The sequence below is a fragment of the Caenorhabditis remanei genome, chromosome III (genome assembly GCF_010183535.1).
Source record: "Caenorhabditis remanei strain PX506 chromosome III, whole genome shotgun sequence".
Classification (NCBI taxonomy): domain Eukaryota; kingdom Metazoa; phylum Nematoda; class Chromadorea; order Rhabditida; family Rhabditidae; genus Caenorhabditis; species Caenorhabditis remanei.
Window position 1 is genome coordinate 11086347 of NC_071330.1, and position 250433 is coordinate 11336779.

General features: G+C 38.4%; 66 protein-coding genes across 66 annotated transcripts; 32 read left to right on the top strand and 34 right to left on the bottom strand.

Moving 5' to 3' along the window:
* Positions 1 to 2289: 2289 nt before the first annotated feature.
* Positions 2290 to 5450, top strand: GCK72_010715 (uncharacterized protein; the record flags this gene model as incomplete). Its single annotated transcript, XM_053728003.1, has 7 exons — positions 2290 to 2618; positions 3054 to 3484; positions 3617 to 3797; positions 3846 to 3949; positions 4001 to 4298; positions 4479 to 5048; positions 5126 to 5450. 7 exons carry the CDS (start codon positions 2290 to 2292, stop codon positions 5448 to 5450), a joined length of 2238 nt encoding a protein of 745 aa, XP_053587580.1.
* A 1088-nt stretch (positions 5451 to 6538) lies between these two features.
* On the top strand, positions 6539 to 8061 carry GCK72_010716 (uncharacterized protein; the record flags this gene model as incomplete). Its single annotated transcript, XM_003111816.2, has 6 exons — positions 6539 to 6610; positions 6970 to 7190; positions 7289 to 7480; positions 7526 to 7630; positions 7673 to 7859; positions 7906 to 8061. The coding sequence occupies 6 exons, from the start codon at positions 6539 to 6541 to the stop codon at positions 8059 to 8061; spliced, it is 933 nt and encodes a 310-aa protein (XP_003111864.1).
* A 1526-nt stretch (positions 8062 to 9587) lies between these two features.
* GCK72_010717 (uncharacterized protein) lies at positions 9588 to 10640 on the top strand (the record flags this gene model as incomplete). The annotated part of the gene is made up of 5 exons (XM_003111745.2): positions 9588 to 9658; positions 9739 to 9981; positions 10029 to 10257; positions 10311 to 10380; positions 10453 to 10640. The coding sequence occupies 5 exons, from the start codon at positions 9588 to 9590 to the stop codon at positions 10638 to 10640; spliced, it is 801 nt and encodes a 266-aa protein (XP_003111793.2).
* A 417-nt stretch (positions 10641 to 11057) lies between these two features.
* GCK72_010718 (uncharacterized protein) lies at positions 11058 to 13616 on the bottom strand (the record flags this gene model as incomplete). Its single annotated transcript, XM_003111563.2, has 7 exons — positions 11058 to 11913; positions 12035 to 12166; positions 12220 to 12326; positions 12369 to 12434; positions 12484 to 12880; positions 13358 to 13407; positions 13455 to 13616. 7 exons carry the CDS (start codon positions 13614 to 13616, stop codon positions 11058 to 11060), a joined length of 1770 nt encoding a protein of 589 aa, XP_003111611.2.
* Positions 13617 to 20714: 7098 nt separating this feature from the next.
* GCK72_010719 (uncharacterized protein) lies at positions 20715 to 22569 on the bottom strand (the record flags this gene model as incomplete). Its single annotated transcript, XM_053728004.1, has 6 exons — positions 20715 to 20840; positions 20886 to 21287; positions 21818 to 21889; positions 21942 to 22135; positions 22227 to 22413; positions 22456 to 22569. 6 exons carry the CDS (start codon positions 22567 to 22569, stop codon positions 20715 to 20717), a joined length of 1095 nt encoding a protein of 364 aa, XP_053587581.1.
* A 1519-nt stretch (positions 22570 to 24088) lies between these two features.
* GCK72_010720 (uncharacterized protein) lies at positions 24089 to 25559 on the top strand (the record flags this gene model as incomplete). The annotated part of the gene is made up of 5 exons (XM_003111787.2): positions 24089 to 24328; positions 24377 to 24900; positions 24954 to 25146; positions 25194 to 25332; positions 25387 to 25559. 5 exons carry the CDS (start codon positions 24089 to 24091, stop codon positions 25557 to 25559), a joined length of 1269 nt encoding a protein of 422 aa, XP_003111835.2.
* Positions 25560 to 26621: 1062 nt separating this feature from the next.
* Positions 26622 to 28483, top strand: GCK72_010721 (uncharacterized protein; the record flags this gene model as incomplete). Its single annotated transcript, XM_003111750.2, has 6 exons — positions 26622 to 26669; positions 26737 to 27084; positions 27134 to 27304; positions 27354 to 27553; positions 27604 to 27955; positions 28001 to 28483. The coding sequence occupies 6 exons, from the start codon at positions 26622 to 26624 to the stop codon at positions 28481 to 28483; spliced, it is 1602 nt and encodes a 533-aa protein (XP_003111798.2).
* A 182-nt stretch (positions 28484 to 28665) lies between these two features.
* GCK72_010722 (uncharacterized protein) lies at positions 28666 to 31144 on the bottom strand (the record flags this gene model as incomplete). The annotated part of the gene is made up of 8 exons (XM_003111472.2): positions 28666 to 28860; positions 28916 to 29416; positions 29466 to 29888; positions 29938 to 30163; positions 30216 to 30595; positions 30650 to 30796; positions 30842 to 30919; positions 31055 to 31144. 8 exons carry the CDS (start codon positions 31142 to 31144, stop codon positions 28666 to 28668), a joined length of 2040 nt encoding a protein of 679 aa, XP_003111520.2.
* A 280-nt stretch (positions 31145 to 31424) lies between these two features.
* GCK72_010723 (uncharacterized protein) lies at positions 31425 to 32351 on the bottom strand (the record flags this gene model as incomplete). Its single annotated transcript, XM_003111731.2, has 4 exons — positions 31425 to 31535; positions 31584 to 31762; positions 31915 to 32077; positions 32124 to 32351. 4 exons carry the CDS (start codon positions 32349 to 32351, stop codon positions 31425 to 31427), a joined length of 681 nt encoding a protein of 226 aa, XP_003111779.2.
* A 287-nt stretch (positions 32352 to 32638) lies between these two features.
* Positions 32639 to 39447, bottom strand: GCK72_010724 (uncharacterized protein; the record flags this gene model as incomplete). Its single annotated transcript, XM_003111758.2, has 8 exons — positions 32639 to 32985; positions 33091 to 33419; positions 33467 to 34066; positions 34117 to 35756; positions 35807 to 35910; positions 35957 to 36926; positions 38125 to 39276; positions 39328 to 39447. 8 exons carry the CDS (start codon positions 39445 to 39447, stop codon positions 32639 to 32641), a joined length of 5262 nt encoding a protein of 1753 aa, XP_003111806.2.
* Positions 39448 to 39944: 497 nt separating this feature from the next.
* Positions 39945 to 41223, bottom strand: GCK72_010725 (uncharacterized protein; the record flags this gene model as incomplete). Its single annotated transcript, XM_003111498.2, has 4 exons — positions 39945 to 40075; positions 40122 to 40265; positions 40311 to 40992; positions 41041 to 41223. 4 exons carry the CDS (start codon positions 41221 to 41223, stop codon positions 39945 to 39947), a joined length of 1140 nt encoding a protein of 379 aa, XP_003111546.2.
* Positions 41224 to 41444: 221 nt separating this feature from the next.
* GCK72_010726 (uncharacterized protein) lies at positions 41445 to 41988 on the bottom strand (the record flags this gene model as incomplete). Its single annotated transcript, XM_003111578.1, has 2 exons — positions 41445 to 41885; positions 41938 to 41988. The coding sequence occupies 2 exons, from the start codon at positions 41986 to 41988 to the stop codon at positions 41445 to 41447; spliced, it is 492 nt and encodes a 163-aa protein (XP_003111626.1).
* A 270-nt stretch (positions 41989 to 42258) lies between these two features.
* GCK72_010727 (uncharacterized protein) lies at positions 42259 to 43321 on the bottom strand (the record flags this gene model as incomplete). The annotated part of the gene is made up of 3 exons (XM_003111763.1): positions 42259 to 42712; positions 42761 to 42883; positions 42933 to 43321. 3 exons carry the CDS (start codon positions 43319 to 43321, stop codon positions 42259 to 42261), a joined length of 966 nt encoding a protein of 321 aa, XP_003111811.1.
* Positions 43322 to 43816: 495 nt separating this feature from the next.
* GCK72_010728 (uncharacterized protein) lies at positions 43817 to 47441 on the bottom strand (the record flags this gene model as incomplete). Its single annotated transcript, XM_003111683.2, has 6 exons — positions 43817 to 44167; positions 44213 to 44563; positions 44611 to 45611; positions 45660 to 46191; positions 46239 to 47179; positions 47228 to 47441. The coding sequence occupies 6 exons, from the start codon at positions 47439 to 47441 to the stop codon at positions 43817 to 43819; spliced, it is 3390 nt and encodes a 1129-aa protein (XP_003111731.2).
* A 426-nt stretch (positions 47442 to 47867) lies between these two features.
* On the bottom strand, positions 47868 to 52148 carry GCK72_010729 (uncharacterized protein; the record flags this gene model as incomplete). Its single annotated transcript, XM_053728005.1, has 7 exons — positions 47868 to 48273; positions 50625 to 50704; positions 50961 to 51017; positions 51066 to 51122; positions 51176 to 51298; positions 51861 to 51954; positions 52003 to 52148. The coding sequence occupies 7 exons, from the start codon at positions 52146 to 52148 to the stop codon at positions 47868 to 47870; spliced, it is 963 nt and encodes a 320-aa protein (XP_053587582.1).
* Positions 47905 to 48757, top strand: GCK72_010730 (uncharacterized protein; the record flags this gene model as incomplete). The annotated part of the gene is made up of 3 exons (XM_003111524.2): positions 47905 to 48033; positions 48204 to 48308; positions 48536 to 48757. The coding sequence occupies 3 exons, from the start codon at positions 47905 to 47907 to the stop codon at positions 48755 to 48757; spliced, it is 456 nt and encodes a 151-aa protein (XP_003111572.1).
* Positions 49863 to 50708, top strand: GCK72_010731 (uncharacterized protein; the record flags this gene model as incomplete). The annotated part of the gene is made up of 3 exons (XM_003111807.2): positions 49863 to 50045; positions 50118 to 50324; positions 50565 to 50708. The coding sequence occupies 3 exons, from the start codon at positions 49863 to 49865 to the stop codon at positions 50706 to 50708; spliced, it is 534 nt and encodes a 177-aa protein (XP_003111855.1).
* Positions 52149 to 53623: 1475 nt separating the features above from the next.
* On the bottom strand, positions 53624 to 57475 carry GCK72_010732 (uncharacterized protein; the record flags this gene model as incomplete). Its single annotated transcript, XM_053728006.1, has 6 exons — positions 53624 to 53669; positions 53716 to 53893; positions 53939 to 54062; positions 54361 to 54421; positions 54470 to 55172; positions 57412 to 57475. 6 exons carry the CDS (start codon positions 57473 to 57475, stop codon positions 53624 to 53626), a joined length of 1176 nt encoding a protein of 391 aa, XP_053587583.1.
* A 3584-nt stretch (positions 57476 to 61059) lies between these two features.
* Positions 61060 to 62800, top strand: GCK72_010733 (uncharacterized protein; the record flags this gene model as incomplete). The annotated part of the gene is made up of 6 exons (XM_003111711.2): positions 61060 to 61174; positions 61217 to 61404; positions 61536 to 61960; positions 62009 to 62069; positions 62377 to 62554; positions 62601 to 62800. The coding sequence occupies 6 exons, from the start codon at positions 61060 to 61062 to the stop codon at positions 62798 to 62800; spliced, it is 1167 nt and encodes a 388-aa protein (XP_003111759.2).
* Positions 62801 to 65599: 2799 nt separating this feature from the next.
* GCK72_010734 (uncharacterized protein) lies at positions 65600 to 66330 on the top strand (the record flags this gene model as incomplete). Its single annotated transcript, XM_053728007.1, has 3 exons — positions 65600 to 65967; positions 66013 to 66099; positions 66144 to 66330. 3 exons carry the CDS (start codon positions 65600 to 65602, stop codon positions 66328 to 66330), a joined length of 642 nt encoding a protein of 213 aa, XP_053587584.1.
* Positions 66331 to 67773: 1443 nt separating this feature from the next.
* On the top strand, positions 67774 to 68127 carry GCK72_010735 (uncharacterized protein; the record flags this gene model as incomplete). Its single annotated transcript, XM_003111768.1, has 3 exons — positions 67774 to 67800; positions 67851 to 67961; positions 68005 to 68127. The coding sequence occupies 3 exons, from the start codon at positions 67774 to 67776 to the stop codon at positions 68125 to 68127; spliced, it is 261 nt and encodes an 86-aa protein (XP_003111816.1).
* Positions 68128 to 68283: 156 nt separating this feature from the next.
* Positions 68284 to 73348, bottom strand: GCK72_010736 (uncharacterized protein; the record flags this gene model as incomplete). The annotated part of the gene is made up of 13 exons (XM_053728008.1): positions 68284 to 68535; positions 68586 to 68966; positions 69015 to 69722; positions 69774 to 69916; positions 69969 to 70219; positions 70269 to 71091; positions 71138 to 71316; positions 71362 to 71584; positions 71634 to 71790; positions 71846 to 72743; positions 72793 to 72854; positions 72935 to 73066; positions 73253 to 73348. 13 exons carry the CDS (start codon positions 73346 to 73348, stop codon positions 68284 to 68286), a joined length of 4305 nt encoding a protein of 1434 aa, XP_053587585.1.
* A 297-nt stretch (positions 73349 to 73645) lies between these two features.
* GCK72_010737 (uncharacterized protein) lies at positions 73646 to 74835 on the top strand (the record flags this gene model as incomplete). The annotated part of the gene is made up of 4 exons (XM_053728009.1): positions 73646 to 73717; positions 73783 to 73922; positions 74307 to 74544; positions 74623 to 74835. 4 exons carry the CDS (start codon positions 73646 to 73648, stop codon positions 74833 to 74835), a joined length of 663 nt encoding a protein of 220 aa, XP_053587586.1.
* Positions 74836 to 76007: 1172 nt separating this feature from the next.
* On the bottom strand, positions 76008 to 78438 carry GCK72_010738 (uncharacterized protein; the record flags this gene model as incomplete). Its single annotated transcript, XM_003111549.2, has 6 exons — positions 76008 to 76175; positions 76229 to 76596; positions 77169 to 77502; positions 77558 to 77641; positions 77724 to 77882; positions 77992 to 78438. The coding sequence occupies 6 exons, from the start codon at positions 78436 to 78438 to the stop codon at positions 76008 to 76010; spliced, it is 1560 nt and encodes a 519-aa protein (XP_003111597.1).
* A 4041-nt stretch (positions 78439 to 82479) lies between these two features.
* GCK72_010739 (uncharacterized protein) lies at positions 82480 to 87579 on the bottom strand (the record flags this gene model as incomplete). The annotated part of the gene is made up of 10 exons (XM_003111659.2): positions 82480 to 82839; positions 83330 to 83457; positions 83659 to 83933; positions 83987 to 84099; positions 84157 to 84216; positions 84403 to 84519; positions 84990 to 85139; positions 87131 to 87197; positions 87309 to 87443; positions 87506 to 87579. The coding sequence occupies 10 exons, from the start codon at positions 87577 to 87579 to the stop codon at positions 82480 to 82482; spliced, it is 1479 nt and encodes a 492-aa protein (XP_003111707.2).
* Positions 87580 to 94366: 6787 nt separating this feature from the next.
* On the bottom strand, positions 94367 to 95623 carry GCK72_010740 (uncharacterized protein; the record flags this gene model as incomplete). Its single annotated transcript, XM_003111506.2, has 2 exons — positions 94367 to 94791; positions 94843 to 95623. 2 exons carry the CDS (start codon positions 95621 to 95623, stop codon positions 94367 to 94369), a joined length of 1206 nt encoding a protein of 401 aa, XP_003111554.2.
* A 4611-nt stretch (positions 95624 to 100234) lies between these two features.
* On the top strand, positions 100235 to 100959 carry GCK72_010741 (uncharacterized protein; the record flags this gene model as incomplete). The annotated part of the gene is made up of 4 exons (XM_053728010.1): positions 100235 to 100273; positions 100323 to 100490; positions 100540 to 100741; positions 100787 to 100959. The coding sequence occupies 4 exons, from the start codon at positions 100235 to 100237 to the stop codon at positions 100957 to 100959; spliced, it is 582 nt and encodes a 193-aa protein (XP_053587587.1).
* Positions 100960 to 102618: 1659 nt separating this feature from the next.
* Positions 102619 to 103970, top strand: GCK72_010742 (uncharacterized protein; the record flags this gene model as incomplete). Its single annotated transcript, XM_003111613.2, has 5 exons — positions 102619 to 102699; positions 102752 to 103306; positions 103357 to 103454; positions 103503 to 103701; positions 103752 to 103970. The coding sequence occupies 5 exons, from the start codon at positions 102619 to 102621 to the stop codon at positions 103968 to 103970; spliced, it is 1152 nt and encodes a 383-aa protein (XP_003111661.2).
* An 831-nt stretch (positions 103971 to 104801) lies between these two features.
* Positions 104802 to 108169, bottom strand: GCK72_010743 (uncharacterized protein; the record flags this gene model as incomplete). The annotated part of the gene is made up of 5 exons (XM_053728011.1): positions 104802 to 104935; positions 105213 to 105321; positions 105578 to 105676; positions 107422 to 107748; positions 107990 to 108169. 5 exons carry the CDS (start codon positions 108167 to 108169, stop codon positions 104802 to 104804), a joined length of 849 nt encoding a protein of 282 aa, XP_053587588.1.
* GCK72_010744 (uncharacterized protein) lies at positions 104809 to 106417 on the top strand (the record flags this gene model as incomplete). The annotated part of the gene is made up of 4 exons (XM_053728012.1): positions 104809 to 105702; positions 105752 to 105932; positions 105991 to 106086; positions 106338 to 106417. 4 exons carry the CDS (start codon positions 104809 to 104811, stop codon positions 106415 to 106417), a joined length of 1251 nt encoding a protein of 416 aa, XP_053587589.1.
* On the top strand, positions 107058 to 108302 carry GCK72_010745 (uncharacterized protein; the record flags this gene model as incomplete). Its single annotated transcript, XM_053728013.1, has 4 exons — positions 107058 to 107208; positions 107402 to 107751; positions 107808 to 107924; positions 107970 to 108302. 4 exons carry the CDS (start codon positions 107058 to 107060, stop codon positions 108300 to 108302), a joined length of 951 nt encoding a protein of 316 aa, XP_053587590.1.
* Positions 108303 to 108579: 277 nt separating this feature from the next.
* On the bottom strand, positions 108580 to 111971 carry GCK72_010746 (uncharacterized protein; the record flags this gene model as incomplete). The annotated part of the gene is made up of 7 exons (XM_053728014.1): positions 108580 to 108880; positions 108929 to 109068; positions 109394 to 109527; positions 110031 to 110176; positions 110222 to 110911; positions 111109 to 111225; positions 111853 to 111971. 7 exons carry the CDS (start codon positions 111969 to 111971, stop codon positions 108580 to 108582), a joined length of 1647 nt encoding a protein of 548 aa, XP_053587591.1.
* Positions 111972 to 114987: 3016 nt separating this feature from the next.
* On the top strand, positions 114988 to 115420 carry GCK72_010747 (uncharacterized protein; the record flags this gene model as incomplete). Its single annotated transcript, XM_003111509.2, has 2 exons — positions 114988 to 115236; positions 115286 to 115420. The coding sequence occupies 2 exons, from the start codon at positions 114988 to 114990 to the stop codon at positions 115418 to 115420; spliced, it is 384 nt and encodes a 127-aa protein (XP_003111557.1).
* Positions 115421 to 120763: 5343 nt separating this feature from the next.
* GCK72_010748 (uncharacterized protein) lies at positions 120764 to 123886 on the top strand (the record flags this gene model as incomplete). The annotated part of the gene is made up of 8 exons (XM_003111782.2): positions 120764 to 120895; positions 121299 to 121397; positions 121451 to 121713; positions 122028 to 122550; positions 122595 to 123386; positions 123447 to 123542; positions 123592 to 123726; positions 123773 to 123886. The coding sequence occupies 8 exons, from the start codon at positions 120764 to 120766 to the stop codon at positions 123884 to 123886; spliced, it is 2154 nt and encodes a 717-aa protein (XP_003111830.2).
* A 249-nt stretch (positions 123887 to 124135) lies between these two features.
* GCK72_010749 (uncharacterized protein) lies at positions 124136 to 125970 on the top strand (the record flags this gene model as incomplete). Its single annotated transcript, XM_053728015.1, has 8 exons — positions 124136 to 124183; positions 124227 to 124289; positions 124343 to 124553; positions 124599 to 124702; positions 124750 to 125421; positions 125467 to 125638; positions 125684 to 125832; positions 125881 to 125970. The coding sequence occupies 8 exons, from the start codon at positions 124136 to 124138 to the stop codon at positions 125968 to 125970; spliced, it is 1509 nt and encodes a 502-aa protein (XP_053587592.1).
* Positions 125971 to 126235: 265 nt separating this feature from the next.
* Positions 126236 to 127097, bottom strand: GCK72_010750 (uncharacterized protein; the record flags this gene model as incomplete). The annotated part of the gene is made up of 3 exons (XM_003111701.2): positions 126236 to 126511; positions 126562 to 126696; positions 126744 to 127097. 3 exons carry the CDS (start codon positions 127095 to 127097, stop codon positions 126236 to 126238), a joined length of 765 nt encoding a protein of 254 aa, XP_003111749.2.
* Positions 127098 to 127857: 760 nt separating this feature from the next.
* GCK72_010751 (uncharacterized protein) lies at positions 127858 to 129566 on the top strand (the record flags this gene model as incomplete). The annotated part of the gene is made up of 5 exons (XM_053728016.1): positions 127858 to 128123; positions 128175 to 128315; positions 128361 to 129201; positions 129248 to 129457; positions 129504 to 129566. The coding sequence occupies 5 exons, from the start codon at positions 127858 to 127860 to the stop codon at positions 129564 to 129566; spliced, it is 1521 nt and encodes a 506-aa protein (XP_053587593.1).
* A 649-nt stretch (positions 129567 to 130215) lies between these two features.
* Positions 130216 to 137006, bottom strand: GCK72_010752 (uncharacterized protein; the record flags this gene model as incomplete). Its single annotated transcript, XM_053728017.1, has 11 exons — positions 130216 to 130500; positions 131385 to 131663; positions 131738 to 131803; positions 131967 to 132252; positions 132301 to 132474; positions 132546 to 132716; positions 136028 to 136143; positions 136280 to 136501; positions 136547 to 136631; positions 136687 to 136841; positions 136926 to 137006. The coding sequence occupies 11 exons, from the start codon at positions 137004 to 137006 to the stop codon at positions 130216 to 130218; spliced, it is 1920 nt and encodes a 639-aa protein (XP_053587594.1).
* A 9503-nt stretch (positions 137007 to 146509) lies between these two features.
* On the top strand, positions 146510 to 147914 carry GCK72_010753 (uncharacterized protein; the record flags this gene model as incomplete). The annotated part of the gene is made up of 7 exons (XM_003111450.2): positions 146510 to 146522; positions 146601 to 146746; positions 146796 to 147104; positions 147150 to 147299; positions 147349 to 147530; positions 147577 to 147733; positions 147786 to 147914. 7 exons carry the CDS (start codon positions 146510 to 146512, stop codon positions 147912 to 147914), a joined length of 1086 nt encoding a protein of 361 aa, XP_003111498.2.
* Positions 147915 to 151922: 4008 nt separating this feature from the next.
* GCK72_010754 (uncharacterized protein) lies at positions 151923 to 153994 on the top strand (the record flags this gene model as incomplete). The annotated part of the gene is made up of 6 exons (XM_053728018.1): positions 151923 to 152013; positions 152256 to 152549; positions 152597 to 152855; positions 152904 to 153143; positions 153187 to 153755; positions 153801 to 153994. The coding sequence occupies 6 exons, from the start codon at positions 151923 to 151925 to the stop codon at positions 153992 to 153994; spliced, it is 1647 nt and encodes a 548-aa protein (XP_053587595.1).
* Positions 153995 to 154470: 476 nt separating this feature from the next.
* GCK72_010755 (uncharacterized protein) lies at positions 154471 to 154958 on the bottom strand (the record flags this gene model as incomplete). The annotated part of the gene is made up of 2 exons (XM_003111724.2): positions 154471 to 154653; positions 154719 to 154958. 2 exons carry the CDS (start codon positions 154956 to 154958, stop codon positions 154471 to 154473), a joined length of 423 nt encoding a protein of 140 aa, XP_003111772.1.
* A 2032-nt stretch (positions 154959 to 156990) lies between these two features.
* On the bottom strand, positions 156991 to 159012 carry GCK72_010756 (uncharacterized protein; the record flags this gene model as incomplete). Its single annotated transcript, XM_053728019.1, has 3 exons — positions 156991 to 157237; positions 158530 to 158900; positions 158986 to 159012. The coding sequence occupies 3 exons, from the start codon at positions 159010 to 159012 to the stop codon at positions 156991 to 156993; spliced, it is 645 nt and encodes a 214-aa protein (XP_053587596.1).
* GCK72_010757 (uncharacterized protein) lies at positions 158440 to 158879 on the top strand (the record flags this gene model as incomplete). Its single annotated transcript, XM_003111779.2, has 2 exons — positions 158440 to 158688; positions 158745 to 158879. 2 exons carry the CDS (start codon positions 158440 to 158442, stop codon positions 158877 to 158879), a joined length of 384 nt encoding a protein of 127 aa, XP_003111827.1.
* A 6231-nt stretch (positions 159013 to 165243) lies between the features above and the next one.
* GCK72_010758 (uncharacterized protein) lies at positions 165244 to 165816 on the top strand (the record flags this gene model as incomplete). Its single annotated transcript, XM_003111494.1, has 3 exons — positions 165244 to 165290; positions 165513 to 165639; positions 165688 to 165816. The coding sequence occupies 3 exons, from the start codon at positions 165244 to 165246 to the stop codon at positions 165814 to 165816; spliced, it is 303 nt and encodes a 100-aa protein (XP_003111542.1).
* Positions 165817 to 166532: 716 nt separating this feature from the next.
* On the bottom strand, positions 166533 to 167898 carry GCK72_010759 (uncharacterized protein; the record flags this gene model as incomplete). The annotated part of the gene is made up of 5 exons (XM_053728020.1): positions 166533 to 166652; positions 166828 to 167002; positions 167057 to 167136; positions 167237 to 167494; positions 167821 to 167898. 5 exons carry the CDS (start codon positions 167896 to 167898, stop codon positions 166533 to 166535), a joined length of 711 nt encoding a protein of 236 aa, XP_053587597.1.
* A 2639-nt stretch (positions 167899 to 170537) lies between these two features.
* Positions 170538 to 172640, top strand: GCK72_010760 (uncharacterized protein; the record flags this gene model as incomplete). The annotated part of the gene is made up of 6 exons (XM_003111576.2): positions 170538 to 170671; positions 170718 to 171387; positions 171449 to 171532; positions 171583 to 171822; positions 171874 to 172243; positions 172366 to 172640. 6 exons carry the CDS (start codon positions 170538 to 170540, stop codon positions 172638 to 172640), a joined length of 1773 nt encoding a protein of 590 aa, XP_003111624.2.
* A 246-nt stretch (positions 172641 to 172886) lies between these two features.
* GCK72_010761 (uncharacterized protein) lies at positions 172887 to 175555 on the bottom strand (the record flags this gene model as incomplete). The annotated part of the gene is made up of 7 exons (XM_053728021.1): positions 172887 to 173078; positions 173195 to 174823; positions 174868 to 174984; positions 175029 to 175156; positions 175206 to 175299; positions 175343 to 175464; positions 175516 to 175555. The coding sequence occupies 7 exons, from the start codon at positions 175553 to 175555 to the stop codon at positions 172887 to 172889; spliced, it is 2322 nt and encodes a 773-aa protein (XP_053587598.1).
* A 2126-nt stretch (positions 175556 to 177681) lies between these two features.
* GCK72_010762 (uncharacterized protein) lies at positions 177682 to 185286 on the top strand (the record flags this gene model as incomplete). Its single annotated transcript, XM_053728022.1, has 13 exons — positions 177682 to 177810; positions 177856 to 178038; positions 178532 to 178620; positions 178667 to 178801; positions 180894 to 180960; positions 181015 to 181233; positions 181279 to 181422; positions 181575 to 181843; positions 181893 to 182071; positions 183394 to 183455; positions 183510 to 183772; positions 183823 to 183931; positions 185023 to 185286. The coding sequence occupies 13 exons, from the start codon at positions 177682 to 177684 to the stop codon at positions 185284 to 185286; spliced, it is 2112 nt and encodes a 703-aa protein (XP_053587599.1).
* A 7160-nt stretch (positions 185287 to 192446) lies between these two features.
* Positions 192447 to 193936, bottom strand: GCK72_010763 (uncharacterized protein; the record flags this gene model as incomplete). Its single annotated transcript, XM_053728023.1, has 2 exons — positions 192447 to 192710; positions 193907 to 193936. The coding sequence occupies 2 exons, from the start codon at positions 193934 to 193936 to the stop codon at positions 192447 to 192449; spliced, it is 294 nt and encodes a 97-aa protein (XP_053587600.1).
* A 513-nt stretch (positions 193937 to 194449) lies between these two features.
* On the top strand, positions 194450 to 195425 carry GCK72_010764 (uncharacterized protein; the record flags this gene model as incomplete). The annotated part of the gene is made up of 4 exons (XM_003111545.2): positions 194450 to 194464; positions 194512 to 194730; positions 194832 to 195158; positions 195216 to 195425. The coding sequence occupies 4 exons, from the start codon at positions 194450 to 194452 to the stop codon at positions 195423 to 195425; spliced, it is 771 nt and encodes a 256-aa protein (XP_003111593.2).
* A 193-nt stretch (positions 195426 to 195618) lies between these two features.
* GCK72_010765 (uncharacterized protein) lies at positions 195619 to 196148 on the bottom strand (the record flags this gene model as incomplete). The annotated part of the gene is made up of 3 exons (XM_003111487.2): positions 195619 to 195736; positions 195783 to 195891; positions 195938 to 196148. 3 exons carry the CDS (start codon positions 196146 to 196148, stop codon positions 195619 to 195621), a joined length of 438 nt encoding a protein of 145 aa, XP_003111535.2.
* Positions 196149 to 197583: 1435 nt separating this feature from the next.
* Positions 197584 to 198348, top strand: GCK72_010766 (uncharacterized protein; the record flags this gene model as incomplete). Its single annotated transcript, XM_053728024.1, has 2 exons — positions 197584 to 197771; positions 198225 to 198348. 2 exons carry the CDS (start codon positions 197584 to 197586, stop codon positions 198346 to 198348), a joined length of 312 nt encoding a protein of 103 aa, XP_053587601.1.
* Position 198349: 1 nt separating this feature from the next.
* On the top strand, positions 198350 to 202881 carry GCK72_010767 (uncharacterized protein; the record flags this gene model as incomplete). Its single annotated transcript, XM_053728025.1, has 10 exons — positions 198350 to 198676; positions 198792 to 198920; positions 199462 to 199605; positions 201326 to 201521; positions 201902 to 201915; positions 201968 to 202166; positions 202264 to 202325; positions 202374 to 202556; positions 202603 to 202691; positions 202758 to 202881. The coding sequence occupies 10 exons, from the start codon at positions 198350 to 198352 to the stop codon at positions 202879 to 202881; spliced, it is 1467 nt and encodes a 488-aa protein (XP_053587602.1).
* Positions 202882 to 203396: 515 nt separating this feature from the next.
* Positions 203397 to 205648, top strand: GCK72_010768 (uncharacterized protein; the record flags this gene model as incomplete). The annotated part of the gene is made up of 6 exons (XM_053728026.1): positions 203397 to 203411; positions 203480 to 204025; positions 204077 to 204162; positions 204227 to 204329; positions 204853 to 205484; positions 205528 to 205648. 6 exons carry the CDS (start codon positions 203397 to 203399, stop codon positions 205646 to 205648), a joined length of 1503 nt encoding a protein of 500 aa, XP_053587603.1.
* Positions 205649 to 205853: 205 nt separating this feature from the next.
* On the bottom strand, positions 205854 to 207388 carry GCK72_010769 (uncharacterized protein; the record flags this gene model as incomplete). The annotated part of the gene is made up of 4 exons (XM_053728027.1): positions 205854 to 205980; positions 206028 to 206338; positions 206995 to 207246; positions 207290 to 207388. 4 exons carry the CDS (start codon positions 207386 to 207388, stop codon positions 205854 to 205856), a joined length of 789 nt encoding a protein of 262 aa, XP_053587604.1.
* Positions 207389 to 207979: 591 nt separating this feature from the next.
* Positions 207980 to 210562, bottom strand: GCK72_010770 (uncharacterized protein; the record flags this gene model as incomplete). The annotated part of the gene is made up of 5 exons (XM_053728028.1): positions 207980 to 208033; positions 208082 to 208903; positions 209079 to 209299; positions 209351 to 209827; positions 209884 to 210562. The coding sequence occupies 5 exons, from the start codon at positions 210560 to 210562 to the stop codon at positions 207980 to 207982; spliced, it is 2253 nt and encodes a 750-aa protein (XP_053587605.1).
* A 574-nt stretch (positions 210563 to 211136) lies between these two features.
* On the top strand, positions 211137 to 212921 carry GCK72_010771 (uncharacterized protein; the record flags this gene model as incomplete). The annotated part of the gene is made up of 10 exons (XM_053728029.1): positions 211137 to 211224; positions 211271 to 211361; positions 211405 to 211486; positions 211535 to 211624; positions 211669 to 211906; positions 211957 to 212122; positions 212168 to 212281; positions 212327 to 212510; positions 212558 to 212766; positions 212855 to 212921. The coding sequence occupies 10 exons, from the start codon at positions 211137 to 211139 to the stop codon at positions 212919 to 212921; spliced, it is 1329 nt and encodes a 442-aa protein (XP_053587606.1).
* A 521-nt stretch (positions 212922 to 213442) lies between these two features.
* On the top strand, positions 213443 to 214362 carry GCK72_010772 (uncharacterized protein; the record flags this gene model as incomplete). The annotated part of the gene is made up of 5 exons (XM_053728030.1): positions 213443 to 213505; positions 213570 to 213659; positions 213706 to 213897; positions 213943 to 214208; positions 214257 to 214362. The coding sequence occupies 5 exons, from the start codon at positions 213443 to 213445 to the stop codon at positions 214360 to 214362; spliced, it is 717 nt and encodes a 238-aa protein (XP_053587607.1).
* A 285-nt stretch (positions 214363 to 214647) lies between these two features.
* Positions 214648 to 216761, bottom strand: GCK72_010773 (uncharacterized protein; the record flags this gene model as incomplete). The annotated part of the gene is made up of 3 exons (XM_003111702.2): positions 214648 to 215086; positions 215171 to 215752; positions 216214 to 216761. The coding sequence occupies 3 exons, from the start codon at positions 216759 to 216761 to the stop codon at positions 214648 to 214650; spliced, it is 1569 nt and encodes a 522-aa protein (XP_003111750.2).
* Positions 216762 to 217153: 392 nt separating this feature from the next.
* Positions 217154 to 218636, bottom strand: GCK72_010774 (uncharacterized protein; the record flags this gene model as incomplete). The annotated part of the gene is made up of 3 exons (XM_003111587.2): positions 217154 to 217715; positions 217761 to 218291; positions 218347 to 218636. 3 exons carry the CDS (start codon positions 218634 to 218636, stop codon positions 217154 to 217156), a joined length of 1383 nt encoding a protein of 460 aa, XP_003111635.2.
* A 946-nt stretch (positions 218637 to 219582) lies between these two features.
* GCK72_010775 (uncharacterized protein) lies at positions 219583 to 220410 on the bottom strand (the record flags this gene model as incomplete). Its single annotated transcript, XM_003111803.2, has 1 exon — positions 219583 to 220410. One exon carries the CDS (start codon positions 220408 to 220410, stop codon positions 219583 to 219585), a length of 828 nt encoding a protein of 275 aa, XP_003111851.2.
* A 1881-nt stretch (positions 220411 to 222291) lies between these two features.
* Positions 222292 to 223101, top strand: GCK72_010776 (uncharacterized protein; the record flags this gene model as incomplete). Its single annotated transcript, XM_003111654.2, has 1 exon — positions 222292 to 223101. The coding sequence occupies one exon, from the start codon at positions 222292 to 222294 to the stop codon at positions 223099 to 223101; it is 810 nt and encodes a 269-aa protein (XP_003111702.2).
* Positions 223102 to 223580: 479 nt separating this feature from the next.
* On the bottom strand, positions 223581 to 229352 carry GCK72_010777 (uncharacterized protein; the record flags this gene model as incomplete). Its single annotated transcript, XM_053728031.1, has 17 exons — positions 223581 to 223658; positions 223733 to 223841; positions 223895 to 223986; positions 224046 to 224181; positions 224241 to 224347; positions 225344 to 225474; positions 225528 to 225597; positions 225876 to 225956; positions 226293 to 226445; positions 226489 to 226647; positions 226691 to 226870; positions 227302 to 227694; positions 227743 to 227919; positions 227967 to 228170; positions 228220 to 228415; positions 229150 to 229237; positions 229283 to 229352. 17 exons carry the CDS (start codon positions 229350 to 229352, stop codon positions 223581 to 223583), a joined length of 2424 nt encoding a protein of 807 aa, XP_053587608.1.
* Positions 229353 to 236279: 6927 nt separating this feature from the next.
* GCK72_010778 (uncharacterized protein) lies at positions 236280 to 240798 on the bottom strand (the record flags this gene model as incomplete). The annotated part of the gene is made up of 4 exons (XM_053728032.1): positions 236280 to 237988; positions 239276 to 239427; positions 239573 to 239638; positions 240752 to 240798. 4 exons carry the CDS (start codon positions 240796 to 240798, stop codon positions 236280 to 236282), a joined length of 1974 nt encoding a protein of 657 aa, XP_053587609.1.
* Positions 240799 to 241622: 824 nt separating this feature from the next.
* Positions 241623 to 244103, bottom strand: GCK72_010779 (uncharacterized protein; the record flags this gene model as incomplete). Its single annotated transcript, XM_003111642.2, has 3 exons — positions 241623 to 242371; positions 242691 to 244034; positions 244085 to 244103. The coding sequence occupies 3 exons, from the start codon at positions 244101 to 244103 to the stop codon at positions 241623 to 241625; spliced, it is 2112 nt and encodes a 703-aa protein (XP_003111690.2).
* An 866-nt stretch (positions 244104 to 244969) lies between these two features.
* GCK72_010780 (uncharacterized protein) lies at positions 244970 to 248841 on the bottom strand (the record flags this gene model as incomplete). Its single annotated transcript, XM_003111656.2, has 4 exons — positions 244970 to 245101; positions 245147 to 245316; positions 248063 to 248226; positions 248762 to 248841. The coding sequence occupies 4 exons, from the start codon at positions 248839 to 248841 to the stop codon at positions 244970 to 244972; spliced, it is 546 nt and encodes a 181-aa protein (XP_003111704.2).
* Positions 248842 to 250433: the final 1592 nt, after the last annotated feature.

The window sequence follows — 250433 nt, forward strand, 5'->3', positions numbered from 1 at the left end:
AAAAGGCTACCCTTTTCGTGAACCGGTAATACTGTATCGTGAGAAACTTCCTTTTTTCTTCTCAACCCAACACACAATTTTTGTGTTGCATTGTGCCTCTCTCTCTTTTCTCTTTTTCTTATCTCAAATTCTTCTCAATTTTTTTCTCACTTAAAGACGAAGAATAATGGCCCATGTCGCTTTTCATCCATTTAGTATTTTATCATCAGGCGGCAACGTGACTCGTCACGTGGTGTCAAAAGACAACCCCTCTTCTTCGTCTCGGGAAGCGAGAGAGCGTCAAATGTCGTCAAGACGCATACAACGCCAGCCACCTGTGCGGTCTATCCCCTCTATTGTCTGGGTCTCTACTGCGTCCTCTTGTCTTTTATTGATTCTCTCTTCGGTTTTCATTGTGTCTCTTTCGTGGCGCTCATCCGTCTCCGCCTCTTTCATGCGTAATCGTATGCATTCAATCGCTTCCAATCTTTCCGCATATTTCGCTTCTGCTTCTCCGCTCTCTCCCTGCGCTCGATTCCAAACTTATCATTTCTATGTTTTATATTGATAAGCCAATGAGGGCAAGCCCCAGATTTTTAAATTCTTGTCTAATCAGTAAGCTGGTCCAAACTCTTATCCTTTTTGTGATATTTCCCATGTTCCAACTGGTTTGTGATCCGTAGTGTCTAATTTCTAATGTCTTCATTTTCTGTAAATATTTTTTCTCACTACGATATTGCACTTTTGTCTTTTCAGCTCACACCTCCCCTCTTTCTCACTTCACTTACATAATAAAAGGTTCCTATCCCCGTCTATTGTTTGCCTTCATTGTATTCCGGAGTTTGTGACCTTGAAGACGTGTCAACCCCGCCCATTTATATCATCAGCGTGCACGTTCATTTGTTCGTTTTATGAGTGCGCGTCCGTTTAGAGATCTTATCCCGACGCACCTTTTCATAATGACCAGAAGGTTTTGGGTATGTTTGTTCAGAGAAGGCTCGTTGCTTCCATCTCCACAAAAGAGCCTTCCGAGGGTCAATATTATAAACGTTAGAACACCTGCTATCGGAGAGCTTGAAACTTTCCCAGAAGGCAAAAACAATTCGCGGTTGTCAGCTTTGGTGGTTTGTTCCCAGTAACGCCTTTCAAAAAAGAAACCATGAGAGAGTGCGAGCGTTCTCTGCTCATTATAACCTTCCCACCCATCACCATTTTCTTCGCAGTTTTCGCGCGTTTCGTCATTCATCAGAATCTTCCGATGGCGTGATTAAATGTGTTCGGAGACTGGAGGTCAGCTGGCACTATTATCGAAATAAAAAAGTTCCGACATTTTTTCCTCGTCGGTGTTTGCGGACTCAAGCCAAAATTATCAAATTTTGGCTTGAGTCCGCAAACACCGAGGGGGAAAAAATGTCGGAACTTTTTTGTTGCGACAATAAAACAGAAGTTTTTTCTTTTCCGTTTTTCTATTTCTCTGCCACCTCAACGAACGCACTAAATGTGTTGACAAGTTGACTTGTTTGATGATGCATCTTTTCTTCTTTTTGATATTTTGTAGTATGAACTTAAATGTTTTGCAGTGAGAAGATTTCAAAACCAAAAATAAAATTGTGAAAGCTATGGTTGATCATAAAAGAAGGAACATGTCGAACATACATTTTGCTCATTCTGAGGAAATTTTTCAATTTAGTTTCGTTTTAAAATGAGACGCTTGAAAAAATTACAGCATTTCTAGCCTTCAATTTTGATCCCCTAAATTCAAAATCTCTTGATTAAAAACAATTCGAAAGTTTCCAAACTCCCTACTCCTTTCTTGAATCTAACCTAAATCTTGCATCTTTTGTTCAAAATGTGTTCACGGGCAACCGATACAATATAGTCTCGCGGTATTTATAAAAATCATCTCATTGTCTGGTCACAATCATCCCATTCTAACCTCCTATACCCGCCCATTCGTCTCCTCAGAATACCGCGTGTTCTCATCACATCAATCACTTCAAGTTTCTCTTCGGAACCAGCCACCATCCAACAATCATTCCACGTCTTCATTTCGTTTTTCGTTCGCTTCTCTTGAGTTTTTTTTTGTATTCCAATCAAACTACTTGTATCAAAACACGTGCTTCGCACACTCCCCCATCGTTATCATTATGTTCATTTTGGTTTCGCGAAAGAATTCGCTGATTGCTTGTAGCCTCCATTTGCTTATCGGCCTTGCCAGTATAGATCCTTCTTTTGTCTTACTTTGCATTTTTTCTTTTCCTGATTCTTATCTCGCCATTTCCCAACATAATCGTTTTTTTCTTTCAGAAGATGACTCTGGTTAACAGTCGGCCCGAGCTCATGAATCTATCGTTCTCCGGCTGTGGATTCCTTTGTGTATATCACGCCGGAGTCGCCGCAGCCATCAAAGAATACGCACCACAACTACTTCAGAATAAGATTCTTGGAGCATCGGCCGGATCAATAGTTGCTTGTGGTCTCATTACAAATGTATGCATATCACATGCCACAAGCACAATACTCAAAGTAGTTAGTCAAGCAAGAGCAAGGACATTTGGACCTCTTCATCCCGAATTTAATCTTCTAGGAATAGTTCGTGAAGAGCTGGAACATATATTGCCGCCAAATGCATATGAAATGTAAGTTTCTAGAAGTTAGATGTAGAAAACAAAACAAAAACATGATGGCAGCGAATTTGCTGAAAATAGACCGATTTGTGTACAAAAACAAACGACAACAACTGTGTGATTTCTGTTATTAAGTAGTGGAAATGACGTGTTAAACAAGAACTTTGACAGACAGCAGCGCGACCAACTGAGAAAATGATCAGCTAGAGGCTTCTGGTTCCAAAGGTCGTGTGCAAAGTTCACTTTTTAAAACGAAATTTCGAAAAAATCAGTATTAGCATTGTTTTGCATTTTATGAAAACTGCAGAGTTTTCATTTACATTGTTTACTATATCATTTCGGTCAGTTAGCATTGAGAAAGACCTTGTAGCTTTGTATTCCCTGTTCCCGATATTCAGTGATCACATTCTTGTTTACCGCCGTTCAGATCATTTAGTTTCTCTACAGGTGCACTGGTCGTCTGGTCATCTCACTCACTCGATGGAGTGACCACGAAAATGTAATAATCGAAGATTACGATTCAAATGCGGATCTCATTGATGCTATCATGTGCTCTTGTTTCATCCCGCTATATTGTGGAATTACACCACCAAAGTTCCGAGGAGTTCAATATATAGATGGAGGAGTATCAGATAATCAACCTATTTATGATGAACACACAGTCACAGTATCCCCATTTTCGGGAGAATCAGACATTTGCCCACCTGATTGGGATAGTGGAAGCATGCTTGGAGTGGATTTCAATGGAACATCTATCAGATTTACTGCCAGAAATATGTTCCGATTAATGGCTTGTCTATGGCCTAGATCAACAGATGACTTGTCGAAAATGTGTTTGCAGGGATTTGGAGATGCATTGAGATTTTTAACTAAATATGGTAAGTGGTTTGCTTGCTTTGTTAAATTAGTCTAGATATTTCTAACTAATTTTCCGATTGGAACAAAAACAATCCTATAACATTTATATGTTCCAAATTCGGAAGCCAACACTAACTTCTTCACCCTTTCAGGAATGGCCCCATGCATACGCTGTCTGACAATTCAAACTAGTGATGCCAATGCTGTTGCTGTCGGAGGACGTGTATCATCTGAATGCTTCTCAGAGAATGATGACACTAAGAAGGCAGTTTCAGCGATGCCAAACACTATGAATAGAATTAGAAAACGTGCAAGCACAAACGCTCTTAACAGGTATTATATTTGTATAGGGAAACCGAGAAAAACTTTTTCTTGTCCTAGCTTCCGTACTCGTGGCGAATCAGAATGTGAGACGTGTGGTGACAGTGACATTCCACTGGAAGAAGTCAACATTCAAAGCTTCTTCCCAAGTATTATGAAGAAACGTAAGTTTGAAGAACTGATTTGTTGCAATCTTTCAATTTTCGTGTTTTTAGCATTCGAGGATGCAGTTGCTGCTGAAAAATCAATCTTCCAATATGTGATGTCATTCCGTTTGGTTCGTTATGCAACAACAGCAATGGGTATTTCAAAGTTTCCGCTCGACATGGCGGTTGCATTTGTCAAAAAGTTGGTGAACTCACCGGCCGATTTGGCCATACTGACAGCTTTCTTTGGCAGAGTCCATCAATATCTGGATATGGTCAGCCCTCCACAATGGATTCGGCTCAAACTTCGCAGCCTTGCCGACTTCATTTTGGGCGAGGTAGAAAAGCAAAAATCGAGATATACAAAGTGAGTTGCTTGCGATGTTTTTCACGCTTCTCTGGTACTCATTTCCCAATTTATCAATCTGAAACACTAGAACAATTGTTTCGTTTCATTTCGGTCAAACCTTATTTCAAATAATGTTAACACAACTAATTAACAAATAACTAACCTCTTATTTCCCTTCTCTCATCCTCTGTTTTCCAGCTTCTCCTGCCTTGTCGCTGTCTCTGAAACTGACAACTTCGGATCCGTTCTCGCTTCATCTACAATGGACAAAGACGAACACAAAGAAATCGAAATGAGCGAGGATGCTGAAAAGGAAATGCGACTACTCCGTGAAAGAGATCGCCGGAGGAAAATTCTCAAAAAGGCTGGAAAGATAACTCCAAATAACTCGGAAAGCTCTCTTCCAACAGATGTTTATGACGTGGATTCATTCGAACATGTTGTCGATTTTACAAGAAGTCACGACGCCCTGTATGAGTTCCATTACTTGGATGAGAACAAAGTTATGCGAACATTCGGTCTCTTTACTGATCATCACCCTCAACCAACCGCTTCTCCATCTCATCATCATCATTCGAGAAGTCTCGGATGTCCCAGTCGCCTTGTTCATGTTCCTGAAGAAGATGAAGACGTTGCTTCTGCTGTATCTGCCCCTGCTGTAATATTCCATGGAGGAGAGGTTGTTGCTGCTGAATTTGAAGAGTCAGATGACAAAGATTCGGGTCTATCTGGGATTGATACTACGAAAGTCGGAGAACCATCTCCAAGGTTTGTGAGTTATTATCTTCAGCTTTTGTTAGATTCTCAGTTAGTTTTCTTTGATCTAATTGTTGTTCTGGTTGCAGTAAACGTGATGCATGTTGTTCTCCAGTCCGTGATTTTGACGATCAAGCAACCTCTTCAATGCCAGAATCAACGCTACGAAGAGGAGATAACCGACGTGGAAGTCAACGAAGATACATCCGAGATACCCTTGAATCAAGAAAAGCAAAGAAGTCATCAACAGTCTCCCCCTCCGTTCAAGCAACGTCATCGGATTCCGAAGGAGTAGACGGAACCGAGAAGTTGTTTGTCCCATCCCGCAAAGCATGGCGAGCTAGCAGTGATTTCGATAACAAGGATTCTGGAACGTCTTCTCATAATAAACATACCGACACAACAACAGCCTGAATCCTCTTATAGCACATCTACTCTTTTTCATTTTGTACCCATTTATGTATATTTCTGTACACACCTTTTCCAATCACTCGTTTTGTTTTTTTTTTTCAAGTTTTCCATCACCTCTTTCTCAGTGTCAACGGGTTACACACCCAACCAATCAGCCAAAAAATTGTGCATTTTACCGTTGCTTTTATATTGTCTTGCTCTTCCGACCTCTTTTCCCCCCACTACCGAATGCCTTATTATTATTAATGTTCACTTTAATTCTTCTACGCCAACCAATTTGTAACATTTTTTGTAAATAAAAATGAGAAAAAGTTCAAGTAGTTGAGATGGTGACGACCTCTTTCAACACCTTTTTTCAAGAAACTAGTTACGAAGGGAACAATGAAAAGTGGGGGCTAATTGACCGCTTCGCCTTGAAATGGCAAACTGGGGGAAGAGACGAGACATACTTATTCAACACCTCACGAACCGCTTTTCTAACTGTCTGATATTCAGAAAAAGGTAATTTTGAAGAATTGAAACTTTTCAAAATCATGTGGGTCTTCTCACGAATACAGTAGTCTTTGAATTTCGTACGACTGATTTTATTGCGAATGTTGAGCATCACCCGACAAAAGCGAGTCTGAATAAGTACGAAGAATCAGTGTTTACTCGTGGAGATATAACTTCCGTAATGCAAAAAAGAACACGTTGTTCCCTCCTATTCATCATTTCAATTGTTCATTTTGTATTGACTGAGCAATGATCTCTTTCAAAAATACAAAATGAATCAGCTATGTAGTGTCCGAGTGTCCGATTGCATTGAGCAACAGAGAAAGAGTGAAAAAGTTCTTTTTTCTGTGAGAGCAAGTTCCGAAAAAGTCAAACAAAACGAGTAGATGAGTGACCACAAACATAGAGAAAAGTAAAGGGTTCTCATTTACTTTTTTAGCTGTTTCCGTGCGGAAGACGAGGTTAATCTTACGGACACGCGGAACGATCGGAAAAGAAGAAAATCAGGAAGAAGAGGAGAGAGAATGGTATAAAACCATGTGAGAAGCTGAGAAGGAAAAAGAAGTCGATTGCACCCTTTTTCGAAACAAATTAGGATTATGCGATTCTCTTTTATTTTTTCTACTCTCTGTACTGTTACTTGGAGTGCTTCAGTCATCACTAATAAACAGGTTGGTCTACTGATTTTTTTTTTCAAAAATTGGAGTGTTTAGATATCAGATTTATATAATTATAGGTTCTTGTTATCAATTTTTGCTCATTAATTCGAATTTCAATTTTCGAAATACTGTACGAAAAAATTCTTGAACAGTTGATCTTGAAAATGACTAAATGTTTAGAGAACCACAAAAATATATAGAATCAGGATTGTTTAATACAAATAGTTAACACTCAACTCTATATTGACACATACCGTAATCTAACCAATACTAAAATCAAACTATCGGAGCTACAGGCCTCAGTGACTGCATCTGGGCTCAGATTCAGGATTCAACTTTGAAAAAAAGTTAGAATTTGTCTGTATTTCCAGGTAATAGACACATCAAAGGCAGAATTTGAGACAACTCTCAACGAAGCTGATTTCGAAAGTAATTTACATCAAAGATACGATTTGCATACATTGGGAATCAAAGTGAAAGATGATCCGACGATTGGAAATTACAGTGAAGGAGATATTCTGTTGGAGAGTCCAAAGAAATTTGTAGAGGAAAATAACAAGTTGGGAAGAAATGCAATTAGACAAATGTATAGGTAAGTGGGAATGGAATCAATGACATTTGGAATCACGATCGTCTATTCAAGTAGAACCAGGAGATAGTTACCTTATTTTCAGACAATGTTTTTTTCAGACGTTGGCCAAACGGTGAGATTCCATACACTCTTTCTTCCCAATATGGTTCATATGCTAGAGGTGTAATTGCCAATGCAATGAACGAATATCACACAAAAACATGTGTCAAATTCGTTGCAAGAGACCCTTCAAAACATCACGATTATCTCTGGATTCATCCAGATGATGGATGCTATAGTTTGGTTGGAAAGTGAGTTGTTTTTGGGGATTCCCAACAAGATTCCTTGAATTCCAGAACCGGAGGAAAGCAGCCAGTCTCGTTGGATTCTGGATGTATTCAAGTTGGTACAATAGTTCACGAATTGATGCATGCCGTTGGTTTCTTCCATGAGCAGAGCAGGTTAGAGAATCCGGACAAACAGATACAATGATATCATTCCAGACAAGATCGTGACAGTTACATTGATGTCGTTTGGCAGAATGTGATGAATGGAGCTGATGATCAATTTGAAAAGTACAATTTGAATGTGATTTCTCATTTGGATGAGCCATATGATTATGCTTCAATTATGCATTATGGACCATATGCATTCAGTGGATCAGGAAAGAAAACATTGGTTCCCAAGAAGGTATTCTGAATGAATGCGTCAGATCTCATGAAAATTCTTGTTACAGTCTGGCTCTGAAAGAATGGGACAACGTGTCAAATTCTCGGATGTTGATGTCAGAAAGATCAATAAACTATACAATTGTCCATCTGGAGGATCGTCTTCAAATAACAATCAAATCAATACGAACTCAATTGTGAACAACAGTCCTCCTCAGGTTTGAGAGCACCTACAGTATCCATAGCTACAGTACTCCCAATCCCTCCAAAAATCTCTTTCGAATAATTTCTTTTCCATACTAAAACTGGTCGCTTTCTAAACTGTTCGTGTTCTCATTAGAGCGTGTCTGCTGTGCGTGTGTAATTTAGTTTTTGTGTGAAGTTTGCCGTGTTATCACCCCCCGTTTGCCGTGGAGCGCACTCGCACATCTGACGGAATATTGATAGGAATTCGATTCCTCTTCGTCTTCACTAAATTGATCTAAACTTTGCAGTCGCGATACGCGGGATTGCCTCTATCAACTTCTAATAACAATCAAGTAACTAACAATCGTCGGATGATTCGTATTTTTGGTTGAAATCTGCTTTTCTCTGTGTGCCGTTTTTTAATTTTGTGTGATTTTAAACGGGATTTGATCTCATTTCTCAAGTTGCTTTTAAATTCGGTTTCAGGCTGGTTCTGTTTTTGTGTGCCTTTTTCAGTTTTTTTGTGTGTTCTAATAAAATATTCTTTCTTCACTATGTCATAATTCAGAAGGTAGTTTCACTTCAGACATATATTTTTTGTAAAGAGTTTTCCTTCTTGCAGTTCTCAGTCGAATTTCGAGACCGTGTCACTGACCCTTAGTTTGTCAATTTTCGTTAAAATCACTGATCTCGTCGAGAATCTTTTTCTTGTAATGGACAGTTTTTCTGTAGATTATCTTCCTTGAGAACTTTGCTAAAATGAGTTCGTTTACATCGATATTACAGTACGCCACAGTGTGAACCTAGGGAGACTCCTACAAAATGCATTTCAAAACACAAAAACAATAAATAGGCTCATTGAAAGTTTAAAAAATAGTGATCCTGAACTTTATCTACAACTAGAAAAAATTGAGATAAGAGTTAACATTCAAAATATGACAGATCATCAAAAATCGAAGATTCAAAAAATGTATTGTAGTTCATTCTAATCGCGAGACGCCTTGACGCAAACCGTACAGACCGAAACTATTCTAGAAAAGTAAGAAACCGTGAACTCATTGGTTTCTCTTTTTCATCCATCATTTCGTATCAACCAAAGTTCACTTTTCCTTTAACAAATTCCTCATTTGACATCAAATATCTCTTTCTTCTCGTTTTCTCCTCATTATTTTTCAGATCGAAACATGCGAAGATTTGACGTGGAGATGCAAATTCTGGTCCCTGTTTTCGTATTGTCAACGACGAGAAGTTCGAGCAATTATTTGTAGAAAATCATGTCTTGCATGTAGATAAAGTGAAATAATCTCTTGTTTTTTTCCTAGATTTTCATGTTTCTTATCTTGCCGAACCCTTGAAAATCCCGCTCTCCAATTGACCTCTCCCTCCAATATTTTCTCTCTCCAAATGAACTCTGCTCACTTTTTTCTCTTCGTTTTCTTTTCCATTCCATCGTTTTTATTTACGATAAACAAGGCGATCTGTGTTATTTTGGAGTGTCGTTATCTATGAAATAAACACTATTTCTATTTAAAATACAATTTCTTTTCATTTCTACCAGAAGAAAATGAGTGGTTCGACGAACAGAGTTGCTGCCAATTTGAACATGTTGTTCACTAATTTGCCGCTTATTCAGAGGTGAGAAATTCAAGACTTTCTTCCAAATATGGCCTAGTTTTATGTAAGAAATTCTGGGCCCCGAAGCATCAAATTTTCAGATACGGAGCTGCAGCTTCTGCTGGATTCAAACTCGTCGAAGTGAGTGTTCCGTACTCGGAACCAGCGAAAAAACTTCGTGAAGCAGCGGATGAATTCAATCTGAAACACACTTTAATAAATGCTCCACCTGGAAATTGGAGTGATGGATCCAGAGGATTGGCTTCTTTGAAATCACAAAAAGATGAATTCAGAATTAGTTTGGATACGGCGATCGAGTATGCAAAGACGCTCGGATGTAATCGGTGAGTTGGCGGGAGTGACTCCTGCCTCTGATCATTACTTCTTTCAGTGTCCACGTGATGGCTGGAATTCCAAAAACCGATGATGACGTGGCAAATGCTTCCAAAACATACTCTGAGAATGTGCATTTCGCAGCTGAAAAATTGAAAGAACACGATTTGATTTGTTTGATTGAACCTATTAACAAGTACACTATTCCGGGATATTATCTGAATAATTATGATGAAGCAATGAATTTGATCTACTCGGATAAATCAAAGAATCTGAAACTTCAATATGTGAGTTTCAGGGTAATTCCGGTGCTATTTAAGTTGAGAGAATTATGTTCCAGGATACATTTCATGCTCAACAAATTAATGGACAAATTGGAGCAACTTTGAGAAAATTGAAAGAGCATATTGGTAAGAAAAGGCAGAAAATCAACTTTGTGACTTTTGAAATGCACATTTCCAAAAGAAATAAGTGTTTTCCAGGATACATCCAAGTGGCTCAAGTGCCAAAACGTGGAGCATGTGATACACGTGGAGAGATCGATTACAACTTCATATTCGAAGAGATAAAATCAATCGATTCGTCATGGATTATTGGAGCAGAATATCTGGATGAGAAGGCTTCGAAAGAATCATTTAATTGGGTTGAGAATATGTCTCTTAGCTTCTGAATTGATGTAAAATGAAATTATTTTCGATTTATTTGTTTTCAGAGGCATACTTTGTATAATAAGAAAATAAGCTACAGTATGTTCAATGCGAATACCCGTTTGAAAATAAAAAGACACGTGGCATTTGGGTTGTAAGGGGGGACAGAGAGAGAGGGAAATAGAACAATTTTAAAATAGAATTAAAATAAGAAAAATAGTAAATGTTGGAAAAGAAAGAGTGCCAAGGTACAAGAGCTACCGTAACCTACAGTACTCTTTCTTTCTCAAAGTCTCTGAAAGCTACAAAAAAAGGGGGCGGGGCAGGAAATGGAAAGCATTGAGACATAAAAACAAGAAGAAGAAGAAGAAGAAGAAGATCATTTTCAGATTAGTTTTCTGGGGTATCATTGTAGCGAGAGGCGGGAAAGAAAGAGATCTCTATCGTGGGTATCGTTGGTAATTAACATTTTGACGATTCGGGTTGGACACTGTATGAGCTGTTGCATACTGTTGTTGATGTTGTTGCTGGAATTGTTGTTGTTGTTGTTGTTGTGGTTGCAACTGTGGTTGGAGCTGTTGTTGTTGGTGATATTGGTATTGTTCTTGTTGTGGCTGTTGATGTTGTATCCGTTGTTGTAGTTGTTGTTGCGGATAGTATTGACGACGTGGATCTTCTGAGGGTTGTTGGAATTTCGTAGAAGATGGTTGTGGATAGGAATAGACAACACGCTGTTGTTGCAATTGTTGTTGTTGTTGTTGTTGCAATTGTTGTTGTTGTTGCAATTGTTGTTGTTGTTGTTGTTGTAATTGTTGTTGTTGTTGCAATTGTTGTTGTTGTTGTTGTTGTTGTTGCTGCTGATGATGTTGATGATGGTGTTGATGATGTCCGTGATGGTGGTGATGTTGCTGTTGTTGATGGTGAACAGAATATGGATACGGAGTTGTTGTTGTTGTTAAGGGACCTGGAGTTGCTTGAGGTGTTTGATAATATGGATTATAAGCAGCACGAGGAGGTGGAAGAGATCCAGATGAATGCGGTGGATAAGAAGAAGAATTGGAAGACGTTGGATACTGAGTTCTCTGTGGATTATACTGTTGTGATGGTGGAGTTTGTTGAGGACGATAAGCTGGGTATGGATTCATTGTAGTCTTTGTTTGAGCCCGAAGACGTGCCGCTGCTGCGGCTGCGGCGGCGGCCGCGGCTGCAGCTTGTTTCCTTTCTCTTTCTTGTTTTTCGATTTCCAGACGACGTAGTTCTTCTGCTCGGAGATCTTTTATTTCTTGTCGACGCGCTCTGAAAATTAATTTTTGTAACTTTTCTGTATTTCAATGGATTCTATTGATTGCCAATAACACAAACTATTCTACTCCACAAATTTCCAGTATCCCAAAAACTTGAAAATACAAAAACATACTGTCTTATGCGTTCCTCTCTCCTCAATCGGTCTTCTCTCCTTCGTTTTTTCTTTTCTCTTCTCTTCTTTTTCTCTGCTTGAAGTAATCTTGCTCTTTCAACTGGATCCGCCACTTCCACCTTTGCTCGTAAACTGAAATATGATTTAATTTCCAGATAGTTCTTGCAAAAAACGAGATGACTCACTTTGAAATACGATGTGGATTCGGTGGCTTCGTAACAGTTCGATGACGGAATAGTGGATGACTCGGTGGTTGATGGAATAATGAAGCAACTACCAAAGACGTCACGTCCTGGACGTTTAAATGTTGATAAGAAAACCGGCACAAACTTACATTTCCATTGGGAACTGCGGGTCCGAATCGATCCAAATCATGATGAACAACTAGGAAATGACTTGCCTGAAAGAATCTGTAATTTCCTGTCATTCTCTCTCTACAATTATCTTACTTTTCGTCTCTTCTTCGAATTCGGTCCTTTTCTCGGTTTTCCGCTTTTCCGTAATTCAATATACCACGGATTTACTCGATTCCCATAAGCACAAGATGCATATAAATTGTAATAATTCTCCATCATTTCCTCCGTAAAAACGCATTCTGTTGAGTAGTTCGACGTGGGCGTCGCATATAATTTCCCCGATGGATCCATACAAATGAAGTTTTTTGTCTCAACACCACGTATCGAAACAAGACTCATCGCCACTGATATGAACTCGACTATACTGAATTTCGAGTTTTCTTCTTTCGTTCCGTGCACTTTGACTCTTGTTGAACCATCTTCTTCGTTTTCAATTGGAAGAAGTTCAAGCCAAGTGCCAGACCGACAGAATAGGGCGCCTCGGCGGTGGCTGGAAGGGAGAATTTTATAGGAAGGAGATGAGTAGATTGAGAGAAAAAGTTGAACTTATAATGTATCTTACAAAAAAGTGTCAACAACAAAAAAGAAGAATTAGATTCCATTTACAGTACCGGTCAAAAGGTTGTAAACTTTCGCCATTTTCCGTTGAAATTGTCCAACTTTGAGAGGTACTTTGTCGATATGTAACTTGGTAGGAGGTGACAGTACAAAAAAGTTGCCAGCTACAAAAATTGAGCTATATTTTTAATCTGTATAATTCATCAAAAGTCAAACTGATGGAACAATCAGGATTACCATGACACACTCTCAAAATTGGACAATTTCAACTGAAAACGGCCAAACTTTACAACCTTTGACCGGTACCGTATACACGTTTGGAAATCGTAAACCTTTCTAAAGATTAGTATTTTCAACTGAAAACTACAAAATTACAATTTTTACAAAAGGTCTTTTTTCAAAAACTTACTCATCAGGTGGATATTCATCATCTTCTTCTTCTTCGTTTTCCAGTCTTTCCTGAAAAAAAGACTTCAGTTTTGTCTTCAACTGTCAATCGAACTCACTCTGATTCTGTCGACTCGATACGGTGCACATGAACTTATCCGATCAGAAACGAAATTAGAACTATAAAATCCAGCGAGAAATGGAGAAATTGGGGTTGTAAGAAAGTTGGAAGTGGCTGCTCCTCCGTATGAAACTATCGATGAGGCGGCAGGAACGGCCATATATTCATCTGGAGAATATTCGAAATGAATTGTAAAAATGGAAAAAGGAAATTTGAGAGAAAAAGAGTATGAGTCAACAATCAGAAAAAAAAGAGAAAAAAGGGCAAGCGGGGGAGAGAAAACGAGAAGAGAAAGAGCAAAAAGAGCAAGATTTCGGGAGCAAATAGACAGTCTTTTCTTCCCTTTTCTGGCACGAAAATGCACTCTGAGCAAGGTTGGAAAGGCTGCTCGGAAAGAAGGTTAATCCACTTTTGCAAAATAAAAAAGAAACAAATAAAAGAGGAGAAGATTGGAATGTAGGAGGAGGAGGAAGAATAGAGTCTATCGAAACGGTATCTGTGTAGGTTGGATTTGAAATGAGGAGATGTTGGACAAACAGACACACAGACTGTTTGAAGTTTCGAGGTTCATGAACATTCAGTTTGTGGTTGAGAATGTTCAGATATCCAGATATATCACCCAAAACGTTTGTTACTTCCAGTTTTCAGTGGTATCAGCTCGGCACAGTTCTTACAGCTGCGCTCTACCGAAATTCTCTTGAAAAATGTCTCTTTTTCTCTAAGTCTCTCAATTTGGCACACAATTTTCTCAGTTTCGGTAGAGCGCGGTTGTAAAAAACGTGTCGGTGCTAACAGTAGGTGAACCGTTTCCTCAAGGTCCTATGAGTACTGTAACTGCGCATAATGGAGACATCTCGAAAACAATAAACGGAACCAAAAACTAATAATAAGTAGTGAGAAAACAAGACCAAAAAACGCCCACGGAACAATCATATTTATGGTTTCGAACTGAAATTGGAGCCAATTTGGAAAAAGACGAAGTATACTATTTTTAGGGAAATTGATACACTTATTTTGGCAGAGCTATTCTGAAGAATAGTTTTTGGTCGAAGGGGGAGGATTAGGAATGGAAAAAACTATGAAGCAGGTCAATGTTGTGAAAGTCAGTACATTTTGAGAACTGCAGGAAAACATAATGAGATCAAGAATTGAAAGAGAGGAGATTCGAAAACTTTTCACGAGGACTTGAAAATTGTTGACACGTTGGGGGAAAAGTTGTGAAAATATAAAGATCAATTAAAAGAAGAGAAAGAGTTGGAAGTGAGAAGAAAGTGTGAGATGATAATTGATAATCAATGGGATACTAACAGAAATCTTTGCCTCAAGAGAGAGAAAGAGAGGGAGAGAAAATGAATAAGATAGAGACAGTTGGCTCTCTCTTTTTCTCCGAGAAGACCGAGAGCATCTCCTATGTTTTATCATCTTCATCACAAAACGACTGATCTCGTCTCGAAACAAGAAGAAGAAGAAGAAGGCTCTCGGGTTACCGAAGAAGAAAAAAGAGAGGGTGGCTCGTTTGAAAGTGTTTCACTTAACTCTTCATCTGCAAAAGAAGATCAGAAAATGACGAAGGGAACTGATTCTTGACATGCCGATAACGAGCTGAATGGGATGGTTGTGAGGGAGGAAGAGGGCAAACATGGGACGATTGGGGTCAAACGATCGGAAAAGAAGAAGAAGAAGAAGGAACATGGGGGTGTGGAGAATTGGATGAGAAGAAGTCTAGACGAAGATTCGGAAGCAGCTCGAGAGGCTGGGTTGAAGTGACTGGTACGGGTCATCAGGAGATCAGATTCTGGAGATTCGTTGGTAGAGATCCGCAAGAACATGAAGAAGAAGAAGAAAGAGCGGATAACAGACTTTTCAGGTTATCAGAATTACAGAGAGGTCTAGACAACGATCGATTACGTATCAAATCAAAAATCGCTGGATTAGAATTTTCCGTATGAGAACTGATATAAATTACAACCGAACAGAAACCTTGACCGAGATCACAATTTTCGACCCTTATAAAGGATGCTTCATTCAATCAAGATCTGCAAAAATATCCCGATAACCTAGGTCTACATCTAGGAACCCGTAAGATTAAAAAATTCATTTCTGATTAAACAAAATCAGTGTACAATTTACCTATTTAATTAGACACAGATATCAACTATTACAAGTCTAGAATCCTAATTGTAAAAGATCAGAGTATCAGAAGACTCAGCCGTTTTCCTCCCCTCAAGAAACATGTTTACTCGTTGCTCCGAAAAGTGTAAAGTGTTTCAACTTTCAACTTTCAGCTGAGTTCCCCGTGAGAATATTATTCTGAAGAGGCGACTCTCTCCGCCCATCGTGACGTCTGCACACACTTTTTGCACTGTAGTTTGTCAAGTGTTCGTTCAGTTCATGATTCGCCAAATCTCTTGCTCTCTAATCACTCCCAAGTGACAATGATGACGTGGAAGAAGAAGGAGGAGACTAGTATAGAAAAAAAGAAGAAGGAACTCTTTGTGAGATGATCAGGAAAAGAAATAATTGACATGAACTGACAGAATCGCTCTTCTTGTTTACCAGAAAACATAATGATTGAGAGAATGCGAGAGAAGCGAGAAGTCTACCTGATCAGAAACGAACAAGTTGTAAAAGTTGTCAATGAGAAGTGTAAAGTTAGAAGGCTCGGGGAGGGAGAAGTCAGGGAGCAAGGCGCCGGACGATTCTTCTGAAGACGTCAGAATTCGCATGAGTTGGGGGGAAGTGAATGGTATCCGGTGAAGAGAAGAATTGGGGGAAGGATAGAATGTTCAAAGATTCTGGAGAATGGAGTTGTGACGCCAGAGGAAACAAACGAGATTGGAGAAGTTTAAGAATACAGTAGAGCAGGGACAGCATCCAAACTTTAGTTTGAGATAGGGGTTAGGGAGATAGGGAGAGCTTGATAACGTTTCTTCCCTCTAGGTATTTGAGTAGGTAGTGACCACAGGTGTCAAAAACGAAAGAAAAAAAATGGAATTATCATAGAAACCAAATTTAGAAAAAACGCATAAGATCTCTGAATTTCAAGTCTAACAGTCTTGAGTCTTAATTAATAGAGGTAAAGATTTTTATGCTGTCTGGAACTACCGTATTGTTCATTGCCTAGTTCACCGGACTTGACTGATTCCAGTTTTTACTTTTCACGATATTGCCTTGAGCCCTTGCTGGCTCTCAACTCAAACCGGAAAAGCTCAAAAAGCAGAACAATGTTTTAAGGAAACAAATGGTGTTCTGTCAGAAAACTTGAGCAAGAAAAGAGCAAAAAGTGTTTTTAGGGAGTGAGATGTCCTGCAGAAGGCGAAGACTTTCAAGAAATGTCCCTCAACTCGGACGTCTTCTTTCACTTCTTTTTCTTTCTCGGATGAGTTTTCTTTTTTTGGAAAAAGAGAGGGCGACTCTCCGGGGACTGATTTGTCACCTTTTTCTAGAAACAGAACACAGAGAATTTGAAGAGAAAAGGGTAAAGATAGTGGGGAAAGTGACAGAGAAATGACAGAAATATAGGAATACGGAAGGGAAAAACTGTAAGAATTGGAGGAAATGAGTCAGAGAAATGGGGAAGAAAAAAGAAAGAAATTTCAGATGATGTGTCTTTTTGAGAAGAAACAATAACATTTTGATGATGTACAATTGTTTTGTTTTAAGCTGTTTCTGTTCCAGAAATAAGAATTGGACATCCGGACAGACACAGACGAACAGAAACTAGGTGAAAGAAATTGAAAGAATGTTAACCAGTTTTTTGTAATATCAGATGTATCGGGAGATCTTTGACTAACTATTTATTCAGATTACTGTTCGATTAGATTTGAATTAGTTGACTTTTTGAATCGGATTAATTAGAAGAATCCGGAATGGAAGTATCTCACTACAGTAATCCATATAAGAACAAAAAAACAGGGCTCGTGAAAGTTTTTTGGTGTGAACTTTGAGAGCATCAAGAAGATCTCTATGTATTTTGAGACAAAAGATCGAGAGATTTAGAGAGACGCAGAGAAATAGAGAGAGAGACAATTGACGTCGCAAATGAAGAAACTCAAAGTTTTGGGTTGTGTGGATGACCTGAGTGATACGTGGAGTCTATTCGACAGCTGACGATACACTCGATTCCTTCAGGCATCTCTCTCTCTCTTTATCAAGTTGTGTGACGTGGCAATGAGATTAATGAGTTTGGAAAAGTTGGAGAGAGAAATATTACCTCGATGGAAGACAAATTATGGAACAAGAAAACTCGAAGCCAAAATCTAACCTTATGGGCGGAGCCTAAATTTCGATCCGAGATTTCTTGGTTTTGATGAGTTCAAACTTTTAGATTCAGATGGATCGAAAAGAAAGATAATTATCTGTAACTCGACTCCTGAATCGAGACTCCGCCCACAAATCAGCGTCTCTCGGTAGACTTACAGTCTAAAAGTTTCTAGAACTTTCCAGAAGCCCACGACATGTCACCAAAAGATAAATGAGTTGAACAGCTAGCCCATAGTCACGAAAATATATTAAACGCCTTCTTGTCTTGACACAAATCTGATGGAAGCGAGAGAAGAGATTGGGCCAAGCGATACGGTCAACGGAATGACAGAAGGGGGGCCACGGTGCCAAAAGAGAGGCACACCCAGAAGGTGATTGATGTCGGAATAGGACAAGAAGGAAGATGGAAGTGTGAAGAAAACGAAAAATGAGAGAGAGAATGATCGGAATGAAAAAGAGGACATATGCAAATGGAATGGGATGGATATGGTCATCAGATGAACAAAAAATGAATTGAGAAAAAGTGTGAATAGTCTGGGAATTCTGGGTAAAAGGTGAAAATGTAAATTCGGATTCTATTTACATTAGAACTTTGAGACGACGATCAGAAATCTATCAAAGGTACACGTGTTGGATCATTATGGACATTCACTTGATAATTTCAGAGTCGACAGGACATTGAAATTGTTCATAGAGAAACATTTAAAATAAATCAAATTCTTTTTGTGCATCCATGGATTCTGATGTTACAGTAGATCCAAACCGGTTTCCTGAGAGGAAAAGAACCAACTGGAATACTTATAATAAATCATTCGTTTTTGTTCCCTCCTAACTTCTTTTCACTCATCACACACACACAAAGAGTCACCACCTCTCAAAAAGAAAAATGGATAATAAATCAGTGAATGTTTTCGGAACCGCCCGTGCTTTCACTCCGAGAAAAATCAGACGCTTCTCATCTTTTTTCAATCGTAAACTTACCGTAGGGATGGTCTTTTTCTTGGTCAGTTTACATTGGTCTGCAAAGACTCCAAGTGGATAATAAACCACCCGGAGAAGCAGACCAAGTACTGGAGCCAACTTAATGATTGTGCACTTTCTCCCCGTTTCGAATCGTAAAAATGCAGATGTTTAGAATTATCTTTCTTCTTTTCTGAAGATGAAAAAAGATATATTCTGGAGTCAGGAAAATTCAAAATCATCTAGAAAGGGAGATTCAGAATCCCTGAAGACGTGACGCTTTCTTCTTTTAAAAAAGTTGTTGTTGCCAAACTGTCAACGAATCGTACCGCCGGTTGTATAACACGGTTTTTATTTTTATTTGTTGCGCAGAAAGAGGACGAAACCCTCTCTCGATCCTCTACAAAATGTTTTATGACTTGGAGGGAAAATTAACGAAATTTTCGAAGAGAAAAACGCTCAAAGAGAGTGTAGCTGGTTGAAGAAGACAAAAATGATTGTTGATTGTACTTTGGGTGTAAAAGTTTGAGTTATTTCATCTAAAAATTAGGCTTTCTCTTCAAAAACGGTTTATACTGTTCCCGAAAATCGTTTAACAACAAAGCAAAAAACGCAAAAAAGATTTGCAGTGGATGGGATTCGAACCCACGCTCCATTACAGAATGAGATCGGGAGACTCACGCCTTAACCACTCGGCCACCACTGCGGTCTGAGAAAGTGTGTAACACGATTATGCGCGGTGCGCGGGGAGTTACAACCTGGAAAAGGGGGAGGAGCGTCTTTGCGTATTGAGTTAGCTACAAAAAAAGATAAAGAGACAATCCTACTGTAGGTGAATCTTCTAGCATCAAAAATTGAGATGGAAATTTGTTTGACTATTCGTGACGCCAGTTTAAACAAATTTCTACTGGCAACCGCATTTCTTTACAATAAGAACTTTGATTATTTCGAAATAACTTAATTGTTTCCTTTAAGTTTGTTGATTTCTATTCAGGTAAAGGCAAAAAATAGTTTTCATATCAGGTTTCTACCGGCAATAATTTTCTTGGATTTACTTTTTCGCATGCGAAGACAAAATGCGAGATAGCTGTTGTGTGGCTAAATTTTCTGATGATTCTCATAAAAATATTCCCGAAAACTTTTCTCGGAAACGAGCCCTAACTGATAAACATTCTAAACAGGAACATCCGAACTTTGAGAAAAAATGAAACAAAAAAGTTATTTGAAACAAGGAAGAAACGGACTTCCGTTTGTAATAAAGTCAAAAAAGTTGCAGAACGAAAAAAAGGAGAACATGGCTCAATCAGGGAATGTCAAATGACCTTGGGCAGTCCAGTTTTCAGTCCAATTTGTCGAAATTCGATTTGTTCTTTCTTTGTTGGAGGAAAGATTTCTTCTTTTTTTGTGCAAAGAAGCATTATTTCAAATTTACAGAAGACAGAGAAAAGTGCTGGACCAAGGACTGAAAAGATGGATGAGACCAATGATAAGTGAAGTGGCAATTGTCGTTTTGGAAGGAAAGTCGTGTCTGGATGCAACAAAATAAAAAAGAGAATCGAGAGAAAAAGAGCAAAAAGATATGTGACGTCAACGAGTGATTGAGTTGAAGATTCATTGAAAATGATACGTCAATTTGACACCAGATGATTTGTTTTCTGGTCTTGTTGTGGCCCTTGATGACGACTTTTTGTGAGGATGGTTCCCGGAATTGGGTCTGGCAGAAAAAGGTTTTTCGATTGTTTTGAGATGATGGACAGAACACAATGAAATGAAGGGAACGGGATCTAATTGATAGCAAAGTTAAGAAGTTCAAACTCTTTGATAATTGATGGAAGAGACACAATGATGCAGGTGAAAAGATATTCGAAGTACTGACGCTGCTCAAAACGCAGAAGGCTTCTGAAATTGAACCTCATTCAAAGTACTTATGTTACAGTTTCTGTTTTTCCATAATCTACAAAAAGAAAAGAAAACAATGAAAAATGAGAGTTTACTGATAAAATAGGAGTTCAGAATCTTCGAAAATCTTCATTTTCTATTCATCATCGAATGCTCCGCCACTATCAGAAGATGATCCAGCAGCATGACTCTTTGTGACAACTGGTTTCAAATCTTCTGGATCCGACACATCACTCGAAATATTGTTTGTAGTTGAACAAGTCTTCAAATGATATCAAAATGCAAATGAAATGAGAGATGAACTAACCGAAACAGATATATTACTTTCTCCAGCTTCAGTTGTTTTATTCGTAGTTTTCTTCTGTCTTCTGACGTCTTCTGACAGAATACTGGTAGGAGTCATTTTCTTGAAAATAATGAAGTGCATATTGCTTGCTCTTCTTCCAATATCTACAACATCTTTTGCCATTTCAATGTCTGAATCTTCATAAGTGATCGATTCAATATATTTCTGATGCTCTTTGGCGTATTCAAGAATAATTGGTCTCTCGATGAGAAATGACATTTTGGATCCAGTTGAAACTTTTGAAAGATGCTCTCGAACAAATGTATCAGTATAATTATCATTAAATGGAATCGCATCTCCACCCATATCAATTATACTGTCACCACGACCAATGAGTGTTGTTGCAATCGAATCATCCTCAATCTGAAATTTGCTGATATTAGGCTCTTCACAGCTGATAACTTTGGATTTATATTTCTTTTCAGTCTTTACTTCACGGAAATTTGAATGATTCCTTGTCTTCTTTTGTAGCTAACTCAATACGCAAAGACGCTCCTCCCCCTTTTCCAGGTTGTAACTCCCCGCGCACCGCGCATAATTGTGTGACACACTTTCTCAGACCGCAGTGGTGGCCGAGTGGTTAAGGCGTGAGACTCCCGATCTCATCCTGGTAACAGAGCGTGGGTTCGAATCCTATCCACTGCAAACCCTTTTTGTTTTTTTTGCTTTCATGTAAAATGATTTTCGCGAACAGTATAAACCGCTTTGAGGAAAAACTTTATTTTCAGTTAGAAATCGTTATATTTTTACTCTAATTGAATCTTCGTTTACTCTGCACCTATTCTCTTCTCATGCACTTTTCAATAGTATTCAACGCAACGCTGCTGAAATAACAGTGATCTGTTAGTTCCTATCTAAATATTTAGTTTTATCCAAATACTTTAGAAATTCACCTTTGTAACATAACCACGTTTCTTCATGACTCCCAGTTTCAGACCTACAGATGTAGTTGTTACGTTGGGAGCCTGGATGATAATCTCATTTGAGAAAACCTGAATATTAACAAAACCATCTTACTCTCTCAACATCTACAAGAAAACATGCGTGTCCTTTCTTCACAACAGCTCCCACTCTCGCCAATCTTTCTTTCGTCGCCGGATACGCTCCTTTTCGTCTCAATACCTCAATTTGACACTTCTCCCCTTTCAGAATTTCAGCTAGACATTTTGCAGCTTTTCCAGGAAAATCGTTCACTTTTACTACTTTGTCGCCTAGAAAAAAGTAGTGTGTGTATCTCTCGCTGATCATCGAAGAAAGATTGACAAAATCTAGGATTTAAAGTCAAATAGAAGAAGTGCTAACCCATAATCAATCCATTGTAGTAAGAGTTAGCCGAAATGAATGAAATCATCATATCCTCGTCGATTTTCATCACTTCAGCTGGTGGTCTTCCAACATCTTGATCTGCGATTTTGAATGAAACAACTGTTTTCACCAATGGAACATTTGGAGGAAGGGGTTTCAACCAGAACTCTTTCTTTTTCGACATCTGGAAAAATCGTATCTATGGGATGGTTCGGGACCTACTTACGAATGAGTTTTGTCTTTGGAATCCAGAAATATGATTTCTAGTGAATAAAGAAAACTGAATAATAAATATTCCGACATTTTCTTGTTTTTTGGTGCTAAATTCTGGTTTACGCATACTTTGCCACGCCACAAAGTTCAGAGTAAGGTTTCGAAATTTGAATTTCCGCGCAAATAAAGTATTCTTGTGTACTTCTCTCGGACAAGATTTATAGAATTTTGTTTATTTCAGTCAATTTTCTTGGATTTTTTATTTATTTTTCGTTGTTATTCAATAAAAATCAGTGATTTTCGTGTGCGGAAAGTTTCCAAAGATATTTATTCGTTTGAATTTGTTTTCATTTGTTAGTTGTTTAGCTTACTCCGAAGCTTATTTTTCTCTTTATTTCTCTGTTCCTCTGTTCATTTTCTCGTCTTTGCTTCCTCACGTTGCTCCTGTTTTTTCTGTTTCACAACAACAAGTTCTTCTCTCTTTCCAACAGATTTTCATCTTTTCGACCCAAAAAAGTAGAATTGTTTGTGTTTGCGACGAATAGTTGCGATTTGGAAGCAAGATTACACTCTGTTTGACTATAAAAGTAAACGATATAGGGAAATTCCTTTTCTCGCTTCGAACTCATAAATTACTAATCGCCGTATCTCGATTTCTCTCTCACCACAATGTCTACAGGTTCTTAAATTCGAAAATCTAGATTCCCAGATTATTTCGTTGAAACACGCAACACGCCATGGCCACGCATTGATGATATGATAAGAAATAGCCACGAGGCGAAGGGCAAAAGAGGTTAGAAGAATCATTAAAAGTTGAAGATTGCGTTTGTTATCTTGTCTATATTGATAAGAAAACCGAAAACCTGTATACTTCGTGTTTAATGATATTTCCTCAAAATGAATCTTGTAGTTGGTCAATTTGTGAGACGAGCTGCAAACAAACAGCTTTCATCGAAAAAGTGTTTGGCAGACTAATCGTTGTAAGCCGAAATAAAGCATTCAACTCAGAGTTTATCCCATTCTTTTTGTCATTCTTGGATTGTTTTTCATCATTTCTTTTCTGTGAAAGATCCGTTTTACCGCATCATCTTTAAAGGCCGTTCCTCGTGGAGAGCGAAATTATATGCTCAAACAAAATTTACGGGCGATACAAAATTTACGGGCGATGATTGATCGCCGACTTTTAAAATATATTTTAAAAGTCGGCGATATGATGTCAAACCTATCTTCGTTTATCTGATCAAACGCTGGTTTCGCTCAAATAAGGCATGCCGACATATTCAGCCTCCCTGTCACCTTATTTTTCTGTACTGTTGAAAGCTAGATATTTAGTTGTCTTGAAAATCGCAATAATTCTAAAAAAAACTGTAGTGAAATCCCGTCAAGTTTGATTTAAATCAGGACCACTCAGTTTCAAACATTTGACAACGGATCCTATTTTTACATTTCAACGGCCAACATACGTCATTTTCTCTAGATGTTTTAACTCGAAAACCTATAAATCTGTCCCCGCCTCCTCCCATCTCTTGGTCTTCTCTCCCACCACATTCTCATTTTTTGATTCCATTTGATCATTCTCTCTTTATCCCCTTCCTTATCAACCTATACCCTTTCACCTAATCAGTCTAATCTCTTATATTTGCAGAATGTTGTCTTCACTCCGTCGTATCGTTCCAACTCTGCCACGTGGCTCTCGATCACTAACATCTCAACAAATTTTCGATCGTGAGAAGAAATTCGGATGCCACAACTACAAACCACTGCCAGTTGCACTTTCGAAAGGAGAAGGTTGCTTTGTATGGGATGTTGAAGGCAAGAAATATTTCGACTTTTTGGCCGCCTATTCTGCTGTCAATCAGGGTCATTGTCATCCTAAACTTCTAAAGGTTTTTACTAATATGGAACATAAATAAACAAAATAATATTTATTTTAGGTTGTTCAAGAACAAGCTTCCACACTGACTCTCACTTCCCGGGCATTCTATAATAATGTACTCGGAGAATATGAGGAGTATATCACAAAACTCTTCAAATATGACAAAGTTCTTCCAATGAACACCGGAGTCGAGGCTTGCGAGTCAGCTGTAAAACTGGCCAGACGGTGGGCATATGATGTAAAAGGAGTCAAAGAGAACGAGGCTGTCGTTGTCTTCGCTGAAAACAACTTCTGGGGACGGTCGATTGCTGCTATTTCTGCATCTACTGATCCAGATTCCTATTCTCGATTCGGTCCATTCGTCCCAGGATTCAAAACCGTTCCATACAATAACTTGAAGGCTGTCGAGGAAGCAGTTTCTGACAAGAATGTCGCTGCTTTCATGGTTGAGCCAATTCAAGGAGAAGCCGGAGTCGTTCTTCCAGATGCTGGATACTTGAAGGGAGTGTCAGACATTTGCAAGAAGCACAATGTACTTTTTATTACTGACGAAGTTCAAACTGGTCTCGGAAGAACTGGAAAGTAAGAGGATTCCTAGCTAAAATACTAGTTAATCGAACTATATTATTTTTAAGGCTTCTTGCTCATTACCACGACAACGTTCGACCAGATATGGTTGTTCTCGGAAAGGCATTGTCAGGAGGGTTCTATCCAGTTTCCGCCGTTCTCTGCGATGACAACGTGATGATGAACATCAAACCAGGAGAACACGGTTCAACTTACGGGGGAAATCCATTGGCTTGCAAAGTAGCCATTGCTGCTCTTGAGGTTAGAAACTCAACAAAAAGTGCAATTCATTCATAAAATATTTGCAGATCCTTCAAGATGAAAAGCTCGTTGAAAACTCCGCTAAAATGGGAGAACTCTTGATGAACAAACTGAAGACACTTCCAAAGGATGTCGTTTCTCTCGTAAGAGGAAAAGGACTTTTCTGTGCTATCGTCATCAACAGCAGTAAGTATTTGAAAATAAACTTTGATAAATAAAACACCGAATGATTTTTTACAGAATATGATGCATGGAAGGTGTGCCTTAAACTGAAAGAGAACGGACTTCTTGCCAAGAACACTCATGGAGATATTATTCGATTCGCTCCTCCATTGTGCATTAATAAGGAACAAGTCGAGCAAGCCGCTGATATCATCATCAACACAATCACCGAGTTTGCCAAGCAACATTAAAATTGTATAATCAAACTTCTTGTTTTTCTTTCTAAAAGTATCTTCTATTGTATTCTACATCTCATATTGTTCTCACGATCCAGATGCTGGTACATTTATAGCATTCGATGACAATTTTCTCTTTTTGCGTATCGCAAACTTTCAATAAAATATAAAATGTGATATTGAAACTTGAAGAAATCGAGTTGATCTTCGATGTTGTCGATGTCGTTGAAACAACTAGTAAGTAAAGTTGGAAGGTCAGAAAATCACAATTTTGCAGATGAAGTTCCATTCGGAGAAAAAGAAAAAAAAGAAAGATATTCTTATCAATGACCGATATAGAACATTTGGAACATCAGAACTGGTCTTCATATCTTCTTCGTTTTTTTAATTTCTCATTTTCTCTAATCCATCTCAAATCTCAATAATCTCTAATAGATAACGGAACTCGGTACCTGCCTCCACCATCCGAAAACTCTGTTTAAAAGAGCGAATTGAAACGAAAATTCTCAGAAATCTTCTCACTTCTGAGAAGATGTTCTCTTCTATTCTACCTCGTCTCTTATTTTATTAATACCTTTTCTTATTTATATTCTCTAATTATTTCTTCTAAATCCCTCCCAAGCCGACGTCGTTTCGGATCCAGGATCTGCGCCATGTGTCATATTTGCTCTATATGCCGAGAAATCGTGCCCATCAATCTGATGAAACATTGATAATTACCTAATTATAATAATTAATAATCGTTTTTTATAACCGAGCTTACATTTTACGTGTCTCACCGGAAACTCTAATCGCCCTGAAACTTGTGAGAAGAGTTTTACGATTAGAATATTTTTTAATTGTTTTATAAATGTTTACTATATTTTGTAATCCATCTCCTGGTTCAATAAAGACTAATAACGAAAAGAGTACCGTAACCCTCGCCACGCACTGCACAATTGGTGCCACGTGTCGAAACGTGGCAAGATTAAAAACAATGATAAAATGCAGTGTGTTCGATATCAGAATCAGTTCTAAAACGAACCCATTCCCTGTGGACATTTGGCGGATATACAAAAAAAGTGTTCATCGGTAATAATGGGAAGTGAAGAGAAGCTACCAAGTCTCAAGATTGATATGAATGTTGTGAGTTTTTGGAGGAAGGAGACGACTGAAAACTCAGACAGAGATCCGGAAAATCTGAAATTTTTAGGCGGTCAGAAACAAATGGCATCCGATCAAAGTTCTCGGTTCTGGAGCATTCGGAAAGGTTCTCCACGTCATCAACACTTCCGATGGATCAGACGCAGCGATGAAATTAGAGAAAGCAGGAGAAGGAAAAGATTCAGTGTTGAAGATTGAAGTGGAAGTGATGCGTGCTTTGAACGGTGTCAAATGTGCAATTCAATATCTTGACACTGGAAATGAACCCGATTATCGATTCCTTGTAATGACTTTGTGTGGAATGGATTTGCAGAAAGTTTATAACTGTCTTAATGGAAAATTCACGGATTCCACGATTCTACGTCTTGCGATTCGTAGTTTGTTAGCTGTGAAAGCGGTGAGTACCGTGACGAAACAAGGTGTGAAATTGCAGTTGAAACTTGCAGCTCCACGAGAAATGTTATATCCATCGAGACTTGAAACCATGTAATGTCACTTTGGATTACAATGAAGAGTCACCAATCATTTATCTGATTGATTTCGGAATGGGAAGACAATACGGAATGTTTCTAGAGCAGATCGAGAATGGATTTGGTATCCGTCGTCCGAGAGATTCAGTTCGATCATTCATCTAATCTACAGTATCCCCAACTCACTTATTTTCAGTGTCGTTTCCGTGGAACGTATCGTTACTGTTCTCCACGTATGCATCTTCGTAAAGAACAAGGACGCGTCGATGATCTTTTCGCTTGGCTGTATATGATTGTCGAGTTGAGAGTTGACTTGCCGTGGGCTGATGTTGTGAATCCGGATAGAATTGAAGTGTTGAAACAGGAGAAATTCGATGCAGCTATTGCCAGTAAACCGTTAGTTTCTGGTGCGCCTTGGGCGCGCCATGCAAACAATATAGTTACAGATTAACTCGATCACTTATTCCGATTCATGAACATCTGAAGTCTCTCGATTATGCCGATCGCCCAAATTATTGGTTCATTTACGAACATTTGGCCAAAATGATGGTTGATATCAAGGCAAAACATACGGATCCAATGGATTATGATGAGTTGAGAAAAAAGAAGGAAGAGATGGATCCAATCAAAAAGAAGTACTTGAAGAAGCCACGTGTCATTGAGAAACCAATGGATGAGAAGGCGACATTGACTATGTTTGAAGAATCATTCCGTCCGAATGCCAAAGATGTTCCGGGAGGAGAACAACATATTGTCAAGCCACTCATCAAGTTGCCATGGGGTTCTGTTGGAGCAGATGTTCGTTTCTCAATGTGACCATTCTTACTAAAATTGTGATTTCAGATAGTTGCAACGATGAAAGATGACCATATTGGTGACACAGAGGAAGACAGGAAAAAGGATAACGATGGTGAAGAGAAAAAGAGAGAATCTGAAAGAAGAAAGAAGGATGGTGAGAAGAATGATGATAAGAAAAAGGACGCGAGATCGAAATCGAAGAAGGAAAAGAAGCTGGACAAATCGAAAGAATCGAAGGATCCAAGGGAATCAAAGCGTCGTAATACTGATCGTGAGACACATGCGAAACCAAAAGAAACGAAAGATGCGGAGCAGAGGACTAATAGAAATAACAACAATAATAGTGACACTCCGAAAAAGAATAAGAAATCAAAGACAATAACTCAACATCGTAAAAAAGAGAAAGGAAGTAACAAGAAGGAGAGACCTGAATCTTCTGTGAAGGAGAGCTCGAAGAGAAACAATGGTGCGAATGCTCGTCCACCGGCGGTTCTCTCCGTTGCAGCTGCTCAGAAAAAGAAGATGTAGAATGGTATGGATGAGAAGGAAAAGAAGACGAGGAAACTATTTATGTTTATTTTAGGATATGGATAAATTTATGAAATAGTTTTTGTTCATATTGAGCATCGAATAGAGAATCCGTAATAAAAGTAAACATGTGAGCATTATAATCAAAAAAATTATATCCACAGAGGGAACAAGAAACATATTTAGTTTTTGCTTCGTTTAGGTGCAGGGGAATCACAAATCACTTCCGGATCATCATCATCTTCTTCCACTGGATCTTCCCATGACCCCTTTTCAGGTGTTTTTTGGAAATATTCATTGATACTTGGTTGTGCAGCATCATTGAATCGAAGATGCATTTTGTCGGCTGTTCGGAATGTATCACTTGATAGACTGACCTGAAATTAGAAAATTAGAATAATAAGGCCAGCAATTAATGTAAAAGGAAGTGACCTGTCCTAAAACGTCTAACTTCTGTTGAACCATATTCCACATGACATCATCTGCTGTTTTCTTCGCAATTAGATACTGTACGAAGACGCTATCTTTCTGTCCGACACGATGAGCACGATCTTCTGCTTGCACAAGATATCCTGGATTGAAATGAATTTCGGCAAAAACGACGACTGATGCAGCTGTCAAAGTGATACCAACACCAGCTGCAGTGATCGAAAGAACTGCGACACGAATAGAATCATCATTTTGGAATGAATCACAAAGTGCAGTTCTCTGATGAGATGGAGTCTTTCCATCGATTCGAATTGAACCGAGTTTTCTTTTATTCACTTCCACTTGAATTGTATCTAATACGATTTGATGATGAGCAAAGATGAGTACTTTTCGAGGAGGTGCATCTGGATAGAAATAGTTTTCGAGAATATGTTCACAGACTGCTGCTGCTTTCACAATTCCAGTAAGACTGTAGAATTCGAGTAGGGATTCGTGTTTTCGTTCCTGAAAAATAATAGTTCAGTTGGTTGATTCTACCGAGATCGCAGCTTACCATTGAATTCACTTTCTCATAATCAGCGCGCGCCTTTTGTAAATCGTCCATTCTCGCATCAATCGTCGGACCCGAAACGTAAACAACTTCTCTCCGTTTCTCGGGAAGATCTTTCAACACATCAGCTTTCAATCGTCGAATCATTAACCTTTTGAACATAATTGCTGCCAACTCTTCACTATTCGTACATCCTTTCGCTTCGAAACAGAATCTTCCTTGTTTTCCATCACAATACCGAACAGCGAATTCATGGAAATTAGTGAATAGTTTATGATCTACCATTCTGATTTGAGTGAATAGTTCAGCGGGGCGAGATAGAGCTGGAGTTCCAGAGAGGAGAATGACATGAATTGCAATCTTGGAGAGTTCCGTTGCCACTTTAGTTCTACGTGCTTTTCCGTCTTTCAACATGTGCGATTCATCCTGTAAATAATATACACTATGACAGAGGAATCAGAATTCGGAAACATACGAAAATGATAGTGCTATACTTTTCTCTTTTAAGTACGTCATGCTTCAGAACCATTTGCTCATAACTCATAATCGCCACCGTATTGGAAGTCCGAACGTCAGGAAGAGGATCAGAACTTTTGTCGACTATAAAAATCCGGTGTATTATTGGGAAGAACGTGTTGATTTGCTTCTTCCAGGCACCTTTTACGGAGGCAGGACACACGATGAGTAGTGGCCAATCGGCTCTAAAAACATTTAAACAATGTGGGAATTTCTTAAATAAAATATCTATTTTACTTGTAGTATCTAGCAATTGTGAGTGCTTGAACTGATTTTCCTAATCCCATTTCATCGGCTAAAAGTAGTCTTCCATTTCTCTCCAATGCGAATAAAACTCCTTCTTTCTGATATGGAAACAGCTTCTCAATGAGTGTTGGATCCATGATTTGAGTCAAGTCACTCGGTGTTGGTTTCGGTTTGAAATTCAACATTCCGAGAATATTCTGTGGAATTTGTTCGAGTTCAACTTTCACTGTCTGAGCATTTTTCAGAAGATTACAGATATTGCTATGATCATTGATTGATATAGTCCACGTTCTCTTAGCAGAATCGTAGTTTCGACTCGATACTTGTTTTATTAGATCAACGATTGATGAGTGGAAAGGGTAGAACTCGATCTAGAAGATTTATGAAAACAATTGCTAGAAGAATAAATAATTTTCCAAACAAACCCTAATTCTATCTTCCACATCTAATTTCAATTTCACTCCAATTGTTGGTTTTATACTTGAAGTTATTGTCGTCGGTTTCTGGACCATATTTATGAAATTGTTCATTGTTGTCTGCTTTATACTTGTATTCGCTGTCGATTTCATTGGCTGAATACAGATTTGTTTTTCATGAAGAATTCCGAATCAGATTACCGGACGATGTTGAGGAGGAGATTGGAATACTGGTCTGGCGGGTGGAGGAAAAGGGACAGATGATGTGGTGGCGGTGAGCTGAAATTAGGATGTTCAAGTCTTGTTTGCCGAAGATGAAAGATGTCGCAAATCATAACAAGAAAATCTCTATTCAAGAAGAAAACAGGCAACTTGATCGAATAAATGAGACATTATGACATTTCCAAACCGTACCATTTCTTTTTCTTTTATCGCCGCCGCTCTCCTTATCGCTTCTTCTCGTTTCACAGCGATCATTCGCTTTTGTTCTTCAGTGAGAGCCATTATTTCTGGAAAGGGAAACTAAAAAGTAGAAAAAACTAATCACAAGCACCGCAAATCATAAGTAACACAAGAACACACAACTCGAATTGAATAGAAAATCACTCGTAGAAGAGATCTGTCTAAATATTTATAAAATGAATCATTTATGCTGGGCAATAAATACATTAAAACATGGCAGTAATTGTACATAGAATATATGAGTATCAGGTGAGAAAGAAGCAAGAAGACGCAGAAGAAAGCACCAGATTAAAGAGGACAGAAGAGAGGAAGGAAAGAAGTTTTAAAGCTCAATCACTGCAAAAGGAAGATACTTTTTGATGACGTCACGATCGGATTCTCGCATTTTTAGACATTGCTGGCTAGTCAATTCCAATCGGAATTCTTTAGATTTCTGGACATAAAATAATCAGTAACAGATCATTAATTCAGAAAGTCTTACCGTATTGAAATACAACTTTAGTTGATGCAAAAATCCAAAATTTGGATTCGCGGAGAACCGCCTATGACGTATGTAATCGACAGCGTCTCTCCAATTGATTCCATAAGCAGATATGAGATAGAACGCGACGAGAGTGGCACTTCTGGAGACACCGAGGAAGCAGTGAACGAGAACGGCTTCTGCAAGAAAGAAAGATTTGAATAGAAGCGAAAAAATAAAGAGGAATCGAGTTAGCAATGCCACTTCGAGTAAAAAAAAGTAGAGACAATGACCGAGTGGTATGAGTAATATTGACATTACAAAAACTGATTTTTCAAATTTTTTTTCTTACCTCCACGCACTCTTGTTTCGTGAATCAATCGAACAGCCTCCTCGACGATTCCATCGAAACTTGAGTTCGCTGTATCAGACATTGAATAAAATCGGTAGTTCTTTACGAATGGATGATTCTCTTCATAATTCATCACTTCTCGATCGGAAACATTGATTACTGTCTGAAACAGAGGGATATTACACGTGTAATGGAATCAATCTCGTTACTTTAATGCTTTTCTCTTTTAATAAATCACAATTCTGTGATACAGTACGACCTGACAAGTAGAGATTCGGTAATATTTCTGAGATCTTTCCACTTGATAAATTTTGGATTTTTTCGGATTTTGATGAATCCATCGGAATGTTTCCGACGGTTTTCCGAAGTTTGTCATAACAGCTTCTGAATCCGTTGGATGGAGGCTCTTCGGAAGAAAGAACCTCTTCCGAAGTCATCTAAAGGAACACGTGTTTTTGCTTCTGATTTCTTGGTTTTGTAAGTACAATCTGAACGAACAGCTTTTAATAGGAAATTCGCTGTGGTGACTTTATATTTTTATTCTTGAAAAGTATCTATTGAAAAATTAGAATCAATAACCATTAAAAACAGAATGGGCGGATAACAAGAAAATAACAATGGGAACAATTGGAATAAAAACTAACAGAAAACAACAAAACAAGTGGGGGAAAAATAAAGAAAAATAACAAAGGCTTAGAAGAAATGACCAAAATGAGGAGCATATTTAATTGTCCTCTTCCAACACATTGTCAGCAACAGCTTGCAAAAACTTTTCAGCTTTTGATTTAACCAACTGGACAGCTGCAGCATCTCCATGCTTGCTTTCCATCTCCAACCATTTCTTGTACAATGGTCTCATTTTATGAACAGACATCTCGAGATTACAGGCTCTCTCGAGAATTTTACGAGCGTGCTCAATGCCAAGATGTTTGAGTGCAGCATCAGCATAAACGAGCCAAAGATCAGTCTTTTTGGGGTGAGCAGTGACAAGTCCTTCGAGAAGAGTTCTTCCACGTTCAGCATCACCGAATTTGAATTCCAGTTGAGCGAATTTGGAAATGAGTTGGATATCTAAAAGAATAGGATAAATAGAGGAAAACTGAAAAAAAAAACTGTTGCTTCTTCTCTAACAAAAAAGTTGTGAGAATAACACCGGAAATGGTAGTAGTCACTCACGCTGTTGTGCGTTTGGAGCACTTTTCAATGCCCTCGGGAGAAGATCTCTCGCCGCTTTCTGGTCCTTTTGAGTCATCAAGTGCTCGGCGAGCAGAGTCCAAACTTCCAATTTGTTAGCACGGAACTTCTTGACCATCTGCTCCAAAATTTGAGTAGCTTCCGCATTCTTTTCGAACTTTTGATGAATTTTGGCAAGAGTTTTGTGGATTGTATACGCGTTGGCGTTTTTGCAGGCACGCTGGAACACTTTCTCAACGGTTGTAGAGTCTCCATATGCGACTTCCATGTTCAGGAATGCAGTCCACATTTTCAGAAGTTCTTCGGATTCACTGAAAAGTATTATATTAGGATTTGAAGAGTTGAACACTGTAAATACGTTGGATTAATGGCTTCAAGAGCTTCTTCCGCAGTCTTCCTTGCAGCTGTCAAGTCAGATTTCTCGACAAATAGACTCATATACTCGATCCAGTTGATTGCAGAATTTGGATCACTGCGAACAAGGCGGGAATGTTCTTCTTCAGACTTTTCAATCAAATCAACCTTCTCCTCGTCATCATCAGATTCCTCGTCTTCTTCATCATTCACCTCTTCCTCCTCATCGTCAACTTCTTCTTCATCAGAAGCACCTTCTTCTTCTTCCTCATCACTGACATCTTCCTCTTCATCTTCAACATCTTCTTCCTCTTCCTTTTCATTACTGCTTGTCAATTTTCCAACAGCCGCCAGATCTTCATTTCTGAATCCCTTGTTCGACCAATCAAATCCTGGATCTTCAGCTTCCAAAGTTTCAGATGTCTTCTCCTCTTCGAGCAGAGCAACCTTCGATGGAACACCATCACTTTTCGAAGAAGTTCTTTTTCTTTCTGGCTTAGTAGTCCATTTTCTGATGAGAGTATCGTCGAGTTTCAAGATAATCTCATTTTTGTGGACTTTAGCGACAGTTACACGAACCACACTGCTGGTGCCGATTTCCAAGCTGAAATATAATTGATATGTTTATTGCTATGAAAGACATAATAAACTTACACATCCTGATTCTCCTCATTAACCGGAATTCTTCCAGAAATTCCTGGACCTATTTCGATGAAAAGTGATCCCTTTGAAGCGTTCTCCACAATTCCATCAAACTGAGACCCTTCTTTGATCAACTTATTGTCGAGGATCAATTTTCTCTTCTCATTTGTAGTTTTTGAGTTGTAACGGCTTTTGAGAACCACATAATGACGCTTTGGTTTGTCTTGAATCTTAGCACAAACGACATCGACCAATTGTCCAACTGCCATTTGTTTCTCAACAACTTCTTCAACACTTTCATATTTATCTGTAATTGCAGTTGGTGTCAAAACAGCTTGTTGTCCAGTAGAGAGCTTCAGACGAATGTATGTTTTGCTAACAAAGAAGACACGTCCAGTGACAGTTGAACCAATTTTGAATTCCGATTCAACTTCAGAGGTATCTAGTGTTAAAGTCATTGACATGCTTTTCCTGTCAACAGCGATAACTTTTGCTTGGCGCATTTCTCCTTTTTTGAGTGAAAAGTCAACAATTCCACCATCAGCAGCAGTAATTTTCAGATCCTCCGAGACATTTTCACGAGAGATTGACCCGATCCAAACTGGATTCACTTCTACTTTCAGCTGTTGTTTTTCGGTTAATGTCGCTGTTCCGAAGCATTTGATCATGTCACCGACCGAGTAGTTGGATTTATAGGAGAGAGTAGCAGCACGAACTTTTCCGGCTTGAATTTTCGATGGAATCATGGTAAGTTCCGCGATTTTCGGTCCTTTGGCACTTTTGATGAAACCAATAATACGAACGATGACTTTCTTGTTCACGTTGCGAGTTAGGAACTCTTCGAGTGGATTTTCCGAATTCAGAAGATTTGGTGGGAACTCCGAAACATGGAGACGTCCAACATTGTCGCCAGGAAGGCGAATATCTACGAACAATGAGTTTCTCTTGCGATTTTCTTCAAGTTTCGCATGTCCGATGACGGTTCCTTCATAGACACCGAAGTTTTTGATGCTCCTGACTTTTCCTTCCTCAGAACCGTCTTCAGTCTTCTTCTCTTTTTTCGGGTTTCCAATAAATTCTTTCTTGATGAGTGTAGTTCTTGCGACATCATCAACATCACCACCACCTCCGGTTGCAATAAAGACACCATCACCAATTGATTTCTTGTTGCTCAGATCAACAATCATATGAACTTTAACTTTCGGATCAGATATTGGAAGATGATTTGGATGAAGTCTAGTTGGTAGATAGATAAGACCATCAGAAGAGATTGCACAAAGATAATCACGACGAATTGCAACAATTCGAGCTTCCTCGGAAGTTGTAGCAGCAGCAAGAATGACTTCATTTCTCGAATGATTGATGTCAACTACAATGAATGATTTCGCAGACTTCTTCTTTTTCTTAGGAGTTTTCTCAGCCACTTCTTTTTCTCCAGCCTTCTTTGGGACAACTGCAGAAATCTTCTTTCCGTTATGCTCGAACTCAGCAAGTGTTAAGTCATCAAGTTCTTTTGTGATCTTAGCATCGACTTTTGAACCCGGTGATGGATAATTTGAGTGCTCGGCAAGCCACTTCACTTCTTCAACAATTGATTCCAAAAGAGGAAGTGCGTACTGTTTAAGCATTCGTTCTCCATTTTCCATATCGGTCTGCAATTGGGATCATTTAAATTTAATTCTTGACTCTTTTTCAAACTTACACATGGATCAATCCAGAAACTCTTTTTCGTAGAATCAATGTTCTCAATTTTTCCGATGATGACTTGACCGACTTCGAGAAGTTCACATGTGCTCTTGGCAGTTTCTGAAATAAAAACCTTAACCTTGAAACAATCTTTCGGGTTACTCACTTCTCTCAAAAACTTTTCCAACAAGTCCACTTCCACCAACAAGTTCAACAAACACTCCGATGTTTGTGATGATCTGTCCAACGACTCCTAATACCACTTGCTCTTCTTTCAAATCTTCGAACTTCTTTGGCAATTTCATTCCTTTCGCAAAACGAGTCACAGATCTTTTCACACATGCTCTATTGATTGCAGCCATTTTTCCCATTGGAATGATTCTACTAATCTCTTCCTTGTTCTCCATAAGCAATCGTTTTGTGAGTCCAACTGGAGCCTCGAGAAGATCGGAGAGAAGATGATCATCGACAGAAGCATAGACCTCCTTATTGCCGTCTCCCATAAAAGTGACGTTTGCTTTCTCTCCCTTCTTTGCTGATAGTGATCCCTTGTACACCTTTCCGACTCCAACTCCTGCATCTGCTGGTTTCGCTTTTTGGACCAATTTTTTCTCAGAGTTCTGTCCAGATGCCAATGCTGCATTCATGTTAGCATCACGAAGAACAAAAATGACTCGATTGTTCTCTTCGATTTTTTCCACATTAACGATAACGAAATCATTCACTTTCGGTGTTGCCGGCAAGTGAATCGCAGACTCTTTTCGGAGAACTCCCGAAATATTATTGAACGTAGCGAGAAGAATCACTCCAGAATCAAAGACTTTTCTGACGACACAGGGAAGTGTGTTTCCGATTTCTAATTCCTCTACGGTGTTCGCAGATGTTCCTTTCAGAGCAAGAATTTGTTCGCGACAAGTGACAATCAGATTCTTCCGTTGCTCACAAATTTGCCAAACACGACATTTCATTTCCGTTCCCACTTTGAACATACTTTTGATTTTTGGGACAGTGAGTGGTTTATCCGAGAGCAAACTCAACGGGGCGAACGCTTTCACGAAGTTACACACCATAAAGTAGACACCACTTTTTGTCACATGGTGAACTCTACCATCGAGAATATCTCCGCATTTTGCATCCTGAAATGTAGAAAATAAGGATTTCAAGACTCTCAGGCAACTCAATATTAATCTAATGAGACGCCACACTAATCTAATCGCAATCTCATTAGATTAGCGGATTTTGCTTGCGCAAACTTCGTTCGCGCCATGGATCCAAGAATAAGTCAGTACAAAACGCGCAAAATTTCTTTCAATTTTTGTTTTAATGTTTTTTTTCTTAGTTTTAATTCTCTATTTATGTCTCGAAAGTCTGAAATCGTTGCGAACTAATTTCGTTTACGGTTTTATCGACTTTTTCACGATTTTCCATTATTAAAAATTGTATTTTTCGGTTTCTATGGCTCTTCAAGTCTTCAACTGCAGTCTTCACTCTTCCACAACTTCCATCCGGTTTGGAAGAAAAGGCAACATTGCGATGAAATCATGAATAAATTCTTAGGTAAGCAAATTGTTTCTCTTACAATTAACCGTGAATAATAGTTCATTGTTCAGGTATAATCGTGTACTTCTTCAACATCAGCGCTCTCTACAAAGCTTCGAAAGAAGATTCTTTTGTGAGTTCAGACATCAAACAGATTTTTGGTATTAATTTCGTTCATTTTACAGTAAAATTCGCTGAGTGGACGACAACGGGAAGCAACCGGACAGAGGACAACTTGGATTTTTTCCACTTGCAATCAGGGTTGGGAAATTCCGGGCCGGGCCGGGCCGGGCCGACTGAGAAATTTTCCTCGGCCCGGCTTCTGTAGAAATTTGAATTTTTTTTGAGTTTTTTTTTTGCAAAAAGTCGAATTTTCGACTATGTTTTGGAATATCGATAAAAAACTGAAGTGTACGAGAATTTGGGGGGCCGGGCTGACGGGCCGGGCCGGGCCAGCCCGGATTTTCCCAACCCTGCTTGCAATGGATATGCGACTAATTTCTAAAATTTTTTCTGTTATATTTTTTGTACATTTTGATTTTTTTGTTAGAACTCTTATTTTATTCGAATAAATTTACTATTTCTTATTTTACTTCAAGAATTTTCAAATGCTACAACTAATTACACAAGATTCCACGTCAATCTAATGAGACCGCGCGCCAATCTAACTAGACTGTACGCTAATATAATTAGCTGCGGCGCTAATCTTATTATGCCAACATTGCAGCTAATCTAACTGACGCCGTAGCTCATTAGATTAATATCGAGTTGCCTGAGCTTGAAGGAATTCGTTACCTGATAAGTAGTGATTTTCTGATTGAGAATGTCCTTTCTTGTAGAGACAGTAATTGTTCGGTCAGCATAACGGAAACCAATGACTCGGCAAAGTTTCTCTGTTCCAACTTCATATTCGGAAGCAACTGCGTCAGGCTTCTCTAGAAGGCCACGTGATGATACTGCAGTTACAAGCGATTTCTTTCCATCAGTTGGTGGAAGAGTGAAATAAACAATGCTTTTTGTTGGAATAGCATCAATAACAGTGCATTTTACTTTGTCTCCAATTGAGATTCCTTCGAAAGACGTACGCTTCTCGATACGGCTAACTGCGACAATATCTGGATGCGCGTTGAGAACAAGAATCTTAGAATTCTGTTGACAGAACATCACAACTGCTCGGATGGCTTTTCCGAGTTTCTCTGGATTCTCACGGAGACGTGGTGGAAGATTACGACGTGGCAAGATTCCTTTCAATCCATTTCCAATATGAACGATGACTCCAGCTGTCACAGCATCTCCAGTTGGTTCGCATTCAAGAATTGTTCCTGGCATTAGGTGATTGAGTTGAAGTTTCTCACAAGTTGCCATATTAAGATTGTCTTGTTCAACGAACGAGGTCACTTTGATAACACGAGAGGTTGTAGAAAGAATTCTTACAACAAGCGGTAATCCTTCTTTTAATCCGGAAGCTGGAAATTGCGACTTCTCGATGAATCCAGTCATTTGATCCAGTCCAACATCCAAAATAGCTCCTTTCTCTTCAATACTGATAACTGAAGTGTTGATTACAAGACCAGCGACCAACATGTTTGGGGAGAGATGTTTGTTGAGTTTTGATGGATTGCAACTTGCTTTTGCTTTTCCTTTGTCTCCAATTGTTTTCTTAGTGATTACTCGAAATGGAATCATTTGTCCCACTTGGAATGCGTCTTTCATTTCAATTTTCTCTGCGTTGAAAAGTTCAGTAAACTTCTTTGATACTTCAGAAGCATGGATTTTGACAGTATGTGTTCCTGCTGTATGCAATACAACTCCATCCTCGAAAACCTCTGCGACGACACCGAGACCGGTGAGTCCATCGATAAAGCAGTTCTCTTCAACTTTTGGGAACCATGAAGAGTCTTCCTTCACTTTTTTGGCTTCATTTTGTTCTGGCGCAGCTGATTTTCTCTTAAAGATGTATAATTAGGAATATAAATAGCTAATTCCTTGTTCACTCACTTTTAGTCCTTGCTTAGCTGAATGGAAGTCTGAAGTTGAGTTCTTTGATGGCTTTGGTTTGTCAGAACCTCCACCACGCGGAAAATACTTCTCATTTGTTACCTCATCAAGTTTAACCATCTGAAAATCAAATAATATGAACACAGTCGCAGTAAACGACGGGCCCCGAAGTGAAAACCAAAGGAAACAATGAAAAAAGGTTTTCTATTTAACCGAAATATTTTTTTAGAATTTTTAAAGAGAAATTGCTAGTTGTAGCACTTTAACATTTTAGTTTTAAGCGAATAAAATTACATTGAAAATTCGACTTTGGAAAGTCTGCAAACACTACGACGAAACGTTGCGGACACAGGCATCGAATTTTACGCGCATTTAGTTCTTGCTCCGTGTGCGCCAAATAAAGACAATTTCAGCTGATAACATCAGAAAGTCAATGGTTCTTTCGGAATATATATAATTATACTCTCTAAAGCATTTGATGTGCAAACTGCGAAAAGTACAAGAATTAAACGAACTCATTTTTATTCAGAGTTAAAAATAACGGGATTAACAGTGATGAACAGGTGAACAGCAAAAAAACAATATTAGAAAACAAAAACAAGACAGGAATGAAGTGATCAATGATTGTCTCCAACGAATCCATTCGTTTTGAATAGCTTATTCGATTTGACGGCTCTGCGAAGTTCACAACGGCGACGGAAACGCTCAACAAACTTCATATCGCGGGCAACCTTCTTCGCTTCGACAGCTGAAATACGTAAATTGGAATAAGAAACTATAGGAAAAAAACATACTAGTTGTTCCAGTCCAAGCAAGGGCTGGATAAAATCCTCTTGCTTTATCGATAGCTGCTTTCGAAACAAGTCTCTGTGTTCCATCAACTGGTCGAAGGTATTGCTTGAAGTAACGATGAAGTTGCCTGTGACCGATTTTGGCTCCTGTAAAATTTTAAGAAGATGCTGATTTAAACATATATAACTAACCAGATGGAAGAGTGAGAGACCATCCGTCATCAAACAATTCAGAATCATTCTTCTCGTCGTCGTCTCCTTCGTACATTGGACTGTAGTCATAGTAATCATCCAGTTCAATCATACTCTGTGGGTCTCTACGAAGCTTGCAATGTTCTTTGTCTCTCATGTGTTGTTGACAACTCTGAATCGTTTCATATCTTCCCTTAGTATCTGGGCAAAAGATACAAGTACGTCCAGCCCCAATTTTGAGACCCAAGTAGTTGAGACATCCGAGTTCATCAACCAAATATTGTCTGTCTGGAAGTTGGAATCCATGATGAAAGCTCATGTGTTTACGCGTCTCTTCCATGGTAGGTTTGGTTTGTGGGCAGAAAAGACATGAAGTGACTGGAAGAGCGTCATCGTCGTTCAATTCCTCGATTCCTTCCTCTCCTTCATCTGTCTCCCACCCACTCGAATCATCATCATCTTCCTCTTCATTCTCGTTCTCTTTGACGGACTCTTCCTTCTTCGGCATGTTCTCTGGCTTCTTTCTTGGTTGCTTCGGACCTTTTTTCACTGCTTCCTGACTCTTTTTCTCATTATCTTTGTGCTTCTTGCTGGCCACGTGATCTGTCATAGCATTTTCAGATTTTATAGACTTTTTGCATGCTTTGCAGTACAATGGTTCGACTTCTGGGGCAACAGCTGGCTGAAAATTTCACGCGTATAAATGAGAGGCCTACTGGATGATGCCTACCATTGTTGGATTGAACGACGCGGCCTTTTCACTGAATAACTCGAATCCAATGGCTGGTAATTCTGCAGCTTGTCTTTTGAGATTATACCGATGCCATTCAGTTTTGTAGTGATCTCTCTGCAACTCGGCTGTCTCGAAAACGACACGGCAAGTGACACAAGTGAACCCGGTAGATCCATCCATTCTGATAGATTACTGAACAAAAAGGTTTAATTGATATATTCAGAATAAAAGGAACACAAATAATTCACATAAGGCTGAGAACCTTCGATTATATAACACAAATCCAGCAACATACAGCTATATTTATTTTGTTCAGTCACGTTACATTTTTAAAAGCAAAAATGAATAAAGAAGGTTCGATCTACGGACGAATAGGACTCGCTCTCTATTAATCAATCGTTTTATTTCGAAACGGTTGGGGCAGCTGCCGGCAATTGAGTTTGAATCGAAGCGATTTCCTCATCCCAAGCCTTTTCAATCTTGGCCCAATGAGCCAACAACTCCTTCTTTCTCTGTTCACGAGTATTGAAGTAGTATGGGAACTGTTCACGTTCAGCCAATGTCCATTGATCAGAATCGACAATCTCGTCAGGTGATTCACGTTCACGGTCGTAGCTGGAACCTCCTGGATCTAGAGCAAAACGGAATGGTTTAAAATGACGCTTCTCCCACAATTGACGACATCCGTCGGCCAAAAGAATCTGGCTCTTGCGAGTGTCGATCTCATCTTTGTTTGCATCGAAGCGAGCACGGATGATGCATTTTTGGAAACGAACTTCAAGATTGTTTCCTCCGTACCAATTGTCCACTTCGCGAAGGCAACGCTTGTAGAGACGGGTTACCTATAAACGTGCACAGAAATTAATATCATCGTTTAGCCTTTCAAAAACTCACTTTTTGTCTATGGCTGAGCGCCTTTGTGAACATCCACGCGGGCGAGTCCATGGTTTTCTCCCGGCTTCTTCTGAACAAATTTGGTGAGAACTAAATGCAATTCAAAAAGTAAGAGATAAATAAGGTGGTACAAAACCGGTGAAATGAAATTGAGTATGAATTCTAGAAATAACATTGATTCATTCGATATGGACCAACTTAGGAACAGGATTAAATAAAAAGAGGAACGAGTGTGGGAAGAGGATAAAAAAGAATAAAAATAACAACAAAACAACAAAGAAATCAAATAATAACGATAGTGAAGACGCGTAGCAAGAAAAATTAGGCCTTGACTCTTTGTCTTGGCTCGACTTCCTCTTCGTATTCAATCTCAACATGAGCTCTCTTCTTCAGCTTCTTTTTCTTTCCATCAGCAGCCTTCTTCACGGTCTTCTTCTTAACCTCCTTCTTTGATTTCTTCTTTGGTGGCTCGTCCACCTCCATTGGCTCACCTCCATCTTCACCATCATCGTCTCCATCTGATTCCTCCTCTTGTTGCTGCCATGTTTCTTCATTCTCACTGTCCGTCTCTTCTGGAGACCAATGTCCGTCTCCACCATCCTCCATATCTTCTTCATCATCAGAACTGTCGAAATCGGCGACGAACTGTGTTTCACCAGTGTCCGGATCGTCTTGTTCCACCTCTTGCTCAATTTCAAGCTCTTTCTCTGTATTCTCGAGCATTTGCTCGAATGCCTCTTGACGGAAGTTGTATACATCACCGTACGTTCCTTGTCTGAAGAAGATAAATTTATATAAATAAGTTTCTAATTAAAAATCTTACTTGAGTCTTGCCAGAAGTTCCTTCTCAATCGCGTGATCTAACTTTGCTGCAACGAGAGCTTTTTCCTCACGACGTTTTTCACGTCTCTCAACTTTGCGACCGATTGGAATCAACTTCTTCTGACTGAAAAAAAGAAGTTTTTAATTTACAACAAGTAATTTCTCAAACTCACTTTCCACGAACGGCCATTTTGCGCATTCGAATCAAATACTGATGAATTCGGATGAGACGAGCTTTACACTTGTGTCTAACATACTCACTCCAATGAATCAATTGATCACTGATTTGTTCAAGTGCTTTGTTCATGTCCTTCGATAGCTTTGTCTTTTCCCATAGACGACGAGGATAGTGAGATCGTTCGACAACTTTTGCATAGAGATAGCACACTCCATTCTCCTCACGTACAGTGGCGTACTGTGAATTAGCTAACGGGCACGAAGCTCTGTTGCACAAACCAGTTAAATTCATCTCGTTACGGCAGAACATTTTTGGTTTGGACCAAGCCTTGTAGGAGCACTGTCCTTTGTGCAGAATGTTCCAAGTCACATCGTCGCACTGCATTTTTACCCAGTTTCTGAAGATTAAAACAGTTTTGAAGTTTTGAAACAAGGTAAGAGTTATCAGAGATAGTTATCAAGAAGTTTTGGTATCAGAAACAACAGAAAATAAATAAAAAATTGTGAAACTCTGCTGCCTCCGCATTCAGGCGTCGCGGTGTTTGCGTATATTTTCAGTCACGCGCACACTCCCGTCTTTACTGCTAAACTTTAGAACTTGTGACCCTCTCTCTGGAAATCGAATTGGATGAAGCTGGCTGAATCAAAAAAAAAAATCACTATAATTTCATATTCCGTGATCGTAAAGAAACAAAAATTAACCAGGGAAGAAAACCCAGAGAAAACAAAGTTTTCCCACTTTTTAAATAGAAGCACTATAACTTTTTATTAATCGTAATGCTTGAACCGTATAGATCAAAAGTAGCAGGAAATGTTATTGAAGGAAACCGTACAATCGAGAAATGTTGAAAAAATAAAGATATGAGCCTAATGTCCTAAATTATTCGATAGGTTGAACTGGTTCTTTTTCAAGTTGAATAGTTTCGCTACTGGTTGCATTAGCAGATTCTTCATCGTCTTGATCTTCCCAAGTTGGACCTTCATTGAGGATCTTTGCTGCTTCAATCTCTTCTTCAGTCATGTCTCGTTCTACTTCGACAATAATTTCTTTTTGTTGAACTCTCTGCCAACCAGAGTCTTGATCATCGTTCCACCAGTCTTTTGGAGGGGAAGTACCAGTGGCACTTGTTGTGGGGACATTTTTTGTGGATACCTCGTCATCGGAATCAACATCGCTTCCAAGCAGTGCGAATTGGTTTTGCTGTTTCAGAGGTATCGGAGCAACGATTTCCTGAAATATAACTGATAGATTTCCAACAGAAAACGACTACGGTACCTTCATCGGGCGAGCTTCTCGTCTGATTACCATTTTTTCAGTGCATCTCAACGGCTTCATAAGCCCTTCTGACTCTTCCTTTTTACTCATAGCTTGATCTAACAAATCTTTTCGAATAACCGCTGGTCCTGGAGTTTTTAAAGCTCCTTTGAAGTTTACGAGATCACTGATCAAAATAAGAGGTTGATGCGACTTTCCACGAACTGCAGTCAAAACGATGCTCCGCTTGGGCGGACTGTCGACGCTCTCAGATGTGATATTGAAGAAGTTCGCATACTCGTGAACAAAACGACGCTTTTCAATACTCATAGGGGGGAGGTGTGATCGGAAAACATCATGATATGCCTCTCCCTGCAAACAAAAATATTTCAACTTGCCACAATTATTTTCGAACTCACGCTAAGAATTTTTATAACTAGATCAATGAAAACCTTCTCAACATTTTTAACGAACTCGAGGTTCGTACGAACCATCTCTTTGAGATAGCAGGGAAAGGAAATCGTGGGAGCCAGCTTGTTCATTCCATATTCATCTGTATCTACTTCTAGGGCTTCTGCTACTTTTCGGTTTCTCTCTAACTTCTTACACTCATCATCACATTTCATGCAGTTCAGTTGTGAGAAACTTGATGATCTTTTGAGCTTTCCTGGTTTGTCTTCATCTCCGGAGTCCGCCTTATCACTCTCTTCCTTCTCTATTTTCGTTTGTATCATTTTATCCACTTCACAACATGGCGCTTCTTTTTTGATTCTTCCACATTCGCATGTCACTCGAACATTAGCTTTGCAACAGCTCGGTTCACAGGGAGAAGATTCGTGACATGGTAAAGCACATGGATGTTCGCATAATTCTCGAATCGTTTCACATTTCTTCGTGCACTTCTCTCCTTCTTTCTCGCATTCGTCTCCATGACAGCTTCTTTGACAAATGTGAACGCCACATTTTAGAGGCTTTTGACAAACGATTCCACATGAGACAGATTCGATATGGCATGGTATGTTTTTGCGAACTGTATGTCCACCATAACATGTCTTATCTGTTAGATGTGTGCATGGTGGGCAGTTTTGTTCACCGTGGCATTTGTGGGTCACCGGATGATCACAAATGTGTGGACGAGCACATGGTTGAGAACAAACTGGGAGTCGAGCACCACATGGAATTGGAGGCATTCGAACAGTCGTTCCACAATGACAAAATTGCTCATCGAAACTTGCTTGAAGACAAGGACGGCATTGGCCAGCATGACACACATTCTCACACGTGTGTATTCCACATGACAGACGTTTATTGCACATTTGAAGACAGTAGTGTTCATCCTGAATGCAACAAACTTCTTGGCATTTGTGCATACCACAAGACTTCTTCTTTCGACACCTTTTTGTGCAAAGATATTCTCCAGCTGAAAATTGGTGAATTTATCATACATAAATGTGTACTGATAACTTACTAGTTTTCATAATTTCCAAATACTCATCACATGGGATAACTCCCTTGGAAGTTCCACAACGACAGATCACAGAAGTATTTAAACTACACGGTGGGCATGGCCCGTCGTGGCATTTTTCTCGGCATTTGTGATTCTTCCCTGGTGTTCCACAGGTTAGCCATTTGTCACATATCGAATTGCAAGTTGGAACTGCATCAGTGCACTTTGTTCTAATAATTCCAAGCGACTGAAGAGTGTTTCGGCCACACGGACATGTTCGGATTTTATGTACTCCAGTCTCGCATTCTCCACACTCCTTATCGTGGCATTTTTTTGTGCAACGATGTACTCCACAAACGAACATACCATCGCATTCAGACCCACACGAATATTTTTCACCAGCTGCTGGATTGCACAGTACTTCTTTTGGTAACTTTCCACAGAAGCAATCTTGTTCCAGAAATACTGTGCAATCTCCACACTCACCGGAGTGGCAAATCTTTTCGCATGTGTGCTGTCCGCATGAAAGAGACTTCCCACAAACAATATCGCACTGAATCATAGAACTTGAAGAAATTATTAAAAAGGTATAATTCTTACCATAACATTCTGGCCCGATCCGCACCTTACGCTTTTCTTCGTTTTTCCACAATTACATGATTTCGTTACATGTAGCTTGCATTCGACACATGGACCCGGGTGACAAAGTTCATTACATGGATGAGGACAACCATACTTTCTAGCTCCTCCGCAAATCTCTCCACAACTATGTGGAATTTCACCAACGCGAAAGTTTGGGTTTCTCATACGTCCACAAAAGCAGTGGTAGTTGTAAGGCATCGTTTCATTTTCAGTTTGGCATGTAGGGCATCTCCATGTGTTGGCTCCTTCCTTGTCTCTACTGGATTTAGCCCAGTCTGTGATACATCCGGTTGAAATATGAAAGATATGATAGCAGGTTTTGCAAGACCAAACTCCTTGTCGGGTGGTAATTCTTGTGTAACAAATAGCACATTCGTATTTGTTATTTTCCAGAAGATAAACTAGACGTTCTCGCAGAGGTTTATCAGCCAGCATTTTTGTTTCTTCTTCTGTCAGAGGTTCTTCTCTTTGTTCACGTCGTCGGGCTCCTTGACTTCTTTTGAAACCACCTTGATTTCTTCTATTCTCTTGATGTTGTCCTGATGGGCCCGCATTCACATTTTTGTTTTGCTGCGGGTTCTGTTGGTTCCTATTTTGTTGTCTCATGGGGTTCTGTTGCTGCTCTCGCGGTTCTTGGTTTCCAGTTTGTCGACGTTGATCATTTTGTTGTCCATCACGACGTCTAGAGTTCGGGTTGTTATTTTGTTGTCCATCACGACGTCTTGAATTTTGATTTTGTTGCCTTATATTCTGATTCGGAGGTACGTCAACCGAATTCGATGGTAACAACGGCGGTGGAATATTAGGATTAAATGTATTAGATTGTGATGGGTTGAAAGTTGCAGCGTTTGGATTGAAAGTATGGCTTATTTGTGTTTCAGCACGATTTCCAGACGGTCCTGAAACATTAAAAATATACCACGTTTCAGTGAAAGTTTAGAACTAACCATCTTTTTGAACTCTGGTCCGTCTGTTTTTGTTAAAACCTTGATGTCCTCCTCGCGGGTTCATCGAAGGTGCCGCATCTTGATTTTCAGCGGAATTTTCTCCGTCTTGGCGTGGAGCTTGACGGGAACGTCCTCCACGACCTCTGTTTGATCGAGGTCGAGAGGAAGACGATGTAGTTGTAATATTAGATGATGTTCCTATAGTGTCGGCCATAACTACCTTTGTCTAAAAATAAAGACAACTTATTTCTGTGAAAAATGTTCTTTTTATATATTCATCATACGATTTCTGATCAAAACGCCAAAACGTTAAGCAAGGCGATGCAATGTTGTGCAATCGTCTCAAGTCACAAACCACACGATTAAAGGTACAGAGGCTGCGGCCGGCAGGCTCCTGCAGCGAAAGAAACACACGCGAAACGAGTGCGACCGTAGTCAATTTTTTAGGCCAGTAATATTTCGTCACCCGCACAACTAAAATATTATTTCTACACTCGTTCACATTTATTTATTTTTCTTCTTCGTGTTTTGACTACAAATTTTAAGGAATAATTTATAATTTTCCAAATTAGGCTTTATTGATTACTATTTATATCCTCCGTGTCTATTGAACGTTGCTTCATTGGCGGAAGACTTGTAACTAATTTTCATTGTGTTTCAGGTAATCAGCATCAACCATGGGTCGCATGCACAATCCAGGAAAGGGAATGGCCAAGTCGGCCATCCCATACCGCCGCTCTGTTCCATCATGGCAAAAGATGACCGCCGAGGAGGTCCAAGACCAAATCGTCAAGATGGCCAAGAAGGTTTGCAATTGATCTGAGGAGTTACTTGGTGCGATTCCGATAACTGCCATATGATCACCAACAGAGCTACTAGCTTTCAAGTTTAAGCTAAGCTCAGGAAATGTGTAGGCCGAGAAATCGGTCTCCATTTCCTTATGATGTCGATGGCGGAAAACAATGTCAATATTCAGGGTCTTCGTCCATCCCAAATCGGAGTTATCCTCAGGGATTCCCACGGAGTCGGACAAGTCCGTCGTCTCGCTGGAAACAAGATCTTCCGTATCCTCAAGTCCAAGGTGAGAAAAATGAACTTTTCAAAACTTGTCAGCTCTTCAAAAGCACTGGTTATAGGACTCAGTCTTGTCCATGCCAGCCGTCAAAATGAGCTATATAGAATATCTTGTTTTTGGGTGAGGTGTAATTGTATTTAAATTAGATCTCAATAACACGATGACAATTTAGGTAGTTGCATCATCTAAACGTTGTGAGTGCTTACTGTTAATAATCAACATTTTCTTTTCAGGGAATGGCTCCAGAGCTCCCAGAAGACTTGTACCATCTCGTCAAGAAGGCTGTCGCTATCCGCAAGCATCTTGAGAGATCTCGCAAGGACATTGACAGCAAGTACAGACTCATTCTCGTCGAGTCCCGTATCCACCGTCTGGCTAGATACTACAAAACCAAGCGTCAACTTCCACCAACCTGGAAGTACGAGTCCGGAACAGCTGCTTCCCTTGTTTCATAAATACTGTTTTAACAATAAATCGTTGTTGTTTCAAATCTGTTCTTTTTTGAGAATAAAGAAAAGGGAATCATCTTCCAATAGACCGGGAGATTGGGGATTACTACTTGTCACGGGGCGGGTCGATTTCAAGTTTTCAACCGTCGTTAGTAATTTTGAGGCATCTATTTATAGCAAGCTGATGAAAGTAGTTTTGCATTGAATACAGTGATATGAGGTACTTGAAGATTATCTTTTAAGATTAAGATTCAAAATAATTTCTCCCATAGCCGGGATGTCAAATGACAAGTATGAGGATTACCCTCGAGTAGCCAATCACTGTAAAACCTGTAATAAAGGCGCACCCGCAAGCAAGTTTGGATCATCCCATCGCATTGAAGTTATGAAAATTTTTTCAACTGAAGTAATATTCTATGAATATTAAGCTATGTTTTGTCAGTGTAGTGTAGAGCTTTTTGATATTTCCTCTGGGAACCAAGAGCTGCGAACAGGTACCGGTAGGTGCGCCTCTATTACAGGGTTTTACGGTATATCGCGAAATGAAGCATGTCATTGCCTTGAATCCAGTTGACAAAGCAAGGATGGGAAATTGGAAAGAAAAACACTATGAAGAGAAAGAGTCAGTTACCGTAAAAAATCGAATGGTTTTGATAGAAGTAATTTCTCACAAAAACTAATAAACTGGAAATAATAAGTTTGGGCTGATGAAAACGAAAGTATTTTAAACTTGTTCTTTTCCTTTTCACCGTTCACACGGTGATTTTTTCGGTACCACCTCCTTTCATTCTAACGAGTTTTTCTCGAAAATGGCTGAAAATTTCCGGAAAATTCTTTTTAACTGCTATAGATCCTCCAGTTACCTCGGGTAATTATAGAAAATTTTCGGTAAATTTTAAGCAATTTTCCAGAAAAATTCGTTAGAATGAAAGGAGGTGGTACCGAAAAAATCACCGTGCGTTCAAAGTCATTCTCGCTAAACATACCGCACCGCCGTTATTTCGGAGTCTAGTTGTTTTTTCCGCACACTTTCAGAAATAATTTCAGCTTCTCGGTTTTCAATCTCTTCAAGCAAACTAAACATTTTTTCTTCTTTTTTTCAGAAAAACAAATGGCTGACGAGCAGAAATGCTCGGCAGATTTTGATCAAGAGAACAACTTCCAAACGCCAAATGACGATATGTCAGAACCTGTCGATGATCGCACAAAACGCATGGTGGCTGAGCTTCAGAAGCACTGGATTACCGAATATCACAATTCTCGTGAAAGAGCGCTTGTCGAGTTGACAGAAAAGGTTTGTAAAGAAAAAACCGCTTCGTTGAAACGTTTTCTGTCTGACAGCCCAACAACAACATTCATTTTTCAGCTCCACCAAGAATTCCTGTCGGATCAGCAAAATATTCGTTCTGAACTGCTTCAACAGTTCAAGGATGAACTCGAACACACGAGAACTGATTTGGAGTCGAAATATCGAGACCAATTGAAGAGCGAGAACGCGAAATTGACAGAGAAGCACCGTCGAGAGATGAGCGAAGCAAAGAAGAAACAGTGGTGTTGTCAGTGTGAGAATGAGGTTCGCCCGCGTTTTGTTTTCGATTGAAAACACGCGAGTTGTAAATGAAAAACACTGAATTCGCCAGAAATTAGCGCAAAATGCAATTTTTTTGAAAAAGAAAAAGTTCTTTTGCAGAAATGTTCAAGTTTTCATGTTCATTCGAATCGAATTCAGTGTTTTGGCGAGCCTTTAACTTATTTGTTTATCCTCTGTTCAAAAACACGGTTTTTAAAAATAAAAATAATGAAATGAATGCAGGCAATCTACCATTGCTGCTGGAACACCGCCTACTGCAGTGTTGAATGTCAACAGACTCACTGGCAATCCCATCGTAAATTGTGCCGTCGCAAGAAGACCACCGCTGCAACCAACGCCCAAACTTCCACAACCACCGCTACCTAATAACTGTTTATAACTTGTTTCCCTGTTACCTCATTCCATGCTTTCTGTTTCATTCTTTATTAAAATTGATTGATTTTCAAAGTTGTTCATCAAATTGGATTAATTAATAGATCGAATTGTAGAGTTAAGATTTGAGTGGATAACTCACCCAAAACTTTGGATCCAACGTTGGCAATTGGAGTGGAGGAATCGTTTAAAGATTCTTCCAGATTAGACTTTAGAAGTTTCAAATAATATATTTTGTACTCTCACCCAAAAAACTGAATCAAGTGTTGGCAGGACTAACGGACGAATTGTGGGAAGATTTGCCTGGAATATTGAGGTTCTCAGAAAGAAATAAGCTATAACAGGACTTACGAGAAGATTCGGATCTAGTGTCGGTAGGACAAGCGACGGAATTATTGGAATATTCTTCTGAAAGCCATGAATTATTGGTTTGTAAGTAACATTGTATCTAAAGAATATACCAAAATATCTTCCCAGTTCACAGTGGGAATGTTGAAAGGATGCGGGCTTACAGTAACGAGAAAATCAGGTTGAATAACGGCCTCGTCACCGACGTCTCCAGAAATCTTCTGACAAGTTGCAGTCTGAAACTGAAACAAATCGTAGTAATGACTTCTTTACAAGAGAAGACGAAAAAACTTCTCAATCTTTTTTTCCATTTTTCAGATCTTATGACTAAAACATAAAAGAGATAAAAAATTAAAAAACTATGAAAATCAACATTTTAAAAAACGTGGTCCTCTTGTAGGGATACTGAAAAATAGGATGGCCCGCCGTTCTATTAGAGAGTTTACACTATATTCCATTTTTTTAAACAAACAATCGTCATAGCTATAGCCTGTTGATATAAGTGTGTTTTTCATCTTTATTTATGTATTGAAACAAAAAACAAAAGAATAATACATGAAATTAAAACCCGGAAGCATAGTAAAAATTGATCTCCTTACATTGAATTCATTAAAATTTTATTCATTTTTGAGTCTTCTCGATTTGTTCTAACTTTCGAATCATTCCAATAATTGCATAATTTTTTGGAAGAGAATCAACTGATCTCCCATTTAATGTCGTATCAACTGTACAAAATGGGCATGGAATACAGTCGAAATGAGTCTTTCTTTTCAATTTTCTAACACAGAGCTGGCATACTGTATGTCCACATCCTGTCAAGATTTTAGGTGAGTTTCCTTTCGTTTTTTCGTTATAATTTCGGAGACAAATTTGACATACTAGTTCATCACATCTGAAATTGTTGAATTTCGAATAACTAACTTCTGAGTTTACAGTATACCTTGCCATCTTAACACTCGTGAGATCTTCTGAATTCATTCCAACTTCTGAGTCGTCTTCTTTTATGTATCTCCTATATTGAGATTTCCCCACAACTTTACTATCAAAAAGAAAGAGCAACTTCGAAATTGTGATTGATGACAACATTCCATAAGCTAGTATAAACACATTAGCAGACGCTTGATCTCTAGGATGTCTTGTATTCTCTGTTGATTGACAGAGATAAACAAGTAATATCAAATAGAAAGAGATTAGACAAGTACTCCTTTTGAACAACAATGTGCCGTTCCACGAATTCACTCTTAGAAATGAAAACTCCCAAAATAAAAACATTACGGAGATGAGTGTCCCTGATATTGTGAATAGATATGCAACGTAGAGAAACAGCTGGAAGTAATTTTAGTTCTTTCTGAATTTGCACTGAATACGAAAAATATCTTTTTGGGAATCAATGTCTAAAAATGATACAAGTTTCAATGAATTCTCGACTGAAAACAGGACTTACATGTGTGTGAAAAGGGACAAATACAGCACAAATGATGGGAATGTTATCACAAATAATCACTGCTACAAGTCCATATTTAACATTTCTTTCATATATTCTCGATCGTTTTGTTCCGTTTTTCAGATCGTATTTCTCAATTCTCTGTTTCACTTCGAAAATGATTTCGATCATTAATAAAACAGAGAATAAAGTTGGCTGAATCGATATCCATTCAAAATTAAATACTTCTGATTCATAAGCAATGAAAGGGAATACAAGTAAGAGTAACAAGGAAAAAAGTCGGAATGAAAATACCAATTGAAATAAACAATCAATTGGATCGTCTTCAGCCATGGAAGATTAGAAGACACAAATCAAGGGAATCCACGAAAATCGGTGAAAGTGTGCACAGACGAATGCAAATTCGCGGCGCAGTTTGAAACCGTAGTTGTTTTCTCCGATTTTCGTGGGGTCCCCAAATCAATCAATAGAGTAGTCAGAAGAAGAGGGATGAGCAGATGCATTCAATAAACAGAGGGAAATAAATGGATGTTTTACGGGAAGATTAGGTGGTTATTGAACAGAAATCAATGGTTAAACACAGAAATTCATACTGTATCACTTTGGAGAACAAGCAAAAACATAGGGAAACGTTAACACTTCGAGTTTAAATATTGATTTCAGTCTGTTAAATGGAAATGGAAATTAACTCTTCATTGTAATTTTGATGACAGAAAAGTTTATTTTTCTCAGTTTAGGAAATATGAGATACAGTATGAATAGGAAATCTGGTGTACCGGTTGAGAAAGTAAATTAAATAATTGCAGAAGTTAGTTATGGAAAAGATTATTGCTAAGATAGTAAAGTGATTTTCACAATAGTTGTAAGAAAAGATGGATAGTTGATATCATATTTCTGACGAATTATGTTAGTTTTGAGAGTTATAAAAATAATCTGGACTCGAAAAATAATTTTAAAATAACAGTAATTGTACAAAAAATAAGATTTAGAAGGAGGGGAAGAATTATTGTACAGTAATAAATGTGGAGTTGTGATTATATAACCAATAAATGGGAAGAAGTGAGTGTTAGTGAAGAGTTCTGGTCACTGAGTAAGAATGGGAAGCACGTGAGTGATATTAGATATTTTGTTGGGGTCTCGGCTTCCATCTGAGCTGGATTAGGCTGAAATATAAAAAGTTTTTTTGAGTTTGAGGCTTGAACAATTTACCTGTAGATGAACATCAATAGTGGAGCGAAGAGGAAAATTGCATCGAAATACAGTTCTGGGATAGAAATCTCATATGCGTTGCGATAAGTCCAGACAAAAAGGATAGCAACGAATAGAGATCCAGCTCCAAAATATTTTGCCGGATTGAAATTCCTCAGTTGGGATGCTGTCTCGTCGCCTGAAAGAGTTAGATAAATAAAACAAACAAAGTTTCAATCATTACAGAAGACCAATCCTAGCAGCAGACATTGAAGAAGTGTCTTCGATTCGCCGTTTTCGAGAAGGAATGTTCCAAACATTAGTGAGGAGAAGAAGAAGAGGACGAAGGCGCGGATCCAAGGGCGTCTCTGAAAACAGAAATCGGTTCTAATACTTTCAGGATTTTTTTTTCGATAAATCAGAGCGCATGCACAAAACTAACCGACCCGAATCATCAGGAAAACAGCAAAACGTACAGTTAGGTACTGTAAGTTTTCAGAATATAGATAGCATAGAATACTGGAATGTTGGTTACCATTGCAATCATCAATCTAATAAATTCACAAAATTAACGGCATGGCATTTGAAGTTTTAAAGCAATTCTTGGAAAATCAATAGCTTCTGAAACAATATTGTTTTCCAACTTTTCTGAAGTTTGGATATTACCTTGTAGATGAAGCTGTAGAAATCACAGCATGCACCACAGAAGCTTGAGAACCCGATCGACCTAAAATGCATAGTTTTGTTAATGTTCTCTTTAACAAATAAAACTTACGCGCATGGGATAACAATTTGATCCAGCCGGTTCTTGTGAAGAGGGATGTTGTTGAACTGTTTCACAGCAACAACCACAGTAGCAACAAACACTAGGATGATTGATAGAACGTTGAAAAGCTTTTTAATTTTGTTTCCAACAACATCCTGTCTCTGCTCTCCTACAATCCCATCAGCTTCTGGCATCACTAGACCCATTTTCAGTTGACCCATCATGTTTTTGAGATTCGCAACTTCAGCCTTCTCAATAACTTCTCCATGCTTGATTAAATCCATTTTTCGAAGAATGCTTTCACACGACTTTCTCTTCTTTTCGAAGCACATCTTCATAATTTTCCTCTCCCTTTTCATTCTTCCGATATCCCTGTACGCAAGGGCCAATTCGTCCTCTGTTTTAGTAAGTTGTCTATTCAGGTGAACTGAATACACTCCAAGGGCCAGAATGAACGAAGTGGCCACAGCGAGTGGGAGGAGCCAATACTGTTTCGTGTCCTCCTGAAGATGGTCTTCTCCCGATGATGTTGTATTCGGAGAGTCGTTGATGAAGTTGTCATTTTCTTCCCCTCCTTCATTGTCCACCGAGCTGTTCAGAATATTGTCGATCTCAAGGTCATCTGGAGTTCGGACATCCTTCACTGGTGTCACTGCTTCATTGTCTCGTTTGTCTTCGAGCAACTTCAACCTTTGGTGTTCAGTTCGATGAACTGAAAAAATAACAATTATACGATTTGTTAATGGAAAAGAGATTCATCCCCGAGTTAGCAGGAAAATATCTCTAACATAGAAACTTGCCTGAAAGAAGAATGGAGACAATGACGCTGAGGAGAAGAATGATGAATTTCATCAGAAACAACCTGGTAGACCTTTTTTTAAATTGTACTTTTTGCCGAACAAATTTCAATAAAATACAGAGCCAGAGTAATATATCACTGGAAAATCGAAAAAAGAAGGACTGAAGAAAGTAGATGAAATACAGATTTATTGAATAAAAAAGAAGAGACATTTGAAAAAGTTTTTGATAATGAAATGAATTCGGAAATACCGAAAAATGAATTCTGTAGATGGTGATGGGGTTTAGATGAAGATGGTTCAATCTGGAAATGTGCACAGTTATCAATGAAACATTCATGCTAACTCACGCAGTCGTCTTGATCATGTGATAGCAGTTAACCGTCTCGAAAGACATAGGATGATTTTGAGTGAGAGGAAGAAGACGTCGCAGATGACCGACAGAGCAAAATTCTCAATTTCAGATTCAAATGTTGAGCTCATTCTGGAAGAAGACCTGAAACTATGAATAAGGTTTCTGATTTCGAATTCTAACAGTGAAAGTATGGAATACCGTATCAAGTAATTCGATTGAAATCTCATCTGGAATCTTAGCGGGAATAAAACGAGAGAGATTAACTTGGAAAGAGGTTACTGTATACCAGAGTTGCATGGAATTCCGACTTCCGACTGCCGGGCATTTTTCCCACTCCGACTTCCGACTTCCGAGTTCCGGATAAGAAATTTAACTTCCGACTTCCGGATAAGGATTTTCACTTCCGACTTCCGACTTCCGTTTTAGAAAAAATCACTTACATGCAACTCTGCTGTATACCAAACACTCTATTGAATGAAAAGCTAAAATTTCTATGAAAATATAGAAGTTTCAGATGAGAACGTTCACTCTATACAATTCAATAGACATATTCGGAATTACTGTGCATCTTGGATATTTCCTAGAGTAGAATCTGTAGAATCAATTGGAAAAGATGCTTAAAACAAAGATAACAGGCTTCAGAATATATCGTATTATTTTCAGAATTGGAAAATATTACGAATGGGAGGAAAAAATAGAAAAGGAGAATCAGGACGTGACCATGTGGACGGTTTCAACGGCTTTCGACTTGTTTTGTTTCGTTCCGAAGACCTGGTGGAAGTGAAATTCTGAAAAACCTACATTGTTTCCCAACGGTTTGAGAAGGAATCTTTTCGTGTTCTTTTTCGATTTTAAATGTATCGAATGTTAGAAACATTTTATTAAATAATTATCATGAATATCACTGTTTCGATGTTAATAAAATTGGAAAGAACCAAGCTACACGTTTCTTCTTTTTGTTGGATAATCAAAAGAAGAACACACTTCTTCGAATCAAATATTGATATACTTGTTTGGAGATCACCAGTTTCGCTAAATATTCCTTCAAACGTTCTTTGTCTTCAAGTAAATACTTTTGATTTTAATTGAGTTCAAGTGTTGGTTACTGCCATCCATATCTTTCGTTCACAGAGCTGTAGGTATAAATGTAACATCCTCAGTCTAGAGACTTCCTATATGCAATTCGAATTCAGAGAAACAATGCGGAATCAACTTATTTTCAAATTCTTCTTTCTTTGTCAAACAAAGAATAAATTCTCAGGTTTGTTGAGTCTACTCTTTGAGTTTCTGATATAATTTAATGTACTTTATAACTGTATCTGTTGTTCACAATCTTTTTTTCATCCTCTCTTTCAATAGCCCTCAAGATTTCCATCTCCCCACGCGCACGCAGCTTCCTTCGTGCAGTCGCTTTAACAACTCACAATGACTGGTTGTAACGTCAAATCAACTACACTCACCTAGTCATTCAACCTAATAGTGTCAGTAATGGTTGAAAGTTCAAGTTTAATGAGTGGGTTTAACGAAAATAACTGTTCAGAATTTTCAGATTTTATAAAATACAAAAACTGACGTTTCTTTTGAAAATAGAAACCTGATGTTTTTTAGAAATGAATGTTTTTGAAAGAAATTGTAAAACGAATGTTTTTGAAAAGGGAGAACAGTTATTATCGATTGGGAATAATAAAATTCGTGAAGATTCCGACGCGCCAGCCACTTTTATCCTGATATCGCCATCCGAACGTCAATCGTTTCTCAACATTCTGAATGATTTTTGATTGGAAAAGTTTTCCACTAACAATCAGCATTGCACATGCCGTTTAGCGAGAAGATGTCGTAAGACTTCTTCTCACCAATCGGCATATGTCTAAATTACTGAAGTTAGAGTATTCCAACCAAAAATCGATGAGAACGAAAAGAAAAGACGGGCGCAGACGCAGAATAAACTGATTCACGATAAAAATGCCTAAGCTTCGTCGGAATCTTCTACGGCTGACAGAAATCGAAAAAAGGTTCTAGTCTGTCAGGCGTTGTTGAGTCTGCTGTTTTGGTTGAAAGCTTCTGAAGATTTCTCTACAACTTGTCAGCCTCCCAATAGTCTAGAGGAAGCAATTATTTCAAATTTCAGCAAAAATCAATAAATATTAAGAATAAGCTTCAAAAACTGAATTGCATTCCTCCCGCCCAGACTATCAAAAGGCAAACGTTTCGGTTAATGTTAGAGAATCAAAAAAGAGCAGTACCCATCGAATTTAAAATAAAAAACTCATTTCTCAATGACTAAAAATATTAATAAATTATCAGTCACTGCAAACTTGCACAAATCGCAATAAAACGTTCGAAAAACTAGTGATAATAAATGGGGCAATCGCTACCTCACCCCGGAGGATAGAATGATTAATTTGGAACTGCATGACGGCGATTTAATGTTGCATTTTCCCGCAAAAAATTGTTGTGGCGCGCGCGCCGACAGTTGAGGAATAGTGTGGGGTCTTGTTGCGAAAAATGAATTACTGTAGTTATCTTTTCGAACGTTTCTTCCTTAACTTCTGAGCAAAAAACTTTCCAGATAAATAGTATTTAAAAATTTCTTTACTAACACACGATTTTTAAAGAATAATTTCTGATATTTTCTGTTCATTTCATGCAGAAATTGAGAAAAGACATTTCACGAAGATTTTCTACAGTATATCAACAATTTTTGCGGGAAAATGCGACATCAATCTGCCCCTTTCGCCGTCATGCAGTTCCAAATTAATCATTCTATCCTCCGGGGTGAGGTAGCGATTGCCCCATTTATTATCACTAGTTTTTCGAACGTTTTATTGCGATTTGTGCAAGTTTGCAGTGACTGATAATTTATTAATATTTTTAGTCATTGAGAAATGAGTTTTTTATTTTAAATTCGATGGGTACTGCTCTTTTTTGATTCTCTAACATTAACCGAAACGTTTGCCTTTTGATAGTCTGGGCGGGAGGAATGCAATTCAGTTTTTGAAGCTTATTCTTAATATTTATTGATTTTTGCTGAAATTTGAAATAATTGCTTCCTCTAGACTATTGGGAGGCTGACAAGTTGTAGAGAAATCTTCAGAAGCTTTCAACCAAAACAGCAGACTCAACAACGCCTGACAGACTAGAACCTTTTTTCGATTTCTGTCAGCCGTAGAAGATTCCGACGAAGCTTAGGCATTTTTATCGTGAATCAGTTTATTCTGCGTCTGCGCCCGTCTTTTCTTTTCGTTCTCATCGATTTTTGGTTGGAATACTCTAACTTCAGTAATTTAGACATATGCCGATTGGTGAGAAGAAGTCTTACGACATCTTCTCGCTAAACGGCATGTGCAATGCTGATTGTTAGTGGAAAACTTTTCCAATCAAAAATCATTCAGAATGTTGAGAAACGATTGACGTTCGGATGGCGATATCAGGATAAAAGTGGCTGGCGCGTCGGAATCTTCACGAATTTTATTATTCCCAATCGATAATAACTGTTCTCCCTTTTCAAAAACATTCGTTTTACAATTTCTTTCAAAAACATTCATTTCTAAAAAACATCAGGTTTCTATTTTCAAAAGAAACGTCAGTTTTTGTATTTTATAAAATCTGAAAATTCTGAACAGTTATTTTCGTTAAACCCACTCATTAAACTTGAACTTTCAACCATTACTGACACTATTAGGTTGAATGACTAGGTGAGTGTAGTTGATTTGACGTTACAACCAGTCATTGTGAGTTGTTAAAGCGACTGCACGAAGGAAGCTGCGTGCGCGTGGGGAGATGGAAATCTTGAGGGCTATTGAAAGAGAGGATGAAAAAAAGATTGTGAACAACAGATACAGTTATAAAGTACATTAAATTATATCAGAAACTCAAAGAGTAGACTCAACAAACCTGAGAATTTATTCTTTGTTTGACAAAGAAAGAAGAATTTGAAAATAAGTTGATTCCGCATTGTTTCTCTGAATTCGAATTGCATATAGGAAGTCTCTAGACTGAGGATGTTACATTTATACCTACAGCTCTGTGAACGAAAGATATGGATGGCAGTAACCAACACTTGAACTCAATTAAAATCAAAAGTATTTACTTGAAGACAAAGAACGTTTGAAGGAATATTTAGCGAAACTGGTGATCTCCAAACAAGTATATCAATATTTGATTCGAAGAAGTGTGTTCTTCTTTTGATTATCCAACAAAAAGAAGAAACGTGTAGCTTGGTTCTTTCCAATTTTATTAACATCGAAACAGTGATATTCATGATAATTATTTAATAAAATGTTTCTAACATTCGATACATTTAAAATCGAAAAAGAACACGAAAAGATTCCTTCTCAAACCGTTGGGAAACAATGTAGGTTTTTCAGAATTTCACTTCCACCAGGTCTTCGGAACGAAACAAAACAAGTCGAAAGCCGTTGAAACCGTCCACATGGTCACGTCCTGATTCTCCTTTTCTATTTTTTCCTCCCATTCGTAATATTTTCCAATTCTGAAAATAATACGATATATTCTGAAGCCTGTTATCTTTGTTTTAAGCATCTTTTCCAATTGATTCTACAGATTCTACTCTAGGAAATATCCAAGATGCACAGTAATTCCGAATATGTCTATTGAATTGTATAGAGTGAACGTTCTCATCTGAAACTTCTATATTTTCATAGAAATTTTAGCTTTTCATTCAATAGAGTGTTTGGTATACAGCAGAGTTGCATGTAAGTGATTTTTTCTAAAACGGAAGTCGGACGTCGGAAGTGAAAATCCTTATCCGGAAGTCGGAAGTTAAATTTCTTATCCGGAACTCGGAAGTCGGAAGTCGGAGTGGGAAAAATGCCCGGCAGTCGGAAGTCGGAATTCCATGCAACTCTGGTATACAGTAACCTCTTTCCAAGTTAATCTCTCTCGTTTTATTCCCGCTAAGATTCCAGATGAGATTTCAATCGAATTACTTGATACGGTATTCCATACTTTCATTGTTAGAATTTGAAATCAGAAACCTTATTCATAGTTTCAGGTCTTCTTCCAGAATGAGCTCAACATTTGAATCTGAAATTGAGAGTTTTCCTCTGTCGGTCATCTGCGACGTCTTCTTCCTCTCACTCAAAATCATACAATGTCTTTCGAGACGGTTAACTGCTATCACATGATCAAGACGACTGCGTGAGTTAACATGAATGTTTCATTGATAACTGTGCACATTTCCAGATTGAACCATCTTCATCTAAACCCCATCACCATCTACAGAATTCATTTTTCGGTATTTCCGAATTCATTTCATTATCAAGAGTTTTTTCAAATGTCTCTTCTTTTTTATTCAATAAATCTGTATTTCATCTACTTTCTTCAATCCTTCTTTTTTCGATTCTCCAGTGATATATTACTCTGGCTCTGTATTTTTCAAATGAAACTGTAATTAATTTTCTTATCTAATCGTAAGTGTTTAGAAAATGAGATTCTTGATTTTTCTGAGCGTGATCGCTTTGATCGTCTCTCTCACTCCAGCTCAAGCCTGCCCAAAGACTAGCATAAACGTCATGGCAAATAAAAGTAGAATTCTGTCAGGTATGAATTTTGTCATTAATTCAAAAATTCAATTCTTTTTAGTGATATTTGGCGTCTCATCTGAACAAACCGATCGAAATGATGATCACCAAAAAGCGAACAAGGTTCCAAGCCGAAACACAACATCAATCGAAGATGGGTCTTGTGAAATAGATCAGACTTTCATTGCACTAACAGTGACATTTACTTTCATTCTCGTCAGCATCGTCATTTTCTTGATCTTCCTCTGTGTAAGATAATGCATAATTTGCAACTTTAACTGAGGTTTTACCCATCAATCTTGAAACATGTAGGCACTAGACTGAGTGAATAAAAAAACTTAAAATACTCATTCGAACCCCTTATTCTTAAAACATTCCAGATTTATTGCAAATCAAACGACCAGCTAATCCAAAGAGAGATTGATGCGAGAACAACAGCGGAGAGTCGGTTGAGAGATACGGAAGAAAGGTTGCTGGCGGAGACCGGAGAAAATGAAGAGACCAAGGAGAAACTGAATGAGGCATTGGAACTGTTGAGCAAATTGATTCCAAAAATGGAGAAGCTCGATGCTCAAGGAGCGCAACAAACTGAGTTGAAAAGAGAGTGCCGAGAAATCGCTGAAAATCTGAAAACGACACTTGGAGAACCACTCCCTGTGGTAATTTTCGGAGCGGAATGGAGACAAAAAGGATTTCTCGTGCCTCTCTTCGCTGTTTTCATGAGCACTGCAGTTGTTGCTGTCGTCCAGTCAAACAACATTCCAGCACGGGCGAGCTTCTGGAGTGTTACTCTCTACTCCATGGCGTAAGGTTCTTCTAGCTCTAAACACCGAAGAATATTCTTTATTTACAGATCCATCGGCTTCACCAGCATGAGCGGAGCAATTTGCGATATGATGGAGCCTTTCTTGAAGGTTATTTACAGTTTCAAACTATGAAAATCATATTCAGAAATGATTCTGAATCATCTTCTTCCAGTGGGGGCAATATTCTGTATATAATCAACTTTCTGTATTATTCTCTATTCCTGCTCAGTTTGCTATAATATTCACTGTATTCTAATCTATGTTATTAGCAGTTACTCCGAATTTCGATTTGAACCGGGTAGGTCAGCATGTTATATAATTCTTTGTTCATTTGTGAATGGTCAATGCAATAGAGTACATCTGCTCGAAAAAATACCATTCACCTGCAAGGAAATTCATAATTTGTTATTTTCAGATCAGCAGGACACCTTCGAAAGTAGCCGTCTTCGGAGTCTTTGTCTTACTGTCTCTGTTCATCGCTAAGAAGGAATTCGCATATGCTCGCGAGTCACTGCCACCGTTTGATCAATCCTCAGAAGAAGACATGGAGCACATCAAGAACATGACAATTTTCTTCTTCGGATTGATAAACTGTAATATCCAAGAACTGATCTGATCATTCAACTGATTAATTTCCAGGTCTGGTGGTCTCCATCAGATTGGATAAAGCGAAATATGCGAAAACATTCGTGGCGATGTTCCTCTTCTTCTGGATTGGCACCGTTTCTGCATACCGTACATTCCTTGGCTCATACAGTATCGCCGAGACATTGATCAGTATTATTATGTTTTTTGCAGCGAGCGCTTCTCTTGGCTCACTTTTTGTAAAATATCACTAATGCAAAGTTTTAAAATTTACTTACTGTCAATTAGTTTTCATTTATAACATTTCCAGTTTTTAGTTTATTTTGTACTCACATTTTCTCCAATTTTTCATGTAAATATTTTATCTATTTTCTTGATTATTAATGTCTTTATTCTCTCTTTCTCTCACTCTCTATTCACCTTTTTCCTTCATTACCATCGGACATCTGGTGTGACACACTCATTCACCCTCCATACAGAATCGATTGTTTCTCAGCTAATTCAATAAAATGAACATACAGAAATATGATGATTATTCTAGCTGTGCTGCAACAGCAACTCACACACTTACAGTACTCTTTTCATGCTATCAAATGTATTTCTCTATTATTGCTGATAAGTTTTCCCAAAGTCCAAAATATTTGAATTTTTTCTCATTCTTTCGATTATCCACTGCTCTCACCGCCTGTGTTGTATTTGGAATTAAAGCAATTTGTCTTCTGATAGATTATCTATCTGGGAATAGAGATTTGAAGAGTTGTAAACGAGATTTGCTGATAGGAACAGGAGGAATTTTTATTATTTCTTCAATTACTCATTACATTATCTACAATTTCGGGCACACACACGGGGTAAGTTCATATAATTCAGATGAAAATATCAATAATTAATTCGTATTTCTCATTCTTTTCAGATGGCTTACTGCAGCTGTTTAGTGTGTGTGTACTCGTCTTCTCTACTAACACTATTATTCATTTTTCCAGTTAATCAAATTTGTTTTCTGAATTGGGAATATCACTTGGATCTAGCAAAAGCTGTTTTATTCTTTCAGTTCTTAATAGTCTTCCTTTTTAGTTCTTTCATATTTTCTCGATACGTATTACAATGCATTTTCCAAATATGCATAATATACTCAACTGGATCACGAAATGTCGATATATATGCGGTTCTAATTGGAAAACTCGAGTTGCGTCCAACTGTAAATCGAGTTGAACCAGGAGCAGAAGTTGTTAATAAGTTGAAAGAAACAGTAGAAGATTCAGGGAGTGACGATGAATTAGAATTCGAGGAGAGAAAAGTGTTTAGTATTAGAGAACTGCAATGCAATATTTGTTTGAAGAAATACAGTAGTGAATCAAAGAAACGAACACCCAGAATTCTGACAAGATGCGGACATACTTTATGTCAGAGATGTGTGGACACTATTTCGATAAATCGATCAGTAAAATGCCCATTTTGTAGAAAATACACATATATTTTAGGTGAGTTTTTGATTCGAATTAGACCATTGAATTCTTCTTTTTCCCAGGATATGAGCTACTACTCAAAAACTACATAGTACTTGAAGTGATTCAAGAAATGAGGAGTTTGGAAAGAAGCGAATTGAAACGGAAAAGAAGAAACAGCATTTCGTAAAACGCCAGAAAATCGTACACTTCATCTCTTTATCAATTATGCATTTTCAAATTTTTGTAATTGAAATCATTTCATTTTTCATCGTCATTACACGGATACCGTACAACCTCTAATAGAGGTGCCCCCCCAAGAGCAAGAGTTCGGTGCACTATATCTCAACGCTCTTGAGAGATATCAAATTTTTATGTTCAACGATTCTCTTTAATTTTATTGCATATCACAAACTGTTTTATATGTTATTCAAACTTTTTTACCTTGTTCTAGATTTTTCATGTTTCAATCTTTCTGTAACATTATAACTCGCATGGTTATCGTCTGTTCTTCCCATAAAACATTAGTTTATTTCCCTCGGTTTTGAGGTTTTCTAGACTTTCTTTTAGAATGACTTAATTCATTTTGAGGCACAAGGCATTTCCGTGTCCAATTCTAATCTGAAAACTGTGTGATCTATCTGTGAGATGTTATATACAGTACCGGACAAAAAACTATCAACTTTGGCTGTTTTCAGTGGAAAATGACCAACTTTGAGAGTGTGCCATAGTAGTTCTGATTGTCACACCAAGAACATTTTTAATGGATCATACAGATCAAGAGTTGAACTCCATTTTTGTAGTTGACAACTTTTTTGTACGGACACTCCCTAGCAAGTTACATATCGACAAAGTAATTTCTCCCTCGAATTGACCAATTTCAGTGCAAATTAGTGCAATTTTTGAGCTGTCGCCTTGAAATGACCATAACTCTTTAGGAAGAGTCCGTACAGAAAAGTTGTCAACTACAAAAATGGAGCTCTACTCTTGATCTGTAAGATACTTTAAAAATGTTCTCGGTGTGACAATCAGAATTACTATGGCACACTCTCAAAGTTGGTCATTTTCCACTGAAAACAGACAAAGTTGATAACCTTTTTGGCGGTACTGTATGTGTGGGAAGTTACTCATTTTTGTCTTCAAAATTCACTTTTACAAACTTCACCACGCTGGAAAAAATAAGCAAAGATAATGGATTTCACGTTTCCTTATAACCAAAAAACGCTGTATTTCCTTCCCTCCTTTCATGAATTATTTCCATTTTCCGTTGGTGTTAGTTTACGAAAAGAAGAAAGAATGACTTCTGAAGTGGTTCATTTCACAGGGTTCGTTTTATCTTTTTTATCTAAAAATAGAGAAATTTCAGTCAAGAACATCTTCCTCCTGTATTGAAACTTATCGCTGATTCGAATTATCAGTTTTCGACACATAAACACGCGAGTGAGAAATCTGAAGGTTAGAGAGGAACATGACTTTGGGACACTTTGAAACTGTGAAATTTCATGATGGAATAGTTGCGAAACGTCTCAGTTTCTAAGTGAACTTATTAAAAACCAAAAGAAAATCATCCAAGTTTCAGATGGAACTTATCACGTCTATACAGTGACAATGGCATGTGAACCTCTAATAAACGAAGTGATATCAACTGCTCGTAGTTGTTCAAATATCAGAGATCAAGTACTCGTTAGTCAGATTAAGAGTCTGACAACCAGTGAGAAGAAGAAGAAAAAAAACAAGTCTCCAGTCGTCCATCAAATGAAAATTTTGAAGGATTCGGCACATCCAAATCAGTATTTTATGTTGCCAGATGCCTCTTCTTCTGCTGCTTCTTCAATTGCCACATCATCTGATTCCTCTTCTTTCACTTCGATTCCAACACGAACTGGGTCGGCGACAAGTGTCAAAAGTACGGGAAAAGCGCTGACGATGGTTCATGTCAAGTTCATTTTACTCTATCTTGATGTTTGTAAGAGACGGTAATTGTTGAGTCCTTTCATTCAACAAATTGTTCTAATTCTCAGTGTCCAATCAAACTTCGTAGACGAGTTTTCATCTGACACTCTTCTCCAGGACGTCGTCATCAACTTCCAACAACTATGCAGTCGCCAGTAAGATCTCCATCTCATAATCTCTCAAATTTGCCTTCGTGCAGAAATTTCAGACTTCGTGGCCAAGAGTTCCAACCACGCCTTGCTTATTGTATCGGAGAAGTCAGTGAGAAGAATTCGAAGCCAATTTTGGATTCAGATTTGGGAAAAAGTTTGGCTCAGTTGGCATCGACTAACTCGATTATTCAGTTCTCGTTGATTGCGGATAATGTGAAATATGTTGGAGAGTGAGAAGAAGGAAATGGAATCTTTCTGAATTTTGATTTGAGAAAATGAAGTCATTAAACTGTAATTTATTTTTTGAAATTATTCGAGAATATTCCGGAGAATTGTACCTATGACAACAGAGCTGTGCGGAATTCCTTCTTCCGACTTCCTTTTAACAACATTTACTTACGACCTCCCGCTTCCGACTTTCGTGCAAAAATTTTACAAAAATTTTCGAATTTTCGACGGAATTTTGGCGGAATTTTGATGGTTTTTGATGAAATTTTGTATGAAAATAACGCCAAAATTCGTTTTCAGTGATGACTAGAAAAAATTTCCTCAAATTCGTCATTAACTTCCGACTTCCGAGTTCGGAACCAAAATTCCGACTTCCTTCTTCCGTCTTCCTTTTTCAAAAATTTTATTTCCGCATAACTCTGTTGGACAAGTATACATCAAACCATCAAAATGAACAATATTTTTGTGTTTGCCGAATTTCTTCCCGAGGATCTTACAAAAACGACGAAAAATGAAAACCAGATTGGGAAAGTACAAAGTGCAGACACGAACTTTCAAACTTCACTAAAGGGACGAAATCTGAGTTTTTTTAAATCTCAATACCGTAATCCTGAATCTCTTCGTTTCTCGAATGTGTCAACTTACAGTACCGCCCAAAAGGCTATCAACTTTGTCAGTTTTCAGTGGAAAATGACCAACTTTGAGAGTGTGCCATAGTAATTCTGATTGTCGTACCAAGAAGATTTTTAATGGATCATACAGATCAAGGGTAGAGCTTCATTTCTGAAGTTGACAACATTTTTGTACGGACACTCCCTAGCAAGTTACACACTGACAAAGTTATTACTCCCTCAAAACGACCAATTTCAGTGCAAATTAGTGCAATTTTTGAGCTGTCGTCTTAAAATGACCATAACTCTCCAGGGATTGGTCGTACGAAAAAGTTATCAACTACAAAAATGAAGCTCTACTTTCAATCTGTATGATACATTAAAAATGTTCTTGGTGTGACAATCAAAATTACTATGGCACACTCTCAAAGTTGGTCATTTTCCACTGAAAACAGACAAAGTTGATAGCCTTTTGGGCGGTACTGTATGCATGAATTGGAAGATGTGACCTTTAGATATCACTATGGAATATAGTCAACTGACATTTCAACCATTTCGAAATCTGGACATCTGGACGAACAACAACGAAAACAGGCAGATAGCAATCATGTTTCTGAGAAGAACAAGTCATGAGTTCTTCTTCTTCTTCTTCCAATTTCTCGATTCTTCTCTCATTTGTATCCAAAGAACAATTAAATGTTTACCCCCTTTTTACATATTCGAGAGAGTGAAGAGACGCAGAGAATACCATCTAGTCAAGGACACTGAACGTACCAATTATTCCTTTCCTATCGATTTTCGATATTTCTTGAATTCAAAACTTTCAGATCCTTCAAACATGACTTCTGCTGAAGTCGATATCTTTGTAAGTTTTCAGTTTTCAACTTTCTTCCTTTTTCAATATCAGATTTTCAGGAAATCCGTCGTCAAAAAGTGTTCACGACTATCGAGAGTATTGGAACTCAGAAATCTGAAATTGCAGCTGCACTACGTGGATTGGGAGTTGGAAGTGTGGAAGATGACGAGGTTGGGAGAATTGCTCATGATCAATAATGATCTCCTTTTTCAGGCCGTCAAGTATTCAATCGAACAACTGATGGCTGCCTACGATGCAATTTGTAGTCAAGAGAAGCTATGGATGGAACTTCTGAAAGAGATAAATGAACTGGAAAAGAAGGAAGAAAAACAATGAGTTGTCAAAATTGGAACAAAAACTAATATGTTATTTAAAGAATAAATAAAAATTATATTACCAAACAGAAAAAAAACCTCGTAGGTAACAGAAAATGAGATTCGAATCATTTAAAAACAACGGGGGAAAACAAAACAAAGATATGTGTCTGTTCATTTATCTGTATGTCCGATGTCCACGATCTCTTCCACTCGTCTTCTCACGAACTGGTTCAGCGATTCTGGATGCTTTTGGAAGATCTTCCTTCTTCTCCTTTCTTTCTTCTTTTCGTTCTTCTTTTCTCTCTTCTTTTTTCTCTTTTCGAGATGAAGATGATGATGAAGCTGGTCGTGGTGTTTCTTCCAAATCGAATTCTATCGCTTTTCTAGAGCTTTTCTTCTCGTCTTTCTTCGGAGGAGCTTCCGGGAGCTGAAAGACAGGAATCTAGAATAAAATCATAAGTTTTCATGAAAGCTTACCGTTGGACCAGCCACTTCTTTTCTCTCTTCCGACTTGCTCTTCTGTCTCTGATCTTTCAAAATCTTCTGATCTTTCTGTGACTCTCCATTCTCTTTATGCTGCTTTTTCTCCTTTTCCTTCTCTGATCTTTTCTCTTTTCCAGACGGATCTTTATCCTTTCTTTCTCGACTCTTTTCCCTCTTCTTCTTACTTTCTCCTTTCTCAGAATCTGTATCTTTAATCGGCTCCTTATCATCTTTCTTTTCTTCTTCCGGACGTTTCAAACGATCCCCAATTCGTGTCTTTTTGGCTGGCGGAGGACTTGGAGTTATCCTTTCTCCGTCTTCTGTGCTATCTGACTCTTTTTTGGGTTCCTTCGGAGCAGATGGCGCGGACGTTTTCTGAGACTTTAAGAAACTATTTATTTAAGATTCTTGACTTTAACTCACCCCAGGTCTCTTCTTCCTCTCCTTATTCTCATCTGACGTCGTCTTCTTTTCAACTGTTCCAGATGCTCCTCCATTCTGTTGTACTTCTTCTTTCGTTGCCTTCTCCGCAGATGTTCCATTCTTTTTCCCCTCGACCTTCAGCTTCTTATCTGCTGGTTCTCCATCTGTTTTCTCTGTTGTTTCTTTCTTTTTCGGCTTCTCAGCAGTAGAAACTTTTTTGTTCGCAACATTAGCATAATCCGAATTTTGTGCGAAGATCTTCACATTTCTCATTTTGAGTTTTCCAACATAAGAAGCAGCTTTCAGTGATAGATCATCTCGTTTTCCTTTCTCTCTATCTTTCAGTTTCGTGGCAACAGTCTCCATTGTAGTGACGCAATGCGATATAACAGGGAATCCAGAAGTCATTTTGGTCATCATTATCAAACTATTTCGAATGAGAACATAATTCGAGTCTTCTTTTGTCAAAACAGCTTTGAACATGTACACGAATCTGTTCTGCCATCTGTAGCATAACTTTCGGAACGTCTGATATTCAATTGCTTGTTTTGTGATCATTCCAGGGAATCCAGCACATTCCTTCTCAAAAATTTCCTTTTCAGAATGCCACCTTTGAGACATAGAAAGAAGAATCTCGAATAGGCAAGCCAAAGAATTTGCTTCGTTTTCAGTGAGTCCAGCGATCAGAGCAATAACGTTTTCGAATAGCTGAAAGAAAAAAATGATGAGATGCAATTCCAGAACTAACAGTATGCATACCCGATCCATGATAACTATGGTGGGAAAGAATGGCGTTCGCATTTCATGAAGCATTTTGATGAATTGTCCACAGAAAACTGCATCGAGCTCCGAGAAAATGGCACGTGGAAGAATGCACTGCTGTATGAGTACTTCGATAACCGCTGGAAGTGCTTAATATTTGGCTCGTAAGCTATATCGATATTTTCTACTTACAGTTATGAAACTTCTCTTCAATCAAAGCATCCTTTCGATTCGACAACCACGCCTTATATCGTTCCACGTGTTCCACCTGTCTCTTCTGTTCTTCTCGCAGTTTACTCTCAAGTTGCTTATCCGTTTTCTTGCCTTTACTTCCATGATTATCTTCTCTTGATGCCTTCTTTAATGCTTCTAAAGTTCTGTCATAAGCAGATGTTGGTACTTCGATATCGTACATTGTAAGCATCCAGAAGACAGCGAAGAATCTGGAAAACATGAATTAGATTTGCTGACTTCTCACTTTCTAAATTTTACCTAACAGGAGCAGTTTCTTCCATTCCAGGATACACTTCTTTCAACTCATTCATCACAATTTCCACTTGCGATTCGAGTGCATTCGTGAATATTTCCGTCTTCTGGTGAGTATCCAAACGTGCTTTTTGTCCTGCTTCATCAACTGCAGCCTTCGTTGATTTCTTCGCCAAATCATAGTTATCCAAAATCTTTGAGAAGAATGTGGGTCGTGCCAGACACATTGTTGCCTCCATTCCCAGAGAGAACTCAGAAAGAAGCTCACGCACAGAGGGAACTCGTTTCGCAAAGTCCTCATTTCTCATGTAAACACTCAAAAATGAAACCAATTGTTGGAATGTATCACTGCATTGATCAACCATTTTTCCGGCGAGTTTCAATGGAAGTGTTGCACTTTCATTATACATAATGTGTTCTTTTTGTTGAGCAATTGAAATACACAATCCAACAGCCAGATCTCCTTTCAGAAGAGCATCTCGAAGACGTTGTGCTGCTTTTCGATTCTTTGTCGCCGTCGAGTATCCACCAGCTTCTTGTTTCAAAAGATCACCGCCTCCGAGTGCTTCAATTTGTTCTTTTGTTGCTCCACTGATACTTTCAATCCATGACATGTTTTGAATGATTTCTCGGAGAAGAAGCATATCGTAACTCTTGCATAATTTCAGCTGATTCAGAACGTAATCCAGCATTCCATTCAATTCTAGTGGATATCTACGATAGAGTGATCCAACGAGAGTTCCGAGAGCTTGAAGCCAAGGGGAAATTGTAGCATCTGTCGATTTGAGAGCCTGTTTTGATGGATCCGCGAGTTGGGAAATGATGCAGTCTGAAAATATTAAATCCAGATATGAGTTAACTTTCAGAAAACTTACAAGTTAGAACATCAAACTCCAAACTTGTCAAATATCTCAAACTGTCTACGACTGGACCGATGAAATTATCGAAAGTTTGAACTTGACTGAGAAGATAAGAAAGTACTGTAGATGGATGAATGTGGCACAGTTTTCCTAGTTGTCGACCCATCATTTTCACTGTTTCTTTCGAGAGACGTCTGAAAACAAATGAAGATAAAAGTATTCAGAAGATACCGACTTACTTTAGAACGTATTTGGTCCTTCCGTGAATTTTTCCCTTCATAATATGCATTTCGGGGTGTCGAGCAGTCTCATTATTCCACTTCGAGTACATCCAATAACGCCATGAATACGGGAATAGTTGAAGAAGTTGCCAGAGTTCTTCACTCAATGCAACATTCGTATCGGATAGAGTTAGAGAAGGTAGAAGGCATTCAGAGACAACTTCGATGAAGATTTGATTCACTGAAAAATGACTGAATTGAGATGGCAAAAGAAGAATTGAAAATCCTACATTTCTCATCTTTCGGCAACTCATCTTTCTCCACTTTCTGATAATATGCAGTCAATAGCCGAAGAATTTTGATATTTGTAGTTGCTCGATACGCCAATCTTGGTCCCAAGTAAGCGAGAACACTGGCCAATTGCCCGAGATCATCCCAACTTTCAATCTGCAACTTTTCAATTCGTTTTATTAACTTGACACCTTTTTCATTCAATACTCACTGGTTTCAATCCATTTCCCATATCATCGAATACTGGTTTCTTGGATTTCGTCAAGTCTCCGAACAGGTTCAATGTACAATTCTGACGATAGAAATCGTCGATGGCTCTCTCGATGATCTTACAAAGTGCACGACAGAGACGGGGACTCGCTTGAACTGCATAGTATTCTGGGAGACGGTCGATGAGCATTTGAGCTTGTTTCCAGTTTCCATTCTCGAGAAGAGCACATGCAAGACCGAGTTTTTGATTGGTGGAGAGGACTGATTCTTCATTGAATCCTTCGGAAAGTTTGACGTCTTCGTCCTCTTGGAGTTGGATTACAGTTGTGAAAGAGATTGTTGATGTTGCCGCAGGTCCCATTCCATTTTCCTCGTATCCTCTCGAATCTAAAATTGGGATAGACGCCGTCGAGATGGTCTCCGCTTTGGATGCTCTCTCCTGTGCATTCGTCATTCTTGCTCGATGTCCCTCCTTGATGGCTTCTAATTTCGGAATCATATAAGCCAGAATCTTCATCAAATCGATCATTTCGTGTTGAATAAGATATGCAGTCAACACATACAACGAGTACGGTGTCTTCTTTTTATCCGACTGATAGAATGTGTATTTGAATCCAAGAATTGAGCATAGGTACTCTGGAACCACATCGATCTCTTTGAGAAGTTCAATAAAGAAGAGTTTTTGTTTGGGAAAGATTTCGAACACTTCCAGAATGATATCAGTGACACGATTCGGATCCAAATTGAATTGTCCGATCAGAGATAACACTCGATTTTTGATCACTTTCGCGTAGTCGTCATTCGATTGACCATTCTCTGCCGACTCCATCAGTTCTGTTATTAATTTTGAATATCCTTCAGATTCTTCTCGGAACAAATTGAATTTTGCTTGTTTGAAACTGAGAGAAGGAGTATTATTGAAGGTTTTTTTGCAACGAATCGACTTACTAGACTTTGGTTTTGAGTCGAATCAGCGCCTTATTGTGATCATCTTTCTTGTAGCAGTCGAGCTCGAGGCGGAGGATTTCTTCGGGGATGATCGGAAATTTGATTGATTAGAAACTAAGTGAAGATAGAAATATGAACTTACGGTGTTCGTGAGAAGGTGAACGAACGACTCGAAGTTAGCCTTCGACGTACTCGCGTTCTCCGCGAACTCGCTCTCCGGCTCTGTGAGCACGAGCACGTCAATGAGCTCCGAGCTGATGGCTTCTCGATCACTCTGCAATGAATTTTCTATTTAATTCTGCATTTTGAGACAAAAGTCATTATTTTTGATTAAAAAAACAACAGATAGATCAAACATGTGTGGAAAGGTGTACTTTAAAATGAACTTTGAGCGTCATTTCAATGGAAGTTGTACAAAGACCTTTATTTTTATTTAATTAGAAAGTTTTCAAATGCATACCTTCTCCACCAGAATCCTCTCAAATCCCTCCGCCGGGCTTATCTTCATATGGACAATGTCGAGACATAACTGAGTTAATGTCTCGAACATTGCCATTTTCTGTGTTGTTTCGATCTGAAAAACGAAAAAAAATTGTAACATAATTATCGATTAATTGCGAATAAATAACAAGGTATAAAAAGTAAAAATTCAAATGTACAGAAACCAAGATAAAGAATTAGTTGGCACACAGCCAAAACGAAAAAAAGAAGAAGAGTAGGAGGACGAGAGAGTGTGTAGAAACGAGAGACGGATGGAAGAGAATAACAATTCTAGGCCAGCAGGATAACGGTGTAAAGTGTGAATGTAGATTAGAAGATTAGTATTGAGAGATCTATTTAATCTTTTTATAAAATGACAATTTCCTTCGTTACTCTTCATGATCGAGAGGATCTTCTTATGAAAAGTGCCACGTTTCTGAATACGGTAAGTTGAGTTGACGGGTTATGGTACTTTTGAAAATTTCTTAGTTTTCAAGATGAAAATTTTAGGAATGGCCACGTAGTATGGGCTCCCGTGAACATTCTCAACGGAAATCGTGTCGGCAGACGCCGCCGATGTCATTTCTATTGCTGGAAACGGAAACAGATGAGATCATTGGGCATTCAAGAGTTACTCGTCTTCCGAATCGGTAAGTTGATTTTCTGATTCTCAGCGGATAATTGAATATTAGGAAAATCGGAATTTATTCAAAAAACTCCTTTTTGTCCGGAAAGTGTTAAAAAATCTGAATGTTTAGAATGTAGATCTGCACAACTTCTCTTAATTTTTCGATTAAATTTTATCAACTTCTTAGCTTTCAACTGAGCTACTGAAAAATAGAATTCTATTTGAGCTTACCAATTACATAGTTTTGGCAAATTTGGTTTCGGTAGGAAGTTTCTGAAATCTCGGTTCCATTTCAGTGGTTTTACTACCTATTCTTCACGTCAATGAAAAACTCCTCATCTGAAATATTCCTGTTTTCTTCTCATTCTTCCTTTCCAAAACCTAGAAACCATATCTTTCTTTCTAGTGAAACCGCTCTCTGGATCGAATCAGTGATGATAAAAAAGGATCAGCGAGGCCGCGGACTCGGTAAATATCTGATGTTGGAAACGGAGAAATGGATGATGGAAAACGGATATGATGAAGGTTTTCTGGCAACTGAAGATCAGTGTCGTTTCTACGAATCAATTGGATACGAGAACTGCGATCCAATTGTTCATTCGACAACTGCCACGTGTGTTTTCGCAGCAATGGATCATTTTCAAGTGAGTTTATTCAAGATCAATGAATGAAATAATCAGTTCATACATTTCTCAATAAACAAATCATAGAACTTATTCCAGAACGCTGCTGCCGCCAACCCATCAATCCCTTCCACGTCTTCATCATCTTCTACCAATTCTAGTACTTTTGTCTCTTCTTCTGCTCCAATTCCACCCCCTCCTCCTCCTCCCAAAATGGTCACTCGATCTACTTCTCCCATTTCGAAACACATTGACGTCAATATTACGGACCACCAATACATGAGAAAACGGATTAAACCATTTGATAAGTAGTCTTTTATGTTGCAAATGTGCACTTGTTATTTCTTTTTTTATAGGTATTTCTACTTTTTATTGACTTTTCGGCATAATAAAAAATGTAATTTTATGAATTACAATCGAAGAAAAGAGTTGTTTGATGTGAAGACAAATAGAGAAAACTGTCGGAAATTACAGAAAAATTAGGGAAACGAGTTTATGATAGAAAGAGAGGGGATATGAAAGATAGAAGAACCTGGTGAAACGGTCTGACAGGGAGGGCTCAAAACCATAAAATTCCTAAATAGAGGCTACTAGACGATCTGTGTGGGAGGGACGAGGGAAAGAAAGAATGGATAGTAAGGAAAAGGGAAAACGAAAGGGAGCTAACAAATAATAAAAACGAGTTGATTCCGGGAGAAGGACCGATATCGCCTAATGCGAAAACGGTTAGGCATTCGGGAAGTGGAAAGAATAAAGGAAAACAACAGTAGGTACAAAACAGGTCATTCTGTGCATGTATACAAGGAATCATTCTGTGAATGCTTGAAGATAAAGATAAAAGAAAAAACAGAAGAAAACAAGAATAAACGCGCAAAGCGACGACGCATTGAGTACTATAACGATTATAGGCAAAAAGCAGCCAACTATTTGATGAGAGATTATTGGCCCAATGAAAGTTTGGCACCAGCGGAAACAAAATAACATTACCAAAAAGAGATAGGGTGGGAGCGAAAAAGGAAGGAAGGATAGGAAAGAGGATGGAAATATTGGTTTCAAAACAGACAAACTACCGTAGTCCACCTCGAACTTGAAAAAAAAACAATTTATGTGGGGAAGGAATACTACCGAAACAATAAAAATATGGGACTGGGTTAGCGAATAAAAACCAAACGTGACGTTTAGATTGTTACAGGTGAAAAAGAAGAACAGCCGGAGAGAAAAGCAAATTGTGATGATGAGAAGAGAAAAAAATGAATACTTCGTAGTGGTGTTGGAAAGAGTGAAATGTATGTTGAGATCAATGCGAGTACCTGTGCGATGCTAGAAAATTGGAATAGCCTAGTTACAAGATCAGGATGAGATTCTGTTCAAAAGTTCCAAAAATAACATTAGTCGTCTCAAAAAACTTGGCATCGCAAGCACAGTACACCGATGAAAACACACATTGAACGAATTTGGCAAAAAATAGACAAATAAAGTCAATTTTAGCAAACAACTGCAGTTTGTGAAGTCTGCGATGAGAATGAAGGTCGCTTCATGTGAACATCTCCTGCATCTTTGATAGTTGTCGGGTAGGAGATACGAGACATTTTGGATGGATCAGCTGTTCTAGCAAGTCCCATTCCCATGAGAATCTGATCGAATCGAACTTCCTGAAAAAACAATTGATGAAACATGGCTTAATTAGACTTTAGTAAGAACGTACGCGTGTCTCATTGCCTTCCTTCACTGTCACATACAACTCAATCATTGGTATGCGGGTTTCTGCTGAATATCCGACCATTTTACATTCGATAACTCTTCCTGTGCACAACTCTCTGAATTTAAGCATCGCAGCATCACTCCAGTTATTCGTTCCATCAACTGGACGAACATGGGCGAGCATGACTTCTGATGATTGGAATGGAAGTGACATCAAATCAGTACGAATTTGTCTCAACTCTTGGCGAGCGATTCTAGTGTATCCTCCGTAATCGACAAACTTGACAAACACCTCATCAGTTTCATCATAGTATTGAACAGTGACAGCACGGAACCACGAGTTTCCAACTGGAGCAGCACACAAGAGTCCATCTGAAACTTCAAATCATCAGTTTTAATGATTTGTACTAAGATTTTTTCCTTTCACACAAAAACCGGTTTCGAAAAGTGCAAAGAAATAAAGGAGCTAATCAAAAAGTGCATTTTAGTACTTGTCTATCTCTATCTTTAAAAGTGCAACAAGGACAACTGACTCTTTCACTTCTTCCCTTCACTACCCATGTCTAATGATCATCAATCTTCTCATTTCTCCCTTTCTTTCCCCTCTTTCTAATTCTGTCAAAATTCATCCAGATCGAAAAATCGACCAAGTGATGGGAGGGGGAGGGCAACCAACTGATCAAAATGCTTGATAGCCGCGTCGTCTCAAAACTGACAACTTTTCGGCCTCTTGATTAATTACCGTCTCGGTAAGAGAAACAAATCGCGCGATTAGGCATTAGAAAAAACTGTCGATAGGTGTCGTAAAAATAAAATATACGCTCACTTTCTCTCCTTGTAAAAACTTCAAAAAACGGCGTTAAAAGTCAGATGATTATCTGTGCACGTTAACAGTTTGATCTCCACTCAGCTCTAATCATTATGTATCATCGAAACAAACTTACTTTGACATGGAATCGGCAATTCCGGAAGGTTCGATTGTTCTCCATAAAGGGATCCCATGTACATATCGAGATGGCGCAACGAAGGGAATGTAGCATGAGTGGGTTGTTGAACGAAGAAGTGAGATGGATTAATGATCGAGGACACCGCAATTTCACATTTGATCTCTTCCGGAAGTGTGAGCCATGTTGGTTGAGTTGACAGCATGTCAAAGTTACTGTTTGGCAGAACTGGGGGAACAACTGGTTGAAGATTCAGTTCTGGGAAGCGTGCTGGTGGGAAACGACGACGGAGCATTTGGAGACAATGATTGATCTCGTCTCTCTTACCACGGACCTAAAAACATATTAGATACGATCTCCCCTTGTTCGTTTGATCTTTTGATTCTTACCTGACAGATCTGATGAGATTTCGACTTGTCTGGTGCATGGTGCTGGCGTATTAACATACGAACATTCGTACGTTGACTGAGCTCCTATAATTCATAATTGTGTAACATCATTAGGAATGCGTAGTTATGAGGAAGAGTATTGCCTCAATTGCCGTGAATAAATTACCTTTATGGTCTTTCCTTTCACTCCGATGATCAATCCAACGAGACTGTTTGGAATTTCAAATTCGTACATTGGCAAGAAGTCTTCTTCCGTTCCGGTGAGTCCTTCATCATGTGGCGAGGCGAGTGGTCCAGTGGCCCGTCCAGAATCTTGCGAAGAAGCCTGAAAAATACAACATTGAAGATAAATAAAATCAAAATTATAATTTTTTCGGAGAATCTCACGGACCATAATAATTTCCTTTTCTAATGTTTATAGCCTAATTACAAACCGTATCAAATAGTATCTCAGTAGTGGGTGTTCTCGGTAGACTGTACCCATATCCTGATGATGTCGTCGAGTTTCGTCGGTGCCTCTTCACTTTAACCTCTTCTTGTATTCTCGCGTACATTTTCAGCTCTTCTTCTTCTTCTCCAGTTAGTGAAAATAGATTTAGAGTAACGTTACTAAACGATATAGTTTCTAATGGAGGAGCTACTGATACGTCACTTGATGAACTTGAGAATATGAACGATTCACTTGGTTCCGGTGAGCTGCAGCTTTCTGCGGCTCCTATGAATTCGTGAAGTTCCTCTTCGTCAGCAACAGCCGGAAACGGCGGAGGAAGGAATCCGGGTGGGAAGAGTAGAGTTCCACTAGAAGTTATGAAAACTGGTGGTGGTGGAATATGAGTTGGTAACTGCGTCGGATGCACGAATACGGGTGCCGACGTCAGCATTCGGTGATTTGAAGAGGTGAGAATGGTGAGATGGGTGCGAAATCGAGTAACTTGTTGTAGATGATGTGGCTCTCACAAATCAAAGATTTGTATTTGTATTTGTATTTGTATTTAAGATAGATGTGAGAACCTTGAAGTAATGCCGCGAATTATTGAGGGCTCGCCCTGAACAGTCAAAACAATAGTATGAGGATCTTCAGAGAGCAATAAGGTAGAGTCACCGGAGACGAAGAAGTATAGATTTGATTATGAAGTGAGTAGGGTATACGGGGAATGGAATGAGATAGGATGGGCACGAAGGTACCGATGAAAATGATTAGGAAAGCCAACCTCCACCAATATGTTCACCACTTTTGCAAAATTATTACGATGCGCAGACAGACATACACTGCCCTCTAGGGGCGGAGCTTGATCGCGGCCGCAGATAGACGGTGATCATGGTGGGTGCAGAAGGTACAGAAGAAGGTGGAATCAGATGGGGAGAGAGAAGAAAAATCGAGTGCAGATAGCATGAAATGAAGTCAAAGTACGAGAAACTTGAAAGAAAACGACGGTTGTTGCGTGTGTGCGGTCAAAGACAGCTGACAAAATTTTTGGTAAACGAAAAAAAGTGCGTGTGTCTACGTTTACTCCCAGGTCGGCGGATGGCGACGACGAAAAAGAAATCAAAAGGGATAGATAGAGAAAACGGTTTTGGTTCTCTTCGTCTCGCTTTTTTGCAACAACGAGAAGATAAAGGGCAAATAGGCGAGAGAGAAAATGAGAGAACTCGGAAGTTTGAGGTGGGTGGGGGCATTTTCGAAAATCGACGAAAATCGGCGGAACATTGGACTACTAGATGAAATAGCTGCTTGCGCAACAGGAGAAAAAAATTATTATGAATTCATTTTTATCTGTGCATGGGAAGACCGCGCCGCACTCGCGCGGCGGCCACGCCCATTTCTTGCGGCAGTGTTCAAAAATGGAACGCAGCGTTAAAATGGGAGTGGGCGTGGCCGCCGCGCGAGTGCGGCGCGGTCTTCCCATGCACAGATAAAAATGAATTCATAATAGAAGGGTTTTTTTTGCTACGAGAACACGGAAACTTGACAAAAGATGAAAATAAAATTCAAAATTTGAATTTGACCAAGTGTCGATTTACGGCGCGAACTACTGTAGTCGAGAATGTGTGCAGTGTGTTCTGCGTCCATTTGTTCGCGCACTGCCAACAGTACATTTATTTAAACTCATTTTCAGAAACTTGCTCAGTTATCGATAATTGGAAGTAATCTGTGACAAAAATTATCATCATGATTTCGTTAAATTGTTTCGATGAATATTGGTGAATTTCACATTAAAAAATGCACTTTTCTGCCCAAAAATCGCAACATTTTTGCGGGTTGATTAATTCGTTTTATCAATCGTCCCCTTCTTTCACTCTGCCACTGATAATGACAGCTCCATATCGAAAATCAGATGGGTCGACACGAAAGGGGGAGACAAAACACGAATAACTGTCTGAAGATGCCTGCGACACTTCGTATTCTATACTATTTCATCCTAAAATGGCAACATTATTTGTTATCAGTTGGAGACGAGTGAGACAGAGAGCAAACGACTATTAGACAAAAGAAAGAGTATTTATCAGTCATTCAACCCAATTATTACCTTGCAGTGTGATCTTTATGTGTAATTTGACAAAGAATAGAAAAAATGAGGCCAGTTCAAACTCTACAGTATGAAAGTTCAAAAGATCAAAATGTATTCTTTTTAGATTTCACTTGAAAAAAGACAGAAACGAAGGTTACCCTGTCTAGCTTCTCACAAAGAAAAACAAACAAAAAATAAACATTTTGGTCAAGTGTCTAGAGGGGAAGGAACAAGAACGATATTGTGACCGTCAGCCTCGACAAGAGAAGAACTTTGATTTCCAGCCAGCTGTCTGTTCTAGACAATATCACTTGATGTAATTCGCTCTTGGATAACCTTGTACTATTGGTTAGCTGAGAGGATAGCACCTCATATCTTAGGCTACGATCTCGATCCTACGTATACAAAAACTTTGATCCTCCCCTTTTAATGTTATATTGAGAAACCTCAATGAACTTTTGATTTTTCCTTCGAAATGTAGCACCAACCTGTCAGGTTCTCATACACTAAAATGAAGAGATGCACAAAAAGAGGGACAGAGCATTGGATGAGGCCGATGAGAATGATGAGGAGAGAAGTGGGCAATAAAGGTCATATTTCTATCACTTTTTGCAATAAAATGGAATACGGGTGGACCGCACCTCGATTGGCATTGTACATCTCCAACTTTCGAATGAAAAAGAGATGAAATGGGGGAGAAAATGAAAGAGAAAAGGGCAACTCTTTCTCTTTTACTCGATCGAAAGATCTCAATCTATCTATGGGGTTGTCTCCGGGGAGAGGGCGCCGCCGTGTTATCTTGTACTGTCACATGGAAAAATAATAACAAAAAAGTGTGAGAGGTCAAAACTCAAAATCATATGATACTTCCTTCAAAGGTCACCCCATTTCTCAACTGTTCCCAACCTCGCACCAATCAAAAAGAGAAAGAGAATAAACGATTGTTAATCGTAGAGAATCAAGATAAGCATTCAAGTAGTAGACAGGACGAGTAGCAGTTTTTCTTACGAAGGTAAACAGTAGCACGCTGTGAAAAATATTGTTGCGGAAATCATCGGTCCACCCCAATACATATCAGTCTTCAAAAGTGTTTGTTTACCGTTCCGATTACTGTTGCACATAAAAAGGGAAACGGGACCATTCTCTTTTGATAAGAGGGGGTACTTACAAGGTCAGAGGGGAGAAAGAGGAGCGATTAGACGTCAGGGACATCATTTCGTTCAGTTTGCATGTTGAGTCAACTCCATATAGGACAAAAGTTGATGGGTTGAATACAAGTTTTAGCGCTGGGAATTCTCACGCTTTGTTCTCATGTTTCTGTGGTCAACTGGGCGATTTTCAGGATCCGTAAAACGCAAGAAATGAAATAAAATCAGGGGTTGAATCTTGAGTTTCCAGAATATTTAGGTTTTGGTCAGCTAAAGTACATCCGACAACAGGGTTATGACCTAAACAAAGAGCACATGTCGAAAAATGGCAAAGATCAGTGAAACACCTTTCCGATTCTGCCGGTTGCCTGTATCCACGTGAGTCGTCAAAAAAAAACAGCTGAGAGAGAAAAGTGATCGGAGGAGGTGCCAGACTCTCTTTCTCTCTATTTCCACTTCTCCAACATTCCATTCCATCTGTCTACAACCCATCGGACTCCAGCCGTTTGTCATGGTCGTAGAGTAGGGGGCGCCATATGACTCCCTTCTCACACTGTCGCCTCGAAATTTATATAAATTGGTTTAATCACGACGGAACCCCAGACAATTTGCGACTCTCTTCCATCTCACACGAGTCCACATCTTTCCAACCAAAACACAACACAAACATGTTGCTTGATTTGATTTTCGAAAAGTTTCGTCGCCGTCACACACTCCACAGGCTACTAACCAGACAGCAGCACATATACACGGAAACAAAGAGCCATTAGAATTCGGAAGAAGGAGAAGGCAACGGTATTTCGTTCTTAGAAAACATGTTGCCATGATAAATACTCTCGTATTGTTGTGTGTGTGTGTGTGTGTGTGTGTGTGTGTGTGTGTGTGTGTGTGTGTGAGAATTGGTCTTCGGTTTACCTCTTTCTTCTGCAATTAATTCCTGACATCTTCTCGATCTTCATGGGTGGCCCATAAAAAGGTGCCTCATCTCATTTACATACCATCTTTGTCAGAAAGAAGTGAAATGAAACACAAAAGACAAGAAGAATAAGATCTCTTTAAAGATGAGTCTAGACTCGACAGAAGTAATAAAGATTTCCGAATGAGATGCGTTGATCTCTCTCCTTTTCTTTCTTCTAGAAAAGAACCAGATGTTTCTCTCATATGATTTCAATGTCTCCTGCTCGGGTCATGTGTACTTTCCCCTTTCATAAGCTCATTTGTCACAACAAATGGTTTTACAATACTCTACGTTTCTTTCTCTCTTTCAATGTCTACTTGTCCATTGTCTAGCATTGGCACTATTCGATGACGAAGCAAGCGGTGAAGGTGAGACAGACGACATTGTCAAAAGGGCAACGTGCCGACGATGCCAGACAGAAAGAAAAAGAAGGCGAAGAGGGTGGAGGAGAGGGAACGATGAGTAGTAGAAATAGTAAACGATGCCGCCGTTGGCACGATTCATCACTCTCCTTTTCGAATCATCGACAGTGTTGCAGACACCTTCAATATCAAATTGGCAACATCGGGTTACAAGGGACGAATTAGATGGGAATCTTAAGATGACTTTGAGGGTTTGAATACGGAGAGGAAAGACACTGCAACGATTGTTCGTGGTCCACTCCGTCTAAAAATTGTTGCGAGGATGAAACAGCAACTCAAAAAACTGAAGAATACGATCTGGAACCTTCTGACTTGTATCAGACCACTGTCCGTCGAAAAGTCGGTGCCCCTACCTATTCGCTTCTATTTTAGTTCTCTTGATCTCTTTCTACATTTTTGTTCATCATTGTCTCGTTATCATTTGACAAATTGACCACACATTTCAGCAAAATGCCCTTCTCAAGATCTTTCGCTTTGATCAGCCGTTTCGTCGAAATATTTTTCTTCCTGGTTTTCAACAATCTTGACACGGCGGGCAGTAACAAGGTCATTCGGTTTTTCGAAACAAGTAACCGTTTTACGACCAATATTGTATCGGAGAGAAAATGAGGGATGGGAATGATTAGTATATGATGTGTCGAGAAACGTTTACTTTCGTAATAAAGAAGGAAATCTAATGGTCCGTGCGATATAGTTTTAAAAGTTGTTGAAAAGAAAAGAAACAAGAAGCGTACCTCACTGTTCAGACTATCCGATCCCGGTGATCCACTCTTCTCGTAACTCTCGTCTTCCGGATGCTGAATTTCGATTGTTTGGTTGAGTGAGACGTCTGGCGAGTCGACGACCTCCTGGTGCTTCACGGCTGAAAAAAAAGCTATTGCAACTGGAAGTTTCAGCTCAAAAGCATTTGCACAGCAGAAATTGTGAGTTTCAAATTAGATCAGAAAACATCTGAAGTATGATTTCTACCTAAATATATACTGGGAAAATCTACTGTGTTTTGTTGTAATTTTTTGAAATTGTTGAAAAATAAGGTCATATTTGAGTTGAAAAGAACACTCACCGACTTTCTTTTGTGGCTTTTCTGGAGTTTCCTCTACGCTTTTCTCTTTTGTCAATCGTCTCTGTCCCTTCTTGAGTGGAGCATGTTTCTCTTCTTTGTGTGAATTCAAATGATGACTATGATGATGATCTTTTCCTGCTACTCCTCTTCCCTTTCTGTTACTGTTACTCTTTCCTGATCCTCCTTTCTTGAACTGCACATGTCTGTGTGGTGATGCTGGTGATCTATCAATATCACTTGACTCATTTATTTGGAACTCTTCTTCGTTGAAGCTCCTGAAAACAAAAAAGTTGATTTTCGGTCCTATTTTAACTCTTAAAAAAAATACTTCTCCATCTCTTCACTCCACGAAAAAGCGGCTGGAGACATCTGTGCTGTAATATCAAGACTCAGTGGAGATGAGGCATCGAAGCTTTTCGTCGGTGTTGGTTCTTCTGGTATCTGGAAAAACTGTACGTGGTTAAAGATAAGAAAGCGTACACCACGTTGACGGGTTACCTGCTCATTCTCGAGTACCTTAGTTTTCGATGGCATTTTGATTGATGAAGCTGGAGTGGACTGTAATATAAGTTATTTATTTGCAAGAATTGTAAGTGGTATCCGGGTTCTCATAACACGAACACTTTTCATTTATGTAATATTGTGAAATCGTGCACAACTTTTTGCAAGGTTTTTCAGCCTAATAAGCACCCAATCCACAAAATACAGCTATTTATTTTATACAGTGTCCTGATCTAAACTCACTTTCAATTTCGGTTCTTCCTTTTTGATGAATTGTTCCTCGACAACTTCCTTCGGCTCCTCGTTCACAGATTCCTTGATTTCTACTTCTTTTTCCTTAGTTGATTCAGCTCCGGTGTTCTGAAGAAGTTTTGACATTTTAAAAACAAAGAATCGTGTCAAGTTGTGAAGAAGGGAAAGCGGGAATTGCCCGCGTGAGCAGGCTATAAAAATATCGACCACCACCATCTATATTTCTCCGTTTTCTATGAAAAATGTCGGAAAAAGAAGAATAAAAAGGAGAAAAATAAAGTGGTGCTACAAATCGAAACTGTCCAAATAAGAACAACTACAGAAGAGAGCTCACTTGATATGTGGGAATTCACGAACTAATACGAGATACGGTTTTAAACGAGATACAGTTTAAAAAACCTTTACATTTGAAAAATTGCGATAAACCGTATTTTTCCTCTTTACTATAGATCGTGAATACCTTCATTTAAATGAGTTCTCATCTACAGCAGTTCTGATTTGTTACAGTAATCTTTCTTCGAGTTAGCTTTGGGAAAACGAGAAAAGTGATAATAATCGATTGTACAAGAAATCTCTACCTGATTCTCCTTTTCTTCCTGATTTTGTTGCTCTTGGACTGTTATTCTGTCTCCTGCAGCAACGTGATCAGTTTCTTCCTTCTCGGTGACTACTTCTTGCTTCTCGGCCGACTTCTTCTGTCTACTTTCTTCGATCGATGATTTCTCGTTCTGAAATATGGAGAGTTGATTTTTCTTTTTTAAATCGATCGATTCTGTCAACTCTTTAAATTGTTTATTTTTCATGAGAACTGTATGACTCGAGACAGAAAAACACGTGTGTAGAGATGACAAGTGAAAGAGGTCTTTTGTTTTGTCTTCAGATACTTTGAATTTGATCGGAAATGAAATTTCAGGTGTTTATAGAAAAAGTGCAACAAATCATTCGTGAAATATGATCTGATCGTCTCGATGGAAATGAGCAATTTTCATAAATTTTGAAAATCAAAATTCAACCTAAAAATGCACTCGAAATATGAATAAAATCGACAGTTTTTTCTCTGTCCTCGTGTTCTACCTACGTAATGGGAAGAGGATCATCAAAACGAAAAAAAAGAGTGAGAAACAGAGGTGTTGGTGGTGGAAGCGATGAACAACAAAAATTCGAATTTTCAACAGGACGCCGGGGGACATTCTCTGTGTGAAAAGAGAGAAAGGGCGCGATTGGAGGAGGAATAAACATTAGAACAGGAGAAAAGAGATCGCATCTCAATGTCTTTTGCCAAAAAATGGAATTTTTAACTACAAGAAAACATTTTGGCAAATTTTCATAACACTCTTTGTTATCACTAGGAACATTATATAGATCCACGTAAAGCTATCATATCTTGAATGTTATTCACAAAAGACGTTCAAGATGTGTCCTTCCAGTGAGTGTTACAAAAAATACTTCGTCAAGTTGAGTTTGAAAACTCTGAGTACTGTCCTGATTATCACAAAAGAAGGAACTATTATGAGGAGTTCACTTCCAGAACAGGGACTTCTGTTTCCATTCATATTTCACCTAGAGGGCACTCGCCTTTTTCTCTCTATTCTTTTCTTCTCTTTCACTACGATCCCTGCGTAATAAATAACTGTTTGCAAGAATCTCCCCAAATGTTTTATGTGTGCCACCAGTGTTGTTGGGAATTCCGACTTCCGACTTCCGGGTTTTTTTTTCACTTCCAACTTCCGACTTCCGGATAAGAAATTTCACTTCCGACTTCCTACTTCCGACTTCCGAATAAGGAATTTTACTTCCGACTTCTGTCATTACATAACGGTGAAATTTCGGAAAAGTAAATGTCGCAGAAATACATGGAAAAATGGTCTAAAAGGACAGAAAATAGGCTTTTCTTCAGCCAAAAACTAATTTTCCACTGATTTTCGCGAATTTTATGAACATTTTCTAGAAGTTTTTGAATCTTTGCGAAAAAATCTAATAGCGACTTCCGACTTCCGGGTGTTTTTTACTTCCGACTTCCTGATAAGAAAAATCACTTCCAACTTCCGACTTCCGGATAAGAAAATTTTCACTTCCCAACATCTCTGTGTGCCACCTCTACGCACATACAGTTTTCCCCTTTCTACCACTGTTATGAGAGAGGACCGTACTGCACTTACTTCCAATATTCTCTATTATCAGGAACGGAGGAGTTCATATCAATCTCATCAGTGCACCACATTATTTATAATTCATTGTCTTTGTGTACAGATTTCGAACGTGAACTGAACTCCTATAATTCTGTATCTATCAAAACTAAGCATGTTGCTCGCACTCTCTGCTCATCCTTGCACTCTCTGCTCAAAAACCTAATCCTAATCTAAACTTTCATCCCTCGCAATTCTCTCGAACTCTCTTCATCTATTTCAGTATTCATTCATTCTTGAAGTGTTATCAGATTAGGTTTCCCTCGAAATCCTCTACTTTCAAGGATAAACATGATCATTGAAATTCAAGATTCTTGTTTTTGTTACTCTCCCTACTTTTCGTTACTCAACGGTCCGACGAATTTACATTTAAAAAAAAGACAACCTTGTTGACATCATTACTGAGAGCAGTTTTTCTATTCAACTCTGTCTAATTGAAAATAGTGAGAAAGATACATGGCCTTTTCAGTCTTCTCTCTATTCATCCAGTCATACAATTCAATTACATTTACAGCAACAAAAACTGGTCTCACCTGAACTGGAACATCTGTTGCTTTTTCTTCATCTCTTGCCTTCTGCAACTTCGAGGAGCTGATCGAGCTGAAAATGTTTGTGAATTAGAAAAAAAAATGACGTCATCTTCTGAAAAATAGAAGAAGACAAGAGGCGCCAATGACGTCAACATCGCTTAAATTCGACGGATTGACTAACCCTGGAGCTCCATTTGCATGTCCGTTCTGTGCTTTCTTCAGATTTCCATTTTCAGCTCGAACTGCTGATCCATTCGTCACCAAATCGTTCACTTTCTTCTTTTCGCGTTCACCTTTGTCCTTTTTGTTGATGTACCTGCAGAAAGAAAGAGAATAACAACGTTCACGTCATCTGGAATTTTCCCCGTCTTCACGTACCAAACAAAAAGAGCTGCAATGGAAAATCCACCGAGAGCAATGAGCAATGCGTGTTTCGATGCAACTGATGACATTCTGCAAATTAAATTTTTCAGATGTTTCTTTCCCAATTATTCATCTTTGTCTTTCTCAATTCATTTATCATGCACATGGGTCCCCAGATTTTTTCCCGTTCCAAAAAACACTTCCTTCTTCATTTCCGCTTTCAACTGCCTCTTTCTCCCACCCATACATTCGCACCCCGCCCGAAAAATATGGGGTCCTTTGACATCACCAATTTTTCGCCGTTTCTCTTTTTCGGTTCAATTTCAATTTCCGTTTGTTATTATAAGGATCATGATGAGAGATGGCAATGACGTATCCTTGTTTGATAAACCATGCACTTGAAATATATTAGTCAAACTGAATGAACAGATTTACGAAACGACAAATTGGAGAATGAAAATGAAATATGAACTAAAATATATAGAGCTCTATAGATAGTTCGACGAAGCGAAAGATTGAGTAACTTGGCATTTCCAGATTAATAAGATTCCTATACCACGTAACAGAACAGAAAAATAGATACCAGAACGAATCACTTCACAATACTGATACTCACTCAGAGAAGGCAAGTGGTGGGTCAATAGCGAGAAAAGACGAAAAGCGAAGACATCGCTCATTCTGATTACCACCATCTTCAGAATGATTCCCACTCAATTGTTTCGCAAAATCTTTGCACCAATCAGAAATCGTGAGTAGAACTGTGATGAGGTGTCGGGTGACGACATCGCATGCTGCATATGTCAACGATGAAGATGTTGCTGACTGCTGCCCAGAAAAATTATTGTAGATATCAGATGCGGATGGCGACGGCGATGAGGAGCCTCCTCCGGCTGTAGTTGAAGCATCCGCCGTCGCCGCCGCCGCAAAGAACGTCGGTGACGGAATGATTGGTTACTGGCAATGAAACGGCACACGTGCCGTTTTTCAATTTTGATTGAAGTAGCAAACACTCTGGGTTAGGAGATACTGTTTAGAAGGTTATGAGAAGCGATGAGAACGATTCGAAGAAAATAAGATAATGGGATTGACCAAGAATGAAAACAAAGGATGAGAGGGTTGAGAAAAGAACGAAGAGTCAGATTGGATTAGTGAGAGTAAAAAGATATTACAGAAATAAATAGTACTCGAATAATCTCTTACATCAGATGCCATTAGAGTAAAGGTTGACAACGAGGATTATAGATTTAGTGGAGGATTTAGTGTAATGGCAATATAAATTGGTTTGCCCAAATATCCAATGACCATTTCAGTCCGATTCGATGCCTGACTGATTTACACTATAGAGCAGCTGCAATTTTGAAATCAGTTAACTCTAAAGTTGTCTGAAATTTGGGAGCCGCTCACACTTAGATCAGTAGCGAAAAGGGAGGCGCAGAAGGGAGACGTGGGAGAAAGAGTAAGTAGAAGGTAATATGTGTAATTGAGTATATTTTCAGTGACATGCTTTGTGACAGCTGCCTGACCTGAAAAGAAATGTCAAGGAAATGGATGGAGAGAGTGAAAAAGTGAAAGAGAGAAGAGTCCTTGCCGTAAATAGGAAACTCAACTATGAGAGCCTGAAAAAAGAGAGATAGAGGGAATAAGAGGAAAAAAGCGGAATGCTAAAGTAATAATGTCAGAGGACCACGCGAACTTTCCTAGTATCCGAGTCCACTCCCCGTGAGATGACATCATCATAACGAAGAGGGGTTCTTCATTAATGTTTTTTTGTGTTTCTATAATAGGTCAAATGACGATCTTATTGCCTATTCGGAGAGAGGCACACAAAAAGGATCAAATATCCTTTTACTCGTAATATTCAAATAGACGAGGAAAGTCAAAAAAGATGATACTCATTCTGAATGTTGATGATTAGTAGGACTACCTGAAGTATAGAAGAGTGAAAAGTCTGCAATTTCAGGAAAATTTTTGTTCCGATCTTAATAATTTTATGACCTAAACCCGTCGTAAGCATTTATTCTAACCTAAATTTCTCTAAAAGTCTGTAATTACATACAAAACACGTATGAATTGAAGACAACCTCAAAGTTCGGAGCCTGAAGAGTCTCAACTCGAGACGCATATTTTTTGAAAAAAGAGAGAAACTCTCCTAGACGGATGTCAAAAGAACCGGAAGGGAAATTATAACTAGGCCATTTATTGATGGAAAAAAGAAAGAGTAGATATGAGAAAACTAAGGGAAAGAAAAAGATGGGAGAAAAAGCTACTTAAGGAGGACGGAACAAAAATCTGCACAAGCTGGAAGCCATTCAATCACTCCCACCTTCTTGTTCAGGTCAAGATGAATTTATTCGACATCATCATAATCATATTTTCGTGTAAAAACACACATCAGATGAACTACTAAGAAAACCGAAAAAAATACTTGTCTAATCAGACAGCTGAGCCCGCGGAAATGCAAGGCAGTAGCGGCTTGCTCATAGAAAATATTCCTTTTCAGACGGGAAAATTGAGAAAGAAGAGAAGATCGCTGATGAATAGAGATGAATGGCTAGCTCTAGGGAGGGTTAAATTGGGTTGAGATCTTTTCATTTACAGTAATCGTATATATGCACATTGATCATTTAGACAGAGAAAAAGAAAACAAAACGGCTGCATAGGACATCCCAAATACTAGAAAATAGCTCCACGAATTTCAAATATACAACTTCGCTTCGATGATTTCATCGAAAGAACCAGAAATGGAGGGAGGCTGGAGAAACGATGGATACAAACGAAGAAAAACAAGTTTAGATTCTGACTCTTCAGAATAAAAATAGTTATCCACAAGAGCGTTTTATATGAAACTGTTAACTTGTGTGTACTAATCAGATGATTCTCTAAGAATCTCGACTTTCTAAAAATGGCCAATTCAGAAGATAGCAATGAAAAAATGGCTCTTCTCTATCTTCTTCTTCTCCTCTCATCTGTGAGCACAACGACGAAAGCATCACATGAATGTGGGCGTGGCGCCAATTGGATTCATTTTCAATTCATTAGCACAGCAGCAGCGCCGGCGAGCGAGGAGGCCTCCAGAAGCCGTCAGGGCCCGAAAATATAAGGAAAGGCTCTTCTCGAATGTACACGGCTCGTATGTCCTGTGTTTGGATAGAAGAAAAAGGAGAGAGATGATGGCCAGTTTCTTCTCATCCTTCTACTTCTTCCAGCATCATCCACATCATCATCATCTCTTCCTTAGTCTTTACTAATTGTGATTCGCATGATGAAGCAGAGAGATGGATGGATGAGAATTGGAGACAGAAATTGTGAAAATTGAGAAAAAAGGAGTGGGAGGAGCTCGCGGTGGCAAAGAAGACGAAGGAAACGAGAGAAAGAGACTTCAATTAGAAATTCTCTAGGGGTAGGCCAATTTAGCTGAAAAACAAAATCATTGTCTGAACTTCTCAACAACTGGAATTCCCTATTTGTATGATAACTTCATAACAAAATCGAAGAGTCATTTGATTTCTATGATTACCAATTTCCGATTACTCTTCCGGATGAATCTATACATTTTTCGTGGAGCGAATTTTTTTTGGGATTTTCCCATTTCCCACTAAATCCATACGAAACAAAAACGTCTATTCGACATAGGGATTAGGCTAAAGAAGGGGCTGAGAGAAAAAGAAACAGGGATGCGCAATTTTTGCAGAGGCGCCGGTTTTCGTCTCGTTTTTCATGTTAAGAGGGGACCAAAAGTGAAGTGGTCCGCCTCCGTAAAGAGAAATGGAGGATTTAACTTTAGAAACTACTAATTTTAGAAAAGAACTTGTTTTTTTCAAACAATACTGAGATGCTCATCATCAAAATCGTACAAAATGAAGATGACGGGGCTTCACTGACTTTCTTGTCGACTCCGTCAAAAACAGAACGATAAATACGACGCTCCTCGGGTTGACGGACACCTCCTTTTTTAGACCCGTCTCATTCTTCTATTTGCTCACCATTCAACCTTCGATCATGCTCAGCGACAACGCCGCTTGAAAAATTGTGAAGGCGTCGTATTCTTCTTAAAGACGACGTCGCGGATGACGACGGAGCCGTCAGTTTCAGGGGTAAGAAGAAAGAATGGAAAAGTGAACGAAAAAGAGAAGAAGAGAGTAGAATAAAGGAACACACAAAACGATTCAAGAGCCAAAAACGGAAACTTCGCCAGCGCAAAAAAAACGACTGGTGAAGAAAATTCAATATTGTTCGGCAGAGTGCACTCGAGAAACACATATCAGATTCAATTTTAGTGATGTCTCTGTGGTCAAATGACGTCTTCTTCAGACAATGAAGGAGCAAAAAAGTCGAAAGGGCAAAACTCATTTGTTCTGGAACACACACGCGAGACAATGGCTTTCTTGACGTGTAATGAAGGGTCGTTTCAAGACGACAGAAAAATATTGGAATAGCGGCTCAAGAGTCACGAAAAGCTTGTCACATTTGTGATGGAATTCTCAAAATGGGCGTTTCCATAGATTTCTTTTCGGAAATTTGTTATTTTTTCTTGTTCTTTTGAACAAACACTTGTTGAGAAAGATCAAAAACTGAGATCCTCTGATGGAATCAATAGGCATTACATTATTTCTTGAAATTTCAGATCAAATTTGAATCTTCGCATAATCTCCTCCGAAAACTCTAATCCATTAGAGCTGCTGACTTGGATATCACGCATCGCTCGAAAATATTGTGATTTTTCGAGTGGAAACAAGGCACGGCGGGCCAACGGATAAGAAAATAAGGAAAACAGACAGAAAAAGGAAAGGAGAAGCAGAAGAAGATACACACACACAGAACAGAAAAAAAATGACGATGGCTCCGCTTAATTGCAATTTCTGACATGGTCGGTTGTGTGTTTGCATGAATATATGCGTAAGATTGTGTTGTCGCCGTCAAAGAAGAAGATGATGTCGTTTCCAGCCAGAAAAAAGGAAGAATTCAAACAAAGGATGAGCATAGACACAAAAATCCTTTTTGAAATCAACGAGGCTTCAAAAGAGTCTAAAAAGGACAATTCTCTCATCGTTTGCTCTTTTTCTTCTGGGATCATCTCGTGATAAAAATCCAGTTGATAGACCGTGAAAGAAGAAATCGGGAGTGATGACGAGTGAGATGGATTCATTGAGAATGTGGGAGGAGAGAAAACTAATAATAAATACCCAGGGGGCATAGTTGGGTTATTCCATCTACAGAGAGAGCTCTTCCTCCCACTCTTTCTAAGAAAATGGGAGGAAAATAAAAAGAGGAAAGAGAACTTTGAAGAAAAGAACTCGTAAAAACTTCGTTTCCTGTGCATAAAATTAATAAATTCTACATATATCCATCTCCTTCCAAGATGTGGAAATTGAGAATGAACAAAAAATTAAGGGAGCCGAAAACGAGAAAAACGAAAACTGACAGGTGGAATGTCGTGTCAAATACGAAAATGTGACTCTTTGCATATATGGCTTTTCCATATTTCCCGGGAAACACATACATATCAAACAGAATCACAGATCGACATCAGCAGAAAAAAAAGAAAGAGAAAATACACCCTTTCAACTATTGGAGGGAATTGAAAAGCATCTAACAAGCAGTCAACTAGAATATCCACAATTTATCCTGTTTTGTGGTACAGATAGCTGAAATTCCAGAATTCAAAAAGCTGAGAGGGCGGAATGAAAAAAAGTTCTTCTACCTTCAAGATCTCGTGTATAAGAGTTCCTGTCGAGTCTCTTCTCATATAAATTATTCAGAAATTGTGAGGCGCCGCGGCCGTCCACGCAACAAAAAATCAACGAGTGAGGGGACCCTCTCAAGTAGATCTATTCCTGGAGATAGTCAGAGATATCGGGGAAAGGAATCGAAAAAAGCAACACTGAGAGCTCTTTAGAAAGAAAGCGCGTGCATTCCTTCAATGCTTCCGTCCCTCGACAACATGACCAGATGACGTCAGTCTAATGGCCGCTGGCCATTCAACACTACTCCAGAATAGAAGCAAGTAACAACACAGCCAGAGCAAAGTGAGATGAATGTGAGTGTGTGAGTGGGCCGGAGAACGAATTTATAATGAAAAATGGAGAAGGAAGAGGCATTTTTTCTTTTTTAAGATTTCGACATGTATTCTTTGATTCTTTTTCCCCATTACTTTTGCTTCTTTCATCGAGCACGTCGTTACCATTTTATGTGCGTTCTTCACGCAAGCTAGCTCATAAGAAAGGGAAAATGAGAAATAGTTTCGAAAACAGAATTCAACTGTTCATAAGTTCAGTACAATGTTATTATAATCTAATCAACGAACACCGTTTATACGGAATATATAATTAGAAAACAAAAAATAAAAAGAATATGATAACTGTTTTGAATTATTTGATTAGTCATAACAAAAAGAAAGTCCAACAAGATAGAGATAACAAGTGAATGAAAAACAGAGAAATAACGTATATATCGTCCTAACATCTACTTTTTCTAACTGAGGAATTAGGAAAGAGCAAGAAGAGAAGACGTTTACCCAATTATCATTCTAAAGAAATTCCTAGTTCTTTCTTCTTTTTTTCGAGAGACAAAATAAGAGAAGCAGTCTGAAAGAGTGTCTCAACAGGGAGAGCTGTTCGTCTTGTTTTTTTTATATTCTCATGGTCAGAAGACTCGACGTCATCTAGGATAAATAGACACACGAGAGAGTGAGCGAGTAAGTTAGAATATTTGAAATTAAACGATTCATATTGCTGACTCGTTTTTTTTTGAAAACAAAGATCTATACTCTTTCTCTTTTTCAATGCTCTTTTTCAGTTCTCAATTTTCAATAGGCTTCAAATTCAAGCTTTTTCTACGCCTTCTTCTCCTTCCTCTATTCTCGTTTCCTTCTATTCTTTAATCTTTCGTGGCACTTATAATTGCCTCGGTCAATTCTCTACGCTCCTCCTCTCTCGTTCTTCTTCTCAGCGACTGCATTTTCTTCTGCTCGTCTTCGTTCGTATCGACTAAATGCCGTTTGCTGATGTTGTTGTGCAATGCGCGGCTCCAATCGCCACCACTTGTATACACCTCGCGGAGTACGTTTAACAGATTCGGAAATGGCAGGAATTGTGGTCCTGATTTCCATTTCACATATCGGTGAATCGGTAATCTGTATGCGCGAATTTTCGAACGTCGAGCCGCACTGAGGGCTTCTCGTTTTCTTCCCATTGTCACACATATTCCGATGACATCAGCAGTGAGCGGCCCGTCTAGAACATCACGAGCATTCGGCGATATGTAGATTGTATTCGCTGAGTTTCCGTAAAAATCTTTGATACCTTAAAACCAGAAACTCTTTCTTGAAACATATATCATTTTATATCACCAACCCTTTGTAGAAAACTCTGGCAAAATCGTCTGATTCACATAGTTTCCAGTGTAATATCCGACACTTTTCTGCAGCCACTGTTCCAAAAACTCCTGCGATGGAGAATTGACAAAGTCGAGTACCAACGGAAAATTGGAAGCGAAATTCTCACTGATACAATATTGCATTTGATTTCCAAGTTCCGAGCTTTCTCTTCGATTCACCTCACTCATATATTGTAAATCCAATGCAATTCGTGGCGCGCCGGCATTCATACTTGAGAAAACTCGCGATCCTTCGATATTATTTACTCGTTTCTGATTTCTTAACGGATTTCCAATGAGCTGATACATTTCTGGTCCGTATCCCATTCCACCCGCATCGTAACGCTTTTGTTGTTCTTCGAGAATCTCTTTATATCGCGCTTGTTTCGAACTATTCACTTTCGTTTTTCGCTGTTCTCTTCTTGCCGTCAATGCGAGATATTCCCAATAACTGAGTCGATCGTTCAATGATTTACATCCCAAGCTCTGCTTCCATGCATCATCACTCATTTTATTCGGTACATACTTTCCCATATAAACGAAAATTTCGAATTCCTTCAAAGTTTTCTCATATCTATCCTTTAGTTCTTTTGTCAAGCTTTTCTCAAATGATCGAGATGGTTTCAGACTTTCGAATGACACTTCTTCGTCTTCGGCGATCGAGGATGAATGACAAGAGGAGGAGGAGCTAAGGAACGTCGTCGTTTTACGTTTCGGTGACAAAAATGCTCTCGCGAAAAGCCGAGTGAGAGGAATCATCTACCTGAAAGGATCAAACAGTTAAGTACATTCAAAATATCCGATAACGACATTGTGATGAGAACACACCCGGATAAATGCATTGAAATGAATGTAATTAACTGTTTGAACCATCTCAATATCGTCAAAGGCAAGAAGAAAAATGAAAAGTCCAGAAATCAAATTTTACGGAAAGTCCAAGTTGTTAGTAGAAAGTCCTTAAGAAACTACTCACCTTTAGATGTTTTCTTCGTTTTTGAAGGCAGTTTCGATGATTATTTGAATCGACTCCTTCAGATTTCTGCAAAAAAGGCCATGAAATCCGATTCTTAAATCTTAATTCGAAATCTTACATTTAAAAGGCACTTGGTTTGGCACAATCGCCAGATATACGGCTAACTCAGCTGAACAACGTTGATGGGGGTTGTGAATTGAAATTTACCTGAAATCAAACTTTTTATAAGTTTCAAATAATATTAGTGAGAAAGCGTTAAAAAAACCGATTGAGAGATGGAAAAGATAGAAACAGTGAGGAAAATGACGGCTTGTTTACTATTGGCAAATGAGTTACTTATCTATCTGCAATGGACGACCAGAAAGTGTTTGTACATTTTTGAAGAAGGGTGGACGATCGGAAAGAAGAGCCGCACCTTGATTTTCGAAGAACGAGTACATCGAACAAGATAAACTAATTGAACAAAATAAGGATTATAAGCCAACCAACTATAGAACAAAATTGAGAAAATTGATATAGTTATTACACGGGCGGCATGACGCAAAAGAAGATGAATTGAAAGATGCGAAGTGCGAATGATGGGACTAAACATATAAGAGACAATATTATCGTAAGAAAGATGATGGAGTGGCCGGAACCCGAACGAAGACGTCGCGATGAGCGGACTTGCATGGGGCAACCGAATTCAAGGCCGATCGACCTACACAGGTGGCGACACCCGTCATTTTTTTTCTATCACATTGTTCAAGATTTCGAAGGCCAAATTAATAGCTGGGAGTGTGGACTATTGAGTTTCGGAAAAGCTGTTTTTATGGTAGAAACATATTTTTGAGATTAAGAGGCGGAGAACTTTTTGTTTCCCTAGTTTTGTACTTACTGAGTTGAATTTGGAGGGCTTTGGACTGAATTGAAAAAAAAAACGGTATAGCCGTGATAGCGATTTGAAACAAAATCCAATTATGGTGAAGGAACGAACAAATTTGGCGCGCTGGAGTTACAGAAAAGGTCAACACGTTTCCAGAAAGTATAAATTATAATTATTTTTCGAATACTAACATTGAATTGACAAAAATTATGATTTTTTGTCCCAGCTTCTACGATCTTGTGGTAATGTGAGCGCTCGTGATAAGATGAACTCTGATCGGCCAGAGGAATCCTAAAATTTTTGTTTTGCTCATTTTAAAATGGAAATGTCCTTCAATATGAGAATCCAGGCGGTATTTCAGTACAAAGCAATCCAGTAATTTATTTTTCCCAAATTTAGAAATCTTAGAAGCGAAGAAATCCAGAAAAACAAGCGAAATTCATTGAAAATTTGGGGAATTGCGAGGAGTCAGTGAGAGACAAAACGCGAAATAGCGTGGGAAAACAAGAGAGTCTTTCAAAGGGCAAGTGTAAACGTCTGATTTGACGGCACATTGCACTAAAAAACTTACCGTACTCGTGGGAGAGTGACAGTCAGTGAGTTTTAGACAAGATTTCTTCAAACTTCACAGTCAAAGTTTGAAAAAGCGTACGAAACCAATGTTATGATGAGTTAATATAGCAATATTTCTTGAACCGCGTCCCAAAAAACCTATTTGAATTCACTATCAGTTTTTAAACAAGTACAAGCTCTCCAATTGAGAGAAAAGAGAGGTGAACTTTGGCAAATACAAAATTGAATCGAGGAAGTCAAGCAATAGGAAAACTGAATGTTGACTCTAACGAACACGCAACAAAAAAATCGATTAATGTTCGATGGCAAGTTGGGGAGAAAAATAAATGACAGTCACGTTTTTCTTTTCATGTGAGAGAAAAACGAAGTGGATGAGGTTCCGATTTCTAGAAAGGGAAAACTGAAACATGACGCAGTTTTGTAGAAATGAAAAGTCGAAATCTGGGGTGTATGCAGATAGTAAGAAGTAATGAAAAAAGATGTTCTACAGTTTTTGGGGTAGCCTGATAAACAGACATTCCGACAGTTGCACCGAATCCTTTTTTTTCAGATTTACAGATAACCTCCAAGCTGTTTCATGTGCCAACTTTTCCCATTTTCTCTTCATCATAATTCTCATCACGATACACTTTTCCCACGACTTCAAGACTACGGTAACTCAGTTGAAATCACTCTAACTCTCTTTTCCATTTATTTTTTCTCTCTATTCAAGCAACGGATCTCTTTCAATACATATCCATTTTTTGCTTTTTTTCTCAGTTACCATGGAAATTCTAGTCTTTGCCAATAAAAAATCCGAGTATATTTGATTATGGTGGTGTCTCCAACCGACGGCTTTCCGTTTTTCTTCTTTCAAGAAAACCACCACTCCCACGCCAACGACAAACAACGAAAGCTCACTCCAGAAGGCAATCACTTTGAGAGAGAGAGAACTGATTAGTTTTCGAGATGAAGGAACTTGTTTCTTCAGAATTCTTCTTGATTCTGGAAAGTTATTGATCTCGAATTTTATTTATTTTCTGTTGAAAATAATGGTGTTTTGTATTCCTCTAAAAACAAGAATTTTGGAAGAAGAAAGAAAACAAAAAGGTCTGTTCAGTGAAAAAGACCTATTGTTTTCTGAGTTGATCTAGATTTTCTGTGATTTCGAAATGAAATATTTCGATGACAAGACACAGTTCAACAATCAAGCTACCAAGGGATGAGCTGAAAATGCATGTCTGAAGTTTTGCTTTCAAACAAAATCATTTAATTTCTGACGACTCTCTCTTGTTAGTATCGATCAAGTTACTTCTGAACTTCCAAGGGTTTATGCTTTACTTTTAGGTTATCTGTTAGTTTGCCTGGATGATTTCAAATTTTCTTATTTCTGAAGAATAGAATCTACTTACTAGCGTGAATATTTCATTGAAATCCAATTCAACCAGTCTACCGTACCCCGTCCCCCATCTCGCCTCTCTCCCATTTTCCACTGATCTATATTTGGTTTTCCGTTAGACGTCATTGGAGAAATTGAGATCATGAGTTATATGGAACGAATAAATTTTATATGGAGTGAGAGAAAAATAGTTTTCGAGTTGACCAGATGGGTTTGATAATCACATACTTGTAAACCGGCCGGCGCGTAATTCGCGTCAAACTCAATATTATGAGCTGAAAAGTATACCAAAATGTAGATCTCGGCGAGTTCTATGTCCATGACCTACTACAGGGCGGATGGATATTTGTTAATTTGCCGCGGGCCGGGCTAGAATGGCTTTTTTGGTAATTTTCACGTTTGTGGCACTTTTTCCCGGCCCGCAGCATATTAACGAATATCCACCAATAATTCATGGACATAGAACTCGCCAAGATCTACATTTTGGTATACTTTTCAGCTCATAATATTGAGTTTGAAGCGAGTTACACGCCGGCCCGGTTTACAAGTATGGATATTCAGGACTACTGTATGTTTTCAAGAACCAAACTTGCGAGAAAACTTATTGAAATAACCGAAATGGATAACATGATTTTGAGTAATCCATTTCTCACATTACGAACTGAAAATCCTAGTTTCACGGTTTTCGTGTTAGTGAGAAGGAGATGTAACGCAAATAGTCAAAAATGAATAAATTGAAAAAGTTAAAATATTGAAAGTTAGATATAATCTCTAAAAATCTGGAATCTTGTTCTTATCATATGGATTGTAAGTCAGTTGGAACTACAGCAATGATCAGTTGGAACTGCCTTCTAATAAATCTGCGAAAGTCCTACTTTTGATGAAACCATCCATTTCTTCAGATACATAAAGCAACCCTTCTATTTGATTTTCTACTTTGCTCTTTTCAGTTTGAGACCCTTATAAATCAGCTAAAGTAATCGATAATACATAAAAACGGGTCTTTCCTAGGTTTTACTCGACTCGGTGATATCTTCCCGTTTAGTGCATCTTATTCTCGTTCTGAGTCCTTCTTTCTCTATAACTACTCACTCCGTTCTTTCTCTTTCTCATCAGAACTTCTTCCAGAGATTTCTGAATCCAAACGTATCACTTGACTTCTTGATTTCATTTTTCTCTCTCTCTCTCTCTCTAAACTCCCACACACTTTTCTTTTTCTATTCCAAAATTCCCATGGAAATGAGTCAATGGGAAACGAATAAATGTGATCGGCTCGTTTCCTCCAGAATACAATATTTTGTCCCTCTCTCCCAAAATACGCCCCTTCCTTTTCCTATTTCTCATATCATTTTCTATCCTTGCTCAGTTATTTCCCTCCTCCCAAAATTGGAAATATATAAAATCTGCTTCTCCTCCATGTCTCTCAAACATTACCGCAGCACCCACTTTTGCTAAAAGATTACCGATAGATTTGATTATCTTTCTCTCACTCTTTTTTGTTGGAAAATTTGATTTTCTCCCAGTTTTCCAGCTTTCATTTCTCATTTCAGTGGATATTTGAACTACAAACTACTCTTGATCATGTTTAGTGAACATAAGAAGAAACACGAAGAGGCGAAGGTGTGTTTAGGGAGAGAGAGAGAGATCTATAGATGAGATGAATTTTCAGAGAAACGACAAGAATGGAGAGTTGATTTTCGATGATTTGGAGTCGCAAACTCGTTCGATGAGACTCTCGGACGACGGGAAAAAAGAAAAAAGTGAGTTATTAAACCGAAGGAAAAGTAAAACGATCAATCTATCAGAATACATGTCCGAGATGGAGACGAAGAATCCAGTGAGTTTTATTTTCTTCTAGTAAATCAGGTAGAAAACTGTGATTTCAGAAGAGAAAGTCGATCAAGAAGAGTGATCAAAAACCGTCGACAATGTCTCTCAACGTAGGAAAAAGTGGAATGGATAAGGGAAAAGAAGCTGTTTCATCGCAACGGAGCAATAGTTTGGAGTCGCCTGGGCTTGCTGGAACTCCAGGACAATCCAACTTGGGTCTGGGAATATTCGAAGCGGCGACGATGATGTGCAATATTGGTGAGTTTGCACCGAAAATGTGAAGATGAAACTTGTCTTTTTCAGTTGACATCACCACTGACTCGACTACGATGACATTCAAAAATGATAAGACGAAGACATTGAAATCGAAAGAAAGCAAGACATCACTCGGATCGGCAAGTGGTCCATTCTCTCAAATGAAAGAAGCTCAGGAGATGAAGAAAAAGAGCAAGAACAGCTTCGAAGATGATGATTGAATCTCTTTCTCTTCACACCGATTACAGTAATCCTGGGCATTTTCTCTTTATTTGAAACTAACGATAAACAAAGCATAACTTTTATTTTATTTTATTCTTCCCAGGTACTAATGTTTCCAGTCTTTTCTCTATTTCAGTTTACCTTTTATTTCGGCGAATAAAGTATTTTAATCACACTTTATTCTACATTTTCCGATTTTTTTGCAATCTTCAGAACGGATTCAATCTATTTTTTTACGACTACAATCTCGTTATTTTTTAATTTAATTGAATGACATAATTGTAGAAGAATGAACACCTACAGTACTGGACCCATTCACAGTTTTCAGTTAAAACGAGCAATTTTGAGCATGTGTCATATGGTTATTGATTGAAATTTGACGATTCAACCTAGAGCTTCATTTTATTAATTGACAACTTTTTTGTACGATCTTTCTCTAGCGAGCTACACATTGTCAAAGTACAGTAACGGTCAATAGGTTATGAACCTCGGCCGTTTTCAGTTGAAATCGTCCAACTTTGAGAGTGTGTCATGGTAATTCTGATTGTCACACCGAGTAGGTTTTTAATAAATCATACAGTCCAAAAGTAGAACTCCATTTTTGTAGTTGACAACTTTTTTGTACGGACACTCCCTAGGAAGTTATATATCGACAAAGTAATTTCTCCCTCATATTGGCCAATTTCAGTGCAAAATAGTGCAATTTTTGAGTTGTCCCCTTCAAATGATCATAACTATCTAGGGAGTGGTCGTACGAAAAAGTTGTTAACTACAAAAATGAAGCTCTACTCTTGGTCTACTCGATCACATAAAAAGTTATTTTGTAAGACAGTTAGTTATACCGTGACAAACTCTCAAAGTTGGACATTTTCAACTGAAAAAGGCAAAACTAAATACACTTTTGAGCGGTACTGTAACCTCACCCTCGAAATAGAAAAAATTTAAAAAAATCAATTTCAACGTGGCGACCCGGCCGTTCTACTTTCGAAAAACAAGTTCACCCTAGTTCACTACCCTCTTGTCACTATTCCCCAAGAAGAATTTATTACTCGAAAATCTCGACCGTCGCTCATTCTCGCTCTCACAACAAACATACTCGAAACGTAAGTTGGGGGATTTCAAATATGTGTCAATGGCAAGGGTAGAAGTCATGATCTCATTTTGCTCCTCTGGCGCTCCAAAGCTTATAAAAGTGAGATAGATATAGGGAAACCGGGCTCATCACTAACTTTGATGGCTATAGTGCTCCAGTAGAGCTCAAAGATCCCCCTAGGATCCCACTTATCTCACACGTTACGCGTGGCACAGTATACTCCGGTCACACCGAAAAAACCAAAACAAGGCGCAATCTGAATACAAAAACAGCAATTTCAACGTGGCGACCTGGCCTTTCGAAAAAATAGTTCAGCCTAGTTCACTGCCCCCTTTTCCCCGGGAAGAATCAATTCTCACATTGTTCGATCTTTGTTCGACAGCTTACTCATTTGCTATTGCAATCTAAACTATCAATGTGAGTTGGTGGATTCCTGTGGAGCAGAGCAGGTGCCGGGGGCTCTCGGCTGTGAGAGTGGGTCAGAGTAGAAGCGTACGCTCTCTTGTAGTTCTGATAAGAGGCATAGCCCAACTAACTCTTTTTAATATTCCAGACTCAACTCAATATGGTCAACGAAACTCGAACCGACACAGCAAAATTCATCCATCGCCACATGACGGTTAAGAAGTGGATCAACTATAGGGAGGTAAGAGAGGCACAGTCCCATTGTAGATAACAACTATAATAATCTTTTTCAGCAATCCTATACCAAACAGGAGTTGATAAACTTGGCGTTGGATGCGAGAGACGTTTTTAAGAATAATGACAAACCCAGTGCTCTCGCTACGATCGATCCGCCTGTATTGGTGGTTGGAGACATCCACGGACAATACGCGGACCTGATGAGAATACTCAACACGTGTCCGAGTAAACCAGCGGAGAAAAAAAAGGAAAGACCAGCTCCAAACAACAAGAAAGCCGGTTTCATCAGCAACAGATTCGTCTTTCTCGGCGACTACGTGGATCGTGGAAGTCATTCGGTCGAGTGTATCTCGTTGATGTTTGCTCTCAAAGTCCACTATCCGAGACAATACGTTCTGCTCCGTGGAAACCATGAGACCAGAGCAATCAATTTTGCATACGGATTCAGAGAGGAGCTGCAGATCAAACTCGGAGAAGCCGACGGACACGAGGTCTGGGAGGCTTTCAATGAAACGTTTGCATGGATGCCATTGGCTTGTTTGATTGGCGAGAAGATTCTGTGTATGCATGGAGGCATCAGTCAGGGCATGGAGATAAATCTTATTAAGGATGTGGGTTTTGGTTTTTTTTAATTTCAGCTAGAAACTTCATTGTTTTCCAGATTCTACTGCCACTCGAGGATGTAGGCACCAACGCCTTGGCACAAGATCTTCTCTGGGCTGATCCGACGCCAGATCAATCGATGGCTTCTGCATTACCGTAAGTATAATCAATGTTTTGTAATCATAACAATCATGTTTATTTCAGGACGCCGCAGTGGGGCAAGAACTTGGTCCGTGGTCTTTCGTGCACATTCAATCCTGCTGCCGTGACCGAGACCGTTGGAAGACTCAAACTCAAATTGATCATTCGTGCTCACCAGATGATTCCGGATGGATTCAAGTTTGCGGCCAACCATCAGCTTCTCACGATATTCTCCGCTCCTCGCTACATGAATGAGACTGATGTAAGTGAAAAAGAGTTGCCTCTCCATAAATTACGTATATTTTCTTTCAGAATCGTGGTGCCATCGTCCGCATCCAAGAGAACGGAGATTTCGGTATCATCGTGATGAAGAACACGAAAGGAGCAGGAGGAAAGAATCCACTGAATGATGAGTTGACACGTGCCGATGACGTCCCGAATGAATCTGCGAAAAAGAAGTCTGATTCGGCCGTCAATGTCATGAAACTGAGTCAAGCCAACAGCTCCAAAACCAAGAATTCCCCAAAATGACTGTATGAGTATTATGAGTGCAAATAAACATATTGATTATGAATTTGTGTTTTTTTCTTTCATACAATTGCTATTTTATACCGTTTTAATATCTCATTGTTTTCTACTGAAATATCTCAATTCAAGGGAGAAAATACTTCACTGATCTGCAACTTTTCAGAAAGGTCTTGCACAGAAAATTTGTCTACTACAAAATGAAGCTCTAGGTTTGATCTACAATTCCGGAAAAATTGAAGCCGTGGAGCAATATTTAGCACCAAGACACGATTTTAAAGTTGATATTCTTTCACCGAAAACAATGGGAGTCAACAGATTGGTACTGTAGTGATCGGAATTGTAAAACTCTTATAAAATTCTACTCTAGCCACAAAGTAGACATGTTTTTGACCTACTCATATTTGTAAACTACCCCTCACATTCTGATCTGTTTCAAAATAAATATTAACTAGAATTTTTTCCCCACATTTCTTTCCTGAAAATTTTCCCCGCACTTCTTCTTTTCTAAACAATGACTACGGTCAACGAAGAAAATGCGCATTGGCCGCATACGCCTGATCTCACGCAAACTCACACGCACTTCAGTCATCATTTTATTGGTTTTTTCAGCACACATGGCATGTATTGCATCTCTGTTCTAAACGCATCCAGAATATAATAAACAAGCGTTTTAAATAAAAGGAAACCTCGTGGCTTTTTTCTGTTATCATTTATAGATTTTTCTAAACTAGTCATTTCTTGTCGAAAGAATAGCTTCTTCTCTGTCTCATCGATTTTTTTCGTATAAATCGGTGACAAATAATCGAATGGTTCCAACATTGAGTTTCGTTTTTTTCAGAACATGACTGCCATGTTTAGCAACGCCCGTTCGACGACATCTTCGTCTGGACACATCGTCGAGTTTAAAGCTGGTCGCTGCCGCCTTGAGCCTGTAACTGGAGGTGGAGAAACAGCACGAACAGTTTCTCCTGAACACGCTAGAGGATTGATTTATATCAAACAGACTAATGACATGCTCATCCACTTCTGCTGGAAAAACCGCGAGACGGGAGCTCTCGTCGATGACTTGATCATTTTCCCAGAGGATGCTGAGTTCAAAGCTGTCAACGGTTGCTCCGATGGAAAAGTGTACATGCTCAAATTCAAATCTGGTGAAATGAAGATTTTCTGGCTTCAAGATTCAACTCCTGATATCGACAAGGATCTTGTAAAGAAAGTTAATGATGCTTTGAACAAGCCACCAACTTCTCGTCCATCCGCTTCTCGCTCTAGCGGTTCCAATGCTAATGCTGATCGTCCATCCGCAGGAGGATCTCTTATCTCCGGACAAGACTTCAATACTCCATTGGGTGGACTTGATCAAGGACAATTGATGTCTTTGATTCAATCTCTCCAAGGGAATACATCCGATGCTATTCCAATTCACTCAAGTGGAGCTCATGATGACAATTCTTCCGAAGCGGACTGTGAGCCACCATCGAACTCATTGTCTGAAGAAGGATCTTCATCTTCAAACCCGCTGTCATTGAACAATCCTGCGATCCAAAAGATTTTCAATGATTTGGGTCGCCAGGAGAAGAAAGGAGCCGCAGCTTCTTTGTCTGACGCACTTTCGAATGTAACCGTTGCTGAGGTTGCACGTAATCATGCTGCCGAGCTTTCTCAACATCTTCCACCATCTGATGATCCAACCAAAGAGCTTGCCGAGACTGTAAGAACTCCACAATTCAGACAGGTAATTTTTGTAGCTAAACTGAATAACATCAGGAGATTTCGCATTGCAGGCAGCTGATACTCTTGGAACCGCTCTACAAACTGGACAACTTGGACCAGTTCTTTCTCAATTCGGTATGAACGATGAAACGGTAGCTGCTGCTACTCAAGGAGATCTTCGTAAATTCGCAGCCAATCTCACTAAAGCAGAAGGAGGAGACAAAGTCGAGCCAGCCGCAGCTGCCCAGCCTGGTAAGTTTGAAATAAAGCACCGTAAATTGATCGACATTCTCACCTGATGTTCGTTCAGCACGGGTTGACAACCCGATTTGCCGGAAAGCTGTGGTGCCGTCCGCTTATCTCGGCTTCTTTTCCCCTTCAATTGCGGCAACGGTGTCTCGGCTAGGTACGGCGCTATCTAAGTTGTTCATTCAGTCACTTGTTTTTGGAAATTTCACTAATCGTGATCGTCCTTTTGTTTCCTTTCGCACACACTTTTTACCTCTTGCGCGAGTATTTTGAAAGCCTTTCCTTGCTTAACACTCGATTCCTTGAAGCTTGCCTAGTAGAAAAATATTAACTTCTGAAAGTGCCTTCAATTTCTCTGTCCAGTGAATTATTTTTTGTAATCTGATTAATCTTCTCTAGAATTTACAGAGAACGCCGACGACGATGTCGCTCGTGAGCCGGAAGCAAAGCGCAACCGTCCAGATAACGAAGATATGGACGTCGATTAAACTATAATATCCCAAATAAATTCTCATATTTGTGCATATTTATTTTTACTTGTGTTCTGCGTCCGATTTTTATCTATTCTCCCCCAATACTCACTTCTCTCGTTCTCCTATCATGCCAGAAATGGTGTGATAAGGTCGGAGGGGGCGATCAATTCAACCCCATTTCTTGTCTCTCTCGCTCTGTTTCATACACGACCTTCGTATTGAGATGTCCGATTTCTCGTATTTTTCTCAATCGAAGTGCTATTTATTTTAATGCGTTGAAGAATAAAGTTTAGAATAGATATTTCCTTATCATAGTTCATTCGTTTGCGTAGCGATTAGATGTTTCTTCGAAGAAAAGATCTCATGCATCTGGAAGAGTTTCGGCAACTAAAACTTGGCAAAGATGTGTAGCTGCCACGTTGTATAGTCCAATTGGATCCAACTACAACCACGTAGCTGATTCCCCATATTCATTCGATAAACATAAACTGTTCAAAACCAGATACAAACAAGATAAAATCTAAATGAATAACACCGTAGACGACACCGCTACTAACCTAGAAACTGGTAAACATTTCTGTGCTGAATTCTACTCAAATTTCAGTTTCTCGAATTTTCATTTGAACCTTTAAAATTTTCTCTGAATTCAGGTAACATGGCGTGCCAATGCTTTTTGATAGGAGCTGGATACGTGGCTCTTGCCGCTGTCGCCTATCGTATTCTGACAATTTTCTCCAACATTTTGGGTCCCTACGTTCTTCTTTCTCCAATCGATCTGAAGAAAAGAGCTGGAGCTTCATGGGCTGGTTCGTTTTTTAATGTTTCTAGAAAATGATATGACGCCTTATCGGTGAGCACTCAAAGAACTGTGAGGAGGCTACAAAGTTCGCTGGAAAGAAATGATAGAGCCGTTATCAGTAATTGCAGAAACGTTAAAAAACTTGTTTTTGGAAAAAGCTCTTCTATCGTTCAATGATCGTTTTATTCATGAAATTTCAGTTGTGACCGGAGCGACTGACGGAATTGGAAAGGCTTATGCCTTCGAGCTCGCTCGTCGTGGATTCAACGTCTTCATCGTCTCTCGCACCCAATCGAAACTCGATGAAACCAAGAAGGAAATTCTTGAGAAGTACTCCAACATCGAAGTGCGTACCGCTGCTTATGACTTCACCAATGCTGCCCCATCCGGATACAAGGATCTTCTTGCCACCTTGAACCAAGTTGAAATCGGTGTCCTCGTCAACAACGTCGGCCTCAGTTATGAATACCCAGATGTTCTTCACAAGGTTGACGGAGGAATTGAGAGACTTGCCAACATCACCACCATTAATACACTTCCACCAACTCTGGTGAGATTTTTGAAATTTAGAGTTCTATGATTTTACCGAATAAGTTCTTCACTCAGCTCTCCGCCGGAATCCTCCCACAAATGGTTGCTCGTAAAGCTGGAGTTATCATCAATGTTGGATCATCTGCATCTGCTAATCAGATGGCTCTGTGGGCTGTTTATTCCGCAACAAAGGTAAACAATCTCTCGGAATTACAAAAACAAATTTTCTTCTTTTAGAAATACGTCTCCTGGCTCACCGCCATTCTTCGCAAGGAATATGAACACCAAGGAATCACCATCCAAACCATTGCCCCAATGATGGTCGCCACCAAGATGTCCAAAGTCAAGAGAACCTCTTTCTTCACTCCAGACGGTGCCAAATTCGCTAAATCCGCCTTGAACACTGTTGGAAACGCATCTGATACAACTGGATACATTTCACATCAACTTCAACTTGAGCTCATGGATCTCATTCCAACCTTCATTCGTGACAAGATTCTCACCAACATGAGTGTCGGAACTCGCGCTGCTGCCCTCAGAAAGAAGGAAAGAGAGGCCAAATCTCAATAAATCTATTTCATTCCCCATCATTTGATCAACCAAATCTCTTTTCTTTACGTATTTATTATTTTTTTGCAGAACTTTTTCTTGTTATAAGTATACCCTCGTTTTGAATTGCATTCGAGTTTGTTCGAATTATTTATGATTGTATCTAGAAAAACATAAACATAAAGTCATTGTTTGTATTGAAAACACTGGGAAAACAGCGGAGAATGATGTATTAAAATGGGGTGAAAATGATAAGGAACCCGTGCTATGTAGTAAAAAAAACGAGAAGAACTGAGTTCTAGAAGAAGTGAGCAAAAATGAGAAGGATGGAGGTCACCAGAAGGTGAACAGAGAGGAGAATGGATTCAGAAGACGAACTAATCGGACATTTGTGATGTGGAGACACGTGGAATGCTGCACAAACTTCAGAAGACATTGGAGAATGTAATGAAGTGCGTTGTTTGCCACGTCGTTCCATCGTTCTATTCTGACTTGCGTCTTTCATCAGAATATGATATGCATACGGTAGATCATAGCATGATGAGACAGTGGAGAGAGCAGAGAGACGCAGATTGTGCTGTTGTTTGAAGAGTTCAAGTCTGGAACAGGGTGTGTCTGTATATCCAGATGTCCTTTCTCTCTCTTACCTGAATTTCTTTCGATTCTCACACATTCCCTCACAGAAGGGTTCTAAAGTTTCCATTGAAGCTGGTTGAGCCAAAAGAACAAAAAGATACGAATGACACGTGGACGGCTTCTTCGGAATCAGGGGCACATAGTCGGCTTTCTGTAAAAAAGGAAATTGAATTCATCTGAGAGAAAGTAGTAAAGTGGCCATATCATCCTGAAGACGTCCCCCCTCTCTTCTCTTGATTTCATCCAAATACGTTTCCCCTTTTCCTCGTTTTCCCCACAAACATTTTGTTCGAAACATTTGATTTTTGACTTTTTGAAGCGTGAAAAGTTGGAGAAGGGGAGCACGCGCTCTTGCTCCCTTCTATTCCATTATTGCATTCGTACCAGTTTTGATGAGTTTTTTTTTGTTTGGCGCCAAATGGATAAATGGAATTCATTCAGGGAAGACAACATTTTATTCTCGAACTCACACTCACCGTCAGTCCATTTCCATTGGCTGCATTCAAATTGGCTGATGGAATGTCCACTTCTAACCAGTGCAAATGTCCGTGATGTGCATCGATTATGGCCAGAGAGAACTTTTCGTTTGAGAATTCTGAAAGAACGACATCTGGATATGAGGAGACGCAGACAGAGATTGTTTTGTGTTTTTCAGGATTATATTGATATACTTTCAAATGGAAACAAACATGTGTTTTTTGATCATCAGGAAAGCATTGAGTTTCAGATTCATGAACTTCCAAAATCTAGAAATCAGAAATTGGGATTTCGAGGATTTCAGGATTCGAAAACAGAAAGTTCTTCATTGCAGTTTTTTTGATAATGATCGGAAATTTAGAAAAGAATCACGGAACCTGGGATCGATCCAACTTTTGTAGAACCTACCTGAGCCTTAAATTGTAGACCAGCTAGTTTTTTATACAAGTATTCGAAAGAAAATTATGGAAAAGTCATAATATGTACTTTAATTTCCGATAAAATTGAAGTCAACTTCAACTGATCGTAGTAGTTTTGTTTTCAACTTTAAATACTCTACAGAACGGCTGGAATATTCTGAACTGAGAAGCTTCCAGATCTCTTGATCAATTATAGACTCAAGAAAATCTGACTCACCAACAAAGTTCCTAGTCTGCCTGTGATAGTTGATGTAATTGGAATGAGAAGAAGTGATTCTCATTGAGCTGATCGAAGGAGGTGTCAAAGTGGTTAAAGCAGATATTGAGACATCTCCAAGAGGATCAAGGAAGACTGAAGTCTTTCTGAAAATATAGTTTTATAATTAATCAGTCACGACGGAAACTTACGGAAGCATTATTTTCTGACAACAAGCATTGGCATTCATCGGATGTTGATCGAAAGACACTGAAATCCAAGAATCAATTTCGTCGATTGGAAGACGATGAAGAATTGTGTGATGACGTGGTGGATTAGAAGAAAGTCTCTTCTGAAGAAGACTGTGACAGTAATCAACCTTTCCACGAAGACGTTGTTTCTCGATTGCAAATGGATCACTACTTGCAACAATCAGTGATAATCCAACAAGATCATCTTCCAACTCGTGTTTCAGCATGAATTGAGGTAGATCAAAATCCTCTTCACTCTTGGGTAATTCAACGTCGACTCTTCCTTTTCTGAAGATTAGAACTACCACTGGGTTGGGGGACGGTCGATAATTCTCGGTTGGTTCATATTCCTTGAGAATCTTCGTAGCTTTCGGGAAATCAACAGCCAAGTAGTTCAACGTGGCATATCCAACATCAGTGAACACAATTGTGTACTGATCATCGAATTGTAATTCACTCCACGAGATCTCAGGACGTTTTCTTATTCTGAATGGTTCAACTGGTTCCATATCTGGATCTGCTTCGACTGCCGATGTGTTTCCACTGAAAAAGTCATGCTCGCAAGCACGATAGTGTCCAGGAGATGCACGGTAGGTCACTCGGGGGAAGATGTTCAGATTTCGGAGATAGGCGGAGTGGTAGGTTTTTACTCTGAAAAATGAACTGAGGTTTTCAGACATCTCGTTTTTCTTTTCTTTCATGTTGCGTGCGTATTCTTCTTTTTACTCTTTCCGTTTGCCTTCTATGTCTTATAATTATAGTTGTACTAAACCGAAAAAAAGAAATAATAATTGCAGGTTTTGCACACGCCAACACATTGAAAAAAAAGAAGACGTGAGAATAAATACCTGAAGAGACGGCTTGCGATTGAGTGAAAATTCGCCAACTGAGGTGGTCCTCCGCATTCCAGAGACTTGGCATTTCGATGGGAGCAGAGAGCGGATCGTTGTTCTCCGAACCAGAAACTGAAAGTAAATGGATTCAGGAGAGTGGGTTCAGTAGACTAGACTTTCTTAAGTTGGAAAATCTTTGATAGCTCTCAAGGCAGTTGAGATACTGTGCACCAAACTCTTGCTACTGGTGGCATTAAAGGTTTTACGGCGTCGTCGAGCGAGATTTAATCAAGTGGATCTGGCCAAATCTGAACTTCCCCAGGAATTACATAAATGAGGATTACCCTAATCTAGAGTAGTACAGATTCTGATTAAAATATTTAAGAACCGGTAAAAATACGAAAGGAAAATCATAGTTGTTTTACATCAACATGTTCGTGTCAATTCTGGAACAAGCTGTCTATTCTATTGGGTTTTTAAGCACAATAACTAGTTTTCCTATTATCAGTTCTCAGACCATGTACACCCATTATAGCCAACCTCTCCGTTAACCCAGCTCGTTTTTATTCACTCCTCTTCTCCAACTTTAGTATTCATCCCTCTCCTTGTTTGCCCAATTTCTCAAAAATATCCAATTACATCGTCAACTACTAATTGATTTCTAATCCGCTACCTGCTGTTCATACTCTTGTCTTTTTCTCCATTCTCAGTAGGCGGTCCCCCTCAATCACCCCATTAACCGGGTGCATAATTACTCACCGTCTCGGAGCAGCAACCACTTCTTTGACTCTCTCAATACACGTGTCTGTGTCTCGACAGACACCTGTCACGTATGCCACGTGGCAGAATAGAAGAAGAAGAAGTGGAAGAGAATTCATCAGCTCATGGAGAGTGGATTCTGAAACAAAAGAATTGAAAAAAGATGAGTTGAAAAGAGAAGAAAAAGGGGAGGAGCGGAAATTCGGAAAAGGGGCGGAGCTTAGGAGGATGAAGCGAAAATGTGAAATTGAATTTTCAATTGAAAAGAGAGAATCAGGAGTTGTATATTTATAGTAGTAGTAGTGGAATGATATTGGTGTTTTCTATGTCTGTCTGTAATTCCAGGTGTCCGGATGTCGTACTCATAAGATTCTGTCGGTATGTTTGTTCGACTTGATGTCTATAGCTCTTTTTAAAGGATTTTATGATACTTATCTGTGTGTCTGTGAATCCTGATGTCCGAATTAAAAAGGGCTTTCCTATGTTCATCGGCAGACTGAAAGACTAATGAGCAGACTAAGAAATGTGAGAAAATATTTGGGATGGAAGAGCGAAAAGGAGGAATTCATCTTGTATACATGGTTGAGTGTAATCTCGGAAATAGAAGAAGCTTGTGGTTAAGATTACGTAATACAAAAGGACATGTCATCTTCTCTTCTGTGGGGTGTCATCAAAACAATTGACAGATTGTCAAGAGAAAAGAGATGAAGTGTTTTTCGAGATTAATTTTGGGTTGTTGGGGAGGAAGGAAGAAGAGGAAGGGGAGGAAGATCATAGAGGAAGAATGAGACTGGTGGAATGTAGATGAGAAGGTTCTCACAATGGAAATCCGTATATTATCGAATCATGTTGCTTATTTTGACCGACCGCACTACATTTTTGTGTTAGGATACAGGTAACTGCTGAAATCATAAATCCCATATCTTTCTTTTTTCAATGTTCGATGGGGCCAGTCATTTTGCGTTTCAGATTTTTCTTGTGGGGGTAATGGACCCTGACACAGAAATAAAAATTGTAGAAATTTCTGATAATGTCTGAATAACAAGACCACCAACGAAAAACTAATATTTCGATTCCATTTTTGTTAAAAATAAGACTAAAGAAAAAGGAAACTCACGATTTCATTGGTCGCTGATAAAAAGTGGAAAACCAATATTCATATGTACCCGTTAAAGAACTGCTCTCGAATAAAGTAGAATAATGTGAAACCACTCAAGAGATATCAGGTTTCAATTCTTGTTTTTGAGAAGGAACAAAGCAGTTCAGAATACGAGTTATTTTTTGGCAATCAGAATGTGAGATTGATTTCAGTCAAAAAGATCTGAAAGAGATATGTTTAATGAGGTGACAATAAGTGGGATATCCTGAAGAAATCTTCTCATTGAAGAAATGGACGATCCGGTTTGATTAGTACAGGTAATGGTGTGGAAAAGTGGAAAGAGAAAATAGTGAAAGAGATGAGAAACAATGGGATAATAGTTATCATTGGATTCTGTATCTAACTGGGTAGTTAGGTCATGATCCTCGTGTATTCATGGCAATTGGACAATTGATTGATGTGCTCTCTCTGTCTTCATTTGATTGTCAATTGTCAAATCAAATGCTCACATTCAAATGAGAATTTGATAGAATAGGGCGACAAATTGATTGATTAATGTTTTGATTTGAATGAGTTGATAGACAAGAAAAGAGATAAAAGTTGATAAGTATTTGAAACATTTTGTAAAGAGATAAAGATGGGGGGAAATGGATACGGATGTTAAATTGTCGGAAAAGAAGAAAAAAAGAGGGGAGGAATCAACAAGAATTAAACAAATATTTGATGAAGATAAAACAGAAATGGAGGGAGGAAGCTAACAATAAGTTTTAATTTTTTTTTGTAATTGGAAATAGTTCGGTTGTTGGAATCTAGGGAGGATTCTTGGAGAGGGATAAAGGATTCAGAATTTACGAAAGGAGAAATCAGATGGAAATGGACGACCTGGAGAAGAAAGACAGTTAGCTATTCAGATCTTAAATCAATAGGGAATTGATAGAAAGTTAACTTTCGTGTAAAAAAGCATATATTGTTTTAGACCAATTATTCGTGTGAGTCCATAAAAAAGGGAGGAACTCTAATCTGTGAGCAAGAAAAGGTGGGAGAAACGGGAATGAGATGAATCTCATATTTCAATGAACCATTTCTCTCTCTCTCTCTCTCTCTCTCTCTTCCCTTAGAATAATAATATCTCTTTCTTTATCGCGCACAGGAGGGTGTTAGCTTGTGAAGAAGATCTTCGTCTTCTTCTTCTTTTTCTGTGCTCGCCTTCTTCTTTTCCTCACAAAAATATGATACGTCGTGTATCAGATAACACAGATGGGCGGTATGTTCATCACGAAGACTCCGCCCATTTTTTATGAGTGTTGAGAGGAAGGGTGCTAATAACTTTGGAACAGAAGTGCGCGAGAAGAAGTTTACAACTGTTGTGGAGCAGAAGGTTTGGGGATTTATGAGGGAAGGGTCAAGTTTATGGATGGGGTCGAGAGAAGGGTCGAAAGCAGAACTGTATTCGAGGGTGTAAAGTTTTAGAGCCTCGCTTGGATAGGGCCGATTGACTCCGTGCGAATATAATATGGTGTGTCGAAGGAGTCGGTGTGTATTAGGACCGTTTATGCCGCCCATCTCAAGATTACAGTAGTTTCAAGTGATAATAAATAGCTGGTCGAGTCCACGATCAGTGATTCAAGCTATATTTATTCCATTTTTCCTCAGAATTTTCGCTGGTGATGGTCTGCTTTTAAATGGTGTTTCGGGAGGTTCGCCATGATTTTTTACTGATAAATCAGAACTAATTACTAGATGATCTTCAGTACAAACGCTCGATGTCTATCTTCAACTATGTGAAGTTCGTGGTGCGTAATCCCAAAAAAAGAAACAGAACTGGAACACGCAACTATTCTGAATACTTCGGTCCAGCGTCTACGTGTAAAAAAGTTACCAGTTTACCTCAAACGAAACTATTTTAAACGTGACCGTCCAGCCTTATCATCCAACGAGATCTAGAGCAAAGATCTAGAGCAGTGATAAGAAATTCGCATAAATAGCGGGCGGATCCACCAGAATCTCCATCGAGTATCAACACTCAATCCAACGCCATGGCTCAATCCGTCCCACCAGGAGACATCCAGACCCAACCAGGAACCAAGATCGTGTTCAACGCCCCATACGATGACAAGCACACCTACCACATCAAGGTGATCAACTCGTCTGCTCGTCGTATTGGATACGGTATCAAGACCACCAACATGAAGAGACTCGGAGTCGACCCACCATGTGGAGTCCTCGACCCAAAGGAGGCTGTTCTTCTCGCCGTCTCTTGCGACGCTTTCGCCTTCGGACAGGAGGTGAGTACTGCATACCCAAAGCTTCTAGAACATAACAATCCCATTTCAGGACACCAACAACGACCGTATCACTGTCGAATGGACCAACACTCCAGATGGAGCTGCCAAGCAATTCCGTCGTGAATGGTTCCAAGGAGACGGTATGGTTCGTCGCAAGAACTTGCCTATCGAATACAACCCATAGAAGATTCTGAGAACGAAAAGCACAGGACGTACACAATTTCTCTTACCTTTTTTAGTGTTTTCTGTAATAAACTTGCGGAGAGACAGATGTTTGAAATCGGGTTGGAGGTGATTGGGTGACTTGTCTATGAACTTAGAAATTAAATGGTATTTGTGGTTTCTTAGAATTTTCAAATTCTGGAAAATTCTAGTTCTCGGAAATAAGAAAAAAAAAGTCTGAAAACTAGAAAACCTCAAACCAAAGGAAGAACGTGGCTTTGTTTGGATTTTTTATTCAAAAGTTCATAATCTTTACGATACGGAAAATAGCGGGCTGTAACAAGAAAATATTCTCCTACGAGTCATATAAACAGTATCCCAGGAGTACTGACCACTAGGAAATTGAAAACTTTGGTGGATCCGGTTCGCATTAAAGTGATCTCCATTATCCGTTCCCTTTTTCCCTCTCTCTTTCCACCCCGAAATATCATAATCGGAATCCCAAAAGTCAAGAGGACGTAACGAGGTGAAAAGTATTAGAAGAAGAAGGGAGAGGGAGATGTTACCAAATGCGCGAGGAGCGAAACGTTTCAAGTGTTTTGGCATAAAATGGATTGGAGATAGAAGAAGACGATGAATGTGAGAAGAAGAAAAGAAGTAGATGATGATGAGGGGAAAAATATCTACTGGAAGAAGTAGAAAGAATAAAGTAGGAGGAGGAGAAGAAGGTCAGATAATTAGCACGTATAGGAAGTGTGAAACATGTGTTTATTGACAAGTGACCAGAGGAGGAGGAGACACTTCCGATTATAATGGTAATGTGAGTGGTATTTGGGAAGAAAAGAGCTGGAGAAGAAGAGCAGGAGGTGGAAAGAGAAGGTATGGGTGGAGGATGAGTACTGTAGGGGCTTCTCAGAATCTCTGGAGGAGTTGCTAACCAGAATTCGAGTCTTTTTGAGCAGTGTTGTGCCCGACGCTCTAGGAAAATCTTGAGAAGACTACGGTAGACTCAACCATTGTAATTCAAGAAATGTCGATCCACAAACCAAAATGAAAAGTTCAAGAAGAAGAAGAAGAAGAAAATGTTCGAACTAAGAAGTTCATGTAAGTGATGGATGACTTCTCGTCTCAATGGGTCATTCTGGTGCAACAAAATAAGGAGAAAGTGGAAAAGTCTCCAACGAAATGGACAAATTTGATTTGAATCTCCCTCTCCGTGTCTCCGGAGGTCACATACCACTTGAATTTAATGACCAGAAGAGAAGAGGAATGAGCAACATGAATGTTTCTTTTTGATTGAAGAGCTTCGTTTCGAAAAACTGGAATGAATTTGTACAGTGAAAAGAGAATAGGGGGAGGGAGAAGCGGATGTTTGAGTAGAAAGGAAAGGTGGGAGTTCTAGGCCAAGTTGTATGAGCTTGGAAACCGTAGCGTTATATATCAGGGAGGCTAAACCATAAAAGGACTAGAAATTCGATGTTTTCCAGTTTTCGCGGAAAAGGTTTCAACTCCACAATCCAAAAGAAAGGTATTTCCAAGCAGCTCGGAAATCTAGCCATTCTCAAGAATTATGGGCAGGTTTACAGCTCCCCAAATCATATATCCAGAAGTTTATCACGGTTAAGAAGTTCCTTATCATTCTCTTATTGGATGTGAGATTTCTAAAAAGCTATCAGCTGCTCACTGTTCGGTTTTCGAATCCGAATCCGAATCCAGAAACTGCTTCCATATTCCATCCGAAACCGTCGAAACGCCATGCAGAAGCTTAGCTTGATCTACTCTTCGAACTCTCCTAAATGGAACGGCTTAGCGATATAGTGTGTATGAAGAAGAGACGCAGAGAGGTCCCGTTTGGAACCTTTTGAGCAAAACGTCAGGTGATAATGGGAGAGAAAGAAAGGTGCGATTTTAATTGAAGGGTTCGAATTTCAATTTCATATTCCCGAAGTTGTGAACTTTCTCTAACTCTCTGAATCTCTCTATCTCTTGACAACAACTCCAGAAGGACAGCTGAAATGAACATAATTGGGGAGTTGTGAAGAGCCATCACTTATCAAAAGTCATTCTCGAAAATTAATCGAAACGACGTCAATGTGTCATCGAATGCGCGAAGAAACATGAGATGGATAATGAGGGTTTGATGGCGAAGAGAGGAACGTCGTGTTACGGATAGATGGACGGGTGGCCCTCTCCTCTCCAAATCTCGTGGGAAGGCTCATTAAGCGTCAAAAGTTGAGAGGTTATTAAATAGGAAAGTTATGGAAGGAAACATGCGGAACGGAAAACCATTTGGAAGAAAGAGAGGGGATTGTTTACTTGACGGATGATTCGACCCGAGAGTCGACACGCTTCTGTGATTTCAGCGCAAACATTTTTGAGATGTCGGTTTCCGTACCTACCTACTGATATTACAATAATAATAATAATGAGTTTTGTAGGTTTTGAATTCAGGGGGAACGGTGGAGACGGTGAATGCGGGCGATTGTGAAGGAAATATGGGTGGAGAGCATGAAAAGTCACTGAAAAGAAACGGTTATCGACAAAATGAGTTCACCGTTTTCTTGGCTACGGTAAGTTCTAAGTGTATCAAAGATTCAGATACCAGATGGTTTGTAGCCGGAAATTTCGAAACTGTACTTTTTCTGACCTATCTGGGAACATGCCATAATAAAGTAGAACTGGAATAAACCACGGTTGTCAAATCTAGAAGGGACAATCTAGTTTGGACTAGCTCTGAAACGGACAGTTTTAAAATTATACGGCTCGAGGAGAGTTAGATCTAGAAATTTTTGATTACTTGAAGTATGTGGGGTCCGAACGCAACTCCTTAGAGACCTCCGGAAATAAAAAAAATGTTTCAGAACCAACAGAAATCACCAAGTTTTTGGATTAGTAATGAAGGCTTTCGGAGAAAAAAGAAAGGAAACGGGCGGGACGAAGTGAGAGAGAGAGAAGAGCAAACAACAACAACAACAACTCAAATTTGAATAATTGGTTACTTCATTTGCGAAAACTGCGTCTCTTCCTCTCAAGCTTTTTCTTAAAGAAAATAAAAACTCTTCTCGAGAACAAGAGAGAAAGAGCAGTCATTTGGATCAAAAATAGTATCATCATTAGTCGGCTGAAAAAGTAGACGGGCGGTGTCGAGAAGAAGGAGGAGAAGGGGAGTCATGGGTATAACAAAAAACAGGAAATTTGTAAGATACTCATATTCGTACACAGACATTGTGACATTTTTTGGAAGCCTTCTGAAATATGTTGAAAAATAGTAAGAAAATGGGAGAGAGATTAGATTTATGAGAAGATGTTCGCTACAAAAACGAAACGGAAGGAGGAACCATATGGTAGGGAAAAAGGGACAAAGGAAGTGGGACAGTGATAAATGATGGGGACAGAAGGAGGTATGGGAAATTGAACATTTTTGAGAATTCGGAATTTCAATTTTAAACCGAGGATTCTGGGAACTAGACAACTGAAATCAATAATTAAGGGTCGCTAACTTTTGCCTGGTCTCAAAACTTTCGGATTCGAAAGTGCCAAGAAAATAACTTAATTTAAAAGATTACTGTAAATTAAAGTATAAAAGTTGGATCTGAAGAAAAGCCAACGTTCTCCCTAATGCAGATCAAAATAAGCCGAAACAAGCCAGCTTATTCATTGGCTCAACACCTATTAACCTGTTGCTCATTCACCCGCCGGCTTCTTCATCCCAAAGGAAACCCCTTGCACACCTTCTCTTCTCCTTCCATAAGCTGTCAATAAGACGGCGGAAATCGCAACAATTATAGCACCTCATTGCACCGACCGAATTTCCCGCCTTTTCTTATGTATGCTCAATTGATAATTACTCGAATGAAACCGACAAAAGGTAAGAAGAAGAAAAATGGAAAAAGAAGAAGAAGAAGAGGTTGAAAAATGAGAAAAGAACCTACAACTCTCATGAATATTTGATGAATTCGGTTCTCATTTATTTTAATAAACTGAGATGAAGATGTGAAGGTAATCGGAAAGAATCATAAAGTAGGGGGAGGAGAGAATTCGAACTTTTCCTATGCCATAGTCTACAGTACCACGATGAGATCTACTCAAAACAGAGATAAATCTAGAGAAAGAACAACAAAGGCGTTGAGAAATTGGAGTCATATTGCACCACAAGTGTTTAGATTAGTCACTCTCATCCGATATCCGAACGAACAGGCGGTCCCCTTTTTCTTCTTTTCCTGAAGGAGAAAGACCATCCCGCCCATAAATCTTTGCTCATTGACACCGCTTCTCTTTCATATGGAGGAGGATACTTCCAAACCGACTGTCATCATTTATTTTCGGTGGCCTCCGATGATAAATTTCGATGATTTTTTGTTGGGAAGGAGGGGTGTGGGAAGGGAATCGGGATAATGAGGACGAACATCCCAAATTCTGAAAAAACTTTATTTAAATCCTCTTCAAAGAGGATAAGCATAAAAAAACGGACCAAACCATCATTTTCAGGATTTTTATGATGTGAAAACTCATTTGAAAATTGGGAATCATATCATCCACTTCAAACTAGTTATGCATCGCGTACATTCGACACAGATGATATAAAGAAGGAACATATGAAACTGTTATGATCGAAGAGTGTTGGAATTTCCACGCTTATAGACCACTGTAAGATACTTGCCCTAAAAATTAAATTACTGAATTCAATGTTTTATTGGGACCTTTTCGAAAAGTGACTTCAAAACCGAACCACCAGGATCACAATGCTCATAGTCAAATGGGAAGACAGAAAAGGGATTGTAAAAATCTTCATTTGTCGGCAGATAAAAGTTCAAGAAAATTGGGAATAAAACTTATCTAGATGATGATGATTTCTCAACTGAGAACTCAAAACAATCTGCAAGTATCAACTGAACCGCATACTCCAATCTTGGCAGTTATGTTCCTGTTGATGTATTTCACTCGATGGCAATGATATGTTTCTGTGAAATTATCTCTCCAATTTCAAACTTTTTCAAATGCCAACCGTTTCAGGGATCCTGAAACTCACTGTAGATGTGCACACATATTTATCAGGAATGAGGGACAAGTGGATGTGAGATACCAGTAGAATGACACTTCCCTCCTCTAGATTCTCACCCTAAACACCAAAATACCATGGTATACCACCTATTTTCTCTCTTTGCACTATCCTGTCGTGTATTGTAAATAAGGCACATTTTTCCAGACCGCCTGTTGTTTCAAACACACATTCTTTTTCATGCGCGCCTTTTTCGTAGATCAAATATAACGACATCTGCGAACGCATTCATGGTACATTAATCTTTTGACGTGGGCTTCGCGTATAATTTTTCACATCCGCGTTCTATTTCTGATTTCAGCGTGAATGCATAAACTCTCCAAAAGGTTACTAGGATCAGTTCACGTACCCACGTCACCATCCACGCCTCCATGCAGTCCGTTTTCATTAGTTCAACGTCAGTTCTTATTTTTTCCGACAACAATGAATAAACTTATGGTGAGTTGGAGGCGAATTATCTGACTTGATTGACAAGGTGCGATGAGTTATACTAGTGGGATAGTATAACTATAATGGGCCTACCCACGAAGAAAACTTGCCTATTCACGGACGCAGAATAATGCATTTTTATGGCACAAAAATGTAAATAATGCATTAAATTGCATTCGTGAATATAATTAAATTTCATTGAATGGTACAAGTTTTCTTCGTGGGTATTTAGGTTCATAAGTGAAAATTCGCTTTTTGAAATTCCTCGCAAAAATCCGTTTTCAAGCCCCGCCCCTTTTCGGCAACGCCGCGGCACGAAGTTTCGTAACACATTCACACGCGATCGGCAGGTTTTCGAAACGGGGGCTGCAGCCGGCTGCACGATTTTCAAGACAATATGCCCCCTTTTCAGGAAGAAATCCGTCGAGAAAAGCTAATTGTGGATCGTTGCAAACAATCAATCGATCGAAAAGAACCTTACGATTTGAAGTCTATGAAAAAACAAATTGATGTGAGTTTTTCAAGCAAAACATTATTTCTTACCCTATTTTCTATATTTTTCAGATCTCCCTATCGAAGATAACAGCGATGAAACTTCGACTGCTTCATATGCAAAACAATTCTATTGATACTCACCATGCATCCCCTCCTAACATTAAACAACAAATTCTCAATACTCAATTATTGTGTCATGGAGCACGGAAAGTGCGCGAAAGTTTGATAAACGACGAATCGCCAAACGAGAAAGTTCTTCGGGAAACAGAGCAAACGATTCTCGTACTCAATGAGAAATTGGACTTGTTGATTCAATGTTCCAATCAGAAACAGTGAGTTATTTGCAAAAAAGGTGGAAAACTGCGCTTTGCGGCGGTTTGCGATGACATATTATGAATTCATTTTTATCTGTGCATGAGAAGTCCGCGCCGCACTCACGCGGCGGCCACGCCCACCCCGATTTTAACGTTGCGTTCAATTTTTGAACACTGCCGCAAGAAATGGGCGTGGCCGCCGCGTGAGTGCGGCGCGGACTTCTCATGCACAGATAAAAATGAATTCATAATATGTCCTTGCAATCAGCCGCTGCTGTTTACTAATTTTTCAAACCAAAGCAATTTCTACTTCGAATTTAACATTGTTTCAGATCAGTTTCCACTCCGATAAGTGTGCGGAGAACAAGAGATGGCTCTTCTAAAGACAAAATTCTTCCAGTTCAAGTCTCGGGACTTTTGAAGATTAGAGTGACCGGGTTGGCAGATCTTCCCGTTAATACAAAACATCGAGCTGGCAGATACGCTTCTGAGCTCTTAGCTCAGTCTATTAAAAAAAAGAAGTCGCCTATATTCGGACGCCACGGGTTCCGCCGTCATCATCGAGTGCCAGCGATCAATGATTTCATCGTAGTAATCCATGTTGGTGGAAAAGAAGTCGCAACGATGGTGTGGAATGAGAAAAAGACGATGGTCGGTGGAGACGAAGAGACAATTCAGCTTTTCAAGTCAAGACAGTTGGATTTTGAAGTTTATCATACGGATAGTCGTTCGTTGTGCGCCATCGGATCAATGCAATTGGAATCTCTGCTTAATGAGCATGATGCGAAGTATCCACATGCCAGTTTTGCACATCGAGTCGTGAATTTGATGCCAGAGGGATCTCTCCATTTTCAGGTTGGTAATTATTAAACAAAAGCAATAAATCAGTTATTTTTCAGACGACATATTCTGATCCTGATCAATCAATGGGGAAGCGATTTGGTGAAAACTATTGCGATGGATCGGCTAGACTTTCTCTGAGTGTTCGAAAAAACGGGAGTGTTATCGCTCGAGACTCGCAAACTCGTTTTCACCAGAGAACTGCGATTTCTAAGAATCAGTTCGTTCCACTAACGCCCAACACTATGCTGAGACCTCGAAGAGTCGATTCATTGGACAGTTATCGACTTCTAAAAGTTATTGGAATCGGAGCATTTGGAACAGTGCAGCTGAGTCAGAGGATAGATGATGACTTGTATTGCGCCATCAAGATCATTGAAAGAGATCCGAGAACGCAAACGTTTGAGACTCCGGAACTCCAGATCCTCAAGAACATAAACCATTCGTTTATTTGTTCCCTGTTGACAAATTTCATCGAAAACGACGCCCTCCACCTAGTCATGGAATTCTGTGAAGCCGGTGATCTCCATACGCATCTTTCGAGGACTTCGCATGGATTCGCCAAACAACAAGTCACATATTTTGCTGCATCGATTGTGCTAGCAGTGGAATATTTGCACGAAAGACTCTATGTGCATCGAGATCTCAAAACGGAAAATATGATGCTCACAAGAGATGGACACTTGAAGGTCATCGACTTCGGTCTTTGCAAGAAATTATCGTCAAGAGAAGAGAAAATGTGCGATATAGTCGGAACGACGACCCATTTGTCGGCTGAGATTCATAGGAGAGAACCGTATGGAATCGAAATGGATTGGTGGGCAGTTGGTGTGTCGTTATATCAATTGAGAGTGAGTTTTAGTTCTTTAAAATTTTTTCTACTCAATATTTTAAATATTTTAATATTCCAGACTCGTGAGCAACCGTTCTATGGAACTCGGGAAGTCGAAATGCAGAAGAATTCACGAGTCAGAGAATGGGCAGCATTCCATGATCTTCTCATCTCTGTAAGTTGTCCTTCGCATTTCATTCACAATTTTTTTGTTTGAATTCCAGCTAATGGCAATTCACCCAGAAGCAAGACTAGGTTATTACTCAACGGAGGATGTCAAGAAGCATCCATTTTTCATGGAAACCGATTTTGATGCAGTACTTAACTTGAGTTTGCCTCCGCCTTACGTTCCACTGATGGTCTGTCCTATCCTGACATTTCTCAAATTTTAATTAATATTTATAGACTCCTGGATTGGATCTAGAGTGGTTTGACAATCCGTATCACAGTGAACTCGACACTTCATCATCTTCATACTCATCGATCAATTCATTTCTTGATAAGGATATGACTATTTGATAGGATAAACTCGATGACTAATTGTTTTCTAATTTTTGTATCTAGCATGACATGTAAAGAGAATGTGACCAAGAATTTGTATCATGACACAAACGGTTTCGGTTTTCTGTTAATTTTAGTGCACATTACCGGTAATATTTTCTTGAATGAATTTTTGTTTCAAGGTTTTGAAAACGTTCTTTTTTAAAAATTATATTTTTGTGTCGAGCCAGCACATTGTACTTTGAAGAACACCTTAAAAGTCGGTATATGAATCGAAAATTGCAGTGTCATACAATCGCTCGTAAAATGGCAAAGGTAAGCTTCGCGATTGGAAAAGAAGAAAAATTTATGAATTCAGAAAAAACCGGCGGTGGAAGCTGTCGACACAGAGCAATATATTGTGGACAAAATCGTCGGAAATGTAAGTTTTCTTCTATTCTCTGACTATTTCAAACTTTTTGTTTTCTCTCCCAGGAAATCAGAGATCGTGCAATTCACTACAAAGTGAAATGGGAAGGATATTCAGCAGAATACGACTCATCTGAACCTGAATGGAGAATTACAGCCGAACAGAAATTGATCGATTTCGCATTGACAGTCATCGTTCCTGAAACATATGTTGATACGATTCCAACGATACTCTCACAATTGAAAAGTTATGAATATGACGAAGAGATAATTCAGAGTAAGAAGAAAAATACTATAATTATATTGACAGATAGGTTTTCAGCCGCGATCGATCCATTGTCCATCCTTGCCTTAACTACTGTACAATGCGGAAGTGTTAAGTTTATCGACAACGATTCGATTGGCAGCAAATTATTCTTTCTCGAGGTTCGAAAATTTCAGCATTATATTTTTAGATCAAAAGTCTTTTTTAGTATCTCCGAGACATCAAGCAGGAATATCTGCTTCATTCCGCTGTTCTTCCGTCGGATGAAGTGATCGATCAGAACTTGAAACGGTACAGCGCCGAGCTCATGTATCGTCTGTATGCATTCCCAGAACATCCGCACATTCGAATTCTTATTCCGGAGGATATCGAAAAGCTATTCTACTCTCCTCCACTACTTTCGCAACTCCTCTTTGAGCCAGTCACCGTTGAGATATACGACAGAAAAGAAAACCATCTATTTGCTCCACAATCCACCGACATCGGTTTCAATAAGACACGCCCATTTCTTCATGAATCATACCTCAACGTGAAAAAATATTATGACCCACGATGGTTTGAACACTTCTTTCTAGACAGACGTCTGCTTTACAATGGAATGCAACGAGATGTCAGTTCTCGAGATCGTCGTTTCCGATGCAGTCTCTTATTGGAACAAGAACTTGGTCGAGGATGGGTCCTGAGAGCTGGACATGACGTTGAGGAGGAAATTCCGTTGATTATGATGGCAGGAGTGATTCGTCCATGCCAAGAGGCTCATAGATCTTTGTGCCGTTTTGGAGAACGAGTTGCATTCTCTTCTTTCATTGAAATCCCTGGAACCGACTCGTGTCTAGATCGACGCGAATTCCACGATTTCACGAAGTATATTCCACATAGTGTGAGTTCGAATTTGAGGATCAACATTACCGAATCGATTTTTCAGTGCAACCCAACTTGCTCTGTTCGTCTCGTTAAATCTGGAAATGATTATCCAGACCTTGTTGTTTACTCTAAAGTCAAACTTAACGAAGCCAACAATCACACGATCTCGCTGGACTACTATAAAGGATTCCGAAAAGAAGTCAACAGATACTTTCACAAAAATAAACATCCAGGTGTAACAAGATTTTAGAAGAAGTGTATATAATTTTAATTTTTAGAAGGAAAAGTGTTTCATTTGTTCGAAAAGAAAATGGATTTCGTTCAATGTCAATGTTTGATGGGAGGTAAATGCAGAAACGTTCTGTATGTTGACAGATCTCTAAAAGCTGAAAATTCGAATGCGAAAAAGAAGCATAAGCTGGAAGATGTTAGTTATCATTTTCATGTTTCTCAAATTCATTGTCCCAATTTTCAGATGGATCCACAATTCCAGTTCCGAGGAATGGCCGTTGTAGATGACACCAAGAGAATCTGGGAGATCAAAAACGCTCAATTTGTCGAATGACTTTTATAGTACTTTTCTGATATCTTTTAATAATTTACCTGCTTTCACCCTCTGTTATTTTCCATCCATGGATCCACGTTACTGAATTTTCAACACAATAAATATTATTCAAGTTAATTAATTTTATAACCGGGAAATCAATTGGTTGATACATGTTATAATGAGCAAGCGTTCGAGTTTTGTTAAACAGTTAAACAAGAAATAAATACATAAGGTTCTTAAGAGGATTATTAATAGCAATAATTATAATTATCGAATGACTATTCTATACACCAGCCAAACTGATGGACTGCGGAGCGGGGTAGAAATAGGACCTTCCGTACTTCCGAACGAGAGTCTCGCCGCTTGGTAACGTGAATGGTTGCATGTCATCAGGATCCTCATATCGGAAATCACAACAGATCTTCGCGCTGACAGCTGGATGATTCATCAGGATAACAGGTGAATAAGTGTGAGTGTTCTTCACAACTTTCTGCTTCTTCTTTCCGAACCGACGGATGTTTTCAAACCCAATTGCGTAGTACTGGCTCATACGGGAACTCTGAAATAGATAACGATCGGAAACTGAACAATACTCCTACAGAAACACACCTCGAAATGACTGACTACGACAAATTCTTTGCCACCTTGACCTTCATACATCTGAAACCGTCGGTTTCCTACTCCTGGAATAAGTTCATCCACGATGATAGTTTGGGTGTACTTGAAGAATTTTCGGACGTAAATCTAAAAATTCAATCAATATTAAAAAAAGAGTGACGAGATTAACTAACCGTATCCGTCGTACTTTTCGTTTGTTTCTTGTTAAAAGATAAACGAACATTTTCGAATGAAACTCCATTTACGTTGAAGAATTCTCCCTTCTGCTGTCCATATTTACTCAAGATCATTCTACCTTCGTCAGCCTCTTTTGGCTGAGGAATTCGATCCGATACCCAGTGTTGTTCTTTCAGCTGATACCGACAGCTCGATCGATCCAGTCTCAGATAAATTCTGTATTCGGATGACGGTTTAAGATCATAAACTCGGGCGGAAGATGATGGAAACATCAGTCGTGGCTTTGTTGCGGCAATCATCTCTAGCTCCAGACCAGCAGGTGCGTTCGGAATGGGTGTAACTTTGGGCATTATGCTGAAAAATGCGGTCGTTAGAGGAAATTACGACAATCAAGTGAATGTATAAGCAATCGGAATCATTGGTCTTATAAAATGAAGAAAAAACTGAAAAAAGTCGAAACACTGGAAAAATAATGTACTTTTGATGATAAATTTTCGAGTCTTCGGAAACTGGCGGGTTTAAAAGAAATTGGCGCGGGCAACCTTATTTTTTGTAGGTCATCAATTTTTAAATCCTTGTTTTTTTTTGGTTTTTCCTCTCGAAATTATTGTTTGCGAATAACAAAGAAGCTTTGAATGTTCATATTCGTTTCAAATATTTTTTAACATACGAAATAGATAAAGAAGCGCTGAATATGCAATCATTTAAAATCAAAACTTTGAGACTCCACCGATTCCGCGGAAGAAAAATTCAGTGGAAAAAAATTCAGTGGAAAATGGGCGGAGCCAAGCGCGCTGATTGGCTAATCAGGTGCGCAAGCTTGCTAATTAGCATTTTGCAGCCAATCAGCGCGCTTGGCTCCGCCCATTTTCCACTGAATTTTTTTCCACTGAATTTTTCTTCCGCGGAATCGGTGGAGTCTCAAAACTTTAACAAAAAAATACATTAAATAAACCCTTCGAGACCCAAGAGATGAAATTTATACATGCTCCTTCTTGTGTGGATTTACGATAATTTGAGAGAGAGAAGTAAATTATCGTTGCTTTTTCAAATAAATTGTCATCCAACTTATGATTCCCCATTTTTTCAGATACTCATAGTAATTAACGAATGTCGAATAAAAGAAGCGATTCACCAGATCTGAACGATGACTTACTGAAGTTTGTCATTGAAAAAACGGAAAATGTGAAGTCTCCCATGACTTTAGAAAAGTTGAGCATGAAATACTTTCAATCGATGTTGTCGGAAAGTTATTGGAAAAGGAGGATTCAACGGCTTTGTTCACAAATCCAAAAAACCAAAAACATTAAAGTCGATACAAAAGTAAAGATTCTATTTGCATTGAGTGTACCAGTCGATATCGGTTTTCAAGTTGAGTGAGTTTAACTAATATAATGTTTATATCCACTCAATAATATCATTTTCAGATTAAACAAACGAGCGATGCTTCAACTGGACGACTATCGAAGAATCATCAAATACAAAGAGAAAGGAGGGCTTGAATTGGAAGGAAATCATGAAAACACGACGGACCGAAACAACGATAAAGCTTTAGCAATGGGAAGTTCGTAAGTGTAAAAAATAAAAACATGAATTCATTTTTTGGTTTCTAGATTAAGAAAATGTTCGGCAAAAACTAATATTTGTGATGATGATGACAGTGATACCAGTTCAAAGACAAGTGTAGATTCTGGACGAAATTCGATGAATAGTTCTTTGAATGTACAAAGGAAAAGAATGTATTTCATGGAATCTTCTTCAGATTCCGAAGCGGAAAACTCGAAAATCTCAAAGAAATCTCGTGCTCGTCTTGAGTCAATATCGCTTGAAAATTGTACAAACGAAGTGGAAATACCTAAAAATTTCCGGAATCATGAGATGTTTATTGAAAATAAAATAGCTGCTACTTGTCAGAAAAATACCCCATCGGATAATGATTGTGAATATTCGGATAACAGTGATGATGAAGTTGACCTCCGTTCTTATCAATTTGAAGACAAAATTGACGGAGAGTATCTAAAAAATGATGAAACATCGTTGCGAAGCGGAAAAAATAATAGTTCGAAGTCTCCCAATTCACAAGTTTTTCATTCAATATCATCTGATTTAGAAGGCGATAAAGATGCTCTAGAAAATGAATCGGCTAGAAGAAAACCTTGTAAAAAGCAACAAGAAACTAATACTGAATACCCAAGACAAATTCATCTGATGGACAGTGAATCAACTAAGTGTCAGTCGCAACAAACAAGAATTGAAGAATATAGAATTGAAGATGCTGACAGTGACATTGAATTCGTTGAAGTTGTCGAGAAATCACTTGCCGACGAATCTACAAGTCTCAAAGAATTTTTACTTTCATTTCGTGGCTCAATTAATTCTTTGGAAACTCCCATCTTTAATAGTATTAGAAGGAGAATTAATGACAAGATTGAGATTTTGAGAAAACAGGAAAAGGTGAATATAGCTCTATTAACTAATGAATTAACATTTATAATTTCAGAAAGTTCCAATCAAAACTATAACTCAATTTCTCGATACTTTCCTTCTTAATCTGCCACCTCGGAAACAGTCAATAACTGAAGAGTCAACAGATCTCAGAGATTTTTATCTTCTTCTGAAACCGTCAGTCTGTTTTATTCAACACTCATTTACTAATCAACTGAAACTGGAATTGAACAGACGAATTGACAGTCTTTTTGATCAGAACACGGTAAGTATTTTGTCTGGAATTTAAATTTTGAAAAAATATTTTTCAGTTTATTCCCACCGAGACAATAAAGTCTGCTATAAAGAATTCATTGAAAATTCTCGACTGCTGATTACTTTCTACTGCCTTATTAAATACCGTAAATACTGTATTATAACGGCACCTGTAATAGAACGGCACCCCATCTATACTCAGAATTCATGAATGTGATCATCCCGGTGTCTTTTTTTTGGTTCTGATTAGAAGCAGCGTGTTTAGTAACTTTTGAAAAATATAACGGCATGCCGTTATAATACAGTATTTACGGTATGTTCGTGAAGATTTTTATACATTGGATTAATGGATATTTTTAAAAATTTGTAAATTGAGTATTAATTTCATAAACAAAGATATATAATCTCAGTTCAAAAAATGTTTTTCGTGATTGCTAGTTCTGATTAGACTTTTTACATTTAGATCTGAGAATGGTGCAAATTAAATGAGAAAACATCCTAAAATATTTATTTTTGGTTTGGAAAAATAGGAACACAATATTATCACAGTGCCAATATCCATGAGAAGGTGATCAGAAAACAAGGAAATTCATCACATGAAACGAATAATTTTGTTCAAAGATAATCTTCACAGTAACTAATTGATTGAGTATTTTAAGAATTAAATTATGACAGATTGAATTGCAAAAAAAGAAAGGAAAGAGAAAGTTGGCAAATAACACAAGTATTGAGCGGTAGGGAAATAATGTAAAAAAAACAAAAAACGGATCAAACTCTTCTAAAATCTCCTTTGAATATCCGTGTGAGAGTCTTCTTGAATTGTTGATTCGCCATGGCATAGCAGAATGGATTCAACGGAGAATTCATGTAGCAAAGATAATAAGAGATGGTATACAGCGTGTTGAAAGATGGAGATGCTTTGCATGTCTCACAGAATCCATATATCGTTGCGAGAACGTAGAACGGAGTCCACAGAATAATAAATGATCCCAAAATGAATGTGATTGTACGCAGAGCTTTTCGTGCACGGTTTTCCGATCGAGATTTGTATTCCTGGAAAAGAGAAAATAATCGAAATGAAACAAACATCTAAGGGATAGAAAAGAAGCTGGAAGATGAAAAATAGGGGATGAATGGACAAAAAAGACTTGGCGATATAAGGACAAGTCACTTCAGAGAGACTAACGAACACTTTCAGAAAACATATTATTACAGCTTTTTGCGAGAGGGTTTCAGACAAAACTGAAGAAAATTAAGAAGCAAATTATTGGAAAAAATAAAGGACAAGTTACTGTACTTCTGGACGTTTGCAACAAAAGGAAGACTTTTAGATTTAGATGTAAAAAATTTTTTAAAAATTGAATCTCAACATGTAATTACACTTATTAGATATAAAGAGTACCTTCCAAAATGTTCACTAGAAATTCTAACATATCTATTAGCTCGGCACAGTTCTTACAACTGCGCTCCACCGGAATGCCCTTGATAAATGTCCCTTTTTCTCTGTGTTTCTAAATTTCGCACACAGTTTTCTTTGGTTTCGGTAGAGCGCGGTTGTAAGAAGCGTGAAGTGCTAATATAACCAGCTATTTTTTTATTCCCACGACAGGATTTTGACGGTATCAAGTCCACTACTTCAAATATTCAAATATTTTCTTTTTTTTTAATCGAAAGTACAGTTCCAAATGCAGTGATTGTTATATTTTCTCTTCCATCACAATGAAAATTGATGGCCTAATTTTCAAATAAGATCCTAGTCCACGTATCAACTTTCTAGATTTAAAAAATCATGCAGAAGCTTGAAAATGGATCCATTTCTTTTGTGAAAGGACTAAAATTAGACAAAAAAGAAAATTTTGAGTAGAAGTGGATAATTAAAAGAGAAAAAGAAGCCAAGCTCAAACAATTTCCGGAGAATAAATCTTCCGGAATGTTACCTTTTTACGTTGAAAAAAGTTAAGAGCCGATAAAACACTCTGAAATTGAAGTGTGATTGTGACTGGATGACGTGTCCGATTGACACGTTGTTCACGATTTGATGAAGGTGAGAGATGAGATTGAAGGAGAAGATGAGATTCAGATGAGCTCACTTTTTTGTTATTTCTTTTTCGTTTACTTCGAATACTGTGACTTCGCATTTGGGTTATCAGTCGACGCACTTTTCCCCCAGCTGTACTTTTCACACTTTCCACTCGGGAAACCGCGATAAGCGGCACCTGGAAATTAGATGTATTGTATTGGGATTGATAGTGTGGATCAGAAGAGATCTTTTTCTTTAAACAATAAATACCTTGACTTCATCATGATTGTCGGGTGTCATTTCTTCTTTTTGTTCTGATTCCTTCGATGTTGATGGCTGAAAAATTAGAGAAATGGGGCTTTTGTTATAGTGTTTTCTAATATATCAAACGAATTTTTATAATGCCAGATCTTTCAACAAAGTACCTATCTTGATTTAACTTTTTTTTGGGAGATTCATATGAGACTCCACTCCCAAAATCATTCAGAAATTATCTAACCTGTTGTTCATCATCTGCAATCGTGACATGATTCATTCCTCCATTTTCGATGCCTCCTCCTCCTCCCAATTTCTTCTTTTCTTCCACATGTTCTTCCACTACAATTTGTTCTCCTAAAACTTCATCCACATTTTCAATTAATTCAACAACAGGAGGTGTTCCAATATGTCTTCCAGTCCCTGATGCACTTCTCGATATTCGAATACTCATTGCTCTTCTTAAATCATCATGTCCGACCATTGATGACACACTGTCCGCATCGATAAAGGGCAATGAGAGTTCAGGTCTGAAAATGAACGGAATTTCAATTCTTTTCTAGAAAGAGAGTACATACTTAAAATGCGCATGATGATTTTCATTCAAATCGTTCTCATTCTCTTGTGATCCTTGAGATGGTTCTGGTGAAACACACGGAGCTGTACTCTCTCTTTCGATCACTGATGACGGTTCTTGTCGAGAGAATCCTCCATTTGTTAGTTGTTCAGAGATTATTGAGAAGTTCGGATTGCTGGAAATTCGACAGTTTTTAGAATTTGTAACTGTTTTCTGATAGTTAGATTTTCAGTCAGATCGCCTCACCTATAAGTGTTCTCATCTGGCGGTGTAGGTGGTCTTGGAATCTCGTTATCTTTCGTATAATCAATATTATTATTATGAAGTGTCATATGATTCCGAAAAACGGGCGGTGGCGTGCCTACAGTAGTCTGTGTTGTTGGCAGTGTCGTCGTCGGTGGAGCAGTTCGGAAACATCTGAAATTATACGATCCCCCGGTTATTTATTTCTTTTTTTCGACATTTAGAGTACATTGTTGATGTGATTTGTTATGTACGTATGTACTCACTCCATTTGCCGAAGGGCACATACACACGTCATCAGATATACGGGGGTCATCTGGAGAAGAAGAAGAGAGTTAGAAGGATAAGAAGAAGAAGGGAAAAAGGTAATGTGATTTAGAAGAAGAAGAAGAAGAAGACTAACGTCTACGGGAAATGGGGCATAGAGAAAAGAAGAAGAAGGCATCAGAAGACGTGTCGGCGTCATTCAGAAATTCAAGTTTACGGATGGAAGTGTCGGATATCAATATCTGATTTGATTAAGGATATACGGACACACAGACTAGCTGCTGTGGTTTTGTATACAAAGTTTTCAGAGTTCTGAATGTTATTAGCTCGGCACAGTTCTTACAACTGCGCTCCACCGAAATCTCTTTGGGAAATGTCTCTTTTCTATCTCAATGTTCTCAATTTCGCACGCAATTCTTTTTGGTTTCGGTAGAGCGCGGTTGTAAGAAGCGTGCCGTGCTAGTAAACGAGCAACGGAGCCCCAGATGTTGACGTTCTGGACAAATCGATGCACAGATAGTCAAATTTAGAAAAGTAATAAGTACTTCACACTGAGATCTTTTCATGACAAAGTCTCGAAATAAACCATTTTCAGATGGATGAGAATACTGGGAATTTCAAGTTTTTCAAGACTCTAAAGGCACCAATCGAGTATATTAATCACCTGGATAAATTGTCATACTTAGTGATAGAGAGGCAGATAAACTGTCAGTCTAACTTCTTCATGTAGACTGTCATGTTCAGCCAAGTAACTGTTCAACTACAGTAAATTCAGCTCTATGACTTTTCTGATCTTTGACTTTTAGTTCGGTCCCTTTCTTCCCTTTTTTCTTTTTATCTTGATGATCCTTTTTCCGTTTAAAACAATTGGTCGACCACATCGAAAAGTGCAATTTCTTTCCCCCGTCTTCCTCTTCTCATCAATTTTCTTCCTCTCCTTTTATCCTCATTATCGGTCCCTTTTCTTCTCCAAAAAAACAAGAATAAATGATAGAAAGATGTTTGGGAATAGTAGAAGGACCTCCTCAATCGAAAAACCACTTCAAAACTTTTCCGAAAAAATCTCGAATTTCATGCCCATCTTTCCCCCTCTTCTGAATCTTCCTCCCGACGTCTTCTGAATTTTGCTGAGTTCTGGAGGAGAAAGAGAAGACGAAGAATTGAATTCAATTGAGCAATACACACAATTGGAATAAGGGATGGGAGGACCCAGAAAAGGTCCAAAAAGGTCGAGAAATTTCGAGAATTTTTGGATGAAATTCTAAAAATTTGCATAGAAATGTTACGTTATTTTTAACGTCAATTTGAGAGAAAAAAGAAAGAGAAGAATTGTAATAAAATGGAAGAAAACTGATGAAAAGGACAGATATTCTAATAGTCTGGTAGGAAAAAAAGATAAGTTCAGAAGATGATTGAGTTATATTTTGGAGCGAAAAGAAAAAGAAGGAAGTGATGAAACTGAGAAGGAGGTGTCCGGATGTCCAGTATTTCAAATATAGGAGTCTGTCTGTATGTTCGATTGTACCGATGTCCAAAACAACAAAAAGATTCATAAGTTATCTTTGAATAATTTTACTCTGATGAACTACAAAAACATCTAAATCGCTTTATAAATGATACTCATACAGTACCGGTCAAAAGCTTATAAACTTTGGACGTTTTCAGTTGAAAATGTCCAACTTTGTGTATTTGAAACGGTCTCCCTGATGGTATCACAATATCGAAGGTTTATGGAGTTTAATGATCACAAGTAGAGCTTCATTTTTGTAGTTGTCAACTGTTTTGTACGAGCACTCCCAAGACAGTTATGATCATTATAAGACAAGAGCTCAAAAATCTCATTATTTTACACTGAATTGGTCGATTTGAGGGAAAAATTACTTTGTCGATTACTAGGAAGTGACAGTACAAAAAGGTTGCCAACTACAAAAATGGAATTCTATCCTTGTTCTGTTTGATCCCATAAACATTTATTTTGTGGGACAGTTAGTTTTACTATGACACACTTTCAAAGTTGGACAATTTCAACTGAAAACGGCCACAGTTTACAAACATTTTACCGGTACTGTACATGGTGATGCATCAGGAAAATGGATTGAATCTGACGACTGTTCACTAGGAAATGCAGCATTGGAGGGTACCGTAAGTAGAAGTTCGGTTGATCTGGATGTCCGTCCTTCTGTATGTTTTTTTGCCAATTGCCTCGTTAAATAACTTGTGTACGACTGTCCGAATAAAAAAATAGTTCTCCAGAAGTCCCACTTGAAAAATATAACTCGTTCCTCTGAAGTGCTAATAAACAGCTAATAATCGACTTGTCTCTCTGTACATCTGTCTATCCAGATATCCAGCCAGCCCCTCTATCTTCTTGATCCCCCTTACCCCAGTTCTTCTTTCTCTTTCCAATTTCTCTAATCCACTTCGTTCGAATTTTATAACTCTCTCTCCGATGTTGTTTCCTTGAAAAGCAGTGATTCAACACACAGACACTCAACCATAAATTTCCAATTTTCCTAAATTCAAGTGACTGACTCAACGTCTTCTTCTTCTGAATTCTTTTTGGAAAAATAGAGATTCAACCACTAGTAGACATCTTGTGATAATCAAGAAGAGTGTCTCTCTTAGTTCAACAATATGGTCCCTTCTTCTTCCGACCTCTCAACCCCTTTTTTCTCTTTCAGAAGACGTCAGAAGTCTCCAGGGATCTTCGACAGAAATTCTTCTTCTTCTGGAGCAGAGGAGAAGAAGCAGAAATACATATGCGTTGAGATTTATGCGCATTTCTTCACATTTCGCCACTTGTCTTTTCGTCCGGTCATCGGGGACATGGGAAGCGAGAAAATGGGAAAAAATGGATGGGAAGGGGAAGGAAAAAGAGGAGAAAAGAACAGGAGAGAACTGATTGAAATTGATTGCTTATGGGTTTTCAGTTTTTGAGAAATCTAGGAGAAGAGGGAAATCTCACCGGACGAGTTAAGAGGAACTAGAGAGATGAAAGAGCAAAGAACGGAGAATCAGAGACTGGAAAAAGATCAGGTATTTAAAAATTTCTGCAGTGGGATAGATCATTTGTTAGAATGACTCAAAGCTGTTTGTTCTATGACGGTGGCCCAAAGAGCAAGCTCCAGAAGTGGTACTGTTCCGAATCCAAAAATGGAATCCGTTGGGATAAATGAGCATTTTGACTTTGAAAGTTTTGAAATTCCAGAAAAGCTCACTTGCTACTATTCGAGGTATCATTCGGTGAATCGGAGCTACTATTCCCTGCATCACTCGTTCGAACACTCACTTCCGGTCTTCGCATTTCGGTGAGAAGAGCTAGTCGTTTTGTTTTCTGAAAAAGTTTGAATGAATTCCAGTTTAATATAGTTTTGGCAGTTGTCAGTTTTTTGATACCTCTATTGATTCAAAAGCTGAAAATCTTTAGTTTTTTCTGTCATTTCTCTTTTTGTAATTTCCAAAATGCCAACCTGATCACTTTTGAGTGCCAACTTCTTCGCTGCTCGATATATTCCCCAATAGAGATAGAGCATAACGAAGAGTGTTGTCCAATAGTACGAGATGTACATTCCCATATTCAGATATGGATTCGTCATGAATTGTACATAACATTCGGTTTCTTTCAGTATTCGTCCCGTACCCGTAAATGTGCCATATCCGAAGATGGATACCGAAAACAATATGCTTGGGACCTGCAATAATTGTCGTAGGATTTCGAAGAGAGTGAAAAGACTCACAAGCCAAATAAAAATAATAATGAGCACGACTCGACCAGGAGTCCTCCAATTTCGGTATGTCGCTGGTTTCTTCACCGAATAATACCTGAGAAAAGAAGTTGAATCGGAAGTCTTGAGTTTCTCTCTTTCACATTACTCACCTATCAACAGTAATACCAAGTACAGTATAAATGGAAGCGAGGCAGACGATGTAGTCGATGGAAAGCCACAAATCGCAGAGAACATCTCCCCAGATCCATTCGTTGTTATTCAAATAGAATGCTGTATACACCGGGATCCCTTCCAGACCGATTAGCTGAAAAAGTTAAGAAATTAGAATTGGGTTCCCAGGTCCTGTAACACGTGTTGAGAAAAGGGACCAAGATTACGATGAGATTACCATAAAACGTGTGTTACAGTTCTTCCACTTTCTATCATTTCCTCTCATTTCCATTCCCTCACGTACAAGTCTTCTCCTCATTCTTCAACTAAATACCAAAATACTACAATCCCATTCCGTTCCATCAAAGGATTAACCGGACTCAACAAACTTCTTTTCCCCCGGTTTTCTTTTTTTGTTTCGTTCTTCTTTTTCTCTAAACCTCTTGCTCTATCTCTCAAAACCACAAAAGAGTCCTCCCGAAAGAATTATAATAGGTGTCTCTCGGAATGATGTTTGAGCTCGAATCTATTCACGTCGACTCCTCCAATTTTTCAACTTTCGGGGCACTTCCTCTCAATTGACCTGTCGAATGTTGTTTAGAAGATCGATCGGTTGGGAAGAACGAACAAAAGTTTTCAGAAAAAAGGAAATGACGTGGAGTTGTTGTTATGGGAGAAGAAGAAGTTATTGAGGCTACATGGTCTATCGTGACGCCTGGTAGGCAAACACCAAGTCATTGAACTACAGTAGTAGGACTAGTTTCACTTTAGAGATTCACATGATCAAGTAAGATAATTTGGGTTGACTTTATCAGTTAAATCGGTTTACGGACTCCTCATTAGCTTTCCCTTGTCATGCTCCAAAATTTTGAAACCTATTATTAATGAAAATTCTCATCTAGACGCCTGTTTGTCCAGATGTCCTAAATACCGTATACCAAATTACAAAAGGACCCCTCAACAACATCTAGAATCGAAAATTCTCCATTTCTCCCCTGACTTATATTTATTTTTCCTCGAAAAAAGGTGTGTATATTTACTTGAAATGTAGTGTACAACACAAACTTCCTCTCACTTTTTCTCTCTCTTAAAAACAGCAAAACTTCAGATTCTTCTCTCCTTTTTTCTCTTCTTTTCGTCGGTCAAAATAGGCTTCGTTTGGGGGGAAAATCGTCTTCTCCTTCTCCTTCTTCTTCGTGACTTGCGCATATTTCATTTGTGCTCCATATAGTCAAACGACGTCTTCAGAAGACGATGTTAAGTACTCCGAAGGAAAAGAAGACGAATTCAGATGACCCTCGTCCCGTTCGTCGCGGAGAAGAAAAACGAAGAAGATGTCTAGTTGTCAAGAAGAAGAAGAGCAAAGTAGAAACGACCGAACCTCTTGAGAAGAGGAAAAAACCATGAAAAACATCATTGACAAAATTGGAAAAAACCGGAGGCAATTCGTAGTGATAATTTGAGGGTTTCGTTTTGACTCAAACCGTCTCATTTTGGAGCGCCACAACTGAACATCCAAAAGAGATATTAACTCAGCACAGTTCTTGCAAGTGCGCTTCATCGAAATCCCCTTCAGGAATGTCTCTTTTTCTCTGGGTGTCTCAATTTCGCACGCAGTTGTCTTTAGTTTCGGTAGAGCGCGGTTGTAAGGCGCGTGTCATGCTAATATCCAAATTTTAGTAAATACAAAATCACATTTAAAAAACTGAACGTGTTAGTTGACTACTTTTTCACCATCACTTTGTCTTCAAAGCAGAACTAGACTGTCTTGTTTCTCTTCGTCTCTCCATCACCGTGAGAATTTTCAGTTTTTCCAAAAGGAGCACACTTGCAGCAAGTTACAGTTTTCCGACCCATCCAAGCCATCCGTTGATTTCCCTTAACTATAAGTTCATCAATCTATTTTTGACCTAGAATCCGATTCTATTATGTTCTGCTCTTCTTCTTTTTTTGTGGTCCATATCTCAATCCGCCTTCCGGCTATATCCGCTTCTGATCTCATTAGTAAATGTAGTAGACATTTATTCTTTCCCTTCCATTCACTTCTCTCTTTTTCTTCATTCTATTACTTCAGAAGAAACATATAGTTGTGCCACGTCATCAAGTTGATTTAACATAACGATAAGTTGGAGAAGAAGAAAAAAGAAGGAATTCGGTCGGGCGTCACTAACATGTTGTTCTAGGAGACATATACACAATCACCCGATATTCGCACTGATGAGCACGCAGCGATACGGATGGACGAAAGAGTAGAAGGAGAAGTAGAAGTGGGAATGAGAAAGGATTGAGTGATGATGAGGACGATGGCAACATTTTCAGATCTGAATGAAACAATCAAGAAGAGTTGAACGTCTAGTGATTAGACTCTTGAGATCTCAGAGTTACATGAATTCAAAACATTCAAGGTTAGTATCTTTCTGAATTCCCGGATCCCGGAGACTCTAGATTCTGTTTTTGAAGTTTTTCGGACTCTGACGACGGGAGCCAGGTTTCGAAGGATTCAGAATCCTAAAAACTTTTCTTGTAGAATCAGGAAAGTCTTGATTTCAAGATCTATGAATTTTCTGAACCTCAAACTGTTGAAATCCGCATAAGTCGACGATGTGAAGAACCAAGATACTCAGAATCGCTTTGAAAATTAGAATCTAATTTCCTTAGAGTCCAAAATTTTCAGAATCCTCAAAAGTCGTCTTCGCGAAATATTCCCTCACAACTCATTTCTTTCCCAATTTTCTGAAGTTTTGATCTCCATCTCGAATGAAACCTGATCCGAATGTACCCAACCTACAAGAAGAAGAAGAAGAAGTTCCCATGCCACGTCATCATCACCTTGTCTCGTCCAGAACCTGCGTCTCCCATCTCAATATCTTCATCACCTTCCTTCCGGTTTCATCTCTTCAATACTCCAATTCGTCGGTTTCGTCGAGACCGGAAATCAGGAGCAAATCGGAAGAGGGGCTTTTCCTTCTCCCCAAATTTCATTCGGTCTCTCTCTCTCTTCTGCATAACCCATAAATCATCATATGGGGCTCAACTGGGGGAAAAAAAAGAAGAAGGGAATGGAACCCTCCTCCCCTTTTTTTCGTTCATGGAATCTATATAGTGACTCTGAAATTTCTGTTCAAGTGGAAATTCTGAGTAAAATAGGTAAACCCAGGAGTCACGGGAGCTCCGAGAGCTCTCAAAACATCAGTTCCAAGTGGGGAATCTGACATTCCCACAGCTTCAAGTACCGTAATCTGAGATTTCTCTTTCCCTGCAACCCCCAAAAAAATCAAAAGATCTTTCTTGTTTCTTGATACTTTGAGGAGATTGTTCGAGATTTTCTGCCCGGATACGGAAAAGGAAGGTGTTTTGGAATGGGAGGGTGTGATCGATGAGGCCTTATTGTGGAACATTTCACCAAAAATAGGTGGACATCCGGACAAACGGAAAGAGAGATGGATGGGAGAGGAAGACGCAGAGAAACGAGAGTGTCTGGTTTCCCTTCTCTTCTCATCTCTGACTTTCAACAACGATATCTCTTCAGAGTGAATGGATATCAAAAAGTTGTCAACTGGAAGGAAATATTACGGTAATCAATTCACAGGTCATAACTTTTTGAGATCTTATCAGGTTAAACAATTAGTTGAATCACGCCCGCTTGATTCGGAGAGAAAAGAGAGCTCAGAGAAGCTAGACATTCTCGTTTCTCTGAGTCTCTCCTTGGTTTTGTTGAGATTTCTAACTCTAACATAACCCTAGATGCCTTCAATTCTATATTTTGAACTTTTGAGAGTCTTGTCTCTTCCTTCTTGAAAGAGTCCAAATATATTCTCATATCCACTTCATCTCCATCTTCTAATTGTCTCAACTGACCCCATTTTCGTCTTCTTTTCTTCTTCTTCCAACAAAAAATGTTGCAGTTATTTTGTGTGTCTCCTATCAACTCATCCACTCTTTTTCTCTTCTTCTCTCTCTCCAAAACCCATCGTTTTTCTCTCCTTTCGGGTTCGGAAAATGTTCGAAAAATTAGGTTAGAGGGCTGCTGCTGCTGCTGGCGGACCCGTACAGACACGAAAGTTGACGACAACGACTGCCTGAAGACGTCGACGACGTCTTCCCCTACTGACATAAGATTATGGTTAGAAGAAGAAGAAGAAGACGTGGAAAAAACGAAGAAGAAGTCAGTGTGTATTTCTTCAGAAGGCACTAGTTGCTCTCTTCTTCTTTTTCTCCTGCATGTCATTTCACCACTTTTGGCTCGAAACGTCTCGAGAGACATCACCCAACAACATCTTCAGACCCATTCACGAAAAAACGTCAAACTTTTTCTCTGGAGTCGAAGAGGAAGAAGAAGACGAAGAAGGGCAAGGTTTTGTTGTTTTCAGTTCACTTTCGGGTCAAATCGAGAGAAAATATAACGATTTTGGGGCTAAATTCGGTCGGAACGATTTGGGAGAGGCGACATCACTTCATAGGGTTTCTAGGTTAAGCACCGTCAGTGGGATGGGATACTGCTTGCTAAACTTCAGAAGAAATGAATCTGTGAGCAATTCCGAAAATTTCTGAAGTTAGAGGTTTTGGTCAAACAACTTTTTGAAAATCAAGAAGCAGTGGCTCTACAGCTACAAGCTCTTAAATTTTTGATGCGGCAATAGCTCAAGAATATCTAAAAAATATTTAAAAGTTGCTAACTACAAAAATAATTTACAACACTTTGTTAGTTAACCTACATATTTCAGAAGTTTCAGTCCGCCAAAGTTGAAGACATTTCATCCGTAGAGAAAGAGAGACCTCAGAAAAGCTAGACTATCTTGTTTCTCTGTATCTCATATGCTCACCTACAGTACCTCTAAATCTCTAAACCCTTCAAGATCATTCTGAGCCGTCTCAACTATTCAAGGAATGGCCGAACCAATCCCACATCCTTGATTTCAGTTTCTTGAAAAAACAGCAATCTTAACTTTTGATAATAATCGAGTCATTATCACATGAATGAACATCCCGACTGACTTTTTCCCTCATTAACTGAAAAAAGAAGAAATCCGAAAGGTTTTCCAGCCAATCTCCCCAAACAACACCCTTACTCTTTCATATTGGCTGGGTCACTTTTATCTAATCCGAATTTCCGATTCAAATCATTCGAGAGGAGACATGAATGATTTGGAGAAAATCATATGGGGACTAAAATCAAGGGAAAAGAAAAACAAATAGAAAGTAATAAAAAGGAAAACGAACCAAATCGGAGATTGCCAATGAAAAGATGAAGTAGTTGGTCGGTTGTCGAATGTTCTTGTCAAGATAGTATGAAAGTAAAACTGCCAAGTTTCCGACGACTGTAACAATTGATAGGAAGAGCATGAAGAGTGCGAGGAGCACACTTGCCACCGCCATTTCTCATCCATCTCACCAATTGCACCCAACACGCATTCCCTGCCTGTAAGAAAATATGGATGGGGAAACATGAAGGAATAACGAAAACAAAGTAAGGTCGGAATGGAGATTCTGAACAATAGAAGCTGCTTAGAAAAAATGGATATATGAGAAGATGAAAAGTTAATAGATGAAATATGTAGCTATTGGAAACAGTTGAACAAATTTTTCTGGAATTTAAGCAGACCAGGTTGAAGTGGAAATCATGGAATTTAGAGGAGATGTTTGATCTGGTAGCTTCAAGAAACGTCTAGTTGAAAAAACTCTCTTGCTGGACAGTACGATCGAGAGACGAACAAAGTTTGGGAGCATTTGAAAAAAAGACTACAATAAATTAAATTTGAGTTTCTAATATTTTTGGTTTCGGGCTTGTGTTCCACAGAACTGTGATACATTTTCCAATATTCCCTCTAAAATGTTGAAATGAGTCACAGCTGAAACTGAGATTCGATCCTAGTGGTCCCCACCAGAAGAATGATTCCTAGATTTTTGAGATACCTAAAATGTTGCAAAAAAACTCGGAGCTACTTTACTAAGGTACTCAAAAACTTTGGATCCAGATCATCTGGATTCTAGAAAATTAATTTCCGAGAATAAGGTTATTTCTCATTGTTACGTAGTAAAAAGTTAATGTTTCAAACAATAAATAGACGATCATTTCGAGAAGTTTTGTGTTATGAAGTCCATCCATTTCACACTATTAAAGTAGACGTTTCTCGAATTACAAACTCATTAATGGAAGTAGAAAATGAGAAAAAACGGAGAGAAGAAAAAAGGAAAAGAAGAAGGGGAAGATGACAATGAGAATTCAGAATTCAGGAGGAATTTCGAATTTTGAATTCAGAAAGAGGTACGTGGGGGACATCACCGTTTTCATGGATCAACGCATTTCTATCGAATATAAAATTTATAGAAAATTTGTTGTAAAGGACTTTTTATGAAGAAGAAGAAGAAGGCCTTTTTTGTGAATATGAAGTAGAGAAAAAGGGGTAGATCAAAAATGGGAAAGGTGGTGAAAAGTGAAGATTTAACTGATAGATATGGGTGACGAAAAGAGAAAAAAGCAGAAGGAAGAGCCTCCTGGACAACTGAAAAAAGCTAAGAAAAGGGAAGAGTAGGCCCCGCCCGTGGTTCCTCAGACTCCGCCCACTTTCTTCTTTTTCCCAACCGACGTCTTCTAGTACTAAAAAGAGAGCGAGGGAGAGAGAAAAGATAGAAAGAGCATAGAGAGGGGCGCCTATTATTATGAGCAAACATGCTCCTTTTGGATGTGCTTCTTCTTCTTTCCTCTGCTTTCTTCAACACCTTCTGGAGAGCAGTTCGACCTCCTCTCTCAACATTTAAAGGAAACCAATTTGGAAGTGAAGAAGAAATTCTTTAGATTTCTATTTCTCTTTTCAAAAAGAGAGAAATACTGATATAAGGATAGATTTTCAGAGGGGAAGGAGGAGGACTAAATGGATTATAATTGGATTGGGGGAAAGAAGAAGAAAAAAAGAAGAAGAAGAAGAAGAAGTGGATGAGCATCCAGAAGATATTCTGAAGAGGCAAGAAGTGAAGAGAGGGATACGGTAGATTCAGGGTTACTGTAGGTTTGAATCTTGTTACTGCGAAGAACTCTTTGATCTCAAGAGTGGGGGAACTGATCAGAAGTGTCTATTTTAGCTTCCATAGTTTCGAAGCTTCTGGCTGTGTTTTCTCGATCGTAGGTCATAAAGGTACGGTAAGTATACACTGGCCTAAAGATGACGGGTTACTGTAAGTCAGGAACCAAGTATCATGAAAGCAAATACTTAATAAATGATAATTTCTGAAATTGAACAAGTTCGGGATCTAGATAACCCACAAAAATCTTCAACTAGTTCGAGTCAACTTAGTGAAGAATATGGAGAGATGGTGGTTTGAGATGGAAAGGATACTGTAGATTCTGGTTTTCAGTAGATCAGAGTACTGCTTGATATCATCATTCTTTTTATATTCTTTTGCGACTTCTCAATTTTTCATTGTTTTTTCACAATTCTGGTCAATGTGAAAATGAATGAGATTTTTTGTTGTCAAAACGTTAGATCATTGAAAAAAAAACTCTGAAACTGGAAACAGATCGGAGTTCATCGTCTTCAAATGTAATCCTTCAAAAATTCAAGTTCCTGTCTGAATCAGATTGATAAGCATTTCGAAGAATGTATATGATTCTAACCAAAAGGAAACACTTTGGTCAAAAACACACATTCTGATAGAGAATCCATCAACCATAACATTCCAGTTGATTACATTTCGAGGAAAAGAATCTAGAAGTTTCTGATATAAATAAGAATACATCATTTTTACAAGTTTATTTTTTCAAATTCAGAGGGGAAGTAGTTGGGTGACTCAATTCTTTCTGACAATTCGGAACTGCTTAGAATGTCTAATAAAGAACTAATTTAGCAACCCCACCCTGAACCAGCAGATAAAATAAAATTCACAACAAAGAAAGAAGCAATTTCCAGATTAAAAAGCCACACCGATCGACGAATATGTTTTTTTTATTCGTTTCGGTTTCATTTGTTTTTCAGCACGTTTACATTTTATTTCTTGACACTGAAAAAACGAAGGAAATTATCAGCTGCATTCGTTCGACTAGAATTGGATATTTATTATTTTCCATTGAAGTTGGAAATGTGTGCAAATTAGAAATGCAGAATGAATGCAGAAAGAAAATACAAAGTTATTCTCAAGAAACTGTCGGGAGCTGTGAGAACATGATACAGTGAGCAACTTGATGAGACCCTAAAAGCACATACTGCACGGTACACACCTGGTTCTTAGTTTTTCGCCGTCTGGATCAACTTCGCCCATGTTGAAAAAAAGCACATCTGAACTTTTATACTTGTTTTCCACTTCCCACGTGTATTAGCACAGCACGCTTCTTACAACCGCACCCTACCGAAACCGAAAAAAAATTGTGTGAGAAATTGAAAGACGCAGATAAAAAGAGGCCTTTTTGAAGGGATTTTTGGTGGAGCGCAGTTGTAAGAGCTGTGTCGAGCTAGTGCATTTATTAGTTTATTTATTGGTCCCCAATTGGATTGTCATCATTCGTTTTCAATCAAAAATTTTTTCGGGCAAACGGAGTCTACATGTGAGCATGATCACTTCGAAACACTCCACGATCACCACTAATCCACACAACAATCATACAGTACCGCTCAAAAGTATATTAAGTTTTGGTTTTTTCAGTTGAAAAGGTCCAACTTTGAGAGTGTGCCATGGTAATACTGACTTTTGCACTGAAATCGGTCGGTTTGAGGGAGAAATTACTTTGACGATGTGTAACTCTCTAAGGAGCGTCCATACAAAAAAGTTGCCAACTACAAAAATGAAGTTCTAGTCTTGGTATGTCTGATCCATAAAAATTTATTTTGTGGAACAGTTAGTTTTACTATGGCCCGTTCTCAAAGTTGGACCTTTTCAACTGAAATAACCAAAACTTAATATACTGTTGAGCGGTACTGTATATTCTGGCCCGATAACCGTACAATATCAAGGAACATCACACCAGTTACTACTATTCTGTCTACACTAGTTATCCCTCCGACAACCGAGGATACGGCACACAATCCAGTACATCCTTATTCACAAACTAGAATCGCCACAATCAAACAGAACCCAGCCACGTGGTTCTTATACAAATTCCAAATAGTCCACGATACCGATGACCCCCCGAATCACGGAACTACTTCCATCGATGGCAAGCATAATTGTGCGGGATTCCGACTCCCGTCATTCCATAACTGTGAAATTTAGCAAGAATATATTTCGCAAAAATACATTGAAAAATGGTCCAAAAGAACAGAGAGGCTTTTCGTCAGCTAGAAACTTATTTCCCACTGATTTTCTCAAATTTTATAACTTTTTCTTGGAGTTTAAACATTTTGCAAAAAAAATACGAAAATTTTACTTCCGACTTCCGTTTTATAAAAAATCTCTTCCGCACAACTCTGATGGCAAGTGATCGTAAAATTCAACGACAAGATCGTTGAGAGCACCATAACCAACTCATACCACTCACAATCAAACTATCGGCTGCAAACACCGACACCACCTCATGGGCACCACAATGCTCAGAGCACTTCTTGATCTAGCTAAATCACAAAACCCACACAGGCTCTTACAAATCACAATTGATTCCACTAGACTACAACTTTACACGAACAATTCATTCACCAATTCTACGTAACCTTCCAACTTCTCCTCCGGTCAACTCCAACTACACTCAGTCTACCGAATGAACGTGACCTTGGCCTACGACGATCTGACCTCTCGATAACCGTCACATCTTTGTGCATATAAGGAAAAGTAATCGACAGAAGGACTTCACTCTTGCTTCCAAGAAGCCTTCACCACCGATCTTTGTTTTACACCAGAATGGCCACGCGAAGTGAGTTTAAGATGCCTCATATCAGTGTTGGAATTCAAAAAAATTAACCAATTTCTCCTGAAAACTGAACAATTTCAGGAGGGAAAACTCGTGGAAAGAAAGCTGGATCCAATACAACAACTCAAAGAAGCAAAGAAAGGGCGACGGAAAGAGAAAGAGAAGGAAGTCAGAAGACTATTGTGGAAGATCCGACGAATCTTGAGAAGAAGACGCAGAGAAAGCAGGTTCGGAGGGATTACTGTAGTCTCGATGCAAACAATGATCTCTTTTCAGATTCTGAAATTCGTGAAAAACACGTTGGAGAAGGGACCACCTGGTCTTCGCAACGAGTTTGGATCGATGAAAAGATTCAATGATTTCGAGAAAATGAAAGCGTTCAAAGGGGCACAAGAAATGGGAAAGAATCGATACAAAGATGTCGGATGCCTCGATAACAATCGTGTCAAACTCAACAATCCACCGTGGACACACGATTATGTTCACGCGAATTACGTGGCCACGCCCTCAAATCCAAAAAGATTCATATGCACACAGGCACCGTTGGAGAAGACTTGTGCTGACTTCTGGTACATGTGCTTGCAGGTTAGTACAGTAATCGTTGATACATGAACAATTGATGGTTTGCAGGAAAAGGTCGAAACCATTTTCATGCTATGCAACTTGACTGAAAAAGGAGCCAAGAAATGTTTCGAATACTACCCATCGAAAGATAAAGAATCAGTTGAATTTGAGGAGAAAGGAGTGAAGGTTACGGTCAAACTCGAGTCCTCTAAACAGGTATCGATAGAGCGTATTTGCTTTAAATCAGCAACATTTGTATATGCAGGAACAGCTGAAATTCGACAAAAACAGTGATGCGAAAGTGATGGAGACCGTATTCATAGTGGAAGGACCAGGGGGTGCTACACAGAAAACGACTCATTATCATTGGATTGATTGGCCAGATCGTGGAGTTCCGACTGCTGATATGGCGATTATTGAGTTGTTGGCAAAGACTAGAGCTTCCAAGTTAGTATCATTTCCAGTCCATCAGTATAGAGTTTCCCTGTTTCAGAGCCCCGATTGTTGTTCATTGCTCGGCTGGAATCGGTCGTACTGGATCAGTTGTGATGATCGAATACATCATGGATCAACTGCTTTCTGGGCAACAAATTGAGGAGAGTGATAAAATATTGCAGAAGATTAGAGATCAACGCAACAATTCAATTCAGGTGAGCCCCTTTTTTTTTTGATAATTTTTGAAATCAAAATAGAAAATTTCAGACAGAACAACAATATCTGTTCGTACATCAAGTGATGATGAACTATTTCATGGAGAAGAAACTGTTCGATTCGGCTGTCAAAATGGCTCATTTGGCATTCACAGAGCAATATCTGAAGAGTGTTCATTGATTCTTCTGGGTTCTTGTGGATATTCTATTTTTTCATCTCCTCAATTCACATGCATTCAAAAATCATCGTCGTCTCGAATGGAATTCTCTAATGAAACTGATTGTCTCATAAAGTTTGAAACTGATTTTATTGTCTTGGTTAGAAGTTGATATTGGAAAACACAGCACACAGTTGTTAGTCGTGTGGAAAGGTGTTCTAAAACACATTTCCTGGTTTTTGTTATCCTCCGTTTTTTTTTAAAGTTCAGAGTACCAACTCATCCAAAATCTTTATTTGTTTCCTCTTCTATTTTTCATAAACCAAAAAACATACACATACGCATAACTCTTCTTTCTCGTTTTTCGTACACCTCCTGACTTGAATCCGTGAATGAGCATTGACAGAAAAAAGAATAGAATGGTTATGAGAATGGGTTTTCTTCTTTCTCCTCTCGTCGGTTCCATTTGACAATTTCCGCAGAAATTGGGAAAGAGGAAACCCGTTTCGATTTTATGGGATCTTCTTCTGAGTATATCCGTTCTTTATTTTTTGAAGGGGAGGATACACAGGTGCAGAGGAGGGGGTGGAAGAAGAGATGCTGAAATTTATGTGATGGTTTTGGATCAAGTATGGGGAGAAAGTTTTGGGGATCTACGGTTTTTGAAGGAAATTAAATAAATGTATATCCGAACATACAGAAATACAGAAGGCCTTACCAACTTGTGTAAATTGCTACAGTAACCCTTATGAAATCATTTAGATATAGAGAACTTTTACAGTAACCTGCACATCCATCTGATAGTACGAAACGAGCAATCTGTCTGTCACACCAATTTCCCATATCGTAAGATTACATTTCCAGAACTTTCTGATCAAACTTCAGCAAAATTTAGATAGACTATCTCATTAAAACAGAATTCTACTTGAATGACCATTATGAGAGTTCAGGTTGAATTATCTCAAGATTCACATTGAATTTCAGCTTGAATAGATATTTTGTCAATTACATTTATAAAGAGGCTCAAAAAAAACACGATAGTAAATGTTACCGATTCAAGAGGAACATTTCTGAAATATTCGTGGATTTAGTTATATGGCCATCTAACTTGATCACCTTATTGTTAAGAGAATCCTTTCTGATATATTGCGATCAATCTCTACTCGTTTTTCCGTTTCTCATTCTCCTGCTGGTTCCACTGGTAACCTTTGAACAAGACAGTTCAATTTACATTTCAAATAAACCGGCCGAAAGTCAAATTGTCCAATTTGACATCGTCTGTTTTCCATCATCTCATCCCACTCTATTTATTTTTCCTCCATAAAACGTTCCAAAATTACCATCCATTCTGTCTTCTCACCGTCACTTCTCTCCATATATATTGTGATAACATGTGCCATCTTCATGTCATTTTCTTTCTTTATTCCCTCCCATTTTCCCAAATTTCTGCCAATTTGTGATCCATTTCTCACCCCATTTTGTGTGCTCCTCCAACCGAATTTCGTCTGTGTTTGTTCAGCATTTATTTTACGTTTTTGTGGAGTTCCTGGCAGCAAAGAACACATTATTTGATCACTAATTCTGGCAGAAAAGTGCATTTACGGGTGGTTGGTTTAGACGAGTTTTGACAAAAATTCAGTACTTTCTCAAAATAAAGCTGGATTTGGTTAGTTTTAAAATCGCGCGGGTTTGTACTGTACTGCGTACAATGCCTAAGACTTGACGACAATACCAACATTCTTTTCTAACTTTTTCAGCTTTAAAAAAAATTTGCAAAACTCTCGAGATTTTGAGATTATATTTTGAAAAGAGATATTTTCCAGTCAAACCGCCAAATTAATTGAAAAATTGTGAGGAAAGCTAGACGAAAAACCAAAACAAATCCTGCATTTTATAATAATTTTAAATTTGAATGGCGAAACAAATTTCTTAGTGTCAGCTGTTAATTCAGCTTTCTAGACGGTTTTTTCGTCTAATGCTCACCAGTGTGTGCTTTCGAAATTTTCATTTCGAAAAATTCAGATTTCGAAAGATCTTTCGAAAGATTTTTCGAAAGATCTTTCGAAAATCTTTCGAAAAAATTTCGAAAGACTTCGAATCTTTCGAAAATCTTTCGAAAAAATTTCGAAAGATTTCGAATCTTTCGAAAAAATTTCGAAAAAATTTCGAAAGATTTCGAATCTTTCGAAAATCTTTCGAAAGATCTTTCGAAAGATCTTTCGAAAGATTTTCCGAAAGAAACCGAAAGTTGTTTCAAAAACAATTTTCGCTAAAGAGAGCGCGGAGTGGGATTTCGGAGCATCGTTGTTGTTTTCAAATTCAATTTTTTTTCTTTTTTTTGTTGGTACTTTCAATTAACCAGTCTTTTGGAGATTAAATATATGTTCAGGGGAAATTTTGAAAATTTATTGCTATAAAACACCAAAACTTCACTAAATTTGGTAGAAGACGGCTGATTTAGTAATTTTTGTATACTGTATGAAAACTTTTTTGCTATGCGCCTTTAAAGCTACAGTAATTAATTTCGAAAGATCTTTCGAAAGATCTTTCGAAAAAATTTTTCGAAAATTCTTTCGAAATTGCTTCGAAAGCACACACTGATGCTCACGTTTCCTACTGAAAAACAAGCATTTATCTGGCGAGTCTTCTTTAATTAGTACTTTGGCCGCGTCAAAACGTTCAATTTGCCACGAATCTGATAACAGAAGATGTATCGGTTGCGATAAGAATACTACTCTCTTTTAACCAATTTTATCATTCAGGTCACCTGACTTTTCGACGTAAACAGTTGTGTTGATTCTTATTTCCACGCTTACGTTTATCTCCGAAAAAAAGTTGAGAAACGCAGAAAGAACGAAACCGATCACATGTTTCACTCGTAAGATGTTTGGTAATTGAAACAAAACAAAGTTTGACCTGAATTCAGAAAACATCTTGTCTCTTCGTTTCTCTTCTGATCACCATCGTTGTCGTTTTTCCATCATCACAAAAACTTCTCAATTCACTGTTATTACACTCAATCAGACGACACTTTGCGTACACACGAGAAGTTGAGAGAGTGACGAAAAACAAGAGACCGAGACGCGAAAGCCAGGGGACAGAGAGTGTGCGCTAAAACGTGTCTTATGACTGCCAAAGAGAGAAAATAGAAAAAGGAGAGAGGGAGAGGGTGCCATCTTTTGAAGAAATGCGAACACTTCTTGGCTTCTGACACTTTTGAAAACCACCAATCGGTTTGATTAGATAGGTACTGAGCACTCGATCTGAAACCAATCGGTAGAGACGTACAACATTTTGGCTAGGATTTGTAGGCCAATATCTTAGAAATTGTGAACTCACTTCTTTAAAAGATGCTTCTACCACTTTGTTTCAATATGAACTGTTTTCTGCCATTCGTTAAAATTTCTGTTTTTTGTCTTTTCAAAGCTAACCTTGTATAAAACTAGCACAGATATCCAAAAGAAACATTCTTTAAATTTGAACCGATACGGTATATGAATATACAGTAATGTGATTTCTCAGAACAGGGCGTGGCCTAAAAGCGGGCGGAGCTTCAAGCATTTGCAAATTTCCTCATTAGCGCACAAAAATACGAGATTCAGCTCGGGTTCATTGGCTCATATTGCCTCGTTTCCTCCGCCCTTTTCTCCTTCTATTCTCAGAATCTCTATTTGTATCTATTTTCATTTTTGAAAAAGCTTTTTTGTCGCGACAAAGAAGAAAAGAAACTTCAATGTTGTTTAAGAACATCTTCCTTCTTCCAGGCTTCACCTATTGTTCTATTGTTCTATTCATTTTGTTCTCCTCGTTTGTTTCTTTCGTTCTGAAACTGAAACAACGTGTTGCAATGCGATATATTATGTAGTATTGTAGAAGTATTACACTCTTCTCCATCGATGTTCCACTTGGAAAAATTTCATAAGTACACGATTTTTTGTACTTTCGACATTTGTAAAACGTTTTCTTTCGAAATTCTCACTTTGAAATTTCATTAATTTCAGAATACCGGTGAACGAGTCATCCCCATCCGAATGTCGAGGTATCGATTTAGAAAGGCGAGGAGCAATTGGCCGATGGGAAATGATAGCTCCCGGTGGGAACCACCCCCAATTCAATTGAATGGTAAGTTTTGAGAAGAATCGGATATTCTGGAGAGCCGATGGAAACAGTGCACAATGTTTCATGCAACAATTTTATTGGTAATCAAGTGAAAAATACAACTGATTTCTTTTGTAGTTTTTTGCTCCAAAAGCTCTCAAAACTTTTTGAATTAAAATTTTAACAGCAATAACAAAAAATTCAGAAGTTTACATATGTTACGCAGATCGACAGAACCAGTATCCATCAGCAATTTTTGTTTTCAGAACTCGTCCCCTCCACCGAAGCGGATGATCCTGCACCTCCAACACCTGTGAAAACAGAAGATCAACCGTACGAAGGAGGTCCATTACAATGGAAAGGATATATGTATCATCCAAGAACAAAAAAGTATTACAAAATGACTAGTGATCCTTCATTACCACAAGGATTCTCAAAAGCTGATCTCGATAGAATGGAGAAGGCTCGAGAAGCGAAATTTCAGGCGAATCGTCCGAGATTTACTTCTGGATCCTTTGTCAAAAGACCGGTCTTCAAACCGATTACTTCTCTTCTGGATGGTAAGATTTTCCCTATTTTTAAACTGTATCCATCTATTTTTTTTCAGATCTCACGCTTGGTCGCTGTACAATAGCTCGAATGGAACGTCACATCCATGAGAGTCGTCTTCTGAATTGTAATCCGAGACCATCGTTCACTATCAAGACACCAATCGATCACTATAATGTCGCTGGATGTGAATTTCTAGATGTTTCTGATACGGGAGATCGTGTCGTTGGAACATTCACAATCGCTCCGCATGGGCCAACACCAAAACATTCGGCGGTTTATGTTTTTGAAGTTGATTCACTCGGGGATACTATTCAGTGAGTTTCTTACTAATTGTTTGATTTATGTAATTTATACCATTCCAGATCTGAATCAGAACGTCGTGAAGCTTATGATCTATTGCCATTGAGATCTCGTCCAACTAACAAAGGGTTCAATACACTCGGAATGACAGTACAACCAATGCTCAATGATGATGGAATGTCAGATGAGCCATCATATCTGGATTATGCTGTTACTCGATATGACGCATTTATAGTCGATCAAACACTTGCCAGAGTGGATGCTGATGTCACTTGTATGCTTACGGTCACTGCCAACGATACGTATGTTTACCTTCCTTGTCTCATAAATGTCTTTATTTTTCAGTATATCTCGAAATGGAAACGTGTGTTCATATTGTACAGTCCATCTTGAACCACTGGCCGAATTGAGTGATCCCGAAGCAATTCCAACTCTTTCATCTCCGATATATAATAAACGTTGGCGTGAAAAAGGAAATATTTGGAGTGTCGGATGGAATGCACCACAAATGTCCATTGGATTTGGGTTGGAATCATGCTTCCGTGTTGAAAATCTTCTCACGGATCGCAGTTTTCTGATGTCGAGTCGCAAAAAGAACGTACTGAGTCATTGTTTTTCAGCTGATGGAAATTTGGTTTATATGGGACTCCGTAGTGATAATTGTATTAAATCCGATCTTCGAATGAATCGAGATCATATCACTGGACAACTGAATGGAGCAAGTAATACAACATTCGTACGAGTTTTAGAGAAATCGAGACCAGAATGTGTAGTGACTGAAGGATTTGATTCAATTATTCGTGTCTGGGATTTCCGTTGGCCGAAAAAACCAACAATGGAAATGCACGGACACAGAAATAATTGCAATCGTCTCAATGTGTTCTTCGATAAGGAGGAGAGATTTGTGTTTGCAGGTACGTTCGTTTTCCACAGCATAATGAAACATTTTCATATTTCAGCTGGATCGGATGGATACGTGCGTGGATGGTCACTGACATCAGGTGACATGCTCTGCTCCATCAAATCTCCGAATCAATCAAATCCCATCTTCCCACGTGCCGTTTATTCGGATTGTTGGGGTGGCCGTCCAGGCAACTCTGCTCTGATTGTGGCTGTTGGTGATAGTATGAGAGTTCACTCATTGGAATTGTAAACCAAAAAAAAACTTTTCTGTAAATTGTAGAAATTCATTTATTCATCCGTTCACTGTACCTACTCGGAAACGTATTGTAAAAATCTCGTAGTCACTTCACAAATCCCTTTTTCTCATGTATCTATGCAGTCCTCTGATATTCTAAAAGCAAGCTAGCTCTCTCTCGTTCATCCCCGTTTGTCTCGTTGTGCCGGTCAAAACTTTAAAAAAGAACTCAAAAAAAATTATGAAGGTGATATTTTTCTGAAATCCGCCCGATCCCGGTCTCGATTCTACTAGTTTCCCCTATCAATATTATGTCGTTTTAATCTAATATTCACAATATATTATTTCTCAACTCATTCCGTTTAGATTTGTCTCGAGTGTTGTCTTGTAATTTCCGGTAGAAAATTGTTTTATTTATTCCATTAATCATAATAATCAGCGAGAAATACAGTTCTTTTACTAGATTTGCGTTTGTTTTATCATTCAATTTATCAATCAGAATCCGAATAGCATGCATAGTATTGACGTTTTCCTGTCAATTTCCACAATTTCTTTTTCAGCATTTCACGATATTTCTCGAGACCGAAGAATTCCGCTTCGCCGACGAGGGCTTCGAGGGTGTACGTGTCGTCCGGGAGACTGGTTTGTTTTCCGTTTCGAAGGTATTGAAGGACCTGGAATTGACTGATTGCGAATGGTGAATGAGATATCAAAATAATATTCACTACCAACAACTCACATGTCTAAAAAGTAAACCATCTCGATCGATATCAACACGGTATTTGATATGGTTCGGAGAGGTTTCCCATTGAACTCCTCTGACTTTGATCGCAGCATCAGACACCTTGACGACGTCCCGAAAGAATGTTCCACAAGTGGATGGATTCATTAGTGTCTTGACTTGAACTGGATATAAATCACCTCCAACGAACAGATTGAGCCACGCGTCTTCACAGTTGAACGAGATTTCATTGACCATTTTGAAAGGGTTCTTTCTCTGCAAAAAGAACAAAATTCAGAAGAAGACAAAGAGAACAAATTATAGTCAAGGGAATTGAGAAGATGAGCAAGAAACTTGGAGTCAAAAAGGGAGGAGAGAAGACAGAATTAGCAATTCAAATTTAGAGGAAGAAGTGAAAAGTATCATTCGGTGAAATAAATGCTGAAAAAAACAGAAAAGTATACACATCAAGAGTTTGGCAGGTTTTCTCGAAGGCTCATTCATGAAATATTGGTCAATTTCTTCTTTTTTTCTCGAGGAGAACTGGAAAACACTTACGTTGGAAATGGGGTAGTTTAGGAAATGGCTTATTATGGAGGTGATCAGACTGGAATTGATCTACGTCATTTGAGAGTAGAAAGGATAAGGAGTTTTCAGGGATCTACAGATAATTTCTGGAGGTTTAGGGAGCAGTTGAAAGCTTTTTTAATTGTTTTTTTAAAGCTTTAAGTGTACCGTAATCTTCAGAAAGCTAGTTCGTCGCCTCAAAAAAATGTCAAAAACTGCAAAAATCTGTTGAGAATTCAAGTCTCAAAAATAGTGAAAAGTGACCAGAGAGAGGACCATTTTTTCCAAACACTCTCTCAAAATACACCCAAATGAATGTATTTGTTTGAGAACATGTCCCCATTTCTTTCTCTTTTTTTTCTCGTTGGTTTTCTGAAGAAACAGAAGAAAAAAGAAAAAGAAGGGGCTCAAGAAAACATACTCATCTACCACAAATTTTTGGAAAAAAGAAGAATATTTGAGAAGAAGAAACAAATGAAACACGCACTTCTTCCCCCTTCTTTTCTTATTCTTTCAATTATTTTATATTCATTAAATTAGGAAAAGACATCTGAAGAAGAGGAAAAAGACCTTTATTCGGAATACTACAAGACACTTCTGGAGCAAATGGGCGGAGCTTTCGGAGGAAGAGAATTCAGGGAAAAGAATTGAGATGACTTCAGTTCGACACTTGATTCCTTGGGGGATTTGGAGGGAAAAGAAGAAGATGAACGGACGAGATTACAAGTACGTTGAATTGGAAAAAAACGATCGGCAAAAAATGGAGAAAAATTTATGGCTTCTGATAAGAAAACGGAGAAGAAAAAGAGGTTTTGGAAGAAATATTGGAATGGAGATTAATGATTTTGGAGAAGAAAAGAGTCCAGGGGGTCTTGAAGAAATGAATTTCAAAAAGAGAATTTGAAATCTGGAGCAAAAGGGAGAAAAGTTGAAGATAGGCTTCGGGTGGGACGTTGAGATTTCTTCAAGACTTCTTGGATTGTCCAACCAATAACTGAATTGTGTAGAACTGATACTGGTTTCAATTTTGTAGTTGTAGTTGACCAGTCTTTAAGAGCTTTCTACATTTTACAATTAAACATATATCTATATCATATTTCAGTTTTTGGACATTATTAGCGAAATAAAAAAGTTCCGACTTTTTTTTTCTCCCTACAATTGCGGACTTAAAATTACTATTGAGTCTGCATTGTGACATGAGGAAAAATGTCGGAACTTTTTTGTTGCGACAACTGTTTTTGCACGGATTCTACCAAAAATCTGTCAGAAAAAAATTGAAAAACTGGGCTTTGTTCATTTGAATTATTAAAATTAAAAATGAGCGGAAAGTTCTCCTGATTAAAATATCAGGAAGTTCGTCGATGTACTAGCACGGTACGCTTCTTACAATCGCGCTCTACCGAAACCAAACAAAATTGTGAGTGAAACTGAGAGACTCAAAGAAAAAGAGCGCAAGAACGTTGTAAGAACTGTAATAAGTGTTCAGCATATTTTGACACACAGTAAAACGAAATGACTTGAAGATCTAGATTAAGAAAATAACCACGGACTGAGCGACGAACAATGTGATCAACTTTCTCAACAACTATTCTAATAGTCAAATCATTTTCTAGTCTTCATCCCATTTCAATTATCTGTCTAGCTGGTCCATCAACCATGCAAAACTGCTCTCCAACCGATTTCTCGATTCACTTGATTCCCCCAGAAATAGGCAATATCAACACTAGAGTCGATGACGTTTGCACATATCCATCTCTGTTATCTGATTTTCCGCTTCATTCAAAATAGTCGACGTCTTCGTCTTCTGATGCTCAATGATGAACGTGTTGGCAGTTAAAACAGAGAAAAGAGAAAATAAAATGAGAAGTTTTGGTCCCTTGAGAAGAAGGAAAAGAAGAAGAAGAACCTGAACGAAATAAGATGAATCGGTGCTTCTACACGTTTCTTCTCTTCTTCGTTTTTCCAATTTCCTAAAACGAAAAAGAGAACAAAAGATTAAATGGAAAAGAAAAAGAGAGAAACCAATCTGGAAATGGATATATTTGGCAACTGGAACACTGGAAATCTGGAAAAACAGATGATGTACTCATCCAATAGAATGGAGCTGGAACCTTCATCAATGTTAACTTTGAAACTAGAATTCCGCGTGGGTTGTTTATCATACACCCCCTCTTTTTTTGCATCTGACAACCCATAAACGGGAGGACCCCTCTTTTTATTTCTCAAATGATTTTATGATTTTTTTGGGGATATAAAGAACAAGAAATCACTTGGTTTCTGGCAAACAATGCATTTCTTTCTTCCTATTCTCTTGGTTTTTATTCTTCTTGTCGTCACTGTTCAGGCGGTAAGTAGCTTGGGCATCTGGATTTTACCGTAAACGTAAATCCTTCCGTCTGGAAGAGTTTTTTTTAAATTTTGAGTAGAGAGCTGTTACAGGAATTCATTCAATTCGTATTTTTTCGTTTTCAGAACAGAAGTGATCTCCCGATGAGACAACGAAAATATCATCATTTGAGACACTAATTCGCTATTCTGACATGTGTTTTTTCTTGACTGCAAATAAATTTGTTGAATTATTATTATTTTTAGTTGGAAATAACTTAAAGTTTTATAGAGTTGAACTATCTCTAAGCAGCTCCTTCTAGCAGACCAGGAGCCTTGTCAGCTCCAGTTTCTTCACCATGGAAGTTATTCAGTCGTATCGAACACCCGCAAACATAAATCTTCATTCTTCGCGAGTAAAGAAAAACCCAATTTCATTTCATCAAAACTCCTTCTCTCTTTTCTTTTCACTTGAGTGTACATGACTCCTTCTCATGTTTTATAACCTTCATTCCGTCCAGATATACTTCTTATACGCGAATGGAAATAGTTGATTTTGGATTTGGTAACTTCAGAGGCTAGATGTTTTCTAATTCAAAGCTTGGGCTCTGTTATTAGAGCATCAATTAGATCCATGATTCTCGATTTTTTCACGTTTTTAAGCTTATATCGAATTTTTTACCAAAATTTCTATAACTTTATTCCCTTTATTAATTTTCACGTAACCTCTCCTTTTATCATCCAACGAGATCTAGAGCAAAGATCTAGAGCAGTGATAAGAAATTCGCATAAATAGCGGGCGGTTCCACCAGAATCTCCATCGAGTATCAACACTCAATCCAACGCCATGGCTCAATCCGTCCCACCAGGAGACATCCAGACCCAACCAGGAACCAAGATCGTCTTCAACGCCCCATACGATGACAAGCACACCTACCACATCAAGGTGATCAACTCGTCTGCTCGTCGTATTGGATACGGTATCAAGACCACCAACATGAAGAGACTCGGAGTCGACCCACCATGTGGAGTCCTCGACCCAAAGGAGGCTGTTCTTCTCGCCGTCTCTTGCGACGCTTTCGCCTTCGGGCAGGAGGTGAGTACTGGATACCCAAAGCTTCTAGAACATAATAAACTAGAATCCCATTTCAGGACACCAACAACGACCGTATCACTGTCGAATGGACCAACACTCCAGATGGTGCTGCCAAGCAATTCCGTCGTGAATGGTTCCAAGGAGACGGTATGGTTCGTCGCAAGAACTTGCCAATCGAGTACAATCCATAGAAAGAGAGAGGAGAAATCTGGCTGAATAAATTTTGTGCATTTGGTGTTCTTGTGTTATTTGTTGTATTGGGAGTGTTATCTGCTCTGCATTCCCTAAAAAAAGAACCTCAGGGGGTCGCAAGTTTGGAATCATTTCAAATTGCTACCAGGTATTGAGGGTTACAGTAGGGGACTTTGAGACGGTTTTTCTCAGCGGCAAGCTCCATGAAAAGCGAGGTTTCGAATCCGGCAACATTTTGCTAAAAACAAACGAATAACCCGATCCCAACTCGTTCCCAATTTCCACTTGAATTGATAAGTGCAAACGGAACCATTGAGATCAGTGTCCTTTTAGTGCTCATCTCTCAAATGCATTACCCATTCTTTTCAGATCTCCCCACCCTTCCGTTCTTGCACTTTTCCCCTTTTTTCTGCACAATGGTTTCCTTTTTAAAAGTTTCTTTTTCCCTTCTTCAGAATTTCTGACTTTTCTTTTTTCTTCTTTTTTTCTCGTTTCGTTGGGAGGGTGATTAGTTGAAAAAGCACACGAAAAGAACACATTTGTAAGGCACATTTGTGAAATGAGCACAAAACGACTCCCCATTTTTTCTTCTTTTTCTGAAGAAAGTGTATAAAAAGTTTTAGTTTTTTCTCTCTGAAGATTTGAAATAAATTTCAACGAGATGCCACATTTTCACTATTCTTCAAGATGTTTGAAGAGACGTGAGAATCTGTTTTTTCTTCGGGAATGATATCGTTTCGCTTTCAGATGTTTTGTTTTTCGAGGGTTCATGATGTTGTTTCATTTTTTTCGTCTGCTAAGTCTCACCTAGAATCTACGGCGTTCCTTAATGAGATTAGCTCCGGTTTTAGACATTTGTTTCTTTTTTCATCTGAAATTTTATGATTCTGTTTTTCTTTCATTTTGATCGCTTTCTTCTGAATTTTTTGTTTTGTTTTCTGAGTTGACAAGATGATAAAAATCTGAAAAACCTCGACACCGACTTCTCAGCAGCTCCCTAACGTATTCTGTCTGAGCTTTCTGGTAGGATAAACCCAGTGAGAAGTTTACTTTCTTTGAAAGAAAAAGTTCAAAAAATGAAAACAGCAATAAATAATTTATGATGAAGTGGTCGACCCTTCTACTAGTTTTTGGAAGGAAACTGGGCGGGAAAAGTAGTCAAAAAGATGAGGAAGATATGATGTTTGAAAGTCAGAATTGATTAAGATCAGAACTCTTTGTTCCCAACATCTCTTCCAATGACAAATTTGATCTAATTTATCTTCATTAAACTGAAATTTCACAATTTCCTCTCTCGATGTATCAAAATTGTTATTGCTCAATTGTTATCAATTACTCTGATAAGAAGAGAAATTCGTCCAATATCAAAAAATATGAGTCATCTCTCAGTTCGATCTCTCCCTGTGAATTCTCTTTTTTAACGATCAGTTCGTCCTTCTTTTCATCTCAAAAGCCACCTTCTTTATGACTTTTCTCTTCTTTTTTTCTCTCTCTTATCATTTATTTCCGTTCACAGTTTTAGCTGATTGATGTCTTCGGGTCTTTTTCAAGAAAGTTTCTGATCAAACCCTTTTTCTTCTTTTTAGAAGTTCTGCTTATGTTCTGGTCTGCTTAGCAACTCCTTTGTTGATAAGATGGGTGGCTATGCTCATATGAAGAAAATCGAAAACCGTTCATACATATGTATCCTTCCTAAAATCTAGAAAGTTCTTGAATAAAAAAGAAACAAAGAGATTTCCCTCTGGCTGAATGTGACATTTACGAGATGATATATGCATCCATTTTCTCTTCTTTCTTATTCCCTTTTCCCTCTTTTATTTATTCTTGACGTGGATTTAATGGGAAAGAAAACGAGGGGAAAAGATAACAAAAACTGATAATGAAAGAAGCGTTTTGCCACCGGAAGCCACCACTTTTTGGGAGAAAAATGTTTTGAAATTGATTGGTTTTTTTTGTTTCGAAACTATTTCTGGTGTCTTGAGAGTTTCATAATCAAGGAAACTTGAAGATTTGCTTTTTCAATTTTTGGAATATTACTGATCTAGAGCTGTCCACTGTCACAACCTTCCACTCAATTTTTGAAAATGATTCCCATACCCGTCACTCTGAATAAATGTCTCTTCCCCACCTATTCTTTTTCGATTTTCCGTCGATTCGGAAACCTATAATTGTGAATTGAAACGTACATAACACGTCGTCACTCAATGTTCTCACACCTCTTCTGTTTCACTTTCAATTGGTTGGGTGGTCTGTCGAGTAATTAGTCAATTCCCATTCACAATATATACTCAATTATTGTTCAATTTGCATATATGGTTTTTGAAGCTTTCGGAGAAATAGACAAGGGTGTGGGAGGGGGGAGAATTATTGAGAGTGTACGGTATTGTAAAGGGGATACAAAGGCTCCGCTCTAGAACAGACTATCAACTTCTTCTGCTTATTTAGGGAGAGTTGTTGAGCACTACTTTTTATAAAGATAAGAAGTTCCGTACTGAACTTCTCAGTTATATTAGGCAGCACCTCCCTTACATTTTGAACAGCTTCTGCTATAACTGACCTTCATTTTTGAAGCCGCAATTGCTTGAAACGTCTTGAACAATTACTGTTGCTAACTACAGTATGATATCATATTTTGTCTTTTTTGTTGAAACTGTCCATCTGTGAGAATGTGGCACGATAATACTGATTGTCCCATCAAGTAGCTTTTTAATAAATTATTCAGATCAAAAGTAGAGCTTCATTTTTGTAGTTGGCAACTTTTTTGTACAAGCACTCCCTAGAGAGTTATAGCCATTTTAAGTTGTCAGTTCAAAAATCGCTTGTTCGTTCTGTTCAGCCCATACAAAATTGAGTTTATCGGACATTCAGGTGACACCGAAATACACTGTCAAAGTTGGTCATTTTCCACTTTTGAGCGGTACTGAATGAGACCTTGGCTTGAAAAATAGGCCGCTTCGCTAACATATCGGTTTGTATTTAATTGGATCCTGTCTAACTATCGAAAAGATAAAGTTATGAAACTGCTGACATGTGCAGACACACATTTATTCTCTCTTTTGATCTCATTCTGAAACCTGACGACTTATATTTCATCACCGTAATCCGACCCCCCTTCTTTTCCATTTTTCTCACCGAATACAGTTTCCTCTTCTTCCTCTCTCCTTTAATAATAATAATAAATAATCCGTTGCCTCCTCTCACTTCATTTTCTATTTCTTCTCCCGTTTGCCACCCCAAAATACCAGGTGTGGTCTCTTGTTGTTTGTCACTTGTAAGTGCCTCCTAAACAACTACCGTTTCGAGTGTTTTTCCTCCCCTTTTCCCCCTATTCTATGCCCATTTTACTCTCCAAAATTGTTGCCCACAAAACAATTTTCACACTTTTTTACGGGTTGCATTGGGTGTGTCTCTGATTTCGATACGGTTGGATGGGCAGACATTTTTTGGATAAAATTATGAAAAAGAAAGAGATCATGATGGTTTGCGGTTTTGGGAGATGCTTAAGGGTGAGGAGCTAAGTCGCGTCAGGTGAGAGCTGCATAAAGCTAAACAACTGAAATTCGAATCCAATTTTTCCAAAGCCGCCCCTGAAGGTACCACATGCCACCTAGTTACCAACAGTTTGGTAATTTATTTATATAAATTGAGAAACAGAAGAGAAGGGGAAGGTCAGCATGGGAACGAATAAAAACAATTAATTAGAAATCGTTGTTTCTCAAAAGTTTGCAACTCTTTGTTCACCTTCTTTTCTTCCGATTCTTCTCGTGTTGGCCTTTTAATTTTGACTAATTTCGGTTGAGAGGGGGCGGAGGGAGTAGAGATTCAGGGAATCTACTTGAAGTCTTGAACACTTCAACTTCTAAGCAGCTCTTTTTAGTACCAGCCTCCAAATCTTTATCACTTTTATTGCTCATTCGCGCCCAATCTTCTCAATTTCCATCATTTTTCTTTGGTCTCAAAAATTCATAGCCACCAGGGAACAGACACAGAAAAAAGAATCGTCAGTTGTTGTGTACCCTTCCATTGACTTTTAAACTCGAACATCAGAAATAAATGATCTTGCACTTTTCTCACTTTCTGTCAGTTACTGATTGTCCAGTATCACGTTTCTGTTGGACACTTTCTCAGCTTTCTGGCATTGACTCACTTTATTTTGAAACTTGTTTGCTGACTAAACAAGTTTGAACTGTTTTCTGTTTGTACTGATTTTTATAATTTCTAGTCTATGAATTTAGATTTCTAACCAACAAATTGGCAACATTGAAATACCGAATTCACTGACGATTTGACTAGATTTAAAACTTTAATCCAAGTTTAATGTGTTTTGAAACTATTTTATTTTCGAAAATGTTTTCGGTGGACAGTTTTTTGTTCATTTCGCTCATTTCAAACTACTCATGTAGTTTTTCGATTGGTGACTGAAGTTGACCTTGCTCAAAATGAAGTTTTCAAGTGAACTTGTCTAAGCTAGGTGAGTAGGGGATGGTCTAACCATCTGCAAATCAGTAAGCAGATTTTTTGTTTATTTTGAAGCAGTTAAAGTTAAGCAGAGACATTTCACCATTTTTTCATTAATCTCGTGTATTTCCGGTGAGCAGCTAAGTATCTAAGCTGCTTCAAAAAAGTCTTATGTCTAGTAAGTTTCCAAATTCGTTGAAACTGTGGAAGAAATGCATAGCAACGCCAGTGCATAAGCACCTAACTACCGTAAAACCTGAAATAGAGGAGGGCTTAGCGGTGTTTGTATGCAGCGGTATATCTCGATTCGCAAAGGAAATATCAAAAAGCTGCTAACTGACAAAATGTAGTTTCATATTCATAGAATATTTCTTCAGTTGAAGAAATTTTTGTATCTTTAAAGACAGTCGAGATATGATGCTCCAAACTATTGCTAGGGAGCGCGCCTCTGTTACAGGTTTTACGGTAGTAAGTTAAGCAGCTCCTACTTTTGCCAAGTATCACCTTTTCATACCACTTCACTTGCAAGTTTCCAACTTTTTCTTTCATTTCTAATTGTCCAACAGCCCACTTGCAACACATTTCGAACTCTCTTTTTCATCATTTGCCTCCTCTCATAAACTCCTCTTTTTCTTCTCTTTCATTCCCAATATCATTAAATTTCGAACGAGACGTCCAGATATCTCGAATAGAAAAAAGAGATGGAGAGGTGTGATTTGGCAACAATTGTTTCAAAAAAGAAACACATGTCAAATTGAGAAAACGAGCAGAGAGAAAAGGAGCAAAAGGTTCATCTCGTGAAGAGAAAAAGGTTCATTTGGAAAACTATACGAAGGGAAAAAAGGGAGATATCCACTGACACCTGCCCCCATGTTTTACGATGTTCTTTCACTATTAAACATCCCGCCATCGGAGAGAATCAAGGCAAAGAAGACACTCCTATCAAATTAACACTTCCACATTCAATTCGCTTTTTTTCTTCGGTGAAATTGGATATTTCAATTTTCTGATTGTTTCTTGGTGTGCCCATGTGAATGGATGTCCACGTAAGACTACTGTTCATGTAGGATAAGTAGACCTACCAAATGTTTGACCTGAATCGTTTCGTTAAGGATCGCTTCTATGGTTTATGTTAGTTCTCTCTATTCTGAACATCTCAAAACTAAAATTTTCGGGTTTAGACATCGTGAAGTCGGTCGAATCGAAACCGAGAGACCGTCTAAATGTTTCCAGTTTAAGCAAAAAGGTTGATGAAACAAGCGTTCGCAACTCTTTCAAAGTAATTTTAGTTTTCTGAAAGTTTTCCATAAAACGTCGGTTTGTTTAGATGACCATTATACGTCTGTAACACCTAGTGATTCCGATGTCTCGATTTCTGTCCTCGACCATCTGTCTGTATATCTGGCTGTCCTGCCTGAAAATCATTACTTCCAAAGACTTCCACTTCTCACTTCTTTTCTACAGCAGTTTCTGTCTGCAATTCCCATTCCCTACTCCCAGCTGTCGATGTGCCTGTCTATCCAGATGTCCTCCTCCCCCATCAGTCCCATTAATAATTCATCTGAAGTGACAACAGATGATAATAACCCCGAACGTTTCCTTCTATCTCTCTCGTCTCTTCCGTCATTTCTCTGATTGATTGATTGGGTATCATCACTTTTTCAATGATTACTCATCATCGAAATTTACTTTTTTCTACCTTTTTCCATTTTTCGCTAAGCAGACTCATTTCTGAAGCTGGTTAGCTTCTACTTCCCCGTTTTATGACTATCTTCAACCGGTCCATCTCCTTTCTTTCCGTTAATTTCCCGAAAAGATCTATAAAATGTTTATGAATTCTCTCATTCTTTCCAGAAATCAAATCTAATATTCAATTGATTTCTGTGTGTCGACAATGGTCATATAATGGACGATATCCAGACGTTTTTCGACAAATATGTACATCTTCCAAGGTATTTTTTGAAGATTTTCTTTCAGAAATCTGTTGGATTGGATCTAAATGATTTGAAAATAATAGCACTTTAGCAACTTTCAAAAATGTATAATGATGTTTAAGACGGACCCCATCACGATAAGTACAGTAGCCCTATTTTAAAGGCGCATACCGTAGTTTCGTGACGGGACCTAATAAATCTCAAAAACTCGTCTGTATTATAAAAACATGAAAATTTCAGCGAAATATCGGGCAAACATGACCATGCATACATCATATTGATCCTCCTCTCAGTTATTTTAATTCTATTACTTCTCATTTGTAATCTCTGTATTTGTTATTTCATCAGACGAAGAAGGCGTCGAGAGGTGAGCTTTGAGGGAGGCTGAAACATTCAAAATTCTGAAAAATTCCAGTTAATCGACTACCCGTCGAACACTCTCCAATACATCCCATTTCCACGAAACATCCGAAAACCATACCGTACCGACTCTGGCACGTCATCATCGAATCGAATGATGCTACCGCCACGTCATCATGTCTGATCGGGTCATTCCTTCCTACTTCATCTCTTTTCCTTTTTTCTCTCCTTGATTTTTAACCGAAATGAAATTTATTAAAATTTGAGATGAGAAGGTGTGGAGGGAAAATGAATGAGTGAACGAGAGAGTGGGAGAGAAATAAGAGAATTCGACAGAGAAGAGAAGAGAGGATCGAACAAAAGAACAGAACATATGAAAACGCGGCATATTCATTGTGCGATTTTTTTGCAATTTTTGGCAGAAAAAAAATTATAGTTTCAATATTAAATGGATCAAATTATAAAACGGAAATACGGTAGAAGGGAGAACGAGAAAAAACGTAGATAATAGGGAACAGGAATCGGAAAAGATTTTATAGAATATGGGGAGGAACAGATTATTTACAGGTCTCATTCTCTGACCTTTTATTCAAATATTCTTGGGAAAAGGGGGATCGTTTTTTATAGAAAAATGAAAAGATCTAACAGTTTTTAGGGGACGAATGGATGGGATTTAGCGAGGTGTTTGGTAATGGGGGAGGAATAGAAATCAAAAAATGTTTCCTGTTGTTGGGGCTGGTAAAGTGAATGATTTGCGCTTGTTTTATGTGGGGGTATTCAAGTATTTAGAAGAAAATGGAGAACTCGAAGTTGTGTGTTGCAAATTATGGTGAAAACAAGGGACGAATCGAAAAGAAAAATACAAAAAGAAATGAGAACGGGGAGGGAAACAAATATAAATTAGGAGATATTTTGGCTATTAATATCATCAACATGTACCACATGGTGTCCCAGGTGATCATCCTCATACTGTTCCATTCCTGTCATTTTTTGCATTTCTGATTTGTAGTGGCGCATTTCCTGGAAATTTATGTATTTAAAACTCTTAAAACCAAAAAAATTTGTGATATATTTCTAATGGTTTCAAACTCTGAGCGTTCCCCTGGCTAATAGGTCGATTAATGATTAATTAATTGAGTTAATCTTTAATCTGCGGTTAAATCAACTAAGCCCCAGCCAATTTCAGAAAACTCACTTCAGCATACCGATCCTTATCAGCTTGTGCCTTCTGCTCATACAAATCTTTTGTCTCTTGTGGCACTAGTTTCCACATTTTTCCGAGCTCCTGTGCAACTTGTCCGACTTTCCAGTCTGGATGTGCTGACTGGATTTCTGGACGCTTGTCTTGGGAGTAGAAGAAGAATGCGGACCTGAAAATGATTGAGATTTAGTTGAGCTTAGAAATGAAAGTTCTGAAAACTTACAATGCTCTTTTTGGTGCATGTGGATCCTTCTTTGCTCGTTTTCGTTTCCTCATTGCATCTTCCCCGCCGTAAGCCGCTACCTGAGACGAAAACGAAACTATTAGAACGTCTGCCCGTTGATAGTCACTCAATAAATATCTAGACTATAGTAGGAAATAGGAAGAAAAAACGTACACTAACCTCTGCCTGGTATCGCTCGGCATCCTTCTGGGCCAACTCGTAGAAACGCCTTTTCTCGTCATCGACCATTGTCTTCCATTTCTCTGAGCATTTCTTCGATATTTCTGTCACTTGTACATTCTCATTTGGATATTTCTTCTTGTGCTCCTCATAGCACATTTTTACAAAGAATCCATAAGGTGAAGTTTTTCCACGTACGGGAGGTTTTCCCAAATCTCGTGTAGTAGCCTGATACATCGCCGTCGATGGGTTCGGCTGCTGCAACAATTTGAATTTTTGATACATATTTATCATTTCTTTCGATTACTTTTCGAACTTCTATTTAGACGCTATAGATATCTGATTGAACAACTTATTACTCGTAAATCCACGTGGAACTTTCTTAATGATACTTTATATCATTCTCGAATGTTTTACGTTCTTTGTTGTTTCGAAAAGAACTGTGAATCTCGACTGATAAGACCTCTTTTTTTCGAGATGCATACAGTAGATCAGACATCAAAAACCAGGAAGAAGGATCGTTTGCACTCTAATTTATTCAATAGTTTTTTTTTTCTCACTAATCCAAATAAAATTTAACTCACAAGTTGGTGACTCTGGTACAGAGACGTCGGGGAGGAGCTTGACGGAAAAATGTTTGCGCTGAAACCAGAATTCATCATTCCTCTGTTTTGTCTCTTTTACGATATTTGGTAATTGGGAGCAATATTACAATAGACAACAACAGTTCTGTCCTCTCGTTTTTTCTTGATATATTTGAATTTTCCTCGTCTCGCTCCAAGGAATCAGTTGCACAAGATCACGTGAATAGTGGAGAGTGTAGGGAATACAATTCGAATAGACCAATGTGAAATAGGAGAGAGAAGAGGCTTTTGGGCGAGAGATGTCGCTCTATGTGTGCGCGCAGTGTTTGTGTCTCTGTGTGTATGTGCCGTTGTGTGGGGTGAGGAGAAACGAAACCTTTCTAACGGAAGAAACACTGTGCGCCATTGTAGAGACGCAGGGGCGAAGTATCGAACGATAGAGTGAAGGTCAGACACGTCTCCATTGTCTGCGTCTCTTGATTCCCTATACTTAACGTCTCCTTCAGCACAGCGACCCCTTCGCGTATGTCACCCTCTTCACACAATGCGCGCCTTTCGTCTCTATCGCCGTCGGAGGCCAATTCACTAGATTGGTGAGGAAGAAGGGAAGAAGAAGAGGAGAAGTCGACGAGAGGGTAACAACACACTATTCTGCGTGTGGCCGGGAGGGGCTGTGTGCCGATTTCGATTCTTTCAAAAACAGATGCGAAGCAGTAAGAGAAAACTGGGCGATGAGAAAGAAGAGGAGGAAACATAAACATGCACCACTTATGGCCACAAAAGGGCAATTTCTGTTTTTCAGGATAAGAGGGACAACTTTTTGACTTTTCGAATGAGTAATAGCGTTCAACTTCAGTCAAAACCAATGAGCTTTCGGATTTCTAGATGCCCAGGGAATACACAACTAGCAATTTGATACATAACCCGATGTATTTAGGCCTATTCAGTTTGAGATCTCTCTCTCTCTCTCTCTCTCTCTCTCTCTCTCTCTCTCTCTCTCTCTCTCTTTCCGTCGATTGAGATTTTCAGATGGACGACTTCTATATTCTTAGCTCTATATTCTCGACATCAACATATTGTCAATCACATCATATTATTCTTGGCATCGTGCCAAGAATGAGGAGGAACATCTGCTGTACTGCGCACCCGATGTTATCAGGTGTTGTTTGAGCAGGCGAGACGAAACAACTGATGTCACTTTTCCACCAAAAGCTGGGGTGCAAAAGCAAGAAATTATACAGGAGAATACGTCATATCCAGTATGAAGGCTGCCGACTGCCACGTGATCCAAATCAGGATGTTCAACTTCCGTTTTCCAACACGCGAACGTTAAAAATGATCTCTGGTTGCCGTAGGAATTACACCTACTCGATTGGTTTACATCGATTGGAGTATGCCATAACGAATTCACAAACTTCAGAATCGGGTTATTATTGATGCTAAATATTATTTACTTATTTCTGGAGAGCAGACGACGCGTGACTTCTTGAATAATTCAACGACTTTTTCACCGTCCAACTTTCTTCTTATTTTGACTTCGATTAAAGGCCCAACTATAGGTAAATCGTTGAAGGCGGAGCTAAATGTGAGAGCTCTCGGCGAGAGCCAATTCTAATTGGATGCATCTTCAGAGCTCCTCCAAAACGACTTTTCTCTCCTATAGACCTTTTTGTTTCCGCGCACGCGCCACAACGCGTTCCTCTTTTTCGGGTCGTTTTCTCATGTCATTTTCTCTATTTCTTCTTTCTCTTTCACCCGTTTTCATCAGTTTCGCGTGTTCTCTCAACACAAAATCGCCAAGCGGATAGGTATCAAAACTTGCACCTGTCATGAGAACTATTCGTCAACTAACCCTCACGTTTCCGCTATAAATAATCTCTGCTAAATACCCCTATCTGTTTTTCAATTTTTCAGACAAATGAACGCCTTATTTGTGATCTTGGATACTGATTCCTGAAGAGAGTTAGAAAAGAGAATACGAACAAAATCAAATTTTATGAGAAACGAGCGGAAAAAGTATAAAAATGTGAAAACCCGAGACGAGAAATGGTAAAAAGTTCAGAAAACCGTCTAAAAACATTCAAAAATAAGCGAAAAATGCGAATGTTGTCGCGAAAGTGTGTAGAAATGACAGAGAATCAGAGGTAAATAAAAGGAAAGAGAGATTGCATGACACGTCAGAGACGCAGACAATTTGAGAATGTTGCGCCACGGCGACAAAAGTATGAGAAAAGCGTGGAGACGCAGACGAGCAGAGAGTAGGAATATATGGAGAAAAAGCAAACGATGCGATGAGAAATGTCGATTTGGGAGAGAGAGGGAAGAAGAAAGAGCACAAACAACATACATATATACTTACACCTCACATCAGAACTTTTGGCTGAAAGTTTCGAAATTTTATTGAAAATATTTCAAATTTTGAACTTCGCGGGTGATAAATACTGCGGTGCAATCTTTCTCATTTCCAGATTTTTTCGTAACGAAACGCTTGTTCTTTTATTTTTTATTAACTGAAAAGTCTCAAAGAAGTTTTTGGATTCAATTCCGAACTATAAAATTATTTGCCCACTATTTTGTTTATTTTCAACCTGCGAACTTATCAAAACCAAATGATAGTCTCGAATTTCAAAACAAATTCCTCTTCTCACCTGACTCTCAATCTCATTTCTCATCGGAAGAAGTACTAAAATTACACAAATTTCATTTTTTCAGACAGGATGCCGCTGGATTCTCCAGCAAAGCTCGAGTATCCTCTCCACTGGGCAGCATACACAAATGAGCAAAACGATCTGAAAGAGCTTCTTCGGAATAAATCCACGCTGGAAATTGACAAAATTGATCCAAGGGGAAGGTAAAATAACGCTTCTAAATTTAAAATAAACAATTTTCTATTTCAGAACCGCGCTGATGCTCGCCGTCACAATTGGTCATTTTGATTGTGCACGTCTTCTGATGGAATCCGGTGCTGACGCCAGTATTCCAAACAAGGAAATGTGGTCAGTATCGAATGAAGCAGTTGCTCAAGGAAATGAAGAATTCGTTCAAACTGTCATTCAACACCGCGATTTCCAAAGAGCTACTCGTGGCTCTCGGGCAATGAAAAGATCTTTAGAGAAACTGGGAGAAGTTCCCGATTTTTTCTGCGAAATGAATTGGGATTTCTCCAGTTGGGTACCATTTCTATCACAAGCATGCCCGTCGGATTGTCATCGTATTTACAAAAAGGGATCGAGTGTTCGAATTGACACGACATTAGTTTCATTTGAAGGAGCCAGTTGGGTACGAGGAAATCAATCATATATGTTTCGATTGAGTAATGACGGATATGCTGAATTTATTGTTTTGAATCACGACGAACGAATTGCTGTTGTTCAAGAACTTCGAGATGATGAAGTTATCAATGAGTACCGTCCGTTGCCAGGCGCAATGGATGATAGGCTCAGAAATCCCATTTCAACTACTTATATTGATGTTGATAATATTGGCTTCGAGAGAACGTCACGTGGATTCTTGTCATGGTTTACCAGTGGAGAATCGAATGAAACTGTCGATAAATATGAGTGTAAAGTAAGTCATAATTGCGCATTGCTGAAATCATTTATCTATTTGTTTATTCGTTTATTTTCAGGTTCTCAATGCTTCCAACGTGCATCTCGTCACAAAACGACGTTACGATCACTTGAGTCATGAAGCTCGAGAGCGTCTCGCCCAGGTATCCCCATTTCTTTTTTCTCAATTTGTTTACATAGTATTCCATGTCAGGAAGAGGCGTCCGAATCGAAGGCCGTCGCCAGTTTCAAGAAAATGATGTCGACGAACAAAATGGATGAGAATACTACAAGAGATTTATTTGCGGAGGGATTGACTCCAGATCAATATTTGGATCCAAACTATGAATTCGAGCGAGGGTGTGATATTGGAAAAAAGAAAGAAGTCGTGAGAAGATCGAATGCGTTCAAGGCAACATTGTGGATGGCTGATGAGTATCCATTGAATCTTCATGTAAAAATTATATATAAAAATACTCAATTTCAAATATGATACAATTTCCAGGACCAAATAATCCCAATCGTCGAGTTAATGGCAGTGAACAGTCCCCATTTTGCCCGACTTCACAAATTCATCCGTCTCCAACTTCCCGCTGGTTTCCCCGTTAAAATTGAAATTCCACTTTTCCATATTGTCAGTGCACGAATTGCATTTCAAAATGTGAACACGCCTGGAAAATATGTGACTCCAATCGATGATCAAAACGTGGAAATCGACGAAAATGCATTCAGAATCCCTGGTGGATATGTGATTGATGATGATGATAATCGATATGGAATCACTTGGGAAGATGATGATGATAGAAATAATCGGAATACACGGAGTGTTGGAAATGGGACAATTCCACAGGGAAATAGAGGAAGAGGTTTGGGAAGTGAGTTCTTTCATCGGATTTTAAAATTTTCTTTTTTGAATTTCTATTTCAAAATAATTTGAGAATCTTAGCTGGAAAAAAAGAAAAAAACTCATTAAAAATGGAATAACACTTATTTTCAGATAATCTTTCTGACGATATGATGCTCCAAATCGCCATAGAGCAAAGTCTCCGAGAAAGTGTCGGTGCTGAAGATACACGAACACAAGAACAGATAATGGCGGACCTCGAACAAATGCAAAGTTTTGTCGCTGTCCCAGCGGCGAATTCTGCTGAAACCGAATATTTCCGTGCAATTCGTGATTCCCAAGTGGAAGCTGATCGTCGTCGGAGAGAAGAAGAACAGTTTGAAGAGCAACTTCGACAAGTTCTTGAATTGAGCAAGCATGAACAATAAACTCTCTCATTTTATGTAAATGTATGTCCCGATGTCCTTTTTTCTCGAGTATCAAAGCCAACAATTTCTTGTCTTCTATTTACCGTTTTCTTAACCAAATGACAGTTAAACTATCGCCGGGTTGCTAACTTCTGTCCATATGTAACACTTTCTTCTGGCCGTTTTCTATTGCCCAAATGTGTTCATGAATATTATTTCTTGCTTTTTTTCCTTACTTGATTAACAGAAAAATCTTTTATTCACATATCACAAATTCAATTTCGACAAATGTGAAGAATTAGATTTCAGAACACTCAAGGCATCTGAAATCAATGAAGATGTGTCATTAGACTTGAGTGCATTCTGCAGTACAGTTGGAATAGTTGAAGATTCACTCAGTTTTTGAACAATTTTAGACAATTCAGGTGATTTTGATGAGTCAGTTGAAGAGAGTTTTGCCTGGAAAAGAGTAATAAATGTGATCATGGTAAGATCTGGTAAATAAATCTTGTTTGAAAAATTAAATTGTTTTTTAAAATTTGTATTTGTTTGAAATAGAAACTAGAAGAAATTACCTTAACCTTATCCACCAGACTGGTCATCGAGTTACCACTAGAAGAATCCACAATCTTCTGCAAACTTTCCAGATTGATACCGATCGAAGACAATTTTCCAATGATATTTAAAACATCAAATGACCCGAATAGTTGTTTCAGAGTAGACCAATCATAAATTTTCAACTTGTTCAAAATATCAGAAATAGTGAATTCATCACCCAGTTCTGACAGAATTTCAGTCACATTTTGTTGGATTGGAGTGCCGTTTGAAAGATTTTCAACCATTGAAGAATTCAGATTTGTATTCAGAAATTGTTGGACTTCCAGGAGCAATGAAGGATCGATGTTTGTGAGATTCTGAGAGATGACGTCATCGTCTTGAATAATTTGAGTTTTAAAATAGCTGAGAGCCTCGTCGAAGTTGACGTCTCCTTGATTTCTTGAGTACGGAATAGATTCTGTACTTGCTTGAAGTCTGATGGATTCAGATGTTTTCGTGGGATGCGTGACGTCGTGTTGGATTCTGGAGAACGGTCGAATGACTTCATGACGAACTTTTGGACTCGCTCTGCTGTTTTCTTCTTCACTTTCATTATTTTTTGATGATATTTCTTCACTTGGTTGCTCACCAGAGCCATCTCGCTCATATGCATCCAACTTCAAAAGACGTTTGACATCTTCTGAATTCTTCTTATCTCCGAGTGGAATTCTGGTTGAGTATAGAGAGTTGTCTTTTATTTTTTCAGTTTCTCGGGTTCTGGAGCTCACAATTCCATCGGAATGTGGAATTTTGAAACTCGGTCTGATCACGTCATGCGATTCTTCACTTTTCAATAGAGAATCAATAGTTTCAAGCTCTTGTTTGTCTGGATATTCCCCAGAACCATCTCTTTCATAACCATCAAGTGTTCTCTTCACATCTTCAGGACTTCTTGTATAGTTGATAACTTCATCGATAACTTTTTTGTTAACTCTGGAGTCTGAGACATCTTCTAAACCAGATCCTTCCTCTAAAAACTTTACAGATCCAACCCAGCTCGGAAGCCTCTCCAAATCTTCAAATTGACTGGTTGGTTCCCGATGTAGCTTTTCTTTTTCTCTTGATACATCCAGTCTCTCTTCACTATTCATTTGATCTATTAACTCAGCAGTATCCGTTGAATTTCCCTGTTCATCCATAACTCCTTCTTCAGATTCCTCTTCTCTTCCATCCATTTTCATCAACGGAGTCACTTCTTCATACTCCAATGGATCCGGAGTCCTCTTGGATCTTGTCAATTCTCCAAAGAACTTTCCAATATTGCTTCCAGAAGTGAATCCTCTCAACTTCTGTCCAATTACGTCTCCAATCGTCTTGTTTACAACTGAGTTGTACTGGTTCTCGGAGATATTGAGAGAAGATAAACAAGGATTTGAAAGAAGAGATGAGTAAGAGCATATCTGGAATCTTGAACAAGCAACGGACCCAATTGTTTGACCGGAGAGGCTAAGAAGATCCATTGGGGAGAACGAGGAAATATTGAAACATGATAGAAGATCCGACGGATTGAATTTATGAGTTCGAAGAGAGAAAGAAGGAAAAGGGCTACTGTAGTTGATGTCCCGGAGTGGCTGGATGCTGATCTTCTTGATGGCGGACAGATAGTTCTGGAATTTCACTAATACTAAAAATTGAAGGGATTTCAGCTTACCTGTGTTTTCTCTTTTGTCTCTCCTTCTGGCAAATAATCGATCAAATTTTGCAGCCGATTACTCAATGAGTTTATAACAGATTTCAAAGAAACATCCATTTGTTGAGCACTATTTTCCTAAATTTTTCAACATCCAATTTCATATTTTTCCTTCTAAAAACCTTTTTGATTTCCTGAAGTAAGTCCTCAACTTCTTCAACTGTAGACGTGGAAATATTCACAAAAACATCACAATTTGGATATGGAGGTATCATGTCTTCTTGAGATGGAGTCAGGTTCAAGTCAGGTCCTGAAAAGGCAAATAAAATGAAAACTTTAACTTGTTGATTGAGGGAAACCTGGAAAACACGGCATTGCTTTTCTATAATCTGAAACTGAAGAAGATGACGTGGCAATTTGAGATGATGTATAGGTTTCCCATTGATGGAATAACTGAAACACGTGTCTTTAGACCAATTCTTTGTTAGTTGGATACCTGAATCACATCAGATTTCGATAGACTCTGATCAGATGTTATGACAGAGCACAATGGCTCAAGAACATCCCCGAACAAGTATTTCCGATTAGAATTCACAACAATTTCAGAGCAAAACACATCTGAAACAGTGAAACTACAGTGTTGCAGATGCTTTGGTCGAAGAAACCTACCGTAGAATAGTAAAATAAGAACGGAGAAAAACAGACGCATTCAGAAGAACTCCAAAAAGTGAAGAAGAATGAAGAGAAAAATGTCATGTTGCTTCGCTATTCTCTTCTTTTTTCCCGTTGCCAATGGAGGATTTCCACGGAGATGGGAGAGGGACGCATGGCTCTTTTCTTTATGAATTCTTTAGTCTTGAATGTAGGAATTTGCAAAAAATATCTAGATGGGATTGTGGAGGTGTTTGAATGAAACACAAGCTGAATTAGAAACTGTTGAAATTTAAAAAAAGATGAAATACAATGAAAGAAATCAGAAAAGGAATGTTACAATGAATCTATTTTCTATTCTGGCTTCCGGAATAAAACAAACCTAAAAAATTCTGGGTCGAAAAAGTTCGTTTCACCGGATTTGAATATTTGAACTTTTATCACTACAATTTTTTGCGGAATTTTTCTTTCTGTAATTTTTCCGTATTTTTCTCAAGTATATTCTTTAAAAACCTTTGAAACCAACAAAAAAATTAATCTTCAGCAGTTTTTTTCCAAAAAAAAAAAACGGAAAATTTTCAAAAAAATTCAATTTTTTCAGTATTGAACTTCCGGACAGACCGGGCCGGTAGAAGTGTTTTTCAAGTCTGGAATAAAGTCACAGTGAGAATGTTTCCACACAAAAAATTAGGGGACGTCGAATTTGCATAACTATTGAAGTCGTGATAAAACTCGATATGAAACTTCGGAAAACTGATTCTGAAATCTCAAACTAAAAGTGATGTGTCCCTTATATATATATATATTTATTGACAGAATTAAAATATCGAAAGGAATACATTAAAAAAGGGGGAGACTAGATACATTCCTCACGAGATAATATGAAGGAAAATGTGTGAGAATTGGAATAGGGGGTAAAATAACCGGGAGAAAAATTAATGGAGTTAGCAAGTTTGAGGAAGAGAAGAAAACCGGGGGAGAGCATGACAATTAACTAAAATACTAAAAACGGGTAATATAGGTGTTAAGGAGAGTTTCGAATTCAGATGGAGAAAGGAATTGGGGGACATTAGCAGTAATAGCATTCCAAATTGGAATGGTGGATGCAAAAAAATCGGGGATAGAGGGATGGCAACAAATTAAGGTCATGGGACGTCGAAGTGATTGAGAGATTTTGACATGAAATTTAAGGTTGGGGAAAAAAAAATTAAGGTTTGGGTCCCTGCTCATATTTATAAAAATCTGAACACAAATCTGAATCTTCAGCCTGTGTTCAAAACACAACCATTTTTGCAAGTGAAGCATTTCCGTACCGTCAGTCTTCTGCAACACCGAACAATTAACTAGAATCCTTCTTGTTTTTCTGGGACCGGTTTCTACCAGATATCCAAATATCTGAGCCAATAGTTCCGGGTCAGATGGCATTTGCCAACTAGTTGATACCCAAAATAAAGTTCGCACACTGTTCACTCAACCATCTTTTAATGAACTCATCCTCCCGTAACTTCCCCCCTCTCAAATCAGAATATCAACATCAGTGAGACGTCTTTCCATTTCTCACGTCACCAGCCTCATTCTCAAAGAAGAATGCAAATGAGTTACGACGGTTGTATTCCGGGTTACAACTCTTTCTCTGAGAACTTTCATTATTACTATCAATTCGGCTACTTGTTTGCTGCAATATGTATAAACTACCGTATCCTCTATGTGATTTGGGTCTCACACCGACAATTCTACAGTACTCAATCATTTTATAATCTCTATAGTATTGACTGTTCGATAAGTATATTAGCAATGTGCATCGAATTGTGCTGTACTCGATTATTTCTTTACTTCCCTCAATTCTGTGTTCCTCTTTCGGAAATTGTTGTGAATTCTCCAATTTTTATGAAACTTTATTATTGCTCTGTTAATTATTTCAAGGCTGTCAAACCAGTTATTCATATATTTATCGCGGTGAATCGAATGAGTTGTGTTATGTTTCCGATCACTTATAGTCAGGTAAGCAAGCCAAGCGTTTGATTATTTGATCTACAAGATTCTCTGTTTATAGAGAAGGGTTTTGGTAATCTTTGAGACTTAAAAACTTCTAAAATTGATCATCCGATGATCAGATGAGTGGGATGCAGATTCACATGAATCTCACGAACTTACGGATCTCATTTTCAGAATTGGTCAAACAAAATGCGCATTATGATTTCTATAATTATTGTTGCACCGTTTCTTGTAATCTGGAATACTCTTATCAGCAGAAATTACTTGGCATTTTTGAACGGAGGATTCTCGATTACTTACGAGAGAAGAGTTTCATGGGTGAGTAGATCAACAAGGGGGAATTGCAAAAGAGTTGAATTGCAGGCTTCATTATCCTTGATGCAATTCTCACTGATTATAGTCACAGTTCTTATTACAATGGTGACAACAATCATCACTTTTTATAAAATGACTACTATGAAAAAGAGAATAAAATCTTCGGAGCGATCACTTTGTATTGCTGCTGCGTTGATATCTGTTGGCTTTCTATTGGAAGCGATGACAGAGGTTTGTTTTCAGACAATCACTATGCATTTGATCTACAGTAAAGAGACTAGTCAGACCAACAGTAATTTAGCTTCCAGATAGACACTAGATTTCTTAACTTTGTTCACTCCAAGTTGTTGTTTGCATGTGAAATTCAGATTCATGATCTTTGAAGCTTTGAAATTTTACTCCAAATAACCAAAAAAATAGTTGGTCTTTCAAGTGATTACCTATTTTCGTTACATCAAAAGCGAGACATTTTGGCCATTTTGATACCCCACAAAAAGCAAGGAGAGTATTTGAATTTTCGAACGATTCAATATACAGTTATACATAATGTATTTCGACCTATTAGTACGGCACGCTTCTTACGCTCTACTGTAATCGAAGAAAATTGTATGCGAAATTGAGAGACTCGAAGAAAAAGAGACATTTTTCAAAAGCATTTCGGTGGAGCGCAGTTGTAAGAACTGTGCCGAGCTAACAACTATCGTTACCAACTCCTATTTTTCAGAGTTTCTTTGCATTTTTCAAGGACGCTCCGTGGCTGATTACTGTAATGGCTTACATATTCAACACAACATGGGATATTCTGTTTGTTGGGTGAGTCTTCTGCATAAACTCCAATTCTTCACTCACTTGTTTCCAGATCCCCTCTCGTCCTTCTCCTCGTAACAACCCAATTCCGTGACCATGTCCTCGGAATCAGAATTGAACGAACTCAACGTGTCTCATCAATCAATAATGCTTTACATTTCCATCACACTCATCATACGATGACAAGGTATTTCGTGTTTTGTATGCTAGAATTTCCAGAAATTTGTATTTTCTTCTGACTGAAGCTGTGACGTGAATGATTTCTGGATCAGAATTATTCTTGGAGTGGGGGAGTAGAGAAAACAAAAAACGAATCCGGTTTTCTGATCTCAATTCAATTTTCACAGAATACATGCAAAAGACGAGAACTCAAAAGGTTCAATTCTTTCCATATCATTGCTGAATTAGCACCGCTTCACCGAAAGGATAGATGAACTTTCGTGATTTTGAGTTTTGAGATTTGGAGTGAGGGTGGATGAGCAAGTTTATTTTTGAAGGTGTCTGTCTTCTCTTGTACTTTGAAAAAGTTTTGAAGCTTGTAGCGTATTTTTGTAGCTCTTTTTGCTGGTTTTTTCCTCATAGTTTTACCTTTTCACAATTTTAGAGATGCTCAAAACAAGCACAGGTTATATTTTAGCTTGTTTAACTGACTAAATTTCTATTAGCCTATTCCTACCTCGGAGCTGCTCAGTAGTGTTGTAACAGATTTTATATTTTTGACAATATTTTGTTTTTCTAGCTTAACATTTTTCCATTATTCGATTCTCAAACGTTCGTAAGACTCCAAGCTCTTCGTCATTTGTGGCACTGAACAATTTTCACTCTCCAGATATTAATCTTCTGAAAACATTTCCAATTCAAGTTGTCAACCAATTATGCCTCTTTCTAGACAACAGCTGATGTGTGTAGCATGCTAAAAGCAGCTGATAATCTAATATGCAACAAAAAAACCACGTTTCGATCTTTCTGACATAAACAACCTCTTTGGAGTTGCTCCAAAATAACTTTTCTATTCAATAACTCAAAAAATTTAATTTCTTTTTCATCTGAATTGCTTTCAATTCATTAGAATATGTTCCTTTGAGAATTGGTTTCCACGGGCAACCTGCTCTCGTTCTCTCTCTACTTTCACTTTTCAACTCAATCTCCTTAAACCAGTATTTTCGAAATGAGTGTCACCTGCTCAATCTCTTCTATTCAACCATCAATTAGACACTTTTTGAGATACTCTTTCCTTTCTCATTCAACTCTTTTCTAATCTCTTTTCTCGGCTTCTCTCCACTTTCTTGCTATTGGAATAAGTTATGTTATCGATATAATCAGAGAAAGGAAAACAAGAAATTGATAGAATAACAATTCCCGCTTACTTTGTTTTTGAGATCTTTTTGCATTTCTTGGCAAAAAAAATAACAAAAAACTAGAGATGAATAGAAGAATCGAACCTTTTTTTATATGATTTTAGTTTGGACTAGCATGCGATTTGCGCAAGACTCTTGTAAGTTCATTAAGGAGTTCAGTGAATTTAAAATAATTTCTTGAGCGCAGAAAATTGAAAACTTTCAGGGAATTTAGTCACAGAATGGTGTTCAAATCTGGTAGAAGAGCAAGAGAGAAACCTTAAGTGCGTGGGTTGTGATTAGGAAACCAACCGGCTTACGTTCAATAAAAATGTTCAACACATGTACCGTAAAAATGGCACCTGTATTATAACGGCGCCTTCTTCATGCTCAAAATTTACCAGTAGTATTCTCTTGGACATTTTCCATGATTCTGATCAGCGTAATTAGTAGAGCATGTAGAATGCAGAACGTCTAGAAAATTGTTTTTGTAAACTTTTAGAAGTCTCAAAAACCCCAACACTTCTCTGGAAGGCAGTTGAAAAATATAACTGCATGCTATTATATATTACTGTCCTTTGATATACTGAAATTATACGAAAACATATTGCTTAGCTCCATGTCTTCAACAATGATATCACCTTCTTTTTCTTCATGACTTTTCAATTGTTTACCATTCTTTCCCTCCCCTTAATAACCCCTTAATTATCCGTACTCTTTCAGCTCTCAAATCGTCTCATAACTACTGCTTCAATCAATTCTTCCCTCCTCCAACCCACTCCATATTTTCAAAATGCTGGCCAACCAGCCAGATTTTGAAAATTTTGGGAGGAACTGCAGTGGAAACTATCACACTTTGACAGAAAATTTCAAATACATAGCTTCATGTTTCTATCTAATTCCAACTTTTGCTCTTCTGGTCAGAGTAGTTATGGTTTGTAGATTTCGGTATAGAGAACAGTATCAATATAATTTGTGTTATTGGATTTTCACGGCGGATTGTGTTGTGGTAATGACGCTTTTCGATATATATTGAAATATTCACTTAATTTTCTACTTTCAGTCCATGATCTACATTATTCTCGACCTGATCATCATCCGTCCTGCTCTATATATTCCTCAATTGTGCTCAACGTTCTCTCCGATCTTTATCAATCATCCGATTCTGAACCATATCATCTTCCCTCTCTATAATTACTGTCGAGTATTCAAAACAGTTTCTCAACCGGGAATGATTTTGTGTCGAGTGCTTTGTGTTCATCTCTTGACTGCACATGATGAGGTGAGTACTCCTAAGTGAGATCAGAAAAAACTGACACGTTTTCAGATAACAAAAAGAAATATGCCACGTGCTATGGTCACCGTTTTGACACTTCCATTGGTGGTCATCTTCAACACAATTATTTCAGAGAAGGAGGTTGTTTTCTGGAAAGGAGGATTCTTCACTATTTATCATAGAAAAATTGAATGGGTTAGTGAAAGATGCCAAGATTCTAGGAGAGGGTTACAAGAGTTTTCCGTTGTGTTTTATAGAATCCGGTGTGCTTTTTCTAAATAGATTTATTAAAGTTTGCTTACTCTCACTTCTTCTCCAAAATTCTTCAAACTTTTTTGTTATTTCAGCTGAGCCTGTCAATGCTCCATCTCTCATTCATTCTCTGTGCAATTCTGATTATTCTAACCTCAACGTTCTTCATTTATCGAAAACTCGTTGTGATCCAGTCGGATGTCATGCCCGCACGCTCTCTCATTTTCAATTCCTCATTTTGGGTTTTTGGCTTCATTCTGCAAGGCACATTCCAGAGTTATTATGCAATATTCAGACATAGCTCATGGTTTCCATCTCAGATTATTGATATGCAATTCTTCATTTTCGATGTAATGACTGTTGGGTGAGTTGCGGGAAGTGGATGAGACGTCTATAACTATTTCCATTTCCAGATGTCCAATCATCATGGTTCGATTCGCAAAAGAGTTCCGAGATCAAGTACTTTTCGGGAAACGATATCCGAAGTCTCAAGATCTCAACCAAATTCAATTGATGTCGATAGAAATGCAAGAGAAAGAGAAAGAAGCCGCACGAGAAGCACGTCACAGGTGTCAGACTCCAAAATTTGATAGTATTCATTGAAATGTTTCCATTTTTACTTTTCCCTATTTGCCGTCTTCTGTAAATATAATATGAATTTCCCATTCGCTGGTGTTCCCGATTCTGGTACCAAAACAATAACCATACTCCCCTTATTTCCCATATATCAGAATTGTCATATATCAAAATCAAAAAGACTACATTTTCCTCTTCATTAGCAAGCACCCTCACATGATTTACACTCATTCGAGCATACTTTTTAAGAATACGTCAACTTTTCATTCCATCTCTTCATACCTTTTCTCCTACCAACTCTCATCAATTTTCCCGATGGCCAACTCAACTGCATTTTTGGGATGTAGTCATTCCTATTCGAATGTCGAAGAGAATCTGAAATTATTCGCTCAACTTGTCTATTTAGTCCCCGCATTTTTATTGATTGGTCGTATGATTTATGTGATTAATTTTGTGTATAAAGATGATTTTCATGATCAAGAGAGATTCTGGAATTTGTATTCTACTGACTTGATTTTGGTGGGTTTCAAGGGGGTGGCTCAAACTACATGTATCTGTTTGTCCGGATGCCCAAACATAGAAGTAGAAACATTTTCGTTCTTCTCCTCCAAACTTTTGAAATTCGGGGAAGAGAAAGGGATTCCGAATCAGAAGTTATAGGTTCTAGTTTTGTTTAGCTGTGTTAGTTGGTGTAGAATCGGAAATTCTCTTTTTCATTCTTATTTTTTCTTCTTTTTTGAAATCTGGGGAAGAAAAAAGGTTTTAGGATGGAAAAAAGGTATTAGTATAAGAATATTTAGAAAAATACTAATGAATCTGTAGGTTTAAATGAAAGAACCCCGAAAAATATGATCGTTTGGATAGAAGTTGATCACTTGATTCACAATAGACCACTAACTTTTTCTAATTTTTTGGTATTCTAAAATTTCAGTGCTCCCCTGAATTCAAAAAGAGCCAGTTCCTGAACCGGCCAATATTCGAGTGAACATCATCGATATGCGAGGATACTCATTTGTTCAAATTTAAAATTTCAGAGTTGGTTCAACCTACTCCTTGACATATTCTACTATCGCCCCTCGCTTTTCATCCCTCAATTCTGTGAATCCTTCTCATTTTTCCTCCGTGCCAACCCTCTCCTCATCGACATCACTTTCCCTCTCTGGTATTATTTCCATGTTGGAAAAATGGTGACTCAATCGTTTCTCTGCATTGAAAGAATGAGTTACAACCTGTTGAAAACCAATGATTATCGGAAATTGTGGAAGCATTTATCGACTGTTTCACTCTTTCTTGTTTTCTTTTTTCCGTTTACTTTGATTTGGAATATTCTATTATCAGATAAGTACATTCAATATTATTATGGAGGATTTCAACCGAATTATGCAAGGAGAGTTAATTGGGTGAGTTAACTCTAGATTTGAGCTGCGTCGGCACTGAATATGAAATATTTCCAGTTTGGAACCACCGCATGGCAATTATCATACATGCAGATATCGATGGGCATCACTGTTATAACTAATCTGATTTCGGCATTTCATCATTTCAAAGCATATCAAGAGAAGAATCCATCCCAGTTATGCATTATTTGGGGTGTCATTTCAATCGATTACATTTTCTGTGGCTCTATTTTCTGTTTTCTCAACAAATCCTTCGCTTTTGAATACTCAAATCTCATTTTTATTCTCGTTTTTCTAGTTTGGGATGGATTTAATATCATGTGAGTTTTTACTGTTTTCTTGTGAGTTCTAAGTGAAATCATCTTTTCAGAAGTCCTGCGATAATGATTGCAATGAATAAGAATTTACGAAAAAATGTATTCGCAATCGAGTACGAAGACGAGGAGAATCAGATAGCACATTCTTCACTTCAAATTAAAGTTTAATATAGTTTCTTTCAATGAATCTCTTAACGTCTCGCGTGTTTTTCTCATTTACAGAACAATCGGTACTTTATGGTTTAACGGGTGTTTATTTAATTAACGGGTGTTTATATAATAGACGGGTGTTTTGAGAATTAACGGGTGCAATACCAAAGTCTAAGAATAAACGGGTGTGTATAAATTATTTTTTCAGTAGTTTTCATTTTTTCTGTTCATTCACTGTTTCACCATTTTTAGCTATTTTCTATCGTTTTACATAATACTTTTAATTATTTGGTGCCCAATCACTGATAAGTGTCTTCTAGCATCGCACGCGTAAAACTGATGAAGGGTTGTTACTCGATACGCTGTACTGTATTATCACGGCATGCTTCTTCCAACCGCGCTCTACCGAAACCAAAGAACATTGTGTGCAAAATTGAGAGATGTAGAGAAAAAGAGACAATTTTCAAGGGTATTTTGGTGGAGCGCAGTTGTAAGAACTGTGCGGAGCTAAGAAGTGTGGAAACATTTCTAACGCATCATTTTTCGATTTGAGCAGGATATCCGCAATTTTTGAGGTGATAGACCAGTTCCAGAACATTGTTGATGCGAGTCTCTGAGCTGGAGCATAGTGCTGGATACTTGCAAAGCAATCCACATTCCGTTCAACCTTGGAAAATGGGATATTTGAAGAGTAGGCTGATAACAACACCTAAACATGGTTTTGCCAATGGAATACTTTAACCAATTGTGAACTACAGCCAATTTGCAGCAGGCTTAGATAAGTTTTTCCCAACTTAACCGGTATCAGGATACCTTAAGAAAGCTTTGTAAGTCATAGACTATATTAGCCAGGCATTTTTGTCTATCTGAGACATTTTCTGCTAACTTCCGGGAAGTGTCAATAAGACATGATTTACACATTCTCAGCCAATTCTAATCAAGTTTAGTCTGTCTTAACCGATCTCAACCGATCTGAACTGATCATAGCCTAGCTTAGTGGATCTCAGACTATCTCAGCCAATCTTTGGCGATCTAAACCATTCTAAACTAATATAGTCCCACTTAACTATCACTACCCCATCCCAAACACTCTTACCTTCTAGCGACAAGGTGACCATCACCTACCAAAAGCAATACACCGACATCCATTCATCAAGAAGATCGTCAGGAACCACGTTCGTGTGCTCGTCTACTACGGTGACACCGGCATGGCATGCAACTTCATAATGGAACAACAGTTCGTCGATCAGTTGGGACTCCGTAGAACATTGAAGAAGACTCCATGGAAGTTCGACAGACAAATCGCTGGATTCAAGACACTCTTCGATGGGCTCAGTTCATTACTATCCGCGGAGCCGGACATATGACGCCACAATGGAGAGCACCACAGATGTATTACGCTGTTCAACAATTCTTGCTCAATCATCCACTTTAAGTTAATCTATGATAAAGGCGGCGTTATTAATTTTTTGATGACTAACACTCTTTGGTTATCTATTAAAGAATATGCTCGAATGAAAGGTGGCTAAACTCAGAGCTTAAAGGGGGCACCGGCATTCCAAAAATTGAGATTTTAATAGGGCTCGACTCTGAATTTTCGGCAAAAGAAAAATGTCTTTCGGAGCCAGGTCCGAAAAATTAGCCTATAACGAGTTATGACGCTTCAAACCCCTTCAAACTAATTTCTACACTGGGAGATTTCAAATTCGCGCTTGCATCAGCCGGGATCATCATAGCCAGCATATCTTCAGTCTGAAAGTTTTTTTTTAGCAGAACTTACCAATTTTGGAATCCAATGCCCGACAAACCCGTTTTCCTTGTTTCCGAGTTGTCTATCATCGTTGCATCTAGTGTATTGTCCTTGTCGCTGAGTCTAATCCTTGATACCGTCATTCGTCGTTGCATCGGTTGATTTTTTGAAAAAAGTGTTAGGGAATTAATTAAATAGAAAAGGAAGAAAGTATCACGTTTCTTAATATTGAAATTTCAACACACTCTAGATCGGGAGGATTCAAATTCGCGTCTACTGAAGTACACCTCAGCCCGGATAAGTATAGACCTCACGCAGCGTAACTGACCGTGTCTAACCGGAACCGACACAGATAAGAATGGTGGGGGAAGTTAATTGAAAATAAATTACCCAATTTTTATACCTTTTTTTGTTAAAATTTTGATATTTTCTAGATCGGGAGGATTCAAACCCGCGTCTACCGTGAGAAAACCCACAGCCCGGATAAGTATAGACCTCACGCAGCGTAACTGACCGTGTCTAACCGGAACCGACACAGATAAGAATGGTGGGGAAAGTCAGTAACATAAACAGTATTCTCATAGGGCACTTACGGATTTTCAAATCTCAGCTTGCGTTCATCTCTCCTCGTTGGGACAACAATCGATTAGTCACTGAAGTTTTCCTTTTGCCGATGTGCAGGCCGTCTTTATCTCAGCTTGAGACGCGGTGCTGTAAGAAATATTCGAATTAAATATACATGATATAAAATGCTGCAGAAAAATGTAAGCAATTGAAAAAACAGGGAGAAGGACCTTCTTGTAGGCCGGAATAAGGGGAGTATGACTGAAGACTGGCCAACTAGCAGGTGTGAGCAGGGGGCGGGACTTAACACAAAGAGATTTCCCAAGAAGATATGAGAATTCAAGACACTCTTCGATGGACTCAGCTTCATTACTATCCGCGGAGCCGGACATATGGCGCCACAATGGAGAGCCCCACAGATGTATTACGCTGTTCAACAATTCTTGCTCAATCATCCACTTTAAATCGTTAAATCGTTAAATCGATGATATGAAGGCGTTATTTATTTTTGATGCTTTTCTAATAACATTTTTTGGTTATCTAATAAAAGGTGGATAAGCTCAGATTGAGTTACGTATGGTGAATGAGGAGAATAGGAAACATCCCTACAAATCTATGTTTTTTTAATTACAAAAGACCACTTTTGGGAGAACTCAAACTTGCGCCTGCTGAAATAAACTCTCAGTCCGGATAAATATATCCCGCATAACTTCGGTCCGAGTTTGAAAAGAACTTACCAATTCTGGAATCCATTGACTGATGAACTCGTTTTCCTTGTATCCGAGTCGTCTCTCATCGTTGACTCGAGTGTATTGTCCTGATTCCATCATCCGCCGTTGCAATGGTCGATTTTTTGGAAAAAAAAGCGTTAGGGAATTAAATTGAAAAGAAGAAAGTATCTTATTTCTTAAAGTTGAAATTTCAACATACTCTAGATCGGGAGGATTCAAACCCGCGTCTACCGTGAGAAAACCCACAGCCCGGATAAGTATAGACCTCTCGCAGCGTAACTGACCGTGTCTAACCGGAACCGACACAGATAAGAATGGTGGGGGAAGTTAATAGAAAATGAATTATCCTATTTTTGGATATTTTTATGAAGTTCTGATATTTTCTAGATCGGGAGGATTCAAATCCGCGTCTACTGAAGTAAACCACAGCCCGGATAAGTATAGACCTCACGCAGCGTAACTGACCGTGTCTAACCGGAACCGACACAGATAAGAATGGTGGGGGAAGTCAATATAACATAAAGAATATCCTAATAAGGCACTTACGGATTTTCGAATCTCAGCTTGCGTTCATCTCTCCTCGTTTCGACGTCAATCGACTAGTCTTAATCACTGAAGTTTTCCATTTGCTGATATTCAGGCCGTCTTTATCACAGCTTGAGACGCGGTGCTGTAAGCAATATTCGAATTAAATATACATGATATAACATGTTTCAAAAAAATGAAAGCAATTGAAAAAACAGGGAGAAAGACCTTCTTGTAGGCCGGAATGAAGGGAGAATGACTGAAGACTGGCCAACTAGCAGATGTGAGCAGGGGGCGGGACTTAACACAAATAGATTTCCCATGGAGATATGAGGACAGATGACATGTATGTGAAGAAGAAGAATGGCCCAGACAATAGACGGAAGGAGAGACAATTAGTTGACACGGTCACATTGGATTAAGACACCTGCTGTTTGTTTTATCTACCGCAGTGGGAATCAATAACAGGGGGGGGGGGGGGGGGGGTCATGAGAGAAAGGGGTTTGAGAAAGTTTTCTAATTTGAATTTCCTTCTAGAAGTGCCTTGGCATTTTGTACAAGTACTTTGATCTCAAAAAATTCGTCAGTACAACCTCATCTCTAGATAAAATGAGTCATAAGTTAACCAAGATAACTTATCAGACTAATTTGATTCCTTGAGAAAAGGAACACTTTACAATTGCCCTTGGTTTTTAATGTTCTCTCTCCCTATCCAAATTTTCTGGGGTGAACAAGTGAAAACCATTGAATCACTGCTACGAGATGTATTTAAATTATTCTGATCGATCCGTTCATCGATTATTCAAGCTTACTCAAATGCAACTTGGGTTTTCTAATCGTCTTACTTATATTTTCGCTGCACATAAAATAATTGAGTTTTCTGATATAACAATAACAGGAACATAATGATTCACAAAAAACTCTTACTTGATTCTATCAGACTAGTCAAATCGGAAGAGCCAGGTAACTAGGAGGAATACATCCAACTCTCATTCACAATCACTTGGTTTTGCCGGTGTTCCCATTTTCATTCCTACCAGGGCTGTGCGGCAACAAGTTGCCGGTTGCCGAAAGTTGCCGAAATTGCCGAAGTTTTAGTTGCCGAGTTGCCGTTGCCGAATTCGGCAACGGCAACTCGGCAACAACGTTAATTTTTCTTTTCGTGATAAATTTTTGAAATTTCAGAGAAAATAGCAGTGAAACGGCTGAATCTGGTCAAGAACCGCGGAAAATCTCGCTATGTGCCTTTAACGTACTGTAATCGACTTTCGGCGGTAACCAAAAAAATCTTGATTTTGTCTCATTTGTAGATTTTCGTTATTAGGTTTGAGTAAACATAGCTTTTTATGAGACTCTAGTAAAAAATACTACTGTTGCCGAAAGTTGACGAAAGTTGCCGAGTTAAAATTTCGGCAAGTTGCCGAAATTTGCCGAAGCATGAACTGGCTAGATGCCGAGTTGCCGAAAAAAAACAGCTGTTGCCGCACAGCCCTGATTCCTACCGGTTGGTGACCTCACTTTTGGTATCATCCGATATGAGTTACTGTAGGAAAGTCTTGATAAACCTACTGAAACTCGCTTTTTAATTCAACCAATAGCTTAAACTCTCTCAAAAATCACATCTCTTTTTATAATCATAATGGAGTTTGCCGAACGTTCACTTAAAAACGAATTGTGAAATTTTATGTAATCTCTGGGCCCCTTCTGGTTTTTTACACATCATATCTCCCATAGCTCTATATCTTCTAGCATATATCAGAAAACTCAATTATTTTTTGTTTTTTTTTAAATAGAAATACCAGCCAATGAATTGTAACTTGAATTGACAACTGTACTGATTTGCCTTTTTGAAACAGGAAAACTAACGGTTTCTGAGAAGTGTCTTTTAGTTAGTTGCAAGTGCAGCGAAAATATAAGTAAGACGATTAGAAAACCCAAGTTGCATTTGAGTAAGCTTGAATAATCGATGAACGGATCGATCAGAATAATTTAAATACATCTCGTAGCAGTGATTCAATGGTTTTCACTTGTTCACCCCAGAAAATTTGGATAGGGAGAGAGAACATTAAAAACCAAGGGCAATTGTAAAGTGTTCCTTTTCTCAAGGAATCAAATTAGTCTGATAAGTTATCTTGGTTAACTTATGACTCATTTTATCTAGAGATGAGGTTGTACTGACGAATTTTTTGAGATCAAAGTACTTGTACAAAATGCCAAGGCACTTCTAGAAGGAAATTCAAATTAGAAAACTTTCTCAAACCCCTTTCTCTCATGACCCCCCCCCCCCTGTTATTGATTCCCACTGCGGTAGATAAAACAAACAGCAGGTGTCTTAATCCAATGTGACCGTGTCAACTAATTGTCTCTCCTTCCGTCTATTGTCTGGGCCATTCTTCTTCTTCACATACATGTCATCTGTCCTCATATCTCCATGGGAAATCTATTTGTGTTAAGTCCCGCCCCCTGCTCACATCTGCTAGTTGGCCAGTCTTCAGTCATTCTCCCTTCATTCCGGCCTACAAGAAGGTCTTTCTCCCTGTTTTTTCAATTGCTTTCATTTTTTTGAAACATGTTATATCATGTATATTTAATTCGAATATTGCTTACAGCACCGCGTCTCAAGCTGTGATAAAGACGGCCTGAATATCAGCAAATGGAAAACTTCAGTGATTAAGACTAGTCGATTGACGTCGAAACGAGGAGAGATGAACGCAAGCTGAGATTCGAAAATCCGTAAGTGCCTTATTAGGATATTCTTTATGTTATATTGACTTCCCCCACCATTCTTATCTGTGTCGGTTCCGGTTAGACACGGTCAGTTACGCTGCGTGAGGTCTATACTTATCCGGGCTGTGGTTTACTTCAGTAGACGCGGATTTGAATCCTCCCGATCTAGAAAATATCAGAACTTCATAAAAATATCCAAAAATAGGATAATTCATTTTCTATTAACTTCCCCCACCATTCTTATCTGTGTCGGTTCCGGTTAGACACGGTCAGTTACGCTGCGAGAGGTCTATACTTATCCGGGCTGTGGGTTTTCTCACGGTAGACGCGGGTTTGAATCCTCCCGATCTAGAGTATGTTGAAATTTCAACTTTAAGAAATAAGATACTTTCTTCTTTTCAATTTAATTCCCTAACGCTTTTTTTTCCAAAAAATCGACCATTGCAACGGCGGATGATGGAATCAGGACAATACACTCGAGTCAACGATGAGAGACGACTCGGATACAAGGAAAACGAGTTCATCAGTCAATGGATTCCAGAATTGGTAAGTTCTTTTCAAACTCGGACTGAAGTTATGCGGGATATATTTATCCGGACTGAGAGTTTATTTCAGCAGGCGCAAGTTTGAGTTCTCCCAAAAGTGGTCTTTTGTAATTAAAAAAACATAGATTTGTAGGGATGTTTCCTATTCTCCTCATTCACCATACGTAACTCGATCTGAGCTTATCCACCTTTTATTAGATAACCAAAAAATGTTATTAGAAAAGCATCAAAAATAAATAACGCCTTCATATCATCGATTTAACGATTTAACGATTTAAAGTGGATGATTGAGCAAGAATTGTTGAACAGCGTAATACATCTGTGGGGCTCTCCATTGTGGCGCCATATGTCCGGCTCCGCGGATAGTAATGAAGCTGAGTCCATCGAAGAGTGTCTTGAATTCTCATATCTTCTTGGGAAATCTCTTTGTGTTAAGTCCCGCCCCCTGCTCACACCTGCTAGTTGGCCAGTCTTCAGTCATACTCCCCTTATTCCGGCCTACAAGAAGGTCCTTCTCCCTGTTTTTTCAATTGCTTACATTTTTCTGCAGCATTTTATATCATGTATATTTAATTCGAATATTTCTTACAGCACCGCGTCTCAAGCTGAGATAAAGACGGCCTGCACATCGGCAAAAGGAAAACTTCAGTGACTAATCGATTGTTGTCCCAACGAGGAGAGATGAACGCAAGCTGAGATTTGAAAATCCGTAAGTGCCCTATGAGAATACTGTTTATGTTACTGACTTTCCCCACCATTCTTATCTGTGTCGGTTCCGGTTAGACACGGTCAGTTACGCTGCGTGAGGTCTATACTTATCCGGGCTGTGGGTTTTCTCACGGTAGACGCGGGTTTGAATCCTCCCGATCTAGAAAATATCAAAATTTTAACAAAAAAAGGTATAAAAATTGGGTAATTTATTTTCAATTAACTTCCCCCACCATTCTTATCTGTGTCGGTTCCGGTTAGACACGGTCAGTTACGCTGCGTGAGGTCTATACTTATCCGGGCTGAGGTGTACTTCAGTAGACGCGAATTTGAATCCTCCCGATCTAGAGTGTGTTGAAATTTCAATATTAAGAAACGTGATACTTTCTTCCTTTTCTATTTAATTAATTCCCTAACACTTTTTTCAAAAAATCAACCGATGCAACGACGAATGACGGTATCAAGGATTAGACTCAGCGACAAGGACAATACACTAGATGCAACGATGATAGACAACTCGGAAACAAGGAAAACGGGTTTGTCGGGCATTGGATTCCAAAATTGGTAAGTTCTGCTAAAAAAAAACTTTCAGACTGAAGATATGCTGGCTATGATGATCCCGGCTGATGCAAGCGCGAATTTGAAATCTCCCAGTGTAGAAATTAGTTTGAAGGGGTTTGAAGCGTCATAACTCGTTATAGGCTAATTTTTCGGACCTGGCTCCGAAAGACATTTTTCTTTTGCCGAAAATTCAGAGTCGAGCCCTATTAAAATCTCAATTTTTGGAATGCCGGTGCCCCCTTTAAGCTCTGAGTTTAGCCACCTTTCATTCGAGCATATTCTTTAATAGATAACCAAAGAGTGTTAGTCATCAAAAAATTAATAACGCCGCCTTTATCATAGATTAACTTAAAGTGGATGATTGAGCAAGAATTGTTGAACAGCGTAATACATCTGTGGTGCTCTCCATTGTGGCGTCATATGTCCGGCTCCGCGGATAGTAATGAACTGAGCCCATCGAAGAGTGTCTTGAATCCAGCGATTTGTCTGTCGAACTTCCATGGAGTCTTCTTCAATGTTCTACGGAGTCCCAACTGATCGACGAACTGTTGTTCCATTATGAAGTTGCATGCCATGCCGGTGTCACCGTAGTAGACGAGCACACGAACGTGGTTCCTGACGATCTTCTTGATGAATGGATGTCGGTGTATTGCTTTTGGTAGGTGATGGTCACCTTGTCGCTAGAAGGTAAGAGTGTTTGGGATGGGGTAGTGATAGTTAAGTGGGACTATATTAGTTTAGAATGGTTTAGATCGCCAAAGATTGGCTGAGATAGTCTGAGATCCACTAAGCTAGGCTATGATCAGTTCAGATCGGTTGAGATCGGTTAAGACAGACTAAACTTGATTAGAATTGGCTGAGAATGTGTAAATCATGTCTTATTGACACTTCCCGGAAGTTAGCAGAAAATGTCTCAGATAGACAAAAATGCCTGGCTAATATAGTCTATGACTTACAAAGCTTTCTTAAGGTATCCTGATACCGGTTAAGTTGGGAAAAACTTATCTAAGCCTGCTGCAAATTGGCTGTAGTTCACAATTGGTTAAAGTATTCCATTGGCAAAACCATGTTTAGGTGTTGTTATCAGCCTACTCTTCAAATATCCCATTTTCCAAGGTTGAACGGAATGTGGATTGCTTTGCAAGTATCCAGCACTATGCTCCAGCTCAGAGACTCGCATCAACAATGTTCTGGAACTGGTCTATCACCTCAAAAATTGCGGATATCCTGCTCAAATCGAAAAATGATGCGTTAGAAATGTTTCCACACTTCTTAGCTCCGCACAGTTCTTACAACTGCGCTCCACCAAAATACCCTTGAAAATTGTCTCTTTTTCTCTACATCTCTCAATTTTGCACACAATGTTCTTTGGTTTCGGTAGAGCGCGGTTGGAAGAAGCATGCCGTGATAATACAGTACAGCGTATCGAGTAACAACCCTTCATCAGTTTTACGCGTGCGATGCTAGAAGACACTTATCAGTGATTGGGCACCAAATAATTAAAAGTATTATGTAAAACGATAGAAAATAGCTAAAAATGGTGAAACAGTGAATGAACAGAAAAAATGAAAACTACTGAAAAAATAATTTATACACACCCGTTTATTCTTAGACTTTGGTATTGCACCCGTTAATTCTCAAAACACCCGTCTATTATATAAACACCCGTTAATTAAATAAACACCCGTTAAACCATAAAGTACAGAACAATCATGGTAGTTGCTACGTAGATCATGCCTAGGACGTGTTCTTCAATCAGAACTTTCTCAATTTCCAAATCAGCAGTACTGTAGCGCTCATTCTCTTGATTGGAGGGCTAATTATAGGCAGTTAATGAAAAATGCATAAGATTCGGAGAGGTCGTATTCAAACTTACGAAAACTGGGTTGTGCTGGTGCGTATTCATTGATTCTAAAATAATTTTGAATTATCACCTTCGTTTCGAGGAGTAGGAGTTCTTGACATATCACAAAATTACTCACTTCCTCGTAATTCCTTTAAAAGACTTCACCTGTTTCCCATATCCTCCGTCATCTCAACTTGTCGTCTGTTAACATTAACGGATTCGAAGAGACAAAAAACAATACAAAACTCACCTGCCAATAGCTGAAAAAATGGAGAGGTCTGAATCTGAAAACGACCAAAAGAATAAGGAGATAGAGAAATCAAATGGCTTCTCCAATTGCCACCCATGACTTCTGATTGGTGCTAATAACGCCTTCTGATGTCTGGAAACTTTTCAGATATATTCGAAGAGGGATGTGACTCCTCATACCCTCCGTTTCTTGAAAACTTGAAATATATATTCCAGTTTCTTTATATGATTCCTGGTATTGTAATCCACGTTCGGATACTCTCGATTATGTTATTTATTCATAGAAAAATTTACATGAGTCAATCGTTTTTCATCATATTCTCAATGGATTCTTTAGCTGTGAGTTTTTTTTTCAGTATTCAAGGTCATTAGAGCAATCATTTCAGAGCATAACCCAATTGATAATTGATGTTTCCATCCAAAGAGTCACTATTTACATCCCTCAACTCTGTCCATTTCTATATTCAACTTTCGAGACTTATGCATTCATTCCAAATGTTTATTTTATTGTTTACAATTACATGAGAGCTGCAAAATCTGTTATTCAAGTATTTCTGACAGTCAATAGAATGACTTGTGTTCTGGCTCCTTTGAGATATTCTAGGGTTGGTGGAAATTTCTTTTCTCAAAGTTTTCGGTCTGAAAGAGAATGCAGACCTGAGCAACTCAAATGAAACGCTCTCTGTTATAGAATATCTCGTTGCAGATCTGGAGGAAATTCATCCCGTTTGCCATTGGAATCATTGCTTTATCCCCATTTCTTGTCATCTGGAATGTCATTATATCCGATACATTTCCAGCATCAATATTCGGAGGTTTCACACTTGCTTATACGAAAAGAGTTCGATGGGCTAGTCTCTCTTTATTTCAAATGACTTTGATGATATTCTCATTGATTATCACTATTTTCACATCTTCCATTACTCTTTTCAAAATGAGAAGATTGGAAAATCGGTTGAAAAGTTCGGAAAGAACACTTTGTCTAGCTTCGTTTTATATGTCCACGGCGTTTTTGAGTGCAGCTGTTTTTCAGGTGAGAACAGACATCCGGACAGAAAGACCCATAGACTTCTGAATCCATGTTTTTCAGAGTTACTTTGCATTCTTCAATATCGCTGCAGCATCCACAAATCTATTTTATTTCCTTCAAGGATTCGCGTTCGACGTTTTGAACGTTGGCTCTCCGATAGTGATGATTCTTATCAGTGGACAACTGAGATATCATGTTATTCCTGTCAAGCAGTTGGCTCCAAAGCATTCAACAGTCGTCTCAGTTTCTTCAGTCAGTCGGAAGGGTTAGATGGTTTTTTTTGTTAATTTTGAAGTGGCTAAATAGTTTTGTTGTTCTTCGATTGTTTTTGATATGCCATTTTAGAAAGCAATGTCTTCAAAAATTGAGCAAATTTTTTGAAATTAATAAACTTTCTGAATCTTACAACAACTTTCCTGTGTTTTCACCAATTTATCCAAACCCAAAAAACTTTGAAAAAGATTCAAACATCGATAATATTTCCATTCTTGATGACGTGGCGTATGACGTCATTGTGAGCAGCAATACGGTAGATGATGTGCTCCCAAGAGTTGGCCGATAGAAGGATGAAGTCAGCATTTCTGGAAAATAAAAGTTTCAGAGAGCTCTCTATCTTCAGTATCCTACCTTCCTCTAGCAATAGCTCCATGAGTTTTTCCTCTTCCAATTGAATGGGCGGAGTTCAAAGTGGCCGCTGTCAGAGCTTCTGGCATTGAGAGTTTCATAGTGACACATGCTGAAATTCAGGGATTTTTCCAACTCAAAGTTTCACAAAAGCGAACCAAAATGCATAATCATCGGCATTGCAAGACAGTAAGCATTCGGATTGAAATCTGATCCCAATGCAACAATCACTTTGTTTTCAATCAGTTTTCGAGCTGGTGGAGGAGTCAAACGGAGGATGAAAGCAGTCGATGGGAGGAGAACAGCCACTGATCCAGATTTTGACATTGCTTGAATTCCTTCTTCTGAGATTTCTTCGAGATGAGACATTGCACGAGCCTGAAATTTGATTGGTTTCTTCATCTTAATTTTTTTTAATCTTTATCACGTTTTCTATTCGAAGTTCAGCTTCAAACATTCTCCAGATCACTAAACAATCTAACTATACACATTTCCGTTTTTGCATGAGTGAATCTATATTTATTTTACAATTTACACGTGGAAATTGTCCAGAGATATCTATAGAAGTTCTCGATGAGCCAATGCAATGCCTCATATTCTGTACTTTCCGAAAATTTGAAATTCTTTACTCAATTCGCCTATTTAGCTCCGGGAGTCCTTTTTCAGCTAAGGATTCTTACTGTTATTTGGGGTACTCATCACCATATTTACTCGAAAAACTCATTTTTCAGAATATGGTCACTGGACTCCGCGGCGGTATGTTTTTAGGAGAAGCCTAACAAAAATTAAACTAATCATCCGATTCGGATATTCCAGAGTCTTCTTCAAATGTTTCTTGACGTTTCCTTCTCCAGAATTCACATTTATTTCCCACAACTTTGCCCACAATTTGCTGAATTTCTGGAGACTTATTGGATGATTCCTCATATAATCTATCCTCTTTACCTGTATGGTTTCACTGCAAAAACTGTAATTCATGCGTTTCTTTCTATAAATAGAGCGAGTTGTGTTTTGATGCCAACAAGATATTCTCATGTGAGTTTGAAAGAGGAAAAATGAAAAATATTGTGTTTAGATCTGGTCTCATCACATGAGAAAAGTTATCATTTTCATAATGTTATACCCATTTTTGTTACTATGGAACGTTATAATATCAGAAAAATATCTGGATTATATCTTTGGAGGATTCGTGATCAGTTACATTAAGAGGGTGCCGTGGGTGAGTTTGATATCTGAACAGCTTCTGTTTTATAAAGTACCGGGCAAAGAGATAACATATTTTCTCTTTTTCAGTAGAAAATGCCCAACTTTGAGAGAGTGCCATGGGAACACTAACTGTCCCAGAGAATAAGTTTTTATGAGATCGAACAGACCAAGAGTAGAACTATATTTTTGTAGTTGGTAACGTTTTTGTACGGACTCGCCCTAGCAAGTTACATCTAGAAAATGTAATTCCTCCCTCAAATCGATCAATTTCGGTGCAAATTAGTGCGATTTTTGAGTTGTCCACTTGAAATTCCTCTATTTAACTCAGGAAGTGTTCGTATAGAAAAGTTGATAACTACAAAAACGGAGCTCCACTTTTTATCTGTTTGATTCATAAAAAATTATTTTGTGGGACAGTTAGTTTTACTATGACACACTCTCAAAGTTGGTCATTTTCAACTGAAAAAGGCAAAATATGATGTCATTTTGATCGGTACTGTATCTAATTTTGCAGGCAAGTCTCTCCCGCTTTCAACTCACATCCTTCTTCTTCACATTCTCCATTACACTCATCTCGACTGGAATCACTCTATCGAAAATGTGTAAACTAAAGAAGCGCCTAATCACGGGAGAACGTCATTTATGTATTGCCACGTCATGGATTACTGTAGGATTCGCCATCGCAATGATTGCTCAAGCTCACTTTGCATGGTTTCGAGGGGATCACGAGTGGGCTCAAGTCTTTTATATTGTTCAATGCGTTTCGTTTGATATTTTGAATTTTGGGTGAGTGAGACATCCGGATGACTCTCAAGATCTCCATCAACTCTGAAGTCAGTAGAAAAACAAAAAGTACACAAAGATCTGCATCAACAGTTTATGTAACATCTTGTGTACGTGTATCACCTTTATTATTCTTTTTCTGAAAGTCACTCAACAAAAACTTTTGAAGAACAATTTCTCACGCTCTAATGAATTGAGGAACTCTTTTACAATTGAACTCATTCAAAAGATCAAACCATTTTGAAATTTGTAGTGCTTTTGGTCTTTTTCAGAACTAAAAGTGGGAGATTTCCGGGAACTGGAAGTTACAAGTGTCCTACAAGCTCCGCCCACTAACTCCATAAATTCAGAAATTCAAAATCACTAGAACTTCCCTATCACCTTGACATACAGACATCTGCATACATATTCTCGCTACTTCTCATAATATACGTATGTATTCAAAGTGCTTTTCAGATCTCCAATTATTATGATAACACTGAGCAGAGAGCTCCGTCATCACGTGTTCTCTATTACTCCTCCAGTCAGAACTCTTACTCCAAAAGTCTCCACCTCCAACAATATCATCAGTTTAACATAAAATGTCCCTACCCTCATCTTCCCCAATATCCCTCATTACTCAATTAGCCCTTTTCGATAGAAAGTGTGATTCAAGTTACTCTTCTCTCGCTGAAAACTTGAAATATCTCATTCAACTCGTATATCTACTCCCGTCTGCAATACTTCACGCAAGGATTTTGTGGATTTTAGTCTGGAAATATCGATCGATTTATTTGAAACAATCCTTTTATGTTCTGTTCTTGATGAGTTGTATCGCTTGTTTCATTCTTGTCGTTCAGGATATTCTATTCGCCAGAGTATTTCAGTACTTTCCACAGTTCTGTGAATCGTTGTCAGAATTCGTTAAGGTGAGAGAGATGGGGTGCTGCTTAGAATAAATAGAGCGGCTTACAAGAATATAACATTGCCAGAGCTTCTCCACATGTCTCCAGCATCCATCTTTCCCAAGAAAACCCATTCCAGACATATCCAATCTTCGCTTTGATCTACTATCCCCTCCAACAACACCTCCATTGTGCCCAACCAATCATCCAAATTCTTCTGACAGTCAATCGAATGTCATGTGTTTTAATTCCATGGAAATATAGTCAGGTGAGTGGTAATTCAAGTTCTCACGATTTCTGACGAATATTTTTTGGAAGAAAAAGGAAATTGAGTTGCAAAAAAGCACAAAGTAGTAAACAATGACAAGGGAACAACGAAGCAAGTATCATGAAGATCAGCTTGAGTACCATAGTTGTATGGAATGACATTTTTCGATTTCCAGAAGGCGGAATCCGGAAACAGAATGAAAAAAACCCGGTATTACGAAACTCCAGAATCCAGAATTTCGAATGAGTTGCTAAATTTGCAAGACAATTGTCATTTTTTCGACTATTTTAATGATAAATAAAGTTTAAAACTAGATATAAGGATCAAAACCGAAAAGAAGTAGTCGTCTTTTAAACTCAAATTAAAAGATTTAACTTCCGTATTCCAGTAATCGGAAACTCAAAAAACCGGAATCCGGAATCCTGAACCGGAATACAATTTCGAAAATCCAGAATCCGGAACCAGGATCCAAAATGAAATAAAACCCGGAATTCCGGAATCCTGAACTATGTTGGGTACTTTTAAAGTAAAGTACTTTCAGATTTGGAAAAAGTACATGCCTTATATCATTTCACTCGTTATATTCAGTCCATTTTTATTCATCTGGAATGTCATTATTTCCCCGAAAATCCCAGTTTACACATTCGGAGGTTTTTATATTGGATACGAGAGAATTGTTATTTGGGTATGTTATCAGGAGGCTGGAGCTCTGTCGGCGCGTTTTTGATAAGACATGAAGAGAAGGTTTGCAGGCCACAATGAGTCTATTCATGTTAATTCTCCGGGTCATTACAATCGTGATCACGGCAATTTGTACATTCATCACCGTTCTTCGATTGACTCAGATGAGTAAACGACTCGTTTCTTCCGAAAGAACTCTTTGTATCGCTTCTTTTCTCATTTCTTCTTGTTTCCTCGGAACAGCTGGAGCGGCTCCGGGACATTTCAAAACCGGACGTTTCAAAACCGAGACATTTCAAAACCGGACGTTTCAAAACCAGACGTTTCAAAACCGGACATTTCAAAACCGAGACATTTCAAAACCGGACATTTCAAAACCGGACATTTCAAAACCAGACATTTCAAAACCGGTATTTTAAAAGCAGGTGTTTGGGCTATAATGTTGCTTAGAACTGTTTTAGATTAAGTTTAAGTCGTGGAGAAGACTAATTGAGTTTCTCTACTGTATTTTGCGCGTAATACAGCGCGTCCAATAATGTTAAGACACCCCCCTAAAATGAAGGTTCCGAGAAAATGGGATGTGATCTGAAAAAACTGTGAATGCAGTTCGATTCAGAATTTTTGAAAACCCCTACAGACAAATTTCTAGAAAAAATACACTATTTCTGAGCACGTGACCTCAAAAAACACTTTTTTGGGCGTCCAAAAATGATAAGACACCCTCGATTTTTTGATTTTTTTGCTTCGTTTTTGTAGTTGACAACTTTTTTGTAGGGGCACGTCCAAAGAAGTTTCAGACAGTCTATGTAAACAGCTCACAAAGTTCTCCATTTAGCACTGAAAGGGGCAACAATTGCGAGCAATTACTTTGACGATTGATAACTTCTTTGGACGTGCCCGTACAAAAAAGTTGTCAACTACAAAAATGAAGCTCTATATGTGATCTGTATAGTCCATTAACAATCAATGTTGTGAGACTATCAGGAAGACTGTGTCACAGTCACAAAGTTGACCATTTTCTACTAAAAACTGCAAAGTGTCGATGGAAGCATGAAAGATAGGATGATTGAAATTATTCAGAACAATGGAGGAGAGACCAGTTATCCAATTGTGCATTGTTTTTTTTGTGTTTTTGAATGGTAAATAATGTTTTGGAGCTCTTTCGAACTAGTCATATGCGTGAAAAATCAAAAAAATCGAGGGTGTCTTATCATTTTTGGACGCCCAAAAAAGTGTTTTTTGAGGTCACGTGCTCAGAAATAGTGTATTTTTTCTAGAAATTTGTCTGTAGGGGTTTTCAAAAATTCTGAATCGAACTGCATTCACAGTTTTTTCAGATCACATCCCATTTTCTCGGAACCTTCATTTTAGGGGGGTGTCTTAACATTATTAGACGCGCTGTATTACGCGCAAAATACAGTAGAGAAACTCAATTAGACTTCTCCACGACTTAAACTTAATCTAAAACAGTTCTAAGCAACATTATAGCCCAAACACCTGCTTTTAAAATACCGGTTTTGAAATGTCTGGTTTTGAAATGTCCGGTTTTGAAATGTCCGGTTTTGAAATGTCTCGGTTTTGAAATGTCCGGTTTTGAAACGTCTGGTTTTGAAACGTCCGGTTTTGAAATGTCTCGGTTTTGAAACGTCCGGTTTTGAAATGTCCCGGAGCCGCTGGAGCAGAGGTATGTCTGTCTGTGTGTCGGTATATCCACCCGTTTTCAGAGTATATTCGCCTTCCAAGTGGTCCGTACATCCACAAGTATCAGCTATTTTCTACTACCCATCTCGTGGGATATTCTGAATGTTGGAACACCGATTGTGATGGTTATGGCGTCGAGTCAATTGAGGAAACATGTATTCGGAACATTCAAAAGATCAAGGAGTAACAGTCGAGTGGATGAAGGAACTGTTGTCACAGGTTTCTGATGTTCTCGGAGCTGTTGGCTCCTTCCCTCATCCAATTAATTTTCAAACCCGAAATCTCAATTAAAAATCCCTGTAATTTTCCCTTCAACTATTTGTTTCCATCTTATTTTTTATGGTTTTTATTGTCTTTCCCTCAATTATTTTTTCCTTTTTTCTTCATTGTCTTTTTCTTTACTCCTACAATGCAGACAACTGAACCCTCAATAAACTTTTGTGATCACGATTTTTCGGTACCGATCGAAAATTTGAAACTTGTACTCCAACTATTATATCTCGTCCCTTCTGCAGTATTTCAAGCAAGAATAATCTATATTCTCGTGTTCAAACATCGAAAAAAGTATAGAAGACAGAGTTTTTTCATGATTTTTCTAGCGGACGTGGTTACGGTAGGTCGGGAAAAAGGTAGCTTTAGTTTTCTTTCAATTCACTTCTTTCCAGGCATTCCTTCTAGTTCTCAACTCAATTTTCTTCACTCGTCCAATGATGTATATACCTCAAACATGTGAATTCCTACTCGATTTCCTTCAAAATCATCATATTCTTCTGGATATTTACTATCCAATTCTATCTCCAAGCTTTTCAAATACTTATCCAAGTTCTCTTCATCGCAAATCGTGCTTCTTGTGTACTTTTCCCAGTGAGATACAGCCTTTTTTGGAAGAAATGGCTCCGTCGGATTCTGTGGACACTGGCAGTTTTACCTTCCTTCTGGGTTTGGACTATTGTTATTTCAGAGAAAGTGGTTAGACATGCATATGGAGGTCTATTTATTATTTATGTCAGGTATTTTGGTTGGGTGAGTATTATTTCAATGATTCGCGAGCCGATTTAAAACAAATCTCAGGCTAGAAGTGTATTCTTCTTCGCTGTGCTTCGTGGTGTATCGGTGATTCTCATTGTTAGTTTTTCTGTCGTCACTGTCATCAAAATGACAAAAATGAAGAAAAGGATAAAGGAATCTGAACGAAGACTCTGTTGGGCTTCAGTTTACTTATCGCTTTGTTATTTCACTCCAGCGGTCACAGAAGTTAGTTCTTGATGGGAAACTGGGGGCTAACTAATTTGTATTGCAGTACTTATACTCCCGAACTACTTCAGCTTTGCCTAATGATCACTACCTGTACGGAGTGACACTCATCAGTTGGGATATTCAAAATATCGGGTGAGATTTGGAGAAAGGAGTCTCAGAGTCATCAGAACTTTATTCTGAAACTCTTTTGATTTTCAGATCTTCTTATATCATGCTATTGTTCAATCCACCATTCCGGAAGCATATTTTTCAAATCTTCAAGAAAAATACATCGAAAGAGAAACCTCATCACATTAAAGTCACTTCGCTGTCTCATGGCTAAATGGGCGGAGTCGTTGAGCTATCATAACCGTTCTCCAATTTTGTTGAAATAAATATTTGTACTTGTTAATTGAAATCTAGACATCTGTACTCACACATACACAGATATTTCAGATGACGTGACTTGGTACCTGATCTCATTAATCGAAAAGTCACGATTTTCTGTTTTAGAAACATAGTACACACATGCAAGACGCTCTACTTCAGTGCACACTCATTGGACTAGAAGATTCAAAACTTTTTCCTTTTCTCTTATCATTTCTCATCTTACTCATCTGTATAGCAGCATATTCTATTTCTTATAAAATGACTGATCCACTCAATTCCACTATGGCACTTCCGCCAGTAACTCCCGCCTGTGATCCCATATATTCTTACTTCTGGGAGAATGTAAAATATATGTTACAAGCTGGATATATGATACCTCCCGCCCTGCTTTACAGTCGGATTCTGTATGTCATTTGGAGGAAAAATCGAAAAATTTACAGTCAACATCAGTTTTTCGTAATTTATTCAATGGATAGTGTAGTGGTGAGTTGGGAATTCAAACTTGATGATGATTTCCGAAACTGGAATTTTGAGGTTCTTGATTCTTTCAGGGTCTTCTGCTCCTTCTCCTTGATATTTTCATCACCAGATTCTTTGTTTATGTCCCCCAATTGTGTACACCGGCATCTCAATTCTTCCAATCGCACCCCTCTTTCATGAATATCTACTATCCGTTGTTAAGCTATCTTCACTGTGCTCAACCTCTCATCCAAATATTCCTGACATTAAATCGAATGTCTTCTGTTGTCTGGCCAGTTGATCACAACAAAGTTTGGAAGAAAAACCTCCCATTCATCTTCTTTTTCATCCTCCTCACCCCTTTTCTATTCATTTGGAACACTATCATTTCTCAAAAAGTGGTTGTTTACTATTTCGGTGGATTCTTCATGATCGGATTGAAAGCAGTCGAATGGGCTGACATTTCTCTTTTCCTGTTTTCCGTCAGATCCGTTGCCGTGATGATTACAGTAACCTCTACTGTTATCATGTTTTTGAGAATGTCAAAAATGAAAAAGAGACTGAAATCTTCCGAGAGAATATTGTGTTTGGCGTGTGTCATTCATTCGATATGCTTCATGATTCCATCGTTTTTCGAGGTAAGAAGTTGTAGAACTCTCATCGGTAGAATTCAAGAATTTATGTTGTAGGCGTTGGCACTATTCAACGAAGAATACGGAAAGTCGTGGATTAATTTTTTGATTCAACCATTTGCATGGGATGTCTTGAATGTTGGGTGAGTTAGGATGCTTAGCTCTCTTGGGTTTGCTTCGCATTTCAAATCAAGTCTGTGATTCCAGATCTCCATTAATAATGATATTTGTGAGTGGGCAACTACGGAATCACGTGTTCGACGTATCTATTGGATGTTTGAAAAAGAAGAAAGATCCGAGAAGAGTTAAGGTTCAAACACTCACAGTTAGCTTCTCGTCTAATCATTGAATATTCAAAAACTCTTATTCTTTTCACTGTTTTAAAATAAACTAAGTTACAAAACATGCTTTTTGGTTTTTTGTACTTTCGAAAGTAAGCTAAACATCAGTTCTAAACAAGTAATATGAAGATGCACACGAGTAATCATTCTATCACAAACCACACTCCTCATACTCTTCCAGTTCATTTTCCTCTCAAATCATTCTAAAAATGTCAAACTCATCTTCTGTTATATTCTCTACAATCAACTGTAATACAAGTTATTCTTATTTCTGGGAAAATGTGAAATATTTGTTACAAGCTGGTTATATGATACCTCCCGCTCTACTTTACAGTCAGATACTACATGTCATTTGGAGGAAAAATCGAAAAATTTACAGTCAACATCAATTTTTTGTAATTTATTCAATTGATTGTGTAGTGGTAAGTAGAAGGTGTGAGAGGCGCTCTTTTCTGGGACATCATTGCTGCTTTTTCATCCAGATAATTCCAGGGACTTGTTCTCCTTCTTCTCGACATTTTCATTACTAGACTCTTTGTTTACTTCCCACAACTATGCGTTTCCGGATCTGAATTCTTCCTCTCCTACCCTATATTCATGGCCATCTATTATCCGCTCTTGAATTATCTTCATTGTGCTCAACCTCTCATTCAAATATTCCTGACATTGAACCGAATGTCATCTGTTGTCTGGCCAGTAGATCACAACAAATTGTGGAAGAAAAACCTCCCATTCATCTTCTTATTCATTCTCCTCGTCCCATTTCTATTCATTTGGAACACCATTATTTCCCAGAAAATCTTGATCTACTACTTCGGAGGCTTCTATATAAACTGTCTGAAACTAGTCCCATGGGCTAGTATGTCCTTATTCACAATGGTAATAAGATCAGTCGCCGTGGGGATTACTGTAGTCTCAACTGTTATCACATTCTGGAAGATGTCAAATATGAAGAACAGATTGAAGAAATCTGAGAGAACATTATGTTTTGCATGTGCAGCTAACTCAGTTTGTTTTATAATTCCCGCAGGTTTCGAAGCAATGAAAGTCTTAAATTCATTTTGGTCGACCTATTGGTTGGCTTATCTTCTACAGCCATTCGCATGGGATGTCTTGAATGTTGGGTGAGTATTCTAATAGCTTATAGTCAACGAGACTCGATTCCAGCTCTCCTCTTGTGATGATATTCGTCAGTGATCAACTACGTGGTCATGTATTCGGAATAGACACAAAGAAAAAGACGTCGATGAGATCGAATTCTATTGTGGTGTCTTCTGTGACTAACTGATGATATAATGTTTGATTTGAATGCTCCTTGTGTTAGCTATTTTATCTTTTGAACTTTTAGAAAGATCGTAAATTATAATGGAAAAAAGTGTATATTTGTGTTCTGACATCATTGATCAGTCCCATTTTTCCTTCAATTTTTTTCTGAAAAGCTAATTATTTGGAGAGCATGTCTTAATGAGAATACATAGTAAGTTGGCCTTCTCTTACAAAAAATGAATGAAACTAACCCCAATCTTGGCTCCCATCTCAACTCCTCCAATATATTTCAACTCTTCAGCGTGAAAGTTCACAGCCATTCCAGCTTCTTGTCCACGTTTCAGAATTTTCTGGCTGAAAAATGAGGGAAATTTAGACCGGAAAACATTATCCACGAGCACCTCGACTCCACTTCAAACACCCCTTTCTCACAGAAAACATCAATATTCTCCACATTTCTCAGTCCTCCATTTCTCTTTTCCGCCTCGATTTTCGGAATCAACTCGTCACAAATCATACGAGTCTGTTCCGCTTCTGTAGAACCTTTCGGCACTGCGTGAGCTCCACAAAACGTCGCAGAAACTTCCAGAGGGATCGATGGATTTTCAGTTGAAAGAACACGAAGCATCTTCATTTCCGCGTCTACATTCAGACCATATCCACTCTTCGCTTCGAGAGTTGTCGTTCCGCTACGAAGCATTTTCTTCGAAATCTGTAATCAATGGGATATACGGACACACAGACAGACGGTACCTCTTCAAAGTCGTTTCTCAGTTCTTGTTCACTGGCTTCTCGAGTCTTGTTCGTAGTAAACATAATTCCACCACCAGCTTGTTGAACCTGGAAAAAAAGTCTTTCGGATTTTTATGTTGTTTTGTAAAATAGCAAACTTTATCCTTAATTTACAGTACCGGTCCAAAGGTTGTAAACTTTAGCCGTTTTCAGTGGAAATTGACCAACTTTGAGAGGGTTTTACGGTATCACCGTTTGTTCCACAAAGTAAATTATGTACTAAACCATACAGAACAAAGGTAGAGCTTCATTTTTGTAGTTGACAACTTTTTTGTACGGACGCTCCCTAGCAAGTTACATATGGACAAAGTAATTTCTCATTCAAATCGACCAATTTCAGTGCAAAAAAGTGCGATTTTTGAACTGACATCTTAAAATGGCCTCTGTACAATTCATTGAAAATCTACTTGATGGGACAATCAGTATTACCATGACACGCTCTCGAAGTTAAACAATTTCAACTGAAAACGGCCCAAGTTTAAAACCTTTTGACCGGTACTATAGATCTTCATTTGACAAAGCCTAGTTTATCATACGTGACACCTATTTTCAGAGACTTTAAGCCCATAACCGTACCTCCATATACGTGGCACCAGCCAATTTCATGGCGAATTCATGAACTCTATCCCCTGCGAAAACAGGATGAGAGTGCCCATCAACGAATCCAGGAATCGCAATTCCTCCTTTCGAATCGATCACTTTCAGCTTCTCCATATCAATTCCTTCTTCTTTTAGTCGTTTCTTCACTCCATTAAACTCTCCAATATATGAAAGCTTTCCATTCGAATCGACAAGAATCGATAGAGACTCGGAATCATCATTGAGAATCTGAATTTGATTTCATTGTTTCAGATATGTTCTTTTCAGAGACCTTAATATTGTTCATTTCTTCGCCAACAAGAAATTCAGTGACGTCATCATCGACAATTTGAACAACTTGTTTCAGTCCTTTCACGAGAAGGCGATACATTTTATTCTGAAATTTCGAAAGAAGTGAAAAATTGAAAACAGAAAAGAAACGTCTAATGGAAAATAGAAAATCAAGAACCTTTGCAAATGACCATTCTCCCACTTTTATTGGTTCCGCGCAAGAGGAATTCAATAAAATTTTATGACAGTCTCGTTGTCATGAGGCCTTGAGGGAAGAAGAGGTAATGAAATCGATAGTTTCTAAATACAAACCGATTTTTATTAACTTAAATACACAACTTTATAACGACACGTGTCCCAATAGAGTGACTTGCGACTGACTACAAAAGAACAGGATGAAGAGCAAGAAAGCTTTGGGAGGAAAAGAGAAAATACAATAAATTAAAGGAAGACTTTAAAACCTTAACAATTACAACGCTTTGGTTTGGAGAGAAAAAAGAAAAGAGATGGTAAGAGAACGCAAGAAGTGTGTTTGATGAAGAGAGGGGGAACGGTAATAAATAGGAAAACCGAAAAAAGAAGGAAAGAAAAATCAATAAATTAACAATCCCAAGTCATTATCACATTATCACAGTGAACCTAAAAATTTTTGTTGGTGTTTCTGTTTTCAAGTAGAAATACTGATTCCTATTTAGGCCTTGGCAGAAGTTGGAGTTGGTCGAATTACTCCTTTCTTGTTCTTGCCCTGTAATGAATTAAAATTAAAAGTTAGAGTGAGATCTTGTTTATTTACCTGTGTAGCCTTCTTTCCCTTGATCGGGATCGTCGCTTCCTTTACAGTTGGCCTGTTCGGCAGCTTTTTGCGTTTGTAGATACGCACAAGCCAATTTTCTGTCGTGTACGCTTCTTCAATATACTCGAGCTTGATATCTGTCTTTCCAATCACATATCCCCGAGTTCGATCGAAGCCACCAGCTTGATTATATCCAACGCGAGTTTCTCCGAAACGGTAATAACTCATTTTGTACATAAGACAGTTCAGCATAGTTTCGGAGGCTCCGGCACCAGTCGAATATTCTCCGGAAGCGGTGAAATAATTCTCCTCACGAATGTCTTTCGGGTGTTCTCCCTGAGCAATACGAACCATCCAAAGGAACTTGTTGATATCATCTCCAGAATATCCAATGACTCCTCCGAAAATAACAAGAATGTAGTCAACATCGAGCTCAGTCATAATCTCATAGGCAGCTGATTCGTTTGAAGACATCGCTTTTCCGACGAGAGCAATGTGAGAGTTATTCCATGTGTTGTTGTCAACCAAAGTAGTACGATTGGCCATTCCAGCGATTTGATATCCGTAATCCCACCAGGACATAACACGGGCATCATCAGCGGTGTTCTCACGGAGCCAGTGGTAAGCCTCACGGAAGTCATCCATAATGAGGCGATCACCATTAGAGGTGGAACTTTGGAGCACAACAGATGGATGAGAATAGGCATTGGAGGTGACGTAGGTGGCGTGAACAACGAACATAAGAAGGAAAATAACGAGAATTATAGAGATGATGGTGCGAACATTTGATGAAACACCGGTTTCTTCTCCTTCGTTTGCGTTCTGAAATTCCATAAATCTTAAATAAACGAATGCAACAAGTTTGGCACTGAACATGAAACATAAACGAAACACAGAAGAAAAACGCATAATGCGAGTTTCCGTCAACTACACACAAACGAACGGACAAAACACAACTGACAGGACTGGACACATTGCTATTCACACAATCAGGTACCCTTGATTTGACGTTTTTGGCGGCCTTGTCGTACAACTTCTCATCCTTTGCAGTACTCGATGTGGAAGATGAACGTTCCTTGGTCTCTTCATCTTTCAGATATTTCTCGAAGGTATACGAGAATCCGATTCCAGCAAGAACACAGACGGCTGGTGTAAGAGTTAGCATAAGACGAACCATGACTCCGGCAAAGTAGACTGCTGAGACGGCGTAGAGAATGACTGAAATGAATAAATTGTTCGCTTGTCGTTCAAATCGTAATCTAAACTCACTGAAAACACGTTCATCATTGACTTTCTTGATACAATACCATAACCCAACCGGGAAAACAGCGGCGGTGATATGGAGATCGAAGAAGAAAGAGACCCACGTGGTTGGTTGATGTTCGGATACAGAGGCAATAATTGGAATGTGAATCTTGGCGTATCCAGTGTCCCATAGAGAGTAAAAACGTCCAGAGAATGGAGCAACGTATCCTCCCCAGACAAGTGCGAAGTAGACAACAACAGCGAGTCCTCCCAAAATAGTCAATCCTCCAACGAAAAGAGTCATGAACTGTTGGCGAGTGATACGGTTACGAGCGTAGTGCATGAGAGCAACGATTTGAAGAAGTCCAAACACTCCGAAAGCTGGCATATGCTCAGATGTACGAACTGGTTGGAATCCAACGAATGGAACTTGCATAGAGAGAATAGTGGCGAGACAGTAGAACGAAGTGTAGGAAACAAACAGACGAGAAGAGTATCGGCCTAAAACATGTTGAAAATTAATTTGAACGTTTAGCCAATATAGCTCCTCAACATACCCATGATAATAAGAGCGAGAGCGTGGAGTGGGATCAAGTTGATGATGAAGACGTATCCTCCCCAGGCGGAAACCATGTAGAAGTACGAAAGCGCACACATTGAAGCCCACATAATCGATCCGGTCTTAAGAGATTTTACCCACAAAAAGTAAGTAAATTGAAGAGCAAAAATGGCAATTCCTTCGTTATCATAGGATCCTGCAACAGAGCGAGATGTGTATCCAGGAGAGATTGCGATGAAGCAAGCGGCGAAGAGACCAGCTCCCGGGCTCCAGAGTTCCTTCGTGAGAAAGTAAGTGGCAATAGCGGTAAGTCCGGAGAATGTTGGAGCCAAGAAGACGCAAACCTCGCGGATATGCACATGGAAGTTCAACGAGTCGAGAATCCAGTGAATTAATCCGGATGTAACCATGAGTCCTGGATAAACAGTTCCTCCGACAATACGACCCAATGGATACCATGCACGCTCATCGAACCAGTTCAAGAATTTATAGAAGCCGTGTTGGACCATATGATGGGTGGCACGATAATTGAACCATGGATCGAACTCGTGGATAATCGACTCGAATCGAACGATGGCGAAAAGCCGGGATGCAAACCCGACAAGCCATGCCAACGCCAAGACGACGATGGTGAGGAGAGTCGTCGCTCCGACTCGACTCGTTGTTTTTGATGTCATTACCTGTAAATTTGCTATATATATTCTTTTGAGCCAGGAATACTGATTAAAACGACGAAGGTGCATGCGAAACTTTTAGCTTACGTGATGTTACATAGATGAAGAAGATTCATACATTTTATTGAAGTGTGTGAATTCGAAAGCTTACTAGCGGTATCCGTAAGAATAATTTTCATTCAAAAAAAAGTTTTGCAGATGTCTTTTCAACAAGTAATCATAATTCATTACCAAATTAGTAACTAATAGTTTTCAAACTTCTATGACTCTTTTGAGTATATTTTGGTCATATTAATGACAATAGGCTTCTTCTCGAACTTTAAACTGAAAATGTTGAATTTATCATATTTTTTTGAATAAAAAACAACAAATATTGAGCCATTTGGAGCAATTCTACCAGCGCTGTGTAGTCGTGGCAAATTTAAAAGACGTGAGATCGTGGCGAGACCCGCCACCCATTGTCTCTAGTGTCGATTTACGAATGTTTTCTGTTTTTACGCGCGCTTACTCTCCTCTTCATTTTCGCTCAATCTTTTTCGGTTTTCCATTATTTTAACTTTTTTCAGATGCTACTAGAATGACTATTAACGGGATATGGGAGTGGGCAAACCACGTGTCACAAAAAGTTGCATTGGAGACTCTTCGCGATAAAGTTTTAGCTATTGGTAAATTTTTATATCGTCGAAGTGAAGTGAAATTTTAGTTTTTCAGACGGACACATCTGGCTTTACGAAAGTTTGAAAGGCTGCGAAACTCACCATCAACAAACTCCTAACAGCTATCTAATCACGTTTTTCACCAGGTAAGTATTTATAAAACTGCTTGAAAATGTAGACTTCCTCTAGAATTCAACGCTTGCGGGAGCTCAAAATCATTCCAATTGTTGTGTTTGACAGCATCAGTTCGTCTTCAGCAGCTCACGAAGCAGTGAGAGCTTAGAAATTATATAAACGAGTTTTGATTTCATAATTTCAGGCCGATCAAGACGAATTTGTGCCCAGAAAACGACGAAGCTTTGGAGATTCCCCGTTCACTAATCTGGCAGATCACGTTATTAAAACTAACGTAAAATTTTCTGGTTTTTTCAATGAATTATCTTCTTTTTTCAGTCGCTCCTCTCTCACTTTGGAGTGAAAGTCATAATCGCCCCAGGCGACGGCGAGGCTCAATGTGCACGTTTGGAGGAACTTGGAGTGGTTTCCGGTTGTATAACAACAGATTTCGACTACTTTTTATTCGGCGGAAAGAACCTGTATCGCTTTGATTTCTCTGCCACTACGATGCTTTCTGGTGCACGTCTTCACGATGTCACTCACTTGTCGCTGGGTCGAATGAATATCGAAAAAAGTGAGTATCCTAGCAGCCACAGCGATGAAAATCGTCAGAAAGCACTTCAGAAGTCGCTCGCCCTCACTTAATCGCTACTGCAATTCTCTTGGGATGTGATTACTATCAACGAGGAGTACAGAATATTGGAATAATCACAGTTTTCGATATACTCGCAGAGTTCGGCGATAATGGGTGTAAAGAAACCGATCCACAAGTGATTTTGGATAGATTTTCGTTAGTTTCGCAGGCAACTTGATAGTCGAATCAAGTTTTTTTCAGTTCCTACGTTCGCAGAGAAATACCTGCAAGATCTGAAGACAGTTCTCGGAAGCTGCGCCTTCGCGGAAAAAAATTCAACTTCCCAGACGGGTTTCCCAACTGCACAGCTATTGGGTAAAAAACTGTTTAGTTTTGACGTTGAAAATCATATTTTTCTAGAAACGCCATTAAAATGTACATGCAACCTGCAGTTTCCAATCAGATTCCCAGAATTACATCACAAATTACTAATTTTCAAAAAGTAGAGGAAATTTTGGTGAAAGAGTGCGGTTGGTCACCCCAGAGATTACAGCGAGAAGTAACGACGAGTATGACAAGAAGCAGAAACGTATTGAATATAGTGGTAAGTCTTGAATTGTCCCACTTGAATTTCAGTTTTTCGTTTGTCAGACTCAGTCACATATCAATGAGTTCTTTCCCACCACAAGAACTAAAACTCAAAACTTCTCACCAATCGTCGAACCATGCATATCGGCTGACGACTACATATCCGCTAACAATAATTGGATGAGAAAACGTAAAAGAATGGACAGTGACTCTCCAAATGTTGTTCCAAAGAAACCGGTTACTGCAAACAGAAAACGGACTATCAGAATACGGTATGCTGTCGTTGTAAATAATTAAATGAGCGAAATATGCTTCTGATTACTTGAACCATGTCATAAATACAATTGATATGAATTTCAGCGCTCCCCCTCCAACAAAACCATATCACGATAATAATGTCATTACTCTCGACGAAGACTCGGATTAAAATAATTTACTCATTTTCATCTTTTTTTTCAGTTTGAAGTTCTTATTCACCCCTTTTTATCCCATTTTTCTCACTATCATTCCTAGAATTGCCAGAAATAACAATCAAACGATTCGTTAAATTGAACCTCCCCTCACACGTTTTTTATTCTCCCGATGACTAGAAAATCCCGCTGAATCTTGAAAGATCCCCCATTCTCGAAAAATCTCGTTTTCCAAAATTTAATTCCGGTCTAGGTCACTTCCCCAATTATCCAATGACAATAGTTCAATTTCCGGTTAATCTTGTGTTGTATCGATGCCTAGTACATCGTAATAACTCGAAATCCGTTGTTTCTCATATCCATCATTTATTGTCAATGCAATTGTAATATAATTAATTCTTCAGAAAAATGTGCTTGACAGATACTCGTTTTTTTAGTTGTTCTCGACTTCACAGCGTTTTTGCGCTATATAATACTTTATCATTTGTTATTTTCCGGTTGGCATTTTAAATCATAATTCGAATGTTTCAGACATAAAATGAGTGCTAAACCATTGGCATTGACGGGTCCAGGTGGAGCCAATCAGTTGCAAGATGATCAGGTAACATAGTGGAATATATTTTTAACCTTGTTACAAAAGACATCAAATTTACAATTATTTTCAGCTTCTCGTCGACGCTCTCCCTTACCTTGACACAGAATACAATGAAACCGATCGTCAGTTGGCTATGAAGCTCGTGGAACACGAGTGCAAAGTACAGTTTATTCTCATGTTCCACCTATAACTCATTCAATTTTCAGACATTCCGACCGACGAAAAATTACTTGACTCACCTTCCAGTTCCCGATTATGACGCATTCTTGACTCCTTGTATGCTGAAAGAAATGAGTAGAATGAAGAAAAAAGAGGAGATGGAGAAGCTGGATTTGAGTCGATGCGAGCTTCCACCACCATCAGCTGTCAAGGGAGTTGATAGGAAGTTGTGGGCAAAGGTTTGTAGGCTCTCAGCTTGTAGAGAAAGAAATTAAACATTTCAGGTTCTCCGTAATGCAAAAGCACAAAACGAGCATCTAATGCTTCGTCAAATTAATCTGGAACTGATGGACGAATATGCTGCGGAGAACTATCTTCAACGTAACAAACTCATGGAATCGCTTCTCACTCAGGCTGAAAAAGAGCTTCGAATCACGAAAGAAGCTGTCATGGAGGTGCATGCGGCACGTAAAATGGCTCAATTGAAAGCAGGAGACAAAGTGAAACAATTGGAGCATTCATGGGTCACAATGGTTACCAATAACTATAGGTAAGAATAAAGTGGATATATAGCTGAAAATGAAATAAATTATTTAAGAATGGAGATGGAGAACCGACAAATGGAAAGCGACAATGCTAAACAAATCAAACGGCTGAAAGTGGATCCGTCGAAATTGGAAGACAAAGAGGATCAAGAAAACTGAAAGTCATATGAAAACAGATGAATTCTCTCAATCGATACTCTCTTTATTATTTCTTTTGCGTTATTTTCGGCATATTTATTCTTCCTTCTCTTGTCTTGTTGATATAAATTATGATTCTTGAATGCCTTCTTCCGGTCAATTTCGAGATTCTTTGAAATCCGACGGTTCTAAACGCAAAACAACACGTTTTCTATATTCAGGCTTTATTAGAAAACAGTACTTGATCAAGAAACAACAACGAGGTAAAACAACGAGAAGTGCATAACATGAATGAAAATTGAAAACTTATCTAACGGGACTTAAAACATATTTGATGAGTGTCTCGATAGCGCGACCGATATTTTCCAATGGTACCATTTGCTCCTTGTCCAACGACAACATTTTCTGGGAGATCAGATCTCGAATACTTTGGAAATTTCCTGTTTTTTGATTGGATGCATATGTATGGAGTTTGCTGAGGAAATGACTGGCCGAGATTGAATCAAGTGGTGGTGTTGCATCCGATGCATAAATATGAGCAAATGCATAATCGAGAGCAGTTCTTAGCTTGTCGAGAGGAATCTCCCTGTCTCCCATTCCAAGTCCGTGTATTGCTATGACAATTTGATGAGTTATTGTTGAAAGTTTCAACGATCCAATATGAACGAGGTAAGCTTGAAGATACTTCAACAAATCCTTGAGACTTGTTACTTGATCGGGACCACCAGTTTTGTGAGCAGATGAGCTGAAATATTTCAATTTCTTATTATAGCAGAGAAATATTTGGGAATCAAACTTCATAACTAAAAACCATGTCTTTCAAACTCACACCAGATGCATATCACGTAACATGTTTGTTTGTGCCATCATGAGTCCAGTCATCGAAGCCATGAAGTTGGTCAGTCCATTCAAACCGATACTGCTTGCTGGATAATGTGGATACTGTGGATATTGTGGATACATTGATGGATAATAATACGCTGGCATCTGGTTGGCAGGATATGGATTGGGATCTCCGGTAGGCAACGAAGGGGTTGTTGGAGTCTGAATTTGCTGATGATAACATGCAATAGTATTTGGTTCTTCCTTTACGCGCTGTTGATTGAATGATCTACTCATTTGACCATTTCCAGAGGGAACAAAACCAACTTCAGTGATTTCATCGCCGACTTCCATTGTTAGTTCTGCTTCCGCTTCTTCTTCAGGAATTTCCATGGAATCGTCCGTTAAATATGAATATCCGCTAATTCTTTTCGGGCGTCTACCACGTGGCGACTTTCTCTTAGAACCCGATTTTGATGGAAACCCATGAAATTTGTGTTTTCCGCACAATTTGAGACCTCCGTGAAGCGATTCGTATTTCGTGATTCTATTGATTTGATCGACCTCTACTACTGCATTTTCTCGCAACCTGAAATTTTAATGATAGATTTGTTTGGTATACAGATAATTAATTCATGATTAAACGTTGGAAACTTATGTTCATTGTCAGTGCCAAGCCATAAGCTTTGAACGAATTTGGAGAACCTCTTTTAAGCATAGTTGTCAAGGCCCGGGCCGGCCCGGGCCGGGCCGGGCCGGTAGAAAATTTTCAAGGCCCGGCCCGGCCCGAAGGCCCGGCTTCAAAAAACGACCCGTTTTTTTCCAATTTTTTTTTCGAATTTTTTTCAATTTTTTATCGGAAATGTGACCATTTTTGACTATTTTTCAGAATTTCTTCTAATTCTGACTGATAGTCGAAAATGTGACTTTTTCGCGAAAAAATTCAAAAAAAATTGAAAAAATTTGCAAATTTGACTTTCGCGCCAATTTGCCCGGGCCTTCGGGCCGGGCCGGGCCTTGACAACTATGCTTTTAAGCATAAAAACCTACTTATTCAAAAAATTTTGACTGATGGATGTACTCGTTGCAAATAACATTCGTGCCTTAGCTTCTCCATCGAACAATGGAGAATCGGGAATAGTTTTACAAATTGTCGAACGGAATCTCGCTATGAGAGTATGCAGTTTAGTTTGCATTCCTCTGGAAGTGATGTATCCCAAAACGAACTCTGTCAGGACAAACGGAGTTTGAATACCAATCGATTGATTGTCAAGGTATTTCAGAAAATCTTTGACATCGAATGCTGCTGGCTTTGATTTCGATTGAGCTTCTGCATTTCTTTCATTATTCATTGCATCTTCTTTCGACACTGGCAGCTCACGTGGATCACAAAGTTCGCATTTGTAGCTTGCGGGATAGTCAATATCTCCGATGCCCATACAACCTCTATGTTGCCAATCCTTGCATTCCGAACATTCTATCATTCCTTGGGTTTCTTCTTTTCTTTCGCATTGGCAGCGAACATTACGTGCTTGCTTTAATGGCGGCCGCCCACGTCTTTTAGCTAGTGGCGGTTCGTAATTGGTTGATTGCTCCATGATAATTATATCTGAAAAAAAGATATTCATAAAGTGTACAAATGATAATAAAGTACGAAACGTAAGGAAATCAGTCTATTGAATATCGCCGTTTCCCCGCAGAATGTGTCACCTGCGTATTCAGTCTGAAATCATGACGCAACTGTGCGAACTAAACAATAACCCAAACAAAAACAATCTTTCCGGATTTTCTCATGTTTCGACAGAAACTGGAAATAGCAGAGATAAATATTAGGAAACGGTAAGATACCATGGATAAATAGAAAACTAAGACAAGAAACAAGTATTTATCGAGATTTACCGACAGAAAAAACATTTAAAACTATGGGTACAAAGAAGAAAAACAAAAGTTTCGAAAAGAAAACAACAAGAATGATAATTATATCTAAAACTTATACGGATGTGATCTCCTGTTTGACTTCAACAGACTCTGGTACTTCGGACTCATTTCCATGAAGCTCCTTGGAGACTATGGCAAGTGCGGCTTCAAATGCCAATTTCAGATTTTCAATTGGGATACGACTATTTTCTTCCAATGATGCGATCTTCTTCTTAAGTTTTTCATCGAGTTTCCGAAATTGCGGATAATTGAGTTCTGATGAGACGAAATTTTCAATGAGCGATATGAAGTGCTTGGCATTAGTTCTTTCATTTGGCTTTGCCACCGAAACGACGTTTGCCGACAATGAGACCGAGAATAGGACTTCAAGAGCCAAAATAAGTTTTTCATTTGGGATTGCTGCGTCTTCAGTGCCGAGATTCTCTAGATATTTATCGTAGTGTTTGGATAAATTGTTGAGTTCTTCGCAGTTTAAAAAGGAGAGAATGCACTTGGAGAATTTCAGAAAATGCGGCAAGCTTGTGGTAGTTTCGACTATTTCGGGAGGTTCGGCCGTGCCCGGAATTTCGGATGTTTCAGATGATCCATTCTTCTTCTGAAGTGATTGAATATATCTGGAAACGGAACTGTCAGTAGATGAGTTCATGGGGGAAACTCACATTTTCTCAACCATATTCACCAGAAAATGTTGCTGCGACTCAATCATACTAGTCATCGAATTAACAAAAACGCTCATCATATTGAAGAATTGATTTTCGACCAACGATTCCGGCGTTATCATTGGATTGCAAATTGGATTTATTCCAGGTACTGCAGACATTCCCAGGCAATTCGGTGGAGACAACGGGATGGACGAGTTTGTGGCGACAGCGGTTCCGTGAGGATTTTGATTCATTTGAGGAGCGGGAACAGAAAAAGGGTCTGGAACGGGAGCGGGGACCGAAGCAAGAACAGGGGCAAGAACAGGGGCAGGAACAGGGTTCGGAACGAAAGAGAATGGTTCCGATCTTCTTTTATTATTATTATTATTTGTTTTTCTCTCTCGACCGTATGATGGATCAGTTGATCTTCTTTTCAGACGACTATATCCGGAGAGCTTGACGTGTTTTCCATTCAATCTAAGACTTCCTGATTCGTATTTACAGATTCGCTGGCTTTCATCCACTGTCACTTCGGCAGTTATTCTGAGTCTGAAAAATTCGATTATACGATTATTTCCTGCCATCGCCAACTTATTTCACTCACTTTTTCAAAAATTCTTCATCCACTGGCGTACTCGTCGCATAAAAAATCTTCACAAGTACTTCATCTTCAAATTCTGAGAAAGTATGAATGATCGGTGAGAGATATGTTCGGAAATTGCGTTGAATCTGTCCTGGCAATGATTTCATATTTCGTTCATCTCTGTACTTGTTAAAGATATGAGTCAAAACCATTGGACACTTCACATTCTTCGTGTGTTCAGCTAGGAATTCCATGAGTGGTTTGAGTTCCGATGTGAAGGAGCAAGTTCTTCTTGGATGTTTCGCATGCATTTTGAAAAATTCTGAAAACTTTTGAAACTAAAAATAATGTTTCGACTAAAAAATTGTGGCGAAAAGCTACGAAATAAATTTTAGGACTGGAGGAAAAAGCAACTGCGCGTAAGGTAAGGTGTTAAGTCCGCAATCACCGTGTCGGCAAAATACAGAGCGAGCGAAAAGCTTCGAGACAATTCAGAGGGGAAAAATGGAGGCCCCACAAATCGGGGAGAAACGTGGTGCGGGAAACACGAATCGGGGAGAAACAAATCGGGGAAATACAATTCGGGGAGAAAGGGGCGGAGTCACGAAAAAACTGTGCGGCAGTTGCAAAATAACTTGCTCATGGTAATTTTTCCTCTTAAAACTACTGTAAAAAGAAAAATGGAATAACAAGCTCCTAATGGTACTATAGTACGTACTATGCGCATAGGGTTTTCGAGGTTTTTAAATGATTTTCTCCCTCCCGCGCATATTTTCATTAGGAAGGTTTACCGGTTTTTAAAGAAAAAAAAATAAATTTTTATCATTTTTATTGAAAACAGATATGAAAGGAATCATGCTGCAGGCAAATCTGAAGTAGAAGACCAAAATAGCAGAAACACTCGACGCAGTGTTGGGCAGTAACAATTTAAAGCAAGCAGTCTTAATCTCCCGGAAAAAGCACTACTGTTTCCACATAATGTCTTTACTGAACGGATCCACGGAAGTAAAACATATTATGAATAAGCCCACACACTGATTCCCAGAAATCCTCTTCAGGTGTGACCGTCTTCTGGACTCCCAAAAAACATATTTTCAATAGAATTGTTCTCATTTCCGCTTGTCTTTCTGTCAAGAATCTGAAGAGATTCTGTCAAGAATCTGAAGAGATAGATAACATTATTCCTGACATTATTATTTATTAGGAAGGGATTAAAAACTAAAATTAAAACAAATACAGAAATAATTAGACAGAGAATTAATATTTGGTGTAACGTCCCTTCTTTGCCTTTTGCTCCTCCCAGAATCCGAGTTGCTTGGCTTTGAGTGCTTCTTGCTTCCTTTTGAGACGAGCCTCTTCCAGAGAATGTATCACGTTCGATACTCGAATGGCTCCTTCCTTCTTCTTCTCTTCGGTAATCTTCTTCTTTTCAATAAACTTCTGAAGCTGTTTCTCTGCATTCAACTTCTGATCGATCGATGGTCTTCTCAATTCTGGGACACATGGCTTCTGATAGGCCACTGACACTGCTTCTTTCTTCTTCGGAACGAATTTGGTTGGAAGTGTTCTCTTCGATGAGATGACGATTTCAGGCAGTGGCATTGGTCTCTTCGACGGTACGACAGATGAAGTAGATGTCAATGGTTTAGAAGACTTCGAAGAAACTGGCACGTTCGGCACATTCACAGATGATGTGGGTGGAATGGGAATGTCTTTCGAAGTCTTCACGACGACAGAAGGCTTATCGACGGTTACGGTAGGCAATGCAGAAGTGGATGGTTTGTTGGCAGAAGACGTTGCGACGACTGGCTTAAATGAAGATGACGTGGCAAATGTTGTTCCAGTTGTCTCCTCTTGTTCCTTCATCTCCAATGCCTCAATCTTCTTGATAATTCTTCTGGCCATGAAATCGCAGGATCCGTTGAGATAGTATCTGCAGAACCTTTTGATTTCGTACGTTCTGTACATTTCCAGTGTATAATCGTTCTTGATCAATTCTTCGAGAGAATTTCTTGACTCCCAATTCGACAGAAGATTGAATCCGTGGAGGGCGATTTGTTCGATGGGCTCGGATGGGACGAACATTGTCGATTGTTGATGGTAAATGAGAGATGATTCTGGAAAAATAACAGAGATAATGGAAGTGAAGTTGGAAGAGAGTATAGGAAGAAACGGGGGAACTCAGAACAGGAAATCAGGAAACTCTGAGATGGTCAGATAGGGAGAAATGACAGTATGAGACTACAGGAGTAACATGGATTATGGACGCAGTGCGTCTGCAATTAGTCCCGCCCATTTACAACCTTTCTCGCAGATTATACTCAAGGGAAGATTGAGATCTGGGATACTGAAACGAATAGGTAGTTGGAAAAATCGTTTCGAAAGTAAAGAAAAGCCTATATTAAATCGGATGAATTATTTTAGAAATATTTTCTGATACGAAACAAAAAAATAATAATATGTATCGTAAACTAAATAAATATTGGAAACTTTTAGAGATTTCAAAACGGTTTGTTTCGACTTATAAGATGTAAGAAAAGTTATGAAAACGATGAATGTATGAATTTGTTGAAATGGAAAAAGAAGGGAATCTACATGATAGAAGTAGAAAGAATATCGAACTGATTCTTAGGACAACAAATATTTTACACATCCGATTTACCCAGAATGACATAAATGTGAAGACGAGATCGTTCTAGATGTGCACCTGTAATAAATAATTGGTTGTTTTGATTGACAACCGGTAGTGCGAGAATCCAGAAGACGGTCACACTTGTTGTCACAACTCTGGAGACCAGGATGCTTATCTCTTTGAGTAACCGTAAATAAATTATTATTATTATTATTGTTTTTTTTTGCAAACAATGAGAAAACAACCGAAAAGTTTCAAATATTCCTAAAAAGAGACCCTCTGGTCGGAATGTTTTGTAAAAAAAAACTATTAGATTTTATGCTGTTCAAAAGATAAACAATTAATTTGTGTTTCTTATAAATTTTTATTTTCGGAAACAGTTGATTTCTCATGTTTTTGAAAAATAATAATTAACGCTCCAGCCCGAACGAAATCTTCGTGAATGCGAAAGGGGCTTACTTTCCCAATAACAAAATTTTTTATTCTTCACACAATCAAATCTTTATTTACGGTTAACCAAAAAAGAACAGAGAGATGTGTGACCTGTAACAAAAGTGTGACCGTCTTCTGTATTCTCACACTGCCGGTTGTAAATCAAAACAACCAATTATTTATTACAGGTGCACATCTAGAATGGTCTCGTCTTCACATTTATGTCATTCTGGGTAAATCGGATGTATAAAATCTTTGTAATACTAAGAATCAGTTCGATATTCTTTCTACTTTTACCATGTATATTGGTAGATTCCCTTCTCTTTCCATTTCAATAAATTCGTACATTCACCTTTAAAAAAAAAAATTTAATCACATTTGATATGTGAGAATAGTTTTGAAATCTCTATTAGTTTCCGAGATATATATTATTTCGTATCAGAAAAGAGTTCCGAAATTGTCCCTTGAGAGCTACAATAACTAGTTACACTTCAATATCAGACACTATTCAAAATTAATCGTTTTCTTTCAGAGTTTGGGTGCTTCATTAAGGAGATTCGTCTGGTTCACTATAGTCTTTTCTTTACTTTCGAAACATTTTTTCCAAATTCCTTTTCATTTCAGTATCCAGAATTCGCCTACAGTATCCCAGATCTCAATCTTCCCTTGAGTATAATCTGCGAGAAAGGTTGTAAATGGGCGGGGCTAATTGCAGACTGCGTCCATAATCCATGTTACTCCTGTAGTCTCATACTGTCATTTCTCCCTATCTGACCATCTCAGAGTTTTCTCCTTTCCTGTTCTGAGTTCCCCCGTTTCTTCCTATACTCTCTTCCAACTTCACTTCCATTATCTCTGTTATTTTTCCAGAATCATCTCACATTTACCATCAACAATCGACAATGTTCGTCCCATCCGAGCCCATCGAACAAATCGCCCTCCACGGATTCAATCTTCTGTCGAATTGGGAGTCAAGAAATTCTCTCGAAGAATTGATCAAGAACGATTATACACTGGAAATGTACAGAACGTACGAAATCAAAAGGTTCTGCAGATACTATCTTAACGGATCCTGCGATTTCATGGCCAGAAGAATTATCAAGAAGATTGAGGCATTGGAGATGAAGGAACAAAAGGAGACAACTGGAACAACATTTGCCACGTCATCTTCATTTAAGCCAGTCGTCGCAACGTCTTCTGCCAACAAACCATCCACTTCTGCATTGCCTACCGTAACCGTCGATAAGCCTTCTGTCGTCGTGAAGACTTCGAAAGACATTCCCATTCCACCCACATCATCTGTGAATGTGCCGAATGTGCCAGTTTCTTCGAAGTCTTCTAAACCATTGACATCTACTTCATCTGTCGTACCGTCGAAGAGACCAATGCCACTGCCTGAAATCGTCATCTCATCGAAGAGAACACTTCCAACCAAATTCGTTCCGAAGAAGAAAGAAGCAGTGTCAGTGGCCTATCAGAAGCCATGTGTCCCAGAATTGAGAAGACCATCGATCGATCAGAAGTTGAATGCAGAGAAACAGCTTCAGAAGTTTATTGAAAAGAAGAAGATTACCGAAGAGAAGAAGAAGGAAGGAGCCATTCGATTATCGAACGTGATGCATTTTCTGGAAGAGGCTCGTCTCAAGAGGAAGCAAGAAGCACTCAAAGCAAAGCAACTCGGATTCTGGGAGGAGCCAAAGGCAAAGAAATGACGGTACACCAAATATTAATTCTCTGTTATAACTGTTACTGTATTTGTTTTAATTAATTGAAATCTAATAAATAATAACTCTCGCAATGGTTTTGTTGTTGAGCATTTTGACACTCAACTAATAACCCATTTGACAAAATCTCTTCAGAATTATCTCTTCAGAATATTGACGAGAGATTAAGACTGCCTGCTTTAAATAGTTGTTGCCCAACATTGCTTCGAGTGTTTCTGCTATTTTGGTCGTCTACTTCAGATTTACCTGCAGCACAATTCCTTTCGGATCAAACAAAGAAAAGAATAAAAATACCATTTTATCTAAATAAAAATTACAATAAAACGACCTACAACCCGTATAAAAATTGAGAGAAAAAGGGGAAGAGGCAGGAAAAATACATAAAAATAGGAAACATTTTGGTACATGTAAACAGAGGAATATCACTTTTTAGTCAATTTTTGGTAATTTAAAATTAGAGAATTCACTTATTTTCTTTCCACAGATAATGGGATCCATCGTTGACTGAGTTGACGATTCAGAAGACTGTCAAGACGGATTTCAAGCTGAAAATGAATTGGTTAAATGAATCTATTAGTCTTTAATCGCAAAAATCTGGCTGAAAAATTAGAAAACTCACACATCCCAGCACTGGTTTCGCCACAAAAGTACCGTAATTCGTGTCATCTTTCACATTAATCACCACTTTATGATTCAGAAGATCTGATGGATTCACATCGATTTCGACACTGAAACGAAGAAGAGTTAGATGTGCAGGTGAGGGTTACTGTATCGAACTCACTGATTATCGAAATGCGGATTCCGCGTGTTTTTGGCAGTCGGTGTTTTCTTTTTGAAAACCTCCTTGTGCCCGTCCAAAGCCACCAGTTTTATCTGGAAGAAAGGTTACGGTACTCATTATAAGCCTCTTCTTAACATAAAAAAAAACTCACAGAAACATATGGATTACACTGGTCTTTTTTGTCAAAAGTCATCAAGTCTCGACACCGAATCACAGCAATTTTCAATTGATTCACGAGTTCATCAAAGTCGATTCGAATCTCAATTTCTCCTCGATTCTCGTCGGCTCTAAAACATATTGAAAACTGAATTTCCAAAGCATTCCAAATATTCTAAAAAAAACCAACCTTGTCTCTCGTTTTTTCATTTCATGCTTCGATCGGAAAAGTCGTCCCAAACGGCTATTTGATCTACCGTGACTGTTGAGTGAGCTGTTCGAATCGGAACGAAGAATCTGGAAGAAATGAGTTATTTCTTGAACAGAGAGATTATTTAAGTGGTTGGGGAGTGTGGGTGACGGGGATATTCATGTGTTTGCTCTGTTTGAATTCAACATTTTCAGTGAAAACTTTTGAAAGAAAAAGTGAGAGGAAAATAAGAACAACTGAAAAGCTTGGTGTTTAAAAAAACATTACTGTATTCATATTGATTTTGAGGAAACATAATATGCGTATGGTGGAACTAACCAGGTTTGAATTAAGGAGTTTATCATGTATTCTTTTCTGAAAATCACTATTTTTGCAGACATCCTCTTGGAATTTAAATTAAAAAACAAATATTTTGAGAACGTGTAAGAACAGATACAGTACCGGCCAAAAAGATATCATATTTTGCCCTTTTCAGTTGCCAATGCCCAACTTTGAGAGTGTGTCATGGTAAAACTAACTGTCCCACAAAATAAATTTTCATGGATCGAACAAACCAAGAGTAGAGGGTCATCTTTGTAGTTGACAACTTTGACGCTCCCTAATAAGTGACATATCGACAAAGTAATTTCTCCCACAAATCGACCCATTTCAGTGCAAAATAGTGCGATTTTCAAGCAGTTCATATGAAATGACCATAACTCTCTTGGGAGAGCTTGTACAAAAAAGTTTTCAACTATAAAAATAAAGCTCTACTTCTGATCCGTTCGATCCATTAAAAAATGTACTTTTTAGGACAATCAGTGATACCGTAATACCCTCTCAAAGTTGGACAATTTCAACTGAAAAAGGCAAAATATGATATCATTTTGGCCGGTACTGTACAATCCAAAAAGGTCCTGCTCACTAGTCAGTTTTAAATCCTACCAAACTTGAATATTCTGGATTAAATTTAAGTTTACTGTCTTGGGAAGATGAAATTTTTTAAAAATGTGTCACCCTTATTTCTTTGAGTAAATTAAAAATTAGAAGATGTTTTTTATCTGGAACAACCTGAAATTTCCCTGAATCCTTTTCTCCCTAACCTGATAATTATCCACATTCAATTTGATCTCCACATCATCTTCATCCAAATTCACTGTCTTCGCTGGTTCAACTGCCACTGCATCCCCATTCGCTGTTCCATTCTTTCCACTGGCTCGTTCGATGTGGAATGCTGAAAATTGTTGAAATTGGGAGCTGCCTATTTCATTCTCATTTCCCACTAACCATTTCCATATTCTCCTAAAACATCGTGTCCCAATTGATCGTTTTTCTTTGGTTTTCCTTGAATCAAAGCCTGAAAAATCATCATTTACATAGGTTTTTTGGGAATTCGTTTCATTTTTTTTTCGAAAAACTAAAAATTTAAGTTTTAAATGAATCAAATAATTTTATAGAATCTTGTAAATTGTAATTCCCATAAGCAATCAGAAGCGCAGTGCTTACAACTTTGCAAGCAATCGATTTGTAATGATAACTACATATGAAACAGTCCTACGGAGCGCGTTTGCAATTACTAAAAGCACGCTCATCAATAGAGCGTGTTTACAATTTTTCAATATTTCAGAATTCTACATTGTTTTTCAGCTTTGCCTCCTCCTTCTCTCGTTGCAACTCTCGCATCTTGTCCGTATCTCCATCAGATTTTTGGAGAATCTATAAATTATTTTAGGTGTGTTTTAGTAGGTTTTGGTACTTTTCAAAAAAGAAAAAAAACATGGAAAAAGGGACAAAAAGTAAGTACCACCAATCACCGGAAGGAAAGGAAAAGAAAATGTCAGCCAAAAAATCACAAAACACACGACAGACTGCGAAAGAGAGTGAAAACGAAGCCACGCAAAAAATAAAAATATGTAAAAGTTTAGGAAAAACACAAAAAGAATGGTTTTCCTCTGGAGGTACTTTCGCACCTCCAAAACGAAAACTTTCTTTACTAGACAGAGTTAATATTGATTAACACAGAAAATCGAAAATGTTTTCTTTAAAAATTACCCGAATCCTAGTTGTGATTACAATTGGACTCTGATGGACACCCAAAGTAAGCATATGCATTTGTTGATTCTGTTCCAGTTTTGGTTCTTTCAAAAGAGTTGTCAATGGAATGTTAAGGGAGCCAAGAGAACGGCGAGTTCCATCATCGACGGCCTAAAATTTTAGAGAGTAAGCAGACCCAAATACCTTATCAAACCTCAAATTTCAGCTCTTGTCCTTCCAAATGTCTCACGAAAAACATGAATTTCGACTGGAACAATGGGTTGACTGTCTTCACTTTAACCGGTGTTCTCTGTGTCTCTTTTCCCAAACTGACTTCCACAAACGGAGATGGTTCAAGTTTAGATTTCGGGTACTGGAACAAAATGATATTTCTTGTTTGATAAGGATTACTGTACCGGTAGATCTGCTACTGAATCGATATAAACCATGAGAAGAGCAGAATGAATTGGTTTATCTGCTTGTCCCCACTCGGCTTCCCATTCCTGTTTCTCCAAATGTTTCAGATTTGTCGAGAGAGACATCCATGTGGCTTTGATATGAAGATCCCCGTGTTTACAGCCTTCTAATGGATACCACTGCAAAAATTTCTTTGTTAACCGTCTATCCTAAGCATCTCCCAACTGACCATAGTGGTACGGAATGAGATTTTTCGATTTCCGGATACCGGAATCCGGAACCAGAATGAAAAACACCCGGAATTCCGGAATTTCGGAATCCAGAATTGCTAAATTTGCAAGAACAAGTCATTCTTTCGAGAGTTTTTAAAGAAAAATAAAGTTTAAAACCACTTTTAAGTACCTAAACCAAGAAAGAAGTACTGTATTCGTATTTTAAACTCCAAAACATTTATAAATTTTTAACTTCCTGATTCCGGATTTCGGAACTTGGAAACTCAAAAAACGAGAATCCGGAATACGAAACAGGAATGAAATTTTCCAAATCCGGAATCCGGAACCAAAATGAAAAAAAAAACCCGGAACTCCGTACAACTATGCTCCCAACTGACCTTGTCAATAGTTCCTTTCGCTTGAACAAGTTTCAAATCGACTGAAAGTCTTCCCAACTCTTCATCCTTCCCTTGATCCTCATCAAACAACTCAATTCTCAGTTTCTGTCCGTCTGCCTGATCTACAACTGCCTCGAAATACTCATTCCATATCGGATTCAGATCATCATCAATCGTCCGAGTTTTGAAGAATTGAGATCCAACTTGAATTTCAGCGTATGGATCGGACTTTCCTTTTTTGATGAAAGAGATGTCTCGATTCTCCAGATTTTTCGCTTCGATCACTTTCAGACGAACGACGCCATCTGGTTCCGGGAAATATAACTTTGTGACATCTACATCTGGAGCCAATGGAACTACAACTTCATTCGGCAAAACACACAAAGCGGCGATCTGAAATGATTTCAGACGTTACAGGGTTACGGTAGTTTTCAACTATACCTGACTATTGATAACACTTCGAATCGCATCAATGAGTCCCGGCAACTCAACCATCTCTCCCATTCCAGTCAAATTGAAATCCATTTTCGGCATTTCGAGGAAAGTTGCAGAGACTCCGCCCACCATTGGAGGATACGGTAGGAGTGGTTTAAGGATAGCACGCAGTTTTCCGGAGAACTGAAATTATATTTGTTTTGAGGTTTTGCTTGAAATTTTTGCCTAACCTGAATATTATTCATTCCTCCTGTGAACCCACAACAAGAAACTGTAAAGTCTGCATCTCCAGCATACGCCACATCCATATCCACAATAATCCGATCTCTTCCCACATTCGTCGTGTAGACTTTGATTCCTCCAACACGGCACGGAATATCACCCATGTCCATTTTGGTGAACTTGAAGTTTTTGAACATTCCAGGCATTTGAGCCTGAAAATATATATCATCGAGAGTATGTTACAACTGAAAACCGACTCACCTTAACTTGAGGAATAATGAAGTCATTCATAAATGTTTTCGTGTATTCTCCAACATATGGCCACAGTTGATGAATCACTTTATTCATCCATTCAACTCTTTCAGTGTCTGGAAATTGAACCCAAGCTGGCAGGTCTTGTAGTTGAGCCATTATCACTTCTCGTTCACGAAGTGCTGTTGCTCGGAGTGATATTAATCTGAAAATATATTGTAGAATTGTTTTGTTCTAAAGGAGGACTGAAGTCATATTTTTATTTCAGAATATGTTACTTCAGAAAATTCTAAGAGACTTTCATTATTGAAGCATATGCAAAGATTGCTTTTAACTATACAATTCCCGTTCTCCTGACTCGAAAAGAGCCAAGAGTTTTTCCACAGGGCCGCGTAGTCCTCTGGGACAAGATTTTTGTTCAATTTTTCGTTTTTTTTCTTTTTTCAACAACTTTTCGTTGTTTTTCTTTGTTTTTGCAGTATTAATTAATTTCGAAATAAATTCTTAGAGTTCAAACTGTGAGCAGCTCTTTATGAATAAATATGTTCGATAGCTTCTCCAAGCAGCTCCAGTGTGTTTCTAAGAGATTTCTATTAGCACGGCACGCTTCTTACAACCGCGCTCTTCCGAAACCGAAAAAAAATGTGTGCGAAATCGCAAGACTCAGAGAAAAATACATTTCTCAAACGGATTTCGGTGGAGCGCAATTGTTAGAACTGCGTCGAGCTAATAATCATGTGATTCGAATATCATAAGATTTTTTTTTGTCATCTGAACCAATGCACTCCCCTGCCAAGCAGCACTTTGATCTTTACCCATTTTCCCATTTATCTAAACTCGAATACTCATTTCTTGCCCTTTTCCGTTATCATTTCGTGTTCTATACACTCTTATCTTTCGTACCCAATCAGAACTACAATTTACTCGAAATTCTCTTACCTTCTTTCCCGTTTTCTCCATAAATAACTCTTTGTGACACTCGCGAGAACAATGATCAGAACCCATACAAATGAGTAGTCCCATTTACCTGAAAATGAAGATGAATGCACTTTCTAAGTTAATAAAAACTCACCCAAGAAGAAAGTTAATGCAGAGAGAAGTGCACTTCCGACGAGTGGCACCACGTATGACTGCCACGTCATCGGATCTGGTGGTGGCGGAGATTCTGGAAATGATTAATATTGAATTAAAAAGTACGGGAGTAGAAAGGGTCAGTCAAGAAAACTAAAAAACTTTTTTTAATTTCAGAACATTTCAGAGATGCTTAGAAACTGTAGTAGATGCTTAGCAGACTGAGAAAGAAAGATACACTTTGATATTCAACTGGGAAGATGCTAAGAAGCACCCATCATCTGAACTTTCAAAAAAAAGTACTGACTAAACTTTCGTTATCAGTAGAGCGTATTCACAACTGCTCTAATCTTAAAATTCTCAAGAAAATGCGCCAAAAAAGGGAGGGTCTTCTCGTATTTGCCGTGTTTCTTTTCTGTTCATTCAGACAGAGTAAACAAACAAAAATTCAAAAAGTAAATAAAATCGAGGTCAGGTTTCGAATTATTTTTATTCTTTTTTCAGGAAAATATCTGATCGGAAATCGAATTATCCGAAGAACAGAGAAACATGTTGTTTTTGGAATATTTTTGTGTTGAATACGACAAAAAGAGCATAAAGAAAATGAGTATGGAGAAGTGAGAGATTGGGAGAGACACAGACAGACAGACAAACTTTTTTTTGGAGCAACACGGAGCAACGAAGAAGAAAAAAAAAGGATGGGGGGAGGGGGTGAGGGTTGAAGCCATTGGAAAGAAAAAGTAGGGGGATGGAGAAGAGCAAAAAAAGGGAAAAAGAATGAGAAGAAGAAGGGGGAAGATGACGTGGAAAAACAACAAAAAACAAGACGATTTCTTTTATTTTTCTAAGGTTTTCTGGTGTAAGCGGTCACGGTTCAAAGCGTTCGTTTCATGTTGCGCCGTGCTCAGGAGCTCTTTGAGACCGCTAAGCACCTTCCGGATGTTTTTTGTCTTTATAAAGCCGGAGCTGTTTAAGAAAACTGAAGAAATCTTCTCAAGGAAGACTTTGGTCTTGAGGTCGTTTCTCTTTAAATCTAATAGTAAGCTGCTCAGATTCTCAATAGCGCTTAGGAATGGTGAGGCTTGCTAAACAGAGCTGAACAAAGCAGATCCAACAGGACCACAGCTGCTTAACAAGTTTTAAGATTCTAATTAAAAAACAGGCAGATTCTAATTACTGCTTAAACTAGGGAAGCCCATGGAGTCAGTTTGGAGTTATGGGACTTAACTTATATCATTGGAAAGCAGAGAAATCGCGGATTTCAAATATACATTCAGTTTTTGCCCTCGAGGCCTGGTATTCGAGAAACATGAGGTCAATTTCTGAAAAACGATAAATTTTTACCATTCTGACACGATAAAATTCCACAAAAAGGTTTCAAGTGTTAGAAAGGTGAAAATTTGTCATTTTTCCGAACTTTGATCTTGTTTTTCTCGAATACCAGGTCTCGAAGGCAAAAACTGGATATATCTTTGAAGTCAGCAATTTTTCAGCTTTCCAATGTTACAAGTTACGTCCCAGAACTCCAAACTGACTCCATGACTTTCCCTAGTAAGTTACTGAAAGTTTAAGCAGCGACTAAGCAACTACACAACTTTAAAAAATTAATCGAAATGTACTAATTATGAACAGCTCAAACTTGCTGGTCTAGACTAGCTCGGCGATTCTTGCGAACTCTGGATAACACATCTGGTGTCAATTCATTTTGTTTAGTTCTAAATAATTGTGAGGATGAGACCCGCTCACTTCGTAGCTAGGAGAGGATAAATAATGTGATGTCTTGGTGTCAAAAGACCTGAACGTTATGAACTTTAGAGAACAAATATAGCTATGCTAGAAGCTAAAGATAGAAAAAGTTTTGACAATTAGTTTTGAAGACAGAAAAAAGAAAAAGGTCTGCAACCAATTAGTATAATTGGACATCTATTATTAGGTTGAAGAGTTTTGACTTTAAAAAAAGAAGTTTTTGCACTTTTTTTTTGAAAAAAAAGAATAGAAAACTCACCCTGTTTAGTTGTTTCAGCCATTTCTGTTTTTCTGTTGAACCTTCTGGTTGTCGCTTGTTGGAACTCTTCAGCAGAGGCTCAGTTCAATTTCCTGAAAAAAAAAAAAGAAATTTTTTCTTGCAATAATCGGGGAATCGAACAAAATAGAAAATGAAAAAAGTTAGATGATGAAGGTACAAACTACAATCTTGATAGAGCTATTAAAATAAAATAAAAATTGATCAAAGCACAGTGAAAACCCCTCAATTTGAAATAAATCAAAATGCAAAGGAAGCGGAAGTTCACCGGAGAGAAAAAGTGAAAAAAGTGAAAGGTAAGATGGGTTCAAGAAGAAAAAGAAAGAGAAGAAGCGGCTGTTGCTTTACGATTTGTATCTCTCAATATCTGATTGTCAACACAAATAATCATTACTCATAAATCAACGAATTTCTGGTTTTCTTCATGTATTTCAATTACAGTCCTTGATTCTAATTATTGAGAGTTGCTAACTGAAGTCACTAATGAAAGAGTTTCAGTGTTCTAATAGAGGTGCCCCCAGTAGCAAGGGTTTGGTGACAATATCTCAACTGCCTTGAGAGTTATCACATTTTTTCCAACTGAAGAAATATTTTATAAGTATTCAGCTATATTTTGTCTGTTGGCAACTTTTTGATATTACCTTTGAGAAAAAAGATATGCCGCGTTAAAGAGATTTTGCTGGGCATCTCTATTAGAGGTTTTACGGTATAGCGGTTTGATTTGTGACAGGACATATTTTTCCACTTTTTCCTCTGTAAAGAAAAAAGTTGAGAAAAAAAAGAAGCCAAACAACACCGAAAAAGGAAAAGCTTAGATATTCATGACGGAAAAAGTTGACGTTTTGTTTTGATCTTTTCACTGGACCACCCCGAAAAGTTTGAGCGATTCCGGATATTTTTGGCTAGTGATTTTTTGCTAGATCCACCCAGAAAACTGAAATTTTCTGAAACTTCTGATAGAAAAAACAAGAAAAGGAAGTAGAAAGAACTACCGATCTTCCACCTACACCTCCCCCAATAATTCCAATTTTTCTCTAATTCTCTCTCCAATTATTATTATTTTCTTATCTTCTTTTATCAATTTTTATCGTCTCCTTTTCCCATCTTCCAAATACTACATGTTATTTGTAATCTACTCTCAACAAGACACAATCAAAAGAAGAAAAAAGAATAAGAAAAAGAAAGAAATAGTAATGTTAATAATTGCTTGCAACAAGAAAAAAATAGGAAAATACAAGAAGAACACGAGAATCGGAAGGAAGAATTCATCGTTTCAATCTACCTGCGTCTCCCCCAATTTCTACGTTTTTTTCTCTAAATCTCCGCCAATTTTGTTCAATTTTTGATTGTTATCGTTTTGTATATTTACAGTGAATGTATGTATTTACGTGTCGATTTACGAATCATACAAAATAAATAGGAATTCGATGATCGGTCCGAGGAAGGAGAAGGGGGAAAAGGAGAAGGTTGACATCTATGGATAGGAGATGGAGAGGTCTGTGTGTTCGGATGTCCAACATGAGAAATTATAAAACGAGGACGAATGAGGAAACAAAAACAGCAGAATAACAGTCCAGTCCACCAGCGTTTAAAATTTTCAGCTAAAAATATTTTTGCTAGGAAAATTTCTGTTGGAAAAAAAAGATAAGGAATACATTATTAATATACTGTCTGAATAACTTCTCGGTTTCTCAAATACAGATTTTCAATCTTCTGGATGAGACCTTCTAGATATAATCGGTTAAGTTTAGTTGAATATCAAAAGTCAGAAAGTGGTATCTTTATCTACCAAATCATTCTTCTAGCTGACAGTTTTTTCAAGATCCGCTGATTTCCGAAATATTCTGAAGAGATAACTTTAATTATTCTAACTTCACACAAATGACGTTATTAACTGAAATAGCTACAATTGAGAAGAGAGTAATTTCCATAGAAAACTTTTCAAACGCTTAATTACAGTAAACTTTAAAATTTTCAAATATTTCACAAAAAGAACTGCTCAAAAATTAGTTGACTACATATCTATACTTTCTGAATAACAAAAAGTAGAAAACCACCAAGTGTTCAGTCAGAAAATGGAACATCTCAGACATCGAATCGAAAATCAAAATGTGTGATTTCTTGAAAATTGGAAACATATTTATTCAATTTGTCTCTTCGTTTTCCGACAAAAGAGAAGAAGAGGGAGAGAGTACAAACAATAGGAATAGTTTTGTGTTGACTCTTCTTATTTCTCACTTTTTAACAGGAAACGAGAAAAAAACGAGCATTTTTTGAAATAGTTCGGTTGGACAGTAGTCAAATCACAAGTGTCATTGACTCATTGTTTTCTTATGATTCATTTTTCGTAGAGTGTTAAGAAGATAGAAATCAAATGGAAACCGCGGCAAAGGTGCGCCAGCAGTGCGGGAAAACCCCTTTAGAACTAGTGGAGACGCCCGTCCAGATATATCTGTCTGGATGTGTGATGCTCTGGAAATCTTCTAATTGAAAGTGAACGTAAAATTTTCTCATTTCGTTTCTCGCAAAATTTTCAAAAAGCTATGAAAAATCATATGAGTTCCCTCTCGGTGAAAAGAAGAAGAAGAAGAAGAAAGTACTAAAATATTGAACAAAAATATAAAAATTTAATGATTTCTTCGGGATTCATTTCAGTTAATAAAATATTTTTTAAATCTATGAGGGAATGAGTACAAAAGAGAAATAGTTGTTCCCAGAGCATCAAAAAACAGAATGTCAACAGATGGGAGGATAGGGATACAAGGTGTCATACGTGGCATTCTTGTATCCTTTTTTCTCTGGACTCTCTTCGAATTGTGTACTCTTTTCTAATTGAACAGGTACATTGGACAGTACAGGACACACAATTAGACGAACAGACAGCCTCAAGCATATCGTGGATGGGATGCAACACCATGTGGGAAAAAAACAATACGAGGCAAAGGTGCGCCAGCTGGCTATCTGTCCGGATATATTTTGAGACGTTCGTATATAGTAATGCGATTTTCTCTGATTCCTACGGTATTTAGAATTTCGTTGTATTCAATCTTTACTTTCCGTGCCGGCCAAAAGTTTATCAATTTAAGCTGTTTCTAGTGGCAAATGTCCAACTTTGAAAGGATGTCTCGGTATCCCTGCTTGGCCGGCAAAGAAAATTTTGTATGGACTATTCAGATAAAAAGTAGAACTTGATTTTTGAAGTTGGCAATTTTTGTACGAGCACCCTCTGAAGAGCTACAGATTCACGAAGCATTTTCTCTCTAGAACTGGAAAATTTCAGTGTAAAAATTGTGATTTTTGGACGTCTTACTCTCATAACCTGTAACGTTTCATACAGTGTTCATACAAAACAGTAATAAACTACAAAAATGTAGTTAGATTTTTGAACTGTACAATCCATTTAAAAGTCTAATTTGTGCAGCAACCAGAGACACTGAAACACTTGCTCAAAATTATGCACTTTCAACTGAAAACAACCGATGTTTATAGATTTTTGGCCGACACTGTAACTGCTTTGTAAGTTTGTGAATTCGTCTGACTGCATGTCGGTGCGGATACCCCAAAACTGAATTGCTGGTTATCCATGTCAAAAACACAGTTCAACAATCATTATCATTATCAAAAATTTCAAAGTTTTCATTCTGTCACAAAATATTTCCGGATGTTCAGACTTTTTTAAAAACAATTGAATAAAGCGTCTGTCTGTTTCTCCCAGAGTCCGAATGTCTAGTTAACCCATTCAATGACAAAATATCATTTATCTGTTTGTTTGTCTGTCTGTCCAGATTTCCAATAAATTCCAAATACAAGAAGTTCCAAATATAATATTTATGTGAAAATACAAATATATAAGAGTGCCTCAAAATATATTGTGAAGAAAAAATAGTATTCCAATGGGAAATGTCCAAAATAAATCATCAGAATGTCACTTGCCCGAGCGATTGTTTCTCTGAAAAAATACAGTTTCCAATCTTGGTTCATGTATTCAAATAATTCAAAGATACCCCGGGTGATATGTCTTTTAAAATAATCCCTCTCCTTTTCTCTCAATCAATCCACGTATTTCCTTCAATGTAATTAAGGAAAAGCAGCTTCTGAAATGATTGTTCCTGTGTAAAGACTAGACGATAAATAGTCTAATGAGCATAAAAATACAACAATTATTCATGCACTCATTAATTTTCATATTCTAAGATCTTTCGGAAGGTCATGGTCTGTTGATTCTAATCAGAAAGTAAAAATCAGAATACTCTGGAGATTGTGATCTTTTTCAACAAATCAGATGCCACGAGCCCGTTGAACTCTTGAATATAAAACTTATCGAAATGTTCTGGTCGGTTGAGCAAGAATTAAGTTTCCACATGATTTAGATTACCAGAAAATTGTTCTTTTCTCGAGATAATCGTTTATCTCATGGTTGGTTGCTGGTGAGAAACTGCTGACCAGATGTTAGGGAAGTTTGGACTTTTAGACTTTCTAGAGAAGTGTATTCAGGATTCAGGAAAATTTTTAAGATTCATACTTTGAAATTTAAACTCGCGGGTTTCAAAATCATGACGAAAATGAATAGATACTTTGAAACGGCTGGGTTTCGCTTAACTTAGTTTCCGAACCTAAAAATCAGGATTTAGAGCTCGACGTCTGGAATCTAGAACCTTGAAAACCCAAAAATTGGAATTTCGAGTGTGTTTCGATTTTCCAACATGGATTTCTAAAATTTCTGAAACTTTCTCAAGACATATTGATGGATTTCGGATATTAGTTTCAAAATCGAAAACCCTATCGAAAACTCGGTCCAAACTTTTCAATTCCAGATACTGAATGAAATTGTAAAAGTCAGGATTCATCAGAATTCTAGATTCACAAATTTAATGTCCACGAATGTCTGAAACTGAATGAAACTATCTAACGGATACAAACAACCACACTCTAAAGCGCACAACAAGCAGACATCCGGACAACTCGACACACAACTTCACTCATCCACATCAAGACTAACCTTTCTATTCCATCTTCCAGATGATTCCAAATAACGAATGAAGTCGTCAATCAAATCCATTGATTCCAACGGTTTCTTGTCAACAGTTGTATATTTTCCATGGAATTCCAAGAGACGATTCAAGTTTTTGAATGTTCCAGCAGCCTCCAACACATCAATCAATGCATCAATATACTCAGTTGACTCCACCCATTTCTTCATTTCAGCCACCTCGATTCCGAGTGATTTCAATACAGTATTCTGAGCGGAGAGGCCAGTGAAGAATTGGTCAATAAACTGACATTTTGCCTGAATTTTCTTTCCTTTTCTGTGTTTTCCAATGATCTGTTGAAGGGCATTGAACACTTCCTCATAACTTCCCGTCACTGTTTCATTGAGTCCTCGGAATGGAGCAATCAGGTCCTTGATGTTTTCTGAATCCTCTAAAGGTTTCACCATAAGAGTAGCCATTTCCAATGAATTCCAGACATCTCTCCATTTGCCATCTCTCGAAAGTTTAGTGAATCGAATCAATAATTTCATGAATTCCTGATAGTTTCCAGTCTCCGCAACAGCCTTCACACTCCGAACATATCTCACGAGATACGCTGCATCCACTGACAACGCCAAGATCTTTTCAAGAACGGAACGGTAGAGAAGAGCAGTTTTCTGATCTGGAAGAGTCACTCCGAATCGTTTATTCAGAAGATCCAACGTCTTCTGATCGTCTTGAAGTTGATCGATGAACAGTTGAAGGTCCTTGATTCTTCCCTTGAAATTTGACACTCCATTCATAATTTTAATGATTGTATCAGCGTTGTCTAGCTTCACCAATTCGTTGAATAATGGTGTCATTGTTTGAATTTTCATCAGTTTTCCAGGAAGGAAAATCATATTTCCTCGAGGAGCAGTCTTGTCAAAGTAGGCTTTGAAGAGAAGTTTGTATCCCGAAGACCCAGAATCTTCTGACCTATTCAATCTCTTAACAATCTCATTACCAGCTTCCAGACGTTTCTTGAAGTCAGAATCCATCTCCACTGCCTTCTGAATCTCTCGACACTTCAGTTTTGCATTATTCAATCCCATATTATAGACGAGTCTTGCTCCTCCAACCACTGTATTTTTGACATCTTCCACTCCTCCGACTCCAGAATCGAATGCATTTTGAGTGGCTTCACTGATCTTTTTGAAATCTTTCGGTGAGATTTCAGCCTTCAATTTCTCCAAAAGTTCAGCCAGTTGTTTTGAGATTTCTCCGTTTCCGAGATTGATCTGTTTCAAGTCTTCGGGTGAATTCAACTCGATTTTCGAGATTTTTTCAATGAAAGAATCCGATTGAGAATCATAAGTCTCCGTGGTGTTTCTGATGGCTTTTTTGACAGCAGACAGTAGATTCTTGGCGACTTCCGAAGTCTGTTCATCCAATTGATAGTCGATTTCCGAGAGTGATGCATCCCCGTTCTTCAGTTCTTGTCGTGTCGATTTCAGAGTTTCAATCAAAATTTGATAGATGTCATCTGGAATTTCCGATTGAGAGAGAATGATGCGGTTGATTGTTCCAGATTTCTCGAATCCTCCAGTCAAATAGAGTTCATCAAGTGCTTGGTAGAATTCCAGAACTCTCAGATTTCTGAGTTTGTTCAAATCAGAAAGTTCCTCCCGGGATGGCTCTTCGAACTCGGCAAACTCCGGGTTGTTGTAGTCTTCTGAAACGGAAAGAATTGAATTTCGGTCTCTGTATAGTTTTGTGAAGAGCTGTCGGTACTGTTTGGCCAAAGGTATTCAAATGTTTTAAGCAGTGCCGGTTCTCAAAAGTTTTAGTTTTGGAAGTTACTAGTGACTCGGAGCAGCTTAGCGTCATTATATTTTAAGATCTAGAGCTGGAACATATTCTTATGGAGATGCTTATTTGTCTCTTATTTTATAAATTTTCTTGGATACAAGTCTACCTCTGATCTGAAGCTTCTATTTTTCGAAGCTCCTAAGCCGCACCCATCTCCCTAATCTAACTCAATGATCCTTTCTTTCCGGTTTCAAAATATTATTCATCCGTATTTACTTTTCTCTATTATCACTCAAAATGATTTCATTTTTCGTTTCTCAGGAAGTGATCAAAACTCAAAAACACTATTCTTTCAATGAAGAACACAAAGTTAGTCTCTCTTTTTCTTCTCCTCATACCAGACAGTCTATAAATATCTCTTATTTGTTCCTCTCATTGAGACCATCGAGAGCAATTCCACGTGCACTTCATTTGGAGTCGAGAACACACTTTCTCTTTTGATATTCAGAAGAGAAAGTACGTCAGAGGACAACAAACATCGGAATACAAAATTTCAAAAAAAGAACACGATGTCTACTACAAAATAGAGAAAGAGCAAGTGGCTACGTATGAGATGTCTACATTTTTCTTTTGGTATTAATTAGATTATGACGGATTTCGGGTATAAAATCATTGCATGGAGATCAAGGAGTCAGAAATATGAGACTGGGAGAAAAAAAAGGTTCTCAGTGGGAATGAATGGGATTATATCCCAATATAAACAGGTTCTACGAGGATTCCTAGTCAAAATCCCCTTGATATCCACGTCGTTTCGCAACTCTGACGGTTGGCAACTATGAAAGCTTTTTAGTTAACCGCTTTTTAGGGTTCCCTTCACATTTCTATCTTTTCTCAATATTAAAAAAAAGAAGTTCCATATCAGAAATGTCACATTACCCTTACCGCAATTATTATCACTACTTGTCTGGGTCATGATTCTCATAACCTTTCTCTTTTGACATTTGAATGGTCAACACAGGGCTATAATTGCCAGAGATTTTTTGAAAAGGTTGTAGACAATAAAAAGGATTTTTTGATGTTCCGATGGATTGAATTAGTCAGAGGAGGATGGAAACAAGATAGACACACATGAATGAACTGTGATGTCTTTGAATTCAAAGCGATCGAAATGAGGAAAGATTCAAAATGTACGGTAGATGTTCAAACTCACTGTAAGCATAGGGTTCCGGTGTCGTAACACTTCGAGGACGTTTTCCAAAAACATAAGGAATGGATGTGGCCAGGCCGAAGATGAGAAGGAAGGTTTGAGCTGGAAGAAGATCGAGTAAGGTGGGCTCTCTTGGTTTTGGGGTAAGTGGATTCCTATGGGCTGCTTAGAGACTGTGTTCATTGATTTTCGACATCTAATCCCAGCATGAAGCTACTACTAGCTTAGATTCCAGAACCTGGCCTTTTCCGTAAAGATTTGAGAAAACTACCGTATCCCCCTTGAGTAAGTACTCCTCACCTCTCATTATTCAGTTTGACTCCAGATTCTCTGTTGTCTTCAGATACCTTTGAACGTCTTCTGAATCTGAAAAATGAAGAGTTCTCGAATGTTTTATGCTTTTATATCTCCCCTCATGGGGGTGTCTACTAAAGTTCAAGAAGACATTTTCAAGTTGACTGGAACGGAGAAGGCGGGAGGAGGAGACTCATTAGACACTCTTGAATAGTCAATAATTCAAATTTGAATGAATTTATTTTTTGATAACGAACACTTTCATAAAGTGGAAAAAGAGAAGGAGAAGAAGAAGTTAATTAGACATTCTCCGGTCTGGAAAAAAGGAGAAACGGGGGCTGAAAATAAGGGAACGAAAAGTAATGGGGGAGACTAGACTGGAACAGAGACTTACTAAGAAGCTAATAATTGAATCATAGTGGAGTATCTGCTAATTGAAAATGAAAAGAGTTGTCAAGAGCTGCTTACTAGGGAAGGATCCTGAGTAGAGATGGAGTTATAGGTATACATCACTAGAACGAAAATTTTGATTTCAAATCTGTATTTCTTGCTGAACGATCTCGTGAAAAAAGGTATTTGCGGTTTTGTGGCTTCTCAGTGCAAAAATAATTTTTAGAGTTTTTTTTTGCACTGAGAAGCCACAAAAACCCAAATAACTCTTTTCACGAGATCGTTCAGCAAAAACAAAATACAGATTTGAAATCAACCAAAAACTTCAGTTCTAGTGATATGTCTCGACCGGTAACTCCATCTTGACCCGGGATCCTTCCCTAGTCCGTGAAAAAAACCCTGTTACAGAAATGAGCCACTTAGAGGGATGTAGATCAAAGGAAAATCACGTTACTAGGTGCTTATATGAATGTCAGAACAAGGTGCTTAGTTAGCTTGGCGAGTGGGATTTGGTTGAAAAGAGATATAGCTACCGAAGCGAGGTAAACATGTTCGCATAAACAACGTTTATATTAGTAAGCAACTCGGAAGGAAAGTTTTGGACCAAGACTTAAGCATTGAAATATGTACTCGACAGGATCCATCAGTCTCCGTAAAATCAGAACGACTCAGTTTTTAACCACTATATATGAGATGGTACAGAAAAGAGCGGCAGAGAAAGTAAGCCTGAGCCATTGCTAAGCAAAAATCAAGTTTCGATAAGCAGACCTTACCGGAGCTGCTTACAGAGCTCACTGTCTTGGTTCTGAACGCTCTTCTTTTAAAGGTATTCCGGTTCCCATGGACGGTAAAAAAGTGACCAATTTTGAGATTTAATGGTCATGACATTTGAATGGAAGAATAATTGGAATGATCGTCTGAACTTCTCCCCACCGTTCCCACAGATTTTTGAAATGGAAAAGCGCAAATAAAAGAAGAGATGAAATGAGAAAAGTTTATTGAAAGAGAAGAAATATTTATTCGATAGTTTTGAATGGAGACGACAACGACATCATGTGGCTCCGGTTGTGTTGGAAATTTCTCTGAAAAAATACAAAAAAATTGTAGTTTTTTTCGTTTTCGGCGGAGGGATATACAATAACAAGGGGGAAAACTTTCGTTAATCGTCATCGGTTCTGATTATCTTTCTTCTCTTTTTCTTTGTTTTTGGTGATGATGGCTGATGGAAAATGGAGAAGAACGAGAAGTAGGAGAAGCAGAATCATGTGTGATTAGTGGCTAGAAGTTAAGGGGGAAATGGAATTTCAGGAGAACTTCGAAAAGTTATTTAGAGTGGTGAAAATGTGAAAGTTAGTCCTGAAAACTATTGTTTGAGTTTTGAAAGCATGGGATCAGCGATTGAAATATTCTACTTTCTAGGGTAGAATTTAAGAGAAGATTAACAATTATAGACTATCCATCTTTTCGAAAACGCTATGCTTCTCCCCAACTTTTTTGAGGATTTTATACGAAACATGGAGCTCATTTTTCTAGTTGCTTTATTTTTGTTCTCGAGATCTGCGTTTTTGATGACAAAGAACTTTAGCGGGGAAAATAAGAGAGCTCAGAGAAACGAGAGTGTCTAACTTCTCTCCGTCTCCCCTACTATTCGAAATATTAACCTCTTTCATTGCCTTGGATTTTTTCCAAAGTGAATCAACAAATCGGCGATCATTCGAATCGAATTATTTGGATCCTTATCAGTAGTTTGAATCTTATGAAAAGCGAGAAGACGTCCCAAGTTCTGAAGGGATCCAGAAGCTCTCAACAGTTGAATCAAGGCATCGATGTATGTAGATCCTTCGTTGTATCTTCTGATATCATCCGTTTTGATTCCAAACGCTTCAACCACCGGTGTCACATCTTCCAATCCAGAGTAGTATTCTTTGATGAATTCGCATTTTTGAGAAGATGTCCATGGGCTTTCGAGAATAGATTGCATTGCGAGGAACACTTCCAAATAACTTCCATTCTTTCCGATCATTTCCTTCAATCCACGGAATGGAGCAACTCTTTCTTCGGCTCTTTCAACGGGACCAACTGTCAGTGTATAGATGTTCTCCAATGAATCATACACATCCAACCAGATTTCATCTCTTGAGAGTTTAGCAATCGAAGCCAGTGAAGTGAAGTATTCACCAGAGTAATCTGTTCGGTAGATTTCCCGAATCGATCGCAGCGTTTCCACTAGTTCGACTTGAGTTGAAGTGATATTCCGAATACTTTGAAGTGCAGTTCGGATTTTCAAAGCGAATTCCATACTTGGAACGTTGATGCCGTAGGCTCTCCGGATGCTTCTTATGATGTTGTTGTCACCTTGAAGACTATCAACAAAGTTATGAAACTTTTCGTATCTTGGTTTCTCCTTTGCCAGTGCTGAAAAAGAAATACGCATCTGGGGACAAATAACAACAACATGTACTACAAGCCTATATACGTGTCAAGGGCCAATTTCCAAATTTTTACCGCTTTGGGCTCGGGTAAACCGATTTTCTCTCGAAAAACATGGTGTTTTGGGCATTTTAAGCTGTAATTCGAGTAAATTTGCAATTTTAAGTAGCTCTGCGGTTAATTTAGTGATTAAAAAAACTTGATAATTGTTTTTGGTGTGTTAAAAATCAAAACAATCCACCCGGGCCGACCCGTCAAATGACAAGTATGATACAAGCAGTGGGATTAAGCAAACATGTTTTACCTTTAATCAAATCAGGGAATCCAGACTGCACATCGAGATTCACATCTCCGAAGAAAGCGATCATTGTTTCCCGCGACTGGTATCTGGATGATGAGAACAAGAACTGATTTCTTGGAGCCTTCTTATCAAAGTACAAATCAAACAGTAGTTGATATCCAGTGTTCTGTCCATCCGTTCCATTCAATTTCAGTAAAATCTGAACTGCATTCAAGATTTTTTGCTGAGCCATGCTATCAAATCTAGACAATTTCACCAATTCCTGACACTTCCTATTCGCATTGTCGACAGATCCACCGAGGTTCTTGATAAGTCTTGCACCAGCTGTCATTGCCAGTTTCACTCCTTCCAGTCCTCCGATTCCTCTGTTCATTGCGTTGTTTCTCGCAGAAATAAATCTATTTTTGGCCTCTTGGTTGGAAATTGATGCCCAGATGTTCTCCATTGTTTCCTTTGCTCTTTGATTTCTGTTCTGTTCGGGTTCTCCATCCAATTGAATGATTCCTTGTTGAATATCTGAGAAAACATGCGGATCTGGGATAATATCAGCGTCTGCTAGCTGCCCGATGAGAGAATTAGTTGAATTCAAAACTTCAACGAGTGCTGCCAAATCTTGTTTCAGCATTGTCGAAGTTATATCAGCATCAGCAATTGCAGAGTTCAGTCTTGACTTGTAAAGTCTCAACAGTTCAGCATCTCCAAGGTACATCCCTTCATATTGCATCTTAAGTACTTGCCACGGCATCGCCTCCAGAATATCAGCGAGAACTCCGAAATTCTCTGGTCCAATTGTATGATGAATCATGAGAAAAGACTCCGTGAAGTTTGTCTCATTAAACCCCTGCACAGCTGTCCAGTTATTGATTTTTTGTCGAAGATATGTTCCATTTGTGTAGTCAGTTCTCGTGAAGTTTGGTTTTGATAACTCAACTCCAAGATCTCGAATCGAATATGCAACGTCTCTTGAATTGAACGAATTCCGAAGGATTTCATCAGCAAGATCAATCAACCATGGCTGATGGATCAATGCATCCGGCTCATTCACTTTGATCATTCCCTTGATTCTTTTCAATGAAGCATCTCCTTGTTTCATTTCGAATCTTGTCAGTTCAAGGGCTCGTATAGCTAGTTGGTAGATCAAATCCGGGATGACTTTTTGCCCAAGAATAACAGAGTTGAGTTTGTTTGATAGGGCGAATCCGTCGGTTAGATAGAGCTCTCGAAGTGCCACGTAGAATTCAATATAATTCAAATCACGGATTTTCTCAAACTCCGTTTCATTGAGAGAAAACGAGCTGGTGGTTCCTACTTCATCATGAAAAATGATTGAAGTTTGGTTTGTCGAGTCTGAAAATGAAAAATGTTTTGTGAGATCAGCGTCCGATTCGGAAACATACCGGCAAATCCGAAGTTCATGAAAAGAACGATGGACAATCCGATGATGGAGAAGATGGGAGGATCTTGAAAGTTGAATTAATTTATTTGAACTGTATTTCATTTTGAAAAGCTTAAACGATGTCTTAGCTAGTCTATGATAACCGAACATAGATACCGTACGGTTTAGCAGATACTTAGAACGCGGCAACGTCACTCTAGCATATCTGCGGATCTGTCGGAGTTCACAGAGCAACAGAAACTCAATTGCTCAAAAAAAAAATGAAACCAACCTCTCATAATTTTCAGCTTCCTTCGATCCGATCACAAGAAAATGGTGGAATACTAAAAGAATCAAAGGAATTGGTTTCCTTTTATTGTTTCCTGGCTCCCAAGAAAATTAGCATTTATTCATATTTCGAATATTCATGATGGGAAAATCGAATTATTTTTGCAACTTCTTGCACGGGTTCTTCTCTTTTTGAGTGGGAACAAGGTACTATATTTTGATGTTTATTTTTGGAAGTGTTTTCAGAGAAATACAGAACAAAAGATACAATTCTGGATAACTGAAAATGTAGAAAATGAAATGGATCACTCGTCTGAAAAAAAGGTACAGTATACTGAGATGAACGTATGTTTCTTGTGGTTTTCAATGAATCTGTTCAGTGATCACGTATCTGAAAAAACAAGATCCTGATCGGAGTCTCACAAAAAAATCCAAAAATGTTCTACTTTCCTCCTGCCTGGCAAACTATCAAATTCTGTCCAGTTCCCACTGAAACACGCAAACGTAATAATACATTTTCAACCAGTGTACTGTACATTTTGAAAGATTGAATACAAAATTATAAAAATACAATTTCTGATGATGGTTTTGGTTGGGGGGAAAGACACATAATTGGGACTTAAAATATTAAAAGAATCCACGTGGAGAGGAAGAGAATGACGAGATGAAGATGTTGAGATTTAGAAGAACTCAGCTCACGGAGCATGTCGTGATCATTACAAAAGTCTCCTTGACACGAGCAGAATGTTACCTGAAATTGATGATTTGTTAGGATTGAACTGCCTAGAAAACCAACCACATCAGTCTGCCCTGACAACGGGAATAACCTTAGCAGCTTCCTATCCGTATGCCTACATATCCTCTGATTTTCATACGCGTTTAGAATATTTCTGACGTCGTCATCGAGTCCAAATAGTAGAAGACGATCCATACATCCACGTATCACTCCGTGTTGTTCAGATATGTCTGGAAACTGAGAGGTTGTATATTGATAACGTTAAATATTGACCGGTGAGGGAAAGTGGGATAGAATGTTAGTTGTTAGATGATAGGATAGTTGCTTAAAGTGGGAAGACCGAACTACCAATAGTATTTTATTTGATTGGTGGCAAATTGAAATTTTAATTTTTTTAAATTTGACGTTACGCATGGCATTTTGAAACGCAGCTTAATCGACCACTTTTTGAGCCGATTTATGTCAGCTTTCCCGCATCTTTGGCCAGTTTTTCGACCGTCGCACGTCTATTAGATATCAATTCTATTTAAAAAATGATTAAAATTTTGACATAAAAATTGTGTTTTGAATTTAGCGCTGAAATTTTCGCTGATCTCAGCGGAGTGCGTTTACTTTCACTACTCACCCCCAGACCCCGTGGGAGCTGCTTTGTTAGTCATGTCCAATACTGCTGAATTATGAAAACTCAGATACCCGCGTATGACCCGACGAACAAAAACTCTTGACTCGACCCTGATTAGCACCTTCTGTCTTTCTAAGCCTCTCCCCATCCCGTCGCTGCTTAACATCTCTCTGTTCATTTCCTGTCCTCCATTTCTATGAAAATAAAAGACAAACAATGCAATTTTAATGAGTCATTTTTCCACTTTTCCCTCTCGTTTCCCAATTATTTATTCTATTTTTTCGTGTCCTCCTTCCCCTCCAAAATGACCATCCGACCCCCGTTTAGTTCTATCAATTGAAAACGAAGACATTGATGGATGTGATATATTTCGGACCCCCTGACTCTCTCTCTCTTTTAGATTTCAAAACTGAAATTGTTGTTTTCTTCTTCTTCTGGGGACTCATTCTTTATGGAGGATACTACTAATATGGGTTAGGAAAAAGAGAAAGGGATGGGATGTCTAACTAATTATTCGGTTGGTCATTTTCACTCTTCGAATATCATATTAGGTTGGTAGAGAGAGAGAAAAGGATGAGCAAATTATGCTGGTGGCTGGGAGAGAGAAGGGATACAAAAATAATAATAGATTATTTGGAGGAAAAGTCAATTTATTAGTGTCTAGAGAGTCTAGAGATGCTTGGGAGCTGCTTAGAAAAAAATGAATTGGAGAGGTTGAAAGAGTTTATTGGAAAAGATACAGAGCTGCAGTCAGGCTAGACATCTGCGGCGACATCTAAAGAGCAAAATTCTCAACTCAAAACTTCCAGGAGCTGGTTAACATCTAAGCAGCGCCTGTTCCTTCATTATCCCTTCTTCCTTTTTTTTCCGAGCTCTATTTCTTCTCTCATTCCACAAAAAATGCCCTATCTAGATCTCGGATCTTCTCATTTTCTCCGAACAACTCCGTCATCATTATCTTTTCCATTTGATTTACGATTAGCTGTTTTTCAAAAAAAAGAATGAAGAGAAGAACCAATTGTTTATTTCTTTGAGAGGTGTCGGAGATTTTCGAAAATTGATAAGTGAGAAGAGTTATGAGGTGCGGAATTGGTGGATAATTAATTACTTTTTTGTATAGATCTAGGAGTCTGGATCCCTAGATCTGAAAGTCTCATGCACTTTCCCTTCAAACTTATACTATTTTTACTAACCGATAGACTCAAGGCCTCCCCAGGAAACCATTAGAAGTCATAAAGGTCCGGAAACGGGGAGCAGAGGAATGGGCTCAGGCGACGGATAAGAAAATGGGACGCCAGAAAAGTTCAGAAAACGTTTTAAAGTGAGTTCATATAGACCTCCTAAAAAGTTAAATCACTTTTTCATTTTCAGTAAAATTTGCAGGATGTAAAATTAACGGTTGCGGGTTAAGCTGATCTGGATTTCTAATTTTGTTGTCAGTGAGTTATGGACAACCTGTCTGGGTTTCCAGATATTTACAGTGAAAAGGTCGGATATTGAAATTGAGAGAGCCGGACCGTGCCAATTTGAAATTTCTCACCGGGTTTCCGTACAAAAATTTGAAAATTTCAATTTTTAGACATTTTTTTTTGCAAAAAGTCGAATTTTCGGCTATGAAAATCGATTAGAACTTTAGCGTATATAGGATTTTTGACTTTGATAAAAATTTCAAAATGTTTCCAAAATTATTGTGGAAAAATTGTGTACATTTTTTGAATCCGGGCCGAGATTTTACAATTCTGGCCACCGTGAAAGAACATAGAGCAATGATTCTTGCTTTGTAAACTACTCGGTCATTACCTCATCAGACCAAAATATAACTTCAGTTCCAAAATGTCCCAGAACCAACTTCAGACGTTCCATCCCAGATTCCAAAGTGTGCAATCCAAGTCCTTCCAAAACGTGTGTCAATGTCTCAATATATTTGAAACACCCAAATTTTCGAGTGCATGTGGATATCTTTTTTCCCGTTTTTGACTTCTTTCTACTAATGAAAAATGCGGCGCCTGTCTCTGCCAATACACACGACAACGTCGTTTCCAAAAAAGAAAGAAGGAGACAGTGTTATCTGGAGAGAGACGCAGATTGTCATTGAGGTGTGTGTGTGAGGTGTGCACTTTTGACATCAAGAGGGCTTGCTCTCTCTTTTTGCTCTTTTTTGATTAGGACCCACGATATACATTGAAATTGAGAAGGCTAGAGGAAGGAGACATTTTCAATGAATTCGTTAGAGTGAAAACTGAAATGAAATGTGTAGAGAAAAAGAGGAGGAAGAAAGTACGAGATCATGAAGACTAACGAGCCCTAAATCTAAGCAGCTACCAATTGAAAAATGTTAGTACATAAAAACTCACAATCCTCACCATCGATCCTCTCGACTAGTGTGAAACATGCTGAAGAGCAGGGCACGAGACCGATTCCAGCATCAGGTTGCCAACATCGATCAGTGAAATTTTTGGGTGGATAGTAGTGATGCATTAGCTGAGACCAGAGGGGAAGGTAGACGAATGAGGCACAACTGAAAATTGATTGGTGATACTTCAAAATATAAGCGAAGAAGATCCAAGTGGAATAAATTTCTAGTTAAGCAGTACCTGATATATATATATATATACCGTAAATACTGTATTATAACGGCACCTGTAATAGAACGACACCTGTATTATAACGGCACCCCATCTATACCCAGAATTCATGAATGTGATCATCCCGGTGTCTTTTTTTGGTTCTGATTAGAAGCAGCGTGATTAGTAACTTCTTGATCAGCCGATAGAACTCCCAAAAAATTTTTTCCGGTAAATTTTAATAAGTTTCTGAAACCACAAAATTTCTCTAGGAGCCGGTTGAAAAATATAACGGCATGCCGTTATAATACAGTATTTACGGTATATAAGCTCGGCACAGTTCTTACAACTGCGCTCCACCGAAATGCCCTTGAAAAATATCTCTTTTTCTCCGAGTCTCTCAATTTCGCACATAATTTTCATGGGATTTCGGTAGAGCGCGGTTGTAAGAAGCGTTCCGTGCTAATAAGCAACTCTCCTCTCACTCACCTAAAACAATGTGACCTCTGCCTATCCAACAACTGTTTTTTGTCTTCTTGTGAATGAGTTGGATGAGTGTCATGGTGCATTGAATAAGCCCAAGTTGCTCGAAGAATTGTCAATAAAAGAATAGTCAACCAACATTGATTCCTCATCTCTCACATTATCCTTCTGGTGGGAAATGTCTGCAAAGTATGGATTTGGGAGGTAAAATGAGGATGATGATAATAAAAGATAAATGAAAGGAATCACGATTTCAGGGGAAACATAAAGAAGGGCGTCCTGATTTTAAAAAACAGATTATAGAATACATCTAGACCATTATTACAGGAATTGACAACTTTGAAATAATGTGGAATTGAGAGAGAAAGAGAGTGCAGAGATGTTAGAGTATCTGACTTCTCTGCGCTCTCTTTTATAAAACTGGAAAATGTTTTGAAGTAGCAAAGCTATAAAAAATTTGCGAAGCTTTTAGAAGAACAATTTTGTAGCTTCAAACTTTTTTTTACAATCAATCTTTGCTAGATGGCGACACAAAAAAAGTGGAAATCTGAATTTTTGCTTCAATGAACCTCCCCCAAAAAAACTAAAAATAAGAAGCTTCAAGAACCAAGAACTGCTAACACAAGTACACGATTTTCAGGTAAAAGTAGGAAGTATGGAGTCATGGGAACGAAAAAGATAAAAAGTACAAATTTTCTCATAGAAAATTAGTGAGCTATTGATAAATCGGTCACGCTTCTCCTCCTCTTTCTCCTTCTTTTCTCTCTTTTTCTCTCTCTTTTTCAAGAAATCAGAAGAGAAAAGAATTGGAGAGTAATTGGTTTCTTTGCGTGGTTTAGCTTTCCAAAAAGTGGGCGGAGCTTAGAGAGAAAAGGGGGAACAATCTGATAAGTGAATATGTTGAGTGAGGTGGAGGAGAGAGTTGTACTCAGACACAAATTAGATTGACTTTTGGAAAGGGAGATTAGAATCTGGAGGAATCAGAATTCTGATGGAGAGAGAAATAAAATGAGTAAAGATTTATAAATACACACATAGGTAGTAAATGAAAATTGGTATGGCTTCTGGGTCAAATGTTTTGTTTTTTTGAGAATTCAGAAATCTGAAAACACCTGTGGGAAGTGTTTCGAGTTTGAGGGGAATGGTATGAAGGCAGGTGATCCTGAATTCATTCTTTAGGGTGTCAACAAAAATAGTTTTCTGGAAAACAGTGATAGTGGTCTAGCATAGGAAAAATTATTTTGTGGAAATGATAATTTTTCAATAAATCGTACTGTTGAAAACTAGGTGATAGGTTTCAGAGCGCTGTCATTTTCACAAAATCTTAAAAATCGAACATTGAAGTACAAAATCTCAAAAGTAACGAAAAATTGTAGGGACCAACTTTTTCAAAAAGTGGCCAAGTAACCCAAACTTCAAGAACAAGGCCACGTATTGATAGCTGCTGAATTTCTGTGAATCCTATGATCTACAGCACAAAAATTGGACATTGAAAGATTTGTCTTTGAAGAAGAATTATTTTTTTGCAAATGATGGCCTTAGTTTTCAGACGATTACCTAGGAAACCATAATTAGTCCCTGGACAATCTTTGAAAAAAAAGTTTTTGCAAGTTTTCTTTTGAATCAGGTGATGTAACTAATCAGAATTTAAAAAAATTGAGTTCTAAAACTGCAAATA